Below are 204414 nucleotides of genomic sequence, written 5' to 3' on the forward strand. Positions count from 1 at the left end.
CAGAATTCTGACTGCTAGAAAATGTAGGAATATGGCCTGTATAATCCGACCTCTACATAAAACAAAAGAGCAGAAATACACAAAGACAACAAAAAGCAAAGCTGAGACTCAGAACAAAACTCGTGAGATGAGGACTTTAAGTACCCATCGTGCAGAGATGAGCCCTCTCCACGGCACCCAGTACACCTGCTCAGCCCTGTGCAGAGATGGACCCTCTCCACGGTACCCAGTACACCTGCTCAGCCCTGAGCAGAGATGAGCGCTCTCCACGGCACCCAGTACACCTAGACCCAAGACCCAGCATAACCAGGAGGCTGCGCTAGCCACTGGTGAGGCTCCTTACCAACACGAGCCTCTGCTCTCCCACTGCAATGGCTCCCTTCTTCCAGGTGCAGACTAGGACCCTGTCCTCCAACGATGAAACTGCCTCACCAGGAGCACACCAAAACAGCAGACACAGCAGCTCCCCAACCAACGGTGGAGGTCATCCAGGAAATGCCATTCGAAGACGCGGTGGGTCCAAGTGCAGCGTTTTATTTGCAGAGGAGCTTGCTAAGCTGATTCCAAATTCCTGAGCCCAAGTGATGTTCAGTCCAACAGCTTTGCCCCAAATTTCTCCCACTATAATTTCAAATCATTTCTGCCATGGTTAACCTATTTCTACAAGCCAAGTGCAGGTTTGGAGACTTTTTTATTCAAATTATCTATCTATCTATCTATCTATCTATCTATCTATCTATCTATCTATCATTTATTTAGGACAAGGTCACATATAGTCTAGGCTGGCTTCAAACTCTGTGCGTGGCTAAAGGTGGCCTTGAACTTCTGCTCCCCCTGCCTCTTCATGCTAGTGAGGCTGTAGCTGTGTTCCAGGTGTTTTTTGCAGTGCTGAGGATCGACTCAGGGCTTCATGCTTGCCAGACAAACTGCTTACATACCCAACTGAATCCTCAGCCTGTGCCTGGGGTTCATAGAGGGTAAATCGTGGGGTCCCAGACAGCCTGGACACGAGCCAGTTTCCTGCCTGCTTCCTCACAGCATAGAGTGTTCTCTGGCACCATAAGACAAGCTGTGTGAAGTGAGAGTAGGCTCACAGCCCCCGGACTACAGCCCACACTGGATTCCTGTCTAGTAGTCTTCTGACCCCCATCAGCACCCAAGACCTCTCTAAAGATCATGCCTGCTTCTCCTGCTCCCTATTCACACTCTTTGTGATCCAGACAACTACAGCTTTTGTCCAGACCTCAAAACCGGAATAAAAACCCAAATCCAAAGAACACTTACCCATGCCTTCCAGACAGGCAGGAAAACTAGGCCGCGGGCCTGGCAGGGTTCACACCTGTGTCTGGATGCTCCTGGCTTGCTTCAGCCCTGCTCCAGCAGAACCTAAATTCTTAAATGTCATATTCTGAAGGTCTCTGAAAGAGCTGAAGAATACCTATCTAACTGAAATATATCTCTATACAGCTAAAAAACCTAACTAACATGACTACAAGCTTGACTATTATAGATGAATTATCTATTAACTTATATTTCTTAATTATACATTTTTAAATGAGCTGCACAAACACAATACCTTAAGAGCAGAAATACATATACACAGTATAACAAAGTTGACCTTAAATTTGTATCAATAAACCAATATCCACACCAATGCAAATCTCTATAGCATATCCCCCTTTAAATGTAAATAAACATTTATAAACAACATTTGGGGAATTTAGGCATAGTTCTCTCTAAACTGCTTCCTGCTTTTTTTTTTTTTTGTCGAGACAGGGTTTCTCTGTGGCTTTGGAGCCTGTCCTGGAACTAGCTCTTGTAGACCAGGCTGGTCTCGAACTCACAGAGATCCGCCTGCCTCTGCCTCCCAAGTGCTGGGATTAAAGGCGTGCGCCACCACCGCCCAGCTGCTTCCTGCTTTTTGTTGGGTGAAGTATTTTTGGGAGTGTTCACAGCAACCTTTCAGCGGCTCTTGGTCCGTCAAACCACATTAGTATGGAAGGATTCCACAGGTTCTCATTCTCTGTGGAAACAAAAGAAGAACCTCTTTTCCAAAGCAACAAATCCTTAGACCTGAATTTTGAAGTCAAGATACCTTTATGTTGGTTTAGCTTAGCAGCCCATACAATAAAATGTCTCTCTGTACTTAGCTCCTTCACAGTCAAAAAATTTAAAAAACTGCCACAATATGCATAATCCAGACTCTCTGTGTATTTTCCATCTTTACATGGCTTATTTTCTACTCTATTACTTTTTAATATTTATTTTATTATCTTTATTCCTTTAATCCATGACTGTACTCTGTCTCTTTAAAGACTTTGGTTTTTAAAAAAAAACCATTTACCTCTTTTTATAAATCACTATACTCTTTTTCTTCTCTCTCCCAAGCCAACATACATTTTTTAAACACACTGTGACCCATTTAGTTGTGTTTTTCATCTGAATCTGTCTTTATTGTGTATCTGTAATTATTTTCTGACCAGGACCACTTCTTAAAATGCTAAGTGGGCGTGGCTAGGGACAACATGGCCCTGCCTGCTTGCTCCACCCAATCCAGCATGGGGAAGACATGTTCACTGCCTCTGAGAGCCATGCTCACAGCTCCATTTTTAGGCACACAGCAGGTCCATGTTGCCATTAAGCAAGTTGCTGCACTCTGCTCACATTGAAATGCTCCGTAGCTGGATCTTCCAAAAGTCAGAGCTGTTTGTGCTGGCGAACCAGGATGCCATGCTTTGAAACCGCAGTTTGTTTTGTTTTTTGCTTTTGCTACGGCTAAATCAGGAAGAACTCTTTAAAAAGAGCTGCAGCATGCTGTCAGCAAGCAGAGCCCATCTGGAAAAAAAATGCATCTAAACTTTGTTTTTCAGTGTCTAGAATTCTTTTCCAAGCACTCTCAGGTTTTATGTGGATTTAGTGAGCACACGTTTGAGTGCCAATTTGTAGTAGGAGGCCGCTTGTTTGTTCCTAGCTGCTCAGTCCCGAAATAACCACACAGAAACTGTATTAATTAAATCACTGCTTGGCCTATTAACTCTAGCTTCTTACTGGCTAGCTCTTATGGTGCGGGAGAATTGTCTATATTCTGTCAATCATGTTTTAAATAAACGCTGATTGGTCGATAGCCAGGCGGGAAGTATAGGCAGGAAAACCAGACAGGAACAGGAGTATTTTGGGAAGAAGGACGCTCTTCCTGGAGACCTGCCCAGATCACGGAAGAAGCAGGATGTGACCTGTCCTGCTGAAAAAGGTACTGAGCCAATTGGTTAATATAAGCTACAAGATCTAATAAGAAGCCTGAGCTAATGGGCCAATCAGTTTATAACCTAATGTAGACTCTCTGTGTGATTTTCTTTGGGGGCTTACCAGCTGTGGGAACTGGGCAGGACAGAAACCCCAACAAGCAGGCCCTCATGCTACACTCTTACATCTTAATTTAACCCTTTTCTATTAATCTGTGTATTGCCACATGCCAGTGGCTTACTGGCAAGATTCCATCTAGTGTCTGGTGGGCTACATGGCTTCTCCTGATTCTGCCTTCTTTCTCCCAGCATTCAGTTTAGTTTTCCCCGCCTAGCTCTACTCTGCCCTATCACAGGCCAATGCAGATTCTTTACTCATTAACCAATAAAAGCAACACATATACAGAAGGACTTCCTACATCAAGGGTCTCTCAATTCTCAATCTCAGAGCTGGAGGATACGTCTGGTTTTGTTAGCCAGTTTGCTCTAGGGATCTCCGGTCTCGTTCTTCTGGGACTGAACTAGAGGTAGGATGCCATGCCCACCGGGCATTTGATATGGGCTTCCGCACTCCAGTCCTAACACATGCCCCACTGAGCCATCTCTGGGTCCTCTCACTTCTCCTTTATGGTGACTATGTCTCAGGTACCTCAGGCTGGCCTCTAACACTTCAGATCAGACCCCCGTGTCTCACTTCCCATGTGGCGCCCAATCTTGAGCCGCGAAGAGGTTGTACCTATCTTACTGAGACTACTGATGGCAGCTTTCAAAACGAACTCCAGCTAGGCGATGGTGGCGCATGCCTTTAATCCCAGCACTCGGGAGGCAGAGGCAGGCGGATCTCTATGAGTTCGAGACCAGCCTGGTCTACAGAGCTAGTTCCAGGACAGGCTCCAAAGCCATAGAGAAACCCTGTCTCGAAAAACCAAAAAACAAAACAAACAAACAAACAAACAAAAAACGAACTCCAGCACAGAACTCTTTCTCATGTGCCTTTGAAAAACATTTCCTGGTGCCTGCAAAAGCACAAGCCACTAGAACACAATGGGAAGGCAACATGAAAGGCTGGTAGGGCATTTTGAAGGACTGCAAGCTGTCTTTGAAGTATGAGAGGCCCAAAGGGAACATGTGGCATCTAGGAGTGACTTATCCATGCCAATCACTTACTAGTTTTGGTAGCATGGTAGGTCTTTCTTTAGCTTGGTCTGTAGAGAAAGCCAAACCTATGCAGAGCTCTTTGCTCAACAGATGTTAGTGATTACCAAGACTGGCAAGATGTTTTACAGCTTCTGTCCCTAGTGTCACTGAAGGTGTGCCCTTCTAAAGGGATCGGTGGTTGATGAGGTGAGTGTGTAGCTCTGTCACATGATTATCATGGTTACTATGGTTACTGTGGGTTTCTAGGTTTACCATGATGTGCTGTGTCCCAAAACAAAGGGGCCAAGATTCCTAGCAGCCCCACGTGGCTCTGCATCCACGCCAGGTGAAGGCCACACAGTTCACACTGCAAGCTGGCTTGTTCCCCAGCTACCAAGTCCCCTTTCTAGTCCCTAGGTCCAGATATTTCCTTTTCTCTTCTCAGAGTTCAGGATCTTACAGAGTTGAGCCCATCCCCCTTTACAGTTTTTTGTTGTTGTTGTTGTTGTTGAAGTCCCTGAGGGTTTGGCTCTGTCTGCGTTGACTCTGCGCCCATAGCTGTCTTCTTCCCTGACTGTGCACTTCTGCACACAGGGGTGCACCTGCCATGCTTTCCTGTTCTCGCAGGTCCTCCACTTGTTCTTTGTTAGTTTCTTTTTGAGACAGAATCATGAACTACAGGCTGACTCCAAATTCACAAAGTCAAAGGTGACCTTGAACTCCTGATCCTCCTGCCTCTGGCTCTCCAGTGCTGGGATTACAGGCCTGCACCATCAGGCCTGTGTTCTGTGGTACTAGAGATGAAACCCAGAGCTTTATGCTGTTATTCCCACGTCACACGGAACCCCCAAAGGCCACCACAGAGCCGATATCCAGTACAAACACACTGGGGTTTACTCATGCTAGCTTGGACTGTAATCCAACACAACGAAGCAGAGCATGGGGGAGAATGGCCCCGAGGCTTCAGGGTAGGGGGCTTTTAAAGGGAAAAACCACAGGCAGGTGGCGCAAGAACAAGCCAGGGTGGAGCAAGCCAGGGTGGCAGAAGACAGGGTGGCAGAAGCCAGGTGGAGCAAGCCAGGGTGGCAGAAGCCAGGGTGGCAGAAGCCTTGGCATTTCGGGATTGGGTATGGATATTCATTTGGGTCATGAGGGAATTTCAAAACAGCGACTGTCAGCAGACAAGAATTTCAAAACAGCAGTTAATCAGATACCTGCAAGGATGTTTGAAGCAAGCAGCTATTGTTTGGACACCCTGGTGGGTCACTTTGACAAAGCCAGGCATGGTTTCTTGGGTATGTTTATGAATTTTCTGGGCTGCATTCACTTCCCTAGTTAGGTCCGGTCTAAAATGGAGTTCTTTCTCAAAGTGGAGTTTGTCCTGCTGCCTTAGTGCTTTCTAGGCAAGCATTCTACCAATAGACCTATGTTACCAGCCCTGAACACAAATCTTCTTTTCTCCCTCACTGCAGCACTGGGGACTGAGCCCCCAAGTGCTCCCCGTGGCACACACAGGGCATCTTTCCTCCAGACTGACAGGACGTCCCTGGGGTCAGCCTCTGTCTGTCTTTATTTTCAGGCCCCTAGCCACTCATGTCAATGCAGCTGCTGGGCAAAGCAGAGCAAACCAGGAAAGGCGAAGCCACTGAGCTGTGTCAGGGAGAGAGGGAGATGAGGCAGCTGGGGACCTGCATGGCAAATGCTCGTTCTAGACTAGAACCCAGATCCATGGATCATACCATAAAATGTGGGGGACCAGGGAAGACTGCTTGGACATAGGTTTAAGGCAACAGAAGATCTTTATTACCGAGCTGGTGACTGCATGGGTGTTCAGGATCCCAGCATAGTCAAGAGTCCTCTGAAGACCAGTGAGTGCCCTTCCCACCGGGTCATCCCTCCAGTTCATCACTGTCTCCTAACTCTTCACTGTTACCATTGTATTTTGAGTGTCTAATCTTCTGATTATGTTTTTATACAGTCAATTTTATCACCATTAGTCGTGTGTGTGTGTGCGTGCATGGAGAACACGCATGTAGAGGCCGATCTCTGACTAACCCTGAAGCTCACCCTCTCACTGTTCCTCAGGGAGCTCCAGGGATCCCTCTGCTTCTGCCTAATTGGTGCTGGGGTCATAGACACGCCACCACATCAAGGTTTTTATACAGGTTTGGGGGTTCAGACTCAAGCTATCAGCTTCTGTGGCCAGCACCCCATCAATGGAGCCATTTCCCAATCCCATCATTACTTTATCTTCGAGACAAGGTCTCGTGCCTGGCCTGAAACTCACTATAGACAGGGGCTGACCTCACACTCACGAAGATCCACAGCCTCTGCTCCTGAGTTCTGGAATTAAGCTCACTATAGAGAGGGGCTGACCTCACACTCATGAAGATCCACAGCCTCTGCTCCTGAGTTCTGGAATTAAACTCATGAAGATCCACCTGCCTCTGCTCCTGAGTTCTGGAATTAAACTCACTATAGAGAGGGGCTGACCTCACACTCATGAAGATCCACAGCCTCTGCTCCTGAGTTCTGGAATTAAACTCACTATAGAGAGGGGCTGACCTCACACTCATGAAGATCCACAGCCTCTGCTCCTGAGTTCTGGAATTAAACTCACTATAGAGAGGGGCTGACCTCACACTCATGAAGATCCACCTGCCTCTGCCTCCTGAGTTCTGGAATTAAAGGCGTGTTCCACCATGATTGGCTTGTCATCTTTTTTTTTTTCCGTGTTGCCATATAATCTTTTTTTCCTTTTTTTTAAATTTATTTATTTATTAAGGATTTCTGCCTCCTCCCTGCCACCGCCTCCCATTTCCCTCCCCCTCCCCCAATTAAGTCCCCCTCTCTCATCAGCTCGAAGAGCAATCAGGGTTCCCTGCCCTGTGGGAAGCCCAAGGACCACCCACCTCCATCCAGGTCTCGTAAGGTGAGCATCCAAACTGCCTAGGCTCACCCAAAGTCAGTACGTGCAGTAGGATCAAAAACCCACTGCCATTGTTCTTGAGTTCTCAGTAGTCCTCATTGTTCGCTATGTTCAGCTAGTCCGGTTTTATCCCATGCTTTTTCAGACCCAGGCCAGCTGGCCTTGGTGAGTTCCCGATAGAACATCCCCATTGTCTCAGTGTGTGGTTGTACCCCTCGCGGTCCTGAGTTCCTTGCTCGTGCTCCCTCTCCTTCTACTCCTGGTTTGGACCTTGAGATTTCAGTCCGGTGCTCCAATGTGGGTCTCTGTCTCTGTCTCCTTTCATCGCCTGATGAAGATTAATATTCAGGAGGATGCCTATATGTTTGTCTTTGGATTCACCTTCTTATTTATCTTCTCTAGGATCGCGAATTATAAGCTCAATGTCCTTTATTTATGGCTAGAAACCAAATATGAATGAGTACATCCCATGTTCCTCTTTTTGGGTCTGGCTTACCTCACAGCTTGTCATCTTTTTAAAAGAGGTACCAGAAATAAACTTCATAAAATAGGATTCAGAAATGGAGAGATGGTTCAGTGGTTAGGTGTGTTTGTTGCTCTTCCGGAAAACATCAGTTCAGTTCCTAGCACTCTTGCTGAATGGCTCATAGCTCTCGGTAACTCCAGGTCTGGCAGATAAACTGTACTCACACCTCCATACTGGGACACAGAAACACATAACTTTTTAAAAAATCTTTAAAAAGTACAAGATTAGTTTTAAAAACAAAATATTGCCAGGCGGTAGTGGTACACGCCTTTTATCCCAGCACTTGGGAGACAGAGGCAGGTGGATCTCTGTGAGTTTGAAGTCAGCCTGGTTTACAGAGCTAGTTCCAGGACAGGCTCCAAAGCTACAGAGAAACCCCTGAGAGAGATGCAGAGAGGGGAAGAGATAGAAGAAGAGAGAGACAGAAAACTGCCTCCTGAGAGAAATGGCAGAAAGGAAGAGAGAGGGAGTAGGTGGGACTTGTCTCTTAAAGGGACAGGGTACTGTCTGTCATGTAGGCAGGCCTGACGCAGGACATAGGGCTTGATGCACTGTGCCAGGTTCCCAAAGGGCAGAGCCAAGGTGTGCCTGGATGCAAACACTAACAGGATTTTAAAACCAGACAATGAAGACCAGGAGACAGAGGTTCTTTTGGTAATTAGCCTGGTTTTACATAAAAACAACACAAAACGAAAAAAGTAACATGCAAACAAACAGAAAACTAGACCATAAAAATTTGGTGGCATTATATTTTATGTTCTATCTTTGTTCCCATGATTGCCCAGAGCACACAAATTCTACACAGAAGCCATTGTCACAATTAGTTTATTTACAAAAGTATCTTTTCAAGAAAGACAGCTGGCCCAGAAGAAGGCAACATCCCAAACACAAAGCCTGTTTTGGAAGCTCTTCTCCAGGAGGCAAGCTGGCCATGGTCGGCCCAGAATTCCACAGTAATGATGGCTTTCTTCCAAAATGTCCCTGATTTTTCTGGAATTTCCAGAATTTATATCCCACAATCCAGAACTAATACTAACCAAGAAGCAACTGCCAGGTATTGGAAATATATTTATCACATATTACATGCACAGTGCAGCGATGAGGGCGTATAAGGGGAAACAAAAGCTGAACAAAGTCTTCCCGAAACATGATTGACAACCTACATGGAGTCCGCAGACCACAGAAACGCTTCCCATCACTCCTCAGTTTCTGCTAGCTGCTTCATTGTGAGAGCACTTAGCACAAAGTCTAAATTCTAGTTCTTGATGATGTTTAAACACTTTTCACTCTTAAAATACTAGATAAACACCAAGAGACATCTCGTCAGCCCCTCTACCTGCAGGCCATGTGCTCTGTTTACTCCGCTACTTCTTCACCAGAAACCGAGTGATGTCTGACCCGTGCTTCATCGCCAGGGAGCGTCGTCTCGCCTGATTCCTTTCCTTGGCTTGCTGGGCAGTTCTCTAGAAATCAGCAAATGCAAGGTTCAGGTTAGGGGAGACTGTGCTGCAGTGGCGTGTGGCCAGAGAGCCATGAGTGTTCAGTGAGTGAGCTACCCACTGAGCCGCACCCTCAGAGAAGAAATGAAGAGGGTAGCAGCCGCCCCACATCTGTGACAGTGCGCTTCCACAGAGCCAGTGTCAGGAAGCACCTCACATCTGCTCCCAGATGGGGCTGCAAGCTTGTCCAGCCTCGCCCACCCGTGTGCACAAGTTCCCCCCAGGGCTGCTTGGACTAGCACACACGTGTGATTGTCACTGACCTCCCGGTGGCACACGGTGCAGAGAGTCTGCAGGTTGTCCAGGGAGCACTGTCCCCCTCCCTCATACACTGGCTTGATGTGATCCACCTGCCAGAAGTGGCCTTCTCCTGGGTTTCTTAGCATTTCATTTAGCTGCAGGAAGAACATATAATCAGCAAGGAGCTGTGGCTGTGCACTGTGCAATCCCTTTCTACAGCAAAAGCACAGGGGAAACACATCAGGATGCCTTCTATAGCTATTGTTGTGAGTTCAAAAAAACATAAAACTCCAGGTTAGCAATTTGAAAGCAATAAAATGTTTCTAAAGATTTTTCCCCATATTATCTAACATATTTGAGAAATCTTATAACCAAATACAAGGTAACAAGGCTCCTGACAGATTGGGGGAAATTGGTTGGTTTTTACCCTTTAAGTTGCTTTATATATTTATGAAGCCAAAAGTGAGAAAATAAGAACAGATTGGGAATTAAAAGCTATATTAATATTAATAAAAACAGTATTAATAACTAAATAACCACTCATTATTTACCTAAATGCATTTGTTCCTATATCAACGGCAGGTTAACACTACTAACCACAATGTTTTGTTTGGTCTTATTTTCTAGGAAACATCTTTTGTATCCCAGGCTGGGATCAAATTAATCGTGTAGCCAAAAATGACCTTGAACTCTTGACCCCCCCCCTTCCAACTTCAAGTGCTGGGATTAGAGCCTGCAGCATCATGCTGGGTTTATGCAGTGTTGGGCATGGAACCCAGGTTTCCTGTGCACTCGACAAGCTCTCTACTAACTGAGTTGCATCAGCTCTGGCCAGAACTTTTGTTATTTACCAGACAAGTCCCCAGGTTCCGTGGACTGGCATGGCACGAAATCTCCACAAAACTTCTCTACCTTACATAGGGTATTGCAACTGTTTAAACCTCAGAGATTAGCATGTAAGATGTCTTTTATTTTTTTAGCCTTAGATAAGAAAGTCATTAAAATTAATTTTATGAATGCTGGCCATAGGAACCCATGATTAGATCTACCCTAAAGCAGACACACAGCTAGAGGCATCATATTCCTGATTCAAAGTGACAAAGACAAGCCGGGCGGTGGTGGCGCACACTTTTAATCCCAGCACTCGGAAGGCAGAGGCAGGCGGATCTCTGTGAGTTCGAGACCAGCCTGGTCTACAAGAGCTAGTTCCAGGAGAGGCTCCAAAGCCACAGAGAAACCCTGTCTTGAAAAACCAAAAAAAAAAAAAAAAAAAGTGACAAAGACAGTATACTGCTGAGACAAAAAAACCACACAGACACAGACACACAGACACACAGACAGACACACACACACACACACACACACACACACACACCAATGGAAGACAACAGAGGACCCAAAAACAGACCCATACAATTATAGACACCTAATTTTTTTTTTTTTTGAGACAGGGTTTCTCGGTGTAAAAGCTCTGGCTGTCCTAGAACTCACTCTGTAGACCAGGCTGGCCTTGAACTCTCAGAGATCGCCTGCCTCTGCCTCCTGAGGGCTGGGATTAAAGGTGTGTGCCAACACCGGCCGGCTTGGACCCCTAACTTTTTTTTTAATTTTTTTTATTTTTAATTTTTTTTTTTCGAGACAGGGTTTCTCTGTGGCTTTGGAGCCTCTCCTGGAACTAGCTCTTGTAGACCAGGCTGGTCTCGAACTCACAGAGATCCGCCTGCCTCTGCCTCCCGAGTGCTGGGATTAAAGGCGTACGCCACCATCGCCCGGCTTGGACCCCTAATTTTTGATGCAGGTGCTGTGATGGTTTGACTAGGAATGACACCTATAGACTCATGTGTTTGAATGCTTAGCCTATAGGAGGCGTGGCTTTTTTGGAGTAGGTGTAGCCTTGTTGGAGGAAGTGTGTCACTTTGGGGCCAGGCTTTGAGGTCTCATATGCTCAAGCTAAGCCTAGTGTGGCTCACAGTCTCTTTTTCCTGCCTGCAGATCAAGACAGGTGTAGGACTCTCGGCTTCTTCTCCAGCACCATGTCTGCCTACATACCGCCATGTTTCCTGCCATGAGGATAATGGACTAAATCTCTGAACTGTATATAAGTCAGCCCCAAATAAATGTTTTCCTTTATAAGAGTCGCTGTGGTCGTGGTGTCTCTTCACAGCAATAAAACCCTAACTAAGACAGGCGTCAAAAGCACAGACCCTGGAAAAAAGACAACCTTTTCAGTAGATGGTGCTGGCCAAGCTGGACATTTGTAAGGCACTTTAGAGAAAGCAGGTAGGGATCTGGGGTGGACCAGTGACCTGACCAGTAGCGCCAACCCCTGAGGAGTTCTCAAGCGGCAAGCTGGTGCAGGGAACTTTGTCCTGCTAAAGTTAGTCACTGCCTGACTTTCTTTCTTCCGTACTGAGCTTCCTGCCTTCTGTTAGAAGGAACAGATTGAGTTTAGAAGTAACGACAAATGTCATTCGAAATGGCATATTCTTAGAAGAAAAGAATCCATTTGCTTCTGCCCTTTGCTGCCAGTTTTTTTTCTCTCTGAGCATCTTTAACCAGCAGATTCAATGGTCCAGAAGATGTCTTTATTTTCTCTGGGAAATGCGCAGCAGATCCCGGGGGCCAGCTCTCATCATGCTGAATTTGCCTCATGAAAAGAATCCTGTTCAATGTGAGCCTCCTGTCGAGGCTTCTTCCCTCAGCACTCCTGGGAGCAGTGTCTAACAGCAGTGGCTGCTACATTCCTAGACAGGTCACTTTCAAGATGGCCGCGAGTCTCCCGCACATCTTCAGAAGTCTGCTTGCCCAGGCAGCAGGCAGTGCGGGAGCTTGGCTGAGGGGTGCAGTTAGACCAGGGGATATTTCAGGAATATTGCTAGAGAAATAAGTGTATTTCTCGAGATCCCATAGATACATTAAGTCATCGTTTAGAAACAAATATTAGCTAATTCTATCATAATGTAGCAGGTAAATTAAATTAAAATATATAATTTGTTTTTTAATTAATTAATTCTAGTCAACGACTCACTACGTAGCCTTGGCTGTCCTGGAACTCACTGTGGACCAGGCTAGTCTTGAACTTGCTGAGATCTTCCTGCCTCTGTTTCCCGAGTGAGTGTCAGGATTAAAGATGTGTGCTACCACACCTGGTTAAAAATATATAATTTGTTTAGTTGACAGGAATTCCTCTAATATCTTAGTGGCAGGGATTGCTTTAGTGACCCTTTTTTGACTAAGCACACCACAAAATGAGAAATTTTCCTTTAGTTGGAAGTTTAGAATAGTTTTTGTAAGAAGATCGGACATCTGATTGTGTTTCGGGAAGCTAAGTGAATACTGATGAGTGTGCTAGGCAGGGGAACTGGCCAAAAGCTTTTACTAAAGTTGCATTGTGCAATGGACCACACACACAGCCTTTTCATTATAAGCTGCATTTTGGAGTTACCCCCTTACGCCTGGTCCTAAGATACGAACATATTGGAAGTAGCTCAGTGTCTGTGTTTGCAGCCATGTACCACACTTAACCCTTAAGACAGAATCATAATCCAAGGACACCTAGACACAGAGCCACTACTCAGGAAAACAAGTCGAGACATCATGTGGACACAGTGAGACACACAGAGTGAAGGGAACTCTACAGGGAAATGATCCTGTTTCTTTCCTCAATCAACAGTACAAAAAAGGGAGGGGATGCCAGAGACTAAACAAAGCATAAATGGCATGACAACCAAAACAAAGATGTATTTTGATCCTAATTTGAACACAATAAATGAGACAATCTTGAAAAGCAAACATGCACTTACTATAATTGACAACTTCTCATTTTGTTGGCTGTAGTCATTTGTACTGTGATTATGTTTTTACACAGGAAGAGCTGAGAGAAGAGAGAGGGAGGGATAGGGTAAGAGAGACAGGAAGGGAGTGGGCAAGAAGGACAGGATGGAGGGAGGAAAGGGGTATGAGAAGGAGGGAAGAAGAAAGGAAGGAGGAGGAAGAAGGAGGGGAAGGAGGGAACAGAGGGAGAGAAGGGAGGCGGGCGGCAGTCATTGCCCATGAGATGTATAATGAAGATGAGCTGACTGGACGAAGCGAGAGACAGATGCGAGCGGAGAGCCACACGGTGAGCGCTGAAGCTGGTGATGGTGTGGGTTTGCTATTTTCTCGACAGAGTCCGTCAGCATTCACCTCGGACCGTGGCACTGGGACAGGCCATGGAGACATACCTGCTCCAGTGGGAGCTTTTCAGTCCAGGCAGCATCTAGTAGACTCTTCCTCTGACTTTTAGGGGCATCTCTCACTCGCAGAAAGAGTTCCTGTGCATTCACCCCGCAGAGCTGACACACGCCATGTTCTGCTGCAAACACCTGAGCTCTCAGGTAACTGTTATTGGACCGGATCCAGAATTCCTCCTGACATTCCAGTGAGCAGAACCGTGAGTCCCAGGCGCTGGACCCTTGCTCAGGCTGGCAGGTAGGATGCTGACAGCGGAGACAGAGCGGCCTTCCTTCCTTATCCACAGCCTGAATGTAGCCTTTAGATGGGGATGGCTCAAGAGCAAGATCAGCCGGACAGGGTTTTGGAAATAGGACACAGGCTCTGCCGAGCTTTCTACAATAGAACAAAACACCATATAGTAAGTAGGGAAGCTGGGCCACTGCTCTGCAGAAAGGCTCCGATCTGGAATTCAGTCAGGAGGTGAAATGGCTGCGGTCGGTAGTACCCCATAGTCCAGCTAACTTGAGAAGAACCATGCCACAAAAACTAATTTGACACAAGCAGCCTCTTTTACGCGCTGAGAGGCCTCCCCACTAATCACTTCCAGACATCAGATGATGCTGGACCATGAGATGGACTGGAAATGCTCATCCAGACTAATGTGAAATCTCCAGAACCCTATTGGCTGCACTGCTCCTCACCCAGCTGGCCTATACACCTCCTCAGCCTCAGGGCACTATGGATTCTTCAGTTTTTTTTGTTTTGTTTGTTTGTTTGTTTCTGCCTTATAGGGTGAAGGGACTGTCATAGCCAGAGTGATAGAGCAGAACACTTGTTAAATATCAGGTTTCTCCAGGTAAACTACAAGTTGATCAGATAACATTAGATGTGAAACACAACAGGACACATGCTCAGTTGAGAAGGGCCCCAGCCATACAGGGCTGATATGACTGGAACAATGCCAGGCTCGCAGACAGAGTCAGGTCTAAGGCCAGGTCTCCTGGCATCTTTACCCACCTGGGGCAGGTCACATAGGCTCCTGGCTTAGGGTATTCCTCATCTCTGATGTCTAAGATGATAAGCTCATGGGCCTAGGAGCATTATTAGGAGGCCCAAAAAGCTAGTAAATCCTGACACTGCTTTGTGACCTCTGAAGAGGTCACACCATGGGGGCTATTATCACAGAAACTGGTGTGTAAGTTTGAAGCGGTATTTTTCACTGGGTGGAAGTGTCATGGGGCACTTACTTTATAGAAGGGTCCTGTGGCCTGGACTCCTTGGTGATCAGACGGATGTGGCCCCCATCGGTTTTCACTTTATTCATGGAGGCCGTGGCAACATCTTCTTTAGTGATATATCTAGAACAATTAGATGTTAAATATGTTTTTCTCATATAGGAGTTTCTGGGGAGGGAGAGGCATTGCTGAGGGTGTAGTTGCTGGTGAGGTATCCATGCTCTAGTAACTAAGTCTTCAGCCACGCTCCTGTAAGCAACCCTGAATACGCTCACAGAGTATTGTGGTTACACACACAAAGGTGTGGATACAGAAGACAGACTAGTTGGGAAGAAGAAGGGGTCAGTGGGAGAGGAAAGGGAACAAGAGAGGGTGATGGGGTGAGTCTGAACAAAATGCATTGTCTGCATTATCTACGTGAATGAAAACATCACAGTGAAACCCATTATTATGTGCAGTTAACTCAGAGTAACAACATAAAAAGAGTTTCTATACTCTTTTCTGTTTTGAGTCCCACTATGTAGTGGTCCTAGCTGGCCTGCAACTCCCTAGAGAGACCAAGCTGGCCTTGAACTCACAGAGATCTGCTTGCTCCGCTTCTGAAGTGCTGGGATTAAAAATGTACAGCACCTTGCTCAGTTATTTTCTGTATTTTTAGAAAATCCTTACAATTGTAAAATGATGTGTGTATGCACGCACACACACACACACACACACACACACGCACACACACACGCACACACACACACACGCACACACACACACACACACGCACACACACACACACACACGCACACACACACGCACACACACACACACACACGCACACACACACGCACACACACACACACACACGCACACACACACGCACACACACACACACGCACACACACACGGAGTTCCTACAGAGCCCAGAAGAAGAGCATCATATCTGCCTCCCACCCCAGAAATGGAGTGATAAGCAGTCCAATGTGGGTGCTGGAAACCAAGTCCAGATCTTCGGTAAGTAGCAAGTCCTCTTAACTGCTGAGCCAGCTCTATAGCGCCTTAAATCTTTTAAAAAATGACCTCTCTCTCTCTGTTACAAGTCAGGTTTGTTTTCTCCTTCTAACATGTGGGTTCTAGGGATTGAACTCAGATTCGGTTGCAAATGCCTTTACCCACTGAGCCATATTGCCAGCTCATAATGGATTGCCAACACAGTCTCAACTTGGTAGTTGCCTCCTGTCCCCCTGGTACCAAAGACTGACCCTAGAACCCACCTTGTAAGATAATCAAGTGTTCTGCACTGAGTCATACTCTCAGAGAAGAAGAATCTGTAACTTATATTTACCACGCTCCTGGTGAAAGTAAAGGAGCAAAAGAAAGACGCAATTATGTTTCCTAGCTGACTGTGACATTTGAAAATGTGCTTGTCCTTTCTGGCTGCTGTTTGTTATGTGGAAACCCCTATCTTTGTCCAAATCAGTTGTCACAATATTCACTTCTCTAAGAAAGTCAAGAGTCATTCATAATTTTTAATTGTCAACTACCCACAGTCTGGCATTATCTGAGAGGAAAGCCTGGTTGAGGAATTACTCAGATACGCTTGCCTGTGGGCATGTCTGTAGGGGATTGTCTTGACAGTTCATTGGTGTTGGAGGTCCCAGCCCACTGTGGGTGGCACCATTTCCTGGCCGGATAGATGATCCCACATTGTATAAGAAAGCTGCAGAGTGAGCCAGAGAGCTAACTAGGAAGCAGCAAACCTCATGGTTCCTTCTCAGTTCCTTCCTCAAGTTCCCAACCTCAACCCATTTTTCCTCACTAATCAGAGCATGGCCTGGAAGTATAAGCTGAGCAGACCCTTTCCTGTCCAAGTTACTCATGATCAGAGATTTTACTGCAGCAAGAAAACCAGACTACACAAACTCTCAAATCTGGGGGAAGAAAGGAGTGGATGTGGGCATAAGAAATGATCAAATACACGTACGGCCCACAGCCTTAAGGAAACTGCCTCTCTAACTGCACAGAGACTTTCCAAGTGTGCCTCCTCCTCTGACCTTTGAGGTCCCAGCAAATCAGCTCTGTCAGCTACAACACCACACAGCTTTCGTGTAAAGTGATTCTTTTAGCTAACCGAGTTCAACTGGATGTCCTATAAACTCAAGGTTGCCGCCCAAGGCAGCAGCCCCTTAACTTGCCAGTCTTAGCAGAACAAAGCCCTCTTGATGTGGGAGCCAGACCCTCTCACGCACTATCAGTAACACACCTGGTCTAGGTGTGGGAAGTAAAGTAATTCAACTCAAGGTAAAGGGGGAATTAAGGAGGTGAAATGCAATTACCCAATTAATTTTTTCTAATTAGCATGACCCAATTTCTTGGCTAGTTTACCCTTATTGCAGATATTTTAAATTCCACATGAACTTCTTCATGCCCAGCTTTTTGTTTTGTTTTTTTCACATGTATGATGGGGATTTGAACACCGGCCTTCATGCTTGCAAAACAAGTTCTCTTTACTCACTGAACTATCTGCCACTCCACTATCACCAGGTGATAACCTGTGTACCTAGTTTCTGATGAGTGGCTGTCAGGCGAAAGTATACATTTACCCTACCACATTTAAAAATGCTCTAGACTCTAGGGGGGACATGGGTCTCTTACAATACTTTGGTTTATGTGTATAGCTGTTTTGCCTGCACACACGTTTGTGTACCACTTGTGCCTAGTGTGTGTGGGAATCTGAAAAGGGCATCCAATCTCCTGGAGCTGGAGTTACAGATTGTTCTAAGCTGCCCCGTGGGTGCTAGGAATTGAACTTGGATCGTCTCAAAGAGCAGCCAGTGCTCTTAACCCCTGAGCAATCTCTCCAGCCCTCCACTGTATTTTTTATACATGAACTGTATATACAGGGGTTAGGGAGATGGCTTAGTGGTTAAAGTGCTTGAAGAGCAAGTATAAGAAATAGGGTTTCGATCCCCAAAAATCCATCCAATTGCCAGATGGGTGTGGCCACCTGTAGTTCTGCCTCATAGACTTGCCATATATGTAAGCTTTGGATTTCAGAGACATGCGTCAATGAACAAGGTGGAAAAGCAATTGAGGATGATTCCTGACATCTCCATATGCACACACACACACACACACACACACACACACACAATGGAAACAGAAACACACATATATATGAAATCCCCAGAACTAGAATCTCTAGGTTAAAAGTCTTGGCTGCTGTGAGCTGGGCTTAGAGCCACACACCTTAAATCGCAGCACTCAGAAGGCAGAGACAGGTGGATCTCTGAGTTAGAGGTCAGCCTGTTTTTGAAGTGAGTTCCAGAACAGCCAAAGAATACAATGAGACCCTGTCTTGAAAAAGCAAAAAAAACAAAAAAAAACAAAAAAACAAAAAAAACCCCAAAAACCAAAAACCAAACAAAGGAAAACCAGTCTTGGTTGCTTTATGTGTGATGGACTATTCTCTTCTGCAACAGAAGTCTATAAGAGCTAGTTCCAGGACAGTCAGTGCTGTTACACAGAGAAATCCTGTCTCAAAAAACACATATATGTGATATATCATATATTTATATATATATATATATTTATATATTAATATTACTTATTTATTTTTGTACTTATGTCTGTTTCTTGAAGCATAACTCAGGTTAACTCATAGTGAGTTACCTTGATCTTCTAGTTTCTAAGCCTCCTTCTTGGCCTCCATCCCCCAACCACTTCATTCCCAGACTGAAGCATCTGCTAACACATCTCTGAGGGTTCTAAATGAGCTCAGACTTCCTCAGCTTTGCAGAGTAGGGGCTGTCAAGCCTGGCCTCGGTACTGTCAATGGGAAGAGCTCGGATGTGTAATGCAGTCATTTCAGCGGTGCCGAGACATCTAGTCAGAGTTAAAATGGAAAACAACCACTCGCTTTTGCGGAGAAGGTTTAACGTAAGTTTCTGAAAACTACAAGAAAAAGATTGACCCCAAAGAAGGGAACTGACACCTTTTAAAACTTAGTGTCATGTTTCCAATATTTCATTTTTCATTGTGGCTTCCAGACATTCATGGAAATCTGACAGCTCCTAAAAGGATGATGGTAAAGATCAATTTTGGCAAACAGAGAAGGAAGGCTGTTACCTACAAAACCAGTTTCTGAATAAGATTCCAGTAAAAGATACACTTAAATTTTTTTATGATTTATTTATTTTATGTATACGAGTGTTCTATCTGATTGTGCACTCATCAGAAGAGGGCATCAGATCCCACTATAGATGGCTGTGAGCCACCATGAGGTTGCTGGGAATTGAACTCAGGACCTCTTGGAAGAACAGCCAGTGCTCTTAACCTCCAAGCCATCTCTCCAGCCCCCAAGATAGACATTTTTAAAACAAGTGCGTGCTTTGGAAAGTGGCTCATACTGATGGCTATAATCCTGGGCTCTAGGGTGCTCACCTGCTGGTAGAGGATCTAACGTAATACGGCTGCCACTAAATCAGCCTGGTCTCTGAGAAACGGAACTCATTCAGGAACCATCGCAGTGGTTGCTGGTCTTGGTCATTTCCCATCATCCTAGACTGAGTTACCTGGAAGCTAGCTGCAACCTCAGGTTGGATAAGGCCTATAAACTGCTGGGACTGTTTGGTGTTTGCTGGGGATCTAATCAATTTTTCAGGAATCCTAAAATTTCATGTCTATGTCTTTTTTGTTATTGCTCTTCTTGAGACATTTTGTGTGTGTGTGTGTGTGTGTGTGTGTGAGAGAGAGAGAGAGAGAGAGAGAGAGAGAGAGAGAGAGAGAGAGAGAGAGAGAGAAGAGAGAGAATCTGTCTCTGCGGGTGCATGTAGACCAAGGGTTGATCTCAGCGTCTGTTGCTGGATCACTTTCCACTTCACCAAAGCAGGGTCTCTTGCTGGATCTGGAGTTCAATCACTTGGCGAGTCTAGCTAGTCAACTTGCCCAAAGGATCCCTGTCTCTGTGTCCTGACTGCTGGGTCGATTCAGCTTATATATGGGTCCTGGGGATATGAACTTGGTTCCTCATACAGGTGATTTGCACACCAAGCCATGTCTCCAGCCTGACATTTAATGTTTTCAAGAAATGAGTCCTCCCTGGGCATGCCTAGGGAGTGAAGGGTGATGCCGCCCCTTCATGCCCACTGGGCTGAGGGTTTCTAAGAGGCTCTTGGTTAATTTCTCTAAAAACAGTCAGGTAGGGTGACAAGGGAAAGAGAGTGGAGTCTAAGGCAGCCTCAGGTGGCGCTCTGCCACTCACTGGGTCTTCCACACCTGCTCTGTGGACACACCCTTCCTCCTGCCACTGCTACTCACCGAGGCGCCCACAGGACGCTAGTGCTGAGCCGTTCCCCTCTGTGGCTACAAAGGTTTCCCTGAAAGACTTCCCTCTCTCTGACCAGTCACAAGGTGTCTAAATGAACCCCGTGAACAGCTTTCTTCATTCTCCTCCTCCTGTTCACACAGCCAACTCCTTAACCGAGGCGGTCTCTAGGTATGTTCTGTAGTGTGATAACCTAAAATGTCCTCAAACGTTTCGACACTTAGGAAAACTGACCCTTAGGGTAGTTATCTCCCACTTTTGGAAACGTGGTGCCTATGGAAGCCGGAGGAGGGAACTAGATCTCCTTGAACTGGAGTTACAGATGGTTGTAAGCCATTATGTGGGTGCTGGGAACCAAACCCAGGACCTCTGCATCCTTCTTTTTTTTGTTTAGTTTTTTGAGACAGGGTTTCTCTGTGGCTTTGGAGCCTGTCCTGGAATTAGCTCTTGTAGACCAGGCTGGTCTCGAACTCACAGAGATCCGCCTGCCTCTGCCTCCCGAGTGCTGGGATTAAAGGCGTGCGCCACCATCGCCCGGCTTCCTCTGCATCCTTCTATTCTTCCCTATTGACTAGAGCAAATGTAGATTTATGGAGGAAGGTGTATCAGGCAGGACTGTCACTCTGTGATTTCCCTCAAAGAAGGAACTTTGTTCCTTGCTAGGAGAAGCAGGGTTTCTGATCATAGAGACAAGATGTTTACAATGTCACACCTGGGGAGTAGAAACGGGCTTTTGGTGAGGATGGCAGATGATACTAAAAACGTGTCACAATTAATTAACCTTTATTTTCCAACCACGGAGCTGACACTATTTTCCACTCTGGGAACATGGTGGTGTGTTACAATGGGACCAGCCCCCTGCTGCAAGGCAGATAAGAGCCCCAGGGCGTGCTCTGCACTCTCGGGGGTAAAAGTCTCTGTTGTATCACAGGTACACCAACCCCTGTCTCTGGCCCCTGTTAATGAGCAGAATTCCTGGTAAGTAAAATCCAGACAATCTGATGTCTCCCAGCAGATCTGATTAAATTCACTATATATATATACCTACATTGCTATGAAATGATATAGCTATCATTTTGAGTATAATTCTTCCTCCCTCCCTCTCTTAATACAAGGTTTCTTGTTACCCAGACTACCCTTGAACTCCCTATATAGCCGAGAATGACTTTGAATTCCTGATCCTCATGCCTCCACTCCTAAGAGGTGCAATTACAAGTGTGTACCCCACAACTGGCTTATTCATTGCTATGAAGGAATGCAGGGCTTGTAATGAAAGCAATCTACCACAAGATGTGAAGGAAAGGCACGCTTACCTTTTAGCACTGTTTTCTTTGACCTGCTGTTTTGTGATCTCTTCCAAGGCCAGGACTGGGCTGCAGAACAGCTGCCCACTTTTCCTGATCATCTTCTGCTTCATGGCTGTCAGGCTATTCCACTCTCGGACAAGCCTCAAAATCTGGCAGAACAGAAGTGATGAAGAGGTAACTGTGTCCATGTACCTTCCTTTGAAAGTCGTTACTTACATGAGAAAACCGATGTCTTACAGCATCCCTCAAACAAGCTGAGCCCTACAGTTTGTCTTTCTCCAACTCGATACTACTTTCATGTTATAAATTGCCTATGGCAAGTTCAATCCAGAGTCCCTAAAGGCAATTCAACATACGATCTGAACACACAGGCACCAACAGGGAGAAGTACTCACAGAGACCAAATCAGGGAAGAAGTATAGACCCCTGCAGCCGCCCTGGAAAAGCTAGCCTTAGGGAGGCAGATCCTGCAGGGGCTGCAGGGGATGGCACAACTCCCCATGATCACACTGTGTTAGATGCCTCAGACACTAAAGGACAAAAGCCAGCAATAAATTGAGGATAACTGGTTCAATGGCTTTGGTTTTATTATCTGTCTATCTACCTCTCCATCCATCCATCCATCCATCCATCCATCCATCCATCCATCCATCCACCTTACCATCTATGTATCTCTATCAATCATCTATCCAATCTATCTAATCTAGCATCTATCTGAATCTGACCAACAGTATTAAGTGATGCTAAAGAAAACAGTTCACTGCTACCTCTTCCTACAAGAGGGGTGCAGCTGACCGCCAGGTACTGCTTCATTTCCACAAACCTCTGCTACTTTCTTGTAAATACAAATGGTGGCGTGCAATGGAGGTGACGGTCTCCCTGGCAGCTGGCTGACCTGCAGCTGCAGCACAGAGGTCACTCTGACAAGGAGTCCAGAGTCACAGTGTGGCATTATCCTGGCTCTTGGCATGTGTCACTGTTAGAATTTAACCTCAGAAGATAAAATGTGATTCTGACAGATGTGTCACAGCTGCTAATCCGATGAACGAGAGCAAAAAGATGTGAGGACAATTCTGTCCTCAGCAGCGGCGCAGGTGTGATCACTCACCAAGGAAACAGATGTCACATTTATTCTTAGCCCAGTGGAATGAATAGACACTGCCTGGATGGACAGAAATGCAGCCTGCAATCTGACTCTGCAACAGCTGTAAGGCTTGTTTCATTAAACTAAAAATGATCTCTAAAATTCCTAAATTTTATTTCAAATAAATGCAAGTGTATTATTTAGAACTCTTCTTACCTGTGAACGATTCTGTTTTAGCTGAAACTTTGCTGGCAAGTCTTCCCAAAGGTCTAACTTTATATCCAAAGGAATGAAATTACAGTTCATCGGTTTTCCATCCTGAGGACAGATGAGGAGACACTGTTAGCGCAATTCAGCCTGTAGGTACTAGGAACCACTTTATAAGAAAACTTAATTATGATGTAGCATGACCATTCTCCTCAAAAATACGCCAGGAGGCACATTCTAGACAAGGGTGTATCAGACACGAGTCCCCTGTAGAGCTGAGGTGGGAGGGGAGGCTTTTACTCTGCCTGTACACAGCCTGAGCTTTCTGCTGTCAGCCTGGATGCTGTGCTTCTGCCCCAAATACTTCTCTACTGCCTAACCTTGGAAATACACATGGAGACGATGAAAAACTGTAAACGCACGCAGAAGAACAGCTTGTCCTTGGCATTAACACAAGCACCTCCAGCCCCCAAGTGATCTTTACAGTATCACAGACATGGCTCCCATCAGACAGCAGCACCGATAAACACCTTGCCATCCCTTCCCAGGTGGTTGACACATCTGCCCACTGTTACTGGCAGGAGGGGAAGGGAGACAGAAATTCTAGAGACCTGTTTTAAAAATCTGCTTCTCCAAAGCTATGCTACCCTGCTGCTGCATGAAGACCAGCTGTCCATGCCCTGGCTGGAGAGGAAGATGGGGCTGCACTGAGGAGTAATACTGGGGGTATTATCTGCCCACCAAGCTCTTACTCCCTTATGCTTGATGATATTATGATTACGGAGGAATTGCTGAGTTCAAGGCCAGTGAGTTCCAGGACAGTTGGGGTGACACAGAGAAACCCTGTCTTGAACCTCTCCCCCAACCCAAAATCAAACAAAAAGCACTTGTTATTTATATGAATGTTAGTTATTTTAAAACTAATAATACATCAATATTTTAAGTGTCTTCATTTTGCTTCAGAGTGGAATAACTATCAATAGATATAACCCATATCAACAAGAGCTCTTAGGGTTTTCAACACATTTTCATCATGGAAAGGGTCTTCAGACTAAAACATGTGACCTTTGCTAGCCAAGGCTACTGCAGCAGTCTGAATGTTCACTTTAGGAAGCCTATTCTCTGACATTCCCCATGGAGGCTGGGGTGGGAGTGTGAGATGTGGGGGGTGGGGCGGTTGGAGATGGAGGTGAGGTGTTAGGCAGCCACAAATGTTGCTTCAGGTAATGGGAGGCTGGGAGGAGGCAGAAACTTGTTTTTTTTTCCTTTTCTCAATAAAAAAAAAAAAGAAAAACAAAAACAAAAAAAATGCTGAGTGATCTACAGGGATGAGCTTGTTCTATCCTTGCAACAAACCTTCCCTACATTTTCCAGCTGAGGAAATGGAAGCAGAGAGCAGCCCATTGTTCAGGATCATGCTAAACGGTAACACTGCAATCAAGGTCTCTTTCCCTGAAGTCTTAAAGACTCCGCTTTGATATCTCTTTGTCTTGAGATTTGACGGGAATTTAACAAGTCATATGCAGGCAGAAAACTGGGTGCCTGTCTCACTGTTAGGATCTTCACTGAAAAGTGAAGCAAGGAAGTCTGACTTTATATTCTGAGATACAAAATCCGCGTGACACTTACCTGGGTATAGAGGTGGATCCGGTCTGTGTTTTTACTTGCACAAAACATAAAGGTCTCACACACTGGCAGGGTGCCTGAATTATTCTTTTGTTCTAATGAAGAAAACAAAAGAGAATCTGAAAAGCCTGTCTACTCTGCAAAATAGCATACTTGGGGTCTGGAGAGATGGCTCAGAAGCTATAAACATCTGCTGTTCTTTCAGAGACTGCAGTTTGATGGACAACACGCATGCAGGTGGCTCACAACTACCTGTAAGTCCAGCTTCAGCGGATCTGATGCCCTCTTCTGGCTTCTCTGGGTATCCACACACACGGTCAGACACATGCTCAGACAGATCTTCAAACAGCAGCGTATTTCACTGCTGTGCAGGTCAGAATGATGAAATAGCTATGTCTAAAAGCTAACACATTCGAGAAGCTTGTCTAGGCTTGACATGAAACTTTCAAGGCAGGTCTTTTAAGAGCATTGGCATATTTGGAAACTGGGCCTTCTTTGCTAATGATTGAACAAGAAGTAACAGATCCAGAATCATTTGGAAAGATATGAGTGTGTCAGAAGGGACCTTTCTGTAACACCAGAAATCATTACCGGACTTGAAGGGTTTTAGAATTTCTCCCCTTTGCTGAGCACACTGCAGCTGGGACAAAATAGTCCCCATTTAATTATGAGCATCAGGACAGCCCTGTTGAGTACCACTGATGTGCCTGGGTTGGTCCCATTACCCAGAATTCTTCAGGAGAGACAAAACTTGTGGAGGCAAGATAATTAGAGCTAAAGGAGCTGAGCTGCAGTTCAGGAGTAGAGTATTTGTCTAGCATGCCCGAAGACCCTGCACTGGATCCCAAGTACAATTAAAACCAAACCCCAAAAGCACAGGTTAAGTAAATAATGAGTGCAGTTAATGCCTACTAAACACACCAGTGGCCCAGGAACTGTGCTAACTGCTGTCTCCAGTGCGTTTCTCACACATGAAGAGCACATTTTAACAGGAGGAATCTCAGCACATTAATAGGAATCCCTGCTTAATAGGAAAGGGGCTCCAGAGCTTGTACTCTTAAAACGCATTGACTATTTTTATTTATGCGATGTGTACTCCTGTGTGAATTTATGTGCACTGTGTACATGCAGATGCCAGTGTGGTCAGTGGGCATCAGATCCTAAACTAGAGTTAAGGTGATTGTGAACCCCCAAGTCAGGTCATTCTTGGTCACTGGCTATCTTTCTAGTTGCCGAGTTTATACTCTTAATTCAGTTGCGGTTGGTCAGTGACCTCTGAACATTCTTTCCCAGATCGAGAGGCTCAGCTTTACTTGCCAGTCCGCTAGGCAATACCATCACCATAGTAGTTTTCTAGTAGTCCTATTATATACCTATTAACAAAGCAGCTGAAGACAGAAGGCACTGCTGGTCCCGATCCCCAGGACAAACAACAGTCACAGCCACAGGTGGCATGTCTGGGCTTTGTAAGGTGCTGGGCCACAGTTTAATGGGAAGTTCTTTCTGCCGACCTTGAGCAGAAGAGCATTTGTAATCAGTGCGTCTCCATATTTGAAGAATTAGGCATTAATGTGTAAAGATTAGAAATCATTCTTTGATGGCTGGAGAGAAGGCTCAGCAGTTAAGAGCACTGGCTGCTCTTCCAGAGGTCCCTGGTTCAATTCCCAGCACGCATGTAGTGGCTCACAACCACCTGTGATGAGATCTTCTGGCCTGCAAGCATACATGCAGGCAGAACACTGTATACGTGATGAATAAATGAATCTTTTGTTTTGTTTTGCTTTTTGAGGCAGGGTTTCTCTGTAGCTTTGGAGCCTATCCTGGAACTTGTTCTGTAGACCAGGCTGGCCTCGAACTCACAGAGATCAGCCTATCTCTGCCTCCCATGCCTGCAGGGCAGGCACACTACCCACTGAGGCATCTCTCTAGCTTGTTTCAGACAGTCTTGAAATTATGTTCCTTAAAATTGTTTCTTAAAAATGCTAGCTGAGCCTAGCCATCTAAAAGCATCCATGTGATAAAGGTTAGGGATCTGCTAAAGGGCTGTTGGCTCTCTGTCAGTCTGATTACTGCCCTGATGTACCATCTGCTCTCTCCCTGTCAACGAGCTCACTGTGGTTGCACAGGGCAACATTCTGGTGGCAGTAGCAATTTGTTGGTTGTGATACCGTGTAGTGTTGATGCCAGCAGAGAGTCCTCTGGTATTTAAAGATGTGTTTTAACATAAAAGGGAATAAAAGGTACGTGGCATAAGGTATCAATCACAAATCTAGTAACAGCATTATGTATTAAAGTATATAGCACTTATTTAGTTTATTAGTTTTAAAATAGGGTCTCATTATAGCCCAGGCTAGCCTCAGATTCAGTACGTAACCAAGGATGACCTTGATTTCATAGCATTCCATCCCTTCCTCCTGAGTGCTGGGCACTAAGGTTGTAGCCTTATGTGTGGTAGCTACGAACTCTACCAACTGAGCCACAGCCTTGGCCCTCACATGGTTATTATCTGAGCACTAGAAACGGAAGCAGTACTTACCATTCCCTGCCTGGGACGTCAGTCTGTCCTTCCTCTCACCTTTCCATGTTTCTTCCTTGCTATTAGCCAACTGCTCAGGTTCTGGCGGTTCAGGACATTCCTTTACACAGTCCAAACTAGCCTGATCATTTCTGGAGGTGTTTTTCTGAGAATCATCATCCCCATTTTTATTGTCATCCTGCATACAGTTGAGGACAGCTGGAATCATTAAAATAAGTTATGTGTAACAAGCATAGATTAAAATGTCACAGCTCAATTTTATTTTTTAAAAAAAGGAAGAAATAGCTGGGCTTGGTGGCGCACACCTTTGATCTCAGCACTTGGGAGGCAGAGGCAGGCAGACTTACAAATCATCAGGAAGGACTATTTGCCTTGCTTCCCAAGGCTCTCTTCTAAGATGCACAGATAAACAAAAGTGTAAACAAAAAAATAAAAAAAACGTTTCTAGCCATGCTCTCAGAGTCCCACCAAGCTCAGAATTGCTGCTGCCCTAGCCTTACACTGTTGGGTATACTCGACACAGAACTGGAGAGCAACGGAGACCTTTAGAGGAGTAATGATGATTGCAGTTTTGGTGGTGGTGGTGGTTTTCCCCCAAGATCTCATGTAGCCTTGGCTGGCCTGTAACTCATAGAGATCCATTGACCTCTGCCTCCAATCTGCTGCTAAGCCCAGCCGATCCCGTTATGAAAGGGTGACTCTGTTTTGCATGGAAAGATCCCAAAGGGCAAGACTAGGGGATGCTACTGGGTCTTGATCAGAGCTGACGATGGCTTTTATGTGGTAGCAACAGGAGGGGTTGGAGTAGGGATATACTTTGTAGTTTAACAACTGAGGGGAGGTGAGAAGAATAAAGGATACTACTGGATTTTTTTATTATTTATTTTCATTTTATGCATATGGGTATTTGGTCTCCATGTATGGCTGTGCACTATGTGTGTGGGGGGGGGTCCATGGAGGTCAGAAGACCATGTTAGATCCTCTAAGACTGCAGTAAAAGACTGTTGTGAGCAGCCATGTAGATGCTGGGAATCGAACGTGGGTCCTCTGGGAGAGCAGCCAAGCTTTCTCCAGCTGAGCCATCTCTCCAACCAAATGCTGAAGATTTTAATTTTTGCAACACATTTGTGCACATGTGTGCACACATACACGCGTGCACACACACACACGCACACACACCACAGCTGGCAGTTGACATGTGGTGCCTTCTTCACTCATTTCCTACCTTATTTTGGTCTCTCACTGAACCTGGAGCTCACTAATTTGACTTTCCTGGCTAGCCAGTTGGTTAGTTTCAGAAATCGTCCGTCTGGGCATTCCCATGATGGGGATGTTTGGTGTACCTGGCTTTCTATATAGGGGCTGAGATTCAAACCTGGGTCTTAATGCTTGTGCTGTAAGCAGCTGAACGACTGGGATCTCTGAGCCCTCGGGATTCTAGCCCAGGCCTGTCAAGCCTGAGGCTCCACTGGGCTCCAAAGTAGAGTGGTCTGTAGGCTGCTTTGGACATAACCACTCTGACATTCAAATCAGAGGTACAAAACTGGGCAATTTCAACTGTTGTTGAATATTACCATCCCATGCATCCATACCATATCCACTCCAAAGTACCATGCTACCTCAATAGACCGCAACATCCTAATATGGCTCCTCTAATTTTTTGGATTCTTCTGTTTAATTAGTATTAATTCTGTCTTTCAACACTTTGGGAGCACAAACAAACCAAGGTAGGCAATTGTTATGTCAACTGTAATAATGTAAAGCTGACCAATGCAATGTTGAGAATACATTGTTACTTAAAATTTTTATTTTTTTCTCTAAGCAGATTGTTTCATGTTCAAAAATGTGTTTATTTTTTAAAGTTTCTTGGCAGGTTGCTTATTGAATCAAAGGTTTAGAAGCTTTCATTGTTGCTCTTTGCATCAAAAGGAAAAAATCTGAACTATCAAACACATAATAAACTATAATTTTTTAAAAAGCTATTCATTTAATTTTGATTTCCCCCTAAGCTCGTCACCTTCTACTCTCACTGTGAGCTGTCCCATTCTAGAGTCACACGTTGCTGTATTTCATTGTGTGCACCAGCTGGGGGTTGCAGGGGTCATGTTAACTGTGGCAAGGGCACTGCATGGACAAAGTGTGTGGTTCTGGTTTAGTTTCAGAGAACAGGTGCCCATGTAACGCACACAACTACACAGATGGCCACTTGTCAATTTTGATAGAGTTCTCAGAAGTGAGAGACTGATACATTTTCCTTCAGATCAAAACTAAGAGAGAAGGAGTAGGAACATGGCAACACCAGAGTTCTCTGAGCTCCGTCTTCACTAAAGTCGCTGTCGGAAGAATGAATCTCCATGGAGAACTGATGTGAACAACTGTGCAGGCCTTTAATACAAGAACCACTTCTAGTGCCCAAAACTGTCTGCCCGGCATTTTTTTCATTGGCATAAAACATTCTCTGAAACTGAAAACTGAATGCTAAGGACATTTTTTCTATTACACTGTATTTATTTTATATTTGTGTGTGTGTTGGCAGATTCCTTTAATAAAATCTTGAGAAGAACTCATGATTTGTCAAAAAAAAAAAAAACCATGGTGCAATGTATACTAAGCAGGCAAAGCAGTTACCGAAAATATCCCATTTAAATATAGAAATCCTCTATAATTTCCTTAAAAACAAGACTATCTATGTGTTTTATAACAGCAGGCCTGTGATGGGCAGCACATTTGCTACCATAGCAACAAGGCTTCTCCTGCCCACTGAGCTCACATCCTGCTGACATTAATCAGAAATGCCCACTTGCACCAAATTAATGCCAGCCAGTGACACTCAGGATATACATTCTTGACAGAACAGGAGCCATTCACATTCCACAGGGGATGAATTTACAGTCTTCACTCAGTGAAATTCTCATTCCATTTTAAGGGCTGCAGGCTGCTGAGTCATAGAACACTTTGCATCTGTAACAGTGGCATCTGAAACTTAGTTCTTCAGACACCCCCACCGCCCCATCCCTCTCTCTCACCTTCACCTTCTGAGTACTCACCAGCTCTGCCCCGAGGGTTCTCACACATCTCACAGTAAGGAAGGACTAAATCATTGATGAATGTGCAGACGCCACACTGCCACCCCTTCTCAGGAAGGGCTGGGGAGGCCAGTGGGGACTTGACCTCAGGGACGTCCATGGCTGTGGCTCTGGCTTGCAAGGGTGGTCTTCCCTCCAGCGCACTGCTGGGGTCCTTGGTGCCGAGGGTCTTCAATCTTTTAGCTTCAGGTTCAGAACCATTTCTGTCTTCAGTGCTATCATCTGCAGTCACTTTTCCAGGGCTTGGGGCCACTGTAGTCTTCTTGAACGTCTTGGATGTTTCCAACGGTCTCTTTGTCGATTTTGGTAAGAAGAATGATCGAATATCATGTTGTTTTTCCTTTTCAAACTAAAAATCAGACAACAGGTATCAAATGATGGAGCAGTTCTTCCTAAATGAAAGGACTTAGCATTTTCATTAATCAGACTGACGGAAATGAATCTAATTATAGTGCAACTCTTAATAAACACAGACAACTCAGAGCAATAAACACTCATGCACTGAGTGAATACAGCCACGGACTTCCTATGTCTTTTTGCTTAGCACTTATGTGGGCTGAACTTATTAACCCTAATGTGAAATCAGCATTCAGGTGAGGAAACATTTTAGAAAAGTTAGGAACTTAGCTAGAGTTATGAAATAAAAATATACTTTCTAAACTACCTGCCTTAGATGCACATCAGGTAAAAGAAGGAATTGCATATGTAAACATTTCAGGCATATAAAATAATATCTTAAGTCAATCAAGAACCTAGAAAAATGCTTTCATGCTCAAACTATAAACACACTGTACATAAACTAGGACACTCATACCTAAAACAGTACACTGACCAGGAAACAGTTTTCAAACAGCATTAAAATATTCATTCTGACCTCCACGTGCACACATATATACACACGAATGTGTATTCTCACATATCTGCAAGCATACAAACACACACACACACACACACACACACACACACACACACACACACACATATATATATATATATATAACACATACAAATGAGAAGGAAAAGGACGGTGAAATAAGAACAGATCACCAAGGATGAATGAAGGAGAGAGCCAGACAACTCACGGGGATGACTTAGCCTTCTCTGTTCACTGTAGCTCCAACTGTGAGCTTTGATATCCTTCAACTCGGAGCCGATTTCTTGTATTACTTTGCTTTCTCTATATCCTCCCCTTTTTTCCTGGGGGTGTTTGAGACAGGGTCTCTCTGTATAGTCCTGGCTTTTCTGAAACTTGCTTTGTAGACTAGACTGGCCTCAAAGTCTCTGAGATCCACCTGCCTCTGCCTCCCGAGTGCTGGGATTAAAAGCACACGCCACTACCGCCTGGCTGCTTTCTCTGTATTATGTTCTTTCTGGGCACTTTCCTCCTTATCTTTTTTTCCTTGTTGTTAAATCATTAATTTTGGCATACAAACATTGGTTTCTGTCCCTATTTGCTGACTTCTCCCTTATTTTTCATAGATACAACAATCCCTTTTATTTTTCTGTGACTATTAAGGACGTTTTTACTTTGTTTCGTTCTGCTTTCTTCAATCACTGTTTGTTTTACCAGTGGCCCTTTCTTGGAATAAAGAGTTCAATCTGATTTTCAAGAGAAAAGTTTTACACAATGCTGGTGGCCTTTCATCACCACTACAAAGCCAAAGCCCTGTTCTAATAAATGAATCACACACAGGGCCTAAAATATAAATATCCTTAATTAGGTTATTCCTAAAAGTATTTTAATTACATTTATTATTTTGAATGTGCATGTATGTATGTGTATGTGGGAGGTCAGAGGACAATGTGCAGGGGACAGTTCTCCTTCCACCATGTGTGCTCCGAGGATTAGACTCAGGTCAAGAGTAGCAGGGTTCTTTACCCACTGAGTTATCTCACCAGGCCTAATTAAGCTATTTAATGTATCTGCTCACATTTAAGAGAAGTTCTACAAGGAAGACTTTACAGTATCGTTATCAATAACAGTTTTGTTGAAGAGTCTTACAGTCTCAATGAGGTGTATTGGGTTTAGTCTAGTTGTCTTTTCTAATAACTGCAGTGGTGGTCACCAGGGTGCAGATCACACAAAAGTGATAAAGATATTAAAGTCTTTTCCTCCATCTGTTTCCTTCCAATTTTGTGACATTACCCCCTCAACTGCCTCCTTCCTTCCTTCCTTCCTTCCTTCCTTCCTTCCTTCCTTCCTTCTGTTTCTTTCCTTCTTATTCTTCTTTTCTTCCTACTCCTCCTTCCCTTTCTTTTTTAGGTTTTTCAAGGTGGGGTTTCTCTGTGCAATAGCTCTGATTGTCCTGAAACTCCCTTTGTAAACTAGGCTGGCCTTGAACTCACAGAGGTCCATTTGCCTCTGCTTCCTGAGTGCTGGGATTAAAGGCGTGCGCCACCACCACCCAGCGACCTCTTTTTGTTTTGATTTTTTTGGGGGGGATACATGGTTTAAAACTTTTTTTTTTAATGAGGAGCAAATAAAGCATATGTCAGTATGAGGGCTATTCTTTGTTGATGGAGGAAGGTCATTGGTTAAATAAAAAGAAACTGCTTGGTCCTCATTGGTTAGAAGATAGGTGGGAGGAGTAAACAGAACAGAACGCTGGGAGGAAGAGGAAGTGAGCTCAGACTCCACAGCTCTCCTCTCGGGGCACACACAATGAAGCTCCGACCCAGGATGGACTTAGGCTAGAATCTTCCCGGTAAGACCGGTGCTACAGTTTATTAGAGATGGGTTGATTGGGATATCAGAATTAGCCAGTAAGGGCTAGAGCTAATGGGCCAAGCAGTGATTAAATGAATACAGTTTGTGTGTTGTTATTTCGGGCATAAGCTAGCCAGGTGGATGGGGTGTTGGGGACGCAGCCCCGCCACCCTTATTACTACACTTGGTTGTCAACTTGACTAGATTTGGAATGAACTAAAACCCCCAAATTGAGGGCACACCTCTGAGGGATTTTTGCTTAATTTGAAGCAGGAAGATCCGCTTCTAATATGGATCTCTGAGGTAGAAAGATGTGCCTTTGTGCCTTTAACCCATTTCTTTCTGAGAGGGGGAAAAGACGTGCCGGTAATGAAGGTCTCAAGGTAGGAAGACACACATTTAATCCAGATCTAATCTGGGCCACACACTGCTGGAAGCCTATATAAGGACATGGAAGAAGGAAGCTTTGGCTCTTTGCTAACAAGTCCATTCCTTCTCTGGCATTAGAGCCTATTCCTCAGGATCCCAGGGTCTACTGAAGAGCAGCTGAGACATCAGCCCCATGGACTCTTGGACTTTCACACACAGCCATTCTTAGGTCATATGGACTGCAGTTTATAAGCCAGTCTGATAAATCCCCTTCTATATAGATAGAGCCATTCCATACGTTCTGTTACTCTGGAGAAGCACAACTAACACAGTCAGTATAGTTATATATGAAATACACATTAGTGAGCTATCACATACATTCAATTGTGTTTAATATTATCAGCATCTTTTGAGCTCTCTGCTTTACTGAAATACCATCATCGTTGGGTGTAGGCCTAAGATTGATGAAGGGTGTCTTTCTCAATCACTCTCTATCTTATAAACGGAGGCGGCGTCTCTTCTGAACCCAGTGTCCACTGTTTTGGCTAGTCGGGCAGGCTGTCCTGCCCTGATGATCCATGTCTCCACCTCCTTTGTGCTGGGATTACAAGTGGGCCACCACGGGCACCTGACTTTAGTGGCTTCTGGAGACCCAAGCTCTAGTCATCATACTTGCACTACAACCGATTCTCCTCTTGTCACCCCCAATCCCTCAGTCTATGTTTTCAATGATTTATTTCTTTACACACTTACCTAGCCAGCTCACCATTGAAAGGGGAAAAAGCATATAGGAGTTCTTGAAAGCAATCTTCCAAAAAAAAAAAACCCTTAAAGAAATCTTCTAGCAATTACTTCTCAGGACCTCCAAATATAGTTGACCTTAAGGAAGCCATTACTTAAGCTATTTATTTTTTAAAAGATTTTTTTTTTAAAGAATTAACACAGGGCAGCACTTGGGAGGCAGAGGCCAGAACTCTATGAAATCGAGGCCAGCCTGATCTATAGAATGAGTTTCAGGACAGCCAGGGGTACATAGAGAAACCCTGTGCCAAAAAAAGGAGTAACTAGTTTGGGAGAGTAGCATCTGAGAAATTCTCGTTTTGTGCTAGAGAGACTGAGAGGGATGTGCAGCAGCGAGAGACTGTACTCAGAGAGGTCAGCTCTGCCATGCTCGCGGTGAGACCGCACTCAGAGAGGTCAGCTCTGCCACGCTCGCGGTGAGACCGCACTCAGAGAGGTCAGCTCTGCCACGCTCGCGGTGAGACCGCACTCAGAGAGGTCAGCTCTGCCATGCTCGCGGTGAGACCGCACTCAGAGAGGTCAGCTCTGCCACGCTCGCGGTGAGACTGCACTCAGAGAGGTCAGCTCTGCCACGCTCGCCGTCACCAGCAGTGTGTGGCAGTGACGTGCTGATTGGAACTCACGTGCCGCTGGGTATGACAGTCCGAGACCTCAGCAAATAAACTCCAGGAACAAGGCAGTGGCTGGAAAATAACTGTAATAATTTCTCAAACCAAAGGATACACCAAGATTAAGATTCTTGCAAACAGGGCACTAGCGAGAACGCTACCTATGCTACAGGGACGGCTAAGGTGGATGACGAGAATGCTGTGACAGTTAGAGACCTGATCCCAGCATCAGCTGAACTTCCTGATTAGAGCCTCTGGGCAGCTGAGCAGGGAGGCACTGATGAGGTTTCTTTGACATTTAGCAGCCATGACTCGTAGAAAAATCCCTTTGATACACCCTAAAGATAATTATTATGTGCTGGCTGGGAACAGAGAAGTATTAGTGATATGTGGTCTTGCAGGCCACAGACAGCCTCTGGGACTGAACTGTGTAACCCAAAAGATGAAGTCGTGAGAATAAAATGAGTTTTACTAGCTCCCTTTCTCTTACCAAGTTAAAGTAGATAAAGAGGGACCAAGTGTTCACACATGAGAAATGTACACTGGTAGTAAATGTCTATGCATGTAGTCGTGCATGTGTGTGCATGGGAATGATGCCCACGACTGTACAGGGAGGCTGGAGGACATTTAGGTGTCCTCTTCTACTTCTCTCTGCCTTATTGCATTGAGGTGAAGTCTCTCACTGAACCCAGACCTCAGATGGGATTGCTGTGCAGCAAGCCCCAGTGAGCCTTCTGTCTTAGCTCCCCACAGTGCTAGTTGTAGATGTTGGGGGCCATACCTGGCTTTTTATGTAGGGGCTGGGGCTCTGAACTCACATTTGCTCAAGAACTCTTACCCACTGAGCCGTATCCCCACCCACAAAGTATGAATTTTCTTTTTTTGTTTTCTTTTTTGAGAGATGGTACTGTATACGCAGGCTGGCCTGGAACTTGTTCAGTAGCCAAGGGTAACCTTAAACTCCAGATCTTACTGCTTTTGCCTCTCCAGTGTTAGGATAACAGGTGGAGGCCACTATTTCTGGTCTTTCATTTCGCAGCAGTATCTGAACACTTCTTGCAAATCCTTCCAACTTCAAAGACTAATATTTTAAAGTCTGGTAGATAAATATTCAGAGGAACTCCTGTGCAGCCACGACTCATGCCACTGTAGGTCCTCCGTACATCACTGAGACTGCACTCGGAGAGGAGAACGGGCACAGGTGTAAGAACTGCCACACAGCTGACAGAGGGACACTGCATGAGGTGAGCAGAGAAAAGTGTAGGACTCTGGGAAACCACTGTACTGGAAGGAGATATGGGACCCAAATGTGGGCGTTGGAGAGATGCTCAGGGGCCAAGGGCAAGCACTACTGCAGAGGACACGAGTTTGATTTCTAGTACCCACATCACACAGCCCACAAACACCAGCTCCAGAGGAACCCATGCCTCTGGCCTTCAGTGACACCTGCAATTATAGGCATACTCCCCCCTCTTTTACACACACACACACACACACACACACACACACACACACACACACACACACCTCTTAAAGAAAAAGAACTCAAATGCCATGCAACTTAAAACAAAACACACTGTGTAATATTCTGAGATGAGACACAGTGACGGCACTGTGCCCATCAGCAGATAGGTAGGTGTTAGGACATGGCAGGTATAAGAAGCCAGGTATGGTGCACCGGCCTGTGAAGTCAGGAGGATCAGAAGTTCAAGGGCATCCTTGGCTACACGATGAGACTGAGCAGCCTGCGATACATAAGATGCCGGGGTTTTGTTTGTTTGCTCTTGTTTTGTTTTTTAAAATGCTTCTAGTAAATTTTTTTTTGAGACACGCTTCTGTAGTTCAGGCTGGCCTTGAGCTTGATACAGAGCAGAAAGAGACCTTGAATTCCTGGCCCTCCTGCACCTATCTCTTGAGGGCTAAGACTGTAGGCGAGAACTACAACATCCCTTTCGCTAATGATTTCTATATTGTCATTTATTAGAAGCTGAGTTTTTATTCAGCATCCACTTTTAGTGTTGGTGACTGTTGGAAAATGGATGGCGTCATGTGTGGAGAATTCTGAGTGCTTGTGAGAAAGAACACTCAGAGAAAACTGAGTCTTGAATTCTCAGTTTCTTCAAAACCTGGGATTGTTCTTGGAGTGTGTTTTTTGCTCCTCCCAGAGGTATCAGATAGGAGTGAGTTTACTTCAGATTACTCATTATTGCTTCTGCTGTTATTCAGTTGAATGTTTAAAGTATCCTTTATTTGCCTCTGTGGAAAAAACATGGTTTTGCCTCGAGCAGCTTGTCCTTGTGATTGTGCACAGCTTGAACTCGGGGGACCTTCTCAACCCTCACAGTTCATACTGTCCGAGGTTCTGGATAAAGCTGGCCACTGCATGAGATTTTAGCCCACCTTATTTACTGGCTGCCTTCTCCCAGGTGCCAACGCCTCTAGAGTGGTGACACTGGCATTCCTGGAGTACTTGAATCCAGAGATCAAAGGGTCTGAGGACAAGGCACTAATATTTCCCAAACAATCATGTTTTCTAAAAATTTTACACTTATCAATAATGTAACTCCCTGTCACTTAGAGGCTAAAGAAATGTTTGTTGGTCTCACTATGACAGGCCAGGATCTTCAAATTCCAACATCCAACTTGACAGCTTAATGTTTAGCATATCATGCTGCCAGAATACTTATATTTTTTATTTAATTTATTTATATTTTATGTATGAGTGCTCTGCTTGTATACCTGTATGTCAGAAAGGGGCATTAGGTCCTATTATAGATGGTTGTGAGCCACCATGTAGATACTGCGAATTGGAACTCAGGACCTCCAGAAGAACATCCAGTGCTCTTAACCACTGAGCCATCTCAACAGCCCCACGGATACTTATTTTTTTTTAAAGATTTATTAGTTTTAATATTATGTGTATGAGCGTTTTGCCTGTACGAATGTCTATGCACCACATACATGCCTGGTGCCCACAGAGGCCAGAAGAGGGCACCAGATCTCTTAGAAGTGGAGTTGCAGACAGTTGTGAGCTCCTGTGTACTGGGTACAGGGAATCAAACTTGGATCCTCTGCAAGAGCAGCTAGTGTTCTTAACCAACATGCCATCTCTCCAGCTCTGTGATTTACTTTAAAATGACTTTATTATTTCCATTTTTTCTTAGAGAGGCAGTAACACAGAAAGGCAAACTATTTTTATTAGCTAGTAAAGCTATATTATTGGATAGCGTATGGCATGCTTGCACTTAGAAAAGTCACTGTAGTAGGGTCATGGACAATATCCGATTCTTCATGACTAGTTGTCTTTTAATCCCAGCAAGTGATTCTCTTTTTGATTGATAAATAAGGAACTTAAAAGTTGGCATTTCTGAATAGGAGATAGGATCTGACCCGACAGACATCTCATCACCAATGAGAATCCAAGTTCCCAGAGAAAAGTCACACCTGTGATGAAGCGCCTACAGGCTGATGGGCTGACAGCACTTCCCGGACTGTGGGAGGCTGAGGAGCACTTCCCGGACTGTGGGAAGCTGACAGCACTTCCCGGACTGTGGGAGGCTGACAGCACTTCCCGGACTGTGGGAAGCTGACGAACACTTCCCGGACTGTGGGAGGCTGACAGCACTTCCCGGACTGTGGGAAGCTGACAGCACTTCCCGGACTGTGGGAGACTGAGGAGCACTTCCCGGACTGTGGGAGGCTGACAGCACTTCCCGGACTGTGGGAAGCTGACAGCACTTCCCGGACTGTGGGAAGCTGACAGCACTTCCCGGACTGTGGGAGGCTGACAGCACTTCCCGGACTGTGGGAAGCTGACAGCACTTCCCGGACTGTGGGAGACTGAGGAGCACTTCCCGGACTGTGGGAAGCTGACAGCACTTCCCGGACTGTGGGAGACTGAGGAGCACTTCCCGGACTGTGGGAAGCTGACAGCACTTCCCGGACTATGGGAGGCTGACAGCACTTCCCGGACTGTGGGAAGCTGACAGCACTTCCCGGACTGTGGGAAGCTGACAGCACTTCCCGGACTGTGGGAGGCTGACAGCACTTCCCGGACTGTGGGAAGCTGACGAACACTTCCCGGACTGTGGGAGGCTGACAGCACTTCCCGGACTGTGGGAAGCTGACAGCACTTCCCGGACTGTGGGAGACTGAGGAGCACTTCCCGGACTGTGGGAGACTGAGGAGCACTTCCCGGACTGTGGGAGGCTGACAGCACTTCCCGGACTGTGGGAAGCTGACAGCACTTCCCGGACTGTGGGAGACTGAGGAGCACTTCCCGGACTGTGGGAGACTGAGGAGCACTTCCCGGACTGTGGGAGGCTGACAGCACTTCCCGGACTGTGGGAGGCTGACAGCACTTCCCGGACTGTGGGAGGCTGACAGCACTTCCCGGACTGTGGGAGACTGAGGAGCACTTCCCGGACTGTGGGAGACTGAGGAGCACTTCCCGGACTGTGGGAGACTGACAGCACTTCCCGGACTGTGGGAAGCTGACAGCACTTCCCGGACTGTGGGAAGCTGACAGCACTTCCCGGACTGTGGGAGACTGACAGCACTTCCCGGACTGTGGGAGGCTGACAGCACTTCCCGGACTGTGGGAGACTGAGGAGCACTTCCCGGACTGTGGGAGACTGAGGAGCACTTCCCGGACTGTGGGAGACTGACAGCACTTCCCGGACTGTGGGAAGCTGACAGCACTTCCCGGACTGTGGGAAGCTGACAGCACTTCCCGGACTGTGGGAAGCTGACAGCACTTCCCGGACTGTGGGAGACTGAGGAGCACTTCCCGGACTGTGGGAGACTGAGGAGCACTTCCCGGACTGTGGGAAGCTGACAGCACTTCCCGGACTGTGGGAGACTGAGGAGCACTTCCCGGACTGTGGGAGACTGAGGAGCACTTCCCGGACTGTGGGAGGCTGACAGCACTTCCAGGACTGTGGGAGACTGAGGAGCACTTCCCGGACTGTGGGAAGCTGACAGCACTTCCCGGACTGTGGGAAGCTGACAGCACTTCCCGGACTGTGGGAGACTGAGGAGCACTTCCCGGACTGTGGGAGACTGAGGAGCACTTCCCGGACTGTGGGAAGCTGACAGCACTTCCCGGACTGTGGGAAGCTGACAGCACTTCCCGGACTGTGGGAGACTGAGGAGCACTTCCCGGACTGTGGGAGACTGAGGAGCACTTCCCGGACTGTGGGAGGCTGACAGCACTTCCCGGACTGTGGGAGACTGAGGAGCACTTCCCGGACTGTGGGAAGCTGACAGCACTTCCCGGACTGTGGGAAGCTGACAGCACTTCCCGGACTGTGGGAGACTGAGGAGCACTTCCCGGACTGTGGGAGACTGAGGAGCACTTCCCGGACTGTGGGAGACTGAGGAGCACTTCCCGGACTGTGGGAGACTGACAGCACTTCCCGGACTGTGGGAAGCTGACAGCACTTCCCGGACTGTGGGAGACTGAGGAGCACTTCCCGGACTGTGGGAGACTGAGGAGCACTTCCCGGACTGTGGGAAGCTGACAGCACTTCCCGGACTGTGGGAGACTGAGGAGCACTTCCCGGACTGTGGGAGACTGACAGCACTTCCCGGACTGTGGGAGACTGACAGCACTTCCCGGACTGTGGGAAGATAAAAGCTGCAAAAGTGGAGCCAAAACCTTCTTGTGCAATCTTCAGTACCCCATCCCCTCCTTCTGTTGAACACTGCACAGCCTGGAACTTGCTATGTAGATGAGGCAGACCTTGAACTTGCAGCAACCTTTTTGCTTCTGTGCCCTGAGCTCTAGGACTATAGGCATATACCACCATGCCTGAGTTCTAGGACTATAGGCATATACCACCATGCCTGAGTTCTAGGATTATAGGCATATACCACCATGCCTGAGTTCTAGGATTATAGGCATATACCACCATGCCTGAGTTCTAGGATTATAGGCATATACCACCATGCCTGAGTTCTAGGATTATAGGCATATACCACCATGCCTGAGTTCTAGGACTATAGGCATATACCACCATGCCTGAGCTCTAGGACTATAGGCATATACCACCATGCCTGAGCTCTAGGACTATAGGCATATACCACCATGCCTGAGTTCTAGGACTATAGGCATATACCACCATGCCTGAGTTCTAGGATTATAGGCATATACCACCATGCCTGAGTTCTAGGACTATAGGCATATACCACCATGCCTGAGTTCTAGGACTATAGGCATATACCACCATGCCTGAGCTCTAGGACTATAGGCATATACCACCATGCCTGAGTTCTAGGACTATAGGCATATACCACCATGCCTGAGTTCTAGGATTATAGGCATATACCACCATGCCTGAGCTCTAGGACTATAGGGATATACCACCATGCCTGAGTTCTAGGATTATAGGCATATACCACCATGCCTGAGTTCTAGGATTATAGGCATATACCACCATGCCTGAGCTCTAGGACTATAGGGATATACCACCATGCCTGAGTTCTAGGATTATAGGCATATACCACCATGCCTGAGTTCTAGGATTATAGGCATATACCACCATGCCTGAGTTCTAGGATTATAGGCATATACCACCATGCCTGAGTTCTAGGATTATAGGCATATACCACCATGCCTGAGTTCTAGGATTATAGGCATATACCACCATGCCTGAGTTCTAGGACTATAGGCATATACCACCACGCCTGGCTCCCTGGCCTTCTTCTGTGAGGCTTTCTGGGACATACAAAAACACTCCCAAGCTTCCGCCAGCCCCAAAGCGCCCATCAGCAGACAGCATCTGAAATCGATAGCAGAGCTTGCCCCACTCTGCTGGAAGTTGCCTGCCTCCTGTTCTACTAGGGTGTCAGAATGCCTTGACTTACGACTTGTTTCCATCCTGTAACCATAAAAACTTCCTGGAACCATTTCCACATTGGCCTTTGCTATTTGGAGCAGCCCAAATGCACGCTGCCAGGCCATGGGCACTCACATTTATCTCAATAAAGCCTCTCTTAGCTCCTTTTGAGGTGAAGCTGCTTCTTGGGAGACAGAGAAGAAATTCCTCTCTTTAGTTACATGGTTAGCAGTTGCTGTGTCCCTATCCTCTGTTCAATCATTGTTAAATAAAAACAAAAGAAAAATATTGCCTTTGGTGAGAAGTCCTGGGAATGAGAGTTGCGAAATGCATACGATGGTTGATGTGTGTTTTCCCTGAAAGGCTGGGGACCTCTATCAGCTCTCTTTGGCCTCAAGGTAAACGCAGGGTCCTTTGAGATAAATCCCCTGGCCTTGATGACAGGGTAAAAGTCAGTTATTAGAGCTGAAGAGTGGAAAAGGAAATGCAGACAAACTCATAAAAACAATAAAGCACTTCAAAGCTGGTGCTGATCCAGCAGGGAGCAGGCCGCCAACGTGAGGGAGTGCCGACGTCACGGTTAATAGACTCTGATCAAAGGCCTCTGCAAGGAGCCATCCTGCCTCCTGTCACTCGGCCCCATTTCTAACAAAATTAATAAACCTGCTTTACAAATGCTGTCTGGGGCATCAGGCTGACCTCCACAAAGACACCGAATGGATGACTGGAACAGCAACGGAAAACCCTTCACATCTGCAAACTCCACAAAGAGTCTGTCTTCAAAGGAGGAGGGTGACAGAGTAAGGATTTAATAAGCTAAGTGAAAAAAAATGTATTAAAGTGCCTTGAAAAAGAAATCACTGCTTTCTCCATCCCTCTAGATTTTCTAAAAAGATCAGTACCACATAGCTGAAAAAATTCAACAGTGACCCACTCCTAGGTACACCCAGTTTCTCTCTGCCAGAACAGAGATAAAAGAACAAAAGAAACCAACTCTACTCTGGTTTAAAACAAAAGCAAAAAATAAAATAAATACATAAATAAATCGTGGCTGGCAAGATGGCTCAGAGGGTAAAAGTATCCATGGCTTACTCTAGAATCCAAGTGTGATCCCTGTGACCCACAACGGGAGACAGAATGCGGCTGCCCGCAACTTGTTCTTTGGCTGGCACACACACAGTACATAGTTAGCTTTCCGTGCAAATACATGTTTTCATGCAGTTTTTCACATAGAAAAAGAAAGCCCTGAAACAATGATATCCCAAAGGAGTAAAAAAAAAATCCTGATTTTCAAATAGTATCTTATAGTAAAAGGAAGTAGAAAGCTCCTTAAAGAAAAGGCCAGCTTCAAGTCTGGGCCAAATAAAATTCAAAGAAAAGTCTATTTAATCATAGCACTCAAGAGGCAGAAGCAGGAAGATCTCTCTCTGAGTTCGAAGCCAGCTTGGTCTACAGAACAAGTTCTAGGCCAGCCAACACTGCACAGAGGAAACCCTGTCTCAAAACAAAACAAAAAGGTTTTTTTTTATTTTATTTTTTTACAGTCAGTATCTCAATACTTTTTTTTTTACTACACGTGTATTTTGAGGCAAACCATTATCCTTCCCCACCTTCAAGGTCATAAAAATATTTTCTCCAGTATTATCTTCTGAAGGTTAGATTCTATTCAGGTTGTTTTTCCGAGAGAACTGAGCATTAAGTTTTGAAACTGTTGGAAAACAGCAAGTCCAGTAGCAAAGTTAATTTTTGGTTCTTGATGTTTTCTAGCTTTAGGCAAAACAGCCTCTCATATAGAACATAATTAATTACGAATTTCTGTTTACAATGATAAAGTACATTTTCCAGTAGAGAAAAGGGGCAGGAGAAATGACTCAGCAGGCAAAGTACTTGCTGTGAAAGCAAGTGAAAGCCTGCGCGCGCACACACACACGCACACACGCACGCACAGATAAAGCACACATAAAAAGAAAGTAGAAAAAAATTCTCTTACATGAGTGAACACAGCATCCTTGCTGAGCTCTTCACAACTGTCTCTTGGGGTCCATGCTTCAGCAAACTGCAGAAAACCCCACTTTTCCTTGTCTTCTTCTGTAGCTTGGAGTTTCTCCTTCCTGCCATTCAGTGTGCTCCCAGTGACCTGAGCCTGTGAGCGGACACATGAAGACCAGATCATACCACAGTCACCCCACAGCTGACTCTGATTAGTGCCCCGACTCTGCTCTGAAGTCACAAAGGTACCCCTGTATGACTTAACATTTAAGAAATCGTGACTTTAGTAATAAGATTATTCAAAATTATAATTTAATTAGCAACTGTTTGGGGAGATTTAACAAAAACATGGTACAATATTCACTTTCTTCATGAAAATTTTATTTTAATGTTTATATACTTGAATATTTTCCCAAAATATGACTGGTCATTATACATATATTTATATTCAGTACTCAGAACTCACTAATTATACATATATTTATACTTAATACTCAGAACTCGTTTGGCTGGGCGGTGGTGGCGCACACCTTTAATCCCAGCTCTAGGGAGGCAGAGGCAGTTAGATCTCTGTGAGTTCGAAGCCAGCCTGGTCTACAAGAGCTAGATCCAGGACAGGCACCAAAAACTACAGAGAAAGTCTGTCTCAAAAATAGAAGAAGAAGAAGAAGAAGAAGAAGAAGAAGAAGAAGAAGAAGAAGAAGAGGAAGAGGAAGAGGAAGAGGAAGAGGAAGAGGAAGAGGAAGAGGAAGAGGAAGAGGAAGAGGAAGGAGGAAGGAAGGAAGGAAGGAAGAAGAAGAAGAAGAAGAAGAAGAAGAAGAAGAAGAAGAAGAAGAAGAAGAAGAAGAAGAAATGTTCGTTTGTGTCCCGACCTTGTCTCACTACAGTGAAACCCTTACTCTCCATTTGCTGATATGAGAACACGGGGTCTTGGGGAAGTAATTAGTCATGAATGCGGGGTCCACTTCCATGGGACTAGCGACAGACTACATTTCTGTTTATTTCTATGGGAGTTTATTGTAGTAGCTCAAATTACTTATACAGAAGTTGGTGCTCCAAAAGTGTGGTTGCTGCTTGGAGGTGAGCGAGTGTTTACAAGGTAGGTAATGGGTAGAGGCTGGGAGTTCAAGTATACATGCTGGGAAATTCCACAAATGGAAATTTAAAGGTATTTCCAGTCAACAAGGAGAGCAACAACGCAAGCATCTCTCTTCTTAAAAAACACCCACATAATCACGAACAGAATGTTGATGGAATACAGATTGCAAAGGCCATTCTGATAAAGTTTCAGATGAAAATGAGAAACATGCTATTGGAAACTGGAGGAAAGGTCACTTTATTCAAAAGCCAAGAACTTAACTGTGGGGACAATGTTCTAGTTATTTCTGGAAGAACTTGCAAGCAATAAAACTACATCTCTCTGAGACTTCCGAGGATGTGCTAAGGGAGCAACATGGCTCCTTCTGACCACATGGGGTAAACAGAAAAAGAGATAAATACAGACGGAATTGTTAAGCAAAAAGGTAATTTCAATTTCGGGAAATTCTTGGCCCATCTGGACTGTGCAAATGAGAAAAAATGTTTTGCAAAGAACATTGAGGTATGTCCAAGAGGCCATGAGAAATAACAGCTGGCATGGGCAAGAACGCAAATTTAATCAGCCAACTTAATAAGAGTGAGAAGCAGACAGGACTGTATCTGTAGAAACAGTGTCAGCTGGGAAGGAAGCACTCACAGGCAATGGGACAGAGCGAGGGTAGCCTGTCAGCCTTCTTCACCTGTACAGACCTGTAGCACAACCCTGCTTGGCTGGAAAACCAAACAAGGGAAGAAAGACTACCAAGGCAAGTTGGGGATCCTCGCCTCGTTTCTACAGCAGCAGGAGCAGCCATGAAAACACTTGAAGCATGTGTGAGGCACAGTCGAGGCCCTGAGTCAACCTTAGCACATGAGAAAATCAGGAGGAAGAGAAAACAATAGACAAAGGGCTCCCAGAGGAGCGAGAGGGAGGGCTCAGAAGTTAAAAGCTCTAGCAGAGCACCCACAGTTGGCTCCTTGAGCCCACAGCCTTTGTAACTCCAGCTCCAGGGGAACTGATGCTTTTGTCTGGCCTCCACAGACACCTGCACGCATGTGTACACACCCCAACACGGACATGCATGCATGCATACATACATACATACATACATACACAGAGTTAAAAATAAATCTTAGCTGGATGGTGGTGGTTGCACGCCTTTAATCCCAGCACTCAAGAGGTAAGTGGATCTCTGAGTTTGAGGATAGTCTGGTCTACAGAGCAAATTCCAGGACAGCCAGGGCTGTTACACTGAGAATACACTGAGAAACCTTGTCTCAAAAAAAACAAAAAAAAGAAAGAAAGAAAGGAAGAGAAAAAAGAAAAAAAAGCTTCTTTTAAAAAAGAAAATAAAAAGGGAGGGGCTTGGAAAAAAATAGCCAAGGGAAGTAGAAAAAGACAAGATCTCCTGAGTAAATTGGGACCATTGGGAGAGGGTTGAAGGGGAGGGGAGAGGCATGGAGGTGAGTAGAGAAAAATGTAGAGCTCAATAAAAATCAATAAAAAAGTAAACACTAAAAAAAATTAAATTTGTTTGATACTACAAAAAAAAATAGCCAAGCTTGGAAAGTGATGCCTTGGTATGGCGCTTCAAGTAATGAAGGAGCAACCGAGTCCTTTAGGATCTTAGTCTCTACTACTGTTATTCTGGCATACGTACGTAGCCTTTGCCTGGACACATTAAAGCCCAGCCTCCTAACCCATGTGGTACACAGACCATTAGAACTCAAGCATTACCTTTCGATTCAGCAGTGCCCACATTAGGCTGTCCAGAGTACCGTTTGCAATAAGATAGTGAACATTCATAGAACTGCACTGTCCAATTCGATGAGCGCGGTCTTCAGCTTGTTTGATATGTCCAGGGTCCCAGTACAACTCAGCGAAGACAACGTGACTTGCAGCAGTAAACGTTAGACCCTGAGCAAAACAAAGCAAAGGAACTGAGGCACAAATAAGCTGAGCATGAGATATATCCACAGAGCACGAAACTCACATGTAACATAAAGCCTTCCTGAACACATTAAAAGGAGAGGAAACAAGAGTTCTAGTCAACTTGACAGCATGTAGTCATCTGAGAAGGGAGAAGACATTGAGTGACTGCTCAGGTCGGTCTGACCTGTGGGATCATCTTGACTGTTACCAACTATACGAGGGCTCAGCTCGCTGTGGTGGCACCGTCCCCTGGGCAGGCTGTCCCTGGCTTTGTAAGAAAGGCAGCTGAGCGTGAGTGAGCGAGGCAGCAGTGTTCCTCCTTCAAGCCCTGCTTGACCTTCCTGAATGACGGACTATAACCTGTAAGCTGAAGTAAATCCTTTCTTCTCCTAAATTGCTTCTGGCCAAAGTGTTTTTATCACAGCAACAGAGATGAAACTAGAACACTAAGAAATTTAACACAAGTGAGTCATGCGAGGTAAGACAAATTAAGAAGATCTAATTCATGAACGGCAGATGAGGGCTTCTTATTGCGAAATACTCAAGTGAGCTACAAGAAACATATTTAAAGACACTTCAATAGGCAGGTTTATGGGCACTGAACATACAAACAAAACCAACTTTATCCCTTGGAAGAGTCCGATTCACTTTACTGCTGGAAAATCTAACAAAATACATTATAAAAGAGAATATGATTTGTAGCGCATGGTATCCATGGCAACTAGGCATCAAGCATTGACATGCTCGTCATTTAATTCAATCCACTGTGCTGGAAAGCGAGGGGAACATGTCTCTAGCCATGCAATTTCCTCCTGTGAAATCTCCCTTGCGACAACTCTAAGACCCTCAAGTTTATTGCCACTAGTCTCAGCGTGTCGTGCAGCCGCTGTATTCTCCGTGCAACTGCCGTTTGCATGAACGCGAAATACTGTGGCGGAAAAACATTTAAGTCTTACTTTACATCCAATCATGAAAATGTGTCAGGATGCACAGCTCCTACAGCGGCGGCTGAGTGAACTCTGAAGCATGTATACAGCTGAAGGTGTGGGCAGACGACAAAAAGTCTACCTTGCTTTAGAAATACGGTTTAATTCATGTTGTTCACAAGGACTAGAGCTTCTGTGATGGACGGTTTGTTTTTTTTTTTTGAGACTATTAAACTGTTATTTTTACTTTAAGTTAAAATATTTTTGTTATAACAAAATCATACTTTGTTGCCCTACTTATTGATTACTCATTAAGTAGGCCAGAGGAGACAACTCAGTCAGGAAAGAACTCGCCTTGCAGATGTGAGGACCTGAGCTCTTTTCTCAGAACTCACGTAAAAAGCTGAGTGTGGAGGTGTGCACTTGTGATTCCAGCACTCGGGAGGCTGAGATGGACAGAGTCCTGGGACTCACTGCCAGTCAGCCTAGACTAATTGGGGAGCCCCACCCTCAAAACACCAGATGCAAAAGCCCAGCATGGTGGCGTGGGCTTTAATCCTAGCACTCAGGAGGCAGAGGCAGCCTGCTCTACCTAGTGAGTTCCTGGACAGAGAGCGAAACATATAGAAACCTTGTCTCAAAAACCCAAAAATAGAGAAACAAAGAAAAAAAGAAACAAACCACCAAACAAACAAGGTAAATGATTCTAGAGCTACAATTCCAGACCCCTGAGACTCACACATGACCATGCTTGTAAGATCACTATCATTCTAAGAAGTAGTCAGTCTACAGTATGAGATATCAGCCAGGACAACACCCTTACTTCTTCCTTTTGTTCTTACGAGCATATCAGTCTTCAAGTATATAAGTGCTGACTTATGTAAGCGCTTCAGGAGCACTACCCTGAATAAAATATGAGTGCCCTGTACATTCTTAATTTCAAAATGTCATTTATTTTTAGTCATATTTTAAGCTCGTAATAGCCCTGCCCTTCCTGTCTGGTTTCATCTTACTTACCATGTCACCCATTTCTAACTTTAGGTACTTGGTGATATTCTGTATGGCTAGAACATTCTAACCGATAAATGTGTCAGATTTTAGGAAGCTTAATCCAACATAAGGAAGTACTGAGACAACTCCTCGTGGGTCCTCAACAGTTTTTCTACACACAGAATTTTATAGACCTCGACTAGCTGGGTAAAACTGCTCTTTAACTTATAACAGCTGTATGCCATGGCCGTATGCTCAGATGCTCAGTTAGCCTCCCCCATGCTAAATGCAATGATCTGGTTTAGACATTCACATCAAAACATAAAAACAACATAAATCTGAAACGATCCGCTCTTACATAGTGAGGCTATAACTGCCACTCTTTTATGTAATACTTACTTTCCTCAGATCTTTTTAACATGACACCTGACTCTCAGTGGGCAACCTGAATTGTGATGGTCTGAATAGGGATGACCCCTATCAGCTCATCTATTTGAATACCTGGTCCCTAGTTGGTGGAAACGGTTTGGAAAGGTTAGGAGGTATGGCCTTGTTGGAGGAGGTGTGTCAGGCTTTGAGGTTTCAAAAGGCCATGCCATTCCCAGTTTAATCTCTGCCTTGTGTCTGTGGATCAGGATGTAAGCTCTCAGATACTGCTCCAGCACCGTGCCTGCCTGCCATGATGATCATGGAATATAACCCTCCGGAAGCATAAGCTCCAAATTAAAGCCTTTTTTTTTTTTAAAATAAATTGCCTTGGCAATAGTACTTTGTCACAGCAATAGAAAAGTAACCAAGACAAAGACTAAAGGCTGCTTCTTCCAGATGCCCTTGTAGTAGCTGGGGCCATGAACTAACTGCTGTTTACTGAGAGGCAATGTGCCTTCCTTTCCAGCAAGCCAATTGGACTACAGATTTGAATAAGAGGCCCTTGTTTGGGGGCTGGGCATGATGGTGCACGTTTTTCATTCCAGCCCTGGGGAGGCAGAGACAGAGGGATTTCTGTGAGTAAGAGGCCAGCCTTATCTAAAAAGTGAGTTTCAGGACAGCCAGGGCTATTACACAGAGAAAAAAGAAGAGATCATTGCTTGGAGTAGAAAGGAAAATTTTGGAAGAAGCCAGATGTGGTGGTGTATGCTTTTAATCCTAGCACTCTGAGAGGCAAAGGCAGGTAGATCTCTGTGAGCCCAAGGCCAGCCTGGTCTACAGAGTGAGTTCCAGGTCAGCAAGGGATAATAAAGTGAAACCTCTTTTCAAAAAACAAACAAAAAAGAAAAACAAACTGCTAGAAGGGATGTGGCCCTAAGGACTTTGGGGGACTCTTACTGTGCAAGGCAAAAGAATCTGAATGATAAAATTACACTAATTAATTGTGTGCGTGCATACACTAAGGCCAGAGGACAACCCGAGTTACTGTTCTTTGTGGTTAGGGTAGTCAATGGTAGGAGGCTCACGCCCAGTGGCTGATTCTGCACGCATGTGCACAAGAACAGCACTAACTGGACACTCAGTGGGGTACTTAGAGAAAAGGAATGAAGCTGGGAGGGAGATGCATTAGATGAGGGTGAGAGGAGCTAAGGGAAGGGGATAAGGGGCAGACATGACTACAATACATAAGTGAAGTTTTCATAGAATAAAAATAAGAGGCTGACCTCTATTATGTTTTCTAGCACTCTGAAGTAGAAATTATTAGAGCAAGCATCCATATATAAAATACAATTTTATAAACCAAAATTAGCGTTAATGGACTTTTTGTTATTTTCATGACACTTTTTTATCAGACTTAGACCTGAGTCTCTTACCTGGCCAGCAGCTTGAATGCTCAGGATAGCCACACGAGTATCGGGGTCCTTCTGAAACTGATTAACCAGGTGAATCCTTTCTGAAGATGGAACACTTCCATCTATCCTGATGTAACGAGCCTAGAATAAGGGAAATGGCAAAATTAGACAAGCCCTAGGCAGCCTTCTTATTCTATATATTTTATGACTTATTTTAGTAGTCATATAAAGATACAAACTGGTTAAAACGGCACATCAGCAAATGTCACACAGTAAGAATTAACAGAATATAGCAACTTGTTACTTAAAAATTTTATTATACGTATTATTGTGTGTGTTTGGGCATGCACACGTACATATATGGAGGTCAGAGGACTACTTACAGGAGCTGGTTCTCTCCTTCTACCATGTGGGTTTCAGTGATTGAACTCAGGTTATCAGGTTGGTGACAAGTACCTTTGACGACAAGCTGAACCATCTTGCCTACCCTTATTTCTGACTTTTTAACCTACTTGAAGATAGGCTTTCTGTTTAATGCATTTAATGCACTTTTTTTTTGAGACAGGGTCTGCATAGCTTTGGAGCCTGTCCTGGAACTAGCTCTGTAGACCAGGCTGGCCTCGAACTCACAGAAATCTTCCTGCCTCTGCCTCCCGAGTGCTGGGATTAAAGCAGTGTGCCACCATGGCCCAGCTATATTTAATGCATCTTAATTCCACTGTGGTGGTTTGAAAGAGAATGGTCCCTAGAGATTCATGTGAATATCTGGTGAGACTGTTTGGGAAGCACTGGGAGGCGTGGCCATGTTGGAGCAGGTGCGTCACTGTGGGGGGGTGATGTGGGAAGGTCATATGTCAATCTGTTGATTTCATTGGTTAATAAAGAAACTGCCTTGGCCCATTTGATAGGCCAGCCCTTAGGTGGGTGGAGTAGACAGAACAGAATGCTGGGAGGAAGTGAGGCAGACGCCATGCCACTCCTCTCCAGGGCAGACGCGATGAAGCTCCAGCCCAAGATGGACGTACACTAGAATCTTTCCAGGTAAGACACCACTTCGTGGTGCTACACAGATTATTAAAAATGGGTTAGTCAAGATGTGAGAGTTAGCCAAGAAGAGGCTAGATATAATGGGCCAGGCAGTGTTTAAAAGAATACAGTTTCCATGTTATTATTTCCAGGACTAAGCTAGCCATGTGGGAGCCGGGTGGGACAAAAAGCAGGCCTGCCCGCAGCTCCTTCTCCGGGGTGGGGGTGGGTGGGGGGACATGGGATGTACTCACTCATTTGGTTTCTAGCCATAAATAAAGGACATTGAGCCTATAATTAGTGATCCTAGAGAAGCTAAATAAGAAGGAGAACCCAAAGAAAAAAAAATAGGCATCCTCCTGAATATTAACCTTCATCAGGCGATGAAAGGAGATAGAGACAGAGACCCACATTGGAGCACCAGACTGAAATCTCAAGGTCCAAATCAGGAGCAGAAGGAGAGAGAGCACGGGCAAGGAACTCAGGACCGCGAGGGGTGCATCCACACACTGAGACAATGGGGATGTTCTTTCGGGAACTCACTAAGGCCAGCTGGCCTGGGTCTGAAAAAGCCTGGGATAAAACCAGACTTGCTGAACATAGCGAACAATGAGGACTACTGAGAACTCAAGAACAATGGCAGTGGGTTTTTGATCCTACTGCACATACTGGCTTTGTGGGAGCCTAGGCAGTTTGGATGCTCACCTTACTAGACCTGGATGGAGGTGGGTGGTCCTTGGACTTCCCACAGGGCAGGGAACCCTGATTGCTCTTTGGGCTGACGAGGGAGGGAGACTTGATTGGGGGACAGGGAGGGAAATGGGAGGCGGTGGCGGGGAAGAGACAGAAATCTTTAATAAATAAATAAACTTAAAAAAAACCAAAAAAAAAAATAAAGCAAATGTTCCTTCAGTAAAATTCTATCAAAGTTCATAGGCAACCTTTAGGCAGTAGGTAAGAGTAACTTTAGGGTCACAGGATAAGTTACTTCAGACTAAAATGAAAAGTAGATGTGAGAGGAAAGATGATTTTATTCAGGTATTAGGGAAGTATGGAGACTGGTATAAGTGTTTCTGAAACACAACCAAACATTACCTGGGAAAATAACACTCTAAATCTACCATTCATGACCTCTTTCTCCACATTATTAAACTCGAAAGAACTATGTGAGATGATTGTATCCATTGACGTGAGGAATTATGACACCCACACACACCTTTAAAAAACAGAGACTCATTAAGTGTTAAACTGAACAGACTTGTCTTCAAGAACAGTTTATGCTGTGAAAACAGCCATGTGTTAGAAATAGCTAAAAAGAACAAATCCAGCCTCACAAAAATAAGCTAAGCTGCCAGTCTGGAGCGCAGTGTGGCACACATCTTTAATTCCCAGCACTTGAGAGGCAGAGACAGTGGATCTCTATGTTCAAGGCCAGCCTGGTCTACAGAGTGAGCTCTAAGACAGCCAGGACTACACAGGGAGACCCTGTCTTGAAAAGCCAAAAGACAAAAAAAGTTGAGCTCTAATTTCCAAATCAATCTGTCCAAGTATCATTAAATGATTCTTAAAAACAAGGCAAAACAAAACAAAACCCTACATACCTGGACATATGTGTGAGTGTGGGTAAGTGGTTGCCCCAGTGTGGAGGTGGAGGTCAGAAAACAACCTCAAGGGTTGGTCCTGGCTTTCCACCTTGTTTGAGGGGAGTCTCTGTTTTTTTCCACCGTGTACAGCAGGCTAGCAGGGTGCTCCTGTCTCTGTTTCCCATCTCACTGTAGGAGTGCTGGGATTAAGATAGCAACTACATCCTAGTTCCTCATGCTCACAAAGCAAACTACTCACTGAGTCCTCTCTCCGGCCCTAAATTAGTAACTTTGTTTCTTCACAAAGTATATCTAACCTGACCAATGAACCACTCAGTATCCCTTACAGATTATGAAATCCTCTCAGGATCTCTCTAAAGAAAACACTAGGTCAGAGTGTGGGAAGATGGAGAGAAATCCATCTTGCTCCATGGACAGCTACACTTTTAACTGCAAGAGAAGCCAGCACATCAGCACAATGGATGCGAGCAAAAGAGCGGACTGCTGTGCCTGGGTCAGAATCTAGGAAATCTAAGATTAAATAAATTCAGAATGGGAGAGTAATAGGAATCTATTTTTTTCAAGGACTTAAAGATTACTTGTAAAGTTAATGAAGTCTTTCTCAGAGTGAAAATCAATAGAACCTTTCATATTATGACATCACACTATGCTATCATAAACCTGTCTGTGAAGGAAGACACCAGAACATATTACAAACACACGTTAGTGACTAGCATGGCTTTAGTTCTGTCTTTGAAAACATTGGCCATACTGCTCCAGGTGTACAAGGTTCACACCAGTTGCCAGGATGTTTCTTACAGCTGCCGCCACACACCTGTGCAAGCCCCAAGCACGCACAGGGCAGATGGCAAGAAATGCTTTGAAATGAACAATGGGAGACACCATCTCTGATGTGAATACTGGAAACTGGAGTGGATCTCGGAGGATTCCGGGAAGATCACTGACCTTGTGGGTACGGCCTGGTCAACCGAGTGGGCCACTCACATGAACCATGTGCTTTAATGGGTCCATACTCATTTGTAACGACAATTTCCCATAGAGTATATGGCCCGTGAGCTTAAAAGGTCTGAAAGTTAGGGGGCAGTGATTTTCATCACTGTGTTCTCTCCCATTAGCGACATTTAGATATGTCTGCAATCATACCACTCTTGTGTGTTATCTCCAGAAACAGGGAAGGCCTCCCTTAGGAAGTCAGGACAGAATAGCTTTGTCAACTCAGATAAACTAGACAAAGGAAAATTTAAGATCGATATAAAGAAGAAAACAATATACCATGATATTAGTATAATATTACTAAAATTTGTAAGAAAATATTCAATTATTGGTAAAACAATATATTATAAAAACATCATCCACATAAATCATGGGACTAAAAGTGATTTTCAGTATGGTGAAAATATGCATTTCTAAAAATTCTTTTATAAAAAAAAAATCACAATACCTTGTTTTCGATGACTGCTTCTGTGCAAGCTTGGAGCATAGTTAAATGGTGAGCAAAGACCAGAAATTTAAGTGACTCATTCTGGAGCAGCATCTTAATATAGTCCTTCACTGCACCTGCCTGAATATAAAGTCAGGTTTAGTAACACCATCAAAATTTGTAATAAAGCACTGTGTCACTTTTAATAAAGGAAAAATCAGAAAGCTCCCGACCCCAGGAAGTATCTTTAGACATACATCTCCATGACCTCCAGCTGGTGTCCCTAGGCAGCCTACAAAGCTGGAACCCACATGCAGGGCGTGTGGAAAAGCTACCCGAGTACGTGCACTGCTGTTTAGTGGTGCTGGTGGGACAAAATGCCGCGGAGAAATCCATTTAAAGCATAGGAAAATTATTTTGGTGCCAAGTTTCCTCTCAGTCCCTGGTCAGCTCCGAGTACTGGGAAGGCAACCTGCGGTGGGGATGCAGCTCATCTCCCTGCAGCTCCACAGCAGGGGGAGGGAGGCACCATGGACTAGATACACACCTTACTTACCAGACTTAGAAGCTGTAAGGTGAAATGAACCCTTTCCTCCCCAAGAAGCTTTTGGTCATAGTGTTTCATTGTAGTAATAGAAATCATAATAAAACAAGAAAGTTCTGGAAGAACCTGAAGAGACAGGCTCAAGAGCACAAGAGGGACATCTACGATAACAATGAAATGGAGGAATTGATGTAGAAAGAATAAAAATCATGAAAATTAATATTGAATCTGCATTCTTAGGTAAAGTCTCTCTAAGTTATCCAGTAGGAGTAAGAAATAAGGAAGGGGTGACTTAAACTTAAAATATGAATATACTATCTTTTAGCTGTTACTGGTTGATTGTGGTAGTATATGCCTGCAATTCTAGGAGGCTGAGCCAGAAAGATTACAAGTTTAAGACTAGCCTGGGTTATACAGTGAGTTCCAGAATTAAAAATAAATAAAGAAATAAAAAAGGAGAGGGGCTGGAAAAATGGTTCAGTGATTAAGAGTGCTTGCTCCTCGTACAGAGGACCCAAGTACTGTTTTCCAGCACGTACACTATGTGGCTCACAAGTGCCTGTAGCTCCAGGGTGTATGATGCCCTCTTATTGCCCACAGGCTCCTAAGTGCATGCACAAACATGCACACACACAGAGAGAGAGAGACACATATACATATATAAATAAAGTTAAAATAAATGCTTTAATAAACAAATGACAAAAATTTGGTTACTCAGAAATTTTGGATAAAGATGTCAGGCTGAACTCACTCAGCCCTACTCCTTCTTAGTCTAAGAATAGCAAAGGACATAAGCACAAAGTCAAGAGCAAAATCTAGGAAGCTAAGAAGTACACGATGCCTGGTAATTTATTCTCCATCCTGGGAAATCCTAGACTGGCAATATGGGATACACAGGAGTACCTGGTTTCTACTGCAGCCATGTAAAAGGCCCAGGAGGGATAGGGTGAGGGGGAGCTAGAGCGGGGACAAGCTAAGGAAATGTAGAAGTAGGGGGCTGTGCACAGCTTGGGCCTCATCCTGGACATATACATTCCATGCCACAGGTACAGTCAGCATCCATCCTGGCAGCAAACTGGACATAATGAGTGAAATCCTGCACTGAGGGTAAGCAGTAGGGTGTGAAGGCGAGCTCAAAAAAGATGCACTGGGCATGTAATCCCCAATGCAACAGTGGTGAGTGGCAGGGTCAAAAAGGTTATGAGATTTCTACACTTACGTCCAGCCTCCAGAATTGTGAGCTAAATAACCGAACACTGTTTATAAATGTTCCAGTCTCAAATGTTGTGCTGTAGATGCACACAAGTGAATCAGGGAGTAGGAATAGTGCATAAAAATTGTGAGTATTAAAATAAAGTTCTATTGCCGGGCGGTGGTGGCGCACGCCTTTAATCCCAGCACTCGGGAGGCAGAGACAGGCGGATCTCTGTGAGTTCGAGGCCAGCCTGGTCTACAAGAGCTAGTTCCAGGACAGGAACCAAAAGCTACAGAGAAACCCTGTCTCGAAAAACCAAAAAAAAAAAAAAAAAAAAAAAAAAAAAGAAAATGAATCACAGAGGAAAGAAAGCTCAATAAATGAGAACAAAGCAAGACATTCTGGTGTGCTGCTACTACGCAGCTGTGGATACTGAAGTGCACATTTCAAAAAGCTAGAGCTAGAGAAGGAATTTTAAATGTTTTCACCATAAAAAATGACAAGGCACTACATGCTGCCCTGATTTAAATATTATATAACATATTAGAATATTACATGGCATAAAACAAACTAACAGTATATCCCAAGGCTCACCAGGAAATATTTTAAACATGGGTCTAATAACATATGTAGTGGATACTGATCAGGAAAAAATTAGCATAACTTTAAAAGTTAGTAAAATTATACCACTTGGATGGAAGGATGGGAATAAGAGACAGGTTTGCATCTGGGGAGGGGGCAGAGACATAGGGAGGTGATGTTTTATCAAGGCTATTGGCAAGTAAATTGACATGGCTGGAACTAAAAGGGAAGCTGTAATGCAAACTAAGATGCTACAGAAGCAAGACTGAGACTGAACGAATTAGCACAAAACAAAGACCAACACTCAGCTTTCACAAGAACTGGAAGTGGCAGTTAACGGGAATAAAGCTACGGGACTTACTTTTTGAAGTGATTATTTTCCATTGTTAACATAGCTTTAGTAATCTTTAAATTAAAAATTTTAAAAATGCCTACCTAAAATTTATATGTATTAACTACAAATCCTCAAAAGGTTTATTCTGCCATATTTTGCATGCTTATGTTTTCTGAACAATGGAATTCATCACATAGCGAGTCTGGAGGTTGGTAAAAGCTTTAGATGTCAGTGCCTCAGAAAGTGGAAAAGAAGTTCTCTCAAAACAAGCAGCTATAAAGTCTAGATATGTTGTCATGGCAACTGAAGCACTTTAATAAAGTGCATGTTTGCCTAAAGAGCTATATTTACTGGGATAAGCTTTTCAGTAAGTACATGCCAAGCTGGAATGTGTCAAGGGGACACTCATTACAATCCAAATCTAGATTTACAAATGGAACAATTGTAACCTGGTCTGACGTACCTTCTTCCCAAGTAAGATCTATATCTATGTCTATGTCTACACACACACACACACACACACACACACACACACACACACACACACACACGTGGAGCCCTCCCATTCCCACCTCAGCCCGAGGCTCGGAAAAGGTGGGGCAGAAAGAATAAAAAGAGCCTGAGGATGGGGAAATGCTATAGAAGTGCTTGCTGTGCTCCAGACATGGCATAGCTCTGGTACACGTGAATTCACAAGAGTTGTGGCTATCTGTATAACCAAGTCAGTTACAGCTCCAGCAGGAATGAGGGAGAGACACCTGAAACCCCACACCTAGGTAAGGCTCTGCTGATAGTTAATGGCTAGGAGGCAGGCAGCCATGTTTGAGATTGTGGCCACCAGGAGATTGCCCACGCACTGGTGTGTAGCTCCACACCTATGAGCAGCACTAACTGGACTCAGTGGGTTATATTTAAAGTCAGGAGGGAGATGTCCTTGGGGAGGTTATGGAGTTTTAATGAAGAGTGGGGGTGGATATGATCAAGATATATTATATAAATACATACAATTTGAAGAATAATTTTTTAATAATTTATTTTTAGTTTATGTGCATTGGTGTTTTCCTGCAAGTCTATCTGTATGAGGGTGTCTGATTCCCTGTAACTGAAGTTACAGACAGTTGTGAGCTGCAAGTCTATCTGTGTGAGGGTGTCTGATTCCCTGTAACTGGAGTTACAGACAGTTGTGAGCTGCCATGTGGGTGCTGGGAGTTGAACCTGGGATCTCTAGAAGAACCAGTGCTCCTAACTGCTAAGCCATCTATCTCCAGCACTGATGAATAATTTTTAAATGATGATTGGATGGATTTTTAAGTTAATTGCACAACAGGTAAATCAAAGTTATTTGTATGTATATGTGTGCATGCACATAAAGACATACGCTTAAAACTTTCAATATGCATAGAGCTGCTTTTCCAAAGTTAAGCCTGATGTGGGATTTCCCTCTGTATGCTGTGATTACCATTAATGAATAAAGAACTGCTTTGAGCCTATAGCAAAGCAGGGCGGGGCAGAGCAGAGCTAGGCGGGGAGGAATGGACTGAGTGCTGGGAGAAAGGAAGCAGGGTCAGAGAAAGACTCCATGTAGACTTGCTGGAGACAGATGCCAGAACTTTAGCTGGTAAGCCACAGCCATGTGGCCATACACAGATTAAGAGAAATGAGTTAAATTAAGATGTAAGAGTTAGCCAATACGAAGCTAGAGCTAATGGGCCAAGCAGTGATTTAATTAATACAGTTTTGGGGTGATTATTTTGGTTCTGGGTGGCCAGGACAAACAAGCGGCTCTCCTCTAACGTAAGTCTCTACAGAGTATGTAGTACATGACCTCAGATACAGCACGGCGGAGGCAGAGGTTGGTGGATATCTGTGAATTTGAGGTTAGCCAGGTTTACATGGAGTTCCAGGCTAGTCAGGACTACCTACCTAGTAAACCCTGCCTCAAAAAATAAAAAATATTAGTCTTAAAAGAGATAAAATAAGCTAGGACTGACACAGCAACTGAAACATCATTTGAGATGTTGATTTCTAGGAGTGAATGCATTTGGAATACAAAATACCTACATAGTAAGTGAACTCTAAGGATTCTTTCAGGGTCTGGAATTAGCGATGGCATGGATTTGCATTTTACTTTGCTTTGCAAAGATTTATTTTCTTTTTAATTATGTGCACGCATATAGGTGTGGATACCCACAGCAGCCAGAACTGTCAGAGCCTTTATAGCTGGTGCTGGGAACTGAACTCTGGTTCTCCGGAAAAGCAGTACTCGCTCTTAACTGAGTCATCTTTCCATGACCCAGGCTGGCATTGTAGAATGTATTCTACATGCATTTTTACTATATTTCATTTTAACTATCAACGCCATTGCACTGCCAGATTTTAAATGATCTGAACAAGCATTTGCTTGCAATGTTAGTAGGTGTGTGTGGTGGCAGCCCTGGTAAGGATCAATACCTTGGTGATGCTGGCTCAGGCTTTGTGCTAGTTTTAGAAAAAGCATGAATTCACTGGGGCTGGAGAGATGGCTCAGTGGTTGAGAGCACTGACTGCTCCTCCAGAGGACCCAGGTTCAATTCCCAGCACCCACATGGCAGCTCGCAGCTGTCTGTAGCTCCAGTTCAAGAGAATCTGACATTGTTATACCAACGTGCATGAAATAAAGTTAAATAAAGTTTTTTTAAAAAAAAAAAGAAAAAGCATGAATTCACAACTGTCTTATTTTACTGAAATGAATACCTGTCTGTTAGATCAAAGCCTTGGTAATTAGTGGAGACCACATACTATATACCTTATTTATATAAGAAACAGTATTTTTAACTGTTTGTTTGAGATGAAGTTTTGCTATACAGGGTATGTTGGCCATGAAGCCCATGAGAATATGCTTGCCCCTGACTGTGGAGTCTGTACTGTCACATCCATTTGGGAATGTTTTTCTTTATTTGTGTGTGGGTGATTGAATGACACGTGTGCATGTACTTGCAGAAGCCAGAAGAGAGAGTTACAGCTCACAATGAGATGCCCGGTATAGGTGCTGGGAACTGAACTTCTGCAAGAGCAGAAAGCTATTCTGAGTCATATCTCTGGCCTCAACTTTCTTTCTTTCTCTTTCTTTCTTTCTTTCTTTCTTTCTTTCTTTCTTTCTTTCTTTCTTTCTTTCTTTCTTTCTTTCTTTCTTTCTTTCTTTCAAACAGGGTTTCTCTGTAGCTTTGGAGCCTGTCCTGGAACTTGCTCTATAGACGAGGCTGGTCTCAAATTTAAAGAGATCTGCCTGTCTCTGTCTCCAGAGTGCTGGGATTAAAGGTGTGTGCCGCCACCACCCAGCAACTTTCAAATATTTCAAAAGTAAAGAGGTATATGTCATACTTTGTGAAATAAAAAGTGAAAAAACACTATATTGATTGACAACCTGATAAAAGTTATTTAAAATTGTCAGCCTTAAATAATAACAACAGAAAAAAGGCAAAGGAAGGGGTAAAGAGAGGTGACAGCAAGACCAAATTTTAGTCAGCTTCTCCTAGCTCTCAGATATGCCTGCCCTTGTCGGATCCGCCACTCAATCCCAGAAAATTCCCACTATGTCTGTTATCAGGATCCTCCACACTTGATAGGTGGTCAGCTGGTGATCTAACCTAGCTCCTCCTTCTATATCGGCTGTGTAAATTCTTGGCAACCTAAAAGCAAGAATCCTCCAGGTCAGGGGACTGGGAAGGAAGCAGGCTCAGTGAGCAAAAGTGAGAGTTCAGGTCCCCCAGACTCATGCAAAACTGGATGCAGGAGAATGTACCTGGAATCGCAGAGCTCTGACAGTGAGAAGGGAGATAGAGACAGAATCCCCAGAAACTCACAGGCCAGCCAGCCCGGCATAAGCACCAGTGAACAAGAGACCCTGTCTCAAACAAGGCAGAAGACAGGGACTGACACTGGAGCTTTTCCTCTGACATGCATATGTGCACCATGCACTCCCATGCTGCCGCTCATAAATGAGTACCCGTCCCTATACACAAATACTAAAAAAAAGAATTCAGTCAGATCAGCCATCCCCCAAGCCATCATGCCTCTTTTTAAGGAACGGCCCATCCACTCACACATCACTCATCTTCTTCAACCTACACAAATTCCCACTTGTCCTTCCCTCTTACAGCCGAGGTGTCCGTCTTGCGGAGTATTCTTTAGCTCAACAAGTGTCAGGGTGATCTGTTTTAACAGTCATAGCCGGTAGGAAATGCAGGCACAAAAGAAACCTCCTCTAGTCCTCTGGCTGGAATGACAGACATGCTAGATTTCCTGGGGTTCTGGGGATCCCAACTCCAGGCTTCATGTCTGCATGGCAAGCACTTTAACCACTGAGGCATCTTAGCCCTGATCTCAGATTTTAAGCATCTGGGAGTCCGTAAAGGAAACTGTCTGTTTCCTCTAAGAAGATATTAGTATTTTATTTGTACTTTATTGATTACTGCTGACTGCTTCCTACTAATGAGCAGGAGGCAGGCTGTCTGCTCCTGGTTTAGCCTGACATTTTCCCAAACCACAGATCAAGCAGAGGAATAGGCCCTCTGCAGCCTTGGCTCCTCCTAGGCCCTGGCAGTGGAAAACTGTAATCACCTTATTATCCCTCACTGCATTTTTAAGTGGGATTCTACTCATGTTAAGCCGCTAAAGCAATTAAATAGAAAACATTTTGTACCTTAAGGGAACACTTTTAAAGAAACTTACCTTCAGCAAATAAGGCACGACAGAATGCTACTTATCCCCAAAGTGACAGGAAGTTTCAAATTATGGCTTGGTTTTAGTAATTTTCGTTTAAAAACTGGCATTTCTCTTTAAATAGTTTTTTCTAAAAATGAGGCAATATTGTAATGTGCTCCCAATAAGTGTTAATTGGCTGAACCAAATATACTACATATATCTTGTTTATAAAAAGATTTATTCAAGGGCTGAAGAGATTAAGTCAGTGGATTAAGAACACTTGATACTCTTGCAGAGGACTCGGGTTCAGGTCCCAGCACCCACATGGTGGCTTATAACCACCTGTAACTCCAGTAAGGTGACCCCGTTTTGTCCTCCACAGGTACTGCATGCATACTGTGCCCACACAGGTAAAACACCCACACATATAAAATAAATAGATCTTTAAAAAGATTTTTTTAAATTATGTATATAAGGCTGCTACAGATGCCCACAAGAAGGTATTGGATCCTCTAAGGCTGGAATTAAAGGTAGTTGTGATCCAAGTGATGCAGGTGCTTCAAATCAAGTCTGGTCCTCGGCAAGAGCAGTATGCTTGCTTTACCTCTGAGTCATTTCTCCAGCCCTGAATATCTGCCCCCTCCTCAGAAGCTATTATGCGGATTCTAATTCTGAGGAATCCTCCTTGTATCAGTTGCATTCACACTAAGTATTATAAGATACAACAGAGAGAGGAGAAAACGGTCTTTTTTGTTGGAACTGGAAAGCTCAGTGGTAGGGGTGCTTGCCCACCTAGCTTTGGTTGCTTGGCTATGTCAGTTCTCAGCAATCTCGTGGGTTTGCACAAATTGTTTCATCCACTGGAACTGTACTCCACCAGCCCCTCACCTTTTCTTTTTGCCTGGCTACATCTACTTACACATTCCTCAGGGCATCTTTTCCATACCCTTCTCCTGGGTGCTTCCACTGCATCTGGGTTTGAAACAGTAAGCAAAGCCTTCTGTAGGTGACTATTTCACTGGTCTCTCAAAAAGGCTTCAGATTCTTTGAGAAGTAGACACTATGCCATTTTCATCATGCCCCTTCAGCATGGTGAAATAGGAATTCAATGTTACACTTTTTGTTTTGTTTTTAAAATGAAGCTTCAACATTAATGCATACACTGTAATAACCAATCTATAATCTCTATGACGTCAATTCAATTTTCAAACTGGTATGTGAGAACTCAGCAACACATTTTGTCATAGAAAACAAAAGTGGCCTTTAACTAGTTACCTCACAGTAATAATTCATAATAAGCCCACTTAACCTACATGGTGGATACACTGTACTATTCAGAGTTAGAGCAGACTTTAACTACTGGAACTCAATAACATATGGGGAGAATGTATTGAGCATCCCAAATTTTTTTTTAACAACAGGAACTAATGGTTTCTTGCTATATCCAGGAATAGAAAAACATCCAAAATACATTGGTGGCTGAAAACAGAGCTTCTGGTGTGGAAAGGAAGAAGGATGACTAAAATCTCCAGAAGCTGAGTGTCAGGGATTGGCACTTTATTTTTAAGATTGCAACTGAATTTGGAGATAGTTGATTTTAATCTCTTTTCTTTCAAGGGTCTTAATAAGTTAGATGTCAACTTCCTACAAAAACCACCACCCACAACTGACAACTACAGCTTCTTAACACAGACAAAGATCACCTAAAGAGTCTTTCTCGCCATGCAGTGGTGGCTCACGCCTTTAAACCCAGCACGCAGGAGGCAGAGGCAGGTGGATCTCAGTGAGTTCGAAGCCAGCCTGGTCTACAAAGCAAGTTCCAGGACAGGCATGACTGTTACAGAGAAACCTGTAGTAATATGGGGCGCGGTGGCGGGGCTGCGTCCCCAAGACCCCAGCCGCCTGCCCGGCTAGCTTATGCCCCGAAATAATTACACAGACACTGTATTCATTTAAACACCGCTTGGCTCATTTCTACCTAGCCTCTTCTAGGCTAACTCTCGCACCTGGACTAGCCCATTTCTTATCATCTGTATAGCACCGGTCTTACCGGGAAGATTCTAGCCTAAGTCCATCCTGGGTCGGAGCTTCATCACGTGTGTCTGCCTGGGAGCTGGGCATGGCATCTATCTGAAGCATCTGCTCCGGAGAGGAGAGCTGCGGAGTCTGACCTCACTTCCTCTTCCTCCCAGCGTTCTGTTCTGTTTACTCCTCCCACCTATCTCCTAACCAATGAGAGCCAAGCAGTTTCTTTTAATTTAACCAATGACCTTCCTCCATCAGAAACCCTGTCTCAAAAAAAAAAAACGAATAAACAAACGAGAGCTCTTTCTCTTATTTTAAAGAAGTATTCTGTATTTAACATTAAGCTCAAAGACAGATAAGCAAACAAATCAAGCACATGGTTATTAACAGCAAGAAAAACGCTGTCTGTCAGCGAAATGGAGTGAGAGCTGGAGTGGGATGTGTCTGACTGTCCATACAGAGTGAACGGTGACCACTGATCAAATGAGAACTTAAGACCACTACAGCACGGGAAAATGGAGGCGCGAAAGAATGTAGATCTTTTCTTCCAATTAATGTTTTGCATTTTCATTCCTATAAAAATGTCTTTCAAACATAAAACTTAAAAAACAAAAGTTTAACCAAAAGCAATCTACAGATTCAATGCTATGCCCAGCAAAATCCCAGCAAAATTCTTCAAGTACCTCAAAAGAACAGCACCCAACTTCATTTGGAAAAGCAAAAAAAAAAAAAAAAAAAAAAAAAAAAAAAAAAAAAAAAAATCCAGGATAGCCAAAACAATCCTGTGCAATAAAAGAACTTCGGAGGCATCACAATCCCTTACTTCAAACTCTACTACAGAGTTATAGTACCGAACAGCCTGGTATTGGCATAAGAATAGACAGGAAGACATAATGGAATCGAATAGAAGACCCGGGTATCAATCCACACATCTGATCTTTGATAAAGAAGCAAAAAAAAATATCAAATGGAAAAAAGAAAGCATATTTATCAAGTAGTGCTGGCATAACTGGATATCAACATGTAGAAGAATGAAAATAGACCCATATCTATCACCATGCACAAAACTCGAGTCCAAATGGATCAAAGACCTCAACATAAAGACCTCAACACTGGACCTTATAGAAGAGAAAGTAGGAAGTACACTTGGACACATTGGCACAAGGAACCACTTCCTAAATAGAACCCCAGCAGCACAGACACTGAGAGAAACAATCAATAAATAGGACTTCCTGAAACTGAAAAGCTTCTGTAAAGTAAAGGACACGGTCAACAAGACAAAACGACAGCCTACAGAATGGGAAAAGATCTTCACTAAACCCACATCAGACAGAGGTTCAATCTCCAAAATATACAAAGAACTCAAGAAATTGGGCCCCAAAAGAACATATAATCCAATAAAAAAAAATGGAGTACAGACCTAAACAGAGAACTCTCAACAGAGGAATCTAAAATGACTGAAAGACACTTAAGGAAATGTTCAACATCCTTAGTGATCAGAGAAATGCAAATCAAAACAACTCTGAGATTCCATCTTACATCTGTAAGAATGGCCAAAATCAAAAACACTGATGACAACTTATGCTGGAGAGGATGCGGGGTAAAGGAAACACTCATGCATTGCTGGTGGGAGTGCAAACTGGTACAACCGCTTTGGAAATCAGTATGGCAATTTCTCAGAAAATTAGGAAACAACCTTCCTCAAGACCCAGTAATACCACTTTTGCGTATATATCCAAAGGATGCTCAATCACGCCACAAGGACACGTGCTCAACTATGTTCATAGCAGCTTTGTTTGCCATAGCCAGAAACTGAAAACAACCTAAATACCCTTCTACTGAAGAATGGATAAGGAAAATGTGGTACATTTACACAATGGAGTACTACAAGGCAAAAAAAAAACAAAAAAACAAACAAACAAAAACAAACAAACAAACAAAAAAAAACAAGCAAACAAACAAACAAAAAAAACCCCCGACAGCTTAAATTTTGTAGGAAAATGGATGGAGCTAGAAAACATTATTGTGATAGGACAATGGAGCACTGTGATGAAACAATGGAGCACTGTGATGGAACAATGGAGCACTGTGATGGAACAATGGGGCACTGTGATGGAACAATGGAGCACTGTGATGTCACAATGGAGCACTGTGACAGCACAATGGAGCACTGTGACGGAACAATGGAGCACTGTGATGGAACAATGGAGCACTGTGATGGAACAATGGAGCACTGTGATGGAACAATGGAGCACTGTGATGGAACAATGGAGCACTGTGATGGAACAATGGAGCACTGTGATGGAACAATGGAGCACTGTGATGGAACAATGGAGCACTGTGATGGAACAATGGAGCACTGTGATGGAACAATGGAACACTGTGATGGAACAATGGAGCACTATGATGTCACAATGGAGCACTGTGACGGAACAATGGGGCACTGTGATGGAACAATGGGGCACTGTGATGGAACAATGGGGCACTGTGATGGAACAATGGGGCACTGTGACAACACAATGGAGCACTGTGATGGAACAATGGAGCACTGTGACAACACAATGGAGCACTGTGATGGGACAATGGAGCACTGTGATGGAACAATGGAGCACTGTGACAACACAATGGAGCACTGTGATGGAACAATGGGGCACTGTGATGGAACAATGGAGCACTGTGATGGAACAATGGAGCACTGTGACAACACAATGGAGCACTGTGATGGAACAATGGGGCACTGTGATGGAACAATGGAGCACTGTGATGGAACAATGGAGCACTGTGACAACACAATGGAGCACTGTGATGGAACAATGGGGCACTGTGATGGAACAATGGAGCACTGTGATGGAACAATGGAGCACTGTGATGGAACAATGGAGCACTGTGATGTCACAATGGAGCACTGTGATGGAACAATGGGGCACTGTGATGGAACAATGGAGCACTGTGACGGAACAATGGAACACTGTGATGGAACAATGGAGCACTGTGATGGAACAATGGGGCACTGTGATGGAACAATGGAGCACTGTGACAGCACAATGGAGCACTGTGATGGAACAATGGAGCACTGTGATGGAACAATGGAGCACTGTGATGGAACAATGGAGCACTGTGACAACACAATGGAGCACTGTGATGGAACAATGGAGCACTATGATGACACAATGGAGCACTGTGATGTCACAATGGAGCACTGTGATGTCACAATGGAGCACTGTGATGGAACAATGGAGCACTGTGATGGAACAATGGGGCACTGTGACAACACAATGGAGCACTGTGATGGAACAATGGAGCACTGTGATGGAACAATGGAGCACTGTGATGACACAATGGAGCACTGTGATGACACAATGGAGCACTGTGATGTCACAATGGAGCACTGTGATGTCACAATGGAGCACTGTGATGGAACAATGGAGCACTGTGACAACACAATGGAGCACTGTGATGGAACAATGGAGCACTATGATGACACAATGGAGCACTGTGATGTCACAATGGAGCACTGTGATGGAACAATGGAGCACTGTGATGGAACAATGGAGCACTGTGACAACACAATGGAGCACTGTGATGGAACAATGGAGCACTGTGATGGAACAATGGAGCACTGTGACAGCACAATGGAGCACTGTGATGTCACAATGGAGCACTGTGATGGAACAATGAAGCACTGTGATGTCACAATGGAGCACTGTGATGGAACAATGGAGCACTGTGATGGAACAATGGAGCACTGTGATGGAACAATGGAGCACTGTGACAACACAATGGAGCACTGTGATGGAACAATGGAGCACTGTGATGTCACAATGGAGCACTGTGATGGAACAATGGAGCACTGTGACAGCACAATGGAGCACTATGATGTCACAATGGAGCACTGTGATGGAACAATGGAGCACTGTGACAGCACAATGGAGCACTGTGATGGAACAATGGAGCACTGTGATGGAACAATGGAGCACTGTGATGGAACAATGGGGCACTGTGATGGAACAATGGAGCACTATGATGACACAATGGAGCACTGTGATGGAACAATGGAGCACTGTGATGGAACAATGGAGCACTGTGATGGAACAATGGAGCACTATGATGAATCAGAGCTGTGGTTCTCAACCTACCTAATGCTGCAACCCTTTAGTACTCACATAATTTTTAGAAAAGTTTTATGTGCACTGATGTTCTACCTGCATATGTGACAGCGTCAGATCTCGGAATTACAAACAGCTGTGAGCACCATGTGGGTACTAGGCATTGATCTAGGGTCCTCTGGAAGAGTAGTCAATGCTCTTAACCACTGGCATCTCTCCAGCAAGTCCTCATGCAATCTTATAGCCCTAAAATTATTTTTGTTGGGGCTGGAGAGATGGCTCAGTGGTTAAGAGCACTGGCTGTCCTTCCAGAGGTCCTGAGTTTAATTCCCAGCAACCACAAGGTGGCTCACAACCTTCTATAATGAGATCTGGTGCCCTCTTCTGGCCTGCAGTGATAAATTCAGGCAGAACACTGCATATATAATAAATAAAAAACATTTTTGTTGTCTCTCCATAACTGTACTTTTGTAAATTTTATACTTTTGTTATGACTTATAATGTAATCATCTACACTTTTCCAGGTCTTAGGCAACCCCTGTGAAGGCTGTTCCACCTCAAGGGGAACACTGTCATAGGAGGGAGTCATGGAGCACTGTGATAGGATAACAGAGCAGTTTTGTCACAGTGAAACTGTGATGTGTCAGCAGAGTACTGGCATGGCTCTCTGATAGCAGAGAGGTACCCTGGGAGAGGATAATGTGCTGTAGGAGGCCCTTCTGTAGTTGCTTGCATTGGTTATTAAAGAAGCTGCTTTGGCCTAGTTGACAGGGTGGAACACAGGTAGGCGGAAAAGACAGAACAGAATTCTGGGAGTGAGAAAGCAGAGACAGGCAGACACCATGAATCTCTGGCCTGGAGATGGACTAGGTTAAATCTTGCCGGTAAGCCACCATCACGTGGTGAGACACAGATATAATAGAAATGGGTTAATCAAGATGTGAGAGTTAGCCAATAAGAGGCTAGAGTTAATGGACAAGGCAGTAATTTAATTAATACAATTTCTGTGTGGTTATTTCAGGGGTTAAGATAGCTGGGTGCCAGGACGCAGCCTGCTCCTCCTAATGCAACAACAATGGAGAATGGTGAAGGGCCACTGGAGCATAGGTGGACAATGGAACATTATGATTGAGCATCAGGCCACTGTGGTAGAACAAGAAAAGCATGTGACAATACAAGGGAGCGTTGTGATGGGACAATGGAGGTCTGTAATGGGAATGGAGACCTGTTATGACACACACACACACACACACACACACACACACACACACCTCTTAAATTAAAAAAAAATCTCGAATCTCTATCTTTACATTATGTTATGTAAAGAATTAACTCTAAACTGTGGCTCACACCTTTAATCCAAGCACTTTGGAATAAGAGGCAGGAGGATCTCTGTGAGTTAAAGGCCAGCCTTCAGGCCAACTAGGGCTACCTATTAAGATCCTGTCTAAAAACAAAAAAAAAAAAAATAAAATAAAACAAACAAAACAGAATTAACTCTAAAAATCTTCATAGACTTTATATGCATGCTAAAGCTACAGCATTATTAGAAGAAAATGTGGTATCTTTGTAAATTTGTATTAGGCAAAAGTTTCTTAGGACTCAAAAATCAAGAAAAGAAGAATAAAAAGAACACACTGAAATATTTGCTGGGCAGTACATACCTTTAATCCCAGCACTCAGGGAGGCAGAGGCAAGTGGATCTCTGTGAGTTCGAGGCTAATCTGATCTACAGTGAAACTCTGTCTTGAAAGACCAAAAAAGAAATATTTAAAAATTACAAATTTCTGTTCTTTAAAACAGCATTTAAGAAAGTAAAAATGGGGGCGCTAGAGAGATGGCTCAGTGGTTGAGAGCACCGGCTGTTCTTCCAGAGGACCCATATTCAATTCCCAGCATCCCATGGCAGCTGACAGAACTGCCTATAACTCCAGCACATGGTGGTGCACACCTTTAATTCCAGAACTCAGAAAGCAGAGGCAGGTGGATCTCTGAGTCTGAGGCCAGTTTGGTCTGTGTAGTAAGATCTAGGACAGTTAGTGCAGCAAGAACTGGTCTCAAAAAACCAACAAACAAATTTTTAAAAAACCAAATAAATAAATAAATAAATAAATAGAATAGAATACTCAGGTTGGGGGCAAAATTTACAAAGATATCCATATCTGTATGAAGAGTCATTCCTCAACATAAAGAATCCTTATAACCCAATATTAATAGGAGACTAATTTACGTAGATAACTCACAAGAGAAAATAACTAACTAAAAGGAATATAAAAATATGTCCAACATAACATCGACTTAGGAACAAACAAACGAAAACAAAATAAAAAGGCACTTCATAGTTGCAAAAACTGAAAGATGACAACGCCATGTGCTGACATGACGTGAGACAGTGGAGCTCTCAGGCTATGCCTGCAGAAATGCAAAGTGGTAAAACCGTGGCAACATTTTGGCAAAGTGTTTTGGGAATTAAGCATGTGTTTCTCTGACACAATTCTATATCTAGATTTCTTCCCTCAAGAGATAAAAATGATGTCTAGGGCCGGAGAGACGGCTTAGAAGGTAAAAGTGCTTGTTAAGTTTGGTGACTTCAAGTTGGTCCCTGGATTCCGTGTAAACAGCTGGATATGGTAGCACACACCTGTAACCTCAGCACTCCTAAGGCAGGATGAGAGGTGGGGATAGGAGAAGTAACAGAAGTCTGAGGGCCAGCAAGCCCGGAGTAGGCAGTTCCGCCACAGGAACCAGAGACTGACATAGGAAAGGGAGGAGAGAACCAACTCCTGAAGGTGTCCTCTGACTTGGACATCTGGCATTCATGTACTCCCCATAACAATAGTATAACAAAAAACAATGAAAACGATGACAAAATAAGCAGATACATGGATGATGGCATTATTTTTATTTATAATAGCATATCCTACTATTGAGGGACATCCTAAAATTTGGAGTACGGTAAAAGACTACTAACTAGTGAAGATATAAAAACTAAGCTGTATTTTCACACATTGGAGGAGACACGGGGTGCAACAGAAAGAAACAATTACTTTTGTTACATCCTGGATTGAACTAAGAGCTTTAGAGAACATGAGAAAACTGAACTCAAGGCTTTACACTGTGTTCTGGAAATGGTGAAAACGTAGTGAGTGAAAGCGAATATGCAGCTGCCGTGGCTGGGTGAATGAATGGAAATGGCGAGCTGCAAGAGACCTTTCGGTGGAGCAGAAATGGCCACAGGACTAACTACAGACATTTGGAAAACCTTACTGACCTATCTAGTTTTAAAGACCTATTTATTTTTATTTTATGTGCATGAGTTTGCCTGCGTGTATATCTGTGCACCTCATGCATGCAACACTCACAGAGGCCAGAAGAGGGAGTAGGGTCCCCTGGAACAGGAGTTACTAGTGATGGTTGTGAGCCACAATGCAGGTGCTGGGAAAGGAACCCAACTAAATCCTCCAGAACAACCGCCAGCCCTCTTTATGGTCCCTAGCTATACAAGATGGGGTTTCACTGTGTAACCCTGGCTGTCCTGGAACTAGCTCTGTTCCTAAGGCTGGCCTTGAACGTACAGAGATCCACCTGTCTCTGCCTCCCAAGTGCTGGGATTAAAGATGTATACAACCATGGGCCGGCTTCCTATCTATACAGTATTTTTTTGTTGCTTGCAGAGGCAGGCAGATCTCTGCGTTCAAGGTCAGCCTGGTCTACAGAGCAAATTCCAGGACAGCCAGGATTTTTACTCAGAGAAAATCTGTCTTGAAAAACAAAAACAAAACAAAAAGATGATTAGTTCAACCTTTTAAAAGATTATTTGCAGGAATCATATAGGAATCATTGCCAAAAGCTAATAAGAGGACCATCTGTACATCCTTAAATAAGTCGTGTATGGGAAACTATAAAAAGTAATGTTCTCATACTGCTGTCTGTTTTCAATAGTTTGGTTTTCCATAATAATTAAAAAATGGGAGAGTCATGTTGAAGCATATAAGTAACCAATTGGGTAAATTAAAACGCACTGAAAACTTTTTATGAAAACAAATACATAACGGCCCAATCAGGAGTACCTTGGCAATCGCAGTCTGTTTAAACATGCGCGTTATCAACCCCATAACTGTCTCCACGGCACCTGAATTCGGAGCTCTCATTAGTTTTTGCCATTCTTCAAAGCTGGCATTCAGTTCCTACATGGAAAGGAACAACATTGTTTAAGAATATAGCATCAACTCACCTTTGGAGACCTGGATAGAGGTGGGCGGTCCTTGGGCTTCCCACAGGTCAGGGAACCCTGATTGCTCTTCGAGCAGATGAGGGAGGGTGACTTGATCGGGGGGAGGGGGAGGGAAATGGGAGGCGGTTGAGGGGAGGAGGCAGAAATCCTTAATAAATAAATAAATAAATAAATAAAATAAAAAGAAAGAAAGAAAAAAAAGAATATAGCATCAAGAACAGAACAATTAATTCAATTATGCGGCAGGTCCTACTTCCCCCTTCTCTGTATAGAAAGGTTTTTTTTGTTTGTTTGTTTGTTTTTGTTGTTGTTTTCGAGACAGGGTTTCTCTGTGGCTTTGGAGCCTGTCCTGGAACTAGCTCTTGTAGCTAGGCTGGCCTTGAACTCACAGAGATCCGCCTAAAATCCGATCTAAAAATCACAATGCAGAGACCAGCCAGATGTCTATGCTAATGAGAGAAGGCAGTGACAAGCTATGTCACACCACAATTCAAACAACTGAAACTTCCTCTTTAAAATCAGTATATGCAGTGAAAAAGATCTGAACATATAAGAAAACAGGGTGGGCCGGGCGGTGGTGGCGCACGCCTTTAATCCCAGCACTAGGGAGGCAGAGGCAGGTGGATCTCTGTGAGTTCGAGGCCAGCCTGGTCTACAAGAGCTAGTTCCAGGACAGGAACCAAAAGCTACGGAGAAACCCTGTCTCGAAAAATCCAAAAAAAAAAAGAAAGAAAGAAAACAGGGTGGTGCAATTTATATTGGTAGTAAGATGTATTATTTAAACAAGAATAAGGATGAAAGAAACATTAGTTACATAAAATATAATATGATCATAAATTGATTCTTTATTTCATTTTTCTTGCTAATGTTAAAATAGCAGGTAAAGAAAATAAGATCATTCTTATTTGAGAAATACCATAGTATCCAACGTTTATAAGACACTTATTTAACTTCTAAGAAGTAACAACTTCTTGTTCACTCAGTCACATCCAGAGACTGTATAGGTACAGTGCTATCCAAAATTAAATCTAGTTGAGGAACAGGGAAAACAAACATTTGGCTTTCATATGTGCTAAATATTACATCCAGCAATGTTAGCACTGGATTTCAGATTAAGAACAGGGCTATATTCAAGTTATTCTACGATATAGCTATTTATACTTAAAATCTTTTCATGTGTGTGACGTGTGTCTCTGTGTGTGTGTGCACGTATGTATGCATTCATGCACTCTATGGCATATGTGTCTGGGTCGGTCAGGGACAACTAGTGTGTGGGTCTCACCTCTCCGCTCATTTGAGACAGGGTCTGCTGTTCTTCACTGCTATGGCCTGAAAGTTTCTGGAGGCTCATGTCTCTGCCCCATCTCATGTCGGCAGCCCTGGAGTTACAGATGCGCCTACTATGGTACCAGTTTTACTTGGGTTCTGAGATGCCCAAGTCAAGTCCTCACATTGCATGGCAAGCATTTCACCCACGGTGCCGTCACCCCCAGCCTCGGCCCCAGCTTTGTGTGTGTATGTGTATCCACAGAACATGAAACGCAGTATCTCTTACTAATTATATCATGAATCCTTAATACTATATAGTTTTAAAATCATAGAGGTTTTTCCTATGTTCAGTAGAAATTTTTTTGAATCACTAGGAACTTTATCTGTTCAAATATTTGATAATTAAAATTAAAATCTTCTTGTGCTTTTCCTGAAATGATAAAAACCAATAGACATCTACTAATCAAACCTGTTTTAAGAAAGCATTCTTTTCTGTGAAGTAGGACATACAATCTTTAATAGCTTAATTCATAAGGTTTAAAGAAAGACTTTTGAGTGAATACAGGCTCTCACCTTGACAGCTGCTGGCGGGAGGTCGAATGGAATGCGCTGTCTGACTTTAGGGGGCAGCTGGCTTAGGACTTCACTCTTTAGTCTTCTGATCATTATGTCACTTAACAGCTGGTGAAGCTCACCAAGGTTTGATGCCCCCCTGCAATCCCACTGGCGCCTTTTACCAAAGTATCTGTTAGATGAAAAGACAGACAGCAAAGCTCAATGCCAGAGTAGGAAACCCATGTGTGCAGTATGTCCTTCCTTTTAGTAAGGAACAAAGGACCTGTTTCCTGTCATTTCCAAATAAAAACCAGTTTCAAAAAGCTAGTCTAAGGGGCCAAAGAGATGGTTCCGTGGTAAAGATGGCACAGTGATCTTGCAGTAGACCTAAGTTCAGTCTGGGACTGACATCAGATGGCTCACATATGATAGCCTCAGAGTGTGTGTCTGTCTGTCTGTCTGTCTGTCTGTCTGTCTGTCTGTCTCTCTCTCTCTCTCTCTCTCTCTCTCTCACAAACACACACACACACACACACAAATTTAAAAATAAATCAAAGTTACCTAAGTAGTATAATCCTCACAACTCTAATTCTAGGACAAGGGACTAAGGCATGAGGATCACTATGAATGTATACTAGGCAGGCACTCTCCCAACTGAGCTACACCAACCTGACATATTTTCATGCTAATGAAATATTTTGCTTTCTTTAATGTTTTGTGTAGTCATACTTAAAGATTTGTGTACAGATTAAGCTGAGAAAATGCTGAGCAGTGGTGGTGCATGTCTTTAAGGAAGGCAGAGGCAGGAGGATCTCTGAGTTCCAGGGCAACCTGGTCTACAGAGCAAGACCCAGGACAGCCAGAGCTACACAGAGAAACCCTGCCTTGTAAAAAACAAACAAACAAACAAAACAAAACAACACTGGGAAAATGCTTGCCAATACCTGATTCTGTCACAGATTTTTTTTCCCTTTCAACCACATCATTAACAAAAGAAACCTAAGATTCGAAACTGCCACCATAGAAAGAAGACGCTGGAAGGGCTCTTTAATCTTGTTTTTAGAATGAAATGTCTGAATTAAAACAGACTTTTGTTTGTTTTGGTTTTGTGAGACAGGGTTTCTCTGTGTACCTCTGGCTGTCTTGGAACTTACTCTGTGGACCAGGCTGGCCTTGAACTCACGGGATCCACCTGACTCTGCCTCCCAAGTGCTAGGATTAAAGGCACCACCACCGCCCTTAAAATGGACTCCTAAGCACACTATCTGAAGGTTCATGGGATAAGACTGTATATAGACAGGCACAGATTGCCATACAGACAGGCACATACAGGCCTCCTTCAGAAACCAATATCCAAGGTTCAGAAGCACAGACATTTGAGCATTTTTTCCCTTTGTGACACTAATGGTTGAACCCAGGGTCTCGCACATGCTAGGCAAGTCCATCCCCAGCTTGAAGTTTGAGCAATCTAATATCTGAATGCCACAGTACAGTGTTAAGTGTCACGGGGAGGCCTCTCCACTCTTCCTGGAGACTATGCATCACAGAAAGAAGCAGCATGAGCAATTGCTTCCTGGGTGTTTTATCTCAAGCTTATTGTAAACCGTATGACTGGCATGGAGCAGAGATTACAAAAACCATTTCTGACTGCAATCTATCTCCACTACACCTTTTCATCAGATGCCAAGCAGCCAGAGGTGGCACTTACTCTAAAGAACACTGGCAGCTTGAGAAATAGGGTGGGGGAGGATCTGGAAGGAGTGAGGGAGAGTTAAGGGGGAATGAATATGATCAAAATACCTTGTATGAACATATAAAATTCTCAAAGAACAAAACTATTCTTAAACGAGGCTGGAGGCTGGGAGTGGTTGCACCCTGTGATCAATTCCACCACTGAGGAAGCAAAGGCAGGGTTCACTCTGAGTTTGAGACCAGCTGGGTCTATGTCAGGAGTTTCAGGCAAGTGAGACAGAGTCTTAAAGCAAAAGAATTCCCAACCTCATATTTGGGAAGCAAAGGGAAATGCAGAATGGGCTAGAAGAGCCACCACCCAACAATAGCTGATTACTCGCCATTATATTTGAAAGTGATTATAGATAACTTTTATAAAATCACATTTGTTTGTTTGTTTGGGATGGGGATGCACCATGGTGCATGTGTGGAGGTCAGAGAACAACAAGGTGTGGGAGTCAGTTCTCTCCTTCCATCATGTGAGTTTCTTACCTGCTGAGCCACCTCACCAGCCCTATTGAAAACAGAATTCACCCTTCCATACAAAACAAGACAAATGCAGAGTTCAGTGGCTTTTTAGATATGCATAGATTTGAAGCAGTTTAACTGTCACAGATTTTAGAACATTTTTATCACCTCAAGAAGGAATCCTATGTCCTTGGCTGGGGTTGCAGCTCAACTGAATGCTTGCCTGGCATACGTAAGGCCCTGGGCTCTAGCCCCTGAATCACATACATCAGGTATGGTAGTTCACACCTGTAATATCAGCACCCAGGCATTAGAGGGAGGAAGATCAGAAGTTCAAGGCCATTCTCATCTACATCAAACTTATTAAGTTTGAGGGCAGCCGGGGCTATATAAGACCACTTCTTAGAAAGCAAAGATGAGGGTAGGGAAGACAGAAGGGAGGCAGGAACGAAGAAAAAGGAAGACCCCCGTGCCCTAATCAAACACTACTTTACTCATTTTGAGAGGATATTATTATTATTATTAGTAGTAGTATTATGACAGGGTCTACTGAGTACTGGCTATCCTGGGACTTACTATGTAGACTATGTGGGTCTCTGAGTCAGAGACCCTCTTGCTTCTGCCTCATGAATGCTGGGATTAAGAGAATGGCTACCACACCCAGCTTACTTATTTAGATTTTGTTCCAATTAAGTTGCTTCTTGATTCTTATTTATGAGTGAAACCATATAGTGAATGCTCATTTATGGCCGCTTTCCTTCACTAAATACTGTTTTTTTTTTTAAATTCCCATGTACAGCAGCATTAATGGATCTTCTACCCTTTTAATGACTGAATAAAATTCCATTGTACAAATAGATCACAACTTTTTAGCCATTCCACTGAAGGAGATCTGGTATGGTCCCAAGTTTTATATCTAATGAATAAAGCTGCTCTAGGCATCCAGGAAAGTGAGCAAGTTGTGCACTTCCATTTCCCTTGGGTATATTCTAGGCTGGAAGACTGAAACAGTAATATTTGATACTGAAGGAATTACTAGGTTTTCAGAATGCAATGCATACACCTATCAACTATAGAGAAGGGAACCCAGGATACACCATGTGACATATCCGCCAGTGCTGGACACGGTTCCTCCACACCAACGCGTATCTATCTGGTCTTGTGGGTCTTACCAGGTACACACATCTCTCTTGTAGCTTTGAGTCACTTCCTCTGATGACAGAAAGCATCTTTAAGTGTTTGTTGCTCATTTACATATCTTTTATTGTGAAATGCCTATTCAAATTGCTTGCTCACTTTAGTTGAGTTGGTCTTAGTACTGAGTTCTAAGAGCTATATACATATTAAACACATGCCATCTACCAAGGGCATAATTTGCAAATATTTTCCCATTCTGTGAGTAATCTTTTCAAGGTACCCATGCAGGCTTCAATTTTGTGATTCTCCTGCCTCAGCCAGGTAAGCACTAGGACTACAAACATATCCCACCATGCCCAGTTCAATTTCTTGATGGTATCTTTCTCTCTCTTGGTTTTTTGAGAGAGGGTTTCTCTGTGTAGTCCTGACTGTGCTGGAACTAGCTCTTGTAGACCAGGCTGGCCTCAAACTCACAGAGACCTGCCTGTCTCTGCCTCCCGGGTGCTGGGATTAAAGGTGAGCATAACCACGACCAGGCTGAATATATTTCCTAAACATTTTTTTACATTTATTTATTTTATATATGGTGCAGTACATGTGGAAGTCAGACAACCAGTTCTGAAAGTCACTTTTCTCCTTGTACCAGGTGGATCCTGGGATTCAAAGTCAGGCTATCAGATTTGGCAGCAATACCTTCACCATATGAGTCCTCTTGTCAGCCCTAGACATCTATTCTTGTATAACTACCATACTGCCATCAATAATCAGTAAAATCAAGCCTTCTAGTCAATTTTTCTTTTTCATGTTTAGGTTATTCTGGGTCCCTGAAAATTCCATACAAAATAAAGCCTGGTGTGGTAGGGTACACCTTTAATCCCAGCACTCTGAAGGCAGAAGCAGGCAGATTTTGAAGTTCAAGGCCAGCCTAGCCTACAGAGTGAGTTCCAGCACAGCCAGTGCTACACAGAGAAACCTTGTCTCTGTGTACAACCGTGTGTGTGTGTACAACAATAATAATTAGAGAAAAAGAGCTCATGAATTTAAGAGGGAGCAGGAAAGGGCATGGGAGGAATTGGAAGCAGAAATGATATAATTATACTTCACTTAAGATAAAATAAATTAAAAACAAACACAAAATAAAAAAAGATATATTGTTTAGCTTGTACATCATACCATGCTGTGGATACTTAAAGTATATATCTAATGTTAGCAATACTGATAAATGTTGTGGGGTGGAAAAGAGCTGAACAGTCTGTTTACTATGTAATGTTTTCCTCCTTAGTTTATTTTTAACCTATACCTACAAACATAAATAATTGGGGCTGGAGAGACAGTTCGCAGTAAAGAGCACAGGCTGACTTTCTAAAACCAGTGTTTGGTTGCTAGAACCCATGGTAGGTAGCTCACAACTACCTGTAACTCCAGCTTCAGGGGATCTGAAGCCTTCTTCTGGCCTCTGAGGTCACTGCACTTGTGCACAAACCAATACACAGATACACATATACACATAATTCAAAAATTTAAAAATCTTATAAAACCATAAAAATTTCATCTGTTTGGAGCACTATATATTCAAGTACCATTTTTACTACTTGCTTCTAGCAACCAAAGGTGATGGCTAAAAATAGCAGTATGCAGCAGTGCATAGAGAAAAAACCATATGGCCAAGGTGTCTGCACTAATCTCTGTAGAGCTTTATGTAAATGCGGAATTACTTTTGTACAATTCACAGGCCCTCTGCTGTCTCAGCAGGGGTCCATACACACATTTTGTTGCAGCCACTATCCTCCCCTGCACCCACCCAACCCAATACTCCTCTCTTTCCCTTCCTTCCCCTTCTTTCCCTTCTTCCTTCCTCATGTTTTTTTTTTTTTTTTACATTTAAAAGACAGCGTTTCATGGAGCCCAAGGTGACCTCAAGATCAGTAAATATGTTCCCAAGGATGACCTGTCAAGTGCTGAGATCACTCACAGGAGTACCCCACCAGGCCTAGCTTCAGAAACTACTTGGACTAGCATATGACATTTAGGTACTGTTGTTAACATTTCAGAGCTTTATTTTAAAAGAATATTTTTATTAAAGCAATACATACACAAAGCTCCAAAACTAAGTGAAAAGACTTTGACACATGTGGAAACTTTGATGATTGCTCTTGGCTTTAAACTCAGGGTGGATAAACATAGAGAGAGCACAGAAGTTCACATCTGGAGACAAAGTCAAGACAAGTATCGCTGCAGCCCAGAAACAAAAGTGTAAAGTGAGCATAACTGAAATAATAAATCTACTCCTTTTATGCCTAAGAACAGGCAATAGCAGCTAAGAAGACTATTTTTGAACAATTTTGATGGAGGTGGGTCATTTGTCTATGTGTTACTTTCATTGGTTAATAAAGAAACTGCCTTGGCTTTTGATAGGACAGCAGCTTAGATAGGTGGAGTAGACAGAACAGAATGCTGGGAGGAAGAAGGCAGTGAGACAGACGCTATAGCTCTCCTCTCTGAGATGGATAGGTTAAGATCTTTCCTGGTAAGCCACCACCTTGTGGTGCTACACACATTAATAAAAATGGGTTAATCAAGATGTGAGAATTAGCCAATAAGAAGCTAAAACTAATGGGCCAGGCAGTGTTTAAAAGAATACAGTTTCCGGATAATTATTTTGGGTATAAAGCTAGCCGTGTGGGGAGCTGGGCGGGAATGCAGCCCACCGCTCCTATCATACTACACAATTTTATTATATACTGCATTTTTCTAGATATTGTAAATAACGTTAGCTCAAAGGGATATCCCACATTTTTTGGTGGGAAACTCAACTCAGAATACTTTGTTGATGTGGAAAACCAGGCCAATGACCCCAAAAATACTCTGGTGGCTAAGCTGTAATACATATAACTGTGATTTATTAACTACTGTTTGGAGACATCAGTGTAGTACTGGCTACCATCCAAACAGCTGTGGTATACTGGCTATATCATACAGACACAGCTGTGTTATATTAGCTTCCGTAATAACAGTATCCACAATTCTAAGCCCACCAAATTTTCATCAATTTTATGATTTATATTTCTCTAAATTTATATACCTGGAATTTACATATGAGCACATCAGTTTAACTTCAGAAATTATTCTTTGGTGGCACATAAAATAATAGTGCATATATGACAATTGAAGAAGTTTTAGATTTCATATAACCATAAATACAAACTTATTTATTATACTCATTTTAATTGTGTTCTGATATAGTCTCAACCTACTTACATATTAAAGTACATGTTTTTAGTTACCTTAACTTTTATTTTTCTCTCTGCATTATGTTGGATTCTTTCTTTATTTGAAATTACATGTGGCTATATATGGTTATACCTATAAAATTCCTCCCAGTGTAACAAGGGGGTATTGAATATCCATTATGAAAAGTGGGCATTAGGAATAGAGCTGAGAAATGCTGCTGCTCAATAATATCCACTTCTTTACTTATGGCTACCGTGCAGTACACACAGAAGATGCGTTAGGATGAGAAGAGACAACCCAAGGACGTCTGCATTACTGAAATATTGAATTGCTAATTAATATTCAGGTATAAAACAGAACACCAGGCCCAGGTGGACTTACTCTTGAGTTCTACCAAACAGTCCTGGAAGAAATTATACAAGCCATCTAGGAGGACTGCGCAGTAAGCGAAGTGCTGGCCATACAATCATGAGGACAGGGGTTTGGTGCTCAGAGCCCTCTCCTCCAATTCTACATACATAAGCCAAAATCTACAACCTAAATAGGTCTCACTACTGACCTAGTTTTCTGTTAGTGACACAAAGACGAAAAAAGTCTAATTCCTTTAAAATGTGACAAATCTTTAAATTTAATTTAAGAACTTGTTCCCCTAAGGTCTCCTTTTCTGAAATTCTAATAGCTTTGTAAGACTGAGCACCATCTAGGCAGGCAGAACTTTCTGAGTTTGAGGCCAGCCTGGTCTACAAGAGCAAGTTCCAGGACAGACTCCAAAGCCACAGAGAAACCCTGTCTCAAAAAAAGAAAAAAAAAAGGCTAAGCAGCATCTCATCACCTGAAAATCTGAAACAGAGTCTTAAATAGAGAAGGCAGTCAATCATATGGGTGTTAGTGGAGCTAAGTGTGGACCCTCTCATTCTGCTCACCCTTTCCCGGATACACTGCGTTTTTTTTTAATATTTATTTATTTATTATGTATACAATATTCTGTCTGTGTGTATGTCCACATACCAGAAGCGGACACCAGACCTCATTACAGATGGTTTGTGAGCCACCATGTGGTTGCCGGGAATCGAACTCAGGACCTTTGGAAGAGCAGGCAATGCTCTCAACCACTGAGCCATCTCTCCAGCCCCCTACACTGCGTTTTTATCTGTCAAAATGCTTCCTAAGGAACAAGGATGACACCAACAGACATGCTAACTTGAAGGGGTAACGTTCAGGAGGCCTCAACCATAGACAAATACCACAGACCACTAAGGAATGTGGGGGGTGGAAGAAATAGTCTTCCCGGGGAGCACACCAAATGGTTATCCAATACGGACTGGTCAGCCCTGAAAGCATACACATACAAGTAACATTATATGGACTGAGGCGGTTATATCTATCTATTTAGGAACATACACACACGCACACGCGCGCGTGCACACACATGCACACACACACACACACACACACACACACACCAAAATTAAAGAAAAAGAGGCCATGAATTTGAGGAGAGGGTAGATGGGAGGGAACAGACAGAGGAAAGGAAGAAATGATGTAATTATGACCTCAAAAGAAAAAAAATTTTAAAACATGACTTTCAGTTCTCTCTTACATCTTTGTTCTTCTTGTCTTTATGAGCGTCTATAAGCCTACTCCCTACACTGCAATTTCACAGCTATAATCTCACTCAGAAATCAGCTCTATCTGAAAAGCTAAGAACTACTCTTGGAGGTTGAGAGATGATTCAGTACTGAAGAGAGCTTTCTGCTCTTGCAGGTAACAAGAGTTCAGTTCCCAGCACCCACGTCAGATGGCTTTCAATCACCTGTAATTGCTGTATTTACAGTAAAATGGTGAGAGTGAGGACCGCAGAGAGAGATTGAGTGTGGAGTTTATTACAGATAAAGGGAATGGGAAGAGAAGCCAGGTGGTGGTGGTACATGTCTTTAATCCCAGCACTTGGGAGGCAGAGGCAAGCAGACCTCTGTGAAAACAAGAGCTAGTTCCAGGACAGGCTCCAAAGCTACAGAGAAACCCTGTGTGGAAAAACTAAAACAAACAAACAAACAAAATAGAAATGGGAAGTTAAGAAAAAATGGGTCAGACAGAGAGGAAGGGAGGGAGAAGGAGAGAGACAGAGATCTTGTTCTTCAGAAGAATGGATGGAAAGAGAGAGAGATCAGGAGTGGGCAGAGCTTGTATCTTAAAGGACCTTTGCACTTGTGTACAGATTAGGATTTGGGGCTGGCCAGAGGACAGCCTGGGTACATCCTGCCAGATGACAGGGCAGGCCAGCATAATGCCTGAATTCTAACTACAGTTCCAGGGGAATCTGTTGCCTCTGGCCTCCAAAGGCACCAGCACTCATGCGCACAACCTCCTGTATATATATTTTAAATTGCTTCATTTCTACTCCAACCCAGCAGCTGCTTCTTATCTACCTGCCAAGGCGATGCTGGCCCTGCAGAGCAGCATTTCAGGCATGCTGTAAAAGACGTTCTAATTCCAAAATGATGAGACAAGGACAGAGTGAGGTGTTCTGAACAAGTCAAATATTTTACTAAATGTTACAAGGATGCCAAAATCCATATGTTAGTAAAATGCCAGAAAGGAAATTCTGCATTGATAGGATGTCTAACTGCTGATTATAATGATCCTGCCTTTGATGAAGAATACAAACTGGACCATCTCAAAGAAAGGAGAGAATTCAGATAACCAGGAATTCCTGCTGAGAAAAGGCTACAGAAGCTTCCAATAAGCATGTAGGCAAATATTTAAGTGAGTCAGAAACTTTTGTATTTATGGAAACCATTTATAATGTCAACTACAAGTAGCAGACAGAAACAATGTTTACTTTATCCTAATCATGAAAATACTGATATTTTATGAAATAAAAATCTTTATTTCAGAGTTCTGGTTTATTAAATACAAGATAGGAGAAAAAACAACAATAATAATAATTCTAGTCTCTGCTCATTCTTCTACCATTCATTTATGTTGCACGGTACCCTGCTCATCATGAGGTTCTGGGCACGTGACTGTTATAGCCTTCCTGTCCCCACGCTGGCTTCTGAGTAGATAACTAATCCTCCTTGTCCTTCATCCCCTCATCTATCAGAAGTTGGTACAAAACTCCCAGTGTTAGATCCAACTCTAGGCGTACTTCAGGCCTATACCACATTGCTGTGGAGATTCACCCTGAGAAGACTGGCTCCGCTACTAATCTGTGTTACTGATCTGAGGTGGAAACTCGGCATTGCTAACAAACCTATGTTACTAATCTCACTGTCTCAATTTCCATCCTGCACAAGTTCAGACCACGTCAACTTTTGAATTTTTAACCCCCTACTTCTTCATTTCTTTAAATGCAGCAACAAGACATGTCTTTGATAAGACATGTAAACTCCCTTAAGCCCTATTACTCCAGAAAGTATGTTATAGCCCCAATAATATGCCACTTAATGATGCAAACTCCCTCATATCTCTGGCATCTCTGGAACTAAAGTATAATCTCTACAATATGGCATTGACACTATGAAAAAATACAAATATTTATGTAGAAAAAGGGTAAAAATTCAAAAGTACAAAAATGCTTATGTTTTTATACACTAATCTCTTTTCCAAAAACATGAATGCTCTTACTCTTCTATTAGTTTAAGATTTTGAGCCATGTAAAAATATAGTACTAAAAATAACAAAGAAATTTGTAAATCTCATTACACATGACTCTCCCACACTTTACAAGTTCACAGTGCAAAGGCTGAATTAAGAGATGGAGACCACCGTTGAATTTAGATTAGGATGATGAAGTATGTTAGCATTAAAAGTTCTGATGGTTTGCAACAACAATATGAATGTATCTAAGGCTATCAAACTATACTTAAAATGGTATTTAATAGTACATTTTCTTATGTATTTCTATTGCAAAAACAAAACTAAAAAAAAAACCCACAACAAGAAGCAACACTCACAAAAGAAACAGAAAAACAGAAGACACCCACAATGTCTTCCTATTCCCATTCTGATGAACAAGATTGTAATTTGACTCCTATCTAACTCTATCTTTGTCTAACTCCTAACTAGCTGTCTTTGTCTAAAGATCTTGGTTTAGCTCTAGAATGATTGTTCAGCTGAGCTGGACTTGCTTTAGTTCCTCAAGGTAGCAGTGAGTTCTCTTGTTCTGGCTTTAGCATACAGAACTCCCACGTCCTGAAAAGGAAGGAAATAGATTTGCTCACAGGATGCTTCTGAGCTGTCTTTACTGGTTCGCTCTGGCACCCTCAGCCACAGCACCCTTCCCTTCCTTCCTCCCCCCTTTCCATGACATTCATCAAAACTACAATTATACAGCTAGGGCCTGAACTGACAATTCAGTGAAAGCTTGGATTATTTTTGTTTGATTTTCAAGACATAGCTTCTCTGTATGGCTCTGGCTGTCCTGGAACTCACTCTGTAGACTAGGCTGGCCTCAAACTCAGAGATCGGCCTGCTTCTGCCTCCTGAGTGCTAGGATAAAAGACGTGCGACACCACCACCTGACAAGCTTGGATTTTTTTTTTTTGGTTTTTCGAGACAGGGTTTCTCTGTAGCTTTGGAGCCCATCCTGGAACTCCCTTGGTAGACCAGGCTGGCCTCGAACTCCGGAACAGAGATCCGCCTGTCTCTGCCTCCCAAGTGCTGGGATTACAGGCGTGCGCCACCACCGCCCGGCTTATTGGATTATTTTGATCTCTGGAGCATATCTGATAGCTAACATTATAGCCTGGTATATAGCAGGTAACCTAAAAATACTTTTTATTTTATATATATGAACTTTGCCTAAATGTAAGTCTGCGTAAAACAAGTGAGCCTGGTGTCTGCGGAAGCCAGAGGAAGATGTAGAATCCTCTGCAACTGGAATTATAGATGGTTATTATAATTGTCATGTGAGTGCTGGGAGTTCAACCTGGGGCCCTGAAAGAGCAGCCGGGGCTCTTAACCACTAAGTCATCTCTCCAACCCCCCAAAATACTTTTTGAATGAATCGATTAATTAAAATCAAGTCAGAGGCTGTAGGGGGCATGAAATGGCCTCATACACCAGCTCAGCATAGGAGGATTCAAAATCAGAAGTCTGTTGTAATTGAACTATGTTCTCACATCACTTCAACACAAATCTGACTTTCCACATCTTATTTAACTATTCCTCAAACATACCTTGATTATTAACTTAACTATTATTTCAGATCTGAGCCATTTGCACATGGAATAGACAGTCCTGTGTTTAGCCAGAGGAAGAACACAAAATGACACAGTGCTGGAGATACACAGAGGTAAACATAACCCTGACCATGCTGTAAATGGAATTAACACCTTGAGTATATTATCAATCTGCATTTTCCCTCTCAAGAAAATTTAGACAAGTAATTCTCCTAAGTAGTGGAACTGGCATAGAACTTAATGTCCCACCCTGAGGAATGAACCCTGGACCATGTGCATAAGAAGCAAGCACAATTTCCCCAAATCTTCCTAGGATAATTTAAGTTTTAAGCAAAACATAAGAAAGGACAGATGTCTTCCCAAAGCACAACTTTGTTTTTAGTTTGAGACAGTGTCTCACTATGTAGCCCTTGGATGGCCTAAAATTCACCATGTAGACCAGAATAGCCCCAAACTCAGAGATCCACTTGCTTCTGCCTCCCAAGGGCTGGTATTAAAGGCTGTGCCTTAACACCTGGCTCTAAAGCACACACTAAGGAGAGTTCTTTTTTTTTTTTATTTTATTTTTTTGGGTTTTTTGAGATAGGGTTTCTCTGTGGCTTTGGAGCCTGTCCTGGAACTAGCTCTGTAGACCAGGCTGGTCTCGTACTCACAGAGATCCGCCTGCCTCTGCCTCCGGAGTGCTGGGATTAAAGGCGTGCGCCACCATCGCCCGGCTCTAAGGAGAGTTCTTGCTGGAGGATGCTTGGCTGCATCAGTCACACGTTTTCTTCTAAGTACAGGAATATTTAGTAAAGTTGCCACTTTTGAAGTCTCTCATACTCAGAGAAAAAGTCAAGAACAATGGGGAAGAAATACAAAAGAAAATAGCAAGACACAGGTGAGTGATTTAACCCCCAAAAGTGCACATGGGGACTAAGTGGGCTCTAAACCTTCCCATGCTAGAACAATGTTAATCAATTTCTTCACTGTGCTTCCTTCTCCAGATCCTATGTGTATTCATAGTTGCCTCTACATAGAATTCAGAAGAGTGACTAACGTATGGCATTTAGGTAAGGGTATCTGGTTGAGTAATCCCTTTTCCCTATGCCTCTCAAATCATATGGGGTATGTGGTATTTGGTTAATTACACCCTAAATTCTTTCATCAGATTCTATATGCATTAACATGCTTCTTTGGAGCATGTCTCCGGAATTTAATAAGTTCTTTAAAGACAAAGTAACATTCTTGCTCAAGCATTTCACTAAAACTTTATTTTGAATGCAGCATGACATTTCAAATATAAAATATGGGTCTAGGATGGAATAACGATCCATAATTGCATTCTGTAAAATTATAGTGTGAAAATGACACCTTTCCAGAATAAAAACACTGTGGATGAAAATATAGCATCTCACAGCCTAACTAGAAATGTCAGGAAATGCCTTGATCTGAATAAAAGATTATGGAACCACAGTGCTTTCAAGGTAAAGACATAAAGGAGTAGAAAGACTTCTGAAATGGGTGTAGAAGAAAACATCTTTAAAGGGCTGGAAATCGCTCATCCCTTATGAGCACATACGGCTCTTTCAGAGGACCTAAGTTCAGTTCCCAACACCCATGTTGGATAGCTGAAATGCCAGCTCCAGGAAGTCTGACTCTCTATTCCGGCCTCCATGATACCTGCACTCACATATGCATATACCCATTTATAGACATACACATGTACACATAATTAAAAAGAAAAAGAAAGAAAATGCCTTTGAGGAGCACAATGCCCTTGAAATGACGTTATTAAGTAAGAAAAAAACAGAAGATAACCTACACCATTACACAACATTTCACAAAGATGAAATATTTCTCTCTTTGCATTAATAAGTGAGGTACACACTTCTGTTGTCATATGACAGATACTAATCAAGAAACAGACAGTAGGGGGCTGGAGAGAGGGCTCAGCAGTTAAGAGCACTGGCTTCTGTTCCAGAGGACCCAGTCCCACAGAGCAGCTCACAGCTGTTTCTAACTCCAGTTCCAGGGGATCTGACTCCTCCACACAGACATACATGCAGGCAAAATACCAATGCACATAAAATAAAAAACAGATAAATTTTTAAAAAGAAACACACAATAGGACAGACATGCAAATTAAATGTTTAGCCTGTTCTAGTTGTCCAATGGGAAATGTAGGCAATATATATCATGTAAACAAATTTGGCATCTCCAGTGCAAAAGTCACCATTAAGGTTGTTTGTTCAGTTGTTTTTTTGTTTTAATCAACACCTAGATTCGTGTCAAACAGACCTGTCATGGGAACAATACAAATATTAGGCAGGATCATGTATGGGAATCATAATTGTTTTTTTTTTTTTTTTGGTTTTTCGAGACAGGGTTTCTCTGTGGTTTTGGAGCCTGTCCTGGAACTAGCTCTTGTAGACCAGGCTGGGCTCGAACTCACAGAGATCCGCCTGCCTCTGCCTCCCAAGTGCTGGGATTAAAGGCGTGCGCCACCACCGCCCGGCTGGGAATCATAATTGTATCTAAAAGGAACTAGCCGGGCGGTGGTGGCGCACGCCTTTAATCTCAGCACTCGGGAGGCAGAGGCAGGCGGATCTCTGTGAGTTCGAGACCAGCCTGGTCTACAGAGCTAGTTCCAGGACAGGCTCCAAAGCCACAGAGAAACCCTGTCTCGAAAAAACCAAAAAAATAAAAAAAAAATAAAAGGAACTAAAACTCTGAATTAAGGTAACTTCCTAAAACAAAAATATCACAACACATAACAAGAAACAGTGCAGGAAGGCTCCTGGAATGACTGATACCAGGTTCCATACACCTCTTCACTCACAGTGCTTTGAATGAGAACAGTCCCCATAGGCTCATATATTTGAATGTTTGATTCTCAGTTTGAGATTTCAAAAGCCCATACTAGGCCCTGTCTAGCTCTCTTCCTCCAACTTGCAGATGGATGTAGACGTAAGCTTTCACCTATTGCTTCAGTTCCATACCTTCCTGCCTGCTACCTTACTCCCACCATGATGGTCATGGAACTGTAAGCGTGCCGCTAATTAAGTGCTTTCTTTTTATGTTTCCTTGGTAACAGAGTCTCTTCAGAGCAAGAGAACAGTAACTAAGACATCACTGTAACACCAAATCCTGCCTCATCTAAGCCTGACAGCCCACACAGTCAAACGAATAGCAGGACAACACACCTCCATGTACATACACATATCTCATGGAACAGGCACATTTTCTTTCATCCTTGACAAGGACTCATTATGTACTGGCAAGTATGGCCTCTGGCGATTCGACTCTTTACTTCCCAAGTGCTAGAATCAAAGGCATGTGAACAACACCTAGCTATTTCTTTTACATTATATGTAGGTCACCTGTAAAAGTTTTTACCTAAAGAAATCCTTTCACAGCTACAGTAAGTTTGAAGACCACTGGAATGAGGAATGATAACAGTGTTTAATGTTTAGAGTTTCAAGGTTGTGCAGATAAAGGCTTATGGAGAATAATTATCCTACCTGACGTGTGCATTGCAGTATCTTTTAGCATACTCAATCCAAGTTCCGAATTTTTGTGGGAAGAGAGCCTCAATCTGCATGAAAAGCTGGAACAATACAAATGTTCTTAATATATTGCGATTTTCCAACTAAATTATTATGGTAATAAAAGAAATTAAAAAAATATTAAGAGGTATAAAAGCAAAAATACTTTTCCCTCAAGGCCTTTCCTTTCTCTTTACTCCCACCCTATCCATTCTTCAGGGATAAAAAATGTATACACACATACATATACATACTTTAAAAAAGATTTTTCTCAGCCACCGTATATATAATTGTGTTCACATATGGGCAATCATATTATGGTACAATGAAAATTTTACTACAAAAGTATGTCACAGGTAACTTTTTTAAAAAAAAGAAGTATATAAGCAAAGTGCTATAATAATAAAGAACTTTTTAAATTTTGGAATCTAGTATGTTTAATATATACATCTGAAGAAGGGGCAGGGTTATTGCTTACACTTAATGAAGGAGGTAGAGCTATTACACACAGACAACCAAGGAGGCAGGGGTATTCTATACAGCTGAACAAGGAAACAGGCTTAGCTAATCTTCGTAAACATTCTCTGTGGGGAAACAGTCTTCTAGACATAAACATCCAAGAGCAGAGAGATATGGTAGACATTTCTGTGCCCGGTCAACATTTGCTCTCAATATTGCACTTCTTAGCCTCCCTGGCTGTTCTACTCCCACTCCATGGAGCAAAGGTGTAAGTAGTTGACATGCTCATGCCTATGTCAAACAACACAAACAAAACACATTCATTTAGGACTTCACTAACTTCCAACATAAAGGAGAAGACCAGTGGAACACACTAGGCAATAAAGCGAAAATGTGTCAGGACCAAGGTCATGCTGAGACTGAACAGCAGTGTACAAGGTATGCTTAGGCTGTGTCTTGGCTACTGTTAGGATCAGCAAATATTCTTCCAGGGTTTATCTTGTGAACAGAGAGATAAAGTTTACAAAAACCAGGAATGCTTCCATATAGTGTTTCCTTAAGCCGGTGATTTGCTTGGGAAGAAAGCTCTATCTCTGATGCCCTAAGTGTCGCATACCATTAAAATCCTTATCGTCCTTTATGCCTTCTCTATGACTGCCTAAGATTTGTAGTCCTTAAGTCCCATCCTTGAGAATACAAACAGGCATAGGAAATTATTTTACATGCATTTCAATTATCTCCTTTCACTTTCAAACAATGATTAATTTACTTGTTTTGAAGTACCAGGTATAGAACACAAAACCTCACACTAGTCAAACTAGATACAGCTGTATAAACCAGGGTTAAATATCACGAAGAACTAAATATTTCCATGAATTTGTTGTAAAGACATTGATTTCCTAGATATTCTTTTTTTATTATCATGTCTTATATGTCTATGTGAAAAAAAAATTAGTCAGGCTTTCAATTTAGCACCTACCATTCATAAAAATAGGCCATTTTCCTAAAACTTTCTGTAGATAAGGCTGGCCTCAAATTCACAGAGAGATCCACCTGCCTCTGCTTTCTGAGTGCTAGGATTAAAGGCATGCGTCACCACTGCCAAACCCAGCCTTTTTTCTGATTTTCAAAGTGCTTACATTTTTAAAAGAAAATTACATTCTATAATTGCAACACAGTTCTGTATAACAGCAAAGAAACTCTTTTGTGATTTTCCTTTATATTATATACATAATTTTAAAGTGTAAATTTCCAAGCAACAGTGATTATGGAGAAAGCACATTCTTTAATTATTGGGTTATCTGATCATCATCTACCACACTACCAAGTATGTTTATGTTAAGAAAAGGTTTATATATGACAAAATATTTATTTTTTAAAAATTTATTTATTCATGTATTTTATGTATATGAGTCTTCATGCATACCAGAAGGAGTCTGATGACACTACAGATGGTTGTGAACCATCATGTGGTTGCTGGGACTTGAACTCAGGACTTCTGGAAGAACAGTCAAGTGCTCTTAACTGCTAAGCCATCTCTTCAGCCCCGGCCAAATATTTAAATAGATGCCTGTTACTGAATAAACAGGCTATTTCTATCTTTTGTGCAGTCATAAAATTAATAATTTCATGTAATTATATTTGTGTATATATGTTATACATGAGTATTAGTCATCTATTTATCTATCCGTGCATCATATGTATTTGTTCATTTGAAATGGGGTATTTATGTAGCTATTATGTAACCAGGCTGGCCTCAACATTTAATCCTCCTGCTATGGCTTCCTGCATGCCAGGAGTAAAGGTATGTGACACCAGACTTCCAACCTTCTAGCTGCATTCTTATCGGAAAAGTTTTATATGATATAATTTTAGATTAATTAATTTTAGAAATGGAACAGGTGGTTTTAGGGGTTAAACACAGATGCACAGTAGGCAAGTTCTACACTACTAAGTTTCATCACTGGCCCAAGGATTATGTTTTTCCTTTTCTTTTGGTATTTTCGTCTCTGTGTGTAGTGTGCACGTTCATGTGGAAGCTTGAGCTAACATCAGTGTCTTCTTCAATTATTCTGAATCTTATAAGTTGAGACAGAGTTTCTCACTGAATCTGGAACTTGCATTTCTGCGTGTCTAGCTAGCAGCTTGCTGGGGTATTCTTTGTCTCCTCTCACACTGGGATTACTGCCTTACTTTGTATGGGGTCCCGGGGATTAAACTCTGGACCTCACATTTGTGCATTAAGCATTGTCCCTGCTGAGCTATCTTCCCAGCCTAGACATATGCTTTTAAAAATTATTAAAGTTTAACATGTAAGCCAATAGTATTATCGAGCTTTTTCATCTTACAACTCTGACAGGCTGCACGCAATAATATTTTACTGTTATTTTTAATAGGCTCTTTAACATAATGGCTTTAATAATATTTAATATACTATAAAGTTCACTCTTCAAGTATGAAATTCAGTGACTTTTAGCACATTCACAAAGACATACGTCAAACACTGCTTTTTACACAACACTGCTACCATCCTAAAAAAGAAACCCACCCTTCCCACCTGATCCTGGCAAGCACTAAGCTATTTTCTACTTTCATAAATTTTTTTTTTTTTTTTTGGTTTTTCGAGACAGGGTTTCTCTGTGGTTTTGGAGCCTGTCCTGGAACTAGCTCTGTAGACCAGGCTGGTCTCGAACTCACAGAGATCCGCCTGCCTCTGCCTCCCGAGTGCTGGGATTAAAGGCGTGCGCCACCACCGCCCGGCTTTCATAAATTTTTCAACACCTGGCATTTCACATACAAAGAACCAACCATACTACAGTCTTTTGCTGAATGCACCTATGTTAACATGAAAATAAGATCTCCAATCAACAACCTAATTTCCCAGCTATCAAGGGAAGAGCAAGCTAAGTGAGAAGGCAAGCACTGAAGGAAAACACAAGCATTTCGATGAAAATAAAGTCGAAAAGAGAGAAAATTGGCAAACCCAAGTTGGTTCTTCAAACAATCATTAACACAAACTAAACGGTAGTCAATTATCGAATGAAACAAAAGCTTTCAAAAATTAGCAATGCATAAGGAATTCTACCACGAATCACAGAGATACACAGTAGTAGGGAATGATACTATACACCACTGTGCTGTGGGGCAATGGTCTTTTATCCTGTCAGTTGTATTATTTTCATAAAATGCTGATTGGCCAGTAGCCAGGCAGGAAGTATAGGCGGTGTGACAGCGAATGGGCAGGAAGTAGAGGCGGGGTGACAGCGAATGGGCAGGAAGTAGAGGCGTGGCAATGAGAATTATGGGAAGAGGGAAGTTTCAGTCTGCAGTCATTACCCAGATGCAAAGGAAGCCAGACACAGAGCAAGCAAGATGTGACTGCCTTGCCAAAAAAGATACCAAGCCATGTGACTAACACAAACAAGAATTACCGGCTGATATAAGTTATAAGAATTAATTAGAAAAAAAAAGAATTAAGTAGTAGGAAGCCTGAGCTAATGGGCCAATCAGTTTATAATTAATGTAGACCTCTGTGTGATTCTTTGGGACTTAACGACTGCAGGACTGGGCAGGATAGAAACCTCGGTCAACACGAATGTTTTCCAGTAAATTAGGTTCCTCAGACAAAATGTTCAGAAGGCACCAAGGGAGACTGAAGAAGACACTCTGAACATGGCCTAGTCTAACTAGATACCTCACCCGGCCCGCAGTGCGCCCTAGCTTGTTTCCACATTCCGAAGTGTAGCTGCTAGAGGGGATAAAGAACTATAGACAAGGTCTGTAGTGGGTAGACATAGATATCCGGAGCTCACTGACCAGCTGGCCCAGCGAAATTATGGCACTCCAGGCTCAGTGTGAGAAGCCATCTCCAAAAAGAAGGTGGAGAGCTACATATACACACATATACATATACAGTAAAATCCAACTCTAAGACTTTTTTACATAAACTAGATAAAGTAACAAAGCCCCAGAAACATGTGATCAACCTTGAAAATACACACTTAATAAAGAGATTTTATAACTGGGCATGGTAGTGCACACCTTGAATCCTAGCATCAGGTAGGCCAATCACAATGAGTCTACTACACAACACATTTCAAGCCAGTCAGAGCTGCGTATTAAGACCTCGGGTCAGAACAAACAAACAAATAACAACAAAAACAACAATTTAAAAAGCAGAGAGAAAAATAACGTTATCCTAAAGGGAAAACTATTTTATACCTACTTGTAAGTAAGGCTACGAATAAATAGGTTTGTAAACCCAGTTATAAGAAAAATAGTGTTTAATCATTAACAGTGCCCTGGAGAGTCCCAATCTCCTATTTTGGCATTTGAAGCATCTAACTTGAAACTAAAACTTGCCAAACAGAAGACAGAATCAGTTTTCCTATTACACTCAAAGCACAGAAATTCTAGTACCTCCTCAGGCCTTCCCAGAGCAGGGGTTCCCGTAAGAAGAATGGCTCGCCTGGCTTTCTGCACCAGCGGCAGGAGAATCTGGCTGCGGGCAGCAGTTCTGGACTTCATGTAGTGTGATTCATCCACTATCACGACTCTGAAGTTCTGGCTATTCAGTGCACCTATCAAAGTCTCTGCGTCTGTGGTTAGGAGACCATAGCCTAGGATGGTCACTCTGCTGGTTGATATTCTCCTAGAAAAGAAAATTCGCCTGCTTAAAAAATATCTATCTCAATGAATCTATCACAAGCAAAACAACACTCTAGGCTGGGGGTGGAGAAAGAGACGGTCCTACTGCTGAACCTCAACTATTCACATAGTTCAGATTTTACATTTCTCTAATACGTTAAGTCAAGACTTAGAGTTCTGGTCAAGTGGTTTTGGGAAGATTTTGATAACTAGAAAGCCACATTTTACCAGGACAAGAATGTTACTTTATGACAATGTTTTCTTACATGCATTCATTTGTCAGCCTAGGTGCTGTTGGTATTTTGTCAGAACAGCACCTAACAGAGCTGCCCACTGCACATTCCTGGTCTTTCCCATCTCATTTGACACAGACCTCAGGCACTGTGGTGCTGCGGTGATGGAACAAGCTCAAAGAAGGACCCTTCCCTTACACAGAGGGCCACCGTGCTAAAGTAAAGTGACCCTCTGAGCCTTTGCTCTCTATGATACACATCTGCAAACGTCTTTAATTTCTATTATGAATTTATTCCTATACACATTTTCTTACTATATATGAGACCAGTGAGGGCAGGAAATGTATGTAACTCATCTTTATACACATAGTACTTTGCTCCTAGTGTAGAATGAAGTAATGAGACAAGCTCATGAACACTAAAATGTACCGCTTTTTCATTCTCTATTATCACTAACAATACAGGACTTCACCTGCCGCTTTCTTATTCTGTGCATGTGTGCTTGTATGCATGTAGGCATGTGTGGGTGTGAAAGAATGTGCTTGCTTAATGCAAGGGATGCCAGAGGTTGATATGAAGCATCCTCCTCCACCACTCTCCAATTATTCAATATCCAAGGCATCTTGCTGAACTCAGAGCTCTCCAATTTGGCTAGTCGAGCTAGCCAGCTAGCCCTGGGGCTCCATGTCTTTTCTCTACAACTCAAGGACTGGGATTACTGGCAGGCTAACATGCTAGCCCAGTTTCTTGGTCAGACTCCTTGTCTCCACCCACCTCTCTAGTGGGAAGGCAGGCCACCATGCCCATCCACCACTTACACTGAGGCTGAGGATTGCAAGTGTTTACTCTCACGGCCATCCCCTACCCTCTAGACCCATTTTCTATCCTCCACAGAAATAGTGAGAGCTCCTAATTTGTGGTAATATTTGAAGGCCTGGACACATCTAAGAGAATTATGATTTCCTCCATGTGCTCAGATAGCAGAAGTGCCCACAGAAGAAAAGTATGGGCTTACAAGCCACTAGGGTATACTGTGAATAATATCCATCAGTTAAAGGTATTAGAGGTCACTTTAGCCATCTTGATGGCTTCTAGTATAGTGCTGACAGCTGGCACTAGGAGTAATCTCTTTATGTGGTACACATATACCAACATAGGTTGGTACAGATCCAAATCTACTTCTTTAAGGATCTAGAAGACACCAAGTAATTTTTATGACCTAGGTTAACATCTTCCAAAAATGTACACACCTATGTTGTGGTCCTATCTACCACATCCAGACAGTATATAATAAACAAAGGCCAGTACCACTAGGTACCACAAGAGTGAGTTCTCCTAAATAATAATGAGAAGCAGATGATCCAATGCCAAAAAAGATGTCAAAAAATAGATTTTAAGAAAATGTCAAGCCGGGCAGTGGTGGCGCACGCCTTTAATCCCAGCACTCGGGAGGCAGAGGCAGGCGGATCTCTGTGAGTTCGAGACCAGCCTGGTCTACAGAGCTAGTTCCAGGACAGGATCCAAAGCCACAGAGAAACCCTGTCTCGAAAAACCAAAAAAAAAAAAAAGTCAATATAGACATTTAAATTAAGATAAGAAAGCCTTAAACATTTAACATTCTCTAAATTTGTATCTTTTCAATTTTATGCAGTTTTTCTGGAGAAGTAACCAATTAACAAGAATTGCCTACATTTTATAATATAGTAATGCAAATAGGGCCTAATTTGTCTTGGATTCATACATATAAATGCTAATGAGTTAGGGCTCCATGGTTAAAAGAGGTAAAATATTCTACATCTATGCTGTCTGCTTCCTCCTTCTCCATGCAACCTGAAGTTCCCCTACAGACACTATTTATATTCACAGTGTGAGATGACACAGTTCGGAACAATATTACCAGGAAGGATCTAAGATCTAACAGAGACTTATTTCTGGTAGAGGTGTTATTTTTAAAGCCCAGAAAGTGGTAATTTGTGTCACCCCCATCCTTCTTTTTTTTTTTCCTTCTAACACAGGGCTTCTCTGTGTAGCCCTGGCTGTCCTGGAACTTGTTCTGTAGACCAGGCTGGCCTTGAATTTAGAGAGATCTGCCTGCCTCTGCCTCCGAATGCTGGGATCAAAGGTGTGTGCCACCATCACATCTGGCCATACTTTTTTTTCAAGACAAGTAAGTTCTTCTTACCCAATGTCAGTTTTGTTCATGATGATATTGATCTCCTGTGGCTCTAGTTCTGGGATCCATTTTTCTAGTTCTTCTGTCCAAGGGTACCTCAGAGATGAAGGGACGACTATCAGCAGAGGCCACTCCTCTTTGTAGAAGTAAGCAACTGCAATTGCCTGGATTGTCTTCCCTAGCCCCATCTGAATAAAAAATTTTAAAAATTATATGTTACAAATGAAACCTATATCCTGAAAGAAATTACTAAATACTAAAGAGTGTTACATCAAGAATTTTATTATAGCAATTGGAATATATAGTTAATAAAAAGTTCAAGATTGCTAGGAACTTGAAGAGTCATTAAAGATATTATACTATTTTAAAGATCATTTGTGATTATAATTAAAGGCAGATGACCCCTAGGTATAAACATTATACCGATTTTGTCTGTAGTTTCTCCTTTTTGAGAACAGAACAATAAATGCATTACCTGCCGAGCAGAAGACCATGTTATTTAAAGTAAAGTAAACTGTGAATCATACATGTTTTCCAAAGAAACAGTAAGATAGAGAGTTGGAGTTATTTAAACCACAGCTAACTGATACAAAATTAGGATGAGATTCCAGGTCTGTGGTATCTTTTTCCTCTGAACATCTCTATGCTAGTCCCACCAGCCCTTTCTAAGCTGTTTCCATGGAAAAGGAAGCTGCTAAATGAACTTTTAAAGAGATCTTCTCCACAACAGTCGGAAACTAAAGACAATTCAAGTGTGTTCCACCTGGAGCATTCTAGTCAAATGTTCACTGATGAAAGGGAGTAGAATGTGTGGGGGGGCTGTGGCTCAGCACAGATCAGGAGCAAGTGGAAGGCACTGGGCTCAACCTCCAACAACCCATGCCCTGATTTTTAAAAAAGAAGCAAATTACTGCTGTCTATGATATTGTTGGCATGTTACTGTGGAAAAGGCAAAACAGTAAGGATAGACAGTGGGGGAAGGCGGCAGTGAAACGGCACCTTGATTTCAGAGCAGTGATATGTCTGCACACATTGTCAGAAGTCATGGACAGTTTAATAAACACAGTCAAACGGGCTGAAGAGATGGTTCAGTGCACAAAAGCACTTGCTATGTAAGCAGAACTGAGTTTGAATTCCCAGCACCCATGCAAAAAAAACCCTGGCATGTCTGCATGTGTCTGTAGTCCCAGTGCTGAGGGGCAGAGATGGAGAGAGAAGTCCTGGGAGATTGCCAGCCAGTGAGCCTGATCAGTGAGAAGAGTCGGGATCAGTGAGAGACCTGTCTCAAAGACAGAGTGGCATAGCAGGACACTAGACATCTTCCTTTGGCTTCCATGTATAGACAAGTGCACACACACATATGTCACACATACTATGAGGACAAACTGGTCAGTGAGGAAACGAAGCAGCACTTGGAGACTTTTGTAATGCTAGCAGGCCTGGACAGAGCTAGTGCTCAGAAAAGTCTGGCCAGTGACTGCAGTGGCCACTTGCAGACAGTCTCTGTGTTTCATGGCTACCAAGTAGAAACTTCATTGTATTTGGGCATATCTTCCGAAGCAGGACGGGTATGGGCAATGCAGCTGTTTTCTTAAGATAGTTTTGTGTTTGTTCTCTCAATATAAGGGATTTAGCTGGGGCTTGTTCTGAAAGCAGAATTCAGCATCCCTAAATATGCTGGAAGTAAAAAAAAAAAAAATTGGTTTTTCGATTAGTAGCTATGGAGCCAGTCCTGGAACTCACTTTGTAGACCAGGCTGACCTCGAACTCTCAGAGATCTGCCTGCCTCTGGAAGTAAAATTTTAATTTTATTTCTATGTAATCCTAGAGCCTTTAGGCAGGAATTGTTATTTAAGCTTCTCACAGAAAGACAGCAGTTTGACTACATTAGGTGTATATTAAAGATAATAAACGTGTAACATATATTTTTGTTTCTCCTTTAACTATTCCACTCTCACACATAATTAAAAAATAAAAAATGGAGCTGGGCAGTGGTAGCACACATCTTTAATCCCAGCACTCAGGAAGCAGAGGCAGGCGATCTCTGTGAGTTAGAGGCCAGTGTGGTCCAGAAGAGCTAGTTCCAGGACAGGCTCCAAAGCTATTGAGAAATCCTGTCTCAAAGAAAGAAAGGAAGAAAGAAAGGAAGAAAGAAAAATTTTTTAAAAATGGAACACATACAAAACAAAAAGATGTTACTTCACCTTATTTACCCATGTAGGTAAATTACACCACAACAATCCTTACATTTACAAAGAAGAAATTACTATAATAAACAAGTCTGAAGAAAAATACTAATAGATATAGGCTTCGCATGACAGACTATTCAAAAGAAAAAAGATAGAAACATAAAAAAATAAGTTTCAAATGATGAGTGAGATTAAAGAAAAGAGAAAATGGGAACTTTATCAAGTCTATTATAGAAACCTTGTTTATATATTTTTCTTTATATATATGAATTTATTTAATTTTATGTGCACTGGCATTTGCCTGCATGTGCGAGGGTGTCAGATCCCCTGGAACTGGAGTTACAGGCAGTTATGAGCTGCTGAGTGGGTGCCAGGAATTGAACTCAGGTCCTCTGGAAGAACGATCAGTGCTCTTAACCACTGAGCCATCTCTCCAGCCCTCTATGAGTTTTTCCTTTAACAAGAATCTTGGTTATCCCACAAGGTTAACTGTTTCCAGCTTCATTCATTTACCTGTGAATTTTGCAACTTCATTTTTTTCTTTTTTTGTGTGATTTTCTTTTTTTATTGATATTCATTGGGTTCTACATTTTTCTCTGCTCCCCTCCCTGCCTCTCCCTTCCCCCCATTCAATCCTCTCCCAAGGTCCCTATGTTCCCAATTTACTCAGTAGATCTTGTCTTTTTTTTTTCTGATTTTTGAGACAAGGTTTCTCTGTAGTTTTTGGTGCCTATCCTGGAACTAGCTCTTGTAGACCGGGCTGGCCTCAAACTCACACAGATCCGCCTGCCTCTGCCTCCCGAGTGCTGAGATTAAAGGCGTGCGCCACTAGCACCCAGCAATTTCATTTTTCTTAACAGCCAAATAACATTCCATTTGTATAACCCAGATAGAAAAGACAAACACCATATGTTTTCTCTTATATGTGGATGCCAACTTTTGATCTTTAGACATGTGTGTTTCATCTGGAAATCTATAAAGGAATCTATACGGGACAAGGGGGAGGAGCTCTCAAGGGAGAGGAGATAGAATGCAGTGATACAAAGGGGAAAAGAGGAGCCCTCTGAGCTACAACAATGACTTGCCTGGCAAGATACAGTCAGCAAGATAATAATGGCACAACGTTACAGAAACAACCAAACACAAGATGGAACTTATATTTGGAACTATTATCTAGGAAATTGGAGTTAGACAAGCTATAGACCCCAAGGGAGAACCTATTACTATTATTCTTCTAAAACGACATAGTATTAAACCAACTCCTAATGGCTCAGCTTTTTTTTTTTTTTTTTTTTTTAAAGAAAGGCAGACTGCCACATGCAGCGCCTCATTTGGATGTGTCTGGAGTCTTGGAAGCTTGATTACCCTACGTTCTCCTACAAATGGACCTTGAGAGCTTGTTTGGAGGTTCTAGCAGGGGAGCGCAGCTACTCGTATACCCTTGACCGAAGACCGGTCCTCCTCTATTCGGGGAAGGTCGTCCTCTTCGACCAAGCGCGCAGCTTCGGGAGGGACGCACATGGAGCGGTGAGGGAGGAAGGGGACACCCGCCTAGCCAGCCAGATCAGCCGAATCAACCCTGGCGATCAATGGGGAGACAGATGTCGCAGCCAGATCGCCCTCACATCCCTAATGGCTCAGCTTTATATCCATAGATAGGTGCATCTGTCAGCCCGTGAGCAGAGAAGCAGCTTCTTTTTTAAACTGGGACCCACTGTTCAAAGAAAAGCTTCTTTCTGCATTAAATAGCTATTAACACAGAGATCCACAAATGGTCAGTGGACAGAGACATCTATATCACAGCCCTCCCCCAAAGGCTCAGGGATCCTCGAGGAAGAGGACAGAGGTGGAAGAGGTGGTAGCTGATTGCAGTGAATTTCGAGCACTGCACTGCAGTTGTATTTATAAGCACTCACAAGACTTGTGCAAACTCAAGCCAGATTCCAGCATGGGAGAGCAGGTGGGTTCGCCCAGGCTGAGGAAGCATTGGAGATTGATAGCTGATGCTTCAGGGCAGGCTCCACACCCAAAAAGATTTGGGCAGCAGAAATATGACTGAAGAAAAAAGGCTAGAAGTTGGGTGGGTGAAGATAGATAAGGTAGGACTTGGGGGAGAGGAACTGAATATAATCAAAGTATACTGAATAACATTCTCGAAGAATTTATTAAAAATTATATAAAAAATACTTTGTGGGTAGAGTACTTGTCTAGATGAAGCACTGGGCATGGTGGAACAAGCCTGTAATATACATTTATGAGGTAGAAGCTGCAGAAGCAGGAGTTCAAGGGCATCCTAAGCTACACAGAAAGTTCATTGCCATTGCCACAGTATTATTTGATAGCAAGAGTGAATGGATGCTTTAGGGAAAGACAAGCAACTGTACATTCCCTGGAGTTGATAGCCTGGAGATGAGAAAGGTGCTTGCTGTTCTAAATGGGCAATGCAAAAGCTTTAAGTCCAGCAAGGCAGTATGACCAGTTACCTTTCAGCTTCAAGCCATGTGGAGTGGAAACAGGGAACTCAAGTCTAACAGGTTTAAATACTGAGGAAGATCCAGCTGGAGAGTGAAATATTTGTCTTAATCTTTTAAGGATAAAATTGAGGTGGCAGACCTTAGGGTTGGCTAGAGACTTGAACCTAGAGTGGCTCCCAGGAGCCCAAGGTGATGTCCCCAGTTAGTCCCTTGGGCAGCTGAGGAGAGGGAACCTGAAATGACCCTATCCTATAGCAATACTGACGAATTTCTTGCATATCACCATAGAACCTTCATCTGGTGATGGATGGAGATAGAGACAGAGACTCACACTGGAGCACTGCACTGAGCTCCCAAGGTCCCAATGAGGAGCAGAAGGAGGGAGAACATGAGCAAAGAAGTCGGGACCACGAGGGGTGCACTCACCCACTGAGACAGTGGGGCTGATCTATTGGGAGCTCACCAAGGCCAGCTGGACTGTGACTGAAAAAGCATGGGATAAAACCGGACTCTCTGAAAATGGCAAACAATGAGGGCTGATGAGAAGCCAAGGACAATGGCACTGGGTTTTGATCCTACTTAATGTGCTGGCTTTGTGGGAGCCTAGCCAGTTTGGATGTTCACTTTCCTAGACATGGACGGAGGGGGGAGGACCTTGGACTTTCCACAGGGCAGGGAACCCTGACTGCTCTTTGGACTGGAGAGGGAGGGGGAGAGGAGTGGGGGGAGAGGGAGAAAGGTGGGAGGAGGGGGAGGGAAATGGGAGGCTGGGAGGAGGCGGATACTTTTTTTTCCTTTTCTCAATAAAAAAAAAAATTGAGGTGGCAGGCAGAGAGGAGGCTGAAGCAGGAAGCTCTGGGTTTGAAAACATCCTGCACTACCTTGCAATTTCAAAGCCAGCCTGGGTTACAAAGCCAAGTCCCATCTCTATGACAAGGCAAATTTGTTCTAGAGAAACATTTGCTAATGGGAAGATGACTGCCTATAACTATGTTTTATTGCTGTTAGATACAAATGTTTAAATCATGGACTTAGAAGTCAGTATATTGAGGAGAATTTAAAACAGCATAACAATTAAAGCAGTAACACACCACTTAATTTTGGTATATGAAATAACTACACTCAAAGGGAGCTCAAAGCCCCTGGTTTTAACCAAATTTCAATTTGTTAAAGTGGAGTCCTCCAGTGTTCCTTCACTTAAGAATAAATCACTATTAAGAACTAAAGTCAACTCAATCATAGGACAGGTGTCTACATAGGAATTAAATAGAATATATGAATGTTAATAGCACATTTTATCAATGTTTTCAAAATAGTCATCATTCAGTTTGGAAGAATAATTTCAGGTTTTCTATTAAAATTAAAAAGAATAATTAACAATGATCTTAATATGGAATTTTAATTTCAATTTTCTATGTTGTGATTGCTTTTATATAGCAATTTTTAAGCACAGACAATGCCAGCTGAGAACCTTCTGAATTTGGAAGAAATTCAAGCTTTAGAGTTAAAAGCAGCTAGCACCTTTTTGGTGTGGAAATGGGGGAGAGAAGTTATTTTTAAACCGGATGTCCTATTTGTTCTGGAAGAGGCTCCCTGGGGAACCAAACCACTTTAAGTAAGCAGGTTTAAAAATCGTAAGAGATTTAAACTAAGGAAACTCACATATGGAAATGTAAGATTAAATCTATTTCCTATTATTTATTTTATTTTTTGTTTATGTTTTTGTTTTTGAGACTGATTTTCTCTGTGTAGCACTGGCTGTCCTAGAACTCACTCTATAGACCAGACTGGCCTTGAACTCAGAGATACAATCGCCTCTGCCTCTTGAGTGCTGGTATTAAAGGCATGCACCCACCTGACTTTTATTTATTATTTTAAGAAGCATATGTTTTAGTAGAACTGTCTTTGTGAATTTACCTTTTAATAATTAAATTACAGCCGGGCGATGGTGGCGCACGCCTTTAATCCCAGCACTCGGGAGGCAGAGGCAGGCTGATCTCTGATCTCTGTGACTTTGAGACCAGCCTGGTCTACAGAGCTAGTTCCAGGACAGGCTCCAAAGCCACAGAGAAACCCTGTCTCGAAAAACCAAAAAAAAAAAAAAAATTAAATTACAATTTTCTTTCCTACTAGGAGGTATATGTGAAAGTTACAGTCCTTAGAACTTGGTGTGTGTCATAGGAGACCTACAGTAGTGCAGACCCATGGGAATACATTCAGGCCCCTTCTCTGAAGAGCCATTGAGGTCACACTTGAGGAAATCTGTCAGCACCTCACTGATGGCTGGCTTACCCTTTGGCAGGGTCAGGCTTTCTCTTAGTGAGAACTCACTGATTAAAAAGGTCAAGGGCTGTGCAGAGTTAGCAGGACGGGAAGAACAAAACACCTATTTATCTCTCTCTCCCCTCCAAACGCTCCACATTGGGTTGCTGAGCAGTCTCAAGCAGGCCTGCAGTCTAAAGAATGGCTTTAGGGGAGCTCTGCTGGGCTGGGCCACAGCAGAGGAGGCTCTAGAAAGGCACTCAACTCGCATTTTAATTACTCTTTTTTTCCTTTTAATAATCTACTTTTAGGTTCATTGCTGTTTTGCCTGCATGTATGTCTGTGTGAGGGTGTCGGGTCCCCTGGAACTGGAGTTCCAGACAGGTGTGAGCTACCATGTGGGTGCTGGGAATTCAGCCTGAGTCCTCTAGAAGAGCAAGCAGTCCGTGCTTTACTGCTGAACTATCCCTCCAGCCTCCTAGAAAGGCCATTTGTAAATGTCTGTGAGCAAAACTGTCATAAGAGAAGTTATTTCTCAGCGTGGTCAGATGCTAGGCTTTTAGGATGGCATTCCTAACTAACGTTTCTAGGGAGCTTTTTTTAGATTCCCTTTATAAACGAGATAAAAGTTATCAGCACAAGAATGGAATAAGGAGAGATAAAGAGATTGAGGTAGGTATGAATGCGTCAGAAGGATAGAATTATTCATCTCTTAGCTCTTCTACAATTGTGAAATTCCTTCTAAAGAAATGATGGGCAAGCACAAAGACACAGCTCTAGAAGACAGCATGAGCTTTACTCAGAGGAAGGACAAAAGTACTGTTCTATCAGGAATGGCCAAGAAGAAAGGACATTACGCTATTTCAGACACTGATCAGAGAAAAGGTTTCCAAATTCTTTCAAAAATATTTTACAAGTCAATGTAATATTGATATTAAGACAAGCAAAGTAGCAAAAAAGATAAATTCTGTATGTAGGCATTGGTAAAAACATTTTATAAGCATTGGGAAAACATTTGAAGTAGACTAGTAAAATACAGAATTCAGTAAAATATTTAAAAAAAAAAAAGAAAACAGTCATGATCGGTACAGCAGAGATGCAGGGATGGTACAGTCAGAAATGCATTAATGTAGTCCATGATACAAATAATCATAAAGAATAAATTAATATGAACAACCTAATAAGTAATAAAATAGGCACATATCGCACTTGTCATAAAAGGCTCTCAGCATAGTCCATTAATCATACCTGGGATAATGTTAATGAAAATTAAGAAATATCATAATCTGCATGTCCAGATTTTACATAATGTACTCTAAAACATCAGCCATGTATTTGGAAAACTTTTGAACAAATTTGGCAAAGTACTTCAATAAAAATTGGTCAATTGGGGCACATAAAAAAAAAATCCTACCTGTGGGGGTTTGAATAGGAATGGCCCCTCACCACGTATTTGAATGATTGAAACATAGGGAGTGGCACTATTCGGAGGCGTGGCCTTGTAGGAGGAAGTGTGTCAGTGTAGGGGCAGGCTTTGAAGGCTCAGATGCTTAGGCCCAGGCTCAGGGGCACAGGATCCTGTGGGTCAGGATGTAGAATTCTCAGCTCCATCTGCAGCACGTCTGCCTGCACACTGCCGTTCTTTCTGCCATGACAATAATGAACTACACCCCAGAAACTGTAAGCCAGCCCCAATTAAATGTTTTCCTTTATAAGAGTTGGCATGGTCATGATGTCTCTTCACAGCAATAAAATCCTAAGTAAGATACTGGCCAAGAGTTCTAGTTCAAGAACTATTCAACACAAGAAAATCTATCACTATAATGCATCATATTAGTAGTGAAAAGAATGTTTAATGTGTGCGTGTGTATGCAACAAGCGGGAAGGCACCTTCGGAGGCCACAAGAGAGCATCAAATCTCCTGAAGCAGTATTTTTCAGCCTTCTAAATGCTGTGATCTGTTAACACAGTTCCTCATGTGGTGACACCAACCATAAAATTATTTTGTTTCAAAAAAAAAAAAAAGTCAGATGGTGGAGATACACACCTTTAATCCCAGCACCTGGGAGGCAGAGGCAGGAGGATCTCTGTGAGTTCAAGGCCAGCCTGGTCTACAAGGCAAGTTCCAGGACAGCCAGGACTGTTACATAGAGAAACCCTGTCTTCAACAACAACAGACATTTTGTTGTTACTTCATAACTGTAATTTGACACTGTTATGAACTATGATGTAAATATCTGACATGCGACCCCAAAGGGGCTGTGACCCACAGGGTGAGAACTGCTGCTCTAGAACCAGAGTTGCAGGAGGGTATGAGCCAGGATATGAACGCTAGGAACCAAACTCGGTCCTCTGGAAACAGAGGAAATGTGCTAGGCCGGCTCTCCAGCTCCCACACGATTCTCCTTAAATGCTGAACAGGCAACTGGAAAAATTTAATTTTCATTCCTAAAATTTTAAAAAGCTCAAAAATTGTCAGGCAGTTATGGTATACACCTTTATTAATGCCAGGACTTGAGAGTCAGAGGTAGGGGATCTCTATGAACTCAAGGTCAACCTAGTCTACTTAGCAAATTCTAGGACAGCCAACACCAGACAGAAAACTGTGTCTCACTTCCTAAGTATAACCCCAGCAGCACAGACACTGAGAGAAACAATCAATAAATGGGACCTCCTGAAACTGAGAAGCTTCTGTAAAGCAAAGGACATGGTCAACAAGACAGAATGACAGCCTAGAGAATGGGAAAAGATCTTCACTAACCCCACATCAGACAGAGGTCTAATCTCCAAAATATACAAAGAATTCAAGAAATTGAACACCAAAAATCACATAATCCAATAAAAAAAAATGGAGTAGAGCCCCAAACAGAGAACTCTCAACAGAGGAATCTAAAATGGCTGAAAGACACTTAAGGAAATGCTCAACATCCTTAGCCACCAGAGAAATGCAAATCAAAACAACTCTGAGATTCCATCTTACACCTGTAAGTGCTTGCCTAGCATGCAGCAGACCCTGGATTCCATTCCCAACACTGCATAAACTGGGTAAGGTGCTACATGCCAGCAACCCCAGCACTCAGGGGCCAGACCAGGCCTCCTGAGAAAGCCTGTTTCAAGGGGACACATGGAGCTAGGGTATGTGGGAGGAGGCAGAGGAGGTACATGGTGGATGGGCTTGACCAAATACATTGCATGCATCTATGAAATTCTCAAAGAAAAAATAAACTTTTTAAACCCAGAAAGATGAAAGAAGCAAACAATAAGGAAATAAAGTGCTTAAGGATATCCTTAGCAGCTGTGAAACTGGCTAGAATGAAACCCCAGTGAGTTTTTTTTTTTTTTTTTTTTTTGGTTTTTCGAGACAGGGTTTCTCTGTGGTTTTGGAGCCTGTCCTGGAACTAGCTCTTGTAGACCAGGCTGGTCTCGAACTCACAGAGATCCCCCAGTGAGTTTGGTGTATCTGTAAAGACTAAGTATAAAGGAAGTCGGGAAACCCAAGGCTGGAACTGGCAAGGAGACAGTCAAAGTCAGGCTGTAAACTCAACTCCATCACTCTAAGACAAGGCTATAAAACACTACGAACAGTAAAATTTGCCATTTAAAAGGCCTAGGCTGCATAGGTAAAACAAACAAAAACTGGACACTTAGGGAAAAGGAAGAGAAAAATCAATGCTTTAAAAATACCGGTTAAGATTAAATTTCATACTTTTATAGAATATTTGTAAAGGTTTTTTTTTGTCTCAAAGTAAACCATTCCATATCAAAATAGATTTTTTTTTTTTATGAACATGTATAATAGGGACAGGTTACCTTGGTGGTTAGGTTTTTTTTTTTGTTTTTTTTTTTTTTTGGTTTTTCGAGACAGGGTTTCTCTGTGGTTTTGTTTTTTTTGTTTTTTTTTTATTTTTTTTAATATTTATTTATTTATTATGCATACAATATTCTGTTTGCATGTATGTCTCCAGGCCAGAAGAGGGCACCAGAACTCATTACAGATGGTTGTGAGCCACCATGTGGTTGCTGGGAATTGAACTCAGGACCTTTGGAAGAGCAGGCAATGCTCTTAACCACTGAGCCATCTCTCCAGCCCCTTCTCTGTGGTTTTGGAGCCTGTCCTGGAACTAGCTCTTGTAGACCAGGCTGGTCTCGAACTCACAGAGATCCACCTGACTCTGCCTCCCAAGTGCTGGGATTAAAGGCGTGCGCCACCACTGCCCGACTGGTGGTTAGTTTTTAATTGTCAACCAACACAAATTAGAATCACCTGGTCAGGGTTCTAATCTGGGAAAGCCTGATTGCTACTGGTGGAAAGGGGCACCACTCCCTGGGTAGGAGATCCTGAACTGTATGGGAGCAGAACACACACAAGGAAAGGAAAGTATGTATTTATTGCTCTCTGCCCTTCACTAAGGGCACAACTTGGTGCTTCCAGCTCCTCCCACTCTGAGTTTGTTATGACATTGTAAACTGGAATTCTAAACTGAAATAAACAGCTTTTTTCCCTAAATTGCTTTGGTCAGTGCATTTTACCACAAAAAAGAACAATTATATCTGTATTAGACAGGTACAGGCAGTTTCTCCTACAATGCCAAGTCACCAAGAATCTTAAAAATCTATTTTGTGTTTGATATTTTTCTTGGGGAGGAACACCCTACTATTTCCCCAATATTACCTAATAGATTATTAAATAACCTCTCTCTTCTTTAGTAGGATTAATAATAAAATAGTTTCAAATTTCCTAAAAGATTCTTAAGTGCAGAATTGGCTCAAAAGTGCATAGTCTATCAATTATTATTGAATTAATTCAAATTTGATCTATAAAAGTAAACAAGATATATCAAAACAAGATATATATGCCACTACCGCCCAGCCTTATTTTTATAACTTTTAAAATCTTACTAGTTTGTAACATAGTATGAATTTAATTTTTAAAAAAGTTTTCTGAGATTAGGTTCTCATGTATTCCAGGCTTGCCTTGAATTTGGTATTTAACTCAGATTCTCTTTGAAATCCCTCCCTTGGCTGGGCGATGGTGGCGCACGCCTTTAATCCCAGCACTCGGGAGGCAGAGGTAGGCGGATCTCTGTGAGTTCAAGACCAGCCTGGTCTACAGAGTAAATTCCAGGACAGGCTCCAAAGTTACAGAGAAACCCTGTCTCAAAAAAAATAAATAAATATAAAAAAGTAATAAATGATAGGAGTTAATGCTATGATAAAAAAGTAAGGTAAAGCTCAGAGTTAATGATATATTATAAATTAAACTAAAATGTAGCTATGGCCGGGCGGTGGTGGCGCACGCACTCGGAAGGCAGAGGCAGGCGGATCTCTGTGAGTTCGAGACCAGCCTGGTCTACAAGAGCTAGTTCCGGGACAGGCTCCAAAGCTACAGAGAAACCCTGTCTTGAAAAACCAAAAAAAAAAAAAAAAAAAAAAAAAAAAGTAGCTATGGCACACTCCTTTAATCCAGTACCTAGGAAGCAGAGGTAGGTGGATCTCTGTGAGTTTGAGGCTAGGCTGGTCTACAGAGTGAGTTCCAGGGCAGCCAGGGCTACATAGTGAGACCCAATCAGTAAACAAAACAAATCAACCAACTACCATGAAATGTAGATCTCAAACAATTCAGCAGTGACAGGAATACTTAGCAGACAGGACGGCTTCATAGATCTACTCTAAAACTACTTATCATTAATGGGTGTAGGATGAATATCAATAACAGATACAGGAATCATGGTATTTTGACTCATAAATAACTCACTTAGGACTGGGAAGAAAACAGAACGGAAAGAAACAGACATGGATCTTAAAGCAGCCAAAGGGATTAAATAAGACGTCTCACATATGTCCACAGCTGATAACCCTAATTAATAAGAAAATTTATATTATACTCTGTGTACAGTGCTGAAAAGAAGCAGAAATACACAAAATTCATGGGAAAAATTATTACAAAATTATTATGGTCAAAAATATTAAATGGTCATTCTAAAAATTGACTACTGGTTCTGATTTGAACTGTGTCGTCCCACTCAAAAGATACAGTGAAGTCCTAACCATAGAACTACAGGATTTGACCCTATTTAGAAAGTCGCAGATATACAGTAATTAGTTAAGATGACTTCACCCAGAGGTAAGTCCTTAATTCTAAATGATTAGTATCTGTGTAAGAGAAGACAAATCGATACACAGAGAACAAACACCTTACGAAGATGGAGATAGAAAATGAAATGATAACATCTGCAAGCCAAGAAATGCCAGCCAGCCAGCCCTTACAGACAGGTTATTCCTGGGAGCTCTCAAGAGATCAGTCAGGCTGATACCTACCTCAGGTTGTACCTTCATCATCAAACTACAGCCTGACACCTATCTCAAGTTGTACCCTCACCATCAAACTACAGCCCCAACAATCTGACATCTACCTCAAGTTGTACCCTCACCATCAAACTACAACCCCAGCACTCTGACACCTATCTCAGGCTGTACTCTCACCATCAAACTACAGCCCCAACAATCTGACACCTATCTCAGGTTGTACCCTCACCATCAAACTACAGCCCCAGCACTCTGACACCTATCTCAGGCTGTACCCTCACCATCAAACTACAGCCCCAACAATCTGACACCTATCTCAGGCTGTACCCTCACCATCCAACTACAGCCCCAACAATCTGACACCTATCTCAGGTTGTACCCTCACCATCAAACTACAGCCCCAGCAATCTGACACCTATCTCAGGCTGTACCCTCACCATCAAACTACATCCCCAGCACTCTGACACCTATCTCAGGCTGTACCCTCACCATCAAACTACATCCCCAGCACTCTGACACCTATCTCAGGCTGTACCCTCACCATCCAACTACAGCCCCAACAATCTGACACCTATCTCAGGCTGTACCCTCACCATCAAACTACAGTCCCAGCACTCTGACACCTATCTCAGGCTGTGATGGAGGAAGGTCATTGGTTAAATAAAAAGAAACTGCTTGGTCCTCATTGGTTAGAAGATAGGTGGGAGGAATAAACAGAACAGAACGCTGGGAGGAAGAGGAAGTGAGCTCAGACTCCACAGCTCTCCTCTCGGGAACAGATGCCTCAGGGAGACGCCATGCTCCCAGCTCCCAGGCAGACACACGCAATGAAGCAAGCCACCAGGTTAGACATGCTGAATCTTTCCTGGTAAGATCGGTGCTCACAGATTATTAGAGATGGGTTGATCGGGATGTGAGAATTAGCCTGTAAGGGCTAGAGCTAAAGGGCTAAGCAGTGTTTAAATGAATACAGTTTGTGTGTTGTTATTTCGGTCATAAGCTAACCATGCAGGTGGCTGGGGTGTTGGGGACGCAGCCCCTCTGCTCCTATTACTACAAGGCTGTACCTTCACCATCAAACTACAGCCACAGCACTGACACCTATCTCAGGTTGTACCCTCACCATCAAACTACAGCCCCAACAATCTGACACCTATCTCAGGCTGTACCCTCACCATCAAACTACATCCCCAGCACTCTGACACCTATCTCAGGCTGTACCCTCACCATCAAACTACAGCCCCAACAATCTGACACCTATCTCAGGCTGTACACTCACCATCAAACTACAGCCCCAGCACTCTGACACTTCTAACCTCCAGAATGTTGACATCATATGGCTTTAAACATATCCATTTAGTAATTCTTTATTATACCAGCAATAGGAAACCGATACACCATGTAATACAGAAACTCCATGATTTTTGCTCAACCCATGAAAAAACTGAGGCCCACAGGATAACCTGGAGGGAAGTGGCTCGCCTACCATTGTACCCATATTATAAGCTACACCCATATTCAAACCCTAGAAGAACCAAGATGTTGCTTCACTGGGGTGAACAGAAAAAAAAAACTGTGGAGGACTGGAGAGACAGGTCAGTAGTTAATAAGGTGCAGTGCTTTTCCAAGAGACTTGAAGTCAGTTTGCTGGTGGCTCACAACTTCCTGTAACTCCAGCTCCAGGGAATCTGTCACCCTCTTCTGAACTCCACAGGCAATGCATTTATGTGCACATAGACATCTCACACAAGCACATACAAACACACACACACACACACTTAAAAGTTAAAATGAAGCCTTTTTTTTTTTTTGGATTTTTCGAGACAGGGTTTCTCTGTAGCTTTTTGGTTCCTGTCCTGGAACTAGCTCTTGTAGTCCAGGCTGGCCTCGAACTCACAGAGATCTGCCTGCCTCTGCCTCCCAAGTGCTGAGATTAAAGGTGTGCACCACCACCGCCCGGCTAAAATGAAGCCTTTTTAAAAAAAGAAAAAAAATTGTGGTATATCCATATTATAAAATAAAAGTACTCAGTGACAAAAAGAAAGAAAAGAAAGACCGCTTGTGGAGAAACCAAATGCATTGATGAACGCCTTTAATCTCAACACTCTGGAGGTAGAGGGAGGATCTCTGTGAGTCCAAGACCAGCTTGGTCTAATATCAAGTTCCGGGCCAGCCAAAGCTACATAGTGAGCCCCTGTTTCAAAAAGACAAAACACAGCAAACAAAAAGGTGGGGAGGAATCTTATGGTGGTTAATATTACTCTCCAACTTGAAATGGTGGAGAGCAAACTAAGAAACTGAGCCCTAAGCATGTTTACAGATTATAAATTTATAAATGAGGGATTTTATACATTAGGTTAATTGAAGTGGCAAGATCTACCCTGAATATGGGAGGCACCATTCTATGGCCTGGGGTCCCACACTGAATAAAAGAAGAAAGTGAATGAAACACCAGCAACTCATCTCTCTCTGCCCCGACTGGAGATGCAATGTGACCAGCAGCCTCAAGCTCCTGTGGCCACGCCTTCCCCACATGAAGAACTGTACCCGCTAACTGTGAGCCAAAAGAAACCACTCCTTCCCTGAGCTGCTTCAGTCTGGTATTTCGTTGTAGCAACAGTAAGTAACTAGCACAACTCTTAAACACATATCACTAAGAGAGTAAAACCAGTCTGGAAAAGCTTTATTTGATTTTATTTATATGAGAGTTTGGAAAAGGAAAAACTATATAGTCATTAGCTATATCACTGACGGCTGAGGTTTGTGTGCTGGGACTTGGGAATTGTGTAGGACACTGAAACCATAGTACTATACTGGAACAGAGATTCCAAAGCACTGGCCAATGTCCACTACTAAAAATTTAATAGCTCAAAATGTAAACATAAAATATGCACATATATGTAAAAAATGAGGTCAGGAGATTCCAGAATAAACTACGGAATATACTTTGTCCAGCAGACCCAATGTCCTCTTCTAGCTTCCTTGGGCTCCAGGCACAAACATGGTGCAAAAACACATGTTCAGGCAAAACACTCATACACAATAAAGTTTTTTTTCAAAAGTCTGAAACAATATTATTGAATGGCATTCGGAAGAGGAGAGTGCTGGTGTAATCTGGAAATGAGTGGTACCTGGAAGCATACAGACACAGGCACCAGGCACAGATTTGGTTCAGACATACATGCAGACAAACACCCACACAAAAATAAATAAATAAATAAATAAATAAAATTTCAAATATTTGAAATAAGACAAAGCAGTACTGATGAAAAGTGATGTGAAACTGTATATAAACAAGAACAAAGCACTGGGTTGTGGTGGTACACACCTTTAATCCCTGTACTTGGGAAGCAGAAGCAGGCAGATCTCTGTGAGTTCGAGGCCAGCCTGGTCTACAAAGTGAGTTCAAGAACAGCCAGGGATGTTATACAGGGAAACCCTGTCTTGAAAAGCAAATAAACAAAAACAACAACAACAAAATAACAAAACAAGAACTCATGGTAAGAAAAGACTTCCAGACTAAGAGTTCATAATGAATTCTATAAACTGGCTAATATCCACTGAGAACACTGGAGACTCTAAAGTTAATGAGTGGTTATAAAACTGACCAAATGTTTGTCCTACTTCACGAGAAGTTTTGTGTAGTGTGTGTGTGTGTTCAAATCTCTATGCCATCAAAGAGAAGGCGAATCTGGTGGCTAGAGTGAGAAAGTCTTCCGGCGTCTCACATATGTGAACAACTGATTGGTAGTCCTATTTGGGAAGGAGTGTTGCTAGAGGAAATACATGACTAGGGACGGCTTGTATAACCTGACCACACTTCCTATTATCTGTTTCCTGTGTGTAGATAAAATGTAATCAATTGAGCAGCATTCTGCTCCTACCACACCTCTCCACCTGTTCCCACGCCTTTGCTGGTCGTGGTGGAATCTACCCCTTTGAATCCCTATGTCCTGAGTTGCCTTTGGTCATGACACCTTATCGCGGCAATGGAAAAGTTACGAAGGTAGCCAAGGTACAAAAGCATACTGTAGCTGTGAACTCTTGCAAGGACGTCCTTGTAAAGACGTAGCAGAGTGTTAACTTTGTATTTTATGTGGACAAAACTGGTTGTTTTTGAAAGTTTACACACATACACAAAATTATATGCATTGTACACAGAAGTATTTAAGGGGAAATGGCTATTATACAAGTAAATTTATTTCTTTTTGTGTTTCCCCCACTACACAGGTAGATAGATGGTTACGTGAGAAAACAGAGGCAGAGAGACAATACAGAAAACAGAGGACAGTAAATACCGGTTTTAGAGAAGGCTCAAGAGTACTTACTTCATCTGCCACCATACACCTGGAAAAAAGAAAAACAAAATAACAAGTTAATTTCCCAATCATCAAAGCGACGACTATTCAGAGTTCTGATTTAGTAACTCACCACAGCACACTTTACAAAAGCTAAAGGATTACGCCAGAGAGGTGTCTGCAACAGCACGAGAGCACTGGACAGTGGTGATTTCAACTCTATGTCTGTCTATGTGGGAGTGTCAGCGCTTCAGTAAGTTATTGCCAGTCCTCACCGAGGAAAGACATGCAAATAAAGACACTTGAGGAACCAAGCAAAATGGCAAGAGATTATGAAGAATGCCTTCTGCCTCCATTCTTAAACTATAATCCGGGCTGTTCCTATAGTTGAGAATGCTGGATTAAAGAACAGTGTGGTGGTGCACGCCTTTAATTCCAGAACTCTGAAGGCAGAGGCAAATGGACCTCTGAGTTCAAGGCCAGCCTGGTCTTCATAGTGAGCTCCAGGACAGCCAGAGCTACGTAGTGAGACCAAATCTCAATTAATTAATTAACCAATTAATTAAACAAGAAAATGAAAGATTTTGTTTTATTTGTTTCTGTAATAAAGTACCCTGACAATTCTAGTACAGCACAGAACTCAAGGAGACAAGAACTCAAAACAGCTACATCTCAGTCACAGGCAAGAGCAGAAAGTAATTAACGTATATATGTTTCCTATTCGGCCAGCTTCCTCTATACCCAGTCCTTCCTCGCACAGTCCAGGACCCCAAATTAGGAAACAGTGCTGCCTACTTTCAGGCCGGATCCTCTCACATTAACGAAGACAATACAACAAAAGCACACAGTCAGGTCCACAGGCCAACCTGACCTAGACTCACAAAGACTCTTTCCAGGTTATTCTAGATGTATCTAGTTGACAATACTAGCCATTACACTGACTAGCAACCACATTTTGGCACAAATCTGAGACCTGATTTTATATGCCAAATCTAAGTATGTGTGCTATAGTTTGGTCTTTGTTGTGATGAATTTGAGTTCTATTATTTTGCTAACTTTGTCTTGTGTGGAGGAGTGAAGGTGTGTGTGTGTATGTGTGTGTGTGTGTGTGCGCGCACAGGTACATTTGTGATTTCTATGTGTTCCCAGGCATCTAGAGGCCAGAATGGAAGGTCTCTCCAACCTCCTATTTTGAGAAAGGTTTTCTCACTGAAGCTGGAGCTCACTGACCTGGGTAGGCTAGCTGGTTATTGAGCACCAGGGGAGTCACCTGTCACCACCTCTCCAGGGCTAGGATTACAGACGTACAACCCCTGGTCTGGTATCAGAACTCAGGTCCTTACTCTTGTGCAGTAAGCACTCCACCAAGTGAGCTATCTCCCCAGCCTATATCTGCTGTATTCTTTTTTAAAAACTGATTTCTAGAAGTAAATTTGATCCAGTGTGAAGTGAGCACTGGGCTCATAAACTGAGATTCTTTTTTTTTTTTTTTTTTTGGTTTTTCGAGACAGGGTTTCTCTGTGGCTGGGAGACCAGGCTGGTCTCGAGCTCACAGAGATCCATCTGCCTGCCTCTGCCTCCCGAGTGCTGGGATTAAAGGCGTGCGCCACCACCGCCCGGCCTAAACTGAGATTCTAAGCAGAAGAAATAGAGAGAGAAAAGAGCACAGCAAGCATGGTCAGGATTATCAGTGACCAGCTGCAGGCAGCAAGTGCAACATGAGGACAGAAATAATCCCAGCTAAGGGAAAGCTAAAATACAAGTGATTCAGTAGAAATTGGTTTACGACACTTTTTAGAGAAAGCAGAAAATTAAGAAGTAACACGGCATTTCCCCAGAGAGATTCATAAATTTTAAAATAAAAGCCAAAGGCTGGGGAGATGCTCGCCATGCAGGTGTGAGCATCTGAGTCCAGTCTATAAAATGCACATAAACTCTGGGCATGCTGGTACTCACTAACCCCAGCATGAAAAAAATAGGAACAGCCAAGCTAACCAAAATGGTAAACTCTGGGTTGAATAAGAGACCCTGTCTCAAAGGTATCAAGCAATACAGAAAGATAGCCAAAGTCAATCTCTAATCTCTACAAGTACACATACAGGTTAAGTGTACACTTGTCTCATATAAGGAAATAAAATCCTACTGAAATTAATCAAAGATGTCTCTTTAAGAGTACATTATATATGCAGAGTCCATTATGTAGATATCACTATGCTGGAGAGATGGTGAACTTCAGTCTTTCCCTTATGTTGTGTGGTATTTTTGTTGTGCTTTGACCAATACAGCTTGCTTGGAGTCAGAGAGTGGAGACAGCCACTAGTGGACCAAAATTAACCATAGAAGTTTGGAGGACTGTACACAGAGAGGAGACGGGAAGTAGTAGGGTGGGGCTGAGAGTGGACCTCAGCCCGTTTGGGACAGAGGAACAGAAGAGGTAGGAAGGGACAGGTGGCTGCTCCCTGCTTCTTTGGTCTTTCAGGTTCATATCTGGATATCTTGACTCCCAATTTTTTATTGATAAGGATTAATTAGATTAATGTTTCACCCTTAAGTACAGTGACTAGAAGAAAAAAATACTTGATTTAGGTGGCAGTACGTCCTCTTTAAAAACTGAAGTGAGGGGGGCTGGAGAGATGGCTCAGTGGTTAAGAGCATCGCCTGTTCTTCTAAAGGTCCTGAGTTCAATTCCCAGCAACCACATGGTGGCTCACAACCATCCGTAATAGGGTCTGGTGCCCTCTTCTGGCCTGCAGGCATACACACAGACAGAACACTGTATACATAATAAATAAATAAATAAAATGTTTAAAAAAAAAACTAAAGTGAGGCATAATAGAGAATAGGGAATGAAAGGAGGGAAGAGTCATGAAGGAGTCTAAAGGAGGAGTGCTTTAACAGGGGTTAGAAGTGCAAAGGCCCAAGAGATGCCCAATCATACTACAAAAGCATTTGTTCAACTATGTTCATAGCAGCATGATTTGTATAATGCCAGAACCTGGAAACAACCTAGATGCTCCTCAATGGAAGAATGGATAAAGAAAGTGTGGCACATCTACACATTAGAGTACTACTCAGTGGTAAAAAACATTGACATCTTAAATTTTGCATGTGAATAGATGGAAATAGAAAACACTATCCTGAGATAACCCAGACCCAAAAAGATGAATATGGTATGTACTCACTCATTAGTGGATTCTAGCCATAAACAAAGGACATTGAGCCTGTAGTTCACGATCCTAGAGAAGCTTAATAAGGTGAACCCAAAGAAAAACATATATAGATCCTCCTGGAAATTGGAAGCAGACAAGATCGCCAGGCAAAAGTTGGAGCATGAGCGTGGGGGTGAAGTAGGGGGAAGGGGAGAGGAAGAGAGAGAGGGGAAAAGGAGAGGGTTGGGGAGAGTTTGGGGGAGTGGGATGGTTGAGATGGAGGAAGGGTGGATATGGGAGCACGGAAGGAGATATCTTAATTGAGGGAGCCATTTTGGGGTTGGCAAAGAGGCTTTAGCCCTGGAGGGGTTCCCAGGAGTCCACGGGGATGATCCCAGCTAGAACCCTGGGCAGTGGAGGAGAGGGTGCCTGAACTGGCCTTGTCCTGTAGTCAGACTGATGACTATCTTCAATATCACCATAGAACCTTCATCTGGCAATGGATAGAGATAGAAACAGAGACCCACATCGGAGCACTGGACTGAGCTCCCAAGGTCCAGTTGAAGAGCAGAAGGAGGGAGAATATGAGCAAAGAAGTCATGACCACGAGGGGTTGGTCCACCCAGAGACAGTGTGTCTGATGTAATGGGAGCTCACCAAATCCAGCTGGACTGGGACTGAATGAGCATGGCGTCAAACTGGACCCTCTGCATGTGGCGGACAAGTGGGGCAGACTGAGAAGCCAATGATAATGGCACTGGGATTTGTCTCTACAACATGTACTGGCTCTTTGGGATCCTATTCTATTTGGATGCATGTAGGGGAGAGGGCCTAGGACTTCCCACAGGGCAAGGTACCTTGCCCTTTCTCAGGACTGGAGGAGGAAGGGGAGGGTGTGGGGGGGAGCAGGACGAATGTGGGAGGAGGGCAGGAGGTAGAAATTTTGATTGGTATTATTTATAAAGTAATAAAAAAGACAAAAAAAAGATTTGTCTCATGTGATCAAAGAACAATACAAATGCTCAGTAAATATAGATCCAGACTGGAAAAAAAACTTCTAAATGAGTTACAGAGTATTTAAAAATATACATTGGCTTGAGAGAGAGAAGAGAAAAGGTATATATAGTCATAGATTAAAAAATAGTTTAAAAATAATAAAGTTCTTAAAAGAAATAGAGTAATAAAAAATAATAAGTCACATAAAGATGAGAAATACACAGTGTAATGATTTCAGTCACATAAGGCTGATACTTTCGGGTTCTAGGGGTCATGCAGGTGCAAAAAGCTCTCAGGCAGAAGTGCCTAATGGCCCCAGCTTCAAGGCTGCTGGCTGACGATTCAATCTCGCAAATACTTCAGTCAAGACTTAACAACTTTTCTAATTTTCCCAAGGTTCCGCCAAAGTTACCAATGCCCACAAACAACAGATTGCCCACATTTCCAAGAGATGGGGTATGAACTGTGGGTTTTGGTTATTCAATGGATTATGCATGTTTGTCATTGTTTAGGGGGTGGTTGGTTACAAGTTACTATTGATCATAGTCAGAAAAAAAGTTAAACAAAAGAGTTAAATTCAAAGATTTCTTTCTAAAGAAAGCCATGGTGATATGACACAGAAATGATGAGATTAGCCGGGCGATGGTGGCGCACGCCTTTAATCCCAGCACTCGGGAGGCAGAGGCAGGCGGATCTCTGTGAGTTCGAGACCAGCCTGGTCTACAGAGCTAGTTCCAGGACAGGCTCCAAAGCCACAGAGAAACCCTGTCTCGAAAAACTAAAAAAAATAAAAATAAAAAAAAAAAAAGAAATGATGAGATTAGATTACTGAATCTACTTAAACAAAAAAAAAACACTATTAATCTCAATGTATTTTATATTGGTATGGATTTTGGTTTACTGATACAAATTTAAGGGGTTTTTAATACTGTCTATATGTTTCTACTCTTGTTTAGGATATTTTTATTATATACATTTAGGTTATTTTTGTTAGAATATACTGTACATACATTTCTTCTCTTGTTAAAGGTATTGTACCTATGCAGCTCAATTAAAAATGTAATGTAACTTTCTAGTCCTTGAAAGTTGTTTTACAAACTATTTAGGATAATAAAGAAATACAGGTTAGTAGTTAGTCACCTATCCCAATCAAACTTGCCTTCACATTAGGTATGTTTTCAAGGTCAAACAGATCTGCTCTGTATTCTCTACGGAATAAGGATTCTAGGATGTTTTAATAAGGTTTTTTTTATGACAATGAGACATGTCTGCTCCTGGTAGTACCAATCTACTTCAGAGAAGATGGTAGGCAGCGAAGAAACTCCATATAGAGTTTACTTTCTTTGTGGAGGCCGAAACATGCAGGCACATTTCAACCTTGTCTGATGGTCAGAGAGTTCGGAGATTAGACAGCATAGCTGCTTGTGCTAACTCAGGAGGGGACTGGTTCTTTTTAAATTCAGATAGTTCATTCTACTAAATCCATACCATCCTGACAGGTGTTCAGGATATGCAAACCTACTCCTTTTTTAACTACAGGGTCACCTAGGGAAGAGCAGTCTTTGGAATGTGTGACCTAGAACACCTTCACTACCTAGACAACAGAATGCTAATGATTTGATGTCTCAGAGTGATAAAGCCATTAACTGTGTGAGTTATCCTATGTATCATGTTAATAAAGTCTTTTGTTATCTTCTCCCCCAGTATACATTGGGTATAAAAGCTATGGAAAATAAATGTGGGTGGAATTCAGGATTTCAGTCACTGGAATGCCCTCCCGATACTTTCTGTTTCTGTATTATTATTATGTGTCTTCATATTCTTTACTTATATTTCTTCAATTCCCATGCCCCTACCCTGGTAAGATGCATTTTTGTTGAGACCAGTCCTCGACAGCAAAAGTTGGCCACTGGGCAAAAAACTGCCCCTGCCTCATTTGCTGACAGTATATTGTACAAACTGGACTAGCAGGATGAAAAAAAAAAAGCAAATGCCAAACTTTGCCAAGTTAAGGTAAAATCATCCTTCAAACTTCCAAGCTTCTCAAAAAAGTCTGTCAGATAAACTGAGCTTATAGACCAAAGATGGACATGCTAACATTACAGAAGAACTTTGGGTGATTATCTAGGCAGCCAGATGTCCCTATTATTAAGTAACATTATACCCTTCTAGGGTCTTTGATGGAGTTAAAGACTAAATAATTAGACTTAAAGTTTTCCTTAGTTATGATAAAAAGGTAAATTAGGTATAAAACTTGAGACTCAAAGATAGCCACGTGGAAAATACAGCTGAAGTAGGTAATTTTCTACTGTGAGACAAAATACCCAATTAAAACCACGTAGGGGAAGAGTTGTTTATCTTGGCTCACAGGTTTAGGGGACAGTCTACGATGGCGGGAAAGACATGGAAGCAGGAGCATGAGGTAGATGCTCATAGTGACTACACAGTCAGCAAGCAGAGAGATGAATATGGCTTGCAGCTTGCCTTCTCCTTTGCATTTAAAGGCCCCAGATCATGGAATGTTTTGCCCAAATTCAGGATGGGTCTACCCTCTGTGAAGTCTTCTTGGAAACCCTCACAGACACCTGCAGAGGTGTGTCTCTTAGGTGATTCTGAAAACAGCTAACTGGACAAGTAAGAGTTCCCACACAACAGTTCTTACCATTTTTCACTTTATTAGAACTTTCCTATCATGTTTGATGGAAACTAAAGTCTACTTTGTAAAGGGGGCAAGCTGCCAATAGTTAGTCACTCAGAGAAATGCAAGCAACTGGTTTCTTTATTGAAAAATGGCAGATACAACTCCAGTTTCGATTCTTTAAACCACAGCTGTAAAAAAAAAAAAAAACAAAAACATCAACAACAAAAAAACCAATCTTCCTGGCTTAAAACTACCCATTGTGGGGGCTAGAAAGATGGCTCAGTGGTTAAGAGCACTGCTGTTCTTCCAGAGAACATGGGTTCAATACCCAGGACTCATATGGCAGCTCACACCTGTCTGTGACTCCACTTCCAGGGCTTCTGACACCCTCACACAGATATGCATGCAGGCACACACCAATGATCATAAAATAAAGAAAATAAACTATTAAAAACAAAAACAACAAAACAACCCTATCTGCTGTAGGAACTCCTTCAGCCTGTAGCCTTTAAGATACTAGCCCACTTGGGTGTGGCCTCTTATACTATAAAGGCCGAAGTAAAGCGCATTCCTGTTCCCCGTTCATGCAGAGGACTGTGAGTCTACCCCTAAATAAAAAACCCTTTACTATACTCAATTCTGAGCTAGTGTGGGATCATTTCTTAGCATCCATCTTCGCCTTTCCACTGTGTTTGCCAAACAGTAGGTATGCCAACAGCCCTACAATTCTATTGATTTCACAAGCAATTTGGCTTTCCACTACTTAAAAAGAAATTGAAATAAATTCATTGTTAATTGGTTGCATTGTAATTTATCCAGCTTGACTGCAGATATTAAAAAGCCACTCTGCATTTTACTGAGCTGTTTCCAAAGCCTAAGGCGCCTCACACTCATCATCCACTTACGGTATCAGCATGGACCCCAGTGTGCACAGCAGACATATCTTATGGTGCACATTTCAGTTATCTTTAAATTCAAATTCAGATACAGAAGGAAACAGAAAAGTGAATAGCATTATACTTTCTGAGAATCATTTTATATACTATCCAGTTTTCTATTCAAAGATACATTTAGCTGAATGATTTACATCTAACTTGAAGCTTTTCAATTTCTTGACACAAGAAATAACTTTTCTATCATCACCATATCTCTTTTCAATAAATTACATCTATACAAAGAAAACAGACTCTACAAGAAAATACTGTACTTCTACCTAAGATTCCATGAGGGGTACAGACATAAAATGGGCACTCTTCCTCTGTGGGGAATCCTAAATAGCTTGCTACCTGAGAATAAGATGTGCTTAATCAGTTATCATATAAATTTGAGCCTCAGAAGTAGGCTATTGTTGCAGAGAAATTTTTGGTCTTCTAGGTACTCATACAAAATCATTTCAATAGTAGGAATCAATTCCAAATTGTGTGTGTGTGTGTGTGTGTGTGTGTGTGTGTGTGTAGATGTGTGCATGCATATATCCACACTCATGCACATGCATACTCTTAAAGTATTTTTATCAATTTTAACATAGTAACACAGGTGTTATAAATGGGGTAATATTGTCACCCCTTCAAGGTCAAGTGGAAATTTTAGAAAGGGGTGGAAAGAACGTGAGAGCCGAAGGAGGGAAACTCACATGAAACTGTCTTCTGGACACCACATGGCCACTGTACTATTAACTCATAGCAGGTGTGGCTTCACTTTGTCCTTATCCCAAGACTCTTCCAAAGTCTTGTGTAGCTTTCTAGAAATTTCATCTATGCATATGTTACTATATATCACAAAGAGCTTATCAGCTACAACTTCCCTAATTTAGTATAAAATCTGAAATATATATAAAAATACATAAAACAATATCGCAACATCGCAAAAACTAAGATAAAGGAAATTCTGACTGAAATAAAAATGCTCTGTATTTGCCATTGCTTTGGCAAATGGAAGTATGCCCTGTCCCTCCAGCTTCAGCTGTTCTGAGCTTGGCCTCTTTGAGGTCTTGGACAGAAGCACCAATCTCGGGAAAGTGTGAATGAACTTCATCATCTTGGTTCTACTTGGAGCTCCTTTTTCTGCTTCTTCCCACCCTCACTGGTGCTCAGTCCTTAGTCACGCTTCCTTCTATTTACCTCACAGCCGGGATAGCATGCATTCTCATATGTCTAAGAGCCATCTATGTGCAAGTCCTAAACTAGTAATTACAAAATCGATATAGAGTGGCGCACGCCTTTAATCCCAGCACTCGGGAGGCAGAGGCAGGCGGATCTCTGTGAGTTCGAGACCAGCCTGGTCTACAGAGCTAGTTCCAGGACAGGAACCAAAAGCTACGGAGAAACCCTGTCTCGAAAAAGCAAAAAAAAAAAAAAAAAACAAAATCGATATAGATGCAGATACATATTTAAAAACCTGCATGAGGCCTGGGAGATGGCTCAGTGGGCAAAGTGCTTGACATGTAAGCCTGAGGATATGACTGAATCTCCAGACATACATAAAGTTGGTCAGGGGTAGCCCTAAACTGTAACCCCACTACTCCTCGGGAGGGATGGGAGGCAGAGACAGGACACCCCCACCATAGAGGCTTGCAAGTGAGACAGCCTGGCACATGCAGTGGTGAACATAGAGACAATGTCCCAAACAAGGTCTAAGTGAGGATGGACACCCAAGGTTGTCTTGTGATTACCATGTTAATGTCCTTAAACACATACATATACACTCTTTTGGGGCATGCTTTCTTAACCTAGATACTCTGAGGTAATTATGACACAGAATGGATACTGATTATTTGACAAAAAATGATTTAGATTAAAAAAGTCATAAAGAATTATTTGAACAATTGAGTCTGAGATTCTTACTCTTTTCTCAGGAATTTCTATATTTGAAAACTATGAACTCTAGTTTTTATCTTGCTGGCATATCAAATTAGTTGTTGCATTTCTGGAAAAGCTCAAGGAACACTCTTATTTTCAAGCCTATAATTATAAATACCTTAACAAGTCCCTTTTTGAAAAAAAACTTATTTATTCGTTTGTATGTGTATGGGTGCTTTGCCCGCATGTGTATCTGTGAAGCACAGGCATGCAGTGCCTGAAGAGGTCAGAAGAGGGTGTCGGATCCTAATTGCAGGTAGTTGTGAACCATCTGGGTATTAGGAATCAAACTGGGTTCTCTGGAAGAACAACAAACAGTGCTCTTACTTCTAAATCATCTCTCCAGCCCCTAGGCTTGTCTTCTTAGTCTCATCCTTTGTAAACAAAGAGTACCATAAAAACCTTATTGTTGCTTTGATGTGAAGCTAAGTCCTATTTGACATAAACCAATAAGCTATGTCGTCTTGCCCAAGAATATCGGCAATGGTTATACAGGAGTAGTAGAGAATGGTAGCTTCAGACGTAGCTATTAGAACTGAAAAAAAAAAAGAAGATTGGGTTAAAAATGGTTTTTAGAAACTCTTTCAATCATACTGCTGACCAAGAACCAAAATCAAACTCAAAATGGCTCAATTGCTAATGAGAGTTCATTATTTAATATATAAAAGGAAAAAGAATGGGACAGGTCAAAGTTCATTAATTCTAGAAGCTCTGTTGTCTAGTTTTTTTTTTTTCTATTTTTCGAGACAGGGTTTCTCCGTAGCTTTTGGTTCCTGTCCTGGAACTAGCTCTTGTAGACCAGGCTGGCCTCGAACTCACAGAGATCCACCTGCCTCTGCCTCCCCGAGTGCTGGGATTAAAGGCATGCGCCACCACCGCCCGGCTGTTGTCTAGTTTTAATTGTCAAATTGATACAACCTAGAATCGTATGAGTAGAGAGCCTTAGTGAGGGACTGTCTAGATCAGGTTGGCCTGTGCACATATCTGTCTATAGAGGATTGTCTTCATTGTTAATTGATGTAGAAGACCCAGACCATGGTGGGCAGCACCATTCCTTAAACTGGATCCTAAACTGAAGTAAAGAAAGCTAGCAGCAAATACAAAAAAAGACACTCTCTTTTCGTTCTTGACTGTGGATGTGACCTGACTAGTTCCTTGAGGACTTTCCTTGAATGCCCCCATATGAGGAACTGTAATCTGTGATTGTAATCCAAAATAAAGCCGTCCCCCACTAAGTCACTTTTGGTCAGTGTATGTTATCACAAGAGACATAAAACTGGAATGGAAGCCTTATCATCTCATCTCTCTAGTCTACTGGTCCAGACATGTCCTCATCCATCAACCTCAAGAACACATGGAAGGCACACCCATACAATCCTAAATGAGAGGAAGAGCTGAAGCAAATGGCTCCCAGCTAAAACCTTGAAAAACAAGTTAAAATAGCCTTTAGTGTTTCTGTTCATCTTAGCCCTCTGTTCATTTAGAGCTTTTACCATTATTAGTCAAGTACAGGAAAGACATAAAAGCTTCTGACGATTTCTGAATAAAGGAAGAGATGCAGGGTAATGCCAATAAATCTTGTGTATGTCCTGAAAACCTAATGCATTTTTAAAAGAATTGCCTCTTCTGTTTATTAGCTTTAAAAAAAATTAAACTAGCCCCTAATGCTTGGTAATATCATGAAAATATTATGCTTCATTAGTCTGACCTCACTAGCACAAAACTGCCCTGTAGCTTTTACCAATAAAGACCAGAAAAGCAACTAGTCTCTGTCCTACTAGAGAAGAATACATACAAAAATTCCCACCAAGGGGTTGGAGACATGCCACAGTGGGTCCTCTGCAAGAGGACCCAGGTGTAGCTCTCAGAACCCATATGGTAGCCCATAATCATCTGTAACTCTAGTTTCATGGAATCTCATATCTTCTTCTGACTTCTGTAGGTACTAGGTACACATGTGCTGGCACTACATTCATACACATAAAATAAATACATCTTTAAAAAATCCTTCTGAGCTTATATTAGTTTTTACACAATTATCTACTCTTGTTTATAAAACTTTAAGTAAAAAAGTTGACTATCCCTGTAACAATTCATAGAGAATTTTTATAGCCCAAATAGACAGTAACATTTATTTGAATATTATAGAGTTAAAAAGCAAAATATAACTACATAAAGTATTAAGGCCAGTGAGACAGCTCAATGTTTAAGGCCCTTGCTACAGAGCCCGACAGCCTGAGTTAGATGCTCAGGTCCCGCACAGTGGAAGGCGACCCAACTCCACCAAGCTGTCCTCTAATTAGCATGGTCCTGCCAGCCCTGCCCCCAAAAATGTAAAAACAATTTAAAATAAAAAATAACTCAGATATGCTTGATTGAGTCTATGGAAATTACATAAGCAAAGCAATTTACAGTATTATAACTGCTTAATTTGTAAAGACAGACAAAATAACGTCAATTTCATGGACAGATAGAAGGATGAGGTCGACAGTGTTGGTAAAAATCAAGAGACTCTCAGACTATAATGGGGTCACTAAGCTTTCTGACTTTGGACACAAAGTGACCAGCCTCATGTCCCTGTCACCATGTTTCCCTTCCAGGACAGACTGTACCCTCAAATTGTAAATCAAAATAAGCTTTACATTAGTAAGTTGCTTCTGTCATGTATTCTATTGGAGTGGTGAGAAAAGTAACTCATATAAGAGAATAAATTTCAGGCCAGGCGGTGGTGGCGCACGCCTTTGATCCCAGTACTTGGGAGGCAGGGGCAGGCGGATCTCTGTTCAAGGCCAGCCTGGTCTACTGGAGCGCTAGTTCCAGGATAGGCACCAAAGCTACAGAGAAACAAACAAACAAATAAAAAATAACACTGGGCTAGAGATGTGGCTCAGTGGTTAAGCCATATGGAGGACCTGGGTTCAATTCCCAGCACCCATATGGCAGCTTACAAATGTCTGTAACTCCAGTTCCAGGTATCCAACACCCTCACACAGACAAATGTGCATATAAAATAAAAAAAAATTAAATATTTTTTTAAAACCCACATTTTTATTTATTTGTGTGCATGTCATAAAAGTGGAGGTCAGAGGACAGCTTGCAGGTCTGTCCTCTTCTTCCTATCAGGCGGATCCTAGGGACTGAAATCAGGTCACACTTGGTGGCAAGTGCTTTTATCAGCTGAACAATCTCACTTAGTAGTCTTAAGAGAGTGTCTCCCAAGTCCCAAGCCACTCTTGGACTTACTACAGAGCCAAGGCTGGCCTTGAATGACTGATCTTTCCACCTCCTTTCAAAACAACAACAACAGCCGGGCGGTGGTGGCGCACGCCTTTAATCCCAGCACTCGGGAGGCAGAGGCAGGCGGATCTCTGTGAGTTCGAGACCAGCCTGGTCTACAGAGCTAGTTCCAGGACAGGCTCCAAAGCCACAGAGAAACCCTGTCTCGAAAAACCAAAAAAAAAAAAAAAAAAAAAAAAACAACAACAACAAAAAAAAACTGATACTGATCTTTCTACCCCCTTTTAAAAAGAAGAGTTGAAGTGTATGACCCAGTGATTAAGAGCACTTGCTGCTCTTGCAGAAGGTCCAGAACTCACATGACAACTAACAACCATTTGTCAATTCAGTTTCAGAGGATCCAATGCCCTCCTCTGGCTTCAGTGGGCAGTCAACATATGTGACATACACACATACAGGGGGCAGCATACTCACACACATAACCCCTCTATTTTAATGCAAGGGTTGGGGAAGGTCATTGAACCCTCACTGGAATATCCGGTACCTCCCTACCCTCTTAAAGAAGAGCACAGAGCAGTGGTTCTCAGCCTCTGGATTCTGACCCTTTCAAGGGTTGACCAGCCCTTCACAGGGAACACCTAAGACCATTGGAAAACACAGATATTTACATTACAATCCATAACATTAGAAAATTACAGTTATGAAGTAGCAACAAGAATAACTTTATGGTTGGGATCCCCACAACACGAGGAACTGTATTAAGGAGTCATAGCATTGGGAAGGCTGAGAAGCACCGCCACTATTGGTAATCACATCCACCATTCTCACCATCTTCTTGCCAAAATCGATTCCACTATGGAGGGCAGGCAGTATTGATAACCCCCAATAATACGCTTCTATTTCAATTGCATCATTCATTAACTACAGGTATTACCAATTACTCCTGCAGTAAGAGAAAATTACAAAAGTATATCTTTCCTTTCATCCTTGCCAGAAAGGATTTATGCTGAGGCCAGAGTCTTAGGTCTGAATAAAGAGCTGCTTTAGGAAGAACTTTGGAAAACAGGAACAGGGTTTTTTCAAATGGTAGTTCAAATGTGTAGTCAAGGTTGGCTGAGTCTGAGTCAGAGATCTACCCAACTACCAAGAGTTCAGACTCACAGAGAATAAAGAGAGAACAATTTCCAAGATTGTCCTCTGACCTTCCATCAGGTCTTATGGAACACGTACATGTGTACACATATAAAATAAATGCATATATTTTATTAAGTTAAAACCCAGGTCTCTGAATTCCCAGGTTAACAGACATTGTTGTTTATAGATTATAAAGTAGCCTAAGCTCACAACTTACTAATTAGCCAAGGATGATGTCCAACTTTCAATCCTCCTGCCTCTCCCTCCTGAGTGCTCGTATGCAGTCATGCTCATTACACCCACTTTGTACACTACTGGGGAGTGGGGATCAAACTGAGCGTGTTAGGCATGCTAGGAAAGCTTCCGCTAGTATGGAGCTTGAGCTGTATATATATACCTAGCCCAAGATACTTCTCTTACTTTTCCCTGAAGTAACCGTAAAATGACATGAGAGTATCTATGCCTTTTTTTTATATGTGAGTAACTTCCAGGTTTTCACAGCTCAGAAAGGTCCAATATAGCAATGGTGGATTCAGAAGTTAGATAAAATCCCAAATCACTCTATCTGAGCCCCTCCTTTTGCCTTATTATTTTCTCAATTAAAACATACTTAAAATGCTTTGGGATACAGTGCCGTCACTGTAGCAGTAAATTAATCTCTTTATCTAGTTTTGATACAATTTCCTCACATTCACACTATCCAAATTATCCAGTAAAAGCTCAGGCTTAAATTGAGGAATAAGAAAAAAAAACAACAAAAAACCACTGTGACCAGATAAGAATGAATATCACACATCATTGTAATTTCCTCTCATTATTAATGCCCTATTATTATTCTGTCAAAGGAAGATACAAAGAAGAAACCACGATCCTTTGTTCCACTGGAGAATGGTATTTGCTTTTTTGATTAAAAAAATAATACATTTTGTCACACTGCTTGTCATTTAAAATCTCAAAAAGAAAGTAAAGGTCTAAAAAAATGAGAGCTGAACAGAAGCCAAAGAATGTTCTGCTTCCAACACTTGCTACAACTCCTTAAAAAGAAAACCTTGTAACGATGTAATTAACTGTAAGGGGCTGGTCTAGACTGCTGACAAGCCTTCTGGAGTACTAACTCTGAAAACAACTTCAAGGAATCATGTCGGTTTGATTCACACTAACCTGACAGTAGATGGAAGAATTACAAAAAAAAAAAAAAAAAGAGAGAGAGAGAGAGAGAGAGAAAGAGAAATAAAATAAAAAAAATTCCAACAACAAGTCTTCTTTTGATTTGTCTCAAAGATTAATCTAAACCCTGGCTTTCAACATTTTCTGCCTTCCTCACTCATGCAGACCTCATCAGTGATGTAACATTCCTCCTAAATGAAGCTATCCTTCACAGAAAGGGGGATGTACGAGAGAGATCATGTAATCATGGGGAGAGAAGGTAGGGATACATGAAAATTTCAAATGTCCCTCTTTAACTTGACTCAGAATTCCTATCACATTGTATTACATACTCAGCCACACAAACAAGTCTACACTTCAGTTATAACTTTAAATTCTGCTGAATATAGATTATATATATATATATGTGTGTGTGTGTGTGTATAGTGTTGAATTTAAATAAATTATAGTTCTTGTACAAATCAGATTTTCAGAAGCATATTGAATTTAGTATGTATTTTGCATTAATATTTTATGATATAATTAATCCAATATAAACTACAAATCAATAGAGCTGTACTACCCTATAGGGTAGTCACTAGTTATTCGCGATTTATTTTAAATCCAAATTAAGTGAAATGAAAAATTCAGCTCCTCCCCCCTCCCCCGTCATGTTCTGTAAGCACAGTAGCCATTAGGTGCCACATCAGACGTCAAAACAAGTCGTCACTACAAAAAGCTGTAATTCAGAGGACTGAAAATGATTATGGAGGCTGACACTCCCATTAAGAGTGAAATTTCTCCATGGTTACCATCATCACTCCTGGGAAACTCATACATATACTATTCTTTTGTTATGCTACAAATAAGGATGACTGGTAACACTGGTTAGATCTTTAGAAACAAAATGTAATGTTAAACAGTATACATGTAACATAGGTTTGGCAGTAAATTCGTAAGTCAGTGTCTTTGTGATAATAAACCATTTAAGACTAAAAATAAGTCTAAAATTATGAGACTAAAATGGGAAACACTGTAACTGCACTGAGAAATAGTAGGTTCCTTGGTGCTAGGAATGATAAATTAGTTTTAAGGCATAAAACTATTCAAATATAGCTTCTGTTTTTCTGGCAGAGAAACTTGAAATCCATGGAAGCTAGTTCCTGCACAAAAACAAAAACAAAAAAAAACTAGCTATCAGTGCATACCTCAAAACAGTTAGCAGGGTTTACGTTTTGAAATCTATGAACCATTCAGCAGGTTCTCCATGCAAAGTGAGCATTCCTATCCTGGAAGAGATTAAATTTCAACAAAAAGGTTTTTGGATTCTAGAGGACAGAGTGGCACTAATTTCAAAGAACATTCAATGGGAATAACATAGAAAACTCAAAGTGATTTAAGTGGAATTTAAGTAGAATAACAGTATTTTGCTTTATTTATTTCAGATGTATTTCACATATTTGAATAACTATCATATCTCTGCATCTATTATTTATCTATCATCTTATAACTATATATCAATTCCAGCATTTACTCAATCATCTATCTTTTATTTATATATCTATCATTTATCAGTCTATTCTATTATCTATTTTATATCTATGTATCTATCATCTATCTTCCAACTTATCATCTATCTTATATCTAACATCAATCTATCCATCCATTTATCTAACATTGTTGTCCCAATAATAAACATTTTGATGACAAGATAAAACCAAAACAGGACAATAGTTGTCCCAACATATCTCTTCGCTTAGGAGCCTTATGAACTCCTCCTTCCTATAAATGAAATCCTTTAAAGACTTATTCCCAGGGTTCAGGATAGAGCTTGGTGGTAGAGTAATTGCTAAGTGTATATGGGACATGGGGTTCAATTGCCAGTGCTGCAAAAACAAACAAGTATGTGTGTGTGTGTGTGTGTGTGTGTGTGTGTGTGTGTGTGTGTGTGCACGGGCTTACACACACACACACACACACACACACACACACACACACACATACACAGAGAGAGAGACACACACACAAAACTTGTTCCCTAAATAGAAAAAAGTTGTAGCAATAATCTACTGCTACAATTTCATAAAAATAATACATATACTCAGCCATAGTAAAAGCACCCTATTTTAAAGTAGCTTTCATACTAAAATCCTCTTCCTTTAACTACCTTTTGTCTAATCTGTACTCAACCAGTCTTACCAAGTCCTTCACAAGAGGAAACTAATCCAAACATTATGGGAGTCAAAAAAATTGAGATAAGTCTGAGATGTGTTTTGAAAAACAGCACCAGTAATGGGGGAAAAATGAGAGGTGGTGGGTCTCCTGGGTTGGAAAGTTGCTGAGAATGGAGACAGGTCTAAGAATGATCACTATTACACCAGATGAGGTGGCACATGCCTTTAATCATTGCACACACAAGGTAGAGGCAGGAGGATCTCTGTAAGTTCAAGACTAGCCTGGTCTGCAGGACATCCAGGGACTTCCAGGACATCCAGGGATGTGTATAGAGACCCTGCCTCAAAAAACAAAACAACCCAACAAAAAAGAATGCTCACTATGTTACTTCTATTCTGTTTCAAGTGTTTAAATCATTTTTAAACAATATCTTATACTTAAAAAAAAGTTTTACTTTACATAGCCAGTTATTGCTACTCTTCCACCCATTTTTCTGCAAAAATTATCAGACAAATTATTAGGTTGAGAACTAAATTTAACTTGAAGATAATCAAGTACTTTGATCTTAGAGGGGAAAGTTCCAGATTTATTCATCTCAAAATCATGAAAAGATATTTTAAATGTTGGGTCTATGGAAGATGCAAATTGCTGGAGGTGGTGGTGCACACTGTTATCTCAGCACTCAGGAGGCGGCACAGTTCAAGGCCAGTCTGGTGTGTTCAAGGACAGCCAGAGCTACACAGAGAACCTGCCTTGAAAAACAAAAGCTAAGAGATGTAAATATATACAATGATCATAATTTCAAGAAGTGAAAAGGACCCCTACACACACACACACACACACACACACACACACACACACACACACACACACACACACACACACGGCTGAATCATAGCCTCCAGGGTGAGCTACAGTCATTTCCAACTGACAGATAGGGTCAGTTCTTAAAACTGAGTTTTTGTTACTTTACATGAATTTATCCAAAACAGGGTTTTTCAAAAACAGTTTTTAAGCGTAAAGAAAGGCTTTATGCCTCCAAAAAGCTGAGATAATGCTGAGAGCTGACCTCCCTACCTGCTACTGAACAGCCCAGGAGCCCTTGAGTAACTTCAGAGCCCAGCGATAGCAACCAGAGTGGCTGATGAAGCTAGAGATATAAGCCGTGTGCTTCCCTGAAAACAGAGTGTGCAAAAGGTCATGTGTCTTGCAATGGGAGTTGCTTAGATCCTAGTGTGATTGTGGAATTAAGATTTAAAAATATAAATATAAAAAAGAAATCAGAACATGTCATGAAAATTCTTAGAAAAAAAACCGAGAAACCTAGCAAAGTTGGAAGGATCATATAAATTGGCAATAACTGGAGGAAACCAACAAGCAGCTTCGCTCTAAGTTTCAAGGCTTAAGCTACTTCAGAATCAACTCTTGGCACTGGAATGGGTCACCTGCCTAGTTTACATGAATTCACTCCAAGAAATGTTGACCAGTCCTTCTAAAGAGCACATGCGTATCAAGGGTAACTCAACACAGCACTGAAAGCCCAAGATGCACTTATCAGTCACCTGACTCACATGTTCTCAGGGTCTTTCTTTTAATTAATATTTTAGAGGACAAAGTTGTCAAACGGGAACCTGTTTTGATGTGTTGGGCCATTGACCTTGTGTGCATACACACACAAACACACATACACAGACACGTATGTGAGATTGATGGCATACAAAGCTCCTCTCTGCTATTTAGAAGCACTTGGAGTTTGAGCAGATATAGAAAACTAAAAATAGTCTTAGTCTAGGGTACATACTATCTCCAAGAAAAACAAAACTCAAAGTGGAAGAAAGAATTTTAGTTCACAGAAAAGCATGAGTATGGAACTGAATTTGTTGCGAATTGTAATGGTAAACTAGTTCCTAAGGTACGGCAGATATTCTATAACTGCAAAAATGGTTAAATCTTTGAAAAAAGGACACCCAGGCAAAACACCTTAGATACAAAACTCGTTGGTCCCAGTGTCACCTTCAAGTTCACATATTTCTGCCACTGGTTCTCATGACCAGCTAAGAAAACATGCATCCAGGACTGTAAGTCTGAGTCATACGCAAGGGCAGTCAGCTTCAAATACATATTCAGCTTCATATTCTGAAAACTGCCCATTCCACCAACAGTAAAAACACTAGAAATGCTAAGAGTCCTTACAGTATTTGTTGCTAAGTTCTTTCTGAAATCCTCAATTTGATTACCTAACAATAATGATAATGATGATAACTGTGTATAAACCTGAAAGCTTGGACTTTTAAAAGGTTCTCATTCAAACATTCCTAGGGATAGCATGATGGCTGTCCTAGCTTGCTTTTATTGCTGTTATTTACACTACAGTCAAAAGAAATCTGGGAGGAAAGGATTTATTTCATCTCCTACTTCCAGGTCACAGTCCATCGCTAAGGGAAATGAGAGAAAGATTTGGAAGTAAGAAGCTGAGGCTGTGAATGTTGCTTACCGGCTTCTTCCCCGTGGCTTGCTCAACCACCTTATAAAACTCAGGACCAACTGCAGAGGAGCATCAGTACCCACAATGGGCAAGGTCATCTCACATCAATTATTATTCAAAAAAATGTCTCACAGACCTATATACAGGCCATTGATGAAACATTTTCTCCCTTGAGGTTCCCTCTTCCCAGCTTGTGTCAAGTTGACAAAACAAAAGAAAACAAAAAACCCCTGCACAATGGCTCAGTGGGTAAACATGTTTGTCACTAAGCCCAATAACTTAAGTTTGATTTCCAGCATCTACATAATAGAAGAGAACTGACTCTTACAAGTTGTCCTCTGACCTCCACAATCACACTTTGGCATATGTATACCCTCCCTCGAATAAATAAAATAAAAGTTACAGTTTGGATGATCTCATCCTAAAAAGAAATTCCTAAATGAAGAAAAACATAAATTGAAAAAAGAATCTGTGTATGATACACATACATGAGGACAGGAGGCAGATGTACCATAGCACACATGTAGAGGTCACAGAACAACTTCACAGAGTAGATTTTCTTTTCCCTCATGTGGGTCCTGGGGACTGAACTCAGGTTCGTTAGGCTTGTGGTAAGCACTTTTAGCTGTAAAGCCATCTCATCAGCCCTCTGATACAATTTTAAGCAAACACAATCAAGATGTTAGCAAGGAAATAGTCATATAAGAATATATATTCTAGGCCGGTCGGTGGTGGTGCACGCCTTTAATCCCAGCACTTGGGAGGCAGAGGCAGGCAGATCACTGGGAGTTAGAGACCAGCCTGGTCTACAAGAGCTAGTTCCAGGACAGGCTCCAAAACCACAGAGAAACCCTGTCTCGGAAAAAAAAACAAAACATAAAAACCAAACCAAAACAAAAATAATAATAAATAAAATTAAAAAAAGAATATATATTCTATTGCATCAAAAATAATAACTGACATGAAATAACAACTTAGAGTTACACAAGAGATATTCTGCAAATATAACTGATCATCTAAATTAGATATTTGAAGAGGGACATCAGTTAAATGCTGAGGACTAAGAAGAATCTGGTGAAGAAACTGAAAACCAGGACATGAAGAAATGAATAAGCACTATGAGTAAAAATGCTTTAGATGTGCGTCAGGCGTGACAGCAATCCTAAATACATATGCAAAGGCTGTGCAGCGGCAGTTTTAGAAACTCACTAAAATAGAGGCAGTGTAGTGTGGGCGAAGGAACAGGGAACTGTGAGTTAAGAATATGTAGTTAGGGATGAGGATGGCCAGTGAGGAAAGTGCTCTCCCCACAAGCCTGAAGACCTGAGTCTGATGCCCCAGAATTCATGAAACAAAACAAAAACAGCTGTGGATGTGCATGTCTATAATCTAGGGAGGCAAAAACAAAGACTCACTGGGATTCAATAGTCAGACACTCTAGACAAGCTGGCAAGGTTCAGTGAGAGACCCTTGTGCACGCGTGCGCGCGCGCGCACACACACACAAAACAACAAAACAAACAAAAACCCAGAGACAGATAATGAGATTCAACCTGAAGATCAGAAAAGCAAAGCAGCCAGCCACTAGCTGTTACCTCTATCTCAGCCCCAAGATGGGCGATCCTGCCTCCACAAAGCCTGAGACTGAGCTGAGACCTGTCCCCTCCCATTTTATGTCTTAAATCTCTAGGGCACCACCACTGCCCAGCCTCTATGGCTAACTAGTGTGGCTGCTGAGATTAAAATGTGTGCAACCACTGCCTACCCTGTATGGCTGACTAGTCTGGCTTCTTTACACTATCTTCAGGCAAGCTTTATTTATTGTTTTTTTTTTTGGTTTTTCGAGACAGGGTTTCTCTGTGGCTTTGGAGCCTGTCCTGGAACTAGCTCTGTAGACCAGACCAGGCTGGTCTCGAACTCACAGAGATCCGCCTGCCTCTGCCTGGGATTAAAGGCGTGCGCCACCACCGCCCGGCTGCAAGCTTTATTTATTAAAATACAATTAATATACCACTATAGACCCTATCTCAAATAGTATGAAGGAGAGTTAAAAAGGAAGACAGCCTTCATTAATTGCTGGCTATGTATGTATATGTGCATACTTGTATGAATATGTACATATATACATAACTATGTACACAGATAAAAATAAAATATTTGGGGGCTGGAGAGATGGTTAAGAGCATTGCCTGCTCTTCTAAAGGTCCTGAGTTCAATTCCCGGCAACCACATGGTGGCTCACAACCATCTGTAATGAGGTCTGGTGCCCTCTTCTGGCCTGTAGACATACACACAGACAGAATATTGTATATATAATAAATAAATATTTAAAAAAATAAAATAAAATATTTTTTTAATGAAAGGAACTTGCAGTTCTACCAAAATCTATGTTTGGGGATCAAGTAGTACTATAGGCATCAATATTCTCTTTTATTGAATGGTCCATAATATTATGAAAGCTTTGGAATTCTATAATCCTGTTATTTGAAAAATGAATGCCAATACAAGTACGTAGAACAAGTTTACAATGCCGGGCAGTGGTGGCGCACGCCTTTAATCCCAGCACTAGGGAGGCAGAGGCAGGCGGATCTCTGTGAATTTGAGACCAGCCTGGTCTACAAGAGCTAGTTCCAGGACAGGCTCTAAAACTACAGTGAAACCCTGTCCCGGAAAAACAAAAGAACAAGTTTACATTCTTTAAGGGCAATACCATTAGTATTTATTTGAGTGTCAGGACTTCATTTTCCTTGATGGACATGAGCTGTGACTTTATGTCTCAACACGAGACTTCTTGGGGTTGTTTACACTCTAGCTTCACTTTTCCTAGCCTGAAGCTTTGCTAAGCAGGTTTCATTATCTACTTCCATGTAAACACTTCAGCAGAGCATCAGCCCCCTTCTGTATCCTAGGTAGTCAGGCTTTCTCCATTAAAACACTCAGAAACCAACTCTCCATCCAGCTGTGAAGATCCCCAGGGTGCTGTGAAGAGCTCTTCTCTACACTGCACTCACGTCTTTCTATCCTAGGTAGTATTCCTTCAGGCACTACCTAACTCCAGATCTCTCTTCTTACATTCTCATAATAGTTCAGTATTGATTATCTCTTCTTTGACCTATTTCTCCTTCTCTTTGCTGAACAGATTCTACTAGCATTCATACATGTAAAGCATTGCCACTGTAAATAAAAAGAATTCTCCCCTACTCCTTACTTTGCCTCTCCAGCTCCCAGCTGCTTGCCGCGCACCGCGCCCGGGTCTGCGCTCTATGTGCTAGACCCCAGTTCGCGAGCTTCCGGCAAGGGGCTGGAGGTTGAGAATACTGACGCAGAGACAGACCGACATGCAGACCTTTTATCACTGATACCAAAGCCCCTCTTTATTAAAACCATGTAGGCTTAAATACAGTGTAGTCAATGGCCAACAGGTGAAAATCCCATCCTCTGATCCTCTAAGCTAGGCACAGCTTCTAGTAACTTTGATTAGAAGGTTCTAGGAGGGAAGAGCAGCTGAAGGCCAGGACTCGTTAATCCCAACATTCAGCTGAAGGCCAGGACGCATTGGTCCCAACAGCTGCTTTCCTCCAGTTCCTTACAACCAAGCCTCTAGCCTCAGTTTTTGTTTTTCCAAGTCCCAGTTCTCAGATCCAATGAGCTACAGTAAGTTCTTTAAGCTCAGACTCTGCAAGCAAATGGATGCACCTTCCAGCATTTCTGTTGGTAAGCCTAGCTGGATCAGCTCACCTCTGGGCCTTAGTTCAGAGCACATCAAGTGGGACTACCAACTTAACAGATTATACACTGATAAATGAATCTGTGCCTAACTTACATTTTAAAAATACACACCAAAAACTACAGAGAAACCCTGTCTCGAAAAATCAAAAAAAAAAAAAAATGCAGTAAGAGTAATATCAGCACTAATGTAACTGAGACAGAATGATTGCAAATTCAAGGCCAGCTGGACTACATAGGAAGTTGAAAGCTGGGCTAAGCAACATAGGGAAACCCTGTCTCAGGCGCACGCGCGCGCGCGCGCGCGCGCGCGCGCGCACACACACACACACAGAGCTAATGCTTAATATAAACTTAGTAGAATGCTCTGTATACATAATAAATAAATAAATAAATAAATAAATAAATAAATAAAATAGTAGAAAATTAGGCATCTCAAGTTGGGCAGCGGTGGTACACACCTTTAATCCCAGCGCTCGGGAGGCAGAGGGAGGCAGATCTCTGTGAGTTCGAGGTCAGCCTGGTCTACAAGAGCTAATTCCAGGACAGGCTCCCAAGCTACAGAAAAGCGCTGTCTTGAAAAGTAAGAACAAACAAGAAGAAGAAGAAAGAAAATTAGGCATCTCATGATTCTATATCTGTTATTCACTTGTATCATGTATTAGTGCCATCATTAATGCTTAACATTGGCCAGATGTGGCTAGAAGAGAAATCAGTGCAAATGCAATGTGGTTAAGGTTGAACAAAGTCTTTCTTAAAAAGAAAACAACAAAACAAAATAGCAATATTTTTAACAACTGAAGGCTGGTGGTGACTCAGTAGATAATGGTGCTTGCCATTAACTTTGATGACCTGTGGATTTCAATCCTTGGAACCTGCACGGTGGAAAGAGGACTTAACTCCAAAGAGCTGACCTTGAAACTCCACACGTCCCCCTACAGGGCACACACACACAATAAACAATAAACAATCAAACAACAAATAAATAAGTGAAAAGTGTGGTGGTGGCACACACCTTTAATCCCAGCCTCGGGAGGCAGAGGCAGGTAGATCTCTGTGAGTTCAAGGCCAGCCTGGCCTACAGAGCAAATTCCAGGACAGGCTCCTAAGCTACAAAGATACCCTGTCTCAAAAACCCAAATAAAAAAATAAACAAGTAAGAAATAAGTAAATATATAAATGTACAAAAGGCTATTCTACAAAAATAAGAAAAACCTTCTAAAATAACACATGCATTTCTCGTTAACAAATCTATGTACTGTGCTCCTTTTGCCTAAAATGATTTCATGAAAGCTCCCTTCCTATAGCCTATCTTATTCAGTAAGTAAATGCATATTTGACCTTAAAAATCCAGTTTGTAGCAGTCCTCTGAGAACTAGTTCCAGATCACATGTGTTTCTGGCTTCCAGCTGTAGTTAGGATGCCCTGTACACTGTCAACACACTTATCATATCTTACAGCATCACTCACAGCATCACGGTACTTTTGTGTATGTTCTGCTACTGGACAATGAACTTCTTGAATATAAGGCACTGTCATTCAATTCTACATCCCAACAACCTCTCTGTGGCCAATACCCAGAGAGCCATACATTATGTGAAGTCATCTCAGAAAGAAAGCAAGGTATTTCGACCCTAATTTGAGAATGCAGGTTTAAGAACCACATCCATCCTTTCCAGGTGGCAGTGGTGCACACCTTTAATCCCAGCACTCGGGAGGCAGAGGCAGGTCAATTTCTGTGAGTTCAAGGCCAGCATGGTCTACAGAATGAGTTCCAGGACAGCCAGGGCTATATGGAGAAACCCTGTCTCAAAAAACCAGAGGTGGGGGGCTGGAGAGATGGCTCAGTGGTTAAGAGCATTGCCTGCTCTTCCAAAGGTCCTGAGTTCAATTCCCGGCAACCACATGGTGGCTCACCACCATCTGTAATGAGGTCTGGTGCCCTCTTCTGGCCTGCAGACATACACACAGACAGAATATTGTATACATAATAAATAAATAAATTAAAAAAAAAACCCAGAGGTGGAAAAAAAAACACATCCAATTCTAAAAAATCTCTCTCTCTCTCTCTCTCTCTCTCTCTCTCTCTCTCTCTCTCTCTCATGCGCACACACACACACACACAACCATATACTCATAGTTAACATCTTTAAAACAAAAATCACCAAAAACACTCTATTACCCATATCCAAACACCAGGTTCGTAACAGGAAAAGCTCCCCTACAGTTGGTTTGTATGCTTCTTAAGGATTTATAATAGGTATGATAGTGTTACCAATCCTTTAAACTTTTGATCAAGTTTGTGTTCTCTTAGGATGAAATAATTCCATCTCAAGTTAATGAGCATATGCAATTTCTAGTCCATACCAATGAGAAATGTGAAAATCTAAGACCTGTCAGTGGGGCCTTAGGTATCCAAGGAGCTGTATTCCCCCAGCAGCAGGGGCAACAGACCCACACAAGCTTTCAGCGTATCCACAAGTGGACACACATCCATCCATCAGCTCTCCTCAAGGTTAAGAAGGAAGAAATCCTTGAAGGGGTACTGTATAGAAAGCCAGCAGCTGGGGCTACAGCAGTAACTACAATGTGAGAACAAACAAAGCAAGCAGGCTTCGTATCCCTAGGCAATAGGCAGGCAACAATACTTCTTGGGTAAGTGGGTAGAGAAAGTTTGCCATGGGCAAACTGGTTTAGACCAGTGCTGTCAAGATACTAAATGACTGAGAACTGTCCTTAGCTTCATTAAGACCACTTCGTAATTCTGTTAGTTTTGAGCCCTGTGTAAATGAAGCATCCACAATAAGAGTCCCCTCCTTACCAAGAAAACCAGCAGTACTCAAAACCTTTCCTGGAAGGGCCATTCAAACTCTTCGCCACTAAATGAAATGGACATTTGTTGTTTAGCTACTCTATCAGCTGTGCCCTTCCTCCTACAGCTTGCTCTGCCTCTGATGGAACCTGCTGTGTTTCTCTTCCATAATAAACTTTCACTTGAAAATAACAATAGCCCAGAACCAAAAACCAACCAAAGAAAAACACCAGAGAATTCTCCATATAAATAAAACCTTATTTGTAATATTGAACTTAAACATATTTTGAGCAACAGAAGAAATATAGTTAAGATTATGTAATGTTACCATGCAAAAGTGTGCCTTTATTAAAATTAAAGTCTCAAAAGGCCTGTCTCTGAGTAGTGAACACTATATAATACATTGTCAGTAAAACAGCTTGGTCTGTTTTTCAGACTGTGGATGTGACTCGCTAAAACATTATTTAATTGTACTGATATTTTATTTTAAAGATAGCCTAAAATACTCTCAATTTTAGTTTGCTTTATTCTGTGGATTTTAAGTTAAAAAAAAAAACTTGAAGCAGAGCAAATTGCTTCAAATTTGGAATAGGCCCTTTGTCGTATTAAAAATGTTCAAGATTTAAAAGATTTTAACCTTTAAAAACAGATATTCACCAAGGTAATGAAGAAATCACTGAAATTTGTTTAATGAATACTGCTCCATTAAGCAGACTTCTGGAACGTGGTATAGAGAACAACAGCACATATTGGCTGTCTCTGGTGTGGGTGTCCTGGTATCCTCAGGATCTTCACCCACTCATGAGTCAGTTTTACATAACACAGTAATGTATAATTTCCCTCCTACGCACAAGCCACCACTTCGGAGATAACATTTTACCCTGTGTTATTTAAAGAATATGGTAATTTGGAACATTTTTTAAAATTTTATTTATTTATTAAAGATTTCTGCCTCCTCCCCGCCACCGCCTCCCATTTCCCTCCCCCTAATTTGGAACATTTTAATATTTTGCAAAACGTATAAACAACCAAATTATTATTGTGTCAGTAACAAAGTTCTTTGGCTTTGAAGAAGCATTTCAGTGTATTTTAATGCTATAATTTAGGAAAAGGTATTTGGAAAAAATATAAGTTGTAACAAAATAAAAACGTTATTTGTTAGAGGTTTTTTCTATTTAATTCTATGTATGCATGTGTGTCCATGCGGTGTATGTAGACAGGGTTAGAACCCTAGAGCAGGAAGAACAGGCAGCTGTGGCTGATATGGGCTCTGGAAAACAACCTCGGGCCCTCTTGAAGAGCAGCAAGTACTCTTTACTGAGCCATCTCCCTAAGGAATAACTTTTTTTAAATCTAAGTAAAATTGGTAATTTTTGGTCATGGAAAAATCAAGAAAATAGACAGCTGATGGAGGAGGGTCATCTTTCTATCTGTTGTTTTATTGGTTAAGTAATAAAGAAACTGCTTGGCATCTGATAGAACAGAAAATTAGGTAGGCGGAGTAGACAGAACAGAATGCTGGGAGATAAAAGCTGAGTCAGTCGGTCGCCATGATTCTCCCACTCCAGACAGACGCAGGTTAAGATCTTCCCTGATAAGCCACCTCGTGGACTACACTGATTATTAGAAATGGGTTAGATCAATATGTAAGAGCTAGCCAATAAGAGGTTAAAACTAATAGGCCAAGCAGTGTTTAAAAGAATACAGCTTCCATGTAATTATTTTGGGGCATAAGCTAGCTGGTGGCCGGGAGCTGGGGCGGCAGGGAAGCGGCCCGCCACTCCACTCAACAGACAGCAATTTAACAATTATATATTAAATGGAGAATTGTTTCCATATATACCTACTAAAGGTAAGTAATATGGTTCCAGAAATGTGAGGTGGGGCAGGAGGGCAGGATGGACTTGGTTTTCTCCACAGTATTATATTCCTTTTCTGAAGGGGGCAAAGATAAATTCGTGGTGTTTACCACAAACAATAACTAAATATCTAGATCAATTTGTTGTTTATGCTAAAACTCTTACACTCATAGTATTACTAGAATTTAATTCCTTGACAAAACTTTAAAAATTACGACTATAATAAGACCTTTCTCATTTAATTATTTATCATGGTGGAAAACTTTTCAATTTTCTAGTATTAGAATGAAAGGATATTCCAAAAAGAAGAAAGAAGGAAAGAAGGAAGGAGAAGGAAGAAGTAGGAGGAAGAAGAGAACATGTATAAATGAAAGAAGGTACTTAAAACATCAGATAGAGCCAGCTGTGGTGGCACAAGCCTTTAATCTCAGTATTTAGGAGGCAGAAGCAGGTGGATCTCTGAGAGTTCAAGGGTAGTCTGGTCTACAGAGCAAGTTCCAGCTACTGGGAAACCCTTTCATAAAAAAACAAAAACAAGCAAAACTGCCAGAGAACTGCAGATAGGTTTAAGAATGGCCTTCATCCCTCACAGATGGCGGAGACCCAGGGCATTGGGAAGAAAGATCTTGTCTTGGTTTCTTACTGCTGTGACAAAATCCCCGACAGAAGCAATTTATGGGAGGAAGGGTTTACATAGATGGCACGTCCATCATTAGGAGAGGACATGAGGTAGGAACACGATGCAGCTGCCTACATTGTGTCTGCAGCCAGGAAGCAGAGATTTTTCCTTTTTCTTCCATCCAACACCCCAAGCCATCGGATGATACCTTCCACAATTAGGTGTCTTCTCACTTCAATTAACCCAATCAACAATCCCTAACAAGCAACCCTATAAGCTAATCATTCCTCAAAAGTATGCCTGGGGCCAGGTACGTGCCTCCCAAGTATTGGGAGAAAGCAGACCTCTGTGAGTTCAAGGCCAACCTGGTCCACAGAGGGAGTTTAAGGCCAGCCAGGTTACACAGAGAAACCCTGTTTTGAAAAACCAACAAAGAAAAGAATGGTTGGAAGCTTGTCTTCTAGGCTTACAATTAACGCTGACCATCACAGGAATCAAGCACATCTGATGGGAAACGGACTGTCAAACAAGAACAAAGTGCTGCAGCAGATGGCATCACAGCACAGAAGTGTTCTCATCTTATTCGTCCTACACCAAAGAGCTATGACTTGCTTGAAGGCAGTAGAGGCTGGGATTATCTCAGGATGATCAGTCTGTCAAGAGCAGATTTTTCCCCCTTTCTGGTGAAGAACCATGACACGTACTCCATTAAAATCTACAGCTGCAATTTTCTCATGGGAGGCAGACTGAGAGAGCCAGGGAAGCAGGAATGAGAAAGAGAGAGAAAATGGGGAAATCAAGTGCATGTTAGTAACAAGGAAAAAAAGAAGTGGGCCTAAATCTAAGATGTTTTCGTATGTGTATGTGTGTGAGCTTATGAGTCCTTAAAACATACTATCCTGAGAGTCAAGAAATTGAAAGCTGGGCTGGAAAGATGGTTCAGCTGTTAAAGGCTAAGGTTCACAACCAAAAATATAAGAGTTTGGTTCCCAGCACCCACAGCTGTCTATCCAGCCACCAAAAATAAAAATTAAGAGAAAAAAAAAAGAAATTGAAAGTTGGGGCTGGTGAGACGGCTCAATGGTTAAGAGCACTGGTTGCTCTTACAGAGGTTCTGAGTTTAATTCCCAGCAACCACATAGTGGCTCACAACCATCTATAGCGGGATCTGATCTCTCTTCTGGAATAAAATAGAAAGTAGCACTATTCCATAAAACTCATGTAATACATATTACCTTTGTTTCAAGATTGTAATATTCTTTAAAAAAAAAAAGAGCTGGGCAGTGGCGCATGCCTTTAATCTCAGCACTTGGGAGGCTGAGACAGGTGACACCCATGTATCCAAAGCCAGCGTGGTAGACAGAGTGAGTTCCAGGATAGCCAGAGTTACACAGAAAAGCCATATTTATTTCAAAAGAAAAGAGAAGAGAAGAAAAAGAAAAAAAGAAAGAGAGAAAATAATATGAGAAACACATTGTGGTGATATTTTGTTTGTGCTGTAACGAATAAAAGCTTGCCTGAAGATCAGAGTGTGGAGCTAGCTGCACTAGTTAGCCATACAGGCCAGGCAGTGGTGGCACACAGCTTTAATTCCAGCAGAGGCAGGAGAACTCTGTGAGTTCAAGGACACCCAGGGGTAAACAAATTAATCCAGTCTAAAAGAGAAACAGAGCCAAGCTTTGATAGCTCACAGCTTTAATCCCAATACTTGGGAGTCACATGCCTTAAATCCCAGCATTAAGAGCAAGAAGGGATATGGCTGGGCAGAGAGAGGAATATAAGATGGGAGGAGACAAGAGAGCATTGCATTCAGGCTGAGGACTCATAGAGACAGAATCATTCATTCAGTCTGAGGATTTCATAAAGGTAAGAACTAGGGGCTGGCTGCTCTGATATTTCAGCACTTACCCCTCTATCTGACTCTGGGTTTTTATTATTAAGACCAATTAGAAACTGAGCTACAGCACATTGTTTTTAATTTTTTAAAATAATACTGCATCATTCTACATTAAGTGAAGATTATTCTGGTAACTACAAGATCACACGCATTGTCTTCATATTTGTCTTAGTAGTATCACGGTCAGTGTCAGAGATTCCGGTACTGGCGATACTGCCATGGCAGTCTTTCTACTGCTGCCTACCCCAGCAACGTGTCCCATAACACAAAAACATCACCTCTTATAAATGAATCTTATTCACCTGACAGGAAAGTAATATCTAAAAGAGCTACTGGAGGATGCTAAAATCTAGAACAGTTACTATGGGTTCATCTAAATTTAAGTAAAGAATATGAATTCAGTAGATTCTGTCATGTTTGACCATATTATGAGCCTGAGCTGTTAGAACAGACCCTAACATAGCTTTTCCCCCACCCCACAAGGACTTTAGGAAATAAATGGTTGCTGGGGGAAAGGACAAACCTTTTCTTCAGTGCTACGTGGAAGCACTGAGAAGTTCCTGTAAATAATCCTTCATCCATGATCCTCTAAGAAACCCTAACTAAATCCACTGGAACACACACACACAGACATAAGAGCAGAAGGGGCTGCTTGGGAAGAGAAAGGAGAACAGCAGAAGTGGGAAACAAGAGAGGGAAACGGGCAAATATGATCAGAACACTAGTAACGTTTTAGAGATCTGTGGTTTAGGAACAGAGGACTGATGGCTCAGCAGTTTATTTTATTTTATTTTATTTTTGGTTTTTCGAGACAGGGTTTCTCTGTGGCTTTGGAGCGTGTCCTGGAACTCACTCTGTAGACCAGACTGGTCTCGAACTCACAGAGATCCACCTGCCTCTGCCTCCCGAGTGCTGGGATTAAAGGCGTGCGCCACCAACGCCGGGCGGCTCAGCAGTTTAAAGTACTTGTTCTTTCAAAGGACTTTGGTTCCCAGCACCTACCTGGTGCTCACAACCACCCATAATTCCAGTTGCAGGGAATCTGAAGCCCTCCATTTCCACAGGCACCAGGCATGCATGTGGTATACATGCAAACATGCAGGCAAGCACCCATATACACAAAGTACAAATAAAAATACCTTTAAGAAATCACTTTTAGTTTTAATTACACATTTGCTAGCACAATAAAGTATCACATATTCAGGTGTCAGGAGCTTTTTTGCTCTAAGTCACAAATAAAAAATCAAAGAAGAAGGAGGCTGTATTCATGATGCCAGGGACAACCATTGCTTAGTTCCCAAACACACCACCTACACACACCTATTCACCCTTTATGACCCTGAGCAAGACACTGGCAGAGTTCTGCCTATACAATTACGAGAAGATAGGAAACTCGTATTTTTTCTCTATAAAGACATGCACCTGTGCATGTTTGTGTGTGTATCTGTGTGTGTGTGTATCTCTGTGTGGGTGTATGTGTGCGTGAGATATCATGGCACCTGTCTTTCATAGCACTTGGGAGGTAGAAGCAATAGCATCTCAGTGAACTCAAGGTCAGTTCACTGTGAGCACCAGGACAGCTAGGGCTACACAGAAAGACCGACCATACCTTAAAACAGCAATGAACCCCCCCCAGCACTCCCACACTTTTGTGGTGTTGAGGATCCATACAACTATTCATTCTCATTGATGAAAGTTTTTCACTGTGTAACATACCACAGTTATGCCCTACTTTCTGCTAATGGACAGTTTATTTTTTTTTTTCATTAAGAAACCTTTATTGACATTGGAGATAAAAACAGCAGAGTCCCAGACACCACACCCCAAGGGAAGGATAAGTGAAGGGGCGCTGACTGTTACAGCAGCTTAGGCAAAGGGCTGGCGGGGCAGCCCGGCCATCTTGTCAGAACCCGAGTTCGGCCTCTGCTCTTGTCTAATGGACAGTTTAGGTAGTAGCTATTATGAACAATTATTTTGGTAAACATATATACTGCCGTAAACTCAGAGATGAAGTACTGGATTTCAGAACATACTGGCTGATACACAGTACAAATAGTCAAACTGCTTTCCAAGTAGTTGGCACAGTTTCCCTTTATAGCCACAGTGCAACACAGCTACAGTTTCCCTTTACAACCACAGTGCAACACAGCTATCCTTTCCACATCTTTACTGGAACGATACATCTATATCTCTCTATATAAATATTTGAGCCATTTGGGCGAATGTGTGGTTTTGTAATTTTACTCTTATATGTATTTTCAACAAAAACTATGTATGTTTAATATAATTTAATATTATTCCTTAAATTTATAGGCTACAGAGTTAAAGAAGGCTATTTCTTAACTAGAAGTAAAAAAAAATCTAATGGAGATTTAAAAACATTATTAAGTTAATTTATTAAAAAGTAGAATTAGCTGGGCAGTGGTGGCACATGCCTTTAATTCCAGCACTCGGGAGGCAGAGGTAGTCAGATCTTTGTGAGTTTGAGGCCAGCCTGGTCTACAGATCGCATTCCAGGACAGGTACCAAAGCTACACAGAGAAACCCTGTCTTGAAAAAACAAAATTAAAATGGAGAATTATAGGAATTAAGGAGATTTCAGTAAGTAAAGTTAAAGTGCTTGCTCTAGAAGAATAAAGATGTAATTTTGGAACCCCAGTACTGATATAAAAAACAAGTTGAGCAGAGCATGTCTACAATCCCAGTACCGGAGAGGTGGGAGCAGGGGGCTACATGGGGCTTGCAGGCCAACCGCTTTAGCAGAAATGGTGAATTCCAGGTGTAATGAGAAACGAATCAAAACACAGGATGCAGAGTGATGAGAACAATAATAGTTTCAGACACAGGGCTCAACAGATACTCTGTAAAGTTCTATTCTGCTTGGGGACCAGGGAAAATAATGAATTCACTCTACGAAACAAATTGTTTAGGGTGCCAAGATTTGGCTTCTTATCAATGACACTATTATACTGTATGTAATCAACTAGTACATTTTTTTAAAACTTACTTCTTCCACAAATTAAGAGTCATACTTGAATGCTACTCATATTTATCCTAATTATCCTTAGATTATTAAATGCAAATGATAAGAAGGAAAATTAATGCCTTAATATTAAGATAATTTAACAAAGGATCTTTTTTGTAACAAAATCACAACATGCTTCAAAATTGAATATGTCTTACACCAAACAAATTAGGATTATAGCACTACACCTAAATATAACAGAAAACTTCAATTTTAGGAAAAAAGGAGAACAATGAAAGAAATTAGATTGTCATCAGTGGTCCATTCCAGGACACCAAGGTACTGCAAATGGTTCACTTATATTTTTGCAAAAGAGTTAGTCTTCTCCATGTAGACAGAGAAATAAAAATAAATTATCCTACCAGTATCTGCGGAAAAATGAAAATCCATTTTATGGCAGATAATACCTACACAGAACAGCTAAGGATGAAGGCAACAATCACAGGATGCGACATCAAACCTTGTATCAACTCTTTCAGGACAAGCAGGCTTCATCTATTGCTTTAGATGTAAATAAACAATAGCTAAGAAACTTTGTTCAACTGTATGCTAAAAACTTCATCTCAATCACATATACTCACAAATACACACATGTAAGCCTAAATATGTACACAGAAATAGCTGTTCAATAATTCCATAGTTCATTTCATACTGAGCATGGTGGAGCAGAGGAGGAAAGAGCTGAAGCAGTTACGCATCATCTTTGAAAATGACAAAACAGGAAGATAAGTTACAACCATATTAAATATTGGCCTGCAAGATGGTTCAGTATAAAAGCACTTGCAGCCACGCCTGGTGACGTAAGTACAATTCCTAAGATGCACACAGCGGAAGGAGAGAACCAGTCCCCACAAGCTATCCTCTGACTTACACACAAATGCCACTGTATGCTTTCATGCACACATATACATAGACACACATACACACACCCACATAATGGGAAAAATAGGTGTTATTTATTTTAAAAACTAAAAAAAAAGGGTACTTTAGTAGCCTAAGGGAAAAAAAAGCAAACAAAACCCAGTGGTACACAGTCCTAAAGCTAGAGTTTCCACCATTACCAGGTTCAGAGACTTGGCAATAACAGAGGATTGGAGGACTGGAAGCCAGGATGTGCCTAGACCAAATCTGGCTAAAGAAGAGGTGCGAGGTTCAATGACACAAATAAGAGGAGTTTTATTGATCTAGCTGCCCTAGAAGCATCCATTTCTTTCGACTCAGGAGGAATATAGTTAATGAACCTAAACACTCAGAAAAGTAATATACTGAAGAGGGGTCAGTATAGACCACAGCTGTGTCCTCTGCAAGATGCTCTTGCATCTACAGGACAGGGTTTCTCTGTAGCTTTGGAGCCTGTCCTGGAACTAGCTCTTGTAGAAGAAGCTGGCCTTGAACTCAGAGATGTATCTGCCTCTGCCTCCCAAGTGCTGGAATTAAAGGTGTGCACCATCACTGCCCAGCAAAATAATAATAATAATAATTATAACAATAATAATAATAATAATTTAAAGAAAATGTTAGCATGGACAGATGTTTTTTTTTAAAGACAGGGTTTCTCTGCGTAGCCCTGGCTGTTCTAGAACTCACTCTGTACACCAGCTGGCTTCAAACTCACAGAGATCTGTCAGACTCTGCTGGGATTAAAGGCGTGTGCCACCACTGCCTGGGGAGAAATAAAGATTTAATTAAAAACTTTGTCATGAATTTACACATAGAGAAGCATATGCCTCTATAACCAAAGAGAGATAAAGCAGAAGCTCAGGTGACTATCGGAAAAATTGATAAACAAATGCAATGTCAGCAGATAGGACAGACAAACACAAATAACTGAAACGAAGTTCAGCCCAGCCTCCTGGTGCCTGCTGCGACCAGTGCCGCTCCCAAGGCAGAACCAAATGGAGCCCTGGAGAGCTAGGAGCAGCGGCTGGTCCAGGGGAGACCACTCCAGACAGGAAAGGACAGGAGGGTCTGAAGTAGTGCATCCTCTCAGGTCTAGAACTTTACAGAGCGAGGACCTGGAGCAGAAAACGAGCTAAAAGTCTCAGTGCACAACAGATTGACATGAAGTCAGAATCTTAGCCAATAGTCTGTGCAGGGCTCAGCACTGGTTTTTCAACCAGTTTAAATACATACTGTGGATGACCTTATTTGTAGTGTAATTGATACACTGGCTAGGGGCATAATTGGGAAATTAAAAAATGACTGGGGGTAAAACAGATTGCTAGTAATCAGTAACATCAAGTAACTGACTTTGTTAGCACTGATCTTCACTCAGCAAAGTTTTGGAAGCAGAGAGAAGGCTGCCACATTCAAGTGTGACGTGTGTCTTAGTTTCTTTTTCCTGGAAAAAGGGTGTGACCAACTCAAACAGCAGCTTACAGGCATTCGAATCACAGCTTCCTATAATCTCAAGATTTCAAAGACACCAAAGCCACAGAGAAACCCTGTCTCGAAAAACCAAAAAAAAAAAAAAAAAAAAAAAAAAGATTTCGAAGACAAGGCAAAAGGATTAGAATTTAAGGTCATCCACAGCAAGTTTGGGATTAGCATGAGCTACGTAAGACACTGCTTCAAGCAAAAGAAAAAAGTAAGCTGCAATTTACAGAAATAAAGAAAATGTTAGCAATAGAAAAATCAAGAAAAAGAGAGGCATAAGGATTACCACTAAGGCATACTATGCTCTTGAACTGCCAAATGGGAAGTGAGAAAGAAACACTGATCACTATTGGAGGAAAAGCTAGGGAGCTAGCTGTCTTATTTTTCTATTGCTATGAAGAAACACCAGGACCAATGTTATAAAAGAAAGCATTTAGCTGGGGTCTTCCTTACAGTTTCAGAGGGTTAAACCATGATCATCACATTGAGAAGCATGATGGCACAGAGGCATGGGACAGTAACTGAGAGCTTACATCTGATTTATAAGCATAAAACATGCACAGAGAGAAAGAGAGGGGAGCTGGCGTGGACTTTAGGAACATCAAAGCCCACCCCCAGTAACACACCTTCTCCAACAAGGCCACACCTCCCAATCCTTTCTAAACTCTCCACCTACTGGGAACACAGTCTTCAAAAATATTAGCCTATGGGGGCTTTTCTTGATCAAAACAATGTATACACTAAACAAAAATGAAATTAAAAAGAAAAGCACTGTGGTGAAAGAAGTCAGCGTAGGGTTGTCAAATTTAGAAGAGCTGATTAGGAACAGGTATAATGTGTTTAATGGGCACATTCTGTGGCCTATCAGAACCTTAATAAGTACACACAGAGAGCCTGAGAATTTTATTAAATTAAACATTACATAAATTCTAAGTCAAAAAAGCAAATACGTCTGGCATGATTTGGTAATCAAAATTCAGAATTGTAAAATGCTAGATAAAGTAGTGAACATGACAGCCTAGCACTTAGGAGAGAGCTGGTAGGTCAGAAAGACAAGACCTGCCCTTACCCACATAGAAAGCTCAAGGCTAGCAAACAAAAATCAAAATCACAGCCCTTGGGGGAGGGGGAGGGAAATGGGAGGCGGCGGGGAAGAGACAGAAATCTTTAATAAATAAATAAATAAATAAATAAATAACAAAAAAAACAAAACAAAAAAAAAAACAAAATCACAGCCCTAAGTTTCCCTGAAAATGAATTTTTTTTTTCTTCCGAGACAGGGTTTCTCTGTGGTTTTGGAGCCTGTCCTGGAACTAGCTCTTTTAGACCAGGCTGGTCTCAAACTCCCAGAGATCCACCTGCCTCTGCCTCCCAAGTGCTGGGATTAAAGGCATGCGCCACTACCGCCCGGCCCTGAAAATGAATTTGATATTTACGTTACATAGCTGACCTGGGAAAGAAGGGAAGAACGAAGTTTTGCTAATCTTCATTCTGAGAATTTACTAACCAAGCCAGGTGGTGGTGGCACAGGTCTTTAATCCCAGCACCTGGGACACACACAGAGACGCTCTGTGAGTTCAAGGCCAGTCTGGTCTACAAAGCAAGTTCCGTTCCAGGACAGCCAGGACTATACAGAGAAACCCTGTTCAAAAAACAAAACAAAAAAGAACTTACTAATCATTTAATTTTCTACACATTAAGATTCTTAACTACTGGCCGGGCGATGGTGGCGCACGCCTTTAATCCCAGCACTTGGGAGGTAGAGGCAGGCGGATCTCTGTGAGTTCAAGACCAGCCTGGTCTACAGAGCTAGTTCCAGGACAGGCTCCAAAGCCACAGAGAAACCCTGTCTCAAAAAACCAAAAAAAAAAAAAAAAAAAAAAAAAAAAAAAGATTCTTAACTACTGAGAAAAGTTATGACACCAGAAAATACATTAGGTTTCCTAGTCAGTTTTCACTGTCAAGCTGATACATCCTTAAGCTGCCTGAGAAGGCTTGTAATCGAAGGACTATCTGATTAGATTGGTCTGTGCATGTGTGCATATGAGAGAGAGAGAGAGAGAGAGAGAGAGAGAGAGAGAGAGAGAGATCACTAATTATGCAGGAGAGCTGCATAATCACTGTGGGTGATCTGCAAATATAATTCAAATAAACCTTTTTCTTCTGTAAATTGCTTTCAGTCAAACTACTTTATCAAAGCAACAGAAAGGAAACGAACACTAGGAAATAAAATATATAGAACAACAAAAAAACAAAATAGCCCTCAATATATAAATAAAATTCTAAATATATACATATAGAGAAGGACAGAACTAAAACATGGCATGTAACAAGATCCAGCAGACTTGTTCTGGATATGCTAGATTTAGAAATATACTGCTGAAATTAAGAGCAGGGTTCACAATGCTCCTACTCTCTAATTGCAGGAAAGGAAAGGACTAACTGTTCTTTGACATTCATTAGTCAGCTAATCCCTGAGCTGGACACAGAAGCCCAGCCAATCCTAAAACATTCCTTTTCTGAAAGTCTCCATCACACTCACCAAAGCCTGGTGTGATGGCAACTGTTCTGTGTAGAGAATGTTTAGTAATACAGCTCTCCCATGTGAGCAACAGAAGACAAGTGGTTTCGGTTTCACAAACACCAACAGTTTCTTTCTCGGGACAAGAGTAGCAGAAGGTAGTAAACTAGAGTGAAGGGAAGTACACACGCGTGCTAGTCTCCAGCACAGAGACTAGGTGTACGGAAGGCCTCGTAGTGTGAAATGTGCACAAGCAAGTAAATGTAGGGGCACATCTACACACAGACGTTTATACATGTAGAAGGCAAAATCTAAAATAAAACAGAGTAGGGGATATGAAGGATACTGATGAAAGGTCTAACACAGATGTAAACAGAGCCCAAGAGTAAAACATGGGACAAAGACATGACTGGGAGCTGGCCAGATGGCTCGGTGAGTTGAGTCACTTGCTGCCACGCCTGATGATCCTAGTTTTATCGCCGAGATGCCACATAGTGGTAGGAGAGAACGAAAGTCCCAAAAGCTGTCCTCTGGCCTGGTTGGTACATTGTGGTATGTACACGTACATGCAAGCACACAAACAAAATAAATATACGAATGTGATTCTTTAAAAAGATACTGGTACAGGTAACAACTGTAGAATCTTTAATGTGAATGCATAGTATCACCAAGCCAAAAAGTAGAACAAAGAAAATCATACGAACTAAAACTTCTGGAGAGTGAGAACATAGGAAAAATTACAACAGAAAGATAATTTATAACAATCCGAGGATTAACTATGCTAGTTGATATGGAAGATCTAGTCATTGTAGACTACAGAAATTACGGGCTTGTGGGAAAAGATGCAAGAGTTAAAGTTTCCTTTGTGGGACTGTGAATGAAAGTTGGAACCACAAAAAAAAAAAAATCAGATTACTCCAAAGCCAGAAAAAAAAAAAAAGAAAAGAAGAGCACCAGACAGACAGTCTGTCATCAAGCACAGGCTGCCGAGGATGTGCAGGGCGTGGAGAGCTGCACAAGGTTAGTGGGAATATAATTCGTGCAGTCCTGTGGAAGTGACTATGGAGGCTCCTCAAAGTACTAAAGGACAGTCAGTGCACATCTGCAACCCTAGCACACAGGAGACGGGGCAGGAGGATGTGAGATTGAGTTCAGTCATGGCTACATAGCAAGTTCTAGGCCAGCTTGGGTGACAAACATAACGTATTTTTCTCTCAAAATCAGCTAATTAAATAAAACTCTACAGAACTAAAAATACAAGCCCCTATAATCCAGATGAACCACATCTGGGTAGAGAACTAAGAGTCAAAGACAGCGGACAGGAAAGATATATGCACATTCAAGTTTACTGAAACACTATTCACAATAACAAGCCACAAAGTCAGCCCAAATGCCCAGCAACAGATGAAAGGGTAAAGGAAGTGCGGTCTATAAAAAATATTATTATTATTTTTTTGTTTTTGTTTTTTTCCGAGACAGGGTTTCTCTGTAGCTTTGGTGCCTGCCCCGGAACTAGCTCTTGTAGACCAGGCTGGCCTCGAACTCCCAGAGATCCGCCTGCCTCTGCCTCCCGAGCACTGGGATTAAAGTCGTGCGCCACCACTGCCCAGCTTTATTATTATTATTATTATTATGTAATAATAAGCACATTTTACTAAATCACAAACATCAAAAATATGTCATTTGTAGGAAAATGGATAAAACTGGGTATTACCATATTAAACAAAGTAAGCAAAACTGAAAAAGATAAAGATCACATGTAAAATCTACATGAAAAGTAAAAAGGGAACTGTTTGGGAAGCAGAAGGATACCAAACTGGGGGCTAGAACAGGCAAAGGTGTTTGCCACGCAAACTTAGTGGCCTGAGTTCAATCCCTTGAACCTATCTATACATAAAGGTGGAAGGAAAGAACCAATTCCACAGAGTTGCTGTCTGACTGCTACACTCACGTAATGGCACATGTGCCTTCCTTAATAGTTACAATAAATGGGCCTGGCCGTAGTAGTGCACGCCTTTAACCCCAGCACTCGGGAGGCAGAGGCAGGCGGATCTCTGGGAGTTTGAGGCCAGCCTGGTCTACAAGAGCTAGTTCCAGGACAGGCTCCAAAGCTACAGAGAAACCCTTTCTCGATAAACCAAAATAATAATAATAATAATAAATGAAATTAATATTAATATTAAAAATAAAGTCTGGAGAGAGAGCTCAGCAGTTGGGAGTACTTCCTATTTTTGCAAAGGACCTGAATTTGGTTCCCTCCACCCAAGCAGCTAACAACTGTTTTTAACTACAGCTCCAAGAAATCTGATACTCTCTTCTGGCCACCGTGGGCACCTGCACACATGTTATACACACAGACATGCAAGCATATACATAAATAAAAATCAAATAATTAAAACTAAAATTGGTGGGCTAAAGAGGTGGCTCAATGGGTAAGAGAACTTGCTCTGCAAGCATGAGGACCTGGGTTCAAATGCCCGGAAGTACATAAAAGACCAAGAATGACTGTGCATTAGTAAATTCAGAGCTATTGGGGACAGAGACAGGAGGATTGCCGGGATTTACTATCTCCCAGTCTAGCTCCAGGTTCATTGAGAGGCAGTGTCTCTAAGGACTATGATAAAGCAGGATATCCAATATCCTCCTCTCACCTCCAGGCATGCGTGGGCATATGCAGTTGCACATGCACACAAACACACACACACATACACACACTACACACACACACACACACACACACACACTAAAAAATAAATTTAAAAAAGAAGGTTCCTAACAGATATATAGAATAAATGTACAACTGCATTATAACACTTCATAGCCAGATGATACACATGACTCTTCAGATTTAAATTGGAATTAATTCAAGCTAGCCAAAATTTAAAATGTACATTTTACTTGCATTAGGTACATTTTTAGATCCAATAGCCACGGGTTGCTAAATGGGTATTGATTGGAATGGTCTCTGTACGGGACATTTCCATCCTGGCAGAACATTCTGCTAGACAGCACGTACCTAGAAAAAGGAACCCGACTTACAACAGTGATGTCAATACACACTCATATACATCAATCAAGTGAAATAAATAAATCTCTACTTTTTTAATTTAAAAAGCTCAATACACCTAATTGTAGATGAATGGGGAAATCGCAATCTACAGTGTTAGAAGTCAGGACAGTGTTCCTTTGAAGATGAAGGGGGAGGAGGGATTATGAGGCAAGATGACAGTTTCTTGCTATTATTGTTGTTTTTTGTTTGTTTGGTTGGTTTGGTTTTCTGAGACAGTGGTTCTCTGTATAGCCCCAGCTGTCCCAGAACTCACTCTATATACCAACCTGGCCTCAAACTCAGAGATTCACCAGCCTCTGGGATTAAAGGCATGCACCACCACCACCTGGTTCTTGCTATTAGCTTTGTCTTTTTTGAAAGATGGTCTCAGTATACATCCCAGGATGGCCTGGAGTTCACAATTCTTATACTTGAGTCTCCAGAGTTCTGGGATTACACAAATGTGCCACTCCTCTGGGATCATGCTCTTTTTATCTGGGAGATGACTACACTGAAAATCTCACAAACTTTTCGTAAATAATCTGTATACCTTCCTACATGTACACTATAGATCAACAAGAAAAATGGCTTTAAAAAAACTGAATAAGTTCGTTAAACAGAAGATTAGAACTGAGAGAGAAAACTAAAAATTGACATTAATTAGCCAGGCATGGTTGTATACGCCTTTAATCCCAGCACTCAGGAGAAGGGGAAGGGGAACCTCTGTGAGTTTGAGGCCAGCCTGATGTATATAGAGAGCTCTAGGAAGTCCAGGGCTACTTAGAGAGGTCGTGTCTCAAAACAAAACAAAACAAAACAAACAAACAAAGCAAAGCTATTATCTAGCACACAGAGGGTGTAAAAACATTACTAAAAATAGAATAAAGAATTTGAAGTATCCAGGTGGTGGTGGCGCGCGCCTTTAATCCCAGCACTCGGAGGCAGAGGCAGGCGGATCTCTGTGAGTTCTAGGCCAGCCTGGTCTACAAGAGCTAGTGTCAGGACAGGCTCCAAAGCTACAGAGAAACCCTGTCTCGAAAAACTAAAAAAAGAAAAAGAAAAAGAATTTGAAGTAAAAGGCTAGCTGGAATTATAGAAAAAGAAAGGATGAGAGGAAAATGATGAGGTACTGCCTGAGAACCTGCTAGAATCAACAAACACTAATCACGAATTTTCTATGTTCAAAAATCCAAAATGGGATAAATAAAAAGGAAAGCATGATGAAAGTGAATTATTCTGAGAATGCAAAATTCCAGAGACAAACACTCCAAATTAGAAGTTATTGCACAAACAAGATTTGGAGTGACTTAATATTATTCACTTAACAAAAATTTTCAAATGCTGCCGGGCGGTGGTGGCGCACGCCTTTAATCCCAGCACTCGGGAGGCAGAGGCAGGCGGATCTCTGTGAGTTCTAGGCCAGCCTGGTCTACAAGAGCTAGTGTCAGGACAGGCTCCAAAGCTACAGAGAAACCCTGTCTCGAAAAACCAAAACAAAAAAAAAATTTCAAATGCTTAGAATAATCGCCAATAAAAACCAGAATTCATCACTCACCCATTAATACACTAACAATATTTATACTAGTAACAACTTGGCTTATCCACTCGAAGCTCCTTTAAACACATACATGCTCATGAGTTTATGGGACGTGAGCCACCCATACCATAGTTCTTCACCCCAAAGCTCTCTTTTGTTGTTGAATAGATTCTATTTTCTTATTCATTTAAAAAAAAATTTCAAGCTCCAATAAACAAAAAATAAACAGGAAACCAACACAACACTGTTCATCTTTCATTTGCTAAATAATACCATTCAAAATTTTAACTACTCAAACAAAAAAAGGACAATTCTAATTACAAGAAAGGTGAAAAGCTCTGCCGTAAAAATGCATGTTTGATCCACTTTTTATTTGGTTTTCTTTTCTTTTGAGAAAGGGTCTGTAGGGCTGACTTACATGTGTCCTAAGTGCTGGAATTATAGGTACATGCCACCACACCCTCAAAATGAATAAATTTAGCTTTGTAAACAGTTCACTTCTTATTTTTTTCATTGTATTGCAGACTCATATTTTTCTAGGAATGGTTAACAGTCTTAGGACACGTAGTTGGAAATTCCTGAGATTAGCTCACTGAAAGAAAGCAGGCACTAGTTGAGCACTGCAAGGGAAGCATTCTGTTATAGCTGCAGTGATGGGAAATACAAAGGCACGTTCCAGCTGATAAAGCCGAAGGATCACCTGTTTAAGAAGCACGCCCAAGACCACAGAGGGCAGTGGCTCAGACTTAAGCATGCACTTCTTACCCAGTTTTCAGAGACAAGCACAAAGAAACAACTACTAACTAACTAAAGAAGCTAAAGGCCATCAAGTGCCAGTTTCGGATGGCATTTGCAACTGAAACCTAAACACAGACATTGTGGATATAAAGTGATCTAACCCTTAACAAAGTAAAGCTACAAAGGAGATGCTTAGCTAGGAAAAACTGGAAAGATATAGGGATAAGGTGAAAAGAGCCTAATAATCTTAGGTATCATTTATAGCCATAAATACAAATGCATATAGTAGGAACAACACCAATATCTTTTTTTTTTCGAGATTGGGTTTCTCTGTAGGTTTGGAGCCTGTCCTGGAACTAGCTCTTGTAGACCAGGCTGGCCCCAAACTCAGAGAGATCCACCTGCCTCTGCCTCCTGAGTGCTGGAATTAAAAGGTGTGTGCCACCACCACCTATCTGGAACTAAAATAATATGTTCAAGCCTTTAATCCCAGCACTTGGGAAGCAAAGGCAGGCGGATATCTAAATTTGAGGTCAGCTTGGTCTACATAGTAAGTTCCAGGACAGCCTGGGCTATGTAGAGAGACACCAGCTCAAAAAAAAAAACAACAAAAAAACAAGAAGACCTGAGTTTGATCCCCAGAACTCGCTGAACTCAACAAGTACATGTTGCTATATATGTACAGCAAGCATAAATAAACCAAATGCAATTGAAGCACAGCATTGTTCAATGTATTTCCACCTCAAGTATAAGTCAATTACAGCTTATGGATAAAGTCTATTTCATTACAATCACTTTGACTATACAAAGATTTGAGATATTTGGAAAGAATTGGATTAAACAGAGGTTGGCATTTTTAGTGCTTTTTTTAAAAGTAATTTTTAGCATGCTTTATCAAAGTACTTTACCTGCCGTCTCTTCTGAGGGCAAAAATGATGCCATCTTTCTGGAACGGAAGCAGCTTTTCTCTAAGTTTATCAGGTAAAAAATCCAACTGTGTATATGATCCGCTTGTTAAAGAAGAAATCTGAGGTGTAGGAGCCTTCTTTTTGTTACCAGCCGTAGGCATGGTGAGCCTGGATACAAGGAGCTACAACAAACAAAGGGGTGTGGAAGTCATTATTAACCACATCGCAGAATCCCACACGTAACACTGAAAAAGAGTCATATATCAACTGGATTTTTACAAAACTAGCAACATTTAAGCCTTCTGAATTATTTTTCTTTTCTGTTTGTTATGGTGCTGTGGACGAAACCCAGAACTTGCTAAAGCTAAACAAGTGTTCTACTAAGCTAAAATTCCACCTCGGACACCTTTAATCCTAGCACTCGGGAGTCAGAGGCAGGCGGGTCTCTGGGAATTCGAGGCCAGCCTGGTCTACAAGAGCTAGTTCCAGCACAGGCTCCAAAGCTACAGAGAAACCCGATCTCGGGGAAAAAAAAAAGAAAAAAAAAATGAATGCGCCAGGCGGAGGTGGTCACACACACCTTTAATCAGCATTTGGGAGGCAGAGGCAGGCTCTGTGAGTTCGAGGCCAGCCTGGTCTACACAACGAGTTCCAGGACTGGTTCCATAGCTACAGAGAAACCCTGTCTAAAAAAAAAAAAACAAAGAAAAATGAACCAAAACAACAACAACAACAGTGAATGCAAGTCTTAGGTGATTTAAAAATTCTTGGGCAAGCTGACTCAGTGAGAAAAAGTGCTTACCCCACAAGCCTGAGGACCTGAGTTCCATCTCCAGGCCCCGTGTGATAAAGAACCGACTACTGCACAAAGTTTTGCTCTGAGCTTTGCCTGTGCCCCAACATATAAAATAAAGCAACAGTTATTGTCTAGGAAAATTTGGGGAATGAAAGGTATAGTAGAGTTCATTTTTAAATAATTCTCTTAAAAAGTACCACTCGCACTGTGCACAGTGGGGCCAGAACTCAGGGAGCCAGTCTGGTCTACACACTGAGTTCCAGCTCAGCTAGGGCTACGTGGTGTGAATTAGTCTCAAAAAAAGGGTGAGGAGAAAATGATGTATCTAGAATGATAAAATCCAGAACGGCAAAATTCTCAGACCATATAGGCAAAATAGCAAAAGTGAGGCAAAGTTGTAGGTATTTCCTCTATTCGTCATTGGAAATGTGCCCGAGTTACACAATCTGTTTGTGGCTAAATCACAGTAAAAAAAAAAAATACCTGTTTTTAATAGGCAGAATATTTTCCCTAAAGAGAGCCATAGTTTAAAATGCTTAGCACCCAACCTCTTGAACTCCATGGCACTGTGCATTCAGAAATAAGAGTCTCAGTATACACACAGAGTAGATTATGTGCTGGACTCTGGCTATCTAGTAGTAAATACAGATGTTCTGAAAAAACATCTGTAGGAAGGTACTTGTATTGAGCTGGGACAGAATAGGGACTTGTTTTTTTATATCTGGGGGTTTAGAAGAGAACACACACACATACACAAACATATATATATATATATATATATATATATATATGTCCTTTATGTGATTTTAACATATGTATGTTAATATGCATATATATAAAATATATATGCATATATATTAAAATTAATTAGTAACTAAAACAGATGGGATCGATAAGAGTTCTTGGAAGAAGTATAGCACATACAAAAACTCTGGCTTAGGAAGAAAAGGAAGACACATCTTGGGAAAGAATGAGTCTTCGTCTTACTTACTGGTCCTTCCATTGTAGTAGCTCTCCCCATTTAATTGTATTTTCACTAGAGTCTAGAACACAGACTCAAACTTCTCATCCTGCCTCACTTGTTAAGAGTCTAGAACAGACTCACAGTTCTCATCCCGCCACACTGGTTAATAGTCTAGAACGCAGACCCCTCACAGTTCTCATCCCACCTCACTGGTTAATAGTCTAGAACAGACTCACAGTTCTCATCCCACCACACTGGTTAATAGTCTAGAACGCAGACCCCTCACAGTTCTCATCCCACCTCACTGGTTAATAGAGTCTAGAACAGACTCACAGTTCTCATCCCACCTCACTGGTTAATAGTCTAGAACAGACTCACAGTTCTCATCCCACCACACTGGTTAATAGTCTAGAACGCAGACCCCTCACAGTTCTCATCCCACCTCACTGGTTAATAGTCTAGAACAGACTCACAGTTCTCATCCCACCTCACTGGTTAATAGTCTAGAACAGACTCACAGTTCTCATCCCACCTCACTGGTTAATAGAGTCTAGAACAGACTCACAGTTCTCATCCCACCTCACTGGTTAATAGTCTAGAACGCAGGCCCCTCACAGTTCTCATCCCACCTCACTGGTTAATAGTCTAGAACAGACTCACAGTTCTCATCCCGCCACACTGGTTAATAGAGTCTAGAACAGACTCACAGTTCTCATCCCACCTCACTGGTTAATAGTCTAGAACAGACTCACAGTTCTCATCCCACCTCACTGGTTAATAGAGTCTAGAACAGACTCACAGTTCTCATCCCGCCACACTGGTTAATAGAGTCTAGAACGCAGGCCCCTCACAGTTCTCATCCCACCTCACTGGTTAATAGTCTAGAACAGACTCACAGTTCTCATCCCGCCACACTGGTTAATAGTCTAGAACAGACTCACAGTTCTCATCCCACCTCACTGGTTAATAGTCTAGAACAGACTCACAGTTCTCATCCCACCTCACTGGTTAATAGAGTCTAGAACAGACTCACAGTTCTCATCCCACCTCACTGGTTAATAGAGTCTAGAACGCAGAACCCCTCACAGTTCTCATCCCACCTCACTGGTTAATAGAGTCTAGAACAGACTCACAGTTCTCATCCCACCTCACTGGTTAATAGTCTAGAACAGACTCACAGTTCTCATCCCGCCACACTGGTTAATAGTCTAGAACAGACTCACAGTTCTCATCCCGCCACACTGGTTAATAGTCTAGAACAGACTCACAGTTCTCATCCCACCTCACTGGTTAATAGTCTAGAACAGACTCACAGTTCTCATCCCACCTCACTGGTTAATAGAGTCTAGAACAGACTCACAGTTCTCATCCCACCTCACTGGTTAATAGTCTAGAACGCAGACCCCTCACAGTTCTCATCCCACCTCACTGGTTAATAGTCTAGAACAGACTCACAGTTCTCATCCCACCTCACTGGTTAATAGAGTCTAGAACAGACTCACAGTTCTCATCCCACCTCACTGGTTAATAGTCTAGAACAGACTCACAGTTCTCATCCCACCTCACTGGTTAATAGTCTAGAACGCAGACCCCTCACAGTTCTCATCCCACCTCACTGGTTAATAGTCTAGAACAGACTCACAGTTCTCATCCCACCTCACTGGTTAATAGTCTAGAACAGACTCACAGTTCTCATCCCACCTCACTGGTTAATAGTCTAGAACGCAGAACCCCTCACAGTTCTCATCCCACCTCACTGGTTAATAGAGTCTAGAACGCAGGCCCCTCACAGTTCTCATGCCACCTCACTGGTTAATAGAGTCTAGAACACAGGCCCCTCACAGTTCTCATGCCACCTCACTGGTTAATAGAGTCTAGAACGCAGGCCCCTCACAATTCTCATGCCACCTCACTGGTTAATAGAGTCTAGAACGCAGGCCCCTCACAGTTCTCATGCCACCTCACTAGTTAATAGAGTCTAGAACGCAGGCCCCTCACAGTTCTCATGCCACCTCACTAGTTAATAGAGTCTAGAACGCAGGCCCCTCACAGTTCTCATGCCACCTCACTAGTTAATAGAGTCTAGAACGCAGGCCCCTCACAGTTCTCATCCCACCTCACTGGTTAATAGTCTAGAACGCAGGCCCCTCACAGTTCTCATCCCACCTCACTGGTTAATAGAGTCTAGAACGCAGGCCCCTCACAGTTCTCATCCCGCCACACTGGTTAATAGAGTCTAGAACAGACTCACAGTTCTCATCCCGCCACACTGGTTAATAGAGTCTAGAACGCAGGCCCCTCACAGTTCTCATCCCGCCACACTGGTTAATAGTCTAGAACGCAGGCCCCTCACAGTTCTCATCCCACCTCACTGGTTAATCATTCTCATCTAAACTTCACTCCTGGACCAGGGCTCAGTTCCTAGTAGCTTTCTTTATTCTTGAGTGTTATCTTATACAAGGTTTTAAATATTATTTCTCAAACAACAATTTCTACATTTATACAAGGCAAACTCTTCTAAACTTCAGATTCATACATCTGACTAGACATCTCTAACTGGCTAATAGGTATCTCTAAGGTTCCAAAATCTCTTCCCTAATCTTTGCTTCATTCATTGCATCCGTTCAGGTACTCACAGTTCTGTCTCAAACTCCACACCAATCTATCAGCAACTCCTGTTAACTCTACATTCTGATTATATCCAGAACCTCGCCACTTCTAATCATTTACAAATCTACTTGCCTGATCTGAGCCTCCACTGTCTCTAGTCAGAATTTCTGGGAAAATTTTTTTTTTTTTTTGGTTTTTCGAGACAGGGTTTCTCTGTGGTTTTGGAGCCTGTCCTGGAACTAGCTCTTGTAGACCAGGCTGGTCTCGAACTCACAGAGATCCGCCTGCCTCTGCCTCCCGAGTGCTGGGATTAAAGGCGTGCGCCACCACCGCCCGGCTTCTGGGAAAATTTAGCTATTATCTGTGTCCACCTTGCCTTAATACTTTTTTGCAATACAACAGACAGTGGGGTACTCTGAAAGACACCATTTGATCATGTTATTTCTCAGAATAGTTCTTGCCTTAACTCAGATTTCAGTCCCACTATAGGGTGTTTTTTTGTTTATTTTTGTTTTTTGGTTTTTTTTTCTTTTTTTTGGTTTTTTTTCAAGACAGGGTTTTTCTGGGTTGCTTTGGAGCCTGTCCTGGAACTAGCTCTTGTAGACCAGGCTGGCAGAAATCCACTTGCCTCTGCCTCCCAAGTACTGGAATTAAAGGTGTGCGCCACCACCACCCAGCCCCACTACAGGCTTTCAACGTGTGGTCCCTACCACATGCCAAGACCTCTCCATCCCTTACCTGCTTTTATCATGCTAATGTTCTTGTTCTTTCAGGTCTCAGAACTTTGCACTAGCTGATCTGTCTGAATAGCATTCTACCTCCATATACCTGCAAGTCTGATCTGAGCCACCATTTCCTAGCGTCCTTCACACTCCTCTAAATGATCATTTATCAATAAACAACTTAACCACTCTATTTGGATTTTAACTCCTCATAGCTCTGCCCCAGCTCACTTTTTTTCTCCTCGATAGGCCCCTATGAGTTTACAAAGTACTTACTATACAGACAGGGTTTCTCTGTACTTTTTGGTGCCTGTCTTGGAACTAGCTCTTGTAGACCAGGCTGGCCTCAAACTCACAGAGATCCGCCTGCCTCTGCCTCCCGAGTGCTTTAGTAGAATTCTTTTAATTAATTCTCTTCCTTGTGCATGCTAAACAGGCACTCTATTGCTGAGCTGTATCTCCAGTCTTTTACTTTTTATTTCTAGACAGGGTCTGACTAAATCAACCAGGCTGACCTTGATTTTGTGATCCTCCTGGTGCAGCAGCCTCTGAAGTAGGTGAACCCAGCAACTCAAGATTTCTTTCTGTTTTGTTTACTAATGTTAAACACCCAGAAGTTCTTGGCACTGAGTAGTCACTATTATTTGTCTCTTGAAAGTTTTAAAGGACAGGCTTGAATCCCAGCACCGGAGAGGCAGAGATGGATCTCTGAGTTCGTGGTCAGCCTAGTCTACAGAGTGAATTCAAGGAGAACCAGGGCTACAGAGAAACCCTGTCTTGAAACACACACACAAACCACCACCACCAACAACAAAAACCATCACAACAACAAAGAAAAACCCCCACCACCACCACAACAACAACAAAGGTTAGGAGGCCCATGCTGGGTCCAGAGGTAGGAGAGGGTCTAGGGATGAGAAGCTGTAAATTGTGGCCATAGGCATGCACAGTGCTAGTGTGCAACTAGAGTTCACGAGAGATGCGGCAGGGGAACTAAGAGACTAGTACCGTGCACTGTAGTATATACAAAATATACACTAAATTCAATTATAATACATTAGTGCATTTTGCAGAGGGATTAAGATTAGAACCAGTACTAAACTACCCTCCAACCCTGATACAACTATATTTATAGGTCATCAGTAAACTAAATCCTAAATCTAATAAATTGGGATGTTCAATTGGCAAAATTTAATATTATATAATAGCATATCAATTGCAATAGAATTACATAATATTTTCTGACTTGTTTATCACAGGGCTTCCTAAGCTGCTATATCAAATGTCAATTACTTTAAAAGCAAAGACACCTTTCATTCCATAGGCAACTGTTTTCAGAAGAAAGATAAAACAACTCCCATTTACTGGAAGGCCGCTATGCTCACCAATACACCATCAACAAATCAACTCCCACTTACTGTACAATCAATCTCTTCTATGGAGGCACTATGCTGAGGCATTTTATAAAATCTCTGCAATTCTCAAAGCAACTTACAAAGCATTTATTTTTAACATTTATTTATCCAGTGGTGTGTTTGTGCCCTTGAGAGTGCTGTAACATCTGTGTAGGGATCAGAGAACGTTTGGGAGCCAATTGTCTTTCTACCATATAGATTCTGGGGACTTATCTGGGTCCTCAGCCTTGGCAGTAAGTGCCTTTATCCACTGTGCCATTTCCCTGGCCGACAAAATACTGTTATCTGCATGTTGAAATTGAGATTCTGGACTAATAAGGAATTTACACACGTCTTAGAACTGACTGGTGATGACACCGAGTCCAGGGCTTAGACAGGTCTGATGTAAAAGTCTGAACTTCCAGATCATCACTCATCTGACATATTTAAGGAGGGCATAGCACGTGCTTGTAACCCTAGCACTGGGGAGGTAGAGACAGGAGGATGGGAGTTCAAGGTCAACATCAGCTACATTGGAGAGTTTAAGGCTACTTGAGGATGATCTAAAAACAAGACCAAAAGCTAGTTCAGTGACAGAAAGCTGAAGACCTATGTTAAATTCCCAGCACCTTACAAAACAATCCCAATTGTGTTCTTTAAACCAAAAAACAATGTAAGTAACTAGAAAAAATGACTTTTTTTTTTTTTGTATACCGGAGAGAGGAAATTACTTTGACACCACAGACGGACACTACAGAAGAATGAAGCCAGGCAGTGGTGGCCCTGGGGAGCAGAGGCAGGTGGATCTCAGTGTGTTCCAGGTCATCTCCAAAGCAACACAAAGAAATTGTCTGGGGGCTGGGGGGAGACTGTTAGATTTGAACACTAAAGTAATTATTTAAACTCATTTCGGGGGGGGGGGGGAAACAGCATTTAAAAGTTAAAAAGAAAATTTTAAATGTGAGTAAAAGATTCCCCAAATATGTGAAAAAACTGAAGTATTTCTTTAAAATTATTGTGATGCTAGGACAGTAATAGGCTTCTTAAAAGAAACTAGACAGCAACAGGCAATATACATATAAAACATATTCAGCATCAGGGGGATTCAAATAGATACAAATTGCATTAATGAGTCATCACTTTACAATCGGACTAGACAGAGTAAAGAGACAGGAAATGGGGGCTCAGGAAATGGCTCAGTGGGTAACATGTTTGCTGTACAAGTCTGAGGTCCTGAATTCAGACCTCCAGAACCCATATAAAATTAAACTGTAACCCAAGCACTGAGGTGGGTGGGGTATATCAAAAACAACAGGGTCCTGGCAGTTCCTAAGCCAGCCAGGATGATAGGGGAAGCTTCAGGTTGGGTGAGAGACACTGTCTCAAAAAGTAAGGCAAAGAGGTTGAGGAGACACCCCAGAGTGAAAGCCTAGTCTCCACAAGCATGCGCACAAGTGAGTGCAGCTGCAGACCACAGATACACAATCACACACATGATTGGGGAACAGGTTCTCTCCAAGAGTCCTACAGCAAAGGAAATGGAAATACCTCTTCTGGAGAACAATTTAGGAATCGCAGAAGCTCTGCAGCTAAACCTACTTTTAAAAAGTTGGGTAGGCGAGACGGCTCAGAAGGTAAAAATTCCCGCAGCCAAGCCCAGTGACCTGAGTTTGCTCTCTCGCCCCACACAGTAAGAGAGAACTGACTACCACAGCTCCACAGAGTCTACAGTTCAGTTTGGGCACACACATGTACAAAGAATTTGCGCTCCCATGTTAGTTGCAGCACTGGCCACAAAAGCCAAGAGTGAAGAGCAACCTAAATGCCAACCAGCAGATGAATTCATTTACATAGTGTTAGTACCAGGGATTCAGGAAATCCTACCACATCCTACATGATGAACTCTGGAGACATTAAGTTAAATCAGCGAGTCACAAAGTGTACAACACTGCAGGATCCTGTTAAATTTGTATGAGGTATAAGACACGCTCCCAGAAACAGAAAGCAAAGGGTCAGGGAAGACAGAAAACACAATTTTAGCTGTGTAAGAGAGAAACATTTTACAGTTGTATTATATAACAAGGTACAAATGGTTAATACATTGTAATATCCATACTTAAGAATACTTAAGATTGCCGGGCGGTGGTGGCGCACGCCTTTAATCCCAGCACTCGGGAGGCAGAGGCAGGTGGATCTCTGTGAGTTTAAGACCAGCGTGGTCTACAAGACCTAGTTCCAGGATAGGCTCCAAAGCTACAGAGAAACCCTGTCTCGAAAAACCGAAAAAAAAAAAAAGAATACTTAAGATTGCCATTGGGTACTAGTGCACGCCTTTAATCCCAGCACTCACGAGATAGAGGCAGGAGAATCTCTGTGAGTTTGAGGCCAGCCTGGACTACTAGAACTGGTTCCAAGACGGCTAGGACTGTTACACAGAAAAACCCTGTATAGAAAAAACAAAAACAAACAAACAAACAAACAAAAATGCTTAAGACGATAGAGTTTGCTATACGCTTTCACTATGGTAACTAAAAGAAATTTACTAACTGGAAACTATAAATAGCCATTAGCAAGAAACAGGTTATATTTGAACTACACCATGGATACAGGTAGCCATAAAACGTGAAAGTGATACTGTCACAGTCGACTCACTGAGCTTTAAATAAGGCAGCAGCGCTTCATTAAAACAGGTCTTCCTGCTGAGATGCTGGAGCTAGGGGTCAGTAGTTTAAAAACAAAAACAAAAACAACTTGCTGTTTTTGCAGAGGACCCAGGTTAGATTCCCAGCTCACAACCATTTGGAACGTCAGTTTCAGGAGATCCAATGCCTTCTTACAGACATAGACATGGTGTACATACAGAGATGCACTCATACAAGTAAAATAAATTTTTTTTTTAAATAAATAAATCTTTAAAAAAATGCAACAAAACAAAAATAGTATCTTTCTGCTGAGCATGGTGGCGAATGCCTTTAATTGGAGCACTCCAGTGACACAGGAAGGCAGAACTGTACGACTCACAAACATCTGAGAAGCAATGGTTTAGAGCGGCAGACCTGGGTATACACCTCAGCCTCAAGCTGTCTTGACTAAGGGGTGAGACTTTAAAATCTTACTGCACCAATTATTAAACAATACCAAGACTGAGCATATAACAGTGATAGAGCACATCCCCAGCAAACGCAAGGCCCTTAGTCTGTCTTCTACACTCAGAAATAAAACTCAGGGCTTTGGTGGCGCACGCCTTTAATTCCAGCACTCTGGAGGCAGAGGCAGACGTCTCTGTGATTTCAAAGCCAGACTGGTCTACAAAGTGAGTTCCAGGACAGCCAGGTCTCTTATACAGAGAAACCCTGTCTCAAAACCAAAAAACAAAAATAACAACAACAAAATACACCAGAGATGTAGCACAGGAAATTCGTAAACACACTTAACCCATTTTTGGTTCAGATAAAATGCTCAGTCATTATTACTACTTATTGACTTGATTTACTCTGAAAGAGTTTATGAAAAAGCCCAACTAAGCAGTTAGGGATCATAATGCTAAATACCATGAGAAATTCCAACTCCACAATGGGCCGATGCAGCTCAATGGCGCCTTCTGCTTTATATGCAGATTGTACCGGAGGTTCTGACCCTGTCACTTGTATTTTAAATAAATGCTGATTGTCCAATAGCTAGGCCAAGAAGCAGAGGTGGGGCAACCAGGCAGAAAGTACAGGCAGGGCAACGAGAATTCTGGGAAGAGGGAAATTTGAGTCTGCAGTCATCACCCAGAGGCAGAGAACACAAGATGTGACTGCCTTGCCAAAAAGGTACCAAGCCACATAGCTAACACAGACAAGAATTATGGGCACAGACAAGAATTATGGGCTAATATAAGAGTTAATAAGAAGCCTGAGCTAGCCGGGCGGTGGTGGCGCACGCCTTTAATCCCAGCACTCGGGAGGCAGAGGCAGGCGGATCTCTGGGAGTTCGAGGCCAGCCTGGTCTACAAGAGCTAGTACCAGGACAGGCAGCAAAGCTACAGAGAAACCCTGTCTCAAAAAAAAAAAAAAAAGAAGAAGCCTGAGCTACTAGGCCTGTCAGTTTATAATAAATGTAGACCCTTGTGTAAACAGCTGCAAGTGGTGTGGCTCTAACAGAGGGACCTGGTATCAACAGAAACCCGTCAACTGTAATGAGTTCATTAACACACACATACACACTCACACATGCCAAAGTATCACATTAAAAAACAAAGGCTTTTTCCCCCTTAACAAACAGAAAGTACAGCTAGAGCTGTTACAGAGAGAAACCCTGTCCTGAAAAACAAAACAAAACAGGAAGTAAGACTGCTTTGGTTGTCTGCAAGTTACAGATATATTTCTGTATCTAGGATTGCACTAGTTAAGAGTTTCATTCACGTGTATAAACACCTCTTATGAGTACCAGGACACAAACTTGATAGAACTTCAATAAAAATAATGGATAGACAATAATTTTTTAATTTTAAATTTAAAAGTAGAAAGCAAAGAGAAAACCAAATGAACACACAAATCAGGACTTTGAAGATGCTGGATTTAGGGAGATATTAGAAGACATTAATTTTGTTTAATCTTTCTCTTCCTCACGGTTTTTAAAGAACAACAACAAAAATTAAGAAGAGCCGGGCGGTGGTGGCGCACGCCTGTAATCCCAGCACTCGGGAGGCAGAGGCAGGCGGATCTCTGTGAGTTCGAGGCCAGCCTGGTCTACAAAGGGAGTTCCAGGACAGGCTCCAAAGCTACAGAGAAACCCTGTCTCAAAAAACCAAAAAAAAAAAAAAAATTAAGAAGAAACCTTACCTTTCTGTGCACTGTTGTTGAACCCTTTAAGTCTGGTACACTCACTACTAGTGTAAGTGTTCAATAAATATTTACAAGAAAAGTTGTAAGACAAAGTCTCCAGTAAAATGATGGGAGAGACTCTGAAAGGCATCAGACTTGAGGTGATCAGTCTGGCATGCCTCCTTTGCTAAGTTTACTAGGCTGTGAATTCTGAAGCCTTTTTGATGATGTCTTTTGGTCACTTGAGTATTACAAGAGTCATCTGACCGCCACTTAATATTATGAATGGGTTACTCAAAACCAGAATGGCAACAGGACCACTCCATTAGTCTGACAACCCTGAGCTTTCTTCCTTTAAAGGCAACTTCTGGAGAGTGTTTGTATAAATAGGAGGAATTAGCTCAGTCAAACCGAGGATACAAACCCACGCTGCTTCATGTTCAGTGGATAAAAGCAAATTAAAGGGCCCTCTACAAACTCAAAAGAGGTGCAGTCTTACTAGTGAGCGAAACTGATAAACACTGGGTCCGCAGAAATTAAAAGCAGGATAGGAAATTACATTAGGGGCTCGGAAATTACACTCCTGTCATCTCACCTCTCTCTCTCTCTCTCTCTCTCTCTCTCTCTCTCTCTCTCTCTCTCTCTCTCTCTCTCTCTCTCTCTCTCTGTGTGTGTGTGTGTGTGTGTGTGTGCGTGTGTGTTAGACAAGGTCAATTCTGCAGTTCCAGCTATTCTAACACTCACTTTGTAGCGCAGCTTGTGAACTCGCGTCGATCTTTCGGCTTCTTGCTGTGATAGGCATGAGCCACGACGACTCTTACCCACTCTTTTCTTAAAATGCAACTAAAATATACTCAATATCCCACCTCTTGCCCCACACAGCACTCCCAGGCCGCCAATACTGGTGTGCTAGTTTGAGAATCTGCAACTCCCGCCAAGGTTTTTGCAAGTGTCCTCGCCTAGGCGGAAGTGACGTCAGGAAGTGACCTACCAGTGGGTGAGTTCAAATACCAGCACTGTAAAACCCTGTGGAGCGCCGAGAAAACTGCCCACCCTTCTTTTATATTTTCTCTCCTCCTTCAGTAAGGAGAAAAGACCTGAAGAGAACCTTGCGACCTCATTCGAAAGTCCAAATTATTCAAAACTTTACCCCTACCCATCTGGACAAGAAGGGCGCGTGGTAACCTCTCAAGAACTACAATTTCCATGAGACACGACAGGAAGCAAGTGGAGGAAACTGCTCGGGGGGCGTCGCAAAGCATCTTGGGAACTGTAGTTCCATAAGCCAAAGCACTCCGCAGTCCTGCCCTCCACCACTAAGACTGGAGAAACCAGGTGTTCCGCTTGGAACCCGTTACCGCTAAGGGGAGGAGCCACATCCTTAAAGCCTTCCCCACATCTCCCACAGACGGACAAAATTCTCCTTTCCTCCTCAGGAGCTCTACAAATATTCCCTGAAGAAATATAGCTGCCTTCCATATATCCAGTGAATAAAATCTCCCGGGACTAGACTACCTCACGGTCCTTACTCGTGGGAAAAGGTGGTTCTTTCACAAGTGGGCAAAATGGCTGTCCTCCCAGCTTCATCATTGGTTGTCTATTGCGTCCTTCAAGAACGATCACTTGCCTAGGATTGGTTCTTTCTCTTAGGGGGCTGGAGATAGACTTAGCCTATTTCTCCCGCGGCCCCGCAGCGATAACGGGGTGGGGCTAAAGTGGTTTTCCAAACTACGATTGGATAAGCATTATGTCACTCAGTGTTCACCCAGCGTATGAGGGAACCGGCTACCCGTCAACGCGAACGGGGAGGCGGGGCTAGTGCGTGGTGGGAAGGGGCGGGATCCTGCCGCCGCGGCTGCCGCTGGAGCCGGTGTCCGGGCTGGTGATGGGGTTAATTCCCTTCCGTGAGACTCTTCCTTGCAACCAGCCGGCCCCGCCGTCGCCCCGCCACGCCGCGCTCACGCCGCCTCCTCCTGCTCCTTCTCCTCAGTAACGCGGGTAAGCGATGTCGTCCCCTCCCCCGCGGCGTCCCGGGAATAACGCGCTTGCTCCCCTCCCCCGCCCGCCGACCGGTAGCGCTAACGGAGCGGGAGAGTCAGGCAGCCAGCGAGCGACGCGCTGAGGAGCCAGCGTCCCTCCCGCCACCCCGTCAGGGGTCGTGGGGTTCGGTGGCGAGCCCGCCCGCTGCTTCCACCGCGCTGTGCCCGCCGGCCCGCTGGGGGCCATGTGCAGCGCCAACCCCTTGAGGCCTAGCGGGGGAACTGGGGACAGGTTCCCCGAGCGTCCCTGATGCAGCTGCTGCTCTCGTGAGCCCCGGAGATCCGGAAAGGACCGAGGGGAGAAGCAGCCACGGCCAGGCCGGGCCGGAGCTGGGGCCGTTCGTGTAGCTGTTTTCCGTGGCCCGGCGCAGATGCCCAGGGCTGGTAGCCCCGCTCCGGGGATTTGTCAACCTCGCCGATAAGGAAACAGCTCGTTGAGCCTGTGCTGCGAGAAAAAAACATAGTGGAGAAATTAGCAAGAAAGTTAAATGACTGTCAGAGCGTTGGTCGCTTGTGGTCCTACAGGGACGCTATGATGTTGTTCACTCCCCTCCCCCCTTTCCATCCCCGTGTGTTGGAAGTTTTTTTTCTCGTTTCTGCTTTGTTTGTTTTGTTTTGTTTTGTTGTGGTGATTACGTGCAAGAGGGTGTCACTGTTGTTTGAGCTTGCTTTTATAGATAAACAAATTGGGCCTGGCTGTTGTGACCCCTACGATTTGGGCCCTGAGGTAGCAAGCCTTCTAAACTAGCTAGAGGTGAAGAGGTATCTTCCAAATCAGTAAGGTTTAATTAAGTAAGTTGAATTTCTGAAGAAGAAAAAAATGAAGTTCCAGCATGAATGAATACGCACAGACAAGGATACACCAACACTAAGGTTGTAGTTGGCATGGGTGAGTTTAAAGAATCTGCCCCCGCCCTCGCTCCCACTCACCTTTGGGGGCACGGTGTTCCAAACAGGGTCTCTCTGTATCCTTGGCTGTCCTAGAACTCCCTATGTAGACCAGGCTGGTCTCACAGAAATCCACCTTTCTCTGCCTCCCAAGTGCTGGGATTATAGAGGAGATAAACCCCCACCCAGCTAAAGAAACTCCTTAAATTTAAATGTCATTGATTTCAAGAGCACTGTGTCATTAAAAAGATGGTTCAAATCAAATTGGAAGTCCCTTTTTGTAATACTTGCCTCAATAAGGTTCATGTAGCTACACATTTAACTGAACAAACATTATTAAAATTTTTCATCTTTAGCTATATTTTAGGGAATTTTCTTATAATTGCATCAGGCTTTGATAGTGTGCTCATCTTTTCAAGTTCCACTGTTTTTGGCTTAGGAAAGTATAACTTAATGAATCTGGTAATCTATAATATAATGACTACAGACCACCCCATTTCTAAGATTTACTAGTTTCTAGAGTAAACTGAGAAGTCTGCTCTTTGACTGATAGACTATTTCTTCAGGGTCGAAGAAGTCTATAGTATCTTAGGAATCCGCCATATTCTTAAAATAATGCAAGTAGATACCGAAGTGAAATAGATCCATTAATTTGGATCAAGAAGTAATCTGCTTGTGTTATTATTTTTTTAAATGTGGTACATAGCTTTGGAAGATCAGTTCCCTTAGCTTTTCTGTGAAGTTCTTATACATTGCCTAGCATATTTCTCAGAACCTGATAATTAACTGGTAATTTATGCAATGATATTTTTAGGTCTCATGAATTCTTTGCAGGGAAGAACTGATGAAAATACAGGAGACTACATTCTTTTACTAGTTGTAGGATCCTTTTGTGAGTCTCTGTTAGGTTTCCTCATCTGTATGATGGGGGAGGATAATGCTTAATCTTTGGAGTTGAGAGGCCTAGATAGAGAATGTGTAAAGCTACTAGGATTGTTTCTCATACATAGTTATTTTATTACATTAAATTTAATTTTTGTTTTCTCATTTATTTTCATATTTAGAGAATGGATTTGTTGTTCATGTGCAGAGGGTATTGCTGCAGCCTCAAAATTTCTTCTGCTGCTGATTATTGTAGGAGTGTTAATATACACAATGACCTAAAATAATAGCTTATAGCCATTTTTGTTTGTTTTATTACATTTACTTAGTGGGTGGCGCACACAACTGCCATAGCACATTTTGGGAGGTAGAAGACAGTGGTACAATCTGCAGAAGTCACTTCTGCCCTCGTATCATGTTGGTCTCTGGGATTGAACTCAGGCAATCAGATTTGAAAGTGGAGTGCCTTTATGCACTTAGCCATCTTGCCGGCCTCTAGCTATTTTTTTTTTAAAGCAGAAACTACATGAGAAATAGTCATTGGGTACCTAAGAGGATTTTTACAAGATTTTTTTTTTCCTTTTGTTTAAAATTTCTGTATTTGGAATGTATTTCAAATAGATTACCCATAATAACAATTTATTTTGTGTTCTAGTAGTTAAGTGCTATGATAGTGTCTACATGGTTAATATGTTTCAAGATCTAGTTTACAGTTGCTATCCTAGTCCTTGTGCTGCCAGGGAGGCAAGTGCCTCTTTGATACAAAGTTAAGATTGAGCAAGTTATTTGATTTATGTGACCATACCAGACTGTTGCTTTGTGCTCTTCATATTTGTTGGTTTGGTTTTGGGTTACATCTCACCTCACACATTCTAGCAAATTCTTTACTAATAAGCTAAATCCTTGCTCTTTAGTTCCAGCCCATTGTTTAGCAGTCCTTGAATGTTTCTTTTCTTTGAAATAACATGTTCCTTTCTGTTCCCCAGCTGTTTTGAAAATATAGTGGGTTTTCACACAATAAAGGTGTCCTTGGAGTTTTTGCAGTTGAGGCAATTTTAGATTAGCAAGCGAACTGTTGTGTTGTGAAGTGTTGATGGCAGTGATAGCCAAGGTTGACAGCATCTGAACAGCCAAATGGTACTTGGGTTCTTCTCTAAGGGGACTTACCAAGTAACAAAAGAAATTTTCTTTTCAGTTGGTGTTTTAAAATATATAGCTATAGCCGAACAGTGGTGGTGCACACCTTTATCCCAGCCCTTGGGAGGCAGATGCAAATGAATCTCTGAATTCAAGGCCAGCCTGATCTACAGATCAAGTTCCAGGACAGCCAAGGATATACAGAGAAACCCTGTCTCAAGGAGGGGAGGGAATCCTGTTATAGTCATTTGGGTTAATATTAAGCTTTAATTCTCAGAAGTAAGGAAGTTTAGTAAGGGTTTGATAAAGTTTTTTTTTAAGTGTTAGACAAATCATGCTAAAGACTTAATGAGTCTGTAATATACTGTACCTACTTGAATAGAAAACTTTATTATTAACACTATTGAACCATTGTACAATGTCCAGCAGTCATATGTCACAGAGGTGTGGTTATGAGTGGGAATGAAAATTTTTTTTTTTTTTGGTTTTTTTCGAGACAGGGTTTCTCTGTAGCTTTGGAGCCTGTCCTGGCACTAGCTCTTGTAGACCAGGCTGGCCTCGAACTCACAGAGACCCGCCTGCCTCTGCCTCCCGAGTGCTGGGATTAAAGGCGTGCGCCACCACCGCCCGGCGGGAATGAAAATGTTGCAAACCACGGAACCAGTGATGGGTCTATAGTCACTCTTATTTATAGGAAGAATGATGTACTTAGAGCTTTAGGTAATAAATTGACATGGCAGATAAAAGAAAAGGAAATGAGTCCATTTTTCCTAGTAATATTAAACTTAAAAAATATTAAGTTGTCTTTCACATAATCCTTGAGATTCACTATAATCTTTTATCAGTAATACATGTCATGCATCAAATAACAAATGAAATTTCTATCAAATTAACTTTGGTTCTTATATAAGGTACAAACTAAACAAAATTGAACAAATTTGCTTGTATTTGTGTTAGCCTACATATGAATATGTGTAATCTCCAAAACGTGGTTTAATTAGTCACCAACGGACAAGTGACATAAGATACTAAACCCTGGTTCAGAGCTAGTTCTTGCCTGCCTTTCCCAGCAATTTGATTTTTTTTCAGGTTTTTAGTATTTTGCTGTCTTTAGTCTTCACATACGTTACATTAAATATCTCCTTACATTTTATTTTGTTCTTCGCTTTATTAGTTGGCAGATGGGTGCCTTTTAAAAAATTATTTATTATTACTTTAGGTGTGTGGATATTTTGCCTGCATTTGTCTGTGTACCTCTTGTATGCCTGGTACCCTCCCTCAGACTTTAGAAGACATCATCTGGAACTTGAATTATAGACTGTTGTGAGCTGCCATGTGGTGCTGGGGTTTGAATCCAGTTTCTCTGAAAGAGCAGCCAGTGCTCCTACCCCGCTGGGCCATCTCTCCAGCCTCTGTGACCTCTTTTCTTAATTTTGACCATAAGCTCACTACTCCAGACAAATTGTATGTTTTGAACCTCTTATTCTGTAAATACTAGGTCACTTAGCATTTTTAAGGGTACTTCTTTGGCCTTCTTAACTTATGTCATCCACAACTTGCTATAATTTCCTTCCAAAAGAAATTAAATTGAGAAATTGTTTGTATTCCTGACTTCGAGAGGCAGTTATCTGATGTCTGTTGTAGAGGAGGTTCAACCATTTGACTTCTGCTGGTTTTAGTTTTCCGAGTGACAGAGCTAGGCTGCCTTTGCAGACTAGCTGTGCAGGTAGCTTTACTAGCCCGTCTTCTACATGAAAGGGGCTCCATAACTACACTCAGGTGCCACCTTGTAGTTTGAGGTAGAAATTTAATCAACTGCAGGTTCTTCTTTTTTTTTAAATATTTTTTATGGTTTATTTAACTTTATTTTATGTGCATTGGTATGAAGGTGTCAGATCCCCTGCAACTGGATCTTCAGACAGTTGTGAGCTGCCATGTGGGTGCTGGGAACTGAACCTGGGTCCTCTGGAAGGTCAGCACTCTTAACCACTGAGCCATCTCTCCGCCCCCTCACCCCCCACAGGTTCTTCTTGATGGTCATCATAGTAAGGGAAGATCTAGAATATAAGAAATTTAAATAAAAAGTTTTAATGTGAAATTAAAATTTTCTGCAAGAAATAGCTTAAACAAGTGTTAGCCCCCCTCCCCGTTTTTTTGTTTTGTTTGTTTGGGTTTTTTTTAAGTCTTAAAAAAAGGAACTTCCATATTATAGAATTGTTGTTTAAAAAAAGTAATTGAGTAGTTGTTTTCTGGAAATAACCCCGGTGATCTTCACTGAGTAAGTTAAGCTGCCATATCCATAGCATTCTAGGCATGGAATACTGCGCAGCAATAAAGAGGGCAAGCTATTGGTATAGCAGCATCTTGGAAAATAGGAAAACTTAAAAAAAAAATCTTAGGGGGGCTGGAGAGATGGCTCAGCGGTTAAGAGCATTGCCTGCTCTTCCAAAGGTCCTGAGTTCAATTCCCAGCAACCACATGGTGGTCCACAACCATCTGTATTGAGGTCTGGTGCCCTCTTCTGGCTAACTGCATAAAATAAATAAATAAATATTTTAAAAAAAAAAACCTTAGAAGGTTGTATGCCGTATGGTTCCGTTTATATAGCATTCTTGAAATGATAAAGTTGGGATGGTGATGGATGATGATGGGAAAGGGTGTAGTGGTGAAACAGCTCTGTATCTCGATTATGGTGGTTGTTGGTAAATGAACCTATACATTTCATAGAATTGCACATCACCACACTCTCAGATAAGTCTTGAGTGTGGTTTTGCTTTGTTTTTTGGTTTGGGGTTGTGGTTTTGAAACAGGGTTTCCCTTTGTAGCCCATGCTGGCCTGACACTCACTATGTAGGCCAAGCTGGCCTCAACTGAGTAAAGGTTTTAAACTAAATAAGTAGCTAAAAAAGTAGCTTTGATAGTAAAAGGCATTCTCATTATGGTATTAGGGGAAGCTAAATGAATGGTACATTTTAGATTTTACTATACTGTTTTTGTTTGTTTTCAATTTCCTGTGAACCTACAGTTACTTAAAACTTAAAATACACTCTGGCGGTGGTGGTGCACACCTTTAATTCCAGCACTCTGGAGGCAGGGCTGGCGGATCTCTGTGAGTTCGAGACCAGCCTAATCTACAGAGTGAGTTCCAGGACAGGCTCCAAAGCTACAGAGAAATCCTGTCTCAAAAAACTAATAAATACATAATTAAAGTTGTGAGCTAGGCTGTGCTATTTAAAAAGCTTTTAAGAATTTGCATCTAGTATTGTGGCACACCCCTTTAATCCAGCATTTGGGAAGCAGAGGCAGATGGGTCTCTGTGAGTTTGAGGCCTGGCCAACATAGAGAGTTCCAAGACAGCAAAGGCTGTTACACAGAGAAACCCTGTCTCCAAAAATCCTAGACAAATAAATAAAAACATTAAAAAGGTAAAAAATTTAAGTTTTGAGAAGTAAGGCTTTTTGGGTTTTGATTTTATTTTTGGTAGCGCTGGAGATGAAACTCAGAGCTTCCATATGGTGTTAAGTACTCTACCACGCATTGTTTGTGTATTTGTTTATATTTTGACATGATGTTGCCCTGATACCCAGGCTGATCTGGAGCTACTGAGCACAAACAATTCTTGTAACTCCTCCCACCCTACAGGGTCATGCCGTTATACCTGGTGGAAATAGAACATTTTAATAACTAGTTTATTTTAACCAGTGTTCTCCTCCCTTCCATAATACTTTCTTGGTTATCTAAATGATTTTTGTGTTTGAAAGTCTTTGTGAAGTAAAATATATTCGAGCTGGAAGAAACTCATTAGATTTCATTATGAAATGAAGCACAGTACTTGATTCCCTTTTCATAAAGTATGTTCCTTATGAAACAGGAAGATTGATGGAAATATCAAGGCCAACCAAGGCTATATACTGAGTATCAGCCAAGCAGGGATACATATCAAGTTAAAATAATGCAACATATAAATAATATTAGATTTAGACAGTATAGAGTTCTTTGTGCTACTTTGTTATAAACAGCTTTGGGGGATAATCCACATACCTTAAGAGTTATGAATTTGAAGTATACAGCTCACCAGGTTTTGTGCATTCACAGGTTTTGACACAATAGCCATAATCCAACTGTCTCCTCCTCATTGTCCAGATAGAAACCCTGTACCCATCAGAGGTCCTCTCACCACCATACATACACCCCACTTCAATCTGGGATAAGCAGAAATCTTTCTGTCTCACATTTGTCTGTTCTAGTCATATGTTTGTGCAACATGTGGAAATCTTTCACTTGGTGTGTTTTCAAGGTTCACCCATGTTGCAGCATTGATCAACTACTTGGTGTCTGTCTTAACTTTACATATAATCGTGCTAGTAGATATTTAGTGGTGTCTTCATTTTTTGATTTACATTTCTCTACAGGGTAAAGATAGCCAATAGCTTTGTATATGCTTATTGGCCACTGTTAATTTTATGTAGACTTTGATATTTAGATGTTAGTTGTATAACTCTTTTCTATTTACTCAGGATTTTGAATGTGTATTCCATGTAAAAATACAGTTATGGGTGCATGTGTGTGAACATATCAAAAGCCTAGTTCTTTTTTATTTTATTTTATTTTATTTTTGGTTTTTCGAGACAGGGTTTCTCTGCGGCTTTGGAGCCTGTCCTGGAACTAGCTCTGTAGACCAGGCTGGTCTCGAACTCACAGAGATCCACCTGCCTCTGCCTCCTGAGTGCTGGGATTAAAGGCGTGCGCCACCACTGCCCGGCTCAAAAGACTAGTTTTAAAGCCAAAACAAAGAATTGGCTAGTTCTTGTTAGGAAGAACATCTTTTTTTAATGGGCACGTGTTATATGTAAAAGAAAGTAGAATATGTTTTTCAAAGTGTACTAGTCTTAGATTGAGGTTGTATAAGAAGGCATGAGCAAAGCTGAGCTCAGCAAAGTTTTCCATCTAGTCTCATGAGTGTAGAGGATGTTTCTCATATATATGCAAGGAATAAGAATTAGTGGGGAACAAGAGATAGGTAGAGCCGGGCGATGGTGGCGCATGCCTTTAATCCCAGCACTCGGGGTTTAGTTGTCTACTAAATGATATTTTACTTTGTATTATTTTTAAGATTTGTCCATTTTTATGGAGTAGGTCCTTGTCTACCTAGTGTCTTTTAATGCATACATCTTTAAATGAGAGAGCGTGAATAAGTGTTAATATGCAGGCATCGGTCTGATATGTCCTTAGCTGCAGTCACTAAGATCACCCCCTGTGCACATTTGCTGTGTTCGCTTTTAAAAGGTAGGCTTCACCCCCCACCCTTCTCTCTTTCTCTTCTGCCAATCTTGTCCCCCCTCTCTGCCCCTTCTCTCTCTTCTTTCAGTAAACCTATGTGAGCCTTCTTGCATGGTGTGACTTCTCTTTGCGATGTTTTTAAATAAATTATAACAATAAGTACATGTCATATTGACCACATGAAATAGTAAATGCTCAAAAAGCAAATGGTGGCTAGACTGGAGGATTGGGGGTGTTATGAGACATACAGTAGATCATGAAACAAAAAGACTGGTAGAAGCAACAGTGCTTTGGAGCCAAGAGCCTATAGAAGAGATGTGACTCATGGGGGTATGGCTGGAAAGGGATCTCGAGAGCAGTCATATGGCACACAAAGTAAGTGCCCTAGTGTGGCTGCAGTTCAGGACAAATGAGAAATAATCAAAATGGAAAGTTAGGTGTGGGCATGATTATAGTGGACTTCCTATTCCTAAATATCTTGATTTCTTTCTTTGGCTTCAAGGGAAACTGATGAGGGTACTTTGGAATAATGTGATAGTAATGGATTTCATCATGTTTCTCAGCCGTTATTTCTCTTTAAACATTTGCAATGTCACCTCTAACTCTATGTTGTGAACCATTCTCCTTCCATAACTGGTTGTAGTGATCAGGAAGTTGGTTTTTAAAAATGTTATTTTAGCCAGGCAGTGGCGGTAAATACCTTTAATCCCAGCTTTCAGAAGGCAGAAGCAGGTGGGTCTCTGAGTTCAAGGCCAGCCTGGTCTATAAGAGCTGGTTTCAGGACAGGCTCCAAAGCTGCAGAGAAACTCAGTCTTGAAAAACCAAAAAAAAAAAAAGTTATTTTTTTTACTCAGTTTATCACTTCCCTATTTTTCTCAGTATTATCCAACCTCTTGGCTTTTTATGAGTAGATTTATAAGAAAGAGATATTATTAATACTGTTGTTAAAGTTTATCTTAAAGAGAAAACATTACACCTTCAGGCAAAATACATTCTTGGCAGTCAAGTCTGGAAAAATCAGTGATACTAGACCTCCAAAAATGTAATATGCCAGGATTATACTGCCTCCTTATTTCTTCAATCTTTATTTTAAAATTTAAAGAGACAGTAGATTATTACCACCCCGTATTGCTTTAAAAATCAGAAAAGGACTGGGCATTGGTGGCGCATGCTTTAATCACAACACTTAAGATACAGAGGCAGGTGGATCTCTGTGAGTTTGAGGCCAACATGGTCTACAGAGTGAGTTCCAGGACAGGCTCCAAAGCTATAGAAAAACCTGTCCCAAAAAACCAATGAAGGAAGGAAGAAGAAGAAGATAAAATCAGAAAAGATATCCATCTAGTTTTATTTTTCTCATTCATAGGTTTTTTTTTTTTTTTGAGTATGTATTAAGGACTTAGGAGACAGTGTCCCACTATGTACTCTAGGCAGGCCTTGAATTCGTGATCCTTCTGCCTTGACCCCACAAGTGCTGGAATATTGGTTTATGCCATTTGCCTAAACAGCATTAGAATTTTGATAGGGATTATTTTCATTATTTTTGGGTCTTTATTGTGCAGGCAACTCATTTGAGAAAATAGCTGTCTCCTCCTGCTTTTCCTAGTATTCCTTGTTAGTGACAGATTTGTATTATTTTGCCTGAGATTCTGCATAAACCACCACCACCTAGTATCATCTCTAGGCAGGAAGATCTTGGTGGCGCCTGTTAGGTTATGTTCTGTATTCTGAGGTTAAAGTGTTCTGCTAACTGTACTCTGTAGTCCCATGAGATCCCACTGACTGCACTCTGTTGGATAGGGATGCTGGGGAGCTTCATTAGTCATCTCTGAGCAAGCAGGATTACTGGTTGTCTTCTCTGTTCCTCTGGAACTGTTTTTGGTTTGGATTGTTTTGGCCGATGGATGTAGATGGTTACACTAGTGAGGTCTCTGGGTTTACAGGTTTGCTACTTGCAATGGGCCACATCAAAAGCTCCGTAGATATTTGTATACTGAAACTTGCTTTCTGTTCTGAGGCAGGTGTAGTAGAACACCCATATTTGATTGAGTCACCACTTTGCAGCTAGCATAGTCACATACTTATCTATAGGTTAACTGCTGACCTAGAACTGTCTTAACTTGGAAATTTAGCAATAGTACCCAGGCATGGGTTCTGTCTAGTACTACTAGCTTGAGGCCTTTGACCTATGACCTAGAAGATCATGGACTTTGTTGCCACCTAATGCCTTGATTAGTTTCCTTGGAGTGACACCTTTGTTGGGCAGAATACAAAGAAACTGTTACCATCCCCAAGATTCTAGCATTGACAGATGAACTCCACCTCTGTTTGTGTCTTAGTGAGTTGAGAGGATTAGCCCTGTCAGTGTTATTACCAGTGTTTCTTGGGGTATCAAACTTGAGTGAGTTTCTTGAAAAGGTTCTTAGGGTGACTACAGTAGATCATCAGGGATACCTGAAAAACTCATGTTTCTGCCCAGTTAAAGTTCACTGATTAACACTGCCCTGTTTTAAATTCAGGTGTAGGGAAGTGCAGTGTAATTACTAAGGATACTGCTCTTGATCTTAGAAGACTGAGAAGTGATAAGCTAAGGGTAAGGAATACTAACATGAAAACAAATGTTGCTTTGTTAAGCCATACATAAAGTTTCCCTTAATAAGAATGTTTTGCCTCATTTTTCTCTTCAGAGTTGATTGAATTCAGTGCCTTGACCTTAATTTATAGCTCTCTCATGGTACCCTTACCATGCTTTTTCTGGGATACCAGTGATATTTAGCCATGCGTGTTTTAAATAACTGTCTAAATACCTGTTGAAGGAGGGTATTGGTCTCTAATTTCAGGTGAATATATTCTCTGTTTTTCGAACTTCTCAGCTTTCCCTAGATTTGTCAGTTGCTGACCACATAAGTGTCAGAGAGTGATGGACAAAAGAAAATGCTTGCCCACAGGACTGTACTTGTGATTCTATCCATCTATTATTCTCATCCTTAGTGATATATTTTTACTTTTTCTTTCTAAAACAAATTTTTAAGTGGAAGAAAGATTGTTTTCCCTTAATATGGGATTCCCCTCTGTATGCTGTGAATATATTATATTGCCAATGGCTTAACAGAATATAGCCAGGTTGGAGAAGATATAGAGAATAGGTCTGTCAGTGAGAAAGACTTTGGAACCTTGCCCGTAGGCCACGACCTCATGGTGATGCATAGATTAATAGAGATGGTTGATTTAAGATGTAAGAGCTAGCTAGAAATACACTTAAGCTATTGGCCAAACAGTATTGCAAATAATATATAGTTTCTGTGTGATTATTTCGGGTTAGGGCAGCAGGAATAAATGAACGGCCTCTGCCAACATTCCTTCAAGGAGATAAAAGGAAGAAATTTCTTTCTTTTTTTATTTTAAAAAAAATTGTGTTTGGTGTCTTTCTGCATGCCTAGAGTCCATGGAGGACAGAAGACTTTGGGTATCAGATGCCTGGGAACTGAAGTCACAGGTGGTTGTGAACCACCATGTGGATGCTGGGATTTAAGTTCTCTGCAAGAGCAGCAAATCGCTTACCTACTGCTCAGCCATCTCTGAAGCTCCACCATCCTTCACATTGTACCATCTTAATCTTTCCCTTGGAGATTTCTGATAAGAAAATGTTTTGTGTGGTAGTAAGAAGACCAAAGAGATGAAGGACTGTCGTCTTTTGTATTAATCCTAGCCTTGAATAAAGATGAATTTCAACTTTTTTGTGTGTGTTATATAAACATCATTCCTTTCTCATATAGACAAGTCTAGTATGTTGTAACACAGTAGTAAATAGAATTAATCTGAGCTGTTCTTTAGTATGGGTTAGGTTGGGTAGATGAGTACATGTATATATGCATATAATGTACACAACCCTAAATCTTTTTTTTAAAATTTATTTATTAAGGATTTCTGCCTCCTCCCTGCCACGCCTCCCATTTCCCTCCCCTTCCCCGATCAAGTCCCCCTCCCTCATCAGCTCGAAGAGCAATCAGGGTTCCCTGCCCTGTGGGAAGCCCAAGGACCGCCCACCTCCATCCAGGTCTAGTAAGGTGAGCATCCAAACTGCCTAGGCTCCCCCAAAGCCAGTACGTGCAGTAGGATCAAAAACCCATTGCCATTGTTCTTGAGTTCTACAACCCTAAATCTTAAAGAACATTTAATACTGTGAGTAGTTGCCAGGTTTTTATTTTTTAATGTGATAAAACACATGTAATGAAAATTATCACCTTAACCTTTGTAACCATTATATAGCCATTTTTATATAAACTTGTATAGATTTAAGTTGAAGAAAAGTATACCTTGATATATGTATCAAGTTGACTGCTACAGTTCAGTTCATATGTCTGTCTCTTCACGGTTACTCTTTTTTGTTTATTTTTTGAGACAGGGTTTCTTAGTAGCTATTAGAGGCAGTTCTGGAACTCACAGAGGTCTGCCTGCCTCTGTCTCCAAGGGCTGGTATCAAAGGCGTGTGCCACCACCACCCAGCCACAGTTACTTTTTTATGGTCTAGTATATTAACTCAGATAGTTTATTAATTGCACCATCATGCTGTATTTTAGTTATGTAGAACATCATCATATTTGTGCAGCTGAAATTTTATATCCTTAGACAAGTATCTCCCCATCAACCTGACTTTTGGCCTCTTTCCCTTTTTTTTTTTTTTTTGGTTTTTCGAGACAGGGTTTCTCTGTGGTTTTGGAGCCTGTCCTGGAACTAGCTCTTGTAGACCAGGCTGGTCTCGAACTCACAGAAATCCGCCTGCCTCTGCCTCCCGAGTGCTGGGATTAAAGGCGTGCGCCACCATCGCCCGGCCTACTATTATTTTTCTACCATCACCATTTTTAAATTGCAATGTTTATAACACTGGTGTACTGAACTGTCTAAAGTTGATATGCTGACAGTTCAAGTCTCACTACCTCCAAATGTAACTTTACTTGTAAATAGTCGTTGATTAGTTAAGATGAGGTTGTAGGTAGAGTATTTTAAGTCACCTGTCCAGTATAACTGATAACTCTAAAATGGAAATTTAGAGACAAGTGTTCATTCAGTAAAGCATCATATGAACATGAAAACAGCTGTGGGTAAACCAAGCAGAGTGGCCCAAAACGGATCATTCAGAGCCCTAGAAAAGAACCAACCTTGCTACCATCTTACTTTGGGACTTCTGGTCTTAAGAACTATGGATGTTACATTTCTGTGGTTTGTTATACTTTGTTACTGTAACCTTAATAGACTAATAGAAGGGTTTATTTATTAGCCCCTGCCCTTTTTGTCTTAGAAATAAACTTTCTCCTTTATGCTGATGACCATTCCTGCTAAGGGAAAACAGTTAAAAATCAGGTAGACAAGTCAGAGACCGTTGTCATCAGCGTATCCACCATAGTGATGTCTGCCGGTACCTTGACTAAACACTTAAATGATTGAATGGGAGTTCCCTTATAACTAAAGAATTCCATATTCCTAAGTAGAAACTGAAATATGTTCACAAGAACTTGTATGTAAATGTTCATAATGAAATAGCCTTATTTGCGATATTGAAGAAAGTAAAACCAACTCAGTGTATTAACTGATACATAAAATAAGACTACACCTGTGCATTGGAATAGTGAATGGCTACAAAAATTAGTAAAATCATGTTTTATTCTATAATATGGTTGCATCTTGAAAGACATGCTAAATATTAGTAATGATCCCAGGTATGTGCTGTATTTCAGGTTATTTGTGAATCTCTGATTTACAGAGATTGGGAGACTTAGGTTCTGACTTAGAGAGAAAACTTATAAAATAAAATATTGTTATTTTGAAACTGTATTACAATTCATATTTTTAAAGCTTACTAAAATTGTATATATCTTTAAGTGTTTACAGCTACCTATATACTAATTCATATTACTCTAGTTTTAACTATGTATTTACCCTTTTTTCCAGAAAAAGGCATTGTTTAATGATTGAAAACCATAAAGCAGACTGCGGCCTAAGACCACACAGATAACCCCTTCCCTAAATGACTTTCAAACCTCTGCTTGGCTCTAATGAAAGATCCAGAACATTGTTTGATTCCTCTTGTTTTTTTTAGGGGCAATTAGCAAATAAAGTGACCCTGAAGAAAGTAGTTGTTTGCTGTTGACTTCTGTCTCTTTTTCTCTTTGTGTAATTTGTAGGTTATTTACTCTTTTTTTTTTTTAGTGGTTATCCCCTTTTAACACATATAGCTAGTAATATAGGAATATTCATACTTTCTTTTTCAAATAATATAAGATTCCGAACTCCTATAGCTGACGATTCTACCCTCGTTCTTTTTAATTGTATGCAGAAGAAATCCAAAACATCCTAACACAGCAAAGCATGAATTTATTAATTCATCTGAATACTAGCTCTCAAAGTTTAAGCTACAGCTAGGCCCTTAAGAATAAGCTAGGGGCTTACCCTTACTTTTATCTCTTCTCTGCAGATGTAGTACAACTTCGTGTTTGTTGTCTGGACAAATATCTGGTCCTACCTAAACTTTATGGCTCTGACTAAGTAGAAATGATCTCATGACAGAAAATATCATAAGATCCATTGAGTGACCCAACTTAAGACACGTGTTCAGTTCTGAACTATGGCCAGAAACTCCAGTATGATTTGTTTCTAAATCATACATTCATTCCTTTTCTAGAAGTGGAGGTTGAGTTCAGTGCCAGGCAAAGCTATTGACAAGAGTGACCTATTCTCAGATGAAAAGGAACTGAGCACTAAGGACCCCAAAGGTAACAAGGGTCAGTATATATAGTGAGGATTTGTTGAACAAAATAAATGAACCCGTGTACAAGATAAATTTTTGACATCAACTCTTAGAATACAGTAGATATGGGACATGGAATCCACAGTGCTAGAGAAGTACACATTTTAGCTGAGTTGGTGGCAGATGCCCCTAACCCAGTTGGGAGAATGAAGGTCAACCTAAGCTATAGAGTGGAAGGAGGGAAGAAAGGAGAGAGAGGGATTGATTTTAGAAGACATATTGTGGATAGTAAATAGCAGTGAGTAGGGGGAGGATACACCATTGGAAATATTGAAGTTAAAGTATACTGTTCATTTGTAAGTGTGTGTTTGTTTTCACCTTAAGGCTACTACATGGTGGTTAATATCATAAAGCAGTGTTGTCCGTCGGTATCTTCCCACAATAGAGTCATTCTGTCAGAAGGTCCCAGCACAGCATCATTAGCACATTGGTCCTGAGCACTTGGAATGTATCTAACATAACTAAAGAATTGACTTTACATTTCTATTTAATATTAATAAAATTTTTAATAGCCACTTGTGGCTAAATATGTACCTTAGTAGAGAGTTCTAACTTGCACTTCTTTCTCTCCTTCCCCTGTATTTAGTGCCTGTAATATGCTAGGTAGCTTAAAACTTTCCTTGCCCTTAATTTGTGCACGTGTAAGATGAAGATTAATGTTTTATGTAACTCAGGTGAGATATTTTGAAGACCTAATGACTTAATTCATGTAAATGTGGTTGGCATTTCTCTGGCATATGGCATTTAGGTTTAGTCATTGTTCAGTTATCACTGTTAGAACAGAAGCTAAAGAAACAGGGTCAGCAATCCAACCACTAAAGAATTTTATTGGACAGTTTTTGGCATGTGGTACTTGATCCATTTATTTCCTGTGTACACATCATATGTATAGAAAACAGAGTTAAAATACTTGGTAATAACAGTATGTAAAATTTGTTTCCAAAAGAGAGAGAGATTTTTATCAAGCCAAAGTTTGGGCATTACTTGATGTATACAACAGTATATGGTATAAAACAGTACCATTTTAAAAAAAATATTTTAAAGATGTTTACTTGCAATACCAATTTATCTTACTAATTCATTTCTTTATATGTTGTATATGTAGTGCAAGGGTTGAACCCCAAGTCTTGCGTGTACTACTATATAAGTGCCCTGCCACTAAACCGCATCCCCAGGCAACCTTTCTTAAAATTTCATTTTGAGGCAGAATCTTTTTTTTTTCCCTTACTCTTTCACAAAGGAGATTTTATTGGTTGAGGAGTAAAGTACACAGACATTTCAAGTCTTAAAACATGTTTTAAGAATTTTACCCAAGCTCTGAGGAATCATACATTGTGTTCACGTACCCAAGAGCCATGTGTTGTTTCTCTTTGAACTTACTCCAAGTGATGTTCCATCCCGAAACTTGGCAAGTCTTCCCTAGACCTCACATAACAATCAAATGCTTACAATCCTCAACTCCAGACTCATTATTTTTTGCCACATGTAGTACACACTCAAAAGTTCAATTTTTCACAGCACATTGTTACACTTGTTAGGAAAATGGACCGCCATGATCAGGGACAGTCCTGACAGGGCAAGGACTGAGGAGTGGGTTTTTAGCCAACATTTCTACTAGAAACACGAAACTGGATATAACTGAAAATATTCCAGACACACATGCACGACCGAGATGCCAAATTACCATTTAGGATGCTTTGTGTTGTAGGATATAAGACTAGCCCCCTCTATGGAATGTTATGATGACCCCCATGACAGTCACAGCTTCTCCTGATTCAGTATCCTGCTATTTTTCTGGTTTTACCAAAAAACAAACAACCAGCAAGTAATTTAACCTCTTAAAAAAAATCATTTACACTTAAAAAATGGAATGAGGAGGGATTTCTCCCCACCTTTTAAAAATGTTTCTAGAGCTACTGAAAAACTCGCATTTACAGAAGAGTTGATAAAGATATTCCTCTGGATTATACAAGAACGGAAGCGGGGACACTGACAGACATGATAGATGTTTAGTCGGACTTGGCTTCTTTCTCTTCTGCTTCAGAGGCTAGTCTCTGTTTTCAGTCTCTCCATTTTCTGCAGGCAGATCTGTAGTTTGCTGGTCAGCCACTTGCCCGTGAAGTTGCTGCACAACCCAGGTAGGTCTTAGACCTGTAATCGTCCTGCTTCAGCCTGCTGACTTGTTCCTACACCTGCCTGGAAGGAGATTTGTAAAGTTAAATTGCTAAATTACTAGCAGTACTGAACTCCTTAGGCCTTTTCATTTCTCTGCCTCCCACACCATAATTTACTGTAATCTTCAGATAGTTGTATAGGGGTTGGTTGTCTCTCATTACTGTTTAGCTGTAGAATCCGTTTATCCTCAGACATATTTGAAGTATATGCTGCGAGACCATGATCTTAGGATTTTCGTGATAATAGTGGTAGACTTTACTTAAAGAGCTAGTTATCATTTATTGAAGTCCATCAAACTTCTTTGAATTTTATGTCTTTCTCCATTTGGGCTATTTCCTAAGATATACCATATTAGGATAAACAAGACTAATTTTTTTAGTTTGATTTTGAGATATGGGCTTTTAAAATTGTTTTTTAGTCTTTCTTTTCTGTTACAAGTAACATTCTCTTTGTGAGTTAACATTTTTGGGTTTCAAAATACTTCTTGTCATATATAGTTTACTGGTTTGCATAGAAGTTATTATTTGGATCAATATGCTGACCTGTGGTTTTTATTTGTTTTTTTTTGTTGTTGTTGTTGTTGTTTGTTTTTCGAGACAGGGTTTCTCTGTAGCTTTGGTGCCCGTCCTGGTACTAGCTCGACCTGTGGTTTTTAAATTCTTGGTTTTAATCCATCTTGAGTTGTGAACTAATTGTTTAATGTTTTAATGTTTTTGTAAGTGAAATCTTCTGACCAAGGTATAAAACAGATACATTAAATTAAAAGGAAAAGATACTGTTTTAGTATACACATTAGATACAGATGAACAGTGTAGAAAATCCTCACTATCATGTATAATTCAGCATGCGTATCTTCCATAATTTACTATGTCAGTTCAAGGAGATAGTTGGGATTTCTTAAATAGCTGTTTTTCTCTGTAGTGATGACATATAAATTATTTTAACTTTTATTTACAAAGTCAGCACACAAACATACTTCTCTTCAAGACTTGAAGATCTTTCAGTTATAAATTACAGAATGTTTAAAATTTCAACCTTTTTGATTCAGTAGTAACATGTAGGCATACTCAAGATGGAAGTCTATAAATGAAAGAATTTAAATATACTATAGGAAATATTAGATTCCTTTGTTTATTTTTGCTGTACTACCAGCTAATATTTTGAGTTTTGTCTTTTTTAATTTATTTTTTAAATTTCATTTTATGCTCCATCCACTGTTCTACTCCCTCCTCCCACCTTCCCCAGCCCAAACCCCATCCACTTCTCTCAATGGATAAGAGTTCCCTTGGGAAGTCAACACATTAAGTTGGGGCAGGACCAAGGGCCTCCCCCCTGCAATAATGCTGAGCATGGCATCTCCCAGCTAATAATTTGATATATTACTTTCTGAATCCATTTTATTTTTAATACCATGTTACTAAGTTTTCTGCTAAAAACGAACATTATAGTTGAGATCTTTATAATTGTACAATATTTGAGTACAGATAAAAAATACATAAATTGCCGGGCGGTGGTGGTGCACGCCTTTAATCCCAGCACTCAGAAGGCAGAGGCAGGCGGATCTCTGTGAGTTGAGGCCAACCTGGTCTACAAGAGCTAGTTCCAGGACAGGAACCAAAAAGCTACAGTGAAACCCTGTCTCGAAAATCAAAAAAACAAAAAAAAACAAAAACAAAAATCATAAATCATGGTGCAGTACTTACCCATACTCATTACTCTTCTGCTTTATGGGCATCTGGAATCAGACACAGGCATTCCTACTGCAGCTTGGCAGAAAGAAGCATATAACTTGTTCTGATTGTGTGCATAGAAGTTGTGTGTTGAAATGGCAGAGCCACTTAAGAGAAAGACACCAGAATCAGAAGGTAGAATCAGCCTGCATCTGAGTCACCATGTGGAAGTCACAGAGTAAATATTTCAAGACCTGTAAACCATGTTCCATTTCTGGGCCATGTTCTTCTTCCTGTAATTGTTTTATGTTGTACTCACAAATTAAAAAAAAAAATCTAAAAGTCTTCCGTAGTGTAAGGAACATAGAGAAAGTGGGCCTGGACCTTCATTAATATCTGTTGTAGAGTCTCTAGAGTGATACCAGGTCTGTAGTGTAGGCAAAATGGAAGTCTGTATGTTAATCTGGTAAAGGTTAGGTGTTTATCATCAGAGCATAACCTAACTAGCACATGGCTGATCTCAGCTGACACATGGCTCTCGTATGTCCAAACTGCAGTCTGTAAGATGGCCTGTTGTTGGAGACTCCATTTATAAAAATCCTTTCTAGTGGCTCAAGTCTTGCTCTCATTTGATCTAGGATTTTGTACTTAAGCCTCTGGGTGGAAATGACATGTCCTAGAAGCTTCACTATCCTAAGACACTTTTCAAATCTCCCTTAATTTGTCAGTCTAGGAAAAGTTATGTATTGTCATTACTGCTACAAAACACTAGGCTCAAAATTAGTTATTAGTTAGAAAATAATAAAACAACAAGCATTTAAGTTTAGAAAAACAATTACACTAGTGATAAAAATACTTGGTTCCCAATTCATGAGAAGCTATCAATTCAGTATAAAGTCATAAGATCACATTTATAATATTGAATTGTAGTTTGTTTCATTTTGTTATTGTTTAGGACAGCACTAAGTATCAGTAGAACTGTGTAAGGACAAATTAACAAAGTTGACCTACAGAATTAGTCACCAGAATGGCTAGGCAGGAGTCTGGAAGCCATATCATAGAGGGAATTATTAAAAGGAATTATGAAATGTTTATTTTTAAAGAGAAACAGGACAAAACTAAGGGGGTTAAAACGAAGTTCCTCTGATCTTCACAGTAACTGGCTAATCGCTGTTTGTTGTGCTGAGGTGCATAGGCCACTCGAGCTTTGAATGTTACCAGTAGGACTTTTCAGTTGATGAACTTTAACATAGACTAAGCACTTATTACAAAATTGATTGTTAGATATTTGCTGTCGTCTTTTAATGCTTTTGCACATCATCCCCAAAACTTGTAAGGATATTTGGTAAAGATTTTTATTACTACTTTTGAGACAGGATTTCTCAGTGTAGACCAGGCTGTTGTCCTTGAACTCACAAAGACCCTCCCACCTCTGTGATTAAAGGTGTGCACCACCACTTAATCTCCTAAAGGATTTTTAATTGGAGTTGGAGAGATGGCTCAGCGGGTAAGGGTACTAACTAAGAAAACAAGACAGCCTGGTTTCACATTCCCAGGGCGCATACAAAAAGCTGGACATGGTTGTTGGTATCTGTAACACCGGCTTTAAGGGGTAGAGGTAGTGGATCACAGGAGTTCACCGGCCAGCTAGCTTGCCCTAAAGAGGTTCTCTCTTCCCAGGTGGCCCTAACTTGTGTGAAGTTGATTTAAAAAACAACAACAACAAAACCTAACTATCATACCAGTATACTCTTCTTCAAGTTAGATTTTAGTTGGATGTTAGATTATAGTTAGAAATATGTTTGGTGAATAGGACTCAGCTGGAGGAAAAATAATTGGTTGAATAATCTGATAGAAATATGTTTGTCCTAGAGGGAGAAAACACCAAATGCTTTGTACCTAGATATAGTCAAACGTGAAAGAATGTCTTTGTAATTCTAAGAGGATCAGGAGTAGTGCCTGTAGTGCTGGTGACTGTGTGAATCTTGCAGTAACTCTGCAAGATCCTAGACTATACAGCACACAAGCTGGAAAAAATCCCTGTTATTTCTCTGTGTAGACTTTTTTCTCTTAGGACCCAGTGTACACCCAAGCACTTTGAATACCGTTGGGCAGTAGCATGATTTGTTCCCAAACACAGATGATTACATTGTGCACATAGATAATGTAAGCCTTACTTCCTGCCACCAAAACATGATGTTCACCTAGGTTTCTGTCCCATCCAGTCCCAAAGAAATCACACGTTAATTATAAACTGATTGGCCCATTAGCTCAGGCTTCTTATCAACTCCTATACTTCTATTAGCCCATTATTCTTGTCTGTGTTAGCCACGTTGCTCGCTACCTTATTCTGGAAGGCAGTCACATCTTACTTTCTCTGCATCTGGGTCACAACTGCAGACTGAAACTTCCCTCTTCCCAGAATTCTTGTTGCCCTGCCTCTACTTCCTGCCTGGTCACCCCACCCATACTTCCTGCCTGGCTTCTGGTCAATCAGGGTTTTATTAAAAATAATGCAAGTGACAGGATGAAAGACCATTGTCCCACAGCACTCCTCTCCTTTTTTTCCCAAAGAGATTCCTGAGCCTACATAATCCCCCCCCCGCCCCAACCCTATACCAATTATAATCAACCCCTAAATGATGTCCCTAACCCTGAGGACAAACTTGGTTGGTTGAGGGTATGTCATCTTCTAGAATTACTTCCAGCTGTCATGGGGGCAGTGTTCTTTCTATGGGATTCTGTGAAAGTAAAATGATGGTTAAGTTCCACGATGACTGTCTGGTATAATTGCACATAGTCTCTGAGTATTCTCATAATGTACACCAGTGTAGAGAACTGACTGCTTACTACTTGGATACACATAACCAGAGCAGTTACTTGGTAGTCACATACCTTTAATCCCAGTACTAGGAAGGTGAAAACAGGAAGGGATCTGACTGGGTGGGAGGAGACAGGAGCTCAGGGCATTCATACCAGGATCACCCCTTTGGTCTGAGGATTTGGTAGCGGTAAGGACTAGTGACTGGCTGCTCTGCTTCTCTGATCTTTCAGCATTTACCCCTATATCTGACTTGGAGTCTCTATTATTAAAACCAATTAGAATTTGTGCTACAGTACTATACATTTTTTATTTAATAGCAAAAATAAGACAAGCATTATTAATTAATTTCAGGTATAATGAGTTATCAGACACTAAAATCTTAATGTGGGTACAGGCTAACTATATATTCAACAAAGAGGAAACACTGAGATCCTGATAGTTTAGCTTAGTAGAATATGTATGTGCATGTTTAGCCTGAACAAGACCCTGAATTCAATTGTGGACCTGAAAAAGATTTCTGTAAATGCTTCTTGAGAACTGGCAAGATGGCTCAGTAGGTAATTCACATGGTAGGAAGAATCACTCCACAAAGTTGTCCTGTACATGCCTGTGTACACACACAAACACACACTATAAGTGAATGAACAAACGTTGGGACAACGTTTTGAACGAAATTCAAATTATGCCTTTAGATAGCTGGAGAATCATTTTAGCTAGACATGGGGCAGGAAAGATGGGGATGAAACTCTAGGAAAGAACATTCTTGGATCACAAGTCCAATAGACTCTATTTCATGGGATTCCTAATCCCTTCATATTTATGTTACTCATATTTGCAAGTCATTAAGAGTTAAGCAAGCCAACAAACAGGTAAAGCCAGGTTTATTGGAGGCATCACCCAAGTAATGTGTCAGAGACTGTTAGTATAGACTCTCATTAGCTGGTTAATCTTACTACGAGCAGGCTTGATGTAAAACGGATCAGATGCCTGAATTTTAGTTATTGACCTGTAAATAAGGTATGGAATGGAATGCTTCTGGGGTGTTTTCTAACTGAACAGTTACTGTGTTTCTATTTTATTTCCTGTCAAGCATCATATTATAGATGTGTGTGTTGTTTCAATAAGAGTTTGACAAACCAAACCTTTGTGCTTTTATTGTTTATTGCCAGTTATTAGGAATATGTGTTTTTATTGAGAGTATTATGCTGTTTAAGAAATAAAAAGTAAGTGAAAAACTATTCAGTCAGACTTCTAGAGTGTCTGCATGGTATATAGGAAGCCCTGGTTTTGGTCTCCACATTACAGAAAAGAAAAAATAGATCACAGAAAGTAAATTTCTTCCTTTTGGGTGTTATAATTTCCTGTTTAGTAAAACAGACATTTAAGGGATGAGGGAAACACTTCCAGAGTTTAAAAGCTTTGATCATCCTTTTGGTTGCCATGGTGTCTACAGCACAGGATGCCAGGGGGTGGAGCCACAGGAGGGCAGTACTGTCTGGAGTCAGGTAGTAGGGGGAGCCTTAGCAGGACAGTGCCACGTATTTCATTTTAGATTTCTATGTGAGATTTTTTTTACTTCAAATATGTTTCAAAAGTAGAATGTATATGTACTGATAGCGACGTATTACTATATAACGGTCTCCTTGTCCATAACATTGTTAAAAAAAATCTTGGGTTGTGTGTGCTATACACACACATTAAAAAAAATCCTAATAAACACATCATCACAGTTTAAAAACTGTTTTAACTTAGTAAAGGATTTTACCTCACGAAGGAAAAAAGCGAGCCAAGCATGAGGAAGGAAGATTCTGAGTTCAAAACCTGAAGTCAAGGCCCTTTGATGTTGCCAGGGAGTGAGTTTGTGTATGTGTGTATACCTGTGCGCACGCATGCGCGTGCGCACACACACACACACACACACAACTTGGCAGTTCCCAACGCTCATCTCTATCCATTCCTGGACTTTTCCTCATTTCTTCCCTCTATTTTTATCATACTCAAGAAATTTAACATTGGTTAAATTAGTTAATATTGGTTAAATTTCTTTAATTTTCTTGGTTAATTTTCTTTTAATTTCTGTAATTAATAAAATACATTTTAATATACTAACCATATTTATACCATGTTTTTCCACAATTATCCTCAATTTTTAAAGCATCTAAAAATCAATCTAATATAATGCTTTAGTTCATGTGTTTTTTTCTTTTATAAAGTTTATTTATATATTGTATATATAAAAATTCATTTATACATTTTATGTGTGTGAGTCTGTTTGTATGTATGTCTGCACACCAGAAGAGGGTATTGGATCCCAGTATATAAATGGTTGTGAGAGTCCATGTAGTTGTTGGGAGTGTTCTTAACCACTGACCTATCTCTTCAGTCCCCTAAATTTTATGTTTTTAAAAGTTTAGGGTAGCTTTCTTAAAGAATGGTCAATAGTCTAAACTGTATAATTGTTACATATTTAGGGTTGAAAAAGCATAAATGACTATTATATCAGGAGCTAAATAACAGCTTATGCTAGAGTATCTTGTCTGAGGAATTTCATATTAATTTGTCTGCAGTTTCCTTCCCATTCTCATTTCTCCATTGTACCATCCATTATCATGTATGTTCTGTTCAGCTATTTAAAAAATATTAAAATCGAATGCTAGTCTAAGTTCCCCCAAATCAATCATCCCAGCTCAGTTTTTCCAGAAATAGTTACTGCTTCTAACAAAAGGTACAGTGATTTTTCTCAGATAAAATCTTTGCTTCTTATAGCATGCATAATTTCAAGACATCTTTACTTTAAAATTACAAAGAAACTTGTTAAGAAACAGATAGACACACTGACACATATAATAAAACAAAGCAAAGCACTTATGGTATGACAAACCAAAATGCTTCAAATGATTCCCTTTTTAAGATTTGGAAATTACTAGGTCTTATAAATTCAGCGTTCATTTAATTATGACAAATCATAATTAACACATTTAAAATAGTTTTATTGTTGTCAAGTTCAAGCTTCCCTTTAATATATATGTGGGGTTTTGTTGTTGTTGGTTTGTTTTTTGTTTGTTTGTTTTTTTCGAAACAGGCTTTGGAGCCTGTCCTGGAACTAACTCTTGTAGACCACCAGGCCGGCCTCAAACTCACAAAGATCCACCTGCCTCTGTCTCCCTAGTGTTGGGATTAAAGGTGTGCGCCACCGCCGCCTGGCTGTTTTTTTTAAAAAAGGCTTTTCTGCTGATAGTAAAACCCCAGTGGTGCACAGTGCTAATTGATCAGCCGAGTTAGGCTGGACATAGTCCTCAGCACTCAAGGGGGAAAGCAAACTCCAGTAATAAACAACCCTTTTTAATCTTTAACTTCTAAGTTAGACACAGAACCTTATTTTCAGTGCTACACCATTAATTATCTAAGTTGGCTTTGTTATCCTGTGTATGTTAAACTGAGTTAGAAAGCTTCTTTTCTCCCTCTCTTCATTTCTTTTATGAATTGTTAGATCATCTTTGTTGAATAGTCAGAGAAAAGTTTGTGGATTTATATATATTTAAGTCTGTGAACCTGAACCAGAGCTTGTTGTTTTTGGGGTTTTTTTGGGGGGGGGTATTGTTTGTTTTTTTTTTGTATGTTTTGGAGAGAAATATAATAGTACTTAGGCACTCTAAAGTCTATATCTTTTGTCTTAGTGTTTGTCCCACTTCTAAAATGAGCCCAACTAGCTGATCTCATAGACTGTTAGATTATACACTTCATATAAGGCATTTTAGTTCTATGATTTCTAGCTAATGGTTTGCATACTTTTCTTCAGTTAGTGCAAGTATTATGTGAACATTGTCAGATAGGATCCTTAGAGCATTTCTGCATGCTTGTGGAGATGCAGTCTTTGTGAAACAGAATAGGAAACTAAGGCAGAGAAGAATAAAAAGACTTGTTCCACTTATTCAGTGTTTTACCCAAGAGATGAAAATGAATTTTTTTTATTTTATTTTGTCTTCTCATGCTTAATGAACACCAAGTTTCTTTTTATTTCTATTTTTTTTAAGTCATCCTTGGACTAAGGGTTGACATCTGCATCTCTCTGAGCCACCCTGTGCCATAGCTTGTCACTGTCTCCATCTATTGGTGTGAAGAAGTAATGCTCCTGCCTGGATATGCAAGTCGTTTTATTTTAGCAAAAATAATTTAAACAACAATGAATTGTGCTCTAAATGCATTTTCTTTCAGTTTGAAGATGCTAAAGTGTCATGTAATTTTTAGCTTTTGGAGACAGGGTGTGTATGTGTCTGTGTGTATGTATGTGTGTGTTGGGGGGGCTTTAAATGATTAAATTAGAGAGTTGCTTAAAATTTATATATATTGTAGGTGAGTGTTGTGGTGCACACCTTTAATTCTAGTACTCAGGAGGCTGAGTCAGATAGATTTGTGTGAGCTCAAAGCCAGGCTGTTAGTAAGTTCCAAGACAGATCCTGACCTGAGAAAAACAAAACCCTAAAATTTTATTTATATATATATGTATCTATATCTATATATAGATATAGATATATATATCATACCAGATTTGTATTTTATTCTTTAGAAAATATGACTATCTTGCCTTTTTGCATCATGATGAGATTGGTATCCTGGTGCAAAAATATTTTAATAGCAAGAAATTTCCAAAATTCTGACAGTCTTTGTACATTAGGATTCTTGGCTTTTATATCGTTGCTTCTGACTTGCTAATGAAGAACCTCAATATAGCTTCTGATGCATTCCAGATACTCTGGATGGTGACTGGCTAGAGAATTACTGACATCACAACATACAGTTGTTGATTTCTATTGTCTCTTAGTCTTCAGTAAGTGCTTTATTCTGCTTCTGGTGCCTGACTAATCTGAGTGTGTGTGTGAGTGTGTGTTCGTTCGTTCACACTCGAACATGTGTGTTTGACTGTAGAGGAGCAATGCGGAGCGACAGTGTATAGACAGTATGGAATGTAAACCTTCAGTAACTCTGTATGATGAAGCAAATACCAGGGCAATGAAGGTATGTGATTCTGAACTCATTTGTTAAATGCATATGAAAGGCAATTGAAAAGATAAATTATGTTTGTTTACTTAGTACCATCATTTTTATTAATGGATATATGCAATAAAATCCAAAATTAGGGCGTTTAAAAATATTTATTTTTACAAAGATGTATGTGCATTTAGATGGGTATGAGTCCTATACTTCTCTAGAGGAATACCAATTTCTCTCTGTACCTCAGTTTTTCAAAAATATTTTTATATCATGTGGATGTAGCTATTTACATCTGTGCTGATTTGTGTATATATATATGGCAAAATATAGTTTAAAAATGTCTTGTTCAGGTTCTTTATAAAATGGGCAGGTTATTGGATTGTTTAATTTTTAAATTTCTTTATGAAATAAATACAATGTGAATGGGATACTGGTTGGAAATGAAGAAATTGAGCACCTTAACTTTCAAAACCCATGTTACTATTTGTGTCCTTGATTGGGGAGGTGTAGGTAATTTTTCAAGCACTTAGGGAAAAAAAACCTAGATATGTCTTGTAGTTGGAATAATGAAATACCTAGTGTTACAAAAAGAGGAAAAATACCAGTCTACCTCTAATTCTTGAAATTATCTGGTTTCTGAAAACCTTGACATCCACCTTGTTTTCTGGTTCCTCAAAACTGGACTCTTACCTCCTGGGTTATGCTAATAATGACAACATGTCCCCAGTGGTGTAACTGGCTTGTTTATAAAATTTTATAGGTAATTTTTAAGAGTTTACATGCTTTTTACCTGGAATTAGTTGAAATTTCAAGATTTGTAATTGCTGTGCTATTTTTAAACATCTCCCCTTGTATAACAGTTCTTTTGTTCTTAAGAAACAATTTGTTTTAGAGAACATAGGAAAATGACTAAATGGTTGTTTATGAATACTAGGTATCATTTTTCTTCCTCCTCCAGTTCTCAATTCTATTTGTAATTAGATTCATAAATACATTAGTACCTATTATTGAATCTAGACTTTTATGGAAATTATCATTTCAACCTCATGCTCAGAAAATCCTATCACTATTTCTTGTTAAGCTTCAGATTTTTTCAATTTTATATGGAAAACTTCAAAAAAGGACTAAAAGTTAAAACAAGCAGTACTTACCTTATATTCTTATATATTCTTAACAAGTGCTCTCACCCAAGCATCCTAGCTCTCTTTACCCCGTCCCCTGTTCCTTTATTGTTTCTTCTTGTTGTTGGTGTTGTTGGTTTTTTTTTGTCTGTGTCTCTCTTTGCCTCTTCTATTGTATTCATCTCCCCCTCTTCCATCTTCTTTCTCACTTTGTCTCAGATGTTTCCATCAGAAAACTGTCCATGTACTTGGTGACTCACCCTTCCCCTTTCTGATTCTATACTAAGTTCTTCGCTCCTGTTCTCCCTTCTTCTCTTTTCCCAACATTCACTGATTTTCTTTTTCTTTCCCTTTCCCTCCTCCTCTCTCTCCCTTTCTTCTAGTCTCTGGTCTGTCTGTCTGATGACCTGTGTCTGACCATGTTTCTTCCTTTCTCCCCATACTCTCACCCCTCCTCTGGTGATGTGGGAGTGTCATATATCAATCTGTTGATTTCATTGTTTAAGCAATAAAGAAACTGCTAGGCCCATTTGATAGGCCCACCCTTAGGTGGGTGGAGTAAACAGAAGGGAAGGCTGGGAGGAAGAGGAAGTGAGGTCAGACTCCACAGCTCTGCTCTCCGGAGCAGACGCCTCAGGAGAGACGCCATGCTACCTGCTCCAGGGAAGACGCACACCATGCCCCAGCTCCGACCCAGGATGGACTTAGGCTAGAATCTTCCCGGTAAGCGCACCTAGGGGCGCTACACAGATGATTAGAAATGGGCCAGAGCAGTGTTTAAATGAATATAGTGTCTGTGTAATTATTTTGGGGCATAAGCTAGCCGGGCAGGGCAGGCGGCTGGGGTTGGGGACGCAACCCTGCCGCCGCTCATATTACTACAAATGACGCCCAGACGTGTGGCTAACTAAACCCACTTAAAAAACCTGAGAAGTCTTAAAAATAAGGGAGAGATAGTTTAACACAGATTTTTGCTGTTTGTTGGTGGCGTGCTGTAGAGAGATTTCCTGATTCAGCGACAGCAGCAGAAAAAAAGCTGCGTTATTTTAAAGCGCGGCTTCCTGGGGCTTTGCCGCCAGTGCAAACTCTGGCTTTATGTTTGTGTTCCCGCTTGGGATCGGAAGGAGAGTGCTCTGAGACCTTGACGATGACTCAGAGCTCCCCGCCTGCTCCTGGGCAGAAGGCAGAATCAGGCTTAGGCAGGCAGAAGAGCATGGCGGATTCCTGCCGCCATACAGGGACGTGTTTTCAGACTGCGCAGTGCTCTGCCTGTCAGATTTGGATGTTACTTGGATGAAAAGAATTTCTGTGCTGCACGCTCAGTCTCAGAATTAAAGTGCTGAGTGCCGCTCCTACCTGGTAGCCCCAAGAGGCTTCCTGACTCAGCTTCAGCTGCAAAACCCTGCAGCTCATTAAGAGGTCCTGCCACGAAACACTTAAACGGTGTTGACGAAAAGCTGAACGCATGCTTTTCGGTTTTCAGCCGTAGCAGGAAAAAAGCTGCCCATTTAAAAATGCCGGCTTTCTGGGCTGTCCTGCCAGGGCAAACTCTGACTGTTTGAGGCAGGAGGGCCGGCTACCGAGAGAGGATTTGAGTGTTGTCTGTTGTAGCTCGCTGGCTGGCTGGCTTGCAGCCTGTACCTCAGCCATGAGGCTGGAAAGCTAAGGAATGGACTGGATCTAGCTGGCAAAGCCACACCTTTAGTCCTACTGATATTGCTTGGCAAATTAAAGGCTCTTGTCATCAGAAAAAGAGAGATATACAGTAAAGAGAGATTCAAAGACAGAAAATTTCTGAATGGTTTAAAGTGTGTTAAAAATATATGCAGACTAAAAGTTAAAATTCTTAAAGCAAACTTCTGTGACTTCAAGGTGTGGTAGCACACGCCTTTAATCCCAGTGCTTAGAAGGCAGAGATAAACAGATCTCTGTGAGTTCAAGGTGTAGTAGCACACGCCTTTAATCCCAATGCCTGGGAGGCAGAGACAGGCGGATCTCTGAGAGTTCAAAGGCAGCCTGGTCTACAGATATACTCTCAAAAAGCAAAAAGTTAACTTAGGAATGTCTCAGCTTAGATTCTTAAGCGCCTAATGATTTAAAGGCGCAAATCAAAAGTGCTCCTGGATAGTAAAAAATTGCAGATTCACAATAGGACAGATTCAGACCACTAAAGGAGTCACACTGTTGGATGAATGTACGTAGGCTTGGGAAAGAGAAGAAAAAGAATACAGAGAATAAAGTTAATGGTTTAAAAAGAAAAAAGTAAAAGTAAAGTCTTTAAAGAGACAGAGTACAGATACTTATAGATATAAATAAAAATAAGCCGCGTAAAGATGGAAAATTCACAGAGAGTCTGGATTATGTACATTGTGTTTTCTTTAAAATTTTTGACTGTGAAGGAGCTAAGTACAGAGAGACATTACATTACATGGGCTGCCAAGCTAAACCAGAATGGATATAAGGGTATTACGATTTCAGAATTTGGGTCTAAGGATATGATGCTTTGGAGAGAGTCTTCTTTTGTTTTCACAGAGGATGAGACCCTGTTCATTTCTTCTATTCCGATTTGGTATGATGGACCACGTCCTCCTGAAGGTTTGCTGTGAACATCTTCAGAAAATTGCTTTGCTCAACTGCCAACTGAGATGACCCTGGCACACAGGTTATACCATGAAAGACCTAATTAACGACGCCCCCATTCAGCAGGAAGCAGTTTGGAGAGAAAAAACTGCGCCCATGTTCCCAAAATATGGTTTATAAATGTTCTTTTACATTTAAAGGGGGATATGATATAGGTATGAATAATTTGCATTAGTATAGATTTTGCTTTATTGATAGAGATTTACGGTCAATTTTGTTATATGTATAAATGTTTCTGATGTAACTTTTACTTGATAACTGTTTTGTTATATGTAATTTTGCTATGTTAAGGTTAAAGCCTTCCTTTTTTTGTTTAAACAGAAAAAGGGGAAGTGATGTGGGAGTGTCATATATCAATCTGTTGATTTCATTGTTTAAGCAATAAAGAAACTGCTAGGCCCATTTGATAGGCCCACCCTTAGGTGGGTGGAGTAAACAGAAGGGAAGGCTGGGAGGAAGAGGAAGTGAGGTCAGACTCCACAGCTCTGCTCTCCGGAGCAGACGCCTCAGGAGAGACGCCATGCTACCTGCTCCAGGGAAGACGCACACCATGCCCCAGCTCCGACCCAGGATGGACTTAGGCTAGAATCTTCCCGGTAAGCGCACCTAGGGGCGCTACACAGATGATTAGAAATGGGCCAGAGCAGTGTTTAAATGAATATAGTGTCTGTGTAATTATTTTGGGGCATAAGCTAGCTGAGCCGGGCAGGCGGCTGGGATGTTTGGGGACGCAACCCTGCCGCCGCCCTTATTACTACACTCTGGCCTCTCCTCATTCTTCTGTCATCGTGTTTATAGACCTGTCTCTGACTACTGGTCTTTGGGGTTTTTTGTTTTCCATTGCTTGCTCTCATGGCTCTTTCTCCCACTGCTTCATTTATAAGGTTTCAATTTTCATTTAATGTAGATGTGCAGTTGATTTTAACCTTTTTTCTTGTCGTCGCTGTTTAGTCAGCAGCAGTTACTGGTTGCATTTAATTTATGTTAAATTCTGTTCTCTCTCAAACTAGTAAGAGTTGTGATCCTAAGGTTATATTATATATCAAAATAAACAGACATCTAACCTTTTTCAGTTTTCTTTAGAGCTTCATGCTTGAAGCATTGTAATTAGATTGAAGTTATTACATACTGAGAATATTTTTAAATGCTTTGTGTTCTCAAGTTGTACATGGACAGGTCATTAAGAGACAGAGGTTTTTCTCTTAAATGAAAATTTCTATTAAATTTTCAGGTTTGTAGAAAGCAGTTAAAAATAAAGGTATCTATAGTTAATTCCCTCTTAATAATATTGTAGGTTATGAATAAACTTGTATTTTTCAATACCTCTGTGACCTTTTTATATCATTATTTAAATCTGTTTTAACATATACCTCTATCTCCCACTGCCGAATTCAAGCACTTATTACTTCTACCTTCTTTTAATGACTCTACCGCTTTGTACTATATGTCTCTGCTATATGATTAGATCCTTGATGTGGAGGTGAAATTAGATCACCCCCCCCCAAAAAAGTTCATTGTCTCTGTAAGTCTTCTCATTCCTTTATAGCTAACCAATACTCATTTCAATTGATTTGTGTTAATTTTGCTACAGAATACAGTCTGGCCATTCCTAATTCCCAAATCCAAAATGCAAAATAATCTTTCTGAGGAAAATGATGACATAAAGAAAATTCTACACT

The 204414-nt window shown here is 41.7% G+C and overlaps 1 protein-coding gene and 1 pseudogene across 8 annotated transcripts; one reads left to right on the plus strand and one right to left on the minus strand.

Annotated features, from left to right (window-relative positions):
* Positions 1-8643: 8643 nt before the first annotated feature.
* On the minus strand, positions 8644-171762 carry Zranb3 (zinc finger RANBP2-type containing 3). 8 transcript variants are annotated; one of them, XM_075987784.1, is made up of 21 exons: positions 171439-171762; positions 158989-159170; positions 114132-114150; positions 96582-96760; positions 93939-94170; positions 89037-89122; positions 73799-73970; positions 71793-71909; positions 54275-54394; positions 50225-50344; positions 46312-46491; positions 43498-43650; positions 30145-30532; positions 27098-27295; positions 24565-24656; positions 22945-23046; positions 21651-21793; positions 15036-15146; positions 13797-14181; positions 9597-9728; positions 8644-9297 (listed from the first exon to the last, which is right to left on the minus strand). In XM_075987784.1, exons 2-21 carry the CDS (start codon positions 159147-159149, stop codon positions 9199-9201), a joined length of 3189 nt encoding a protein of 1062 aa, XP_075843899.1. In that variant the 5' UTR covers positions 159150-159170; positions 171439-171762; the 3' UTR covers positions 8644-9198. The 8 variants fall into 8 exon arrangements, with proteins under 8 accessions (XP_075843899.1, XP_075843898.1, XP_075843900.1 ...); XM_075987783.1 differs by lacking the exon at positions 171439-171762 and adding an exon at positions 171027-171253; XM_075987785.1 differs by lacking the exon at positions 171439-171762 and adding an exon at positions 170301-170316.
* Positions 74126-83101, plus strand: LOC142859173 (COX assembly mitochondrial protein homolog pseudogene; annotated as a pseudogene).
* Positions 171763-204414: the final 32652 nt, after the last annotated feature.

This window comes from Microtus pennsylvanicus, chromosome 10 (genome assembly GCF_037038515.1).
Source record: "Microtus pennsylvanicus isolate mMicPen1 chromosome 10, mMicPen1.hap1, whole genome shotgun sequence".
NCBI classification, from domain to species: Eukaryota; Metazoa; Chordata; class Mammalia; order Rodentia; family Cricetidae; genus Microtus; species Microtus pennsylvanicus.

What these genes read in the sequence shown, in the direction of transcription:
- Zranb3 (XM_075987784.1), bottom strand. Translation starts at nt 159,149, where the DNA reads ATGCCTACGGCTGGTAACAAAAAGAAGGCTCCTACACCTCAGATTTCT. An exon ending in AGGATGCTGTGTTCACTCAT is followed by an intron (nt 30,533 to 43,497) that starts GTAAGAGAATTT and finishes TCTGATTTTTAG; the next exon opens with TTTGAAAAGGAAAAACAACA. An exon ending in GACGTCCCAGGCAGGGAATG is followed by an intron (nt 24,657 to 27,097) that starts GTAAGTACTGCT and finishes TTTCTTCATTAG; the next exon opens with AACAAAAGAATAATTCAGGC.